The following is a 288358-nucleotide window of genomic DNA, read 5'->3' as shown; positions in this document are numbered from 1 at the left end:
AAGCAAGGAACCAAGAATGACACCAAGATTTTTGATAGATGACATGATAGGAATTCGAAATTACTTTTACTGTTCAGGAAAATAAAATGTAATAAGGATATGTAAATTCAGCTCTTGGGTCTAGAATTCCAACTGCAAAAATGCAAGAGAAGGGAAACTGGCCTAACGACAGTCTATGAGAAAACGAGCTCAGGGTCTTGCTGGACCTCAAGTTCAGTGTGATTCACGCGACAATCAGAAGAGCCTACAATTTAAAATATCATAGAATTAGAATGCCCAAGTCGAGGGAGACGACTCTTTAGCATATTTCACACTAAAATCCCTCCCATTGCTAAGATTCATAAATCTTCCAATCCATCACCTAAAATGAGCAACACGTACTTACAGGGGTTTCAGTGTGTGATGTGATGTTGGAAGGAATAACACAGAAATTTCACGTTTAAAAATAGCAAATTACAACGTAGAATACCCTCTACCGTGTGCTAAGTGCCTCACTAGCAAGCTCTGCCTACATGATTACTGGGCTTTCCAGTGACTCCTTCCTAAACAAAGGGAGTCATGCGTCCACACTGAGCATCTGATTTATCTTTGAGATTCTTGTTTTGGATATGCATGGCAGTCAGTGGACGAGTGGCATTATGCAACTGAGAGAGAGAGAGAGAGATAGAGAGTGTGTGTGTGTGTGTGTGTGTGTGTGTGTGTGTGTGTGTGTGTATTCACTGAGAAGCAATATAAGCATGAGAGCAGTCAACCAAGTCACAGACCTGAGTTCTGGTCTGGGTGGGTCTCGGGCTTCAACTCTCCACATGACTTCCGGCTAGCATCCTTTCCCTGTATTTCTGTGTCCTAAGCTATAATGAAGCAACTACTGGCGGTCTCCAGGCCTACCCAAAAGAGAAGCTCTCAAGATAAATGGGGTGTCCTAAATTCAACAGCCACCTATGGAACAGTTGTGGAGGACAGAACAGTACAATTAAGCCCTTAGGAGAAAACTGTGCTCTGAGCTCTCCAGAGAGAAAAAGGAAATGAGAAAGTGAAAAAGGACACAGGGTAGAAACAAAAGTTCCTCCCTGGGAGCTATTAATAGTTTAAGAAGTGTATCTCTCTGGAAGCATCCGTCTAAGGTACCAGAGCTTTTAAACACATCAGCCACTAATGGAGTGCAAAAGAGGTCACTGCCAAAGATGAATGCAGTATTCGTCAAAGAGCAGAAATGGATGGTTAGCGTAACAAGAACAGATAGTTCTGCCAGGTCAGTCTCTCCCCTGTCCTTCCTGCCCAGGTTTATAATGCTGTGTGTAACATCATGGGACAAAGATCCAAAAAGGAAATGCCAACCACCTGGTTAGCTCATAAAACCGATTAGTAAAAAAGTCCTGTGGGCAGCTTCAGTTAAATTAGTGTTAATTCTGACACCTATTCCAGACAACATCTCACCACATAAAAAGCACTTTATTTTGTCTCTTTTCTCTCCAGTCTGTGGGCATGTAATTCCCACATAAGAAGAAAAGAGCTTTAAAACATAAGAACCCAGAAAATCAAAACCACTATTCCTTTTAAGCAATTCCAAGCTACATCTACTAAAAACTATTTGGTCCACTGGTTTTATACGGAAAAGTTTAGCGGACTGAAAACTGTACTATTTTACAACTAAAAGGAACACAAGAATTCAGAAATCTGGCAGCACATAATGTCCCTGCATTTCCATTTTAAAGCAATATTACTTTTCTTTAAGATGGGTATTTTATTTCTAAATGGCTGGACATGACCTTTACAAGTGTGTGGTTTCTGTCTGCAGCTGAGGAAAAAAATATGTCATTCCTGCTTCTCATTTTTTAATTTCTATTAATCACTTTCTCCTTACATACTACATCATCAAAAGGGACATGTCCCTTGCCCTTCTTACTGATTTCTCTTATTCCTCATTACAGCCTCTGTTCCATTTCCCTGCTTCCCACCAGGCATTAAATATTTAGACATTGAGTCTAAACTTTTCTATCCCTGCCTCTTTCCGGGTGACTATCATATAGTTGTGTAATCAATTAGCCTGGCATCTGATCTCTGTTTCCAATGTCTTCTAAGAGGAAATTTAATTATGATTAATATCTTTTTATAACTTTGAAATTATAGAGGCAGGATTCCTTACTCAGTCATGCTTGTTAAAAATCATAAATCAATTTATTTTATTCCCTCTAGACGTAAAGAGACCTTTCCAATTCTGACTGAATCCTAACAACATAAAAAGTCCAGCAGACATTAGAAGAATAGTTTTTCCTTTCAATGGGAAACCCTTTCCATAATATCTTTGTGGTTGGGAGACCTGCAGATCTTCCAAAGCAAACCTTACAAATACGATTTAAGGAAAGCATTCTACAGTTATGACAGGAAGAAAGATGTCTTCAGACAGTAACAAAATTCAGATTCAAGCATGCTGTACTCCAGGCAAGAGATGTATTCTTGGAAAACTGAAGAAAATCAACATTTTTTATAAATCAAACATTTCCAATTCAGAGTAGTTATTAATAGATATCATCCTGGTGGCAAATCCTTCTGTGAGGTGCAGGATCCATGTCTAATGAAAAGATATACCTCTCGAGGTAATGGCTTTAAGTTTGTCTTGGTGCTCAACTTTCTAAAAGTAGAACACTAGTATGAATTTTGAAAGTATTTGGAGTAGCTGTCCCATCTTTTCAAAAACTTCATGACCTAAATGACTCAGAAAATCTAGTAGCCAGTGTTGATTCTTACCATGTTACTCGCACAAGTGTCCCTGCAGCAGACACCAGCTGATGACCCCAACAGTGAGTCCCTACCTGACTTAAAACTTCAAAACTTAGAAATAAAGCAAATAGATGACTCATGTCCTTGTAATGACATACCGCAGCACCGTCTAATGGGCCCACCCATGGATTATTTGATTCTCTAAGAGAATATATCTTGTTTAATTAAGGCCCATATTCTATGATGTTAGATGTTTTGTTGTTGTTTTTGTTTTTGTTTTCTTGAGACGGAGTTTCGCTCTTGTTACCCAGGCTGGAGTGCAATGGCGCGATCTCGGCTCACCACAACCTCCGCCTCCTGGGTTCAGGCGATTCTCCTGCCTCAGCCTCCTGACTAGCTGGGATTACAGGCATGCACCACCATGCCCAGCTGATTTTTTGTATTTTTAGTAGAGACGGGGTTTCACCGTGTTGACCAGGATGGTCTCGATCTCTTGACCTTGTGATCCACCCGCCTCAGCCTCCCAAAGTGCTGGGATTACAGGCTTGAGCCACCGCGCCCGGCCGATGTTAGATGTTCATATAGTTTTGTGTGGTAGACATGCTAATGTTTTGTCCACTGGAGAAGATAACATCAAAGATTATGGTTTTATTGTCCTATTGGACATTAACCAGTTTCATCTCTAACCTCGCAAACTTGTTTCTGCAAGTTATTCCTCCAATTTTCTTTCTTTCTAACTACCCTTGCCTATCCTGTTGTTTGCCTCATTAAATATTGACATTCAATCTTTGAGAGTCACGTGTTAATTTCTTTGAAAATTATGCTTGACACCGGCCCCTACTTTCCTTCCTAGCCTCTGCTGTAGTTAGAGATAATCATGTAACATCGTTCCAGGCAATCAGATACAAGTAGAACTGTGACTGAAGTTTCTAGAAAAGTGTTTGCTCCTCTGATAAAGAAGACAGTTCTATCTGGCACTGTCCCCTTTTCCCTCCTTTCTGCTTAATTGCTGGCAAGATTTCTAGAGTTGGAGCAGCCAGTCTTGCTCCTAAGAGAAAATAAGAACAAAGAAAAGGCTAAAACACCCTCAGAGATGTCAACCCTTATATCACTGAGCCCATGCGACAAGTGCAACAGCCATCGGCCTCTGAAAAATAAACTCCCATTTGTTTCAAGCCACTGCAAACCAGGGTTTCTTCCTTGACTTCAACCAGACACATTTTCGGCTGATAATTTAAAAAATAAAAAATAAAAAATAAAAACTTTTATTTTAGGTTCAGGGGTACATGTGCAGGTTTGTTACCTAGGTAAACTTATGTCACACGCATTTGTTACACAGATCATTTTGTCACCAGCTACTAAGCCTAGTATCCAATAGTTATTTCTGATCCTCTCCCTCCTTCCACTCTCAACCCTAAAGTAGGCCCCAGTGTCTGTTCCCCTCTCTGTGCTCATGTGCTCTCATTACTTAGCTCCCACTTGCAAGGGAGAACATGTGATATTTGGTTTTCTGTCCCTAACATTAATTTACTAAGCATGATGGTCTCCAGCTCCATCCATGTTACCCCAAAAGCATGATATCATTCTGGTTTTTTTTGTTTGTTTGTTTGTTTTGAGACGGAGTTTCGCTCTTGTTACCCAGGCTGGAGTGCAATGGCGCGATCTCGGCTCACCGCAACCTCCGCCTCCTGGGTTCAGGCAGTTCTCCTGCCTCAGCCTCCTGAGTAGCTGGGATTACAGGCACGCACCACCATGCCCAGCTACTTTTTTGTGTTTTTACTAGAGACGGGGTTTCACCATGTTGACCAGGATGGTCTCGATCTCTCGACCTCGTGATCCACCCGCCTCGGCCTCCCAAAGTGCTGGGATTACAGGCTTGAGCCACCGCGCCCGGCCCGATATCATTCTGTTTTATGGCTGCATAGTATTCCGTGGTGCATATGTATTACATTTTTTTTATCCAATCTGCCGCTTATGGACATTTAGGTTGATTCCACGTCTTCGCTATTATGAATAGTGCTGCTATAAATATACTCATTCATGTGTCTTTATGGTAGAATGACTTAAATTTGTTTGGATAAACAGCTAAAAATGGGATTTCTAGGTCTAATTGTAGTTCTGTTTTTAGCTCTTTGAGGACTCACCATACTGCTTTCCACAACAATGGAACCAATTTACACTCTGACCAATAGTCTACAAGTGTTCCCTTTACTCCACAACCTCAACAGTATGTTATTCAGCAGATAATAATTCTTTAGACTCCTCTATGTTCCCCATTTTTTAATTTTCCCAATTTTCAACTGGAAAGCCAAGTTCTGCTCAGCCTAAAGCCTATACTGCAAAAAAGTACACTTTTTTTTTTTTTTTTGAGATGGAGTTTCGCTCTTGTTACCCAGGCTGGAGTGCAATGGCGTCATCTCGGCTCACCGCAACCTCCGCCTCCTGGGTTCAGGCAATTCTCCTGCCTCAGCCTCCTGAGTAGCTGTAATTACAGGCAGGTGCCACCATGCCCAGCTAATTTTTTGCATTTTTAGTAGAGACGGGGTTTCACCATGTTGACCAGGATGGTCTCGATCTCTTGACCTCGTGATCCGCCCGCCTCGGCCTCCCAAAGTGCTGGGATTACAGACTTGAGCCACCGCGCCCGGCCAAGAGTACACTTTTTTAAGAGATTGTGGAGGAGACTTACTAATGCTTTACAACAGTTTCCAAAAGTCAAGTTGATACTGTCTTCGCATGTAATGAAAATAAGTGATGAGCTCTCCCAAGCATTCGCTTTTCCCTCTAAACACCAAATTTGGTGAATTATTAACTAAGGAGACCACCTCCTTCTAAGGATGTTCCTTCCTAAAGGCGTAAAGATCAGAGGAATTCCCTGGTACAAGGATGGCAAATGGGAGTGCTTCACAGTAGCCCTGCAGTGCCTGGGGCTCAACCCTATTGCTGCTCCCACTCTCTGGGACTGACACCCAGAGCATGAGAAGACACCTGGACTGACACCTGGAGAGTGGGAGGACACCTGGACTGACACCTGGAGAGTGGGAGGACACCTGAACTGACACCTGGAAAGTGGGAGGACACCTGAACTGATACATGGAGAGTGGGAGGACACCTGGACTGATACCTGGAAAGTGGGAGGACACCTGGACTGACACCTGGAGAGTGGGAGGACACCTGGACTGACACATGGAGAGTGGGAAGACACCTGGACTGACACCTGGAAAGTGGGAGGACACCTGGACTGACACCTGGAGAGTGGGAGGACACCTGGAGAGTAGGAGGACACCTGGACTGACACTTGGAGAGTGGGAGGACACCTGGACTGACACCTGGAGAGTGGGGGGACACCTGGACTGACACCTGGAAAGTGGGAGGACACCTGGAGAGTGGGAGGACACCTGGACTGACACCTGGAAAGTGGGAGGACACCTGGACTGACACTTGGAGAGTGGGAGGACACCTGGACTGACACCTGGAGAGTGGGAGGACACCTGGAGAGTGGGAGAACACCTGGACTGACACCTGGAAAGTGGGAGGACACCTGGACTGACCCCTGGAAAGTGGGAGGACACCTGGACTGACACCTGGAGAGTGGGAGGACACCTGGACTGACACCTGGCCTTGCTTTTTCCCTAGTTCACATTACCAGAGAGTGGAGCTCCAGGGGACCATGAGTTGTCAAGCAAAAATAACTAGAGGCTGGAGAGTACTAAACACGTAACTAGATGCAACTCAAACCTGTTGGCCTCTGCTTGCTTTTTGCTGACACTCACATAATCAAGACTTTCTTTCCCACTGAACTGCTAGTTGTGTGCTCAAGACTTATTCCTGGCTTCTCACCAAAAAGGGAGTGGCAATTTCCTTTTGTGTCTACCTTCCAGGTAAGAAACATTGGCTTTATGTATTTCCGACAAAAAAGTTTGGCCTACCAAATGAGATCTGAGCTGGTCTGCTCTCTGCCAGGTACCATAAGAGAGAAAATGGGAGGAGGAAAAAAGGAGAGAAGGAGGGAAGGAAGGACAGAGTGGAGGAGGAAGAAGGGAAGGAAGGAAGGAGGAAGGAGGGGGAGGAAGAAAGGAGAGCAGGAGGGAAGAAAGAGAAAGGAAGGAAAAAGTCAGGGGAGGAAAGAAGGAAGGAAGGAGAAAGGAAGGAAGGAAGGAAAGAGAAAGGTTGGAAGGAGAGAGGAAGGGGAAATGGGAAGAAAGGAAGAAGACAAGCAGGCTGGATTCCTAGGTAGACACAAGGAAGGAAGGGAACACACACACACACAGACACACACAGACACACACAGACACACAGACACACACACAGACACACACAGACACACAGACACACACACACACACACACAGACACACAGACACACAGACACACAGACACACACAGACACACACACACAGACACACAGACACACACACAGACACACACACACACACAGACACACACACACAGACACACACAGACACACACACACAGACACACAGACACACACACACACACGCACACACACAGACACACACACAGAAACACACACACACACAGACACACACACACACAGACACACACACACACAGACACACACACAGAAACACACACACACACAGACACACACAGACACACACACACAGACACACACACACACACACAGACACACACAGACACACACACACACACATGCACCTGTTTCCTTATTCCCTTTTAGTACTGTCACTCTCACTCTACTTTTTTTAAAAGCCAAGTCTTATCCATGTAAAAGCCCATTATTCAGAGGAACAAAATCACCTATAAAAATTGCCTGTTTCCAAAGTTCTCCCTGAAGACTCTGCAGGCCCTGAGTAACCTCCTCTGAGATCACTTTATTTGGGATAAAGTGGCCCGGTTTTCTGCTCCTCCTAGCATGGTTCTTCAAAAGGGCTTCCATTTAAGGGAGCACAAAAATATCAGACACAGCCAGCACGGCGGCTCACGCCTGTAATTGCAACACTTTGGGAGGCCGAGGCAGGTGGATCACAAGGTCAAGAGTTCGAGACCAGCCTGGCCAACATGGTGAAACCCCAGCTCTACGAAAAATACAAAAGTTAACTGGCATGGTAGCACGTACCTGTAGTCCCAGCTACTCAGGAGGCTGAGGCAGGAGAATCACTTGAACCCAGGAGGCAGAGGTTGCAGTGAACTGAGATCGCGCCACTGCACTCCAGCCTGAACAACAGAGCAAGGCTCTGTCTCAAAAAAAAAAAAAAAAAATCATACGCAATTTCTCAAAAATGAAATCAGGGTTTTAAAATGTTCTTTAAGTTTCCTCATTGTACTTTTCTATGTTGATGTGTTTGTTTAATAGAGAACACTTACCATTTTTACCTAAATCAATGAACTTTTTTTTTTTGAGATGGAGGTTTGTTCTCGTCTCCCAGGGTAGGGTGCAATGGCATGATCTCGGCTCACTGCAACCTCCACCTACTGGGTTCAAGTGATTCTCCTGCCTCAGCCTCACTAGTAGCTAGGATTACAGGCACACGTCACCACGCTCGGCTAATTTTCGTATTTTTAATAGAGATGCGGTTTCACTTGGGCAGGCTGGTCTCAAACTCCTGACTTCAGGTGATACGCCCACCTTGGCCTCCCACAGTGCTGGGATTACAGGCATGAGCCGCCACGCCCAGCCCCAAATTTTTATTCTCAAAGTGGCTACAAAACACACTCAATGCTAAATGGAAGCGCTGTGTGGATTCTCTGCCATTTTGCAGTGTGGATTCTGCTGATCCCTCCGAGTGGATAGGTGAAGTCAAGGCTGCTTGTGATGGCAACCTCAACCCGAAACCTCTCATGACTTCTTGTTGTTTTAAGAACCTGTGAACTTTGCGGGAAATGGAACATGTTTAAGCAAAATGGAAAACCCTTTTTCAAAAATAATTATTTTGTCCACCTCTCATTTTGCACAGTGTTTCTCAGAACTGACATTTCCCTGAGAGTGGCAAAGTCTTCAGCTCAGTGTTAAGTGCAGCAAAGCCTTCTATTTTCTTTAAAGTAAAAAGATTTCAAGTGTGTTTTACCATCCTGACAGCAGTGACAAACGGGACTTTCACTCTAACTGATTACAGATGGGCTTTCTGAACCACATACAGCTCCATGCAAATAAGGAAACACCACCACCATTTTTTTTTTTTTTGAAATGTCAGACATACTCAGAGGGCTTTTTTGACATTTGTTTAAAAAAAATCTCCCCCTTTTTCATTACCTTCTTCATTTATTATCAGCAGTAGATTGACACAGGGTGAATGGTTAGGAAGGGCCAAGAAAACAAGAGACTCTGGCCAGGTCACGGGCATCATGTTTACAGGTCAGCGAGCAAATGACTCAGACCTGCTGATGGTCTGAGGCATGGATAAACAGAGGTTGGCCAACTTGTTCTGCAAAAGGCCAGGTAAATAACTATTTGGGGCTTTTGGGGCAAAGAGGTCTCTGTTCCAACTACTCAATTCTGCTTTTGTAACATAACACTATTATAAATGAGTGGGTGTGGCTGTGCTCACATACAATTGTTTTCTAAAATAGGAAGGGGGCTGATGTGTGCCATAGGCCAGATTTGCAGACCCTTGGAAAATGATGTGAATGGCACTGAAATCATAGTGCTTAGCAAGGAAAGGGAGAGTCACAAAATATTCCCCAGAAGCTTTCAACTGGCTAAGGAGGTAGAGTGGGTCGGAGGGCCTCTGTGATGCCAGGCAGTAACGCTTTGAATACTGAATTGTGGGGAGGAGGCGTCCAGGGAAGAGGCTGGTGGGGCTTTCAGAAGCTTCAGGGCAGCAGCTAACTCCAACCGGGAGAAAAAGTTCGCCAGTATTTTAACAGCTGATCAAGCCATGCTGGTGGGTGCTAGCTAATAACAGCTGTCTACAGCCTAGATTCCTGAATGAATGTACCATCCCAAGGAAGAGATTAAGACAAAAAATTAAAGTCTTTTATAGATGGGAGATTTCTTTAACTCTCCTCCCAAAAACAAAAAATGACTAATTCATTTACGAGCAAAAAAGATTAAAAAGCCATGAGAAGACAACACAATTACTCAGCTCAACGGTCATTTTAAAGAAGGAAGAGAGAGCAGGCACAGTGAAATGCTTTTAATTGGTCTCTCTCGCCAGGCGCGGTGGCTCACACCTGTAATCCCAGCACTTTGGGAGGTGGGTGGATCACAAGGTCAAGAGATCGAGACCATCCTGTACAATGTGGTGAAACTCGTCTCTACTAAAAATTCAAAAAATAGCTAGGCGTGGTGGCAGGCACCTGTAGTCCCAGCTACTTGGGAGGCTGAGGCAAGAGAATCGTTTGAATCCAGAAAGTGGAGGTTGCAGTGAGCCAAGATTACGCCACTGCACTGCAGCCTTGTGACAGAGTAAGACTCTGTCTCAAAAAAAGAAAAAAAGAAAAAAATAGTTCTGACTACTGGGTTATATTGCTCAATAACTGGGTTGGCATTCAGGGCAGGGAGAAAACAACGGCTTGTGACCCTCTGGAGGGTGTTGATGTCACAGAAATAGTGTTCCGAGGGTAACTGCAACAGAGCAATAAATTGTCACTGCAGTATACCACACCCAACCCAGGTGTTCAAGACTCTCCCCACCTACTAGCAATCCCCCAACACACAGACACAAGCACACGCACGCAAACCACTAACCTGCAACTTTCTCTCTCCCTTAAGCCCTCAGCTAGCTACCATTAGAAAGTTATTAGCCAAACTAATTCAAGCTAAAGTGTCCATGAGTAACAAGAGCTGCACGTGTTTTACCTGTCTGAGATTTAAGAGTTTTTAGAAGGGGGCCCTGGAGTAAACAATTCCTTTACCCAAATAAAAGACTCCATTACGGGGAAGAGGATAAACAAATGCTTTTAGATATTCGGTCGGGGAGCCCTCCTCTTCTGAAAACAGGCTGTATGGATGGCTACCAATTCTTTCCTTGAACAAAAACAGACCCTCACTACAGCATATGATGACAGAAAGTTTGACTGTTTTAATTGAAGGTCTTGTTCCGACGCCCAGATATTCAGATCATCAGGAGCTTTAGTTCACACTGCACTCTGCATGCACTTCCCCATTCACATCTTGCTTTTTTAAAGGGACAATATGTTCAGGGAACACAGGCCTTGCCATGTGATTACTCTATGAACACAAAGACTGGCTAAGAACTGCATCAAGCAGTTTGTAGGGAACACAAAGGGAAAGTGGCCTCTGTCCTATGGGGGCTGCCCCCAGGGAGCTTTGGCCCTCTCAGTCCCTCTCCTGCCTCCGGTACATGGAGAATCCATCTCTGGAAGTTAAGCTGCCCTTTGAGACATTCAGGGCCAGAGCACATGACTCTAAGTCACAAAAGCAAGACTAAGGTAGGATCTGTGATGTACAGTTCCCAGATCCGCACACCCGAAGCTCTATCCTGTGCAACCCAACCTTACTCTTTAAACACACAAGCTGCAACTCTTACAAATGTTTGGCCTGCATCTAACTACATTTAACCAGAAGAAGGCGTTCTGAGCCCCTGGCTCTATGCACTTCGACAGCTGTGACCTTAGAGGCACCCAGAGAAGATGCGCTATTTCCCAGTAAAGGCAATGAAAGCCTCATCTTACCTGAAGCGCTGTGGAGTGGTTTTAAAGCCTCGTGCAAAGCCTTTTCACAGAACCATTTCATTTAGCTAAAGGGACAGAGGTGGGGAGAAAGGTGCTTTTCCATTTTCAACCATGGATCCACAGTAAGGAAGCTTCTATCAGCAACAGCAATTTGATGACTGGCTTTTCCAGCAAAACACTAAAAAAGGGGTCAAGTCTGAGCCTCTTGATTAAGTATGGTTAATCACCACCATAAGCACGAGATCTTTTTCTAATTAAACTCTCCCTTCCCTCTCAGGAGAAGTCTTGCCCAGCCAAGAGCCCCAAGACCAAATGAGTCTCAGAGCTGCAAGAGGTAGAATCACCAAAGAAAAAAAAAAAAAAAACTGGTGAATGGGAGTTTGGGCTCATTGGAAGAAATCGAGTGTGAAATGACCCAAGCCGGAAGGCCTGAGATGAGGCTGCAGAGTCTGATGTGCACCAGGCCCTTACACTCAAAGGCATCTCTGGAGAATCCATGGCTGCAGTGCACAGCTGGGGCATCCCCTGCCTTAGCTCTGTCGCAGCATCTACATTGTGAGGCGGTGTATAAAAAAGCATTCAAAAGCGCGAATGAACCATTATTGCTGGAATTCAAGGCAGGGACCGAAACAGATACGAGGCGAACATGACAGAGGAAGGCAGTCCAAAGTCCCGTGCTGCAGGGCATTTGCCCAGCCAGACCCTGGCTGAGCATCCCTGGGGCAGAGCCAAGGGGACCTGGGGGCAGCTGTGATTTGTCTTTGCTGCCCATCTCTCTCTCTGTCAGCATTTACAGCACTTTCCTTTATACAGTTGTTGTATAAAGTACACTGAGGCATGTTTGCCAGCTAAGAGAAAGAAACCAGAGGGAGGTGGACAGACAGATGGATGGATGGTGAAATAACAATGATGGTAAAAATAGACTCCACATCCTCAGAGGACTATGTAAGATATGAAGGGAGGGTGAGGAGACAAGACAGAATATGTCCTCCTGCCATTGAGGACATGTACTAGGCCCTCAGCGTCCTTAGGAGCCTGCCTTCTTCCTAAGCAAGACGCAAAGCCCAGAAGATTCTCTCCTTCTGTGACAAAACTTACCCTCCTGAGTTGTGTTTCTCCCAGGACCTTGTTCTCCATTGGTAAGTTTTTCTCATCAACTAACTTCTCTGAACAGGTGATAATAAAGATAACTTTCCCAACTTAGAGATTTGCCTATAAACAAAATGAATGCCTTGACCAAAACCTGTGGCTGGGCTGGGGCTGGTAGCTCACACCAATAATTCCAACACTTTGGGAGACTGAGGCAGGCAGGTCTCTTGAGGACAGGAGATTGAGACCAGCCTCACCAACTCGGTGAGACCTCCGTCACTATCAAAATACAAAAATGAGCCATGTGTTGGTGGTACCCACCTGTAATCCCAGCTACTCAGGAGGCTGAGGCATGAGAATCACTGGAGCCCGGGAGGTGGAGGTGGCAGGGAGCCGAGATCACACTCCAGCTTGGGGGACAGAGCAAGACTCCATTTCAAAAACAACAACAACAAAGAAACTGACTCACATGCTCAAAAAATTGCAAGGACCAACTTTAAGAGGAGAGAAAATTGGTACCGTTGCCTACTGTGACCAAAACCCATGGGTTAGGTACGAAGCTGAGTCACACTTTTGTCACCTGAGTGTGAGTCCCATCTCCTCTTGAAAACTGACACAAGAGCAGAAAATCAGACACCGCATGTTCTCACTCATAGGCGGGTGTTGAACAATGAGAACACATGGACACAGGGAGGGGAGCATCACACACTGGGGTCTGTCAGGGAGAAATAGGGGAGGGACAGTGGGGAGTGGGGAGTCGGGGAGGGATAGCATATCGGGAGAAATGCCAGATATAGGTGAAGGGGAGGAAGGCAGCAAATAACGCTGCCACGTGTGTACCTATGCAACAATCTTGCATGTTCTTCACATGTACCCCAAAACCTAAAATGCAATTAAAAATAAAACTAAAGAACAGCAAAACTTCGGGAAATCTTGAAATTAAAGCTTCATAAGCTAGGTGGGGATGGGAAGTTAGTTAGATGTGGGAAGTAGTTAGACTCCACATCCTAGGCAGTTCAGAAGTGATGATCAGGAAAGCTATGAAGCTGTCTTATTCAATCTAATCCAACTCTCGTCTTCCAAGTCACGTTTCTACCAGGAGAGCATGGCAACTCCCCAGACTCCAATCTAGCTCAGGACTGGGGGAGAAGGCAGGCGGGGCAAGGTACACAGAGCCACTTCCACCCTCCCAAGCCGGAAAAGACTGGGAATTTGGCCAGTGGGCTTCAGTGTTGTTTACATAATCTGAAATTCTTCTTTACAATATATACACATCTATACAGTTCTGTTTTTTCTTTTGGTTCTGGAAAAATGAGTGTCCTTTTTTTTTGGTGGTTAAATTGGTGAGGAAATGAAATTTCTTTGTACAGTAATACTTAAGAGTATAAAGTTAAAAAGAAAAATCCGAAGACTCATCTTTGATTCAATAAGATCTCTCTTGGAACAGCAGTTGTATAAAGTACAGAGGTGTGTTTTCCAGCAAAGAGAAAGACACCAGAGTGTGTGTGTGTGTGAGTGTGTGTGTGTGTGAGAGAGAGAGAGAGAGAGAGAGAGAGAGAGAAAGGGGGGGGGACGGATAGATGGATAAATAACAATGAAGGTAAAACTAGACTCCACATCCTCAGCAGACTGCATAAGACGTGAAGAGAGGGTGAGGAGACAGTTTAGAATACGTCCTTCTGCCATCGAGGCAAATTTTGTTTTGTTTTTTGTTTTGTTTTGAGACAGTCTCACTCTGTTGCCCAGGCTGCAGTGCAGTGGCACCATGACAGGTCACTGCTGCCTCAACCTCCTAGACTCAAGCGATCCTCCCGCCTCAGCCTTCTGAGTAGCTAGGACTTCAGGCATGCACCGCTGTACCCAGCTTAATTTTTTTGAATTTTCTATCAAGATGAAGTTCAGGTTTCCCAGACTGGTCTCAAATTCCTGAGCTCAAGTGACCCACCTACCACAGCCTTCCAAAGTGCTGGCAATACAGGCATGAGCTACCTATCATGCCGGGCCTGTAAATTTCTGAGTATCAAAATTCAAGGATCCCCCCGCAAGTCTTTCTCACATTAAATGAAATCCTCCCGTAGCAACCTTGCTTAAAAACTGAGAACTAGTTTGATCACCTGAGTATGGTTTCCTTGTACTCCTTTCATATCTTTAGACAATTTTTCTACGGTCATTAATAAAAATCAAGCAGTCTATTCCTTTTGACAGCAGAAGACAAACCCTGAGGCACATGTAAGAAGCAGCAGAGAATGAGAGGGAAGAGTAGCCGTGGGCAATGGATCAGTGGGAAAGAGGGAAAATAGAAATGAACATCTCTCTCATCTATCTGCCTAAAGACTTGATGTCTCTAAGACACACCACAACTCGGTAGGAGAGCTGGTCAACACCCAAGTCTCCTGAACCTGTGCGGCATTTTGCAATACACAACATTAAATTACGCTGAATTGTGTGGAGGTGAAAATGAAGTTTCCCAAACTGCATTCCTATGTGTTCTCTCTCCCACTGTTTCTACATCCACTCTATCCAAAACGTAGATTTGTAGAATAGTAGATCAGTAGAATGTGGAAGCACAAAGCAGAAATGAGAAAAAGTAAAGACATATCTATAACTACTGAGCTTAAAACATTCAAAACAGAATTGCATACTACCCACTTCCATCAAAGTGCTTGATAATTTCTTATGTTCCGGGTCCAGTCTACAAAATATGGTGCCCCATTAAGTACCATATTCATAGGGGTTTTGAGATTGCTCCTTGTAATGTCTGTTTTAGAGTATCTGAATAAATCATTTCTTCTCCATGTCTCATGCTTCACGGGTTGAACATCTTACTACTAAATGAGAGTCAGCTCAGTGTCTGTGCCAGTGAAACCCAGACTTACTTTTAGTAGGGAAGCCTGAGTTTGCCTTACAAGAGTGCCGCCTCGTGTCTACATGTGGAACTGCACACCATTTTTTGCACGTTAAGAACGTGTGTCTTTGCGTCCCACAGAAGAGCCTTGCTTTATGAAACGCTCAAGTACATCAGTAGACATTTTTCCGAGTCCATTTATATTTCCATTGATTTATATTAGCATTTTAAATATGCAGTCACATTGAAATGATCTTAGACGTTATACATTCAGCAAACCTTTTTAAATTACACATTTAATAGAGAAATTATTTCTGGCAAAGTACTGACAGAATTACCCATTGTTAACACACTGTGCTTTAACTGTTAGAGGCCGTGGTAGTTGCTAAACAAGTCTAAATTTTCTAGAGAAATATTTGTGAATTTTTCCCCAAAGTATTTCCTATAGAGCTCATATGAATGACAGATGCTTGTTGTACAGTTACTATGTCCTAGACACTGTTAAACACATTATGTACATTATTCCTGTTTAATCCTCAATATTTGTAAAATACTTACAGAAGAGCATGGCATGTAGTAGGTGGCATTAAATAAAATAGCCTAGCATCTGAAGATGTTATTATCCTTGTTTTACACATAATAACCTGAGTTTAGAGAATTTAAGTATGCTTACCAGGGTTATACACTTCTAAGTGGCGTATCTAGGCTTTGCTCAAGGTTTACCAGACTTAACAGGCTGCTCACCATGCCCTAGTGCCACTCTCGTACCCTTCTGCTCTACATAAGGTCTCCGTATTCCTTTGCTAGGGCTGCCATCATGAAGTACCAGAGACCAGATAGCTTAACCAAGAGAATTACTTTTTTGAGAAGAAATTTGGCTCTGTGACCCAGGCCAGAGAACAATGGTGCAACCTCGGCTCCCGGGTTGCAAACTCTGCCTCCCAGGTTCAAGTGATTCTCCTGCCTCAGCCTCCCAAGTAGCTGGGACTACAGGTGCGTGCGACCAAGTCCAGCTAATTTTTTATTTTTAGTAGAGACTGGGTTTCAGCACATTGGCCATGCTGGTCTCGAACTCCTGACCTCAGGTGATCCACCTGCCTCGAACTTCTAAGGTACCAGGACTACAGGTGTGACCCACCACGCCCAGCCTAAACCAACAGAAATTTATTTCCCATGATTTTGGAGGCTAGCAGTCTTAGATCAAGGTGTCTGCAGAACTGATTGGCCATATTCTTTTCTTTGCACGATCTTCCCTTTGTGTTTGTGTCTCAATCCCGTCTAAGGATACCAGTTGTATCTGATTAGGGCCCAGGCATATGACGTCCTATCTTTACTACCGCTTTAAATGCCTTATCTCCAAATGCAGTCACATTCTGAGGTATGGAAGGTTATGACTTCAACCTATGAATTTGAGGAGAGCACAGTTTAGCCTGTAACAGTCCCTATCTTTATGGCCAGGCATGGTGGCTCACATCTGTAATCCCAGTACTTTAGGAGGCCAAAGTAGAAGGATGACTTCAGTCCAGGAGTTAGAGACCAGCCTGGCCAGTATGAAACACCATGTCTACTAAAAATAAAAATAAAAATAAAATAAAAAAATAAAAATTAGCTGGGTGTGGTGGCATGTGCCTGTAGCCCCAGCTACTCCAGAGGCTGAGGCAGGAGAATCTCTGGAACCCAGGAGGTGAAGGTTGCAGTGAGCTGAGATCACACCACTGCACTCCAGCCTGGGTGACACAGCAAGACTCCATCTCAAAAAAAAAAAAAAAAAAAAAGTCTCTACCTTTGCTTCTTTACTTATAGACTCTTTCCAGACATTTCTAAGAAGGTCTGCCTGCTGCATACACCCAGCACTGATTCAGACACTGAAAACAAAGACGCATCTTCATAGACAGCAGCCATATGTAGCAGGAAAAAGTTTGCAAACACGGTTATCACAGCTCAATGTGGGGAAAGTACAATAATAAAAGTAAACACACAATTCAGAGCTGGTTGAGAAGAGAGATTAATTCTGGAAAGAGGAGCTAAGACTTCAGCAGTGATAGCCTCTAAGGTAGATTTTGACAATAAATCTCTTAAGCAGACAAGAAAAAGAAGGACCTTCGAAATGAAGACAGGGGCATAAAACAATACCCACACCGAGGATATGCCAAGTCATTCATCCAGTCCACAAGAATATACTTTTCAGTGCAGAAGAGACTAGAAGGAAATGACCCCATTGGAGAGATACCGAGGGACCCTACTGTGAGGCGGAACTATTGAAGAATGGTAAATGTATCTGGCTCAGTGAGCCGACTGTTGAGGGGGGAGGTTCGATTTGTAACATTTGCCAATTTCTGTAATGTAAGCCCTCCTACCATGGCTGATTTTCAGCTGTCCATGTGAAGTCACTGACTTCTGGAGTTCATAAGAGATAAATACTAGCACACCATTATATACTAATTCCATCAGAGTCCAAAATACAGTAAACAACCTTGGGCAGTTCAGGCTAGTACAACAAAGTATCATCAACTGGGAGGCTTATAAAGAGCAGAAACTTATTTTTTACAGTTCCAGAGGCTGACAGGGTGACAGACAGCAGGGTCAGGTTCTAGTGAAGGCTTATTTCAGGTTGCAGACTGCCAGATTCTCCTTGTATACTTATGTGCTGGAAAGAGAGCCAGCTAGCACTCCAGCTGCTTCCTATAAAATCACTAATGTCATTCAAAAGGTCTCCATCCTCATGACCTAATGAGTTCTCAAAGGCCCGTTGTCACATGGGGGATTCAATTTCAACATGAATTTTGGTTATTATAAACCTTATAAGTGCGAGGCCCAGTGGCTCACACCTGTAATCCTAGCACTTGAGAGGACCAGGCGGGTGGATCATGAGGTCAGGAGTTCAAGACCAGCCTGGCCAACATAGTAAAACCCTCTCTCTACTGAAAATACAAAAAAATTAGCCAGGCGTGGTGGCAGGCACTAGTAATCCTAGCTACTCGAGAGGCTGAGGCAGGAGAATCGCTTGAAACTGGGAGGCTGAGGCTGCAGTGAGCTGAAATCAAGCCACTGCTCTCCAGCATGGCTACAGAGCAAGACTCCGCCAAAAAAAAAAAAAAAAAAAAAAAAAGAACAAAATAATTAGAAAGTGATGAGTTTTAAGTATTTATTGCCTTTTGTTCTCAATGTAATTTATTTGACTAGCAGTTCATGTAATTTACTTTTTAATGAAGGCTCCGGGTTCTGGGAATCTCCTGGCAGACGAGAGGCAAGACGCAGCTCCAACTCAAACGGACAGAGCAGCATGCAGAGGCTTGCACTGCCAATTTTAGCTCCAGAATCACCCCGAGAACAAACCAGGAATCCCAAGAAGACCCAGAGACCCTCTGAAAGAAGCAGACTGCTCCTGCAGGATCCGGGAGACACCCCAAATACTGAACGCCCAAAGTGAGAAAAGGAGACCCTCCGTTGCAGAACACACACCTCCACTGGGGAAAATGAAGATCGAGTTGGCGAGAGAAGTTTCCGACCTTACCTGGGGCTGAGTGAATTTTGAGAGTGGAGACAAATACAGGGGTAGAGGAATCAACGGGAAAAGCCCAGGGAGCTCGCTGGGTCACCAAGCAGGCCACTCCTGCCTGGCACCACAGGGATCCTTCGGGAGGGCGGCCAGAGGAGTGTGGGGAGAATGCCACGGGGAGGAGGAAGTCTCGGGCTGAACTTTGTAACAATTTGAACCTGGCATATGCAACCACCTGCAAACAGTATGCAGTTTCTTTAGCATTTGCTCTTAACACCCTGCCCCTAACAACCTCCACCTGGCAGCAACCTTCATTTAACACAGACCCCAGGACCTCAATCCCCTGTATGGCCCAGAGGTGAGGGTACTCAGATGTTAATCAAAGAAAAGGAAAGCATCTCCGAGTTGGCCACTCCCAGATTCGCTAGCTCGGGAGCACACAGTCAGGTCCATCTGCCATGCAGCGTCATTCTAAGGGTTTGATTACATTATTGCTATCAGGTGCATTTACCCTACATCATTTCATACAGCCTAGAAGGGTGATTTTCAGCCTCTGTGGTACTTAGCAGCAGACAGAAAACAATGAAAGCAAAGACTTCAGAACAACTAGAACCAATGAAAATTAAATGCTCCAATTAAAAGGCCATCCCCAGACCTAGTGCTTAGCGTTCTCAGGTCAGTATGTGGCTAAGAATCACAAAGCCAGAGCTTACATGATTGTTCTTGATAGATTAGTCATTCAGATTTCACATCCTAAGAATTAAAAAACAACAACAACAATACTGTAATGATCAACAGTGGCCTGGAGTTAGGAATAAAAAGGGAAGGAAGACGGTAAGTGTATAAAGGGCAACACCACGAGGAACCCCTGCAATGACGGCCATGTTCAGCATCTTGACCTCAGTGGTGGATACACAAACCTACACGCCTGTGAAAATTGTACGGGACCAGAATTAGATAGTAGTGATCCTTGCACAACATTGTGAATATACTGAAACCACAAAAATCACACACTTGAAAATGGTTAAAATAGTGAAAGAATGCTTAGAACTAAATAGGCGTATAGACAGAAACAAGTAAAACCAAAGATGGGGAAATCTGAATGAAACCAGTTAGACTGTATCAATGTCAATATCCTAGTTGTAATATTGTTTTGCAAAATGTTACCTCTGAGAGAAAGCAGACAAAGTCCACACTGAGGTCTGTTGTTTCATGCATGTGAATCTACAATTATTTTAATACGAATTTCCTTTTTTTTTTTTTTTAATTGAGATAGAGTCTCACTCTGTCACCCAGGCTGGAGCGCAATGGCACCGTCTCGGCTCACTGTAACCTCCGCCTCCCAGGTTCAAACGATTCTCCTGCCTCAGCCTCCTGAGCAGATGGTATTACAGGCATCCACCACCACATCCAGCTAATTTTTGTATTTTTAGTAGAGATGTTTCACCATGTTGGCCAGTTTGGACAAAGGTCAAATTTTTAAAATCTAGTTTTTTAACAAAATCAAGGTTTTTTTAATTATACAACAATTGCTGTATAATTTTCTAGTAGTACCTGAAGATACAGAGAAAATAGGTGTTTTTGTCTTATTTATGAGAAATGCTTCCTAAATGTGAAGTTTTTCTTCTGAAAGACTTCTTGCTATCCCAAGTAGTCAGTATTCTTTGATAACTATATATCTATATAGCCAAGAGGTTTCTGAGGAACCTTCCTGAGAAGGTTGAAATTACATTTATTTCTTTTCAATCCACATTTCATGCCTGAGATTCATTTATTTTAGAGATCAAGAAATAAAAACCAGGCATGGTGGCTCAGACCTGTAATCCCAGCACTTTGGGCGGCCAAGGCGGGTGGATCAAGTGAGGTCAGGAGTTCGACACAAGCCTGGTCAACATGGTGAAACCCATCTCTACTAAAAAACACAAAAAATTAGCCAGGCCTGATGGCATGCGCCTGGAATCCCAGCTATACAGGAAGCTGAGGCAGGGAAATCACTTAACCTGGGAGGTGGAGGTTGCAGTCAGCCTAGATAACAACACTGCACGCCAGCCAGGGTGACAGAGCAAGACTCTGTCTCAAAATACGTAAAAGAATGTTTAAAAATAAAAACAAATAGCATTTATAAAAGTAGTTCTTTCAATCAGTTTTGCTATGCGGCAAATAGTTCCTCTCATTCAAGTTCTTCAATCAATTTTACTAAATTCAGATAGAAACACTATGTCGGGTGTGGTAGCTCGAACCTGTAATCCCAGCACTCTGAGAGGCAGAGATGGGCAGATAGCTTTACGCCAGGAGTTCAAGGCCAAACTGGCCAACATGGCCAAACACCGACTCTACTACAAATACAAAAATTGACCATACAGGTGGCACGTGCCTGTATTCCCAGCTACTCAAGAGGCTGAGGCAGGAGAACCACTTGAACCCGAGAGGCAGAGGTTGCAGTGAGCCAAGATCACACCACTGTACTGCACTCCAGCCTGGGTGACACAGCGAGACTCTGTCTCAAAAGAAAACACTACAAATAGGAACGCTGCTCATATGTGCAAATTTGCAGATATGGTGGTAAGCCGGCATAGCTATACCTGGATAGTGTCAGTCCTAAGAGATAATTGTTTATTTTCTGCTCTATCATCTCCCTCCACGTCTCCCTCTCCCAAAGCCAAAGTTTACTAAAACCAAAGACAGTAATTCCACTCATGGTACTTGCTTCCTGGCCTTGACACTTCGCGCTAAGACACAACACCTCTGATTTATGTGATGCACGCACACCTCCTCATTCACGGCAGATTTGTGCTGTTTTAACAAACCCATGATCTTCAAAGTGGCTCCTTTATGTGCTTATCTTCTTATTCCAACAATGGTACATGCTGATACGCAAAACATTGTGGACATTCTTTCTTACGATTACCTTCAAGGTTTCTGCTATATCCTTTCGTCTGTCCTAAGTAATGGGAAATTCTTTTCCTTTAAAGAAAGAAGTTGATGATTGAGAACAGCTAAATAGAATTCGCAGTTAAAGCCAATAAATAATGTGGACAATGAAGCTTGTTAAAACTACTTTTTCTTAAGTTTTTCTTCCTTTCTATAAGCAAACTTCCGAGTCCTTCCCCCTCCAAGTGTATCCTGCTTTGCAAGTTTTATAAATTTCTAAATTCTTGCATTCTTGCTCTCTATAGCTGATAACCGTAAGTTTCTGTAACACGGTGAAGGTCATGAGAAAGGCCTAAGCAGGCTGGACTCTGGCCATCAAGGCGCTGTAGTAAAAAGCAGCAGATAAGGCCCATGCTAGAATCCCTGAGCTGTGCAGATAGCATCTGTGCTGCGTAACAAAATCATACGTAAGCCTGAGTTGTGTGCCTGTCATTGCTTAACGAATTTTCTTTGTTCTACACCTGCAAACTTGTTTTTGCACCACTGTGTACTTCATGTATAAAAAGTCAAGCCCTGTCTTTGTTAGGCGCTCAGGCATTTTGATTCCATGTAGTGCTGGGCCAGTGTACACCTAAAATAAACTCCCTCTGCAACCGCAAAAAAAAAAAAAAAAAAAAAAAAAAAAAAAAAAAAAAAACTTTTTCAGGCAAAATGACCATAAAGCAATGAGACTAAATTTTTAAATGTTTTTAGTTCATAATACTAGTTCTGGAGGCAGACTAAGAAGAATTTTCTCTTTGTTTTAGGCAATGACAGCAGTAGAATAAATGTATGTCATTGATATTATGATCTCTTTAGAAGACATCAATTGCTTGGACAGAGAATCTCTAGTAAATGCATATCATCAGGGATACAGGTTACTTAAAGAGGGAAGGAACCAGAGCCCCCAACTTGCACTGCCAGCCCACTGATAAAGTAATATCCTCCCAAGCCCAGAAGGGGACATAACTCTTGGAACTGAAAGACATGCAATAGGATTGTCAGAACTACATGAAAATAAGTCCATAAATTGTGAAATAACTTAGAGAGTACTATAAATTTTATTCAACACAGAGAATTGAAACAAGGGCCATGAGCGACGTGAGTGCCTTCTTGAGGCAAAAACTACCATTCACAATAACTCCAAAATCATTTGTTCCATCTACACCTGAGTAGAATATTTTTTTTAATGTAAACCTCAGACTTTTTACTTTGTAGCTATATCATCTTTTTTGTTTGTTTTGAGATAGGGTCTCACTTTCTCACCCAGGCTTGAGTGCAGTGGTAGAAACACAGCTCACTACAGCCTCAAGTGATCCTCCCACCTCAGCCCCCCAAATAGCAGGGACTACAGGCATGCGCCACCACATTGGGCTAATTTTTGTATTTTTTGTAAAGACAGGGTTTTGCCATGTTGTCCAGGGTGGTCTTGAACTCCTGAGCTCAAGTGATCCAACTTGGCCTTCCAAAGTGCTGGGATGACAGGCACGAGCCACGATGCCCAGCCTAAGTCATCTTTCAGACATACGTAAAGTGCCTGGCACAAAGAAGGTTTTCAATAAATGTTACTGAACACCTTCAGCCACACTAGGCTGGGCTGAATTACTATCTCTGTTCTTAGTAAAGAGAAACCAGTTAGACTGTAACAATGTCAATATCCTAGTTGTAATATATTTTGCAAAATGTTACCTCTGAGAGAAAGCAGACAAAGTTCACACTGAGGTCTCTCTATTGTTTCATGCATGTGAATCTACAATTATTTTAATACAAATTTCCTTTTTTTTTTTTTTTAATTGAGATGGAGTTTCACTCTGTCACCCAGGCTGGAGTGCAATGGCACAGTCTCAGCTCACTGTAACCTCCGCCTCCCAGGTTCAAATGATTCTCCTGCCTCAGCCTCCTGAGCAAACGGTATTACAGGCACCCACCACCACATCCAGCTAATTTTTGTATTTTTAGTAGAGATGTTTCACCATGTTGGCCAGGTTGGACAAAGGTCAAATTTTAAAAATCTAGTTTTTTAACAAAATCAAGCCCCAAACTGCAAGTATCTGTTGCCTGTTAAAATTGCAAGTTCCCATTCCAACAGGGGTAGCTTAAAAAATAAATAAATAAATAACAATAACTTTCAAAAAGGTAAGTTGTTTTAATGGCTGAACTTTCAATTCAACTCTTCCCTACCCAATCAAAACCCTGACTCTGGGGAGTGACCTGGTCTTCAGTCTTCACGTGCCCCCTAACACACCACCTCTAGTCCCTAACACACCGCCTCTAGTTCAGTCACTTCGATTCTTTTCTTTCGACGCCATTGTGTGGCAGATGCACCTGAAAGCAATAACTCAAGCATACCCTGAAAATGACGCTATGGTCTAAGAAGAATGTGTGTTTGGAATTCCTACCTAAGGAGTTCGGGTGTGGCCAACCCTAAGTTTCATTCCTTATCTATGAGGAACATCTGAACCCCAGCCCCTCCCGTGAAACACAGGCTGTGCAGGGGATCAAGTCCCTTTGTTTTGGATTAAATGAAGGTTGCCAGTGGAGGCTGCTCAGGGGAGGATGCTAATTGAAAATGCCATATAAACTGCATGCTTTTTACAAACGATAGCAGTTCTCCTGTCCAGCCTGCTGCCACCACGTAGGATAGCCACTACTGTTTGTAAAAAAAAGTAATGTGGGCCAGGTGCAGTGGCTCACGCCTGTAATCCCAGCACTTTGGGAGGTCGAGGTGGATGGATCAAGAGGTCAGAAGTTCAAGACCAGCCTGGCCAACATGGTGAAACCCCATCTCTACTAAAATCACAAAAATTAGCCAGGTGTGGTGGTGGACACCTGTAATCCCAGCTACTTAAGAGGCTGAGGCAGGAGAATTGCTTGAACGCAGAAGGCGGAGGTTGCAGTGAGCCCAGATTGCACCACGGTACTCCAGCCTGGGCAACAGAGCAAAGACAATCTCAAAAATAAAAAGCAATGTGTAAGTCCCCTCAATAAACCTCATGTTTTGTTCACTGTCTCTGGGTCTCCTCTTTGGCCTCCCAAACATCCCTATAGAAGTCAATAGGGGTCTGGCATGGCGAACATGAAATGTATTTATTCCATCACAAAAATTTAGAAACACTTATCAACAACAACAACAACAAAAGATTATTATCTTATATATAGCGAGGGACTGTGATTCAGCAGCATTACAACTATGAGCACCTGGGTCCACAGAAAAACCATCTCTCAACTTAGAGCCAATTGACAGTCTCAGAGTTGTCCATTAACGTTCACCTGCACCTTAGTCAATGATTTGCTGGGTGCTGGAGTTTGCTTGCAATAGTAGATGCCGGTGATTTAAAAACTATTAGGAGGAGAGTTTAAAACCGAGATAATTCTATCTGTTCACTTATTTATTGTGGTCATTGCCTTTTGTCAGAGGTAAAGCACCAGTGTCACAGGATCATAGCCTGAGAGCAGCTGATGTTCATATACCATTCTCAGTGTCTTCACTGGTTACAATTCCCAAATGGAAATCAGTGTTCAGAATGCAGTAAAGCAACAACCAGCCACAATTAGCTCAAAAGGATGTGCCTGGGGAGATGCAGCCACCCTCCAAAGACAATACATCTGCCCTTAACCTAATGAATCAAGGGGTATTAACTACAAAGTATACGTAGCCCAGGGCAAGGGGATTAAGTGACTTTCTGGGGACTGAGGAGAGATGGAGAATGAAGACAGGTTAAGAATAATGTATATGAGAATTAAATACTATTAATAACACTAGACAAGAAGTAGGATGTATTTTATTACTAACTACATTTTTGTTAATATATTGATAACTCTTTGTGCCACTGTAGCACCTGTTTGGAAAAGGTAAATGAAGGTAAAATTCTGCATACTAAGAGCCATGTGGACAAATTCAAATTTAAATGCTAATTGAGGACAGGAAAGTTACAGCCTAGATCCTTAGTGACTCAAAGTTTGGATCTAACTACAGCTCTAACCCTTGTTCTGAATGTCAAAATCCTGCCTTGCCTGGTGTCAGTAGCCTAATTAAAGAAGCACCAGGAGACTAAAACCAATAACCTTTGTTAAATTACACTATTTTCCCAAAACCTTATCAATAGCAAACAGCATAGCCAAATCCCAGGGATCAAGATACAATGTTCCCTGAGGCTTTCAGCAAGATATAATAGGCCTCAAAGAAGACTTCAAAGCCAAGCAAAACCTTGCTCAGTGCCCTTCATAGAATAGCACTGAACTAACAATTTACCCTACTGAGCTAGAGCAAGAAATCCTGAGCCCTGTCTGTGGCTTCCTTCTCCCTCCTATGGCCTTCAGGCAGTGGAACTCCAGGGGTACCAGAACCTTGAAGAAAGGATGCTAGACGCTATTGTTGAGAGCTGAGAGGGACCTCACAGTTAGAATGAGGTTTTTGTGAGCCTCTACCCATAGTCAGTCCTCTGCTATGCCTGAGTCCACAGCAAAAGCAAGTTCTAAAGTTGGTGGGAGCAAATGTTGCTCTTTAACAGGGATGCAGTGATGCCACCACGTTCATATACACACCCCTCAGTGCGCCTCGGGGCAATTAGCCAAGATTCTCTGGTCTGCCATTTATTGCTAACTGTGGCTTTGCTAAGATCAGAGATCTCTGACAGCATGGAGACCAGTCTCCATAGTTCTTCCTGCTGTCATGCCACTGGCCATGGACGATGCTAAGGGCCTTGGTATTCACAAGGAGAGTGTTCACCCACTGGGACAAAGCCCTCTCTAAAAGAGAGCAGCCCAGGGTGGAGAGGATCCCTGATGCCTGGATGTAGCTGCACGTCTGTCAATGCATTAGGACTTATAATCGGCTACATGATGACACCCAACAATATCAGATCCTAATTCTTGGAATCTGTAAATGTCACCTTATATGACAAAGACTTTGCAGGTGAGATTAAATTAAGACTCTTGAGATAAGGAGATTATCTTATCCTGTATTATCTCTGCGGGCCCTAAATATAATCACAAGTACCCTTTTAGGAGACGCAGAGGAAGACTGGACACACCCAGAAGAGTTGACACAACATGACCATGGAGACAGAGATTGAAGTTATATGGCCACAAGCCTAGGAATGCTGGCAGCCACAGCGTCTGGAAGAAAATGCCTGCATACAGCCCTGCCAGCACCTTGATCTGCATCCAGTGATGCTAGTTTTGGACTTCCAGACTCCAGAAGTCAGAGGGAACAGATTCCTATTGTGTTAAACCACCAAGTTTGCACTAACTAGTTACAGGGCCAGTGTGTAATAGATTCAAATTATGTAACCGGAGTTTTCTTATGCAAAACTTATCTAAGTTTACTGTAGGCTTAAAGAGTACAATTCTTAATGAGAAAAATTACTAGTATGTCCACAAAGTAGAAACTACTGAAACTACATCTGTGTTATCCGAATTGTGTCCTCCTAAAATTCAGGTGTTAGGCGAGGTGCAGTGGCTCATGCCTGTAATGCCAGCACTTTGGGAGGCCAAGGTGGGTGGATTATATTTGAGGTCAGCAGTTCAAGACCAGCCTGGCCAACAGGGTGAAACCCCATCTCTACTAAAAATACAAAAATAAACCAGGCATGGTGGTGCATGCCTGTAATCCCAGCTACTTGGAAGGTTGAGGCAGGAGAATCCCTTGAACTCAGGAGGCAGAGGTTGCAGTGAGCTGAGATCATGCTATTGTACTCCACCATGGGCAACAGAGCAAGACTAAGTCTCAAAAGCATGAGGAAATTTGAGCACAGAGACAGACAGACACTGGAAAGATGATGTGAAAACACACAGGAAGAATGCTATGTGAAGACAGACGATTAGAGTAATATATCCACCTGCCAAGAAATGCCGAAGAATGTTGGCAAACCACGGGAGGCTAGGAAGAGGCAAAGAAGGAAGCCCTGCAGGTTTCGGGGGGAGCAGGGCCCTGCTGGCAGCCCACTTGGGACTTCTGGCCTGCAGAACTGTGAGACAGCAAATGCTTGTCGTTTTAAGCCACCCAGTCTGTTGTTATGGCAGCCCCAGGAAATTCCCACATCCTTCTTTTCCAAATGTATAATATATGCCACACTCTCATTTTAATTCGCATGCCACTCTCCATCAATTCCCACCCATACACACTCATTCCTCTCTCAGTGACTCAGAAAGGTAATGACTCCAGTGGATTAATCACTTCAAAGTATGTAGTATCAAGGAGTTTCAAACTTTTTTTTGTAATGAAAGCAAATTCAACCTGTCAACAAAGTGAAAGAGTTGTTTCTCCCACATGCTTTTACTTTGATGAAATATTTATTTTAAACAATATTACGTTATTGTCATTTGACAGCCCCCCTACGCCCCCACTTCAAAGCTGATACCCGGAGGAAATAATCCACTTTATATGCTCGAAAGGTAACAACCTAACAACAAGGCTTGTGACACCACCTTCCTCCTGGGTTCCTGAGAAAAAGGGGCCTCCCACGTTAGAAGTTTTATTTGCAGTTTCTCGTAGAACAGAAGGCCCGATGCCAAAGACAAAGAAACAAACAAACAATCCAAAACCCACTAAGCAGGCACAAATGATTGTTATGATCCTCAGAATATTTTTAATTTTTTGTGTGCTGGTTCAAAAAATAATTACATTAAAGACTAAAAAGTAAAATAAGCAATACATAAGAATATTTTTTTAAAACTGAGTCTTTGACATGGAACACACAATTCTGAGGGTCAGAGATCTCGCTCGGTCACCAGGCTGGAGTGCAGTGGCGTGATCTCAGCTCACTGCAACCTCCGCCTCCCAGGTTCAAGACATTCTCCTGCCTCACCCTTCCCCCAGGTAGCTGGGACTATAGGCGTGCACCACCACACCCAGCTAATTTTTGTATTTTTAGTAGAGATGGGGTTTCACCATGTTGGCCAGGATGGTCTAGAGCTCTTGACCTCATGATCCACCTGCCTCATCCCCCAAAAGTGCTGGGATTACAGTTATGAGCCACTGTATGAGCCACAGCTGAGATAAGAATTTTTCTTTTTTATTCTTTTTTTTTTTTTTTTTTTTTTTTTTTTGAGATGGAGTCTTACTCTGCCCCCCAGGCTGGAGTGCAGTGAAGCCATCTTGGCTCATTGCAACCTCTGCCTCCTGGGTTCAAGCTATTCTCCTGCCTCAGCCTCCTGAGTAGCTGGGATTACAGGCACACACCACAACGCCTCACCAATTTTTGTATTTTTAGTAGAGATGGAGTTTCACCATGTTGGTCAGGTTGGTCTCGAACTCCTGGTCTCGTGATCCACCTGCCTCAGCCTCCAAAAGTGCTAGGATTACAGGCGTGAGCCACTGCACCTGGCTAAGAATCTTTTAGATAACTCACTCACTTGGGCAGAGTCATATTTGCTCAACACTAAGGTATGACTGTTAGGACTGAGTTTTGTTGCATGCAATAGAAATTTGACTACACTGTCTTCACAAATTATGGCTTATTTTTCTTGCAGAACCAGAAATTCAGAGGCAAGCCCACCAACATGGGAGCAGCTGCCCAAGGAAATCACAAAGGATCCAGGCTTCTTCTAACTTCTGGCCCTTCCACCTTTAGCATGTGGCTTTGGCCCTGATTGGCACAAGATGACGGCTTAATCCCCGGTCACTGAATCTTTCTTCCAAGGAAAGGGAAAGGCAAAAGACCAAAGGTAAAGACATGTGCCTACTGAACTTTCCCCTTTTTACAGGAAAAGAACAGCATTCCTGGACTTATATCTCACTGGCAAGAGAATTGTTACTCTTTAAGAGAGCCTTTAAAATCCAGTTTTACTTTTTTTTTTCCTTTGAGACAGGGTCTCATTCTGTTGCCCAGGCTGGAATGCAGTGGTGCGATCCCAACTCACTGCAACTACCCCCCAGGCTCAAGCGATCCTCCCACCTCAGCCTCCTGAGTAGCTGCGACTACAGGCACCCACGACTATGCTGGACTAATCTTTGTATTTTCAGTAGAAACAGGGTTTCAACATGTTGCCCAGGCTGTTCTCGAACTCCTGAGCTCAAATGATCCACCTGCCTAGGCCTCTCAAAGTGCAGGAATTACTGGCATGAACCACTGCACCAACCTACACGGTTCCAGGATTACCCCAAACAGAATCTGAGTTTCTAGTAAGGAACATGGAGGAGAACGGCAGTGTGCTAACGGAACATTTAACAGTCTCTTCCATGAGGTACAGAGAAGAAAAACCAAAAATCCTCTTTCTCTCTTAAACTGTAATATCTCTCCTACTCTTAGGACACAATTAAAGCAGTATGCACCATCACTGAATCCTTTGAAGAGAGGTAAAACCACCTATGAGATAAACGAGCTTAAATTACTGAAAAGGATTTCCAGAATGAAAATAAGTGAGAACTTCTTAACAAGGAAAACCAGCAAACACAAACTCAACCAGCAATTAGCAATTGAATTCCTCCTTAGATGAAGTAAGAATCATTTCTGACAGAAATTGTTGTACGGGTATGTGAAATTTATGTACAAGGATGCAGAATGTCACACTGTTCATAAAATTTGAAAGTTGGAAACACCTTGAATATAATCAACAGAGAATATACATAGATATGATATGCCATATGCTGGGAAGTCTAAGCAGCTGTTGGAAAATTAGGTGGACTTGACTGTCTAACAATGAAGAAATTTCAAAAGGTATTGTTAAGTGATTAATCAGATCCTATATACGTGTATACATACCACACTGCAGAGACTGGGTGAGGAGAACAGTGTGGAGTACGGAGAATTGTGTCAGTAGGACAAGGGAAATTACATTTTGCTCTTTATACTTCTATATTACTTGAAGTTTTACAACAAAAATACATTTATCTATTACTTTTGAAACTCTTTTAAATAATAAAAACAAAAAGAACTAAAATTGTATGTTTTGTACAACATGAAACTTAAATATTAGGAGACCTAGACACTTCTATCACAAATTTTGAACATCAATTTCTTCATCTGTAAAAATAGGAGAGGCCGGACGCAGGGGCTCACTTTGGGAGGCCAAGGTGGGTGGATCACCTGAGGTTGGGAGTTCAAGACCAGCTGACCAACATGGAGAAACCCCATCTCTACTAAAATATGAAATTAGCCAGACATGGTGGTGCGCGCCTGTAATCCCAGCTCCTCAGGAGGCTGAGACAGGAGAATGGCTTGAACCTGGGAGGGAGAGGTTGTGGTGAGCTGAGATCATGCCACTGCACTCCAGCCTGGGCAACAAGGGTGAGACTCGGTCTCAAAAAAAAAAAAAAAAAAAATAGGAGAGAATGGGTAACCCAAATATATGACACTTCTGAGAAACAAATGAGATTATCGAAGTTCTTTGGTAAACTGGAAATGCACTATGCAGTAGTCCCTCCTTATTCAAGGTTTTGCTTTCCGGGATTTGTTATCCACAGTTAACCATATGGCCCAAAAATGTTAAATGGAAATTTCAAGAAATAAACAATTCATAAGTTTTAAATTGCATGTCGTTCTAAGCAGCATGTTGAAATTTCTCACCATGCCACTCCATCCCAACAGGGACAAGAACCAACCCTTGAACCAGCATATTCACACTGTCTACACTACGTACTAGTCACTTAGTAGACTTCCGGGTTACCAGATCGAAAAAAACATAATATATATAGGGTACTATCCTCAGTTTCAGCTATCCAGTGGGGATTCTCAAAATGTATCCCCTGAAAATAAGGGGGAGCTACTGTATAGGTAGATGTAAGATATTATTATCACTCCCTAAAAACCTTCCAGAACTCATTCATTCATTCAACAAACCTTTTCTTTTTTAGGGAGGGGGCCACTGTTCTACACACTAGGGTTCCAAAGGTGAGTAATATATTATCGCCACTCTCAAGGAGTAACTGAGAGTCAATAATCACAGCCATTATAATGGAAAAATAATTAAGAGACCTATGCTCCTCCATGAAAATTCTGTGATAGAAACTATAGATAGATAGGAAGAATGTGAGGCTCGTAGGATGGAGTGGGAGGGAGAGGAGAGCTAGTGAAGACATCTAGAGTCAGGCTTTCAAGCCACCTTCCTGGCAGGTATGTTTCTTTTTGCTCCAAGGTGGCTTATTCTCAGTCTGCCCAACATGTTCACTACTTCTATAGCAGCAACCAAGACAGGGCACTTTTAAGGCTGACACCAAAAGGTGCACATGTTGGGGGAGCAAAGATGTTCCGTGTAATCCTGGAAAACAGGGCCCCCATCTGATTCAAGAGCAATAAAATCAGGATAGTTGAAAGAGCAACAACGTAGTTGACACATGTACAGAGACCGGAGGCACCAAAGTCCCTCGCAGGCTTGGGACTCAATGATTAGAGAGTCATAGATGAGCGAGCAAAAGAGGTCACCAAGGGTCCATCCAGAGGACCATCATCAGTTTGTCATCCTCCCCTGAAGCCCCATTTTACAGACAAGAACATCAAGTCCTAGGCCTCTGGACTTCCAGATTGCTCATCTTCCCCTAAGCAAGATGAGTGCATGGTTGTCCACCAATCAGAGGGTCAATGATCCTTTATAGATAATAGCAAGGTTTCCAAATCTGGTTTCTTGGAACCATCGGTACAGTGAATAAAACTGTGAGACACTACATCATGTTGTTTATTGCTTTTTTCACAGTTCAAACTGGCATCTGTTCAGCCCATGGTTATTTAAGGCCTAATGCTCATGGTGCTGGAGTGTACAGTGAGATAAATGGGGTTTCAGCTAATTAAATGCTGGCACAAAGCTGAGGTGTTTGAAAAATCTCTAAATCCATCTATTGCATGTCCCTGAGCCAAGAGCTGCTGCTGTTATATGACACAATAAAAGAGATGCTGTGTAAATTTCAAATATTTTATTGAACATAAACAATTAGAATATCTAACCATTTGCTAAGGCAGAAATATCTAGCAGCTAATGTGCAGAACGCATTGCAGATGTTCACAAACTACAGAAATGTCAATTTGCTTTTAAGTTGCTTTTAAGCAATTTTTTACTCTAAAGAAGTAAACATTTATAACTGTGAATAAATCGTTTGTGGTTTGGGCAAAATGTTTGGGAATATTCAATAAAGCATCCATATAAATATTCAGTTATGGAGATAATTTGATTTAAATAGATGGTACTTTCAATAAATAAACAATGTTCAACATGAATAAATATTTTAAACAACCAGCAAGCATCAAAACCCAGCTGATGTTTCAGGCAAATCTTTGGAAAAAATTTTATTTAGCAGTTCTTCTTATATACGCCACACAGTGTCAATGATTCCTTCATAGTCTTTATTATCAGGAATATTTGCATAAAAGCAGTACCTTTTCTTAAAAGAATCCATCTTCTTTCAGCACCACATTTTATCACAATCTTTTCTTCTTTGCAGAGTTACCATGGAGTGTTGTGGAGTACAAGGTTGAGAACAACAGCAGGAACCAGCCTGGGTTTAAACTGTCACTGCCATTTAAAACGGTGTGATCTTGGGCCAGGCACGGTGGCTCATTCCTGTAATCTCAGCACTTTGGGAGGCTAAGGTTGGCGAATCACCTGAGCTCAGGAGTTCAAGACCAGCCTGGCTAATGTAGTTAAACCCCATCCCTACCAAAAATACAAAAATTAAGGCCAGGCATGGTCGCTCACACCTGTAATCCTAGCACTTTGGGAGGTGGAGGCAGGTGGATCAGGAAGTAAGGAGTTCAAGACCAACCTGACCAACGTAGTGAAACCCCACCTCTACTAAAAATACAGAAATTAGCCAAGTGTGGTGTCACGTGCCTGTAGCCCCAACTACTTGGGAGACTGAGGCTGGAGAATCACTTGAACCCAGGAGGCGAAGGTTGCAGTGAGCCGAGACTACACCATTGCACTCTGGCCTGGGTGATAAAGTGAGACTCCATCTCAAAAAAAACAAAAACAAAAATTAGCCAGGCATGGTGGTGTACCCATGTGGTCCCAGCTACTCAGGAGGCTGAGCCACAAGAATCACTTGAACCTGGGAGGCAGAGGTTGCAGTGAGCAGAGATCTGGCCACTGCACTCCAGCCTGATGACAGAGTGAGACTCCGTCTCAAAAAAAAAAAACAAAAACCTCTGCAACTTTGGGTACTTCAACCTTGTTTAGTTTCAATATCATCATTTGTGAAATGGAAACCATAATACTTACACCTCACAGGAATAAGTATTAGATAAGATCATGTGAGTCAAGTGCCCAGAAAACACTCTACAAACTTACCTGTTACCACTTTATATGACTTGATATAAATTGAACTTTCCATCTGAATCATTTAAAACAGACTTTGGGATGAATCAAAGGCATTCACAGCAACCTGGATGAGATTGGAGACTATAATTCTGAGTGAAGTAACTCAGGAATGGAAAACTAAACATGGTATGTTCTCACTGATATGTGCGAGGTAAGCTATGAGGATACAAAGGCATAAGAATGATACAATGGAATTTAGGGACTTGGGGGAAGGGTTGAAGGGGACGAGGGATAAAAGACAACAAATAGGGTGCAGTGTGTACTATTCGGTGATGGAGGCACCAAAATCTCACGAATCACCGCTAAAGAACTTACTCATGTAACCAAACACCATCGGTATCCCAATAACATATGGAAAAATAAAAAATAGATAATTGGCCAGGCGCGGTGGCTCACGCCTGTAATCCTAGCACTTTGGGAAGCCAAGGTGGGTGGATCACCTGAGGTCAGGAGTTCAAGACCAGCCTGGCCATCATGGTGAAACCTCATCTTTAAAAATGAATAAATAAATAATAAAAACAGTATATCTTTTTTTTTTTTAATGACAGGGCAAGAGGCAAGGGGCAAACTGCTCCCCTGCCAGGCTGCTTGATAGAAAAAGGAATGGTGATCTTGGTTCTAAAGCTTCAACCACACTGGGTCCTTGTGTCTCACATCCCTTAAGGTTAGCACCAACTTTCCAAAAGAATGATTACATGGGGAAAGAAATGGGGTCAGCAGGTCTCACAGTGCTTTTAAACAGGAAGCCTCAGAGCCCGTGGAGGGAAGCAGCCCACAGCTTTCCTCACAGCTGCTTTCCTACTCATCAACCCAAAGGTCTGCTTGATCCCAGGAAGCAGATGAAGGAACACGTCTCACCAAACACAAGTTGACCCCAAATCTAAATCATCTACAGTCAAAACATTGATTATGTACCTGGTTGACACTGCCTGTAAAAAAACTGAAAAATGATTCTGCCTATAAAATGAAATAATAATAATAATAATAATAATAATAATAAAACAGACTTTGGATATCCACCGTTTTAGCCTATAAGCACTTCTTTTTTTTTTTTTTTTTTTTTTTTTTTTTTTTTTTTTTTTTTTTTGAGACAGAGTCTCACTCTCAAGCACAGGCTGGTGTCCAGTGATGCAATCTCAGCTCACTGCAACCTCCATCTCCTGGTTTCAAGCTATTCTCCTGTCTCAGCCTCCCGAGCAGCTTGGATTAGAGGAGCATGCCACCATGCCCAGCTAATTTTTGGTATCGTTAGTAGAGATGGGGTTTCACTGTATTAGCCAGAATGGTCTTGATCTCCTGACCTCGTGATCCACCCACCTCAGCCTCCCAAAGTGCTGGGATCACAGGCGTAAGCCACTGTGGCCCGCCCTGTAACTACTTTTTTAATACTATTAATGACAATAGAGATTGGTGCAACATTCTTAGAGAGCTTTGGTAATAGCTATCAAAATCTGAAATGCACATTTTCTTTGATCCAGCAACTATGCTCCTGGGAATTCACCGATCACTAGCTAAGTGACCATGTGTTATTAGATCAATGTCCCAAGATGTTCACTGCCACATTTGTGTAATAGTAAAATAAGGTGACAAATGTCCATCATTAAATGATTAGGTAATTACCATGAACCCCCACTTATGGGACTTGTCACAGTGGTATTTTGCCCTTGTATGTTTGGTTATGAGATGATGACTCTTTATTCCCTGTGCAAAGAGAACACTTGTTCCCTCTTCTGAACTTCCCTTGTTTATGGAGAGAGCCTTGGTAGTGATACACAGCTGATCTCTCTCTGCCCCTTGAGGCACTCAACCCAGGGGAGGTGGAGGGACTTGTGTAATTGGTGAATTTCAGAATAACTGGACATGCTCTGCTCAACAATTCCTTTTTACTTCTTTAGAGAAAGAAGTACACAGGGAACAGGAGCTCTCTTCTCTCCAGGATATTCACCAGGCAGTCCTTCCAGTGGCGAAGTCTGCTATGGTCAGCCCTGCTGGTGACTGGGTGGGTATAGCTGCCCAACTCCAAACATCAGAGTTAGGAAGTCCATGTGGCTTGCTCACTATTCTATATATTCCAAAATAGCCTTTAGCAGTAATAGAGGTAAATGATGTAATCTGTCAATCTTTTCTTTTATATTTCAATTGGATCAGAACTTGGGCAAGGAAAAGGGATGCTTTTGAAGGTCCTCATGAAGGCTACTGCATGCCCCACAAATGTAAACTCTTTGGAGACGGGAATTATATCTGTCTTGCTCATCAGTATATCCCTAGAACAGAACCTAGACCCGTTGGCAGAGCCGTATGTTTTTATCAATTGACTTTTGGCTGCTTGGGTACTGATCCAGGAAGGAGGATGGTTGGGTGTGACATGAACTTTGCCAACAACTCTTATCAACTCTATGAAGACAAAAGCATAGGAGAGCAGGGACCTTATCTGTCACACTCATGGCAGGACCTCAGAGATTAGAGTTGGGCTTCATACAAAGGGGTCCCTCAGTATATCTGTGTTATAGTTGAACCTGGCCCTTCTTGTGCAGCTTTGGTTCAAGCTGTTCTTTCCCATCAGGATGCCTCCCCATCTCCCCCAGCACCAACTTCACGGTATGACTTTGCACAGATCACTTAACTGCTTGAGGCTTCTTTTTCACACCTATAAAATGAAGATTATATGATCTTTAAGGTCCCTTTCAAGTATAAAAATCATATCTTGCTATCTTATCCCATTCATCTGATGACTTCCAACAACGATGCCAAAATACATCAGCTCAGATGAAGGCACTAACTCAGGTGCCCTCAGGTTTTTGCCTTACAACTGATCCACTTAAGACACAGCCCCTGGAAACACATCGAATCTAAAAGCAAAGCCTCCTTCACTCAATAAATCCTTGTTGGATTTCAGCAAGAGACTGCAGAGAGAGAAGTATTGATGCCGGCGCTGTAAATTGCCTTAGAAAAAAAGACAGATCCGGCCCATTTTTGCCCTCTTGGGTGTTCGTATCCTTTCTTACCTATCACCCAACCCAGTCAGATAAATATATCTCTTTTTATCTTTCCGCATATGTCAATCCCTTTCTTTCCTGAATCATTTTAGTTGCTTTACTCTGTGCTTTCGTCATTCTGTCTCTGCCTTTTCAGTGCTTAATATCAGGACCATTCACAAGACAGAAGGTAGAGGGTATACGGAGGCAATAGAGGGGTGGGGGCAACAGACAGATAACACCTAGCAAGACAGCAGTATTCGCTGAGCATGGCCCGTGCCCTGAAGGCTGCAGTCCACCTGGGGTCAGATTTGCAGAGCTGTCAACTACCTATGTGGTGACTTTGAGGGCCTGAAGTAGGGTTTCCTGCAAAAAAAAAAGGCTAGCCTAGATTCAAACGCCACCTTCATCACTAACTAAATGTGTACGTGACCTTGAATAAGTTAATCCTTAAGCATTCCATTCCTCAGTTTCCTCTAAAAAACTAAGACAATAGTATATCTGACTTCACAGAGTTGTGAAGACTGAATAAAACAACGCACATCAAGTGCTTAGAACGGTACCTAGCACATAAAAAATGCTCAATAAATGTGAGATATTATCTGTTACCTTTCATGGTGTCTCAAATTCTACCTATTAAAGACTTAATCCTTGTGATTGAGGCAGAGAATCTATCCTTGATGCTAGTCAGGGATATTCTATTAAATATATTCTATAATATTCCATTCATATTCTCAGGTTAAGACATGCAGTTGCTCTCCTGCCTTATTCTGTGATAAATGAGATTCCTACCTTGGGCCCACGTAACTGTCCCTGCTTCTATAATCTGCCCAGTGTCCAATTCTTCTACCACAGGTTCCATGCCTTTAGTCTCCATCTAGTTACTAAAATCCAGCTTCGGAAATTCAGGCCCATGGATGGAGTTCTGCCAGGTATTCAGTAGCTATATAATAGATACTCATTGACTGACTAGCCAGCTACCTTCTACTGGTCTCCTTGATGCCGACCTAGAATGGTGCCCCATGTACACCCTCTTCTGTGCTCTCTCACCTGCACTCAGCAGCTGCTTCCTTACTGCCCGCATCTGAGCCCCACTCCACCCTTCATGAGCAGACAGGTCCAAAACATCAGTCAAACCACCACCCTGTTTCCGTCTTCTTCCCCGGTTAAACTAGATCATTAAATCTTGGTGTGGGGGATGGGTTCTCTTGAACACATATTCCATGAATCTCCTGCTCTAAAACTCAGTTTTTCCAGGGTCAGACAAGGATCCACTGGGCACCCTTAGCAACAAGTACCAGCTTCCTCCCTCTTCGGCATTGCCCTCAGCAGCTTTCCATGGGTGTTCCAGTAAGAGCTCCCCACTCCTCCCCAGTGCCCAGGATCACTGCCAACTGCAGGAAAGGAGTCAAAACCATGACAGGAGATTAGGCTACCAGATCAAAGGGTTCAGGACAAGAGAAGAGCGTATCTTAAGGTTGGAAAAGTAGGGTGGAACAGGTAGGAAGCAGGCGAATCTGAATGGGAGATTGGCATGATAAGAGTGGTGTTTGGGGCCGAGCACAGTGGCTCATGCCTTTAATCCCAGCACTTTGGGAGGATGAGGTGAGAAGATTGCCTGAAGTTGGGAGTTTGAGACCAGCTGGGCCAGCAAAGTGAAACCCCATCTCTACTAAAAAAATCACAAAAATTAGCTAGGCATGGTAGCAGGCACTTGTAATCCCAGCTACTCAGGAAGCTGAGGCAGGATGCTTGAGGCAGGGAGGTGGAGGTTGCAGTGAGCCAAGATCGTGCCATTGCACTCCAGCCTGGGCAACAGAGCAAGACTCTGTCTCAAAAAAAAAACAAAAACAAAAACAAAAAAAACAAAAAGGAGTGATGTATCAGGAGGGGTTCTGGCCCAGGTACATCATGCTGGGATAAGAAGAGTTTGGAGATGAGAAGACCAGTGAGGGGAGCACAGCAGAAGGGTAGAAACTCAGCAGAAAGGTAGAAACTCAGCAGAAAGGTAGAAACTTGGTCCAGGGGGGAAAAAATACTGAAATTTTTGCATAATATTTCAGGGAGTTGTCAGATCTTAAAGCCCATTCATAGGACTCTCTGGGGCATCCCTGAACTTTAGGTTAAAAATCCCTAGAGCAGAATCTTACAACCAATCAGACCTGGCATAGGGTGATCACTCAAATAGTAGTTGTTATGAACTGAATGTTTGTGCCGTTCCAAAATTCTTATGTTGAAGCCTACTATGGTTTGAATGTGTCCTTTCAAAATTTAAGTTGAAACTTAATCCCCCGTGAGATAACATTAAGAGCTAAGATCTTTAAGAAATGATTTGATCATGAGGGTTCCACCCTCATTAATGAGATTAGTGTCCCTATAAAAGGGCTCAAGAGAACTAGCTAGCCCCTTCTGTCTTTCTGCCATGTGAGGACCCAGTGGGGATGCAGCGCTTCTCTTGGAAGCAGAGAGCAAGCTCTCATCAGAAACTGAATCTCCTGGCACCATGATCTTGGACTTCCCAGTCTCCAGAACTAAGAGAAATAAATTTCTCTAAAAAGAAAAAAAGAGAGAGACAAGGTCTCACTATGTGGCCCAGGCTGGTCTTGAACTCCTGGGCTCAAGCGATCCTCGCACAACAGCTTCCCAAACTGTGGAATTATAGGCATGAGCCACCATTCCCAGCCACAAGAAATAAATACCTAGGTTTTGTTTGTTTGTTTGTTTGTTTTGAGACAGAGTTTCACACTGTCACCCAGGCTGAGTGCAGTGACATGATCTCAGCGCACTGCAACCTCCGCCTCCCAGGTTCAAGTGATTCTCCTGCTTCAGCCTCCTGAGTAGCCATGATTACAGGTGCCTCCCACCACAGCCAGCTAATTTTTTGGTATTTTTGTAGACACAGGGTTTCACCATGTTGGCCAGGCTAGTCTCGAACTCCTGACCTTGTGATCCACCTGCCTTGGCATCCCAAAGTGCTGTGATTACAGGCGTGAGCCATCAAGACCAACAAGTACCTATTATTTATAAATTACCCAGTCGAAGGTATTTTTTTTAAAACAGACTGAACTGACTGAGACAAAGCCCTAACCCACAATGTGATGGTACTAGGATGTAAGGCCCTTGGGAGGTAATCAGTTTTAAATGAGGTCATGAGGGTGGACCCCCATTATGGGATTAGTGCCCTTGCAATAAGAGGAAGAGATGCCAGAGCTCTTCCTGCTCTCCACCATGTGAGGTTACAGCAAGAACATAGCCTTACAAGCCGGGAACAGGACCTTCACCAAAATGTGAATATGTTGGCACATTGATCTGAAACTGCTGTGCCTCTGGAAATGTGTGAAATAAATGTCTATTGTTTAAACCAACCCATCTATGGTTATTTATTACAGCACTCCGAGCTAAAGCAGTAGAGTTTAATCAAAAAAAAAAAAAAATCTACTTTATCCCTGGTGAGACAAAACAGAACTGATAAGCATGGTAATAAATGGTACCAGTGGAATGGATAATAGAAATTAAAATTCTAGATCATTTAAGAAGGGGAAACACCAAGACTTTGAATTTGGGGATTTGGAAAATGAAAAAAAATGGAAGTTTGAATATTTTTAAATAACCACATTGATGGTGATGCATCCAAATGAGAGAACGTGCCTGTGTTTTGTTGATTTGGGTTTTTGTGCATTGCATATGAGGAGGGATGTAAAGTTTGACTCATTCATCCAACAAGCTTGAATAAAGTGCACAGAATGTGCTCGGCCCTGGAAACATCAAGAAGAAAAAGCAGGCAAATCCTTGCCCTCATAGAGCTTACACTGCTGTGGGAAAACACACAAAGAGCAGTGACAATTGAGGGGCTGCTGAAGGGCAGCGGAGCTTTGTACAAACTGTGAGGAGCAGGCTGGAAGGCACGATCTGCCTGGGAAAACCATGGAGGAATTTGAACTTGAGATGAAACTGAAAATAAGCTTAGCGCTTTGCCTAATGGAATGAAGAAGGTTGGTATTACAGAGCCCTAAACTTTGAGCAGGAGGAACTACATGTTACACTACAAAGTCTGAAGTCCCCCATGCCCAGTAGCCCACATCGCCCCTTTATGTTCTTGGCCAAGTGCTGCCTATGGGAGATGGGAGATGGGAGGAAAGGATCCAACCAAATGTAGGAAAATCACACTGACAACTGAGGGGAGGATGAGAAGCAGGAAAAGATTTGAGACACTAGGAAAAAAAAAAAAAAACAGAACAGTAAGGAGGTTGGATTCATGGACCTAAATTCCATGGTATTTTCCCCAGGGATAAGATAGAGGAAAAAAATAAAATGTGAAAATCTGGACTGGCACAATCAGATAGACTCCAGTTGGGTTACCTCTAGGGAAACAGTAAAATCACCCTGCAGGGAGCTCAAGGAGCCTGAGGTTTTTGAATTGAATTTTAACAGCAATAGAGCCAGAATTTTTTTTCTCAGGCCTACAGTTCTATTGGTCTCTGCGATCTCTGAAAAAGTCAAGCAAGGGATTTTTCCTCAAGTGGGAGGCTTTCCATGGCTGGTTTCTTGAGAGCCTTGAACACGATGGTTTGGCAGGTATGTGGCTGCCCAGCAGGGAATCTTGGAGCTTTGAGCAGCTCTGCCAGTTGCAAGGAGGCAGGTCACACAGCTTTAGAAATCTTCTAAAAGAAAAAGTTGGAGAGTCTAAATTTAAAGAGGAGAAGCAACAGCTATGGGAAAAGAGAAGAAAAGTAAAAAAGAACTTTAGAAAATATAATAGAAAAGATTAATTAAGTCCAAGCTCAGATCGGGCATGGTGGTGTGCGCCTATAGTCCCAGACACTCAGGAGACTGAGGCAAGAGGATGGCTTGAGCCCAGGAATTCAAGGCGGCCGTGGGCTATGATCACACCACTGCACTCCAGCCTGGGCAACAGAACAAGATCAACACCATCCTGGTCAACAAGGTGAAACCCCATCTCTACTAAAAATACAAAAATTAGCTGAGCATGGTGGCGCACACCTGTAGTCCCAGCTACTTGGGAGGCTGAGGCAGGAGAATTGCTTGAACCCAGGAGGCAGAGGTTGCGGTGAGCCGAGATCACGCCATTGCACTCCATCCAGCCTGGTTAACAAGACCGAAACTCTGTCTCAAAAAAAAAAAGAAAGAAAAGAAAAAGGAGTAATTTAGAATGATGCCCAAATTTCCTATTCAGGGAACTTGGGCTTTGATAGTGTACTTCACTGAAATAAGGATTGGTGGGAATTCCTGGAAGGTTGGGTGGGGATGGAGATCACTAGAAGGAGAGATAATTAGCTCCGTTAAATTGTAAAAGTGTTGTTTTCATGTACCTTTGGAATATACCACCAAAAATACATTAAATAGGCCAGCCATGGTGGCTCTTGCCTGTAATCCCAGCACTTTGGGACGCCAAAGCAGCCAAAACACTTGAAGTCAGAGTTCAAGACCAGCCTGGCCAACATAGTGAAACCTTGTCTCCACTAAAAGTACAAAAATTAGCTAGGTAGGGTGGTGTGTGCCTATAATCCCAGCTACTTGGGAGGCTGAGGCAGGAGAATCGCTTGAACCCAGGAAGTGGTGGCTGCAGTGAGCTGAGATTGCACCACTGCACTCCAGCCTGGGCAATAGAGCTAGACTCCACCTCAAAAATTATAATGATAATATGTTAAATACACAAGATTAGAGTTCCAGAGAGAGTAGACTAAACACAGCGACCTGGGAAGTAACTCACGTAAGTGAGTGAAGTCATGAGCAGAGATGAGACTACCCAAGAAGAAGGTAGAAAATAAAAATACAAGGAGGTTGAGAAGAAAGAGGTTGAGGAGGATTTCCCTAGGGGAAACTAATATTTAAAGACTAAACAAAAAAGATTTAGAAGGAACGAGACAGCTCAATTAACCAGGAGAATAGTGCCAAGAAAATATAGAGAAGAATTTCAAGAATGGAGTGGTCAAAAAGGTAAAATGATCCATAAGGTTTAAATAAAAGGTCAACCGAAACATGTCTATTGAATTTCACAACTGGGAAGTCATTGGTAACCTTTTCAAGATGGAGAAGAAAATACATTACTGAGGACTGAAGAGTAAACAAAGGTGAGGCAGTGTAGAGAGCCTTGTGATGAGACTTGACTTTGAAGGGAAGAAGCGAGCTGGAGGTGAGCAGGGGAACATCTACGAGAGGCACCGGGCCACCAGTAGATGTGTTTTTGTTGCCATGGTTTTCTGTGGGGAAGATTTTAAAGTGTTTATATTTGGTAAGGAAGAAGCCATTGGAGAGGAAGAGGATAAAAATACAGAAAATAGAAGGGAAATTTGATACAGTGGGGTCATGGAGAAGACTAGAGAGGTAGCACTTCAGCTCACAGATGAGCCACGGAAAGGAGACACTCATCCTGAAAGCATGACAGCAGGAGGAGAAGGCTGATGCTGATGAGACAAATGTAGACATGGAGCAATTACCGTCTGTCTTTTCCCTGGAAAATGGTAGATAAGATTGTCCATAGAAAGTGAGGTAGCTGGAGGGGAGCTGGGAGCGTGGGAAGAGTTGGAGAGGTTGAAGAAAATGTTAAAGCGTTGCCAGAGTTGTACGTTGCCTTAACGTTGAATGCTATAAACCTTCATCTACACCAGTATATGTGTACGTTGTGTGTGACTGCCTCCAGCATTTCTTAGACTCTCAGGTTTTGGAGATAGAGCTCCCTAGATGTTAAGAAGATATGAATTGGAAGTTGCAGGACAGGTATAACAGACAGACAAGGAAATAAAGGAATTAAGGATGCCAGCAAGAGAGACTGAAGGATTGATGTGCCATGAAATTTCATCTGAAATGATAAAGAAATGAAACCAGGAAAGGACTGACAGAATTGAAAGACAAATAAGGGATCAGGAAACGGCAGAGTACAAAGAACAAAAGCAAGCAGATCTTGAAAACCACCTTAAAGGACGTGTGAACAGGTAGATCTTATGTTTTCTTATCTGGGGTACTACCAAAATGTTTTTATTGTGATTGTTCTACCTTGGGAAGTGCGGGAATGAGAGCAAAGCCCTAGTATGTTTATGAATTGCAAATATTATTTTTAAAAAGTAAAAATCAAAACGAACTTCAAAAAAATAACCTAACAATGCATCTTAAGGAACTAGAAAAACAAAAGTAAACTGAACCCAAAATTAGAAGAAAAGAAATAATAAAGATTAGTAGAAATAAATGAATTTGAAATGAAGAAAACAATACTAAAAATCAATGAAACAAAAAGTTGGTTTTTTGAAAGATAAAGTTGACAAACCTTTACCAGACTAATAAAGAAAACAAGAAAGAAAAATAAATAAAATCAGAGATGAAAAAGGAGACATTATAACCGATACGGCAGAAATTCAAAAGATTATTAGTGGCTACTATGAGCAACTATATGGCAATAAATTGGAAAATCTAGAGGCAATGGTTAAATTCCTATACACATACAATATTCCAAGATTGAACCCTGAAGAAATCCAAAACCTGAATAGACCAATAACAAATAAGAAGATCGAAGCCGTGATAAAAAGTCTCCCAGTAAACTAAAGCCTGGGACCTGATAGCTTCACTGCTGAATTCTACCAAACATTTAAATAAAAACTGATACCAATCCTACTCAAACTGTTCTAAAAAATCGAGGAGGAGGGAATACTTCCAAACTCCTTCTATGAGGCCAATATTACCCTGATCCCAAAACAAGACAAAGACACATCAAAGAAAGAAAACTGCAGGTCATTATCAATAACGAATATTAATGCAAAAATCCTCAACAAAATACTTGCAAACTGAATTTAACAATACATTTAAAAAAATCACTCATCTCATGTCCGCTGTAGGGACACGGATGGAATTGGAGGCCATTATCCTTAGCAAGCTAACACAGGAACAAAAAAGTAAATACCTTATGTTCTCACTTATAAGTGGGAGCTAAATGATGAGAACATATGAACACATAGAAAGGAACAACACATACTAGGACCTACTGTAGGGTGGAGGGTAGGAGAAGGTAGAGGATCAGGAAAAATAACTAATGGGTACTAGACTTAATACCTGGGTGATGAAATAATCTGTACAACAAACCCCTATGCCACAAGTTTAACTATGTTATAAACCTGTACATGCACCCCTAAACTTAAAAAAAAAAAAAAGTTAAAAAAAGGATCCCTCCTCACGGCCAAGTGGGACTTATTGCAGGAATGCAAGATGGTTCAACATATGCAAGTCAATCAATATCATATATCACATCAACAGAATGAAGGATAAAAACCATATGATCATTTTAATTGATGCTAAAAAGAAAAGCATTTGATAAAATTCAACATCCCTTCATGATTTAAAAAAAAAAAAAACAAAAAAAAAAACCTTCCCAAAACTGGGTATAGAAGGAACATACCTCAACTAATAAAAGCCATATATGACAGACCCAGAGCTAGTATTATATTGAATGGAGAAAAACTGAAAGCCTTTCCTATAAGATCTGAAACATAACAAGGGTGTCCACTTTCACCCAGTATTCAACATAGTACTGGAACTCATAGCTACAGCAATCAGACAAGAGAATAAATAAAGGGTATCTAAATTGGAAAAGAAGAAATCAAATTACCCTTGTTTCCAGATTATAATCTTTTTTTTTTTTTTTTTTTTGAAACAAAGTTTCACTCTTGTTGCCCAGGCTGGAGTGTAATGGTAGGATCTCAGCCCACTGCAACCTCCACCTCCCTGGTTCAAGCAATTCTCCTGCCTCAGCCTGCCAGCTAGCTGGGATTACAGGCATGCCCCACCACGCCTGGCTAATGTTGTATTTTTACTAGAGACAGGGTTTCTCCTTGTTGGTCAGACTGGTCTCAAACTCCTGAACTCGTGATTGTCCACCTTGGCCTGGGATTACAGGCATGAGCCACCATGGCTGGCCTATATAATCTTACATTTGGAAAACCTAAAAATTTCACCAAAAACTACTAGAACATATAAACAAATTCAGTAGAGTTGCATGATACAAGATTAGCATACAAAACAGTAGCATTTCTATATGCCAACAGTCAAAAAACTGAAAAATCAATCAAAAAAGAATCTCATTTATGATAGCCCTAAATAAAATTAAATACCTAGGAATTAACCAAAGACATGAAAGATCTATACAGTGAAAACTGTCAAATACTGATGCAAGAAACTAAAGAAAACACATACACACAAAGATATTTAGATATTGTTAAAATGTCCATACTACGCAAAGCAATCTACAGATTCAATGCAACTCCTATCAAAGAACCAATGACATTCTTCACATAAGTAAAAAAAGAATTCTAAAATTTATGTAGAACCACTAAAGACCCAGAATAGCCAAAGCTATCCTGAGCAAAAAGAAAAAAACTAGAGGAACCACATTACCTGACTTCAAATTATACTACAGAGCTATAGTAACCAACATAGCATAGTACTGGCATAAAAACAGACATATAAACCATGGAACAGAAGATGGCCAAATAGGAAAAGCTCTGGAGTGCAGTTCCCAGCAAGAATGCAGAGAGTGAGTGCTCCTCACATTTCCAAACAAGTTTTTACTGCCCACAGACCAGGAGATTCCCGGGCAGAAAAGTGCCGCGAGTCTCCAGTATGGCTGTTTCAGCCGGCGCAACAGGTCTCCACACAAAAACTCACACAAATCTGGGTGGCTATTTCAACTGGTGCCTGGAATGCCTGGGAAACAGAGTCACCCATTCAACTGAAAAAAAAGGGAGCCAGGTGATTTGGCTTGGCGCGTCCCACGCCCACAAAGATCAGCAATCTAAAATGATCTGGATTGAGAGTTTCACAGTAAGCACAGCTGGACCTGGGATGGTCCAGTTCTGTTGGGGGAAGGGTGTCAGCCATTACAGAGGCAGTCCACCAGTACCGAAGCAGTCTGCCATTACTGAAGCAGTCCACCATTACCAAGGCAGTCCACCATTACTGAAGCAATCTGCCATTACCGAGGCAGTCCGCCATTACTGAGGCAATCCACCATTACCAAGGCAGACTGCCATTACAGAGACAGTCCACCATTACTGAGGCAGACCATCATTACTGAGGCAGTTCTAACTATACCTCTATAAACAAAACCATAAGGAAGTTAACACAGCAGCTGGGCAGAGCCCACAGCAGCTCAGCAACACCTCTGCTGGCAGACTGTGACTAGACTACCTCCTCACTGGGCAGGGTACCTCTGAAAAAAGGCAGCAGCACATCAGGAACTTATAAATAAAGCCCCACCTTTCCAGGACAAAGCACCTGGGGAAAAAAGGTGGTGGTTATGAGTTCCACTGCATAGACTTAAAGGTACCTGCCCAGCAGCTCTGAACAGAACAATGGAGCTCACACATTCGCACTTGAGCTCCTATAAGGGACAGACTGTATCCTCAAGCAGCTCCCTGATCCCCATATATCCAAAGAGACACGTCATAAAGGAGAGCTCAGGCTGACATCTGGTGGGTATTCTTCTGGGACAAGTTGAATCTAATTAAACTCCAGAGCTTCTGTACAGCAAAAGAAACAATCTTTAGAGTAAACCCACAACCAACAGAATGGGAAAAAATTTTTGCAATCTACCCATCTAACAAAGGGCTAATACCCAGAATCTACGAAGAACTAAAACAGACTTGCAAGAATAAAACAAAACCATTCAAAAGTGGGTGAAGGATATGAACAGACACTTTTCAAAAGGAGACATATATGAGGCCAAAAAACATATGAAAAAATGCTCATCATCACTGATTATTAGAGAAATGAAAATCAAAACTACATTGAGATACCACCTCATGCCAGTTAGAATAGCAATCATTAAAAAATCTGGAGACAACAGATGCTGGAAAGGATGTGGAGAAACAGGAACACTTTTACAGTTTTGGTGGGAGTGTAAATTAGTTCAACCATTGTGGAAGATAGTGTGGCAATTCCTCAAGGAACTAGAAATAGAAATTCCATTTGACCCAGCAATCCCATTACTGGGTATATATCCAAAGGATTATAAATCAGTTATAAATGCACATGCATATGTATGTTCATTGTGGTACTGTTTACAATAGCAAAGACCTGGAACCAACCCAAATGCCCATCGATGATAGACTGGACAAGGAAAACGTGGCACATATACACCATGGAATACTATGCAGTCATTAAAAATGATGAGTTTGTGTCCTTTGTAGGGACACGGATGAACCTAGAAACCATCATTCTCAGCAGACTGACACAAGAACAGAAAAACAAACACCGCATGTTATCACTCATAGGTGGGTGTTAAACAATGAGAACACAGGGACACAGGGAGGGAAGCATCACACACTAGGGTCTATTGGAGGCGACTAGGGGAGGGACAGTGGGGGTAGGGAGTTGGGGAGGGATAACATAGGGAGAAATGCCAGATATAGGTGACAGGGATGGAGGCAGCAAACCACATTGCTATATATGTACCTATGCAACAATGCTGCATGTTCTGCACATGTACCCCAGAACGTAAAATACAATTAAAAAAATATATATATATACATACATATATATATATATATATATACACACACACACACACACACACACACACACACACACACACACCATGGAACAGAATAGACAACCCAGAAACAAACCTACACACTTACAGTGAATTCATTTTTTACAAAGGTGCCAAGAACATACATTGGAGAAGAGTCTCTTCAATAAATAGTGCCTGGGAAAACTGGATATCCACATGCAGAAGAATGAAACTTGATCCCTATCAAATCAAAATGGATTAAAGGCTTAAATCTAAGACTTCAAACTATGAAATTACTACAAGAAAACATTGGGGTGAATCTCCAGGACATTAGTCTGGGCAAAAATCTCTTGAGTAATAACCCACAAGCACAGGCAACCAAAGCAAAAATGGACAAATGGGATCACATCAAGTTTAAATGCTTCTGCACAGCGAAGGGAAAAATCAACAAAATGAAGAGACAACCCACAGAATGAAAGAAAATATTTGCAAACTACCCATCTGACAAGGGATTAATATCCAGAATATATAAAAGTTCAAATATCTCAATAGTGAAAAAAACTAATAATTTTATTTTTTTAGTAGACAAAAGATGTGAATAGACAGTTCTCAAAAGAAGATACACAAATGGCAGGCAAGCATATGGAAAGGTGCTCAACATCACGAATCATCAGACAAATGTCAGTCAAAACTACAATGAGGTATCATCTCACTCCAGTTAAAATGGCTTATATCCACAAGACAAGCAATAACAAATGCTGGAGAGGATGAGAAAAAAGGGAACCCTCATAAGCTCTTGGTGGGAATGTAAGTTAGCACACCATTGCAGAGAACAGTACGGGGGTTTCTTGAAAAACCACAAATAGAGCTACCAAATGATCCAGCAATCTCATTGCTGGATATATACCCAAAAGAAGAGAAATCGTAGGCTGGGTGCCATAGCTCACGCCTGTAATCCCAGCACTTTGGAAGACTGAGGCAGGTGAATCACAAGGTCAAGAGATCAAGACCATCCTGGCTAATATGGTGAAACCCTGTCTCTACTAAAAATACAAAAAATTAGCTGGGCATAGTGGCATGTGCGTGTAATCCCAGCAACTCAGGAGGCTGAGGCAGGAGACTCACTTGAACCTGGGAGGTGGAGGTTGCAGTGAACCAAATTGTGCCACTGCACTCCAGCCTGGGCAACAGAGTGAGATTAGGTCTCAAAAAACAAACAACAAAAAAAAGGAACATTGTATATCAAAGAGACAGCTGCACTCCCCTGTTTGTTGCACCGCTGTCCACAGCAGCCAAGATTTGGAAGCAACCTATGTGTCCATCGGTAGAAAACTGGATACAGAAATGTGATACTTACACACAATGGAGTGCTATTCAGCCATAAAAAAAAAGAATGAGATCTTGTTATCTGCAACAACATGGATGAAAGTGGAGGTCATTATATTAAGTGAAATAAGCCAGACACAGAAAGACAAACATCCCATGTTGTCTCTTATTTGTGGGATGTAAAAATGAGAACAATTGAACACATGGAGATGGAGAGTAGAAGGATGATTATCAGAGGCTGGAAGGGCAGTGAAGGGGGCAGAGGGGAGGTGGAGATGCTTAATGGGTACAAAAAAATAGAGTAAATAATACCTAGTATTTGATAACACAACAGGATGAATATAGTCAAAATAATTTTTAACTCAACAGGGTGACTATAGTCAAAATAGTTTAATTGCTCATTTAAAAATAACCAAAAGAGTATAACTGGATTTTTTGTAACACAAAGGATATATGCTTGAGGGAATGAATACCCTATCTTCCATGATGTGATTATTATACATTGCATGCCCATATCAAAACATCTCATGTATCCCATAAATATATATACCTACTGTATACCCATAAAAATTTTTAAAAAAAAAGAAAATTAAAATTAAAAATTTTAAGAAACAAAAACAAAAGTAACTTTCTATTCATCTAAAACTGCTAATTGCAAAAGACATGCCAGTTACTGGCATTGTTATATAAAAACGCTAGGAGTAGTGAAGCCAATGAGAAATATGGTCCCACTGCTGATGTGACACATCTTGGGGAAGATGGATCAATGAGCAGTTAACTCCTACTTCTAAGAATAATTGAAAGCAAAACTCTGTACCGACTGGTGAAGGACATCCCTGTGAGTTGTAGATCTTTTTTAGGCATCATGTTGAAATGTTACTCAATTAATAATTTCCTCTGTGATAGCCAAAGCCATGGTCCAAAAGGAGTGACCTTAACTGCCCAGCCATGAAAGCAATCTACTTGGAGATGCCATTCTCCTCCCTCCCTCCCCTACCTGTTTCTCTCATTGGCTCAATCCAATAGGATGCCAGAAAATGGCTATGAATACAGTACATTCCATGGAATATCAGTGTAAATATGTTTTCAAATTGAAGGTTTGCTAACATAACTGGAAAATCCAAGAAAAAATCAGATATAGTACACATTTCCAGTGTTTTCAAATAGGGAAATAATCACATAAAAATGGAGATTCCTGGCTTCTCTTAAAAGTTGAAAGATCCCTGGGCTCGGTGGCTCACACCTGTAATCCTAGCACTTTGGGAGGCTGAGGTGGGCAGATTACTTGAGGTCAGGAGTTTGAGACAAGCCTGTCCAACATGGTGAAACCCCATCTCTACTAAAAATACAAAAATTAGCCTAGCGTGATGTTCCCCAAAACCTAAAACACAATAAAATATATATTTTTTTAAAAAGAAAGATGGTCAACATGGTGAAACCCCGTCTCTACTAAAAATACAAAAAATTAGCTGGGCATGGTGACGCGTGCCTGTAATCCCAGCTACTCAGGAGGCTGAGGCAGGAGAATTGCCTGAACCCAGGAGGCGGAGGTTGCGGTGAGCCGAGATCGCGCCATTGCACTCCAGCCTGGGTAACGAGAGCGAAACTCCGTCTCAAAAAAAAAGAAAGAAAGAAAGAAATATGGAGAGTAAAAAAGAAGAGTACAAGAACAAAACTGTAACAAGCACAAATAATTAAAAATCAAAATCAGTCATTGTGCTCACACCTCTAATACCAGCACTTTGAGAGGCCAAGGCAAAAGGATTATTTGAGGCCAAGAGTTCAAGACCAGCCTAGGCAACATAGCGAGACCTGATCTCTACTAAAATTTTTTTTTTAATTAGCCAGACATGGTGGCTCACATCTGTAGTCCCAGCTACTCAGAAGGCTGAGACAGGAGGATCGGTTGAGCCCAGGAATTCAAGGTTACAGTCAGCTATGATCACACCACTGCATTCTAGCCTGGGTGACAAGAATGAGACCTTATCTCTATAAAAATAATTGTAACAACAAGTAAAGTTGAGGAGAGCCAACTCAAGCAAGAGGAATTTAATACTGGGAATTCATTACCTGAATGATAGAAGAACTGAGAAGCTAAATGAACAAGTTAATGCAAAGATTAGCGATACCTGGAAGTTTTGTCACTGCTAGGGCTGATAGGCTACAAGATAGAAGTGTGACATCAAAGCCAGGAGCCAGGTCTGCCAGTGGAAATCAGAAAGTCAGAGGCTGCCTACCATGAGCCTGGACTACAGAAAAAGGGCTGTAGAACCTGGAATCATGGAGGAGACTGAGCCACTGCCAAAGAAACCACCTGACATCTTCTGCCAGCGCCTCTCAACATCCACAGTTCCTCAGATATGTAGGTTTGATACAGCAAAAGGGGAAAAAAGTAGAGAACAAGTCTAGGAGCAATTGACAAATGACTGGAAATCAGGTTTTCAAGTATTTAAAAGGAATTGGGGAATAAGAAACAGAAGCAGCAAATGTAGACCACACATTTCAGCAGTTTATGCTGTTTCCATGTTTCAGCGCAAACTTCGATTGTTTGCATTCTTCCTGTGTTCTTAAGATTTTCAATAAACGAATTTCAAAAAGCCTACCATTAAAAATCTGTTTCAAATTACACTGCCCAGATGGAATAGCTTTTTCCCAAGTTTCTCATTCCTCTTTTCTACTGAAATTTATAACCTCTTCATTAACTTACAATCCCTTTTTCCCAGAATATTAATGAAGATAATAAATAATTGTATGATTCTCCCCAATAACATCCTGAATTCCCTCCTGGTATAAACTCTTCTTATAAAATTTTAAACTATTCTGCAATCAGGAATTACATGGCAGAATGCTGAGCTGGGTGTGGTGGCTCACACCTGTAATCCCAGCACTTCAGGAGGCCAAGGAAAGATGATCACTTGAGCCCAGGAGTTTGAGACCAGTCTGGGCAACATAGTGAGACCCCATCTCTAGAAAAAATAAAAAATTAGCAAAGCTTGATGGCACATGCCTATAGTCCTAGCTACAGGAAGTTGAGGTAGGGGGATCGCTTGAGCCCAGGAGGTTGAGGCTGCAGTGAGCTGCTATTGCACCACTACATTCCAGCCTGGGCAACAGAGTGAAACCCTGTCTCCAAAAAATAAAATAAACAAACATTTTTTTTAGTACCAGAATGTTGTTCTTGTTACTACTTTGTAATTACAAAACATTAAATTTACTCACTTGAGAAAACCAGCCAGTGATTAAAAATGACATCTGAGTAAGAGCTAGGGGCACTCCCTACAGATCAGATAAGGTTTTCCATTAAATCCTGTGAATCACCTAGAGTACAGAAACTCTACAGTTTTCAAGTTCTATGTGCCTAAATCAGGTGATTATTTTAACATATGTCATTTAGTCAGTGAAGCAATCTCTAATTGATTTATGACAGAATGACATTACAGGGAGACAGAAGACCAGGACCTGGATGTAAAAAAAAAAAAAAGAAAAACTTAGATTTGATCTTCAGTTTCCTCATCTGAAAAATAAGAACAATCATTGGTGCCCAACTACCTCATAGCATTTTGGATAAATAGTTGGTTGTTCCTTATAAAATGCAATATAAAAATGTAACTTGAGGCCAGGCATAGTGGCTCACGCCTGTCATCTCAGCAATTTAAGAGGTTGAGGCAGGCAGGTCACCTGAGGTCAGGAGTTTAAGACAAGCCTAGCCAACATGGAGAAACCCCATCTCTACTAAAAAATACAAAAATTAGCTGGGCGCGGTGGCCCATGCCTGTAATCTCAGCTACTTAGGAGGCTGAGGCAGGAGAATCGCTTGAACCTAGCGGGCAAAAGTTGCAGTGAGCCGAGATTGCACCACTGCACTCCAGCCTGGCGACAGAGCTAAACTCCATCTAAAAAAAAAAAAAAAGTAATTTGAGAGCCAGAATGTCTGGGATCCAAACTCAATTCTACCACTAACTTGCCGTGTGGCCTCAAGCAAATTGTTTAATTTCTCTGTGCCTCAATTTCCTCATTTGTAAAATGGAAAGGGCAGGAAGGCCCTCACCATGATTCATTATTAATACGGCAAGGGTACAATAGCGCCCCCCCTTCCTCAACAATGGTACATGGTGTAATTTACACTCAAAAGCTCCCAGTGGATCAAGCTGAGACCACACCTGAAATCCTACCCCTATGTAGCACCCTCTTTCCTTACTCTGTTTCCCCTTCTCCCTTACCAGTTTTCCCTAAAAGCATTCTCTTAATAAATCTCATGTACACAAAATGCTATTGCAGGCTCAGTTTCTAAGCAACTCAAACTAAATCAGTACATGCAACCCTCATAGGGTTGTTGACAATACAAGTAGAACACTTAGAATACCATCTGAAACATAGTAATTGCTCAATAAGTCTGAGCAGAAAATGATCCCAAAAGAATGTGATATGATGATTAGTCCAAAAAGAATGTGATATGATGATTGTGGTGATGATGTTACAGAAACCCTATCTATGGTAGAGCATGGAAGGTGTTTGGAAGTCACCACTCTATTCTAACAAGTAAAAACTAGTTTTCGAAAAACCGAAAACTCTTCCTTGATCTGTCAGAGAAGTGAGGTCATGAGGCAAACTTTTGCCCACAAAATTGGAGAGATAGACAGACAGATAGACAGATAGATGATAGATAGATAGATAGATAGATAGACAGATAGATAGATGCAGAGAATCACAACATATCAGAGCATAAACTTCCACAGGAACCAGTTCTAGGGCAGGAAAACTCATGAATTGCTGGAGGCTCAGTGTGGACAAACTCCTGTCATCGGGGCGGGGAGGTCCCCACGTTTCTGTGAGTTATACCTCCAGAGCGTCTACCAAATTCTCAAAGAGAAGCCTGGAGAAAAATCCCTTCTGACTTTCAGTCAGAAAAGGGGGAAAAGAATCATTTTGAAATGCACCAGAGCATTTTGTTTTTCTTATCAAGGCCTGCCCTCAAGAGAAACTGCGGTTACTAGAGCCTAACCTATTGGATTTATTACAGCTGAAACAACCCAAAGGAAGGGAAATACCCAACTGCAGCACTCCCTAGCCATTCTGTCCAATCTCAGAAGGGAAAAAACTGAGAAGCACTTGTGAAGTTCACAGCCCAAGGGCACAGGCTCACTAAAAGCCCCAATCATAAGATTACAAATTGCTTCCCCTCCTCCCACACCTTAGCACCACATCACATAAGGTCTATTTACAAGAGTCCCCACTGGGGCACTGTCTAGTGGAGCTGTGAGAAGAGGGCCACCATCCTCCAAACGCCAGAACAGTAGATCCATTGGAAGCTTGCACTGTGCACCTGCAAAGCCACAGAAGTGCAGCTGCCAACAGCCTTGGGAGCCCACCGGCCACACCAGTGTGTCATGGATGTGGAACATGGAATCAAATGAGATTATTTTGAAGCTTTATGGCTTAATAACAGCTCTGCTGGGTTTCAGACTCACATGAGACCTGTAGCCCCTTTCTTTTGGCTAATTTTTCCCTTCTGTGATATGGTTTGGGTTTGTGACACCGCCCAAATCTCATGTCAAATTGTAATCCTCAATGTTGGATGTAGGGCATGGTGGGAGGTGCTTGGCTCATAGGGGTGGATATCCCCCCTTGGTGCTGTTCTTGTGATAGTGAGTAGGTTCTCATGAAATCTAGTCATTTAAAAGCATGTGGCACGTCCCTCCCAACTCTCTCAAAGGCTACAGAAATTTGCATAAGTAAAAAGGAGTCAACTACTAATATCCAAGACAATGGGGGAAAGTTCTTGAAAGCATTTCAGAGACCTTATTGGCAGCCCCTCCTGGAGGCCTAAGAAGGAAAGATGGTTTCATGGTCTAAGCCCAAGGCCCTGCTGCCCTGCACAGCCTCAAGATACTGCTCCCTGCCTCCCGGCTGCTCCAGCCCCAGCCATGGCTCAAAGGATCTCAGGTACAACTCAGGCTGCTGCAGGCTCTTTAGAGGGTGCAAGCCATAAACCTTGGCAGTTTTGACGTAGTGTTAAGCCTGTGGGTGTGTAAAGTACACGAGTTGAGGCTTGGGAGCCTCCACCTAGATATTAGAGGTTGTATGGAAAAGCCTGGATGTCCAGACAGAATCCTGCTGCAAGGATGGAGCCCTCATGGAGAACCTTTTCTAGGGCAGTCCAGAGGTGAAACGTGGGGTTGGAGCCCCCGAACAGACTTGCATGAAACCTGTATTCCTTTGTTTTGGCTAATATCTCTCTTTTGGAACAGGATTTTTCATTCAACGCCTATACCTCCACTGTATATTGAAAGTAGCTTTTTTTTTTTTACAGGCTCATAGGCAGAAGTGATGAGCCTTGTCTCAGATGATACTTTGGACCTTGGACTTTCAAGTTAATGTTGGAATAAATTAAGACTTTGGGGGACTGTTGGGAAGTCATGATAGCATTTTCCAATGTGAGAAGGACACAAGATTTGGGAGGGGCCGGGATGGAATAATATGGTTTGTATCTGTGTTCCTGTCCAAATCTCATATCAAATTGTAGTTCCCAGAGTTGGAGGTGGGGCCCGGTGGGAGGCAATTGGTTTATGGGGGTGAGTTTCTCCCTTGGTGCTGTTCTTATGATAGTGAGTGAGTTATTGTGAAATCTGGTCATTTAAAAGTGGGTAGCACCTTCTTCCCCTCTCTCTTGCTCCTGCTCTGGCCATGTGAGATGCTTAACTCCCCTTTTGCCTTCCATCAAAACTGAAAGTTTCCTGAGGCCTCCCTCTAGAAGCTGATGCCACCATGCTTCCTGTACAGCCTGAAGAACTGTAAGCCAATTAATCCTCTTTTCTTTCTAAATTACCCAGTTTCAGGTATTTATTTATAGGAATAGGAGAACAAACTAATACATTCAGTATATCATGTCAGCTTTCAACAACAACCACAATAACAAAAGTGAGAAGGCAAACTAAAAAACAAAAGCCAAGTTTGAAGAGATCAGAGCAAACATCAGAACCAGACTCAGATATGGCAGAGATGTTGGAATCATCAGAGTGGGAATTTAAAACTACTATGATTAATATGTTAAAGGCTGTAATGAGAAAATTAGATAGCATGCAAGAACAAATGGACAATGTAAACAGAGAGGAAATTCTGGGAAAGAACCAAAAATAAATGCTTAAGATCAAAAACACTTTACAAAAATTAAGAATCCCTTAGAAAAGCCTACTCAACAGACTGGATACAGATGAGGAAAAAATTTCTGAGCTAGAATGTATGTCAATAGAAACTTCCAAAACTAAAGAACAAGGAGAAAAAAGATTTAAAAAAAAAAAAACAGAATATCCAAAGAACAGTGGGATAACCACAAAACTCTTGGCTTTCCAAGAATCTCAGATAGATTTATCATATTTAAAAAGGACTTAAGTTTTCCTCCAGCTCAGACTCCAGATAAATGAAAATTTTCAGACACTGAGTTAGGCCACCAGCTGCCAATAGTATGGTATTAAAGGAGAAGTGAGTTCCCAGATTGGACCTCAGTGGTCTATCCTTGGAAAAAAGAAAGTAGAAAGGAAATAGAAGAAAATAGCATGGCCTCTAGACTTAAATTTTTGTGGGGTCAAGAACCTTGTTAAATCCCTAAAGTCTAGCAAGTGTATAATACAGAGCTATAAAACTAAAAAATTGTTGGGCAAAGCGCTCACATCTGTAATCCCAGCACTTTGGGAGGCTGAAGTGGGAGGATCACTTGGGCCCAGAAGTTTGAGACTAGCTTGAGCAACATGGTGAGATCCTATTTCTACAAAAGAGAAAAAAAATTTAATTAGCGGGGCACCACAGTGTATGCCTATGCTCCTAGCTATTAGGGAGGCCGAGGTGGGAGACTCACTTGAGTCAAGGAGTTGAGAGTGCAGTGAGCCATAATCATGCCACTTCACTCTAGCCAGGTGACAGAGCAAGACCCTGTCTCAAAAAAAAAAAAAAAAAAAAAAAACTATAAATAATTTTTTAATGTGATTGTTGTAAACATATGTCCATAAATTCTTTGATAATCCTCTCCTTAAGAGGTAGAGTTTAATTTCCCTCTGATTGAGTGTGGACTGAACTTACTGGGTCACATGTGTTAATTAGAATATGGAAGAAGTAATAGAATGTCACTTCCAAGATTAGGTTATTCAAAGACTGGGATTTCCACCTGCTGTTCTCATTCACTCCTTCTTTCTCCTGGATCCCTCACTATGAGAGAAGCCAGGTCATAAGCATTCCTATGAAAAGGGCCACAAAGCAAAGAGCTAAAGCCTCCTGCCAACAGCCATGAGAGGGCTGGGGGTGGATCCTGGAGCCCTTAAGACGATAACAGCCCAATAGCATAACTGCCAACTCATGAGAGACACCAACCCAGTGTCTTGGTTCCCAACCTACAAAAACTATGAGATAATGTTAATTTGTTATAAAATTTGGGGTAATCTGTTACAGAGCAATAAATAACTAATAATGTGGAAAGACAATAAAACTCCAGCTATTGGCTCGGCGTGGTGGCTCACGCCTGTAATCTCAGCACTTTGGGAGGCTGAAGCAGGCAGATCACAAGGTCAGGAGTTCGAGACCAGCCTGGACAATATGGTAAAACCCCATCTCTACTAAAAATATAGAAATTAGCCAGGCATGGTGGTGAGCACTTGTGGTCCCAGATACTCAAGAGACTGAGAGGCAGGAGAATCCCTTGAACCTGGGAGACGAGGTTGCAGTGAGCCAAGATCTTGCCACTCCACTGCAGCATTAGCAATAGAATGAGACTCCCTTCCAAAAAAAAAAAAAAGAAAGAAAATCCAGCTATCAGTGGTTTGATTGAAGAATAAGGGCAAAAATGCCAAGACTAGGAATAAGAGGGGTTACACTGAAAATGGAGTTATCTGTGAGAATAAAGGGCATTGGGAGAAGCCAACTGATGCTTCTCCAAAAGCCAACTGATGCTTCTCCAAATGTCAGCATGCCAATGTGGAAAAAGCAGAAAGAAATATGAACTACGGTAACTGGGGATGGGAGCAGGGCTGCGGGGGTCCCAAAGATGCTCACTGTTCCCCGATCGGATGTGTTTTCCCAGGTCCTTGGGCCTCACTCACCCAAGAATGGGAGAGGGCCATGGTGGCTGGTGAGCTCGTTCAAGTAAATACTGGACCCAAGGAGCTTTGCAGAAAAGTGATCCAGAGATGGAGTCCACAGAGGTAAAAAGAGAGAGAGAGAAGGCTCCCACGCTTTTGTGGGAAGGGATCCTAGAGAGGGAAATTCTTATAGGTAAGGGAGTAGGGGGAATTTAACCCCCGAAGTTACTCCCACCCCATTCAAGTTCTCATCCAGTGAGAGGAGCTTTACCAAACTTCTTCTGGAGTGATTGATCTTGGACTCCGATGCTGGATTGGCTGCCTGGCTCGCAATAGAGCCCCTCCTTTCAAAGCTTTTGGAAATCTTTTTAAACAAAGGAAGCTCACCTGAGCTGTCTACCTTCCCACGCTCGCTGGAGAAAGTTAGACAAAGAACTCTAGGCTCCCGGATGGGGAGAGATTAGAGCTATGGTGCTGGCAAGTTCTTGCCTTTGAAACCATGCCCCTTGTGGACCTGGGAAGAGAAGTTAAGATACTCCCTCACTATGACTAGCTCAGTGGAAACTGGATTCCTGAATTCATTGAGGCCTCTGGTACTGTAGGGTGCACTACCAGTAGAAACTCAGTAACATTAAACAAATGCAAAGTACTGTCATTAAGGAGAATGTGAACCTTGTGAACACTAATGATCACTGATTAGTTAACATTTATGTTAACTAATCTGTGCCCTTCTCTGTGCCTGGCACATTTTTTGGCACTGTATGTACGTGGTCCTATCTGATACATTCCTGTGACCTTGGGAGGCAGATGTTATTTTTTTTCCCTTAGGAAAAGAGAGCAAAGGCAAATAATCAGACCATTAAAAAAGATCAAAAATTAATCTTTACTCTTCTGCAGCTAAAACAAGGAATACCAGATAATACAAACTCTTTGTATTCAGAGTCACTTTCTCTGGTCACCTGAATATAAATAAATAAGGTGTTTGTATAAATTCAATCTTAACTGGATGAATTTCAAAAAACTTTCCATTATTATACCTTAGTAGATTCCCAAAAAATCTTCCACCACATTCAACTTTTCCCAGGCAGTTCTTGCAGCTTCTTCCCCAAAGTTTTAATCACTGTGTGATGACCCTGTTTGTCCTCCTGGCATTAAGAGGGGGGCAAAGTCTAGCAGGGCTAAGACTTGAGGGCTAGTCCCAGGTCTATCTAACCAGTCATGGGACCTCAAATAGGACCTTTCCCTTCTGAAACCTACTTCCTTATTTGTCAAACAGAGTTGATAATGCCATACATCAGAGCACTGATGTCAGAATAAATAATAGATGAAAAAGCGCTTGGGAAACTGGAAAGTGCAGTGCAAATTGGAAAGGTGAATTCCTTTTAGTGGCCATATTTTTCAAAGAAGGCCGCCTCTCAGCTGCTGTCATTTCCTCCGTCATTTTAGATCTTTTATTAATAGGACATGTTCTCTCCAGTAACTGCTCTCCCTTTCATTATAACAATAACGATATATCTGCTTTCACCTACCCGCCCACCTCCTTTCCTCTCCTGTTGTTCACATTATTATTTCTGCCTTCTAGGAGCCGGCTCTCCATTTCCTTTGACTCTCTCTCTGCCTTCCTCCATATGGGAGACATTTCTCCCCAGTAAATGCTTCAGGCCTGCCCTTGAAAAAATCACGGTGGAGTCGTTCTATTATGTCTTTTCAGAAAAAGAGCTACCTGCCTGGTGAGGGCTTGTGCCACATCTCTAAATGTCAGCTCTGAATTACCCGAGCCAGGGCAGTCCAGGACCCCCTGCAGACCGGGGATATTTACAATCTGACCAACACCTTCTCGCTCTCCTAAGGCATCAAATTCTCCAGTGTTTTAAATTCCAGGAGATCTTATCTCCTACCAGCTTAGCCTACATCCCTTTCCCACAGGGAGATGGTTGGTGACTAAGAACATGGGCTTCAGAATAGAATGGGCATCCCAAGCAAGTGACCTAAACTTTCTGGGCTCCAGTTGTCTCATGAGGATAATGTCTGCCTCCCAAGGTCACAGGAATGTGTCAGATAGGACCCCGTACATAGAGTGCCAAAAAATGTGCCAGGCACAGAGAAGGGCTCCGTAAATGTTAACTAATCACCGATCATTACTGTTCACAAGGTTTTAGTTCTTCTCTTACGCTATCCTGGCCTCCTACTGACACATTCCCTTCCTCTCTTTCAAAGTTCTCATTCCTTTTCTTCCTGCTGATCCTAAGAGGCCCATCAGGGCCCACCCCTCTGCAAAGCTATTCTTGCACACCAACCTACAATGAAGTCTTCCTCATTAGAACTCTCATAGGCCTTCTCTCAACCACTCATTTCGTTGTCATGTTCTTCCTAGTGCTGTTCATTATCTTTCTGCAAGTGATGCCATTTAGCCTGAGCAGGCTTTATTTGCCGATTTTGTGATTTGCTGTAAGTACTTTACCAAAAAGTACTTTACCTTTATCTAGGCCCAGTCATGTGGATGCTGAATTTTAAAACAATTTAAGGATAAACCAGTGAATAAAACTGAACAGATCAGTGTCGGCCATTTTTAGGGTCCAGCAGTGGGGCCAGGCTTTCCTTGCAGTTCCCTTTGCATTTTCTAGAGGTGGTCCAGCTAATAAGAGGATACAGTTCCAACACTGCTTTGTCAGTAAAATTCTCGGAAATAACAGAAGCGATACAGACTTGTGTTCTGGAATGGTAGTGAAAAGATTCTACAGTAATCAGATAAAAGTCATTAGATTCTAATTAAGGTCATCTGGCTAGAAATTGCAAAATGTACACCTGGACCTCTTGATCTTTAAAACAGATAAAACTTAGGCAAGCTTAGTAAAGTTGAAAAGGAGGGCCAGCAATAGACAGCAAGGAGGGGCAGTCAGGAGAGAGAGACCCACCACACCACGGGTGCCAGGGCCCGGCTTCCCAGGACACAGGAATGGATTCCAGCAGCCCCTCCAAACTGAGGATGCCCTCTGGAAGGAACATATTCATTTGCCTTTCTTCCCGATCCTATCCAAAGAGACTAAATCAGGGCTATTCTCAAGCCCAATATTAAAGGGGGCCTAGGATGATTTCAAGGCTCCCTACCCAAAGAAATCTCTCTCCACCAACTTGCTGATGCTTAAAAAAGCCTTTTCTTCTGCAAGTAGAGACAGATGTTTAAAAGGTAAATGCAGTTTACACATTGACTGAACAATCAACAAATGCAAACAGTGCTAAGCCATCGTTTCTGGGTTTTATCTGGGTAGGAGGGAATCAAAAAGCCCAGTGAAGGATGAGACTCCAAAGTGAGTCAACCAGCTGTGAACTTCAAAGCCAAAGAGAATTTGTGTTCCAGGATAGCTTTCTCCAGCTGTGCTGGTATGCTAAAAGGCAGCTCTGCTACTTAGGACACTTTGTGACTGTAGGAAGGTGTAGACCTGAAATGCAAGCAATTCTAAACCCTCCAAGAAGTAAAACATCTTAAGGATCAACAAGGTAGAAAAAGGTGACCACTAGCAAACCACGTGGGATTGCCCTGGAACTGTGCCACAGTGAAACTACAGTGGTTAGTAGTCAGAATAATTTATATGTATTTTTTAATTGCATTTTAGGTTCTGGGGTACACGTGCAGAACATCCAGGATTGTTGCATAGGTACATACATGGCAATGCGGTTTGCTGCCTTCCTCCCCATCACCTGTATCTGGCATTTCTCCTCATGTTATCCCTCCCCAACTCCCTACCCCCCACTGTCCCTCCTCTAGTCCCCTCCGACAGACCTCAGTGTGTGATGCTCCCCTCCCTGTGTCCATGTGTTCTCATTCAACACCAGCCTATGAGTAAGAACATGCAGTGTTTGATTTTCTGTTCCTGTGTCAGTTTGCTGAGAATGATGGTTTCCAGGTTCATCCATGTCCCTACAAAGGACAGGAACTCATCATTTAATTGTTAAAGTGATTTCCTCCACACATCTCAATTAGCATTGCAGGGAGTTGTTATGGACTGAACTGTGATCCCCATCCACCATCCATATGTTAAAGCCCTAACCCCCAGTGTGACTGTATTTGGAGATAAGGCTTTTAAGGAGGTAATTCAGATTAAATAAGGTCATAAGGTCTAAATCAACAGAACTTGTGTCCTTATTTAAAAAAAAAAAAAAGGACAGTCAGGCATGGTGGCTCATACCTGTAATCCCAACACTTTGAGAGGCCAAGGCAGGCAGATCACCTAAGAAAAGGAGTTCAAGACCAGCCTGGTCAACATGGTGAAACACCATCATTACTAAAAATACAAAAATTAGTCAGGCGTGGTGGCACATGCCTGTAGCCTCAGCTACTCAGGAGGCTGAGGCATGAGAATAGCTTTAGCCCAGGAGGCAGAGGTTGCAGTGAACCAAGATTGTACCACTGCACTCCAGCCTGGGTGACAGAGCTGGAGTCTCAGATAAACAGAGCTCTGTCTCAAAAAAAAAAAAAAAGAAAAAGAAAAAGAAAAAAAACGGAAGAGACACCATAACTACATGTACACAAAGGCAATGCGAGAACACAACGAGAAGGCAGCCATCTGCAAGCCAAGAAGAAAAACCTCACCAGAAACCAACTCATCTAGCACATTTATATTGAACTTTTAGCCTCTAGAACTATGAGAAAATAAATGTATATTGTTTAAGCTCCTTTGTCTGTGGTACTCTGTTATGGCAGCCTGGGCAGAAAAATACAGAGGTCTAATTTATAACTATACAATACACACACACACACACACACATGCACACACACACACACACACACACACACACACACACACAAACACACACAGAGGAATACTTACCAGTGGAGAAGGCAATAGAGAACTTGGGCTGGCCCCTGCAGAATTCTTTCAATGGACTCTAGGATAGGGGATGCAATGTCCGGGAATACTCTCTGATAAGGTTTGGCTGTGTCCCCACCCAAATCTCATCTTGAATTCCCACGTGTTGTGGGAGGGACCCAGTGAAAGGTAATTGAATCATGGGGACAGGTCTTTCCCAAGCTATTCTTGTGAGAGTAAGTCTCACAAGATCTGATGGTTATTATAAAGGGGCGTTTTCCTGCACAAGCTCTCTTTTTGCCTACCGCCATCCATGTAAGACATAACTTGCTGCTCCTTGACTTCCGCCATGATTATGAAGTCTCCCCAGCCATGTGGAACTGTAAGTCCAATAAACCTCTTTTTTTTTGTAAATCACCCACTCTCAGGTATGTCTTTATCAGCAGTGTAAAAATGGACTAATACGCTCTCACATTAGCAATTTTTATCCCATCCCAACATTATTGTAATAGAAAGAAGTTTTTTTCATAGGGTATTAGTACATACAACAAACGCTTATAAGGCATCTACTGTTGCAAACAGCAAGACAGGGAATACAAAGAAGACGGTATCTGCCTTCAAGGACCTCACAACAGACTCACCAAGATCCTGCACGGAGTCGCGCTCTGCCTACTCCTCCAGGCACTGCGTACTGTGCACCTGAACCATAAGTATTCCCTAATCCTACAGACCCCTAGCTCTCTGGATGGTTTGCTAGTCGACACCTTTTTCTACCTTGTCTAGCCTTAAGATGCTTTACTTCTTGGAGGGTTTAGAATTGTTTGCATTTCAAAAAGAACCCAAGGCTTTTCATGTGCAGTTTTTCTTGTTTTTGGAAAGCAGAGTGGTGACTGGGAAGAGCTCTGAACATGGAGTTAGGTCTGGATGAGTTCCAGGCTCCCACTTCAAGTTGATGACCTGTCTCACCTAAGTCTCCACCATAGGTAAATGAAGACAATAATATTTACCTGATAAAACGTTATGAAGATTTAAAGAAATGTGTATACTTAAGTGCAAAGCTATATAAAGAAAAGGCAGTAGTAATAATAACTAACACGTACAGACTGCTCTCTACATATCAGGAACTGTGGTTCTTAGAGATAGAGAAAAAAAGAAGCGTTTTTCCTTCTCTCACGGACTCAACAAAACACTCTGACACCGGGTGTGCAGGGATTTCTTCCCACACATCCAGCAATCAGTGTTCCAGCAGACACCAAATAGATGCCCTCTAATTCAATTCAACTCTGATGATCTCAACCTGGAGATAGCATCAGGCCCCACAGGTTAGGGCTCATCCCACAAGACTACCTCCCACTTCAGATGCCAATTGCAGGTCCCAGGTTGTGACCTGTGCTTCTGCCCAAAAGGCTGTAAATCAAGGTTCCCATGACTCCCTCCCAGGGTTTGATTAATTTGCTAGAGCAGCTCACAGAACTCAAAGAAACACCTTACTTACATTTACTTACTTATTATAAAGGATATTCAAAAGATACAGTGGACAGCTGGATGAAAGAGATTAATGGGGCAAGGTATTGAGGAGGGACGTAGAGCTTTCATGCCCTCTTAGGTGAGCCAGGCTTCAGGTATCTGCACATGTTCAGCTATCCAGAAGCTCCCCAAGCTCAGTCATTCTGAGTTTTAATGAAGGCTTCATTACATAGCATGATTGATTGAACCATTGACCAGTGAAGATCAGTCTAACCTTCAGCTTCTTTCCCCTATCCAAAGGTTGAGGGGTGGGGCTGAAAGTCCCAGTGCTCTAATTCCATGGTTGGTATCCCTAGCAACTAGCAACCCCACTCCTGAAGCTATCTAAGAGCCCCAGCAGCCAGTCATCTCATTAGCATACAAAAAGACACTTACCGCTTAAGGGATTTTAAGGGGTTTAGGAGCTGTGTGCCGAGAACAAGTGGCAGAGACTGAAAATATATTTCTTATTATATTGCAACATAATGGTGGTCAAGCTTCACAATAACCATGACAACTCTATGACATGGTACTATTATAATCCTCATTCTTACTAACAAAAAAGCAATGCTTTCAGAAGTTACACAACCTGGCCAAGGTCACAAGACTGAGAATTTGAAGCTTGGTAGTCTAACTCCTGATCTCCAGGCACCTATTAACTTATTATATTTCCCCCCTGGTTGCACAACCTTTTCATCAATTATCTTAGGTACTTTCAAGTACTTTGGATTTATTCCTGATCATCATAATGTAAAAAGTTGATACATACTTTACAGACGAGAGCCACGAAGACAAGAAAGAAATAAAATGGGTAGAAGCTTAAGTAACAGGCTAATCATCAGAAAGGCTTAAGAGAGACTACGCATTCGGGCTGTTGCCAAGTCCACACCTCTAAATGCACTCCACTACTCGTAAAGAACCCTAATGCATGAAGTTGGTTATTATTATCAAGTCTCTGGCATAAAGGAAATCTTTCTGATTTTTTGAACCTTAAAAATTATTCCTTGTATACCATCATACTAGACTACTTTTTTTTTTTTTTTTTTTTTTATCATTCAGACAGGTAAGCAGGAATGTCTTTTTTTTAATTGAAGAAAAACTTAGCTTTTCCCTGCAACTACATACAAAGCCTTTTAACTGTGTGATTACTCTGCCATCTAGCTTCCTAAGCCTATATAGCTAGCTGTTCATGAGACACTCCTGGGGCGTATTAGGGATAAGCACTGCTTTGGTTGAAAATGCCTTGGTTTAGATTACTTAAATGTTCAGTGATCACACACACACACGACAACAACACTAATCATCATGTCTCCTCCTGAACAGGAAACAGTCCTTGTTTGAAATGTCAGTCTACATACAATGTTGTAAGGAACCCCTGAGCCCGCTGAAACTTCTTGTTAAATAAAGGTCAACTGAACAGTGTCCTTTCTTTTCAAGTACCTGGAATGCAGATTTTGGACTTAAACTGTGTAAGGTTAACGTGAAAGGCCAAAAGATAAATCACTGAGAATTCATCCATATGTTGTTTGACTAAATCTTATCAATTTAGATGAAAAGAGAAAGCTTTTTCTAGTTGTCTGTGTATATCCCATGACAGCAGTTTCTTTAACCTTGCTACTTACCCTTAAGTTACTAAGAAGAGTGTTTATTATAGAAATATTGTTGGCTGGCTGCGGTGGCTCACGCCTGTATTCTCAGCACTTTGGTAGGCTGAGGCAGCCTGATCACGAGGTCAGGAGTTCGAGACCAGCCTGACCATCATGGTGAAACCCCATCTCTACTGAACATACAAAAAATATCCTGGTGTGGTGGCACAGGCCTGTAATCCCAGCCTACTCAGGAAGCTAAGGCAGGAGAATCGCTTGAACCTGGGAGGCAGAGATTGCAGTGAGCCGAGATTGTACCACTGCACTCCAGCATGGGCAACAAGACTCCATCTCAAAAAAAGAAAAAAAAAGAAAAGAAATATTATTGTTCCAGGGTTGAGTGCATGGCCCATGCCCATAATCCCAGCACTTTGGGAGGCTGAGGTGGGCAGATCACCTGAAAAGTTCAACACCAGCCTGGCTAACATGGTAAAACCCCGTCTCTACTAAAAATTATTATTATTGTTCCTAGGCAATGGTAACATATCCCTTAGGAAATGAAGATAAATCTCTTTTTTTGGTCTGGACCTGAGTTTGAGACCATATGAAATCACAGTCCTTAGAACTGGACATGGTGGCAGACACCTGTAGTCCAAGATACTCAGAAGGCTAAGATGGGAGGAACGTTTCAGCCCAGGAGTTTGAGACCAGCCTGGGCAACATAGTGAGAACCCTCCAGCTCAATTTTTTAAAAAACAAACACTGTCCTTGAGTGGAGTCATCAATATCAGGAAATAAATGTCCTCTCCCTCAGGGTAGAGGACCCTGTTGCCAGCAGAGTGTGAACCCATGGGTGGCAAAAAGAGACAAGGCTATTCTCATACCACATGGGACCTGAATCTTTTCCTATAAAATTGCTCCTTTGTTATTAAAGGATTTGTACTCACTTGCCGTGGAAGTCTGGTGTTCTACTGTGTTTTTCCAGACTGTCCCCACTACACAACTCACACACGTACACACACATATTTCTTTCTTTCTGTTAAGACACCTAATTTTAAGATGTTTTGAGTTTAAAACGAATAGGAAAAAAGTATGCTTCCTATTCCATCAGCAGTTTTCAATGAGCAATTATAATGCAAGAAACAATTACAAAGTGATCAGATATACAATGTGATTTGTCATAAAAAATTATAAAAGACTTAGAAATTACAGCCATACCACTCTAAACATGTCAATCTCATCTGATCTCAGAAGATAAGCAGGGTCAGTCCTGGTTAATCCTCAGATGGGAAGAATGAACCAAAAAGGTAGCTATGTGGTTTCTGTAAACAAAAAATAATATCCTAAGCCCCTCCACTGACTGACTGAACAGACCCCCTCTGAGCCAAGGGAGTCACAAAGAAACCTGAAAACCTGACTTCCCAGCCATGACCAGAAGGGAGGTTAGATATGCCTCTTTACACCCTCCTCCCTTTTAGAGTTTAGGCACAAGTGGCCAGCATTAACGTTAAAACTGATTAAAACACTGACAAAACAGACTATTTGTGGCAATAAGATACCAAATTCCAGACTGACTCTGGTATAGCATCACAGGACAGATAGCAGAGACTGAAGGAAATGAAAATATTTTACCCCCAAATACATTTATTTGACATATTTTGAAATGGCCCCGAAGAGCTGTCATTCACAGGGGAAATTTGCATCTTAGAGAATCTCCATGGTCAGGACTTTCCTGGATATGGGAGAGATGAAAGGGCTGACACCTTTTAAGATTCAAAAGAAGACATTGACTCTCTATTCTTTCTGAAGGTTGTTACCTGGAGGCTTCGTCTACACAGCAAGAACCTTGGTGTCTTCTGCTGAGTCATGGAAAGAAAAAAAACAACCTAGTCTCCTAAACCCCCTATATCTTAACTCAGGTATTTATTTCTATAGTCTTTAGACAAAGCTTAACTCTTCAACCAGTTGCCAATTAGAAAATCTTTGAATCCAACTACAGTATGACCTATAAATTCCCCCCTCTTCAAGATATCCCACCTCTGTATCCTGAACCAATATACACATTGCATGTGTTGATTTATAATTTCAGCTACAATTCTTTTCTCCCTCAAATATACAAAACCAACCTGTAACCCAACCATTCTGGGCATACTTTCTCAGAACCTCTTAAGACTGTTCCCTGGGCCATGGTCACTCAAAACTGAGCTCACAATAAACCTCTTTAAATATTTTCCAGAGCTTTGTGGGGTTTTTTTTGTTTGTTTGTTTTTAAATCAACATTTCAATGGGAAAAAAATGTATTGTTTTTAGCACTCTTTCCTGGCTTATCTGATTATATTGATACAGGAGCTAGAAAGAAATTACTTAGGCAGATAGTGAGGGTAAGACAGTCCTCAGCAAGACTTCTCTTTTAGTAAAAAGCAGCCCCAAAATCATTTCTTTTCAGACAAAGAGCAGCCTGAAAATCAAGCTGCAGACATAGATAAGCAAGCTGGAAGATTGCATAGGTAAGTGCTGGCAGCTGTACCAACAGAAAAGGGATACGTGGAACTCAGGTATGTTCAACATGGACGCTCCATCTTCCCCTTTCTTTATCACCATGTAGGCAGGCAGTAAAGAAGCAGGCAACATGGTGCTGGCCAGGTAGAGAACCTATCTGCATAATAAAAGATTAGGGTAGTAAAAGATTAGGGTGCCATGTAAATAGCACACCGGTCCAGCCAATCCTTTGCGCCCTATGTAAATTAGACACCAATTCCTCAAACTCATCTATAAAACCAACCACCTCTTGCTGTGAACTAGGAGATCTGCTCAGAACTGCCTCCCACTGCATGAGAGAGATTTTCTCTTTTGCCCATTAAATTTCCACTCTTAAACTCACTCCTTGTGTGTCTGCATCCTTGATATCCTTGGTGTGAGATAATGAACCTCAGGTATTACCCCAGATGAATGATGCCACTTCACTACTAGGTTTTATTATCTTTGGGCTACTCATAACTCTGTAAATAACTGATAGCAAAGCAAAAATTACTGTCTACAGACACACAAGTAGATTCTGACTGCTTGGAGGAAACACTGATTTCCCTCCACCCATAGTGTTAAAGAAAAAATTATGGCCAGCACAGTGGCTCACACCTGTAATCCCAGCACTTTGGGAGGCTGAGGTGGGCAGATCACCTGAGGTCAGGTGTTCAAGACCAACCTGGTCAACATGGCAGACCCCATGTCTACTAAAAATACAAAAATTAGCTGGGCATGGTGGTGGGCTGCTGCTTGAGAGGCTGAGGTAGGAGAATTGCTTGAACCCGGGAGGCAAAGGTTGCAGTGAGTCAAGATCACACCACTGCACTCCAGCCTGGGAGACAGAGCAAGACTCCATCTCAAAAAAAGAAAAAAGTATTCAATGATACTTGTTAAAGCATGGTAAGCCACAGTTTATTCAAAACCACTGAGGTAAGTATAGGGACCACTACAACAGAATTTTGTAATGAGGAAGAGAGATTATGCTCAACTCCAAATACAGCATGGGCAAGTGAAAATTTACAGCCAAGAATCAGGTGGAGGTCAGTGGATGAAAAATTACTAAGAGGTAACATCAAGGGTAAAGGAGATTCTGCATCAACCCACCTAACAGGAGTCTTGCTGAAGACAGGCCAGGGTGATCAGACATCACCTGGGGGTTGATGGAGGATCAAACGTCAAAGAGGATCGAACACTGAGAGTAGGGGGTTTTTGTTAAAATGTCTTACCAGATTCCTTGCTAAAATCGGATTTTACAAGTGTGCAGACAGACCTACGAGAAGTTTCAAGAGCCTGACTAAAGTTTGGTGAAGCAAAGAATTTTTGTCAGTAGAAAAAGCCAGTTTTACATTCATTCATACATTTATTTCATGGCCTTTTTTTGTTTTTGCTCTTTGAAGTCCCTCTTTGAAATAATTGTAACACCTTTCTGGTTCCCTCATTAAATAATGAGTTATATCTGCAGGAAATTCACAAATTTACCATTTTTAGAAATTATCCTCTAAGAGACCTTATTTTCTTACCAGCCAGTTTAAGAGAGGAGTGGAAATCAGGTAGCAAAAGAATAAAAGTCTATATATTCCACTGGGTTTCTCTAAAGTCTCCAGACTCAGTTTAAAAGATAAGGGGCAGCCAGCCGCAGTAGCTCATACCTATAATTTCAACATGTTGGGAGGCCAAGGAAGAAGGATCTCTTGGCCCAGGAGTTTGAGACCAGCCCTGGCAACATCCCTACAAAACACCGTCTTTACAAAAAATAAAAAAATTAGTCAGGTGTAGTGATGCACACCTGTAGTCCCAACTACTTGAGTGGCTGAGGTAGGAGGATCACATGAGTCTGGAAGGCTGAGGTTGCAGTGAGCCATGATCTTGCCACCGCACTCCACCCTAGACAACGGAGTAAGACCTTGTCTCAATAAACAAACAGGCCAGGCACGGTGGTTAACGCCTATAATCCCAGCACTTTGGGACGCTGAGGCAGGTGGATCACCTGAGGTCAGGAGTTCAAGACCAGCCTAGCCAACATGGAAAAACCCCATCTCCACTAAAAAGTACAAAAGCTAGCTGGGTGTGGTGGTGCATGCCTATAATCCCAGATACAGGGGCTGAGGCAGGAGAATCCCTTGAACCCAGGAAGCAGAGGCTGCGGTGAGCAGAGATCACGCCATGGCACTCCGGCCTGGGAGACAGAGCAAGACTCCATCTCAAGGTAAAATTAAATAAATAAATAAATAAGCACACAGACAAACAAACAAATAAATAAAAGAAGAGGCAACACAGCAATCCAGCCAAGCTTTCAGCCTCAGGTCTGAGCCTCATAGCCTGAGTGTCATTGAAGTGTCACATGTAGGCTCAAGGATCCCTTTGATCTCCCAGTTCCCTAATTAAACCAGCTTGGCTGAATCGTGGCTTTTCCCAGAAGAGTCAGGAACCTCAGATATCATACTATAGACAACGTGCTAAGCACAATGATTATTTCCCTTTACCGTAAATAAGAATATTCCAAAAGCATACTCCATATTTAACAAAGATATGGCCATGACCATTCTTACAACAATACAGTAACCAGTTTCTCAAAAACTAAAACGAAATTGAAGAAAAAAAATACTCAATTTATACAACATCCCTTTGTGCTTTGTTCCAGTGTAATTAAGACCTTGAACTTTGAAGTCAGACAGCCTGAATTCAAATCCCAATTCTACCTTTCTCTGTAGCATTGTAGAAGTAATTGACCTAACTTCCCTGGATCCCAAATTTCCTTACGTGTAAAATGAAACTAATGATAATTCCTTTGCAGAGCTTTTGTGAAAATTTTAAAGTATTTGGCAGGAACAGATGCATAGTAAACCCTCAACAAATGGTAGTTATTACTGTTATTATATTCTACACTTCTTTTATATAAAACATATAAATATACTGTCTTACAATAGGATAGGAATTGAGGCTGAAGGCTTTGTGATCAGAGACCTTTAATTACATTTTGAGGCCCACCCCTCCCCTGCCCCATTCCTAAGGTCTAGCCTCTAGCGCCACTTTTATAAGGGCACTGCAATAATTTGAATGTATTCCCTAATTTTAAGGGTTGGAAAGTTAATCCCCAATGTAACAAGTATTGGGAGGTGGGGCCCAATAAGAGGTGGTTAGGTCATGAGGGCTCTGTACTCGGAAATGGATTAATGTCATTATCCAGGGAGTGGGTTTGTTACAAAAGCAAGTTTAGCTCTCTCTTGCATTCTTGCTCACATCCTCTCTTGTCCTTCCTCCATGGGTGATGCAGTGCAAAGGCCTATGCTATATATTGGTGCCATGGTCTTGGACTTCCCAGCCTCGAGGACTGTGAGCCCAGTAAACTTGTATTTATCATAAATTACCCAGTCTGTGGCATTCTGTTATAGCAACACAAAACAGACTATCATAGGCGCTAATCCTGTGGCCTCATCACCTCTCAAATGCCCCACATCTTAACACTGTGTCACAGTATATCACACTGTATCATACTAGGGATTAGGTTTCAACATCTGAAAGGGGGAGGGAGGGGCCAGGAACAAATATTCAGACCATAGCAACAATAAAACTTCCAGAAGAAGCCAGGCGCGGTGGCTCAAGCCTGTAATCCCAGCACTTTGGGAGGCCGAGGCGGGTGGATCACGAGGTCAAGAAATCGAGATCATCCTGGTCAACATAGTGAAACCCCATCTCTACTAAAAATACAAAAAATTAGCTGGGCATGGTGGTGTGTGCCTGTAATCCCAGCTACTCAGGAGGCTGAGGCGGGAGAATTGCCTGAACCCAGGAGGCAGAGGTTGCAGTGAGCCGAGATCGCGCCATTGCACTCCAGCCTGGGTAACAAGAGCGAAACTCAGTCTCAAAAAAAAAAAAAAAAAACTTCCAGAAGATAATACAGAAAACCATTATTCTCATGATCTTCAATTAGGGACATATTTTTGAAATAAGTTTTTATTAAAAATACCATAAATATTAGGCCGGGCGCGGTGGCTCAAGCCTGTAATCCCAGCACTTTGGGAGGCCGAGGCGGGTGGATCACGAGGTCAAGAGATCGAGACCATCCTGGTCAACATGGTGAAACCCCATCTCTACTAAAAATACAAAACATTAGCTGGGCATGGTGGCACGTGCCTGTGATCCCAGCTACTCAGGAGGCTGAGGCAGGAGAATTGCCTGAACCCAGGAGGCGGAGGTTGCGGTGAGCCGAGATCGTGCCATTGCACTCCAGCCTGGGTAACAAGAGCGAAACTCGGTCTCAAAGAAAAAAAAAAAAAAATACCATAAATATTGATAAATCATACTACATTAAAATAAGCAGTAACAGGAGGGCTTAGCAGGTGATTACATATAAGCTTATTATGCAAAAATTTTATTTCTTTTCTATATCCAGCAACAAACAACTGGGAAATGTAATTTGAAGAAATACACCAATTAAAATAGAATTAGAAAAAAAATCAAGTACTTAAGATTCATTCTAATGAAAGATGTACAAGAACACTACAGGGAAAAATTAAACCTTATTAAGAGACATGAAAAAAGATCCAAATTGGATGTATACTATATTTGCTGATAAGAAGACTATCATAAAAATATTAATTTTCCCAAAACTGATCCACAGATTCAATGAAATTCTCAACAAAATCCCAATAGGATTTTTTGTTGAATTTAACTACTTGATTTTTAAACGTATATGGAAAAGTAAAGATTTTAGAATAGCCAGAATATTTCTGAATAAGAAAAGGCAAGGGGAGACTTGCCCTACCAAATGTGAGGACTTATTATGAAACTATAGCAATTATAACAGTATGATCAAAAATAGGCCAATTGACTGCTGAAATAGAAAACAGAGCTCAGAAACAGACCCAAACATGTTTGAAACTTTGGTACACGAGGGGAGAGGTTTCGTATCAGATTTCTTAAAGTCTAATTTTCTAAAGGATTAAAAGCATTTCTTTTTTTCTTTTCCTTTTTTTTACATCAAATGACCTCTGAACTTTTTACTGGCCTCCTGCTCCCCAAAGAGTCCCCGCTTCTGCTGGCTTAATGTCTCAGAACTTTGGTGTCATTGGTCTCAGACACCACTTTGCCATCCCCTGTCCAGCGAGTGGTGGTCTTTGGATGGTTTGCATGGAGTTGCTGCTGTCCAGGGCATCACCAAGATTGAAGTCCTCGCTATCGTCCAGCAGGCGACGATAGGTGGCCATCTCAGCCTCCAGTTTGACCTTGATGTTCAGCAGGGCCTGGTACTCCTGGGCCTGGCACTGTACCTTTGCCTGGGTCTGTGCCAGCTCTGACTCCAGGTGTAGCAGGATCCCATTGAGCTGCTCCATCTGCAGGGCGTAGCGGGCCTACACCTCCCTCAGGCTGTTCCCCAAGCTGGTCTTCGGATTTCTCGTCGAGTCCAGGTCAGTCTCTGAGGACTGGACTGTACCTCTCAGCTCTGTGAGCCTCATCTCAGAAACTCCAACCTCAGCGGGCTACGAGGTGACCACCGCAGTGCGCTCCTCAGTCTGCTGAGACTTGTACTTGCCCAGCTCCTCTTGGTTCTTCCAAGCCAGGTCGTCATACTGGACCCAGATGTCTGCCATGATCTTGGCAAGGCCCTGAGATTTGGGGGCATCTACCTCCATGGTCAACCCAGAGCTGGCAATCTAGGCTTGCAGGCATTTTAATTCCTCTTCATGGTTCTTCTTCATGAAGAGCAGCTCTTCCTTGAGAGCCTCGATCTCTGTCTCCAGCTGCAGCCAAGTGACATTAGTATCATCAACGACCTTGCAGAGCCCATGGATGTCGCTCTTCACAGACTGCAGCATGGCCAGTTCTGTCTCATACTTGACACTAAGGTCATCAGCAGCAAGACGGGCATTGGCATTGTCCATCTGCAGGACGATGAGGGCATTGGGTCCACAGCATTTGCGAAGATCTGAGCCCTCAAGTCCTCAATGGTCTTGAAGTAATGGCTCCCATGTCTTACCTGGGGTCCCTTCTTCTCCAGGTGCTCCCGGCTTTTGCTCTCCAGCTTCCAGCTCTCGGTCTACAGGCTCCTCACTCTGTCCAGGTAAGAGGCCAGAGGGTCCTTCAGGCTTTGCACGGTCTCCTTCTCATTCTGGATGCCTCCCATTCCTGCCAGACCTCCGGCCACCCCAGCAGCCAGGCCCCCGGACCTCATGCCACCTGGGAAGCTGGTGGAGCAGGACACGGATATGCAGGAACCAGAGCCCCCGGCGCCTGCACAGACTCTGGCCGCACTGCTAGCAGGCCAGACACCGTAGCTGGGCGCCTGGAGGCAGCCCAGGGATTGGTAGTTTGTGGAGAAGGCAAACCGAGTGTAGAAGCTCATGCTGCCCAGGAAGGAGAGTGAGAGGACAGGACTCAGGCTTTGCCGATCAAAAACATTTCTTTTATGTAAAAGATTTCACTCAAGTCATTGATTAATGAGGAAATCAATCAGATGCTCAAATTAGGCCAAAGAACATTTAATGAATTAGATGTGTATATAGGCAATGAAAAAAAAAAGAAACTTTAGCTAGTTTTGGGTTTATGGAAACCTAGTTCCTATTTCTCTAAGATTATTTGTTCTATTGGATAGAAATTATTTACATGTCTAGTAGAAAAAATCATCTTTAACTTAATCTCTGCTCCTGCAGAGTTGTAAATTGCTCACCCATTACAGAGTCAAGCCCAGAACCTCACTGGAAGGATAACCAATATTCCCTTTCTGCGATTTCCACATATCAATAATTATTTTGACACATTAATGGGAAGAAAAGAGTCTTTAATAAAATAAAAAGAACCTGAGGGTGGGCACGGTGGCTCACACCTGTAATCTCAGCACTTTGGGAGGCCCAGGCAGGCAGATCACGAGGTCAGGAGACCAAGACCTTCCTGGCTAACGTGGTAAAACCCCATCTCTACTAAAAATACAAAAAATTAGCCAGGAGTGGTGGGACGCGCCTGTAGTCCCAGCTACTTGGGAGGCTGAGGCAGGAGAATCACTTGAATCTGAGAGGCAGAGATTGCAGTGATCATGCCACTGCTCTCCAGCCTGGCAACAGAGCAATATCTCAAAAAAAAATTTGAAAAAACTAGTTATTTATATGAAAAGAGATGAAATATCATATATGAATATATGGCATATATTACCATATACCATTCACATAGGTATATATGGTAACTCATATATACCATATATTAATAGGTATATATGGTAATGCATATATACCACATATGAATGGTATATGGTATTATATGCAATATATTCATATATGGTATTTCATCTCTTTTCATACGAATAACTACTTTTATATGAATAACTACATCATATATAAAAATAAACTCCAGATGAAGTAAAAATGTCAGTATCAAAAACAAACCTGAACACTCTAAGTATTAAATATAGGTGAATTTCTTTTAGACTACGGGAAATTGAAGAATATCTTTTCTGTTTTTTTAAACTTTTAGATTCAAAAAGTACATGTACAGGTTTGTTACCTGTGTATATTGGGTAATGCTGAGGTTTGGGTTATGAATGATCCCATCACCCAGGTACTAAGCATAGTACCCAATAGTCAGTTCTTCAACCCTTGCCCTGTTCCTTTCCTTCCGTCTCTAGTAGTTCCTAGATTCTATTGTTGACATCTTTATGTCCATGAGTACCCAATGTTTAGTTCCCACTTGTAAGTGAGAACATGTAGTATCTAGCTTTCTCTTTCTTAGGATAATGGCCTCCAGCTGCAACCACAATGCTGCACAAAGGACATAATTTCATTCTTTTTTACGGCTGCATAGTATTCCATGGTATATAAGCATCACATTTTTTTTTTTTTTACCCAATTCACTGTTGATGAACACCTAGGTTGATTCCTTGTCTTTGCTATTATTCTGAATAGTGCTGTGACAAACATGTGAGTGCATGTGTCTTTTTAGTAGAAATATTTGTTTTCTTTTGGATACATATCTGGTAATGGAATTGCTGGGTTGAATTGTAGTTATGTCTTAAGTTCTTTGACAAATCTCCAAACTGCTTTCCACAGTGGCTGAACTAATTTACATTCCCATCAACAGTACATAACCATTCTCTTCTCTGAGCCTCACCAGCATCTGCTGGTTTTTTCACTTTTTAAAAATAGTCATTCTAACTGGTGTGAGATGGTGTCTCTTTGGTTTTAATTTACATTTCACTGATGGATAGTGATGTGGAGCATTTCCTTACATATTTGTTGGCTACTTGTACGTCTTCCTTTGAGAAGTGTCTGTTCTTGTCTTTGCCCACTTTTTAATGGGGTTCTTTGGTTTTTCCTTATTTAATTGTTTAGGTTTCTTATGGATTCTGGATATTAGGCTTTTTTTTTTTTTTTTTTTTGAGACATAGTTTCACTCTTGTTGCCCAGCCTGGAGTGCAATGGCGTGATCTCCCCTCACTGCAACCTCCACCTCCTAGGTTCAAGCTATTCTCCTGCCTCAGCCTCCCTAGTAGCTGGAATTACAGGTGCCTGCCACCACACCCAGCTGATTTTTTGTATTTTTAGTAGAGACGGTGTTTCACTATGTTGGCCAAGCTGGTCTCGAACTCCTGACCTCAGGTGATCCACCCACCTCAGCCTCCCAAAGTGCTGGGATTACAGGCTTCAGCCACCTCACCCAGCTAGATATTAGAAATTTGTCAGATGCATACTTGGTAATATTTTCTCCCAATCTGTAGGTGGTCTGTTTACTTTCTTGATAATTTATTTTGCTGGGCAGAAACTCTTTAATTTGGTCCCACTTGTCTATTTTTGGTTTTCTTGCAACTGCTTTTGAGCACTTAGTCATAAATGATTTCCTAAGGCTGATGTCCAGAACAGTGTTTCCAAGGTTTTCTTCTATGATTCCTTTTTTTTTTTTTTTTTTTTTAAGTCTTGGGTTTAAGTCTCCTTTTTTAAGTCAAGTAAGTGGTTGATTTTTAAGTCAAACTACAATGAAACTTTTAACCTTTTCTTAGATTAATCTTTTTAAATGTACTTAAAATATATAGCAAGGTGATTATTTCAAGAGAATCCCCAAGTACTTGAATAAGGGCTATTGTAAAACTTAAAAGAAATATTTATATATGCACATATATACACATACACACATGTATATTCTTCATAATGGAGGGCAATGTTTTGCAAAATATTTGTCATTCTATTTTTGTAAATTGTGTATCACTTTAGTTGAAAATGTTCTCTACTAATTAATACTGTGAAACAAAATTGATATTGTTTAACTAGAAGTTACCGGTGTCTTAACTGCCTTTATTCCTTTTCAAAAAGAAAAAAGCTATAGAACATTTTGTAGATGAAACTACTGTTTAAGATTAATAATTAATATTGTGAATGAAAATCAAAATCTATACTTTAATCATGTTACTAACAACCTATTTTTTGAATTCATAAAAATTTCTTTATAAATGATGCTTTGTGAGCATACTAAAGAAGACCATTATACTATGTGTATGTTTGATACAGCGTTGCCAAAACTACTGTTTTTGTAAGTGCCTCTTACAAAAGATCCTGGATGGAGGAGTAAGACAAAATATGATGCTATTGTGTGATGCTGTTTGTAAAGATGTCAATGTTCTAGTAAGATATTAATGACAAGGAATTGGTACTATTCTTTTCGTAAAGTTAGATTTTGCATATTGTACCTATCAAAATATGTTTGGGTTTAAATTTTAAGTTGTCTACTGAGCAGAATTCTGCATTGGTTTTTCCAATCCTGTTAAAAGTTTAGAAACTTCATATATGTTATCACAGCTTTTGTAAAGTATCCTTAATATTTTATGTTATTCTAAAAAAAAAAAAAAAAAAGACATGTTGATATGGCAGTTTGGCTATGTCCCCACCCAAATCTCATCTTGAGTTCTCATATGTTATGGGAGGGACCTGGTGGGAAGTAATTGAATTATGGGGGCAGGTCTTTCTCATGCTGTTCTCATGATAGTGAATAAGTCTCCTAAGAAATGATGGTTTTAGGGCCGGGCGTGGTGGCTCAAGCCTGTAATCCCCACACTTTGGGAGGCCGAGGCGGGTGGATCACAAGGTCAAGAGATCGAGACCATCCTGGTCAACATGGTGAAACCCCGTCTCTACTAAAAATACAAAAAATTAGCTGGGCATGGTGGCGCGTGCCTGTAATCACAGCTACTCAGGAGGCTGAGGCAGGAGAATTGCCTGAGCCCAGGAGGCGGAGGTTGCGGTGAGCCGAGATCGTGCCATTGCACTCCAGCCTGGGTAACAAGAGCGAAACTCTGTCTCAAAAAAGAAAAAAAAAGAAAGAAATGATGGTTTTAAAAATGAGAGTCTCCCTGCACATGCTCTCTCTTTGCCTGCTGCCATCCATGTAAGATGTGACTTGCTCCTCCTTGCCTTCTGCCATTATACTGAGGCTTCCGCAGTCACATGAAACTGTAAGTCCATTATAAACCTCTTTTGTAAACTGCCCAGTCTCAGGTATGTTTTTATCAGCAGCGTGAAAACGGACTAATACATGTGTGCAGAATGCACAGATTTCTTACATAGGTCAATATGTGCCATGGTTGTTTGCTGCACCTATCAACCTATCACCTAGGTATTAAGCCCTGCATATAGTAGCTATTTAACTTATAGAATTTTTTTTTTTTTTTTGCAATACAGGTAGGGGCTCACAGCTACAGATAACTTCCAGAATTCTTATGGTTTGGAGTCCTACATTTTCATCTTAATCCATCTTGTGTAAATTTTTGTATATAGTAATAGATAGGGGTCCAGTCTTATTCTTCAGCATATGGCTAGCAAGCTATCCCAGCACCATTTATGAATATGGAGTTCTTTCCCTATTTTGTGTGTGTGTGTGTGTGTGTGTGTGTGTGTGCGTGTGTGTGTGTGTGTTTTGGTTGTTTTTTTGTTTTTTGTTTTTTTGGTTTTTTGGGTTTTTTTGAAATAGAGTTTCGCTCTTGTTACCCAGGCTGGAGTGTTGTTACCCAAGCAATTCTCCTGCCTCAGCCCCCCGAGTAGCTGGGATTGCAGGCACGCGTCATCATGCCCAGCTAATTTTTTTTGTATTTTTAGTAGAGACGGGGTTTCACCATGTTGACCAGAATGGTCTTGATCTCTTGACCTCATGATCCACCCGCCTCCCAAAGTGCTGGGATTACAGGCGTGAGCCACCGCGCCCGGCTTTTTTTGGTTTTTTTTTTTTGAGATGGAGTTTCACTCTTGTTGTCCAGGCTGGAGTGCAACGGCATGATCTCTGCTCACTGCAACCTCCACCTCCCGGGGTCAAGCAAATCTCCTGCCTCAGCCTCGTGAGTAGCTGGGATTACAGGCATGCACCACCACGCCTGGCTAATTTTGTATTTTTAGGAAAGATGGGGTTTCTCCATGTTGGTCAGACAGGTCTTGAACCCTCAACCTCAGGTGATTCACCCACCTTGGCCTCCCAAAGTGCTGGGATTACAGGCATGAGCCACCACATCCAGTCTCCTATTGCTTGTTTTGGTCTACTTTGTTAAAGATCAGATGGCTGTAAGTGTGCAACTATATATCTGGGCTCTCTATTCTGTTCCATTTGTCGATGTGTCTGTTTTTGTACCAGTACCATGTGGTTTTGGTTACTGTTGCCTTGTAGTATAGTTTGAACTTGGGTAATGTGATGCCTCCAGCTTTGTTCTTTTTGTTTAGGATTGCTTTGGCTATTCAGACTCTTTTTTTGTTTCACATAAATAGTTTTCTCTAATTCCGTGAAAAATGTTAATAGTAGTTTGATAGGAATCGAATCTACACATTGCTTTTGGCAGTATAGCCATTTTAATGACATTGATTCTTCTAATCCATGAGCATAGAATGTTTTTTCATTTGTTTGTGTTATCTATTATTTCTTTTAGCAGCGTTTTGTAGTTCTCCTTGAAAAGATCTTTCACCTCCTTGGTTAAATATATTTCTATTCTTGATTTGGCTCTCAGCTTAAATATTGTTGGTATATAAAATTGCTACTGATTTTTGTACATTGATTTGGTATCCTGATACTTTACTGAAGTCAAGGATTTCTTAAAGAAGACACAAAAGTACAAATTATAGAAGACTGACAAATTTAGCATATTAAAACCATCTCTTTCATTCATTGAAATACATCTTTTAAAAAGTGTGACATTACAAACTTGTAGAACTACTTTTTTTTTTTTTTTGAGACAGAGTGTCACTCTGTTGCCCAGGCTGGAGTGCAGTCGTGCTATCTTGGCTTACTGCAACCTTCGCCTCCCCGGTTCAAGAAATTCTCCTGCCTCAGTCTCCCTAGTAGCTGGAACTATAGGCACATGCCACCACACCAAGCTAATTTTTGTATTTTTAGTAGAGATGGGATTTTATCATATTGGTCAGGCTGGTCTCAAACTCCTGACCTCAGGCCATCCATCCACCTCCACGTCCCAAATTGCTGGGATTACAAGCATGAGCCACTTCGCCTGCACAAGAATTACCTTCAATAGACATAACTGAAAAAGGATTAGTATAAATAGTATATACGAGGCTGGGTGCAGTGGCTTGTGCCTGTAATCCCAGCACTTTGGATGGCCCATTCAGGCAGGTCACACGTAATCAGGAGTTTGAGACTAGCCTGGTCAACCTGGTGAAATCCGGTCTCTACTAAAAATACAAAAATTAGCTGAGCATGGTGACACACCTGTAATCCCAGCTACTCTGGAGGCTGAGGCAGAAGAATCGCCTCAACCCAAAAGGCAGAGGTTGCAGTGAGCTGAGATCGCACCATTGTACTCCAGCATGGGCATTCTGTCTCAAAAAATAATAATAATATATAAGGAACTCCAACAATTAATAAGAAAAAGACAGCCCAACTGAAAACTGAGTTAACAACATGAATAGGCATTTCATAGAATAGGAAACACATATAGCCAGTAAAAATATGAAGAGATATTCAATTTTAATGGTAATCAGGAAAATAACAATCAAGACTCTAATGTGATATCACTTTATGCCCCTTTTACTGGCAAAATTAAAACAATACACTGACAATTGCAAGTGTTGATGAAGAGGTAGATCCATGGAATATCCTTAAGCTTAACAGTGGGTATGTAAATTAATACAACCACTTTGGAAAACCATTTGACAATATCGACTCAAGCTAAATATATACTCTAAAGTACATTTCATCCACTATTGGGAATAGACCCAAAAGAATGTACACCCAAAAAAAAAAAAAACCACATATGATAATATGCATAGCGGTACTGTCCACAATGGCAAAAACATGCTAAAGAAGCAAATGCCTTTCAAGAAATACTAGATGGGCCGGCTTGGTGGCTCATGCCTGTAATCCCAGCACTTTGGGAGACCAAAACGGGTAGATCACTTGAGGTTAGGAATTCAGCCTGGCCAAAATGGTGAAATCTCGAAACCTCGTCTCCAATAAAAATACAAAAATTAGCTGGGCATGGTGGCACAGGCCTGTAATCACAGCTACTTGGGAGGCTGAGGCAAAGAATTGCTTAAACCCAGGAGGCAGAGGTTGCAGTGAGCCAAGATTGCGCCACTGCACCACAGCATGGGTGACAGAAGGAGACTCTGTCCCTTATTTATTTATTTATTTAAATTTGGCATCAGCTGGACCTAGAGAGACTCCATCTCAAATAATAATAATAATAATAATAATAACATATAGCAATACCCAATAATATAAATAAATCATAGCAATATAAAAAAATAAAATAGTTGTCAAAATTGTTTAAGATAAAGACACATCACATGTTTCTAATTCCAAATGCCTTAAATTGCAATATAAGCAAAACTGGCCATTTAAGCTAAGATATAGCTGAAGAGTTGTTATGCCAGGTCACAATCTTTAGATACACAAAAATCACCTATTGTTTGAAGTATTGGAGTAGGTGGGGTACAGTGACTCACACCTGTAATCCCAGCATTTTGGGAGGCCAAGGTGGGAGGATCACTTAAGGCCAGGAGTTCAAGACCAGTCTGGCCAAAAAAGTGAGACACTGTCTCTACTTAAAATTAAAATTAAAATAATTAGCCAGATGTGGTGATTCATGCCTGTAGTCTCAGCTACTTGAGGGACTGAGATGGGAAATTGCTTGAGCTCATGAGTTTGAGGCTGCAGTGAGCCATCCTGAGTGCAGAATGCCACTAAACTCCAGCCTGGGCAACAGAGCAAAACCTCACCTCTTGAAAAAAAAACTTAAATGTATATTAATCATATGATCCAGTGATTCTACTCCTGGAAATTTATCCAAGATAAATAAAGACATGTGTCCACAAAAAGACTTGGAAAAAAATCATGCTAACCTCCTACCTCAGCCTCCCAAGTAGCTGTGACTACAAGCATACGGCACCATGCTGAGCTAATTTTTGTATTTTCAAGTGTTGCTTAGGCTGGTCTCGAACTTCTGAGATCAAGCGATCGGCCTGCTTTGGCCTGATTCGAATGTTTATCCATAGAAGGCCCGGCACGGTGGCTCATGCCTGTAATCCCAACAATTTGGGAGGCCAAGGCAGGTGGATCACAGGAGGCCAGGAGTTCTAGAGCAGCCTGACCAATATGGTGAAACCCCGTATCTACTAAAAATACTAAAAGAGCCGGGTGTGGTGGCATGTGCCAGTAGTCCCAGCTTTTCAGGAGGCTGAGATAAGATAATTGCTTGAACCTGAGAGGCAGAGGTTGCAGTGAGCCAAGATCATGCCACTGCACTCCAGCCTGGGCAACAGAGCAAGAGTCTGTCTCAAAAAATAAGTAAATAAATAAATTATACATAGCCACACGTTACTTCAGATCATATTTTTATACAAAGTGAGTTTGGGCACCAAACTTAAAATACTTTTGTTTGTTTGCTTTAATTTGGTTTTGAGCCAAAGCCTCACTATGCTGCCCCGAGGCAGTCCTGAACTCCTGGGTGCAAGCCATTCTCCCACCTTAGATTCCCAAGTAGCTGGAATTACAAGGGCACACCACAAAACCAAACAAAAATAAAAACAATTTTTGTTTTTAATTCAGTTTTCAAAACTTTGGAGATTTCAGCATTGAAGACAAGGGATTGTAGACTATAAACCACTTCATAGAGCTATAAAAGTAAAAGAAGATGATACATGGAAAGTTCCTGGTCCAGGATTTTCATCTAATGGGTAATCAAAAATGTTGGCTCTTTAAAACAAAGCAAAAAAAAAAAAAAAAATATATATATATATATATATATATATATATATATATATATATATATTTTAGATGGAGTTTCGCTCTTGTTACCCAGGCTGGAGTGCAATGGCGCGATCTCGGCTCACCACAACCTCCGCCTCCTGGGTTCAGGCAATTCTCCTGCCTCAGCCTCCTGAGTAGCTGGGATTACAGGCACGCGCCACCACGCCCAGCTAATTTTTTGTATTTTTTAGTAGAGACGGGGTTTCACCATGTTGACCAGGATGGTCTCGATCTCTTGACCTCATGATCCACCCACCTCGGCCTCCCAAAGTGCTGGGATTACAGGCTTGAGCCACCGCGCCCGGCCAAAAAAATATTTTTTTAATGTTGCTTCCTTCTCTTTCTCTCTCTCGTTCATTCTCTCTCATCCTAAGTATAGAAACGTTTATCCTCAGAGGAATATTTACTGTTAAGCACCTTGCTGGAATCTTTTTTCTTTTTTCTTTTTCTTTTTTTTTTCTTTTTTTTTTTTTTTTTTGAGATGGAGTTTCACTCTTGTTGCCCAGGTTTTAGTGCAATGGCATGATCTCAGCTCACTGCAATCTCTCCCTCCTAGGTTCAAGAGATTCTCCTGCCTCAGCCCAAATATCTGGTATTACAGATGCCTGCCACCATACTGGCTAGTGTTTTGTATTTAGTAGAGACAGGGTTTCACTATGTTAGTAAGGCTGGTCTCGAACTCCTGACCTCAAGTGAAATACCTGTCTCGGCCTTCCAAAGTGCTGGGATCAGAGGCATAAGCCACCATGTTCTGCCTCTTGCTGGCATCTTTGTAGAAGATTTTAAAGAATATGTACACTGGAGAAAACAATAGTTTCTGGATTCTAATTAATTTTGCTTTAGAGAAATGTGTTGTGCCTTACTGCTGTAAGGAATGGTGGTCTATTCCAGTCAGCTATGGCGAAAAACAAAATTCAGCTTACAGAACAAGCTGATGAAATTCACGGTTTAGGCAATGGCAGTCTATAGTATGCCAAACAATACCTCCCTGATGTGAAAGCAATGTGGTCCTATGCAGCCCTTCCAGATTTAAAGAATCAAACAAAAGATCAACAGACATTTACAAATTCTAAAATGATACTACCCAAGAAGGCTGAAGAGAGAGGGTCACTTGAGATCAGAAATTTAAGACCAACCTGGGCAACATAGTAAGATCTCATCTTTAGGCCGGGCGCGGTGGCTCAAGCCTGTAATCCCAGCACTTTGGGAGGCCAAGGCGGGTGGATCACAAGGTCGAGAGATCGAGACCATCCTGGTCAAAAAGGTGAAACCCCGTCTCTACTAAAAATACAAAAAATTAGCTGGGCATGGTGGCGCGTGCCTGTAATCCCAGCTACTCAGGAGGCTGAGGCAGAAGAATTGCTTGAATCCAGGAGGCGGAGGTTGTGGTGAGCCGAGATCGCGCCATTGCACTCCAGCCTGGGTAACAAGAGCGAAACTCCGTCTCCAAAAAAAAAAAAAGATCTCATCTTTAAAAAAAAAAAAGAAGAAGAAGAAGGCTGGGCAAAGAGGTGGCTCAGGCCTATAATCCCAGCCCTTTGGGAGGCCGAGGCAGGTGGATCACCAGCCTGCCCAACATGGTGAAACCCTGTCTCTACTAAAAATACAAAATTGATACTGTGTTTCAGTACCAACTTTTTTTTTTCTTTATTTTCTTTTTGTTTTCATCTGCATAAGCTTTCACAGCATCAACTTTTAAAGTTAAAAAAAAAAAAATGGCCAGATGCAGTGGTTCATACCTGTAATCTTAGCACTCTGGGATTACAGAAATACAGAAAGTAGCCAGGTGTGGTGGTGGGCACCTGTAAGCCCAGCTACTCAGAAGGCTGAGGCAGGAGAATCGCTTGAACCCAGGAGGTGGACGTTGTAGTGAAGCAAGATCATGCAACTACACAGCAGCCTGGGTGACAGACCGAGACTCCATCTAAAAAAAAAAATAGTCTGGTGTGGTACATGCCTGTAGTCCCAGCTACTGGGGAGGCTGGGCAGGAGGATCCCTTGAGCCCAGGAGTCCAGTACACTGAGCTGTGACTGAACAACAGCACTCCAGCCTGGATGACAGAGCAAGACTCCATCTCTAAAATAAAAATAACAAATTCAACCCCCTACTTTCCTGTGTTCAGATGCTTTGAAAATGTTCTTATCAACAGCTTTCTCAATAAACAATGTTTTCAATTGCAAGCTCTTGACAGTTTGGTTTCATTCACTTTTGATTTTTCCCCCATGTGCTGCCTTGAGATTGAGAAGTCCATCATCTCAGTGTTTTAATCTCGTAAATGCTAAGTCCCTTTATTTGCAGGCCTAACACTCCGGATCAGAAACCTGGATGTTGCAAGGACCACTGGAATGAGAACAGCGGCAATGAAAATAGGAAGCCATCTGTGGAAAAAGCGTGACCCCTTGGGGTAACCGAGGCACTCATTCCATAGTAAGTTGAGATTGTGCTTCCTGAAAATGTGCCTGGAGGACCAACATACTCCTCAGACCCCCAGAATCGTGGTAATTCCCATTCTAGGTGATTTTTTGGCAAAACCACAAGGGTGAGATGTTTGCTCCTAGTGTGTATGGCCTCCCATTGAGTCCTCAGATGCCTGGAGATGATTTATGCCTCGGGGCACCAACCTTCAAGGTCCTGCACCATCCAAAACCGTCCACAATCAGCTTTCTGTGCACTTTTTACAAATTAACCCATTTGGTACTTGCAACACTTCAGTGCTTATTTTATAGATGAGGAAATTATCTTCTAGAATGACTCACATTCCATTGATACTGTATTATGAAAACAGCTATCCAATTGGGAATTTTTCACTAGAACAGGAAGGATTATTTTAGTGATTAGATAACTGTAAACCAGCTAGTCTTTGTGTAACTATACATCAAAAAGAGAAAAAAGAAGCTAAGCCTTCAATACCAGCCGGAAGAAGGTTTTGTTTGTCTGTTGCCCAGGCTAGAGTGCAGTGGTGCAATCTTGGCTCATGCAACCTCCGCCTTCCAGGTTCAAGCAATTCTCCTGCCTCAGTCTCCTGAGTAGCAGAGATTAGTCACCCACCACCACACCTGATTAATTTTTGAATTTTTAGTAGGGATGGGGTTTCGCCATGTTGACCTGGCTGGTCTCAAACTAACCAGGAGAGAGTTTAATGAATGTTCTTGCCTGGAGGTTTCCTCCACTGAATCAAATGCTGATCTATCCTGCCTTACAGGAATTCAGGAAATCAGCGTCACTTATTGCATCTCCCAACTCCTCTATCTTCACCTCTCCCTATCTCTACCCTTCTCTCCCTCATCTAGGAAGATCTGCCTTGAGTCTTGCCCAAAAGCAGACCTTCTAATTCCAGGCAGGCCTGATGATTCTTCTCCTTGGCTCAGACATCCGCATAATGCAATTAGGTTTAGGTAAGGCCTCAAAACCTAGCATCCCCTGCAATTATAATAAGGCAGACCATGTGCACTTAAGGGCCAATTTCTCTCAAAAAACTTTACAGGGCTGGGTGCGGTGGCTCACGCCTATAATCCCAGCACTTTGGGAGGCCAAGGCAAATGGATCACCTGAGGTCGGGAGTTCAGGACCAGCCTGGCCAACATGGCGAAACCCAGTCTCTACTAAAAATACAAAAATTAGCCAGGCGTGGTCACGCATGCCTGTAATCCCAGCTGCTCAGGAAGTTGAGACAGGAGAATTGTTTGAACCCGGGAGGCAGAGGTTGCAGTGAGCCGAGATCACGCCATTGCACTCCAGCCTAGGCAACAAGAGTGAAACTCTGTCTCAAAAAAAAAAAAAAAAAAAAAAAAGGAAGAAAGAAAGAAAAAGAAACTTTACAGATATTGCCTCATTTTTCCACATTGTATTGCATTGAAAGAGGTAGGGTCTGGGTATCGTGGCTCACACCTGTAATCACAGCACTTTGGGAGGCCAAGGGTGGTGAATCACTTGAAGCTGGAGTTCAAAACCAGCCTGACCAACATGCCAAAACCCATCACTGCTAAAAAGAAAATAAAAAATTAGCCAGTTGTGGTGGCACATGCCTGTAGCTGCAGCTACTCAGGAGGCTGAGGAATGAGAATTGCGTGAGTCTGGGAGGTGGAGGTTGCAGTGAGCTGAGATCCCGCTACTGCACTCCAGTCTGTGTGACAAAATAAGACTCTGTCTTTAAAAAAAAAAAAAAAAAAGCCAGGCGCGGTGGCTCAAGCCTGTAATCCCAGCACTTTGGGAGGAGGCCGAGGCAGATGGATCACGAGGTCAAGAGATCGAGACCATCCTGGTCAACATGGTGAAACCCCGTCTCTACTAAAAATACAAAAAATTAGCTGGGCATGGTGGCACGTGCCTGTAATCCCAGCTACTCTGGAGACTGAGGCAGGAGAATTGCCTGAACCCAGGAGGCGGAGGTTGCGGTGAGCCGAGATCGCGCCATTGCACTCCAGCCTGGGCAACAAGAGCGAAACTCCGTCTCAAAAAAAAAAAAAAAAAGAAGGAAGTCAACATTAACCTGATGTTTTTCACACAGAGATTAAGAAATTGATCATACAAAGAGTGAATGACAGAGTCAGGAAATAGTGAGACCCTCAGAGTCATTCTGTTCGTTTCCTCTTTGAGTAGAGAGAACAGAAAGGAGCAACATGATATAAACCAGCACAGAGTCCCAACTTCCTTACCTCAGAAAAGCCTAAGTTTAACAACTGCCTATTATAGAAATCCTGATCGGTCACCTGGTTCTAGTCTAAATTTCAAAAAAGAGGTAAGAAATCTGATATAGAGGAAGGAGGTATTATTTCATATAGCAAGTTAGCAAGGTGGCTTAGTCTGTTTTTGTGCTGTGTAACAGAAGATCATAGACTGGGCAATCTATGAAGAAGAGAAATTTATTTTCTTACAGCTCTGGAGTCTGGGAAGTCCAAGATCTGGGTGCCAGTATCTGGTGACGGCCTTCATGCCATGTCGTCCCATAGCAGAAGGGTAAAGAGAGAGTGCAAAAGGGGGCCAAACTCAGCCTTTTGTAAGGAGCCCAGCCCCAAGATAACAAACCTAGTCCCAAAATAATGGCATTAATCCATCCTTGAGGATGGAGCCCTTGTGATGTAAACACTTCTTAAAAATCCCAATATTGCTGCAGTGGGGATCATCATATAAACTTTGGGGATACATTCAAATAGTAACACAAGGCTTCGTAGAAAAAGACTTTTATAGCCAGAAAGAACCTTAGATATTAAAGAGTCTAATAACCCTTTCATTTCACAGAAGATACAAATGAAGCTTGATCAAGGTCACATACCATGGTTATGACAGGAGTCTTGGGTATCCTGACTCCCAAGCCAGTGTTCTTCTTTCTACACAGCACAAATGGTCCAATGACTCTAGCTTCTAGACAAAGTACAGATGTATCCTGCCCATCAACTATTCATAAATGACTTTCCACCATAATAGCTCTTGAAAATACCTTCTTTCTCAGTTATGCAGTAAAGTGGTAGTCGGCAGGCCCAGGTTGCTCAGGAAATACACATTCCAAAGAAAGGCCCGTCTTCAGGAGGACTGGCCCTTGAGCCATTCCAGGAAGGTAACCTCTGAGCCCTTGGAGTATCAAACAAGAATGTGTTTCTATTGCTGAAGCCTTGGGTCATGCTGTATTAGTTCGACCTCTGAGAAGCTGAGTCAGCAGGTGCTGCATGCCTACGTGATTGACTCCAGTAAAAACCTTAATCATCAAAGCTTGGGTTAGCTTCCCTGATTGACAACACTTTTCACCTGCTGTCACACATCCTTGCCAGATAAGTAGGCAGTGTCTGTGTGAGTCGATTGGAGAAGACAACTGGAAGTTTCTACACAATTTTTCCGGGATTCCGCCCTATGTGCCTTTTCCGTTTGCTGATTTTAACTTGTAACCTTTCACTGTAATAAACCATAACGGTGAGTATAATAGCTTTTCTGAGTCCTTTGAGACCTTCTAGTGAATCATTGAGTCTGAGAGTAGTCTTAGGAACCCCCAGGATACCAATATACCTTTTTTTGTTCTAAAACACTCAATAAAAACACTAAGAGAACTGATCTTTCAACTCTGCAACTTCAGAAAAAGAGACACTTACCAATTTACACACAAAACAGAGAAGAAACGTGAATTGTGTTTGGATGAACTCAAAATGTTTGTTTTGGGTACATGCACCAACTGAGTAGGAATAAAAGGAAACATCTTCAGAGACTTCATTCTGTGTGTATGAATGAATACCATCTCCATGGATTTAGCTTTTATTGTGCCCTGAAGTTTTCCTGCACTGTAACTTTATTTTTAAGAGTACTTTGAGTGCAAAACAGTAATAATCCCTAGAAAAGTTGAAAAATGGGTCAAGAAAATGGTGCAGAAAGACTATACTTTCCAAAGAATGATGCCCTTAGAACTCTTCTACCAGCCATCACTCCACCACTGGCAAGTTCAACAAACTTGTGCTTGTGGTGTGACATAGCATGCAAAATATGTTTTCATATGCTTTCTGTTTCATAGTAAAGAATTTGACTGGCTTTTGTCTCTGGTTCCTGGGAGGCAGACTGAAAATAACTGGAATTCTCTAAGTAACAGGAATATCTTTGTTATTCATGAGCCTCTTGGGTCACACCTGAATTTATGCTGGAAGATGAGATGACTCAAGATGGAGGCCAGTTACCAGAGAGACCAACCATGTGATTAGATAGTTGGTGCTTTGAGTCAGCCTGACCTCCGGAGTGGGGAGAAGGGGTGGAGATTCATTTCAATCACTTGGCCAGTCATTCAACCAATTATACATACATAATGAAACCCCAATAAAAACTTTAGACACTGAAGCGTGGCAAAGCATCCTGGTTGACGGACACATCAATGTGCTGAGAGGGTGACACACCACAATTCCACAATGCAGGACATAAAAGCTTTGCATCCAGGGCCTTCCTAGTCCTTAATTATGTGTCTCTCCATTAGCTGGTCCTAACTTGTATCCTTCATAATAAAACACAATTGTAAATACAGCATTTTCCTGAGTTATGTGAATCATTCCAGCAAATTGGCAAACCTGAAGGAAGTCTTGGGAAACCCCTGTTTTTTTATTTGGGGGAGGGGGTTGTTTGTTTGTTTGTTTTTGAGACCGAGTCTCACTCTGTCTCCCAGGCTGGAGTGTAGTGGCGCCATCTCAGCTCACTGCAACTTCTGCCTCCAGGTTCAAGTGATTAGCGTCCCTCAACCTCTCAAGTAGCTCAGATTACAGGCACCTGCCACCACACCCGGCTAATTTTTGTATTTTTAGTAGAGACAGGATTTTGTTGGCAAGGCTGCTCTCAAACTACTGATTTCAAGTATCCACCCACCTCAGCCTCCCAAAGTGCTGGGATTACAGGAGTGAGCCACCATACCCAGCCAAACCCCTGGATTTGTAGCCAATTAACTAGGGACTGCCAAAGGGTGACTGGCATCAAAAGTGAGGACAACCTCACTTGGGATCATGCTCTTTAACTTATGGGGTCTTCTCTAACACTAGTTAGTGCAAGAACTGAGTTTCAATATACCAGTTGGGGTCAGAATACTTTCAAATTATTGTACATTACTTTTTTTTTTTTTTTTCAGACGGAGTTTCGCTCTTGTTACCCAGGCTGGTGTGCAATGGCGCAATCTTGGCTCACCGCAACCTCTGCCTCCTGGGTTCAGGCAATTCTCCTGCCTCAGCCTCCTGAGTAGCTGAGATTACAGGCACACACCACCATGCCCAGCTAATTTTTTGTATTTTTAGTAGAGACGGGGTTTCACCATGTTGACCAGGATGGTCTCGATCTCTTGACCTCATGATCCATCTGCCTCAGCCTCCCAAAGTGCTGGGATTACAGGCATGAGCCACTGTGCCTGGCCTTGTACATTACTTTTATGAGCTTTTTTTCAAAGCTTAACTAGTAACTAGTAACTTCTTTTTGTGAAAATTACTCGAGTACCTTGTAGTGCCATAGCACAAATATTTTCCAATAAAATTAACGGAATTTTTTTCATTTAATAGCTTTTAACTTAATGGTGTTTTCAGGAACAAATTAAAGTCATTAACAAGGAGTAAGCGTATTTAGAAAATCTATAATGAAGGACACAAATGAGAAGTGGTCATTGTCATCATGCTTTGCCACCTTGGCAATAAAGAAGTTATAGTACTCAAAAATTAGATAATGAAGTCTCCTGACCATCTAGAAAACTTTTTTTTTTTTTTTTTTTTTTTTTGAGACGGAGTTTCGCTCTTGTTGCCCAGGCTGGAGTGCAATGGCGCGATCTCGGCTCACCGCAACCTCCGCCTCCTGGGTTCAGGCAATTCTCCTGCCTCAGCCTCCTGAGTAGCTGGGATTACAGGCACGCGCCACCATGACCAGCTAGTTTTTCGTATTTTTGGTAGAGACGGGGTTTCATCATGTTGACCAGGATGGTCTACTATCTCTTGACCTCGTGATCCACCCGCCTCGGCCTCCCAAAGTGCTGGGATTACAGGCTTGAGCCACCGCGCCCGGCGAAAACTTTTTTAAAAATTGCGTTAAAAGAGATTATCCTGGCCTGGTGTGGTGGCTCACACCTGTAGTCCTAGCACTTTGGGAGGCCAAGGCAAGCGGATCTCTTGAGCCCAGGAATTCAAGACCAGCCTGGCTAACATGGCAAAACTTTATCTCACCAAAAAATACAAAAATTAGCCAGGACTGGTGATGTCTGCCTGTGGTCCAAGCTACTTGGGAGGCTGAGGTGAGAGGATTGCATTGAGCCTGGGAGGCTGAGGCTGCAGTGAGCCAAGATCACATGACTCCACTCCAGCCTGGATGACACAGTGAGACCCTGTCAAAAAAAAAAAAAAAGCGAGAGAGAGAAATTACCAAAAGAAAATACGAAAAAAATTTTAAAGGGCCAGGTGCGGTGGCTGACGTCTGTAATCCCAACACCTTGGGAGTCCAAGGTGGGTAGATCACTTGAGGTCAGGAGTTTGAGACCAGCCTGGCCAACATGGCAAAACCCTGTCTCTACTAAAAATACAAAAATTAGCTGGGTGTGGTGGTGTGCATCTGTAATCTCAGCTACTTCAGAGGCTGAGGCAAGAGAATCTCTTGAACCCAGAAGGCTTAGGCTGCAGTGACTCAAGATCACACCACTGCACTCCAGCCTGAATGACAGAGCAAGACTCCAAAAAACAAAAAAAAAAAAGAGAGAAAGGTGACTTCTCCCCAAGGGACCCGACAACACCAACAATTAAACCACACTGGGCAGAGGACTATCAGAATTTCAGAAGCTATAATATTTGACAGAACTGGCATAAGACAAAATTATACAATTGTAAAGTTTAGCTCCTATATCCTTTTTACATTAGGTCAACACCCCTTGGATTTCTCAAGCATGTCAGCACCATTGGAGTGGACCATCTTTATCTTTTGGCCTCAGTTCCAAATATCCATTAGTTTTGTTTTGTTTTGTTTTGTTTTGTTTTGTTTTGAGACGGAGTTTCACTTTTGTTACCCAGGCTAGAGTGCAATGGCACGATCTCGGCTCACCGCAACCTCCGCCTCCTGGGTTCAGGCAATTCTCCTGCCTCAGCCACCTGAGTAGCTGGGATTACAGGCACGCGCCACCATGCCCAGCTAATTTTTTGTATTTTTAGTAGAGACGGGGTTTCACCATGTTGACCAGGATGGTCTCAATCTCTTGACCTGGTGATCCACCCGCCTTGGCCTCCCATAGTGCTGGGATTACAGGCTTGAGCCACCGCGCCCAGCATATCCATTAGTTTTTATAAACTCTTTCTTTTTGTGGTTGACTGAATATGTCACCTGTGCTAGAGGCCCACACTTAGTCTTCATGAATAAGAGTTTATTACCATTACAGGAAGAACAGGTGCACAAGGGTCATCCTGAAATGCGATGTGTGGGTATATGAAAAGAAAATGCAGGGTAGGGCCGGGCGCGGTGGCTCAAGCCTGTAATCCCAGCACTTTGGGAGGCCGAGGCAGGTGGATCACGAAGTCGAGAGATCGAGACCATCCTGGTCAACATGGTGAAACCCCGTCTCTACTAAAAATACAAAAAATTAGCTGGGCACGGTGGCGTGTGCCTGTAATCCTAGCTACTCAAGAGGCTGAGGCAGGAGAATTGCCTGAGCCCAGGAGGCGGAGGTTGCGGTAAGCCGAGATCGCACCATTGCACTCCAGCCTGGGTAACAAGAGCGAAACTCCGTCTCAAAAAAAAAAAAAAAAAGAAGAAAGAAAAAAAAAGAAAATGCAGGGTAAACCATACTCAGTCTACGAAATTCAACTAGATTGCCAAGAGACAAGTTTCACTTTATTTTATTTTAGCCTCTTATTGATTTGTCTGTGCTGCCAGGAATGTTTATCACTTTGTCAACTAGTCCTTTAATATGCGATCTTGTTATTATTTAGGAAATGAAATGAAAACTTCCTTTGGCATTACAATAATGAGATATTACTCTTCATGGGCAACCGTTAGGGATTTTAGTAGCCCACATATCTTTGGTTCCCTAGGTAAAGGCTTATTGATTTTTCCAGCACTTGCTGTTAATGCTTGATGTTTGGCAATGGAGTCTCAGTCTATACGGGGGACCTGTTTACACAGTCAGCATAATTATTAATGGGTTGTACAATGTACTTGAAGCTACTGGTACTTACGCTCTTACAGTGTTACTAAAATAAACGTTTTTTTTTAAATTTTATTACTGTTACAGTTAACGTCATAAACACATGGTGATCCCATTCGAACCTAGATTATATACAGTAAGAAGTTAAAAAGTCAGCTCTTGAATATGGGCCTGTCCTAAAATGTGTTCAGAGAAATCAGTGGGATCCTGCATTACTGATGGCAGAACCATTGTAAGATACAAGCAGGAAAAAGGCATGATTTTTCTCTTAACACCAGTCTCTCTCTCTCCCCATGTCTCCAGATCCTTCATTGTCCTGCCTTTTTTCCAGACCATAGTAACTCTACCCATAGTCTCTATCAATGGAAATGCACTCCCTTTCCTATTTGTCAGTGATGTAATGTAAGTATTTCAAGGTTATCTGAATTAATCAAGGTTTTACAATAAACCTTTAGTGGTAGCTTACTGGGTCTCATGAGCTGATTCAAAACAAAGCACTGGTAAGGAGGGGTCACCCACGAAGAAATTGGAGGGCCTGAGGAAAGAACAGAAATAGAGGAAGATGACCAGATGGTATATGTCCAAAGCGAAGGCAAGGTTGGTCATTTGGGCTAGAGCACAGCTTCCTGAAATGTGTCCTTTGGATTCTTGGAACAGGATTCCACACCAGCCATTTCTAGAGCCACAGACTTTGAGTCCTTGCCCCAGGATCAGTGGTTCTCAAACTATACAGGCAGCCAGGGATCTCTTTTACTCTTATTTTATTTTTTGAGACAGGGTTTCACTCTTGTTGCCCAGGCTGGAGTGCAATGACATGATCTTGGCTCACTGCAACCTCTGCCTCCCAGGTTCAAGTCATTCTCCTGCCTCAGCCTCCCGAGTAGCTGGGATTACAGGCACCCACCACCACACCCCGCTAATTTGTTTGTATTTTTAGTAGAGACGGGGTTTCACCATATTGGCCAGGCTGGTCTCAACTCCTGATCTCAAGGGATCTACCCACCTCAGCCTCCCAAAGTGCTGAGATTACAGGCATGAGCCACTGTGCCTGGCTTCAGGAATCTCTTTCTAAGGGGCCTAATAGGAGAAATGAAGTGGATGAGTGACAGAAGGAAAGGGAGGGCATTGTGATTCCACAGAACCTCAATACTTCTGTCCCATAAACAAATAATGGGAATCCAGCATTTGTTTAGAGCAGTCAGAAGGTCCAGTCTGGAATCTCCTCAAAGTGTGGTCACCATCAACATACATAATAGGCTGAATTTAACAAAAGGATGTTCACCAAAGGAAGCTAGTTCCGGCTTCTTTAAATTATCTTCTGGCTGAGCACAGTGGCTCACCCCTGTAATCCCAACACTTTGGGAAGACAGGGAGGGAGGATTGCATGAGCCCAGGAGTTCCAGACCAGACTGGGCAACATGGTGAGACTTCCATCTTTATGAAAAATTTTATAAAAATTAGGTAAGCATGATGGTGCACGCCTATAGTCCTAGCTGCCTGGGGTCTGAGGTAGAAGGATCACTTGAGCCCAGGAGTTCGAGGTTACAACAAGCCATGTTTGTGCCACTGAACTCCAGCCTGGGTGACAGAGCAAGTATGCCTCAAAAAACAAAAACAAACTCTAATTTAGCAAATGACTTTATGTTAAAGACTTTAAATGATAATTAGCTCATCTAGATTAGCTTGTTGCTTTCTACCTCAATTCTTTTTAAATTTTTTTTTTTTTTTTTTTTCCCCCAGAGGGAAAACAGCGAGGGGTGTTTAATCTTAAAACTTAAGAGGTCTCGGGCCGGGCACGGTGGCTCAAGCCTGTAATCCCAGCACTTTGGGAGGCCGAGGCGGGTGGATCACAAGGTCAAGAGATCGAGACCATCCTGGTCAACATGGTGAAACCCCGTCTCTACTAAAGGTGCAAAAAAGTTAGATGGGCATGGTGGCACGTGCCTGTGGTCCCAGCTACTCAGGAGGCTGAGGCAGGAGAATTGCCTGAACCCAGGAGGCGGAGGTTGCAGTGAGCTGAGATCGCACCATTGCACTCCAACCTGGGTAACAAGAGCAAAACTCTGTCTCAACAACAACAACAACAAAAAAAAAAAAAAAAAAAAAAAAAAACTTAAGAGGTCTCAGAGACAAAGGCTTTGGAAGAAAGGCGTGGACATTTCTTATGCTTTACTTTCCATGGAAAATTACTGCACCATAATTTGTGAGTTTATTTCTTCCAACTAAGAAACAGAGGCAAGAAAGAGGGAGTATCCCCAAGTGAAGGACTCTAAGATTCAGGGACCACCAGCCAGCTCAAGTTGGATTTCAGCAGCTGGGGCTGCCTGGGGCGTGCAAAGCTGCTGTGTGAGCAAAACGCTGCCGTGAAGACATTCCAGGGGGCTTCCAGGGGGCTTCCAGGAAGCGGCTGTATGCGCTGACATGCATGTGGACAGGCAGTCTGGCTGGCCACCTCTCAAGACTGGTGTTTCCTAGAGCTTTCCATTGGCAAACGCTGCCTCCTGGAACTGAGGGGCAAAGGTTTTGAAATAAGCCTTTTTGCTCTTTTGGCCATTTCATTTCCATCCCATCTGGGGCTGTACAGATAACTTTTTGGGGCCTGGGAGTAAAGCTGTCCACTGTTCGTAAAGTGATAGACGGACTGAAATGTGAGTGTTGGCTGGTCTCAAGGAAAAAACAGAGGCAAGTCAATGTGTACAAGAAAACAAAAATCTTTCCACATCAGCAGCAGAGTGAGTTTTGTAAAGTCTTCTGCATCATATTCCACGACACCTGTGCCATTTGCGATACCCTTGAATCAAGTACTGCACCTTGTTGGTGAGCAGGTGGCATACTTGAGGAATGTAATCAATGAGACATCCTCCTCCTGGAAAGGCTGGGATATGAAGAGCTGAGAGCCTCCAAGTGCATGCCCAATTCGCGGTGACAAGTACAGCTTGGAGTACACCTGGGTGGCTTTGGTGTCCTCAAAACTAACAGAGAAGAGGGCCACATCTTCTCCAGGGTCTTCATTTACATCCTTGAGGAGATATGTGGGGATAGTGCTGAAATCCACTGGCAACTTCAAAAGAAAACAAGCTGAAAATTCACCAGTCCAGTTGTTTTTTTTCCCCCCAGCATAAATTTCCATGTTCTCTCCATATTGTGGCTCTTCCAGTAATGTCTGGTATTCAAACATGAGGCGGGAGCTCTCTCGGAGGCAGCTACATTGGAACTGGTGATACTGTTGCACAAGTTCCTTCACCACAAGTGAGAGACATTCAGGATTTGAAGGATACCAGGAGGCAAGATTCTGCAAAGCTGAGGGGTCTGGCAGGAATTCAGCATCCTCTCCAAAGATAAAATCAGGAGGCAGCTCTGGGTATTGGGCATTGAAAATGATATCCCATTTTAATGTCTCTCCAGCATATGGTATGTGCAATTTAAATCGGTCACAGTTGGGCCCAGGAGTCAATGATGTGCAGCCAGATTTCAAGTCAGTTATCCTCAAACAGTTTGTAGCATCCAGTCCCACTTTTCCATTCCGGACCACGCTAGATATGAAAGGGGAGAGCATTGGAGAAATTCGGGTCAAAGCCACTTCTGGGAACATTTTAACTTGACTTGTAAATCATCACTGGAACTTAATCCGATTGGTAACCGGCGACTACATGGGGTACAGGTACCCGAGTGCGCCCAATTCTTTTTATATTCTTAAAGATAGAAGACACCTGGAACAAGCACACATAATCTAGGCTAATTTTTGGATCCTGTATAGCTTTGATTCCTACACACACATATCCTCAGTCTATCTACAAACTGAGCCTTTTATGTTCCAGATTAACCTTCCTAAGATACAGCTAATAGTGGAGCCTTTTTTTTTTTCCTATTAAGTGGTACAAACGTGACTCACTGAAACCCTGACCTGTTGGGCTCAAGTGATCCTCTTACTTTAGCCTCCTGAGTACCTCGGACTACAGACATGTACCACCATGCCTGGCTAATTCTTTTTGCGGGTTTTTTTTTGGTTTTGGTAGATATGGGGTCTCCTGATGTTGCCCAGGGTGGTCTGGAATTCCTGGCATCAATCGATCTTCCTGCCTCAGCCTCCCAAAAGGCTAGGATTACAGGCGTGAGCCACTGTGCCCAGCCTCTTTTACCAATTTTTGAGGATATTGAGGAAATTAAAACACTTTGTTATACCCTTTTTTTTTTTTTTTTTTTTTTTTTTTTTTTTTTTTTGAGACAGAGTCTCACTCTGTAGCCCAGGCTGGAGTGCAGTGGCACAATTTCGGCTCACTGCAACCTCCACCTTCTGGGCCCTGGGTTCAAGCAATTCTCCTGCCTCAGCCTCCCGAGTAGCTGGGATTACAGGAATATGCCACCATACTCAGCTAATTTTTGTATTTTTAGTAGAGACGGGGTTTCACCATCTTGGCCAGGAGGCTGGTCTTGAACTCCTGACTTCATGATCCTCCCACCTTGGCCTCCCAAAGTGCTGGGATTACAGGCACGAGCCACCGTGTCCGGCCTGTGTTATACTCTTCTTAATCATACCACTAGAAGTGCTTTTGCTCTGCCTACCTAAAAACCCAAATCCCTAACACAGTAATTACCATTAAAGATAGTTGGTTTTTGTTTGTTTGTTTTTCAAACAGAGTTTCACTCACTCTATCGCTGGGCTGGAGTGCAGTGGCACGATCTCAGCTGACTGCAACCTTCACCTTCCAGGTTCAGGCAATTCTCCTGCCCCAGCCTCCAAAGTAGCTGAGAGCACAGGGACCACAGGTATGCGCCACTATGCCCAGCTAATTTTTGTATTCTTAGTAGAGACGGGGTTTTACCATGTTGGCTAGGATGGTATCAACCTTTTGACCTTGTGATCTGCCTGCTTTGGCCTCCCAAAGTGCTGGGATTACAGCCATGAGCCACCGAGCCTGGCCTGTTTTGTTTTTTTGTTTGTTTTTGTTTGTTCGATACAGAGTTTTGCTCTTGTTACCCAGGCTGAAGTGCAATGGCGTGATCTTGGTTCACTGCAGTTCTCCTGCCTCAGACTCCCAAGTAGCTGGGATTACAGTCATGTGCCACCATTCCCGGCTAATTTTATATTTTTAGTAGAGACAGGGTTTCTCCAAATTGGTCAGCAGGTCTTGAACTTCTGACCTCAGGTGATCCACCCACCTCAGACTCCCAAAGTGCTGGGATTACAGGCGTGAGCCGCAGGGACCACAGCTGACTCATTTCTCTCTTGTCACTGCCCAGCCCATAGATACTTTTTAAGAATGATGTCCTAGCAGAGGTTATGCAAGCAAGCAGGCTGCCTTAAAACTGTCAGAGGCCGGGCACGGTGGCTCATGCCTTGATATAATTTGGCTGTGTCCTCACCCAAATCTCATCTTGAATTGTACTCCCATAATCCCCACATGTTGTGAGAGGGACCCAGTGGGAGATAATTGAATCATGGGGGCAGTTTCCCCCATACTTTCTCGTGGTAGTGAATACGTATCATGAGAACTGATGGTTTTATAAGGGATTTAGGCTTTTATGTCCTCCTTATTTCTCTCTTGCCATTGCCATGTAAGAAGTGCCTTTCGGCCGGGCGCGGTGGCTCAAGCCTGTAATCCCAGCACTTTGGGAGGCCGAGGCGGGTGGATCACGAGGTTAAGAGATCAAGGCCATCCTGGTCAGCATAGTGAAACCCCGTCTCTACTAAAAATACAAAAAATTAGCTGGGCATGGTGGCACGTGCCTGTAATCCCAGCTACTCAGGAGGCTGAGGCAGGAGAATTGTCTGAGCCCAGGAGGCGGAGGTTGTGGTGAGCCGAGATCGCGCCATTGCACTCCAGCCTGGGTAACAAGAGCGAAACTCTGTCTCAAAAAAAAAAAAAAGAAGTGCCTTTCACCTTACACCATGATTGTGAGCCATCCCCAGCAACATGGAACTGTGAGTCCAATAAACCTATTTTTTTTCCCAGTCTTGGGTATGTCTTTATCAGCAGTGTGAAAACAAACTAATATATGCCTATGATCCCAGCATTTTGGGAGGCTGAGGTAGGAGGATCCCTTGAGGTCAGGAGTTTGAGACCAGCCTGGCCAACATGATGAAACCCCATTTCTACAAAAATACAAAAATTAGCTGGGTGTGTTAGCAGGCACCTGTAATCCCAGCCACTCCAGAGGCTGAAGCAAGAGAATTGCTTGAACCTGGGAGGTGGAGTTTGCAGTGAGCTGAGATTGCACCACTGCACTCCAACCTCAGCAACAAAACAAGACTTCATCTCTAAAACAATAAATAAATAAAATTAAAAAAAAAAAAAACTGTTGGGGCATTAGCCACAGAAGCAGCTGCCCAAAGACCAGGATCTCTGTTTTTTGTTGTTTTTGTTTTTCCAGTTTCATTGGTTTTTATTTAAACCCCAATAAAACAAGAACATTCAGTGTCTATTTACTTTCTGCACTATGCAGGCTGACACTGCCATTGGTGCCTCTGATGACCACCTGGGCTGCTCTTTCCAAGACGGTTTTGCAGGTGACATCATGAGTGATCTCAGCACAGTTAAGATTTGTTGCACAGCAGCAGTACTTCCAGCTCCTTAATGTTGTGGACCAGGAACTTCCGGAAGCCACTGGGCAATATGTGCGTTGTCTTTTTGTTGCTCCCACAATCAATGCTGGGCATTGATCGGGCCCTTCAACCTTCTACGAACCCTGCTGTCAACGCCTCTGAGTTTCCACCAGTTACACTTTATGTTGACATGTCAGTCTGACTGGTGCCCAGTGAACTTTTTGGGCCTCTTTTTGATGACCTTGGGTTTCAGGAGGGGTCTGAGGGTGGCCATGATGGAGGAGATGGCTGCCACCTCCATAGGCAGCACGAAGGAAGAGAGCTCAGGTCTTTCGGGAATGGTAAAAGAGGTCCCATAAAAAGTGAAGAAGCAATGATGCCCAACCAAATTCAATAAATTTTTACTACATGGCTGCCCTGTGAAACATGGTGTATCACTGTCAGGATCTATAATTAGTGGAATTAATTTGGAGAACAAAGATCACTCTAAATCATGTCTTAGAGAAACAGTTGAAATAATCAGAGATGGTTATACTGGAAATAAGAAGATTCTAGGAAAACATGAGAGCCTTCATGCCTAAATATTTAGCCCCCACAACCTTTTTTTTTTTTTTTTTTTTTTGGCAGAGATTAGACTTATTTTGTACAGGACAACACAGAATTAGTATCAATGAGTATCAGTCAAAATCAGAAATCAAAGCAACCTAAGAAAAAACTTAGGGAATGGTAAGTCTAAAAATAGACTAAAAGCAGTCTAAAAATAGAATGAGCTGTTTTAGGAGGAGCAGAAGCCTCACTAGCAATATTGGTACCAGCGACATTATATACTGCAGTCTCTGGATACTCAATCTCTAATGAGTCTTAATCAGACACTGCTACAAATCAAATCACAAATCACATCACCCAAAGTCAAACAGTGCTAATATAATGATGTTTCTTTCTTTTCTCTGTGCACTTGTTTTTTAACATAGTAAAATTGTAGCACATATTACAATTTTTAACTTTTTATTAAAAATTATTTCTTTCGGCAATTTTGTTGATTATCAATATTTACCAAAGCTTTCACTTTTGTTTTGTTTTTTGCGTTTTGGGGAGTTTTTTTGAGACAGGGTCTCACTTTGTCTCCCAGGCTGGAGTGTAGTGGCATGATCTCAATTCACTGCAACCTCCGCTTCCCAGGTTCAAGTGATTCTCATGCCTCAGCCTCCCAAGTAGCTGGATTACAGGCACATGCCACCACACTCAATTTTTGTATTTTTAACAGAAACAGGGTTTTACCATGTTGACCAGGCTGGTCTCGAACTCCTGGTCTCGTGATCTACCCACCTTGGCCTTCTGAAATGCTGGGATTACAGGCGTGAGCCACCACACCCAGCCAGCTTTCACTTTTTGTTTAACATTTACAGTTTAGTGGCAAGAGCAGTTTTCAAGACATACTACCTGGTTGAATCTCACTTACTAGCTATTCAGTCTTGGGAAAGTTCCTCATTCTCTGTGCCTCAGTCACCTCATTTGTAAAGTGGGGACTGTACCTCAGGGAGTTGTTGTATTAAAGGAGATTCTATAGCGAAAAAGTTTGTGTCCCCCATAAAATCCACATGTTGAAACCCTAGCTTGTGGGTTCTAGGAGGTGTGGCATTTTGGAGAGATTACGTCATGAGAGGTCAACCCTCATGGGATTAGTGCTCTTAATAAAAATAAGGCCAAGAAAGCTCATTTGCCCCAACCACCACATCAGAACACAATGAGAAGGCACCTACCAGCACCTTGATCTTGGACTTTCCAGCCTCCAAAACTGTGAGAAATAAATGTGTTATTTAAGCCACTCAGACTACTGGATTTTGTTACAGTGGCCCAAAAACACTAAGACAGAAGCTAAACCTAAGAATATGTCTTCTGCCAGAGTGGTGGCTCACATGTGTAGACCCAGCACTCTGGGAGGCCAGGACAGGAGGATCAGTAGAGGCCAGCAGTTTAAGACCAACCTGGGCAACACTGCAAGACCCTGTCCCTACAATAAATTTTTTAAAAAGAAAGAATACATCCTCTAACGTACCAATGGTTGTTTGGGCCTCTCCTATAGCCTCTATCATCTTTTGCCGACAATACTTATTGAACTTTTACTAGGTAATTTAAATTCCCCAACAAATGAGGGCCTATTAATCTACAAGGCATCTTGATATGTGCTTGCTGTTCATTCAAATACGAAAGGAAACATTTACTCCTGCCCTCAAGCAACTAAGTGATCTTTGGGGATAAGGGATGCACAGTCCTAGGCCGGGCGTGGTGGCTCACGCCTGTAATCTCAGCACTTTGGGAGGCGGAGGCAGGCAGATCACCTGAGGTCAGGAGTTCAAGACCAGCCTGGCCAACATGGTGAAACCCTTTTAAAAAAAAAAAAAAAAAAAAAAGATATGTACAGTCCTTTAACCTTACAGTAAGTGTGTTGTGGATATTAAGAGCATAAGCACTGATGTCAGACAGACCCAGTTCCACTCGTTTTGTCTTTTTTTGGGAGACCTTGGGGATTAATCTCTAGGCCTCAGTTTCCTCAGCTATGTAATCATAGCATCTATTAAAAAGTACTCTAAGACTTGAAAAAGGTAATGTACATAAAGCACTTAGCATGTCTGGCACATAACAAATTTTAAAACAAAATATCAAGTAAGCATTATTCAACCCCTAATAGAGAAGCCAGACCACTTAGCCACAGCAGCCTTCCCACTCACTACCACCATGTACACACAGGGATAGGACTGGCTAGGGAGTGTTTCCCTTCCATTGCCTAAGACACTGCACATCTCTTACAGAATTTACACCAGGCCATCACAGACCAGAGCCCAGTGCATTCAAGAGACTCTTACAACCAAATCAAACACATCTCACACCCTTATTGAACTAACTCACCACTGTATATGTAAGCTTCTCTCATCGTCTCCCCCCAATTTTTTTTTTTTTTTGAGACATAGTTTCGCTCTCGTTGCCCAGGCTGGAGTGCGATGGTGCGATCTCGGCTCACCACCACCTCTGCCTCCCAGGTTCAAGCAATTTTCCTGCTTCAGCCTCCTTAGTTGCTGGGATTACAGACATGAGCCACCATGCCTGGCCTTCCCAAACTTTTAGTTGCTTAGCTGACACAGCATCTCAACCATCCTATCTGCAATACCAGCTCATCCCATCACCAATAAATCTTTTCTACACCTTCAACCTCATCTCTCAGTACTCTTCTCACCTCCTTACCCATACTGAAACCTGGCTCTTTCCTAGACACTTCCCCAACACCAACTATAATTTATCATCACATGCTCCTGGGGTTCAGGGTTAGGAGCACATATTATGAAGCTTATGAAACTTAAGCTCCAGAATCCCTAACTTCTGCAAGCTTCTTCTAAGGGAATTATATAAGGAATGTGTTCAATCTTTTATTTTCAAAAAGTTGGCAGCCAGGTGCAGTGGCTCATGCCTGTAATCTTAGCACTTTGGGAGGCTGAGGCAGGTGGATCACCTGAGGTCAGGAGTTCCAAGAGCAGCATGGCCAACATGGTAAAACCCCACCACTACTAAAAATACAAAAACTTAGCCAGGGATGGTGGCAGACGTCTGTAATCCCAGCTACGTGGCAGGCTGACGCAGGAGAATCACTTGTACCAGGGAGGCAGAGGTTGCAGTGAGCCAAGATTGTGGCACTGAACTCCAGCCTGGGCACCAGAGCAAGACTCAGTCTCAAAAAAAAAAAAAAAAAAATTAAATTTAGACCAAGCCGGACAGCACAGTAATACCCCACCTCCGCAGAAGTTTCCAAATGGATGCTCATCTCACAATATCTAACTATAACCTACAAGGGTAATACGGACCCTGGCCAACTTTCTTACTCTTCAGCCACAACTTTGCTATTTCTCTAATTCCATCCAGGAATTCTCTTCCCCCACAGAAACTATACTGTAACCTCTGCCTATTAAGTTCATAACCCAAATGTAAGCATGGCTTTCTTCTCTGACCTCAGCATCTAGCACACATTATCTCTTTTACCCTGCTTTTCTTCAAATAATGCACATTATCACATATTGCTGCGCTACCAGCATATACATTCAATTGAGAACTTTTCATTCACTACAAAATTCAGTGTCTGGCATACAGGAACTCAAGCATTTATACAACTGTTGTCCACAAATGGTAGAACAGTACTTCTCAAACTTGGGTCACATAGGGGCTCTTGCTCATAGACCAATTCAGGAGGCACAGGGTATACTCCAACAGGGCATTTTTAATAGGCTTCCAGATGGTAAGTCCCAAGAACTTTCACCTTTCATTTATTCCATCTCATGTTAAGTCACCTGCACTACCAAGGTTAAAGCAACCACGTTACACCTAGACTTCACCTTTTACTGGGTCCCTCAGTAAATTGTCTTTCAGTACCATCATTTCTTTTACAACCTGCACAACCCCTCCAAATGCTCCAAACTGACTGCTTTTCCCTACAAATATGCACATGCACAACACTGGCAGACTTGAGACCCTTAAGTGTGTGCATAGACACATATACAAAGTTCTTTAAAATTTTCTTTATTCTATAGAGACAAGGTCTCATTATGTTGCCCAAGTTGGTCTGGGCTCAAGCAATCCTCCCACTCTATGCTCTGAAGTGCTGGGATTACAGGCATGAAACCGTCATGTTTTGCAAAGTATAAAAATAAAAGTGGCCATTTACCGGTGTACTGGCACGAATAGTTTTATGTAACTCAGGGAAAATAAGCCATTGAGACGAGTCTATTGAGAAGGTAATAAAATATTAATTTTTAAAATATTTCTATAACCAATTAACTCTTCCAGTCACATTAAAACACTCATAAACCAAAGGGTTTTTTTAAATGTTTACTTTATGTACAAAGAACTATCATGGTTTTTCATGTCTTTTTCGTGTCTTGGATAATCCTTTGAAGATCATTTAGTCCAACTGAAAAAAAAAAGCAGTAAGAAATTATTTCAAAATGCTTTAAATCTCTACTTGATTTTTACAAAAACTGGCTCATCATACAATGTTTAAATGGACATTTGACCCACCCAAACTAACTACACCAGGATCTACATAGTATAAATATTTACTGAATGCATACTCCACAAACATCAACTATGTTTTAGAATGATTTTTAGTAATGCTATTCCCACTTCTTCCCTCAAAATGTTTCCCAAAACAAAACACTACTAAATAAATCTTTATGGCTGTTCAGCAGGCAACTGTAATTACACAGTTCATTTTTGTTTTTTAAGACAGTCTTGCTGTCTCCCAGACTGGAGTGCAGTAGAGCCACCTACACTCACTGCAGCCTCGGCCTCCTGGGTTCAACTGATTCTCCCACTTCAGCCTCCTGAGTAGCTGGGACCAGAGGCCCAGGCAATCAAACAAAGGTAATTTTTGTAGACACAGGTTTTCACCATGTTGGCCAGGCTTGTGGCTTAAATCCTGGACTCAAGTGATCCACCCACCTCATCGGCCTCCCAAAGTGCTGGGATTTCATATATAAGGCACTGCGCCTGGCCTAGAGTTTATCTAGGACACAGAGCTAGGGCGTGGGTGTGATATACTGCCTCCCAAATGAATAATGTGGTGTGATATACTGCCTCCCAAATGAATAATGTGAACCTCCTCATTTTAACAGGAAACATACACTGAGAAAGTATTTGCTCAAGGCTACCAAGTCTGAATTTACAGGTACTTTCTGTCTCTGTTGCATTGCAGAATTCATATTAACAATTTGCAACAGACAGGGCGTGGTGGCTCATGTCTGTAATCCCAGCACTTTGAGAGGCCAAGGCAGGCGGATCACCTGAGGTCAGGAGTACAAGACCAGCCTGGCCGAAATGGTGAAACCCATCTCCACAAAAAATAAAAGGTCGCGTGTGGTGGCAGATGCCTGTAATCCCAGCTATTCGGGAGGCTGAGGCAGGAGAATTGCTTGAATTGGGGACGGGGAGATTGTAGGGAGCTGAGACCACACCACTGCACTCCAGCCTGGGCAACACAGTGAGATCCCGTTTCAAAAAAAAATTACATCATTACAGAACACCACCACACCAAGTACCTGCTTGTTAAAAATATCTATTTTTAACAAGCAGGTACTATTCAATACAAAATAATTAAGAATTAGAAAGCTGGTGAGTTTATCTCAAGAGCCAATTATAAATTCGTTTTTCACCTAAAAAAAAAACAAAAAAAAAAAACTACTATTTACATGATTTTTAGAACCTAAAAGTCTCATACAAACATTCACATGATCAAGTGATAGAACCACTAAATGGCAGATCCTCGTTTGCTGAATCCTAACAATGTCTTTCTGGATCCAAACCTCAAGTTCATTCCAATATATAACGTTATCAAACATTTTTCAGTCAGTGGTTAATACATACATTTGGTTAGAAAATATCTAGGTATTGCTGCGCGTGGTGGCTCGCGCCTATAATCCCAGCTACTCCAGACGCTGTGGCAGAATTGCTTGAACCCACTGTGGGTTCAAGGGGTTGCAGCGAGCCATAACTTGAACACCACTGCACTCCAGCCTGGGTCTCACTCTGTTTTACAGCTACTTTTAAGACCGGTAAGTAAAACAATTTTAATGGCTTCTATAAAGTGAGTAATTTCACCCAACACAATACATGGCACCTAAAACCAGCTAAGCTATCTAAGTAAAAAGGGGGTAGGAAAGACTAAGTCCTTCACCTTCCCATTCTATTAATGTGACTGCCCAAACCGTCAACACTGTCACCAGTTACCAACTATAAAAGAGGAAAAGCTCTGGGTCGAATGCTCAGAATTACCACCGGGGGGAATATCTGTCGGTTGTCTTCCGCAGAAAAAATAAAGAACAACCACGACCTTCTCCCTCAACGGAAACAACATGCAATACGCTCGCGGACGCCTACCTTAATGAAACCTATATCCTTCGCGTACTGACGGAAACACTGGCGGCACATATTGAGACCATATTTCCGGATCAAACCATGCCGGTTTGAACATACTCGACTGTAAAAAAAAAAAAAAGAGAGAGACAGTAGTTTTGGAGGTCACAGAAATTACAAGACTCTGCACTCAGACGGCCACTAGCCGCCTCCCGAGACTTCCCGGCCCCAGCACAGGCCTGTAATGGCGGCACCAGCCGCTCCCAGTCGGCCTGCTCCCTAGTGCCGCCCGTGGCCTCCTCCACGTGAGATTTTAAGCAGCTCAGCGATCTAGGGCAACGTTTCCCTAAAATCACAGACTATTTCTCACCAAGAGCGAGAGCCCTGGCCGAATTTTCGCGGGTGGCTCCAGTACAGCTGCTGGTGACCCATCTTGCTCTCAGAAAGGCAACGAGGTAAAAGGAAGGAGCTACTCTACGCATGCGCCCTTCAATTTTTTTGAGACAGTTTACCCAGAATGCAGCGCTCAAAGGAAACGCGTGCGCAGTGTGGTCAGGTTGTTTCGTGAGGTGAAATGAAATCTTGGAGGCGTTGTGGGCCCGCCCAGTTGATGACGTCACTACAACACAGCTTCTAGAGCTGTTTTGCGCCGCTGCTAAACCGCCGGGCGCGGTGGCGCGTGTCTGTAGTCCCAGCTATTCGGGAGGCTGAGGCTGGAGGATCTCTTGAGTCCAGGAGTTCTGGGCTGCAGTGCGCTATGCCGATCGGGTGTCCGCACTAAGTTCGGCATCAATATGGTGACCTCCCGGGAGCGGGGGACCACCAGGTTGCCTAAGGAGGGGTGAACCGGCCCAGGTCGGAAACGGAGCAGGTCAAAACTCCCGTGCTGATCAGTAGTGGGATCGCGCCTGTGAATAGCCACTGCACTCCAGCCTGGGCAACATAGCGAGACCCTGTCTCTTTTGAATAAATACGTTAATTTTGAATGTTCCCAGTCTCTTTTATTGATTAACTGTTTTACTTTCTTTTAATTAAAACGTTACACTTGGGAAAATATTTTTTTCATCGACTCACCAGTGACACCTACTGGAATAAATGTACAAAACAACTTAAAATCAGTTGTAATAATCACGAGTCAACGGTAGGGTTTGCATTTATTTTGTTAAATAGAGTACGTTTTCAATTTTTTTTTTTTTTTGACACCCTCTTCCAAGAAATAACCTACACCATTCCAGAAAAAAAAAAAAAAAGATATTCTTTGGCATTTAGTGTATTTAATTCTTAAATGTAATTGGCTGAATTTAAACTAATAAACAAGTAATGTGCAGTGTGTGTTGCTTTGACCAGATAATTTAGTGACAACTAATGAAAAGCAAATGCAAAAAAAAAAGTCAATAAACGAATTTCTGCTGAAAGATGCCTAAATTCATCTTTTGTAATGCCTCCAGATATAACTGCTCTGAAAACAAAGCTTTAACTAGATTTATAAAATGTAGCACATGGTGCAAAAATTCAAGAAAACTTTACCTATAAACTCTTAATTGAAATACAACACTTCTTTAAAGTATATTATGTCAGGGTTCCCCTGGGGTCCCCCAACCCAATCATTAAGTTAGGCATTGCATTATATAATTAAGGAAGGAGGGGAGTCAGAGATTTATAAACTAGATACAGGGTTTCTGTGTCTCAGCTTTGGTGCACCCCTCTCTCTGTCTCTGTACAGGGGAGCTGCTTCTTTCTTTCTTCCCCCTTCTTTCTTGCCTATTAAACTCCTTGCTCCTTAAAACTAAAAAATAAATACAAATAATAAATAAATAAACTGGATGTAACTTGTTTCTTGCCCTCAAAATTTTCTAATCTAACTACTGTGAAAAGCAGGATTATCTCCAAGACCTCTTCCTTCAACGTTTGTACACCAACGTGTATACAATTAAGGAAAATATTCTGTGTTCAATGATGGGTGTGCTCATGAAGTATGAGAGGATCAAAGAAGAGGAGAAATTAATTCCCACTTGAGGTACATATGAGAGACCTTTGAGGCAGCACTTGATAGAGCAGAATGCCTGGTGAAAGGAAGAGCTTGAGCCAAGAGTTTGGGTAAGGTGAACAACTTTGTGTAACTAGAGTAGAAGATGCACAAAAGGCCTAGTGATAGGAATGAAAAGGTATTTTATTTTAAAGCCTCGTTGGGCAAGACCCAATGTCAAGCTTCTACAACTTTCCTATAATTTATATCAGTCACTAATGTGTGGTTTACAAAAGCCATCTGCCTCTCAAAAGCTAATCTAACATTTGTCCACAATTTCTCAGGCCTCTCCTGGTGGGTCTCCGTAATATTTAAAAGATTACAGTGGTTCTGAGATCAATTACATAAATATTTTTAGTACCCTGATATATAATCCTTTGGGCCTAAAAAGTGTATTCATTTAGGAGAGAGGAAAAAAAAAGACAAATGAGAAGCAATTAGTTGCACTTTGTTCAATCTTTTTCTCGGCTCACTGCAAACTCCATCTCCCGGGTTCAAGTAATTCTCCTGCCTCAGCCTTCCAAGCAGCTGGGATTACAGAGATGCGCCACCACGCCAGGCTAATTTTGTATTTTTAGTAGACACACGGTTTCTCCCTGTTGGTCAGGCTGGTCTCCATCTCCTGACATCAGGTGATCCCCCTACCTGGGCCTCCCAAAGTACGGAGATTACAGGTGTGAGCCACAGCACCTGGCCCAACAATCTTAAACTATCTGAATACTTAAGTAATGCTTAATGTCTATTCTAGTCTATAGATTATTCTTCTTGATAGAGATATCACAAAAGTACATACTTCTTTCAGTTTTAAGATAATGTGACACCATCTATCCCAAACAATGGAATTATCCATTTCTTTTTCAATAAACTGAGAACACGGCTTTAAAAGTTCATTTTAACTCACTGTTTATCAAGAGATTTTATGGGTTTCTTTTTTTTTTTTTTTTTTTTTTTTTTTTTTGTTTGAGACAGAGTTTTGCTCTTGTTACCCAGGTTGGAGTGCAATGGTGCGATCTCGGCTCACCGCAACCTCCGCCTCCTGGGTTCAGGCAATTCTCCTGCCTCAGCCTCCTGAGTAGCTGGGATTACAGGCACGCACCACCATGCCCAGCTAATTTTTTGTATTTTTAGTAGAGACCTGGTCACCATGTTGACCAGGATGGTCTCGATCTCTTGACCTTGTGATCCACCCGCCTTGGCCTCCCAAAGTGCTGGGATTACAGGATTACAGGCTTGAGCCACCGCGCCCGGCCCTTTTTTTTTTTTTTTTTTTTTTTTTTCTGAGATGGAGTCTTGCTCTGTTGCTCAGGCTGGAGTGCAGTGGCACCATGTTGACTCACTGTGACCTCCACCTCCTGAGTTCGAAGGATTCTCCTGCCTCAGCCTCCCAAATTGCTGAGATTGCAGGCACATGCCACCATACCTGGAAAACTTTTTATATATTTGGTAGAGATGGGGTTTCACCATGTTGGCTAGGCTGGTCTCAAACTCCTGACCCCAAGTGATCTGCCCACATCAGCCTCCCGAACTGCTGGGATTACAGCCATAAGCCACCACACCTGGCCTAAGAGATTTTATCTTAATCCTGTAGTCTTCTTACAGTTTCTTAATTCTCTTTTGTATGTGGTTTTGAAATTTTCCTTCTTTTGGAACACATTTTCCCCTAATAGGATATTTCTTGGGTTTAGATTCTTTCTTTTTTAAAAAATGTACAATGAAGTACAAAGAAAAAGAAAAAAAAACTGCCATATTTCCTTGCCCAGATAACACTACTAATATTTTCCTTTTGAAAAAATAAAAGTAATTTACATATAAGATTGAAGCATTCCAATACTAAAGAGTATAGATCTTATTTTTTAAGTACATTGGAATAATATGCATGTTAAACCACTATTATTGAAGATGTCTCCAATTTTCTTTCTCAGATTATTCTTACAATCATCCGTGATCGTCCATGCAGAATTTAATCATTTTAAAACCTGCATCTGCTGGGTGCAGTGGCTCACTCCTGTAATCCCAGCACTTTGGGAGGCCGAGGCAGGTGGATCACAAGGTCAGGAGATTGAGACCATCCTGGCTAACACCATGAAACTCCGTCTCTACCAAAAATACAAAAAATTAGTCAGGCATGGTGGCACTTGCCTGTAGTCCCAGCTACTCGGGAGGCTGAGGCAAGAGGATCACTTGAACCCAGGAGGTCGAGGTTGCAGTTGCACCACTGCACTCCAGCCTGGGCGACAGAGCAACACTCTGTCTCAAAAAAAAAAAAAATAAAAGAAAAAAAACCTGCATCTTACATGTATACACTGCTGATGGGAATGTAAATTAGTTCAGCACTGTGGAAAGCAGTTTGGGGATTTCTTACATAACTTAAAACAGATTGCCACTTGACCTAGCAATCCCATTAGTGGATATATACCCAAAAGAATATAAATCATTCTACATTAAAGATACACGAATGTGTATGTTCACAGCAGCACTTCACAGTAGCAAAGACATTGAATCAACCTAAATAGCAATTTTTTAGGCAACAGTAAACTAGATAAAGAAAATGTGGCACATATACACTACGGAATGCTACACAGCCATAGAAAAGAACAAGATCATGTCCTGTGCAACAACATGGATGGAGCTGGAGGCTATTATCCTAAGCAAACTAACATGAGAACAGAAAATCAAACACCATGTTCTCACTTATAAGTGAGAGCTAGACACTGAATACACATGGACACAAAGAAAGTAACAGACAGCAGGGTCCACTTGAACATAGAAGGTAGGAGGAGTTAAAGTACCTATTGGGTACTTAAGCTTATTACCTGGGTGATGAAATAATACACGTAACAAACCCCTGTGACACGCAATTTATCTGTAGAACCAACCTGTACATATACCCTTGAAACTAAAAGTTAAAAAAACAAAAACAAAAAACTTTTATCTCTCTTGAGTTACCTTCAATTTCAGAACCTTTAGAAATAGAATTATACTTTTCCTCTAAACTTTACAAAATCTATTTCACCATAGTCAGAGTCTAAGATACATGTTTTACATGTTTGGTTATTACAATATGCACACTTCAGTACAGTTGGCTCGAATTAGGTTTTTTGTTTGTTTGTTTGTTTTGAGACACAGTCTCACTCTGTAACCCAGGCTGGAGTGCAGTGGCGCCATCTTGGCTCACTGCAACCCCCACCTCCAGGGCTTAAGCGATTCTCCTGCCTCAGTCTCCCGGGTAGCTGTGATTACAGGCATGAGCCACCACTCCCAGCTAATTTTTATATTTTTAGTAGAGATGGGGTTTTGCCATGTTGGCCAGGCTGGTCTCAAACTCCTGGCCTCAAGTAATCTTCCTGCCTCGGCCTTCCAAAGTGCTGGTGGCGTCATCCGCCCCACTCAACCAGAATTAGACCTTTATTGATAATTATTAACCCTTCAAAAAAGCCCAATTGTTTAATAGTGAGTATGTGTTTGTCCATATCTATTTTAGCAAATATTAATTTTTAATTAACTGTACATAATATGTTTTTTTTTTTTTTTTTTGAGACGGAGTTTCGCTCTTGTTACCCAGGCTGGAGTGCAATGGCGCGATCTCGGCTCACCGCAACCTCCGCCTCCTGGGTTCAGGCAATTCTCCTGCCTCAGCCTCCTGAGTAGCTGAGATTACAGGCACGCACCACCATGCCCAGCTAATTTTTTGTATTTTTAGTAGAGACGGGGTTTCACCATGTTGACCAGGATGGTCTCGATCTCTTGACCTCGTGATCCACCCGCCTCGGCCTCCCAAAGTGCTGGGATTACAGGCTTGAGCCACCGCGCCCGGCCCATAATATGTTTTAAATAAAACATACTTTGGAAAAGGAGACTCAGAAAAAGAAAAATACATATATACATGCATACATGCATATATTAAATATATTGTTAAAAGTAAGTCTTTCTCCAACCCTAGACCCCTATTTTCCCAGTCTCCCTGTCCAAACCAACAAGTTAGCAGTTTTTAGGGATTTGGTTTTGCTTTTTTTTTTTTTTTTTCTGTGACAGAGTCTCACTCTGTTGCTCAGGCTGGAGTGCAGTGGTGCGATCTGGGCTCACTGCAACCTCCACCTCCCAGATACAAGTGATTCTCCTGCCTCAGCCTCCCAAGCAGCTAGGATTACAGGAGCATATCACCACACCTGGCTAATTTTTGTAATTTTAGTTGAGGCTGGTCTCAAACTCCTGACCTCAGGTGATTCACCCACCTCAGCCTCCAAAGTGCTGGTATTACAGGTGTGAGCTACTGCACCCAGCTGAGGGATGTTTAAGAAAAATTCTGAAGAACTATACAGACACACACACACAGGTATACATATAGATATATATGTGCATATATACATATTGGTATTTATATTTTTATATATTTATCTCTTTTCATTTACACAACAAAATCATACCATACTCAATGTTTCTCACAAATAGATCATAAAGAATCTTAAAAGGGTATAAAAATTACAGAGGAATACACAGCACAACAGGGAATTAAGGTGAACTGAAACATTCTTGGATGATCTTTTTTTGCATATTTATATCTATCTATAGGTATATAGATAATAAAGTATGTTTATAAAGTAGGATTTTATAAAGTATGTCTATATATAAGATATAAGTAAAGTTAGGCTATGAAATTCTGGAAATACAGCTGCTAGGCCAAAGAATATGAGCTTTTATAGATATTAACAATGTTCCCAGCTGGTATGGTGGCTCATGCCTGTAATCCCAAGACTTTGGGAGGCCAAGGCAGGCGGACCACTTTAGGTTAGAGCTTCGAGACCAGACTGATCAACATGGAGAAACGCTGTTCCTACCAGAAATACAAAAATTAGCCAGGTGTGCTGGCACATGCCTGTAATCCCAGCTACTCGGGAGGCTGAGGCAGGAGAACCGCTTGAACCTGGGAGGTGGAGGTTGTGGTGAGCCAAGATTGTGCCATTGCACTCCAGCCTGGGCAACAAGAGTGAAACTCCATCTCAAAAAAAAAAAAAAAAAAGTGTTCCCAGTAGAAACTGAACAATTCAGACTTAGACTCACACCCATGGAGTATACCTGTTTTCCCACAATCTCCCAACAGTATGAACCAATTATTTTTTTTCTATCTGTCCTTTTGCTAGCCTAAAAATAATGTCTTATTTCAATTTTATTTTTATTTTTATATTTTTTGAGACAGAGTTTTGCCCTTGTTGCCCAGGCTGGAGCACAATGGTGCGATCTTGGCTCTCTACAACATCCGCCTCCTGGACTCAAGCAATTCTTCTGCCTCAGCCTCCTGAGTAGCTGGGATTACAGGTGTCAGCCACCATGCCCAGCTAATTTTTGTATTTTTAGTAGAAATGGGGTTTCGCCATGTTGGCCAGGCTGGTTTTGAACTCCTGATCTCAAGTAATCCACCTATGTCAGCCTCCCAAAGTGCTGGGATTACAGGCATGAGCCACCGCACCTGGCCCAATCTGATTTTTTAAAGTAGCAAGATTCAATTTGATTTTCTGATGAGGCAGACCATGATTTCCTACGTCTATAAGCCAGACACATATCTTTATCTGGGAACTTTTTTGAGTCCACAGCCCAATTTCTTTAATGCATTGCTAATCTAGAGTTTATACATTTATAAATACTTATGTATAAAGACTACATCTTTGATCCTCATGTTAGAGGCAAAGCTCTTTTCTTTGTCACCATCCCAGATTCTTATTTTAAAAATGTTTATAGTATATTTTTCCATGCAAACAGGTTTTTAAATTTTTTTAGACTAGTCAGCGAAGCAGTGGGAGTGGAGAAGGAACAAATAAATCTGTAACTGGTTGTAATCAATCCACTGAACTCAGACCAGCACCATGCAAAAAGTTTTAGAGTCTATGTATTAAACGTATTGACTTGTTGCACTACTGCCTTTAGGCTTTGCATCAAAATTCTTCAAAGCTTACATGTGTTTTTCCTGTGATATTTTTAAAGTTTTTATTTCAAATCTTGAAATCACCTAAAATTTATGTCACTGTTCTCCAGGAATGAGGGAGAAATTCAGCTTTTTTTCCCTCCCAAAAGGCTACTCATCTCAACACAAGCAATATTAATTGCATGCAAGGCTGCTCTATTCTAGCACAATGCATGCTTTCACAAATATTTGCTAAATGAATAAATGGAAAGCAATACTTGTTTACTCTTTCTACAAATATTTATTGAGTACCTACTGCATATAAACGCTATGCTCTGCTTTTCATATAACAGTAGTAACTCAGAAACCAGGAAGCATATCATCTAGAGGTGAAGATAGGCATTAAATAGTAAACATACATCAATATTTTGAATAGGATAAAATTCCTCTTGTGTTGAACACCCAAATGTGCTGGATAAAATATGACATTTTGGCCAGGCATGGTGGCTCATGCCTGTTCCCAGTACTTTGGGAGGCCAAGGAGAGTGGATCACCTGAGGTCAGGAGTCCAAGACCAGCCTAACATGGTGAAACCCTGTCTCTACTAAAAATACAAAAATTAGCTGGGCATAATGGCAGATGCCAGTAATCCCAGCTACTCAGGAGGCTGAGGCAGGAGAATCGCTTGAACTGGGGAGGTGGAGGTTGCAGTGAGCCAAGATCGCACCATTGCACTCCAGCCTGGGTGACAGAGCAAAATTCCATCTCCAAAAAAAAAAAAGACATTTTAAAACGCAGAGGTGAGCACAAAAGAAAGAGATATACTGCAGGCAGGTGCTAAGTAGGAACTGAAACACTAGAAGCTGTCCTGGGGTGAGTTGTCCTGCTAGGTAATATTAAATATAACATGGATTCCCAAGGGAGCAAAGACAAGCCTTTGGCCAAATGTATTTAATTAAATTGTGAAAAAGTGGAAATCCATAAACAATTCTGGGAGAAATTAAATACAGCATCTGAGACTTGAGTTCTAGTCCTGTTTATTCTAACATTGACTATCTATGAAGTCATGGTCAAATAGGGTACTTTTACTCTTTTTTTTTTTTTTTTTTTTTTTGTCTTAAAACATGTTATTCTGTAAGTTTACATCCATGCCTTAAAAATTCAAGGCAGAAAGTAAAATCATTTAGAAAGTCAGAAATTCCATCAATACATCTAGACAGATGTTTGCTTGTAGTTTTTGGTATCCAAAACCTTTTTTCCACACATCGCACAGATGCCTTTTTTGTAGGCACAACCCTGGCAGTAATGAGAACCTGGTTGGTGCACAGAACTTTTACAAATTCTACAAGTGGAGAACTTATTCTTTCCATATGGATCAAATCTTGCTTTTTTTGAACTCAAAGCTTTATTTTCATTCAGCTTTCTTCCACCACTTTCTGTGGTATTCCTAGCACCATCTTTCCACGTGTCTGGAGTGATAACAGTACCAAGTTTCTTTTCACATTTTTCGCAGACCATCCTCCCCCACGATGGTTCCCCTAGCCACAACTGCAGCAGCAGCAGCGACAGCGGCCTGAAAACATCAAAACTAAAAAGGTACTTTTACTCTTAATTCCATTTCCTTTTGTGTAAAATGTGAGAATTGAAGTAAAATATCTATAAACGACATTTCAGCTTTAAAACTTGAAGATTCTATGACAGGATATCCCTCTACAAATTTAATTCGACTGCAGTGCCGATGGTGGATTATTACAACAGCCTCCTAACTGATATACCTGCTTTCAGGCTTGCTCTACCTCCAAAGTCATCTTTTTACTGACCACAAGAACCTTTCCTGATCAGATCTGAATTTTATCTTGATTAAAATTTTGCAGAGGTTTCCCAGAACTTTCAGAGCCTGAGGGACAGAGTGTAAACCTGTCTCAAAAAAAAAAAAAAAAAAAGACCTGTTAAATAAATGAATAAATGTATTGAAGCAAGAAGACCTAGTAAATTTAGCAATCCTTCAGGAGCAAAGTAATGCAGGTCTCAATTGATACGGCAGTACTAAGAATGGAAAGGTGGTTGTTCATCAGTAAATAATCCCAGAAACACAATCTATAAGATAAAATCAAAGAGTGTCAGTGAAGCAAGGCAGCACTTAGAGGACTGCAAGTTGCAGATACCAGGATGAAATCGCTTTTGTCAGACCCAAACAAAACAGGGCCAGAAAGGCATGAAGGAAGGGGCTCACATTTGTATGTCTGAGATAAAACTGTTTCTGAAGACTTTCTTAAAACATAAGAAATCCCTTCACATCCTTCATACATCGCTTCCTTTGCACAGCTGCAAGTTTCAGACATATACATCTATTTCTATGACAAGGCTTATCATTCTTTAGGACTACAGTAATTCAGTTAAGATGCTCTTAAAAGAACACTTGCCCAGTAACAGCATCTCCACCCACATACTGATGACAACTCTGACTCTGAGGCTCTGGAACCAATGAACTTAGTTTATTGAAGAGAACTCTTGCTTCTGTTTCCAAGCAGCTTTATGCGAACTTGCCCTTTTTGCCAATAAAAGCTTCCTTTACCCTTCCCTCACTGGATGTACTTGTGACTTGCCATTTCACGCATCCTGAATTCTAATATTCTCTTCCCATTTCTGAATAAATGAAACGTGTTTGGAGATATTTTTTCTGCACTTTTTTTTCCTGAGATTGAAAGAAGTCTGATGCATTGGTGCATATTTGTTAACTATTTAGCTTTAGTGAGTCTTCGATGATGTTTACCATTTAAAAAAACTAAATCCAACATCTGGATCCAATGTGTTCATGGAGAATTTTGGGAGACTGAGGCAGGAGGACAGCTTGAGGTCAGGAGCCACCATGTCCCACCCACATGAGATTCTTAAAGAAGGAAGTCACATTCTATGGACAATGTGTATTTGCTTGTGCTAGCCTATTGGATCCAGACTAGGCAACACAGCAAGACATCCCATCTCTAGCAAAAAGCAAAAAACAAAATAACACAACAAAACACATCTGGCCATGGTGGCATGCACCTGTAGTTCCAGCTACTCAGGAGACTGGGGCAGGAGGCTGGGGCAGGAGGCTGGCTTGAGCCCAGGAGTTCGAGGTTGCAGTGAGCTATGAATGTTGCCACTGCACTCCAGCCTGGGTGAAACCCTGTCTCCAAAGCTAAATTTTTTAAAAAATCTGATGTGACTGTGAATTTACGAGCTCAAATCTAGGGAGCTACAAAGTGAGCAAAGTTCACTTTGAGTACAAATGAAGGGAAAAGTTAAAGAAATCCATTATCTGTTGAATGCCTAATATGTGCTAGAAAGCCAGGGAAATAAATGAAAAGTGCAATTGGAGCTTGCAAAAAGGGTCAAGATGCTAAAGAAGGTTTAGTGAAAACTGAACTGGGATTTGATAAGATTAATTAATATAAACAAAACAGAGAGAAAGAAAAGAATGTAGTTTGTAGGCCAGGTAGAAGAGGAACTAATTTTACAGAAGAAAAACAAATCTAGATGTCATTTATTTTATTTCTCACGTCAAAAACCTGTAGCCCAATTATTTTAAACTTGTTATTTCCATTTTCAGTCTGTCTACAGGAAAAACTAACTCGATGTAATTAAGGGTAGAGATCAAAGGGCAGATTTTATTTGTATGGTGGTAAAGTTCAAAGTGCTGTTAGCTTCACAAACAATCCGCAAGACCAAAAACTTTGGGTGTACTCTAGAGTGTGAGATCCAAGTATTTAAACCATTAAAACTGAGTAGACAAAGGGGAGGATCTGGAAAGGGAAATGAGATATCAAAAACTGATATACGTTTAAAAATACTTTGGGAAAATAATAATTAAAAAAAGAACAAAATGAAAAAAAAAAATACTTTGGAAACTATCTTTTTTGAGACTGACCATTAGGAAGATATGTTTTTGGCAGTATATACCACTGTTTCACTCTAAAATCACCATTGAACTGTCATGTAACTTTCATCTATTTATTTGATTAGTGTATCCAAGCTTCAACAACCCAAGCCTAAGTAACACCAAATAAAGGAATAAATGAGGCTTTTTTTTTCCCCCCCTTTTTTGAGACTAGGTCTCGCTGTCAGCCGGGCTGGAGGGACAGTGGCCCAATACCCACTCACTGCAATCTCTGCCTCCCAGGCTCAAGCTATCCACCGTCAGCCTACAGGCGGGACCCCACCCCCACTCCCACACGCCCGCCCAGCTAATTTTTGTGGAGACGAGGTCTCACTATATTGCCCAGGCTAATCTCGAATTCCTGGGCTAAGGGATCCTCCTGCCTCGGGCCTACCCAGTTGTTGGGCTTACAGGCATGAGCCACCACACGGGGCGGAACATTTGTACTCTAATGAAAATTTTAACAGTTTTTACAGGATTTTAACATTTTCCTAGCTCCCAACTGTACCTAGCAGTTAAGAGTCCATTTAATGTACTTGTAATAATTTAGGCTAGTGTTTTATTTTTTCTACACTATTACCCACTCAAAGAACAAAAGTAGGTAACTCCTATAAAGTCTAATAGTCTGAAAATTGTAATGTCCGTTTTCTCTTTTGCCATAAGGTTAAGTCTTGCTAAATGCTGAATGGCTTTTTAACGCTCTACTAGATGTACATGCAGGAATACTAAGTGGAGGGGAAGTGATTTTATCTTTTATTTTATTTTTTTCCAGTTGAGATGGGGGTCTCACTGTGTCACTCAAGCTGGAGTGCCAGTGTGCAATTACTGCTTACCGCAATCTCTTGACCTCCCCTGGCTCAAGTGATCCTCCCACCTCAGCCTCCCGAGTAGCTGGGACTTCAGACACGCGCCACCACGCCCGACTAATTTTTTGTATTTTTAGTAGAGACGGGATTTCACCATGTTGACCAGGATGGTCTCGATCTCTCAACCTCGTGATCCACCAGCCTCGACCTCGCAAAGTGCTGGGATTACAGGCTTGAGCCACCGTGCCCGGCCTAACTTTTTTGTATGTTTCATAGAGACGGGGTTTTGCCACGTTGCGGAGGCTAGTCTTGAACTGCTGGGCTCAAGCGATCTGCCTGCCTCAGTCTCCCAAAGCGCTGGGATTACAGGCATGAGCCACAGCGCCCGGCCGTAATTCTATCTTAACCACTGTTTTTCAGGAACTATTACGTTTTAAAGAATGAGGAATTAACCGCCAACACTTCAGGTTCAACATGTAAACAAGGCCGCTCATTTGAGAATAAATCACAGTTTGTCACAGTTGTATTGAAAAATCCGCATTTCTGAACGTCATTTCACCATTACGGAAGTATAACTCAGACAAAATAAAATGTTTAACACACGGCTAGGACCAGAGCACAGATTTTAAAGAGGGAAGACTACGACCCCGACAGTGAACTGTCCCTTAACTTGGGCTTCCCAGGCGCGGCCCACCCCTCAGCCGGGCCCCGCCTCGGTTCAATCAAGACAAACAAGAGGACGGAAGCCTCGTGCCGTCGCGACGGTCTTTCCACGCCTCAGGTGCACTTAACTCAGTCAGTCCATCCACCCTATCCGCCATGAAAAATTATTTGGTTAGCAGGAATTGCCAAGTCAAATACAGCCATATAAAGCCCCCCTCTGACGTGCCAGGTGTGCATCGGAAGAGCGGCCACCCAAACCACCAGCAACCCGTCCGCGCCGGAAAATGCGCCCTCACTGGTTTCTGGGACCACTCAGAAAGTTCTAAGCGCCTTTCCCCGTAACGCAGAGGCACACCGGCCTTCCCTTGGGAAACTCAGCGGACCGACGTGCGCCGGTAACCGGTCAACTGTCAACCGCTGAAACCCTCAGAACCGCCTGAACAGTAAGAACCACCGCCGCCAGCGGCGCGAACTGGGGAAAAGACGTTGCGTCCTCGCCGATTGCCGGTTTCCGGAGGCGCGAGCCCGGCTCTCACATGGTCCATCCGGTTACGCAGCCACGGCGAGAACCCCGCCCTGCTAAGGAAAACGGGATGCCGTCTTAGCACCGGGGCTCCTACAGCCCGGGTACTAAGACAGCCCGAGTCGCGGACAAGTCCCGCAGACAGGCGGATCCGCGGGCAGCCCGCGTGCTGGAGGACCCCGGCGGCGGCTCCGGGTGGCGGGAAGGAGGAAGTTTCAAAGCCAGGTGGCCGCTGGGCGAGATGAAGCTACACTGTGAGGTGGAGGTGATCAGCCGGCACTTGCCGGCCTTGGGGCTGAGGAACCGGGGAAAGGGCGTCCGAGCAGTGCTGAGCCTCTGTCAGCAGACTTCCAGGAGTCAGCCGCGGGCCCCAGCCTTCCTGCTCATCTCTACCCTTAAGGACAAGCGGGGGACCCGCTATGAGGTGCGTAAAGTGGGCAGGGCTTGCTGGGCAGTCAGCCTCGCGTTCTTCTCTGGAGCCGAGACGCGGGCCCCCCTCGGGCCTCGCGCGCCGGGCTGCTCCCTGGGCGAGGGCCCGCCTTGGGGATCCTGAACTCCTGGCCCTGAGTCCTACCACGGTCCCGACGCCAGGGTCCCGTGCGCCTTCCTACGGACCCGAAAGAAGAAAGCTTTTGAGAGTGCACCTTTTCTCTGTTTTATTCTCCCCACTTTTACAACGTGAATTTACAGTGTTGCTATTTAGTAGTGGATGGCAATCCCGCCCGTTTAAAGCTTCTGAAACTTTGGTCAGCGGAGTGAAACTGCAAATGAAGCAGCTGTCCGATTGGTGGGAACAATAAAATAACTGCACTTCTGATCAGTAAATTTTTCTCCCACAGTATTTTCTCTAGCTTAAAAAAAAAAAAAGGCAGTCATAGCATCCTGCACTTGCCTTGTCTTAATATTTGTTATGCTTATAAGTACTTGTTTAATAACTGTCTCTCATCTGATTGTCAACTCTTTAAGTATAGTTACCTTGTCAGTCTTATTCATTGCTATCTCCTAAGTCCCTAGTAGAATACCTGGCTTCCGAGTCGATAGTTGATGAAATCTAAATCAGATGCAACAGCAATCATTAATTTTTTTTTCTTTTTAAAAAATTTAAATATGCCGTTTATGTAGATGATAGTCATTAAACATTTTTTGAGCACCCATTATGTGTCAATCACCGTTCTGGCACTGGGGATAGAATAGCAAAGGAGAGAAGATTCCTGCTCTCATGGAGTCTGTATATATATATCTACTGGGAGGTGTGACCACCCCAGGCTCTTGGACTGAAGTTATGAAGGCAAGTAACTGCTATTGGCAACTCTTCGTACAGTTACATAGTTAGAATGGGAGAAGAGGAGCATTCTCCCAAAACACGGTGATCATCTTCTTGAAGGAGAGTTGCTGGACAGATAGAGCAGTAACATCCACCACCAGCTAGATGAGGGGTATAGCTTCCCAACTGCTTTTTTTAAAAAAAAAAGCAAAAAAAGTTAAAACTTGGCTGGGGGCTGTGGCTCATGCCTGTAATCCTAACACTTTGGGAGGCCCAGGTGGGAGTTGTAGACCAACCTGGCCAACGTGATGAAACCCTGTTTCTATGAAAAATGCAAAAATTAGCCGGGCATGGTGGCATGCACCTATAATCCCAGCTACTCAGGAGGCTGAGGCAGGAGAATTGCTTGAACCTGGGAAGCGGAGGTTGCAGTGAGCTGAGATGGCACCACTGCACTCCAGCCTAGGCGACAGAGTGAGTGAGATTCTGTCTCAAAAAAAAAAAAAAAAAAAAAAATTTTTTTTTAACTTTAAACTGTGAAAACACCCAGACTTAAGTAAGGAGTGAAAGCCAAACCAAAGCTTGGCAAAATGACTGGCACATTCCAGTTGTAATAAATGTTACTGAGTAACCATAACTAGTTTTCTTTTTTTCCCCACTGGTTTTATGCAGCTAAGAGAGAACATTGAGCAATTCTTCACCAAATTTGTAGATGAGGGGAAAGCCACTGTTCGGTTAAAGGAGCCTCCTTTGGATATCTGTCTAAGTAAGGTATGGTATTAAAAACATGAATGGTTAATGTTTGGCTGTATTTTCTTTATTTTTTAGAAACAGAGTCTTGTTCTGTCACACAAGCTGAAGTACAGTGACACAATCATAGCTCATTGTGGCCTCGACCTCCTAGGCTCAAGTAAGATTCCTGAGTATGTGCGACTACAGGTGTACCTCACCACTTCTGGCTGATTTTTTAAAATAACTTTTTGTAGAGACGGAGCCTTGATATGATGTTGCCCAGGCTGGCCTCGGACTCTTGGCCTCAGGTGATCCTCCTGCCCCAGTCTCCCAAAGTGTTGGGATTACAGGCATGAGCCATCATGTTTGGCCTGTATTTTATTTTATTTTTTTGCTCTTGTTGCCCAGGCTGTCGTGCAGGGGTGCCATCTCAGCTCACTGCAACCTCCACTTCCTGGGTAGCTGGGATTATAGGTGCCTGCTGCCATGCCTGGCTAATTTTTTTCTTTTTTTTCGTGTGTGTCTTTAGTAGAGACAGGGTTTCACCATGTGGACCAGGCTGGTTTTGAACTTCTGACCTCAGGTGATCCACCCACTTTGGCCTTCCAAAGTGCTGGGATGACAGGTGTGAGCCACTGCTCCTGGCCTGGCCTGTATTTTCTTTAAAGAAGGCTTTTTGCACATTCTGATATCCCATATAGCTGAAAAGGGACAGACTCTTGCAGGTTTGTGTGAAGAGGCAATGGCACAAGAGGCAGCTTCCCAAATATGTTTGTGTGACTTCTAAAAGGGCAAAGTCTGCCTTAGTAAGATTCCCAAGATGGGCAAGAAAACTGGGTTTGCTTCCATGCGGAAAATGGAGCCCTTGGATATTCTTAGACTGGAACTCTGTAAGGCAGCTGGCACAGGTCTATATTTTGCCAGCTAAAGCGCAGGTTGCAAATCTAAGTTTGGTGTAATAAAAGAGGAAAAAATTAGAACCATTTGTATTTTATTTACTATAACCAATTTTTATTTTTTGAGATGGGATCTCACTCTGTTACCCAGGTTGGAGTGCAGTGGAAAGAGCTTGGCTCACTGCAACCCACAGGCGGGTGCCACCACTCCGGGGAGGCAGAGGTTGCAGTGAGCTGAGATCACACGACTACACTCCAGCCTGGGAAATAAGAGCGAAACTCTGTCTCAAAAAAAAAAAAAAAGTGTAATAACTAAGGAGTTTGGATTGAATGAAATCATTTCATTCCTTCTCCTCCTTGTGATTTTTTTCTTGATCTGTAGCCTGTTCTTTCACTAATTCCTCCTTTCTATCTAAAAACAAACGGAGGTCACACTGATTTAAAAAAAGAAAACAAATTTCTAGAAAGACAAGGCTGAATCCATTGCCTTCACTTTTTATCTTTTTTGGCCTTAACTTTTACTGGTTTATTGAAAACACTGCCTCACATTATCATTATTTCTCATTCTTTATGAACTCTGGAGAATTTGACAATGATAATTATCCTTAATAAAACTCTTTTCTTGGTATCTATGAGAGGGCGTTATGGTTTACCTTCAGTTTTCTTAGTCACTTCTTTGTCTCCTGCCTCCAGCAATATTTTTTTCTATCCTTAAAATGAAGGCTTTATTTCAGTCCTCTGCTGTTTTCTGTCATACCTGCCTTCCATTTGATAGCTCAGCTGTTACATGGTTTATTCCCAAGTCTGTGAGCCAGTATGCTTTATGGTACGTAGTTGACCCAGGTCTTCTCAAGACTTTTTCTTACTCCTGTTCATTGTGTATAGTGCTGCCAAAATACTATTTAATCCTTGTCATATAACTTTTTTTTTAAGCCAGTCAAATGTAGCAGTGGGGGGTTATATACCAACTTTAGTAACACTAATAATGTTAATGAGTTTTGGTAACCCACTATTGTCAGACCAGCCTGTCATGTAACTTTCATACTTAAAATTCTTCAGTGACTTCCCACAGCCTGAATACTTTCTCCACTTTACCTTGGGATCTGAGCTCATTTACAGTCTATCCTCATACTACATTTCCAATCTTTTACTCTACAGAATTTCCACATTCCAACAAAATACCATCATGTACTTGATTTCTCAAACTTGCTCAAAGTTTACTTATACTTCACCTGTAAACTTTAGGAAAATTGTAAAGTATCCTATTAGTGTTAGCTTTTTTTTTTTTTTTTTTTTTGATGTAGACTCACTCTGTCACCCAGGCTGCAGTACAGCGATACAATCTCAGCTCACTGCAACCTCTGCCTCCTGATTTCAAGCAATTCTCCTGCCTTAGCCTGCCAAGCAGCTGGGATTACAGGCGCCCGTTACTATGTCCAGCTAATTTGTATATTTTTAGTAGTGGCGGACTTTCACCACGTTGGCCAAGCTAGCCTCTAACTCTAAACCTCAAGTGATCTGCCTGCCTCAGTGTTGGGATTACAGGCGTGAGCCACCATGCGCAGCCTTTTCTTTCCTTTTTGAGATGGAATTTCACCCTTGTTGCCCAGGCTGGAGTGCAGTGGCACAATCTTGACTCACTGCAACCTTTGCCTCCCAGGTTCAAGCAGGTCTCCTGCCTCAGCCTCCTCCACCTCCCGAGTAGCTGGGATTATAGGCATGTGCCACCACCCCCAGCTAATTTTTGTATTATTAGTAGAGAAGGGGTGTCACCATGTTGACCAGGCTGGTCTCAAACTCCTGACCTCAAGTAACCTGCCCACCTCGGCCTCCCAACATACTGGGATCACAGGCGTGAGTCATTATGCCTGGCCTTAAACTAAAATCTTTTTTTTTTCCTCAGACAAAGAGTCTCACTCTGTTGCCCAGCCTGGAGTACAGTGATGTGATCTCGGCTCACTGCAACCTCTGCCTCCAAGGTTCAAGTAATTCTCCTACTTAAGCCCCAGAGAAGCTGGGATTTACAGGCGTGTGCCACCACACCCAGCTAACTTTTGTATTCTTAGCAGAAATGGGGCTTCATCATGTTGTCCGGGCCGATCTCAAACTTCTGACCTCAAATGATCACCTGTCTTGGGCTCCCAAAGTCCTGGGATTACAAGCATGAGCCACTGCACCCTGCCTAAACTCAAATCTTAAGTGGAATATTCAGTCCTTTCCTGTCTTATTTTATGATTTCCTTTATTTTTACTCTTTGCTGTTTTTTGTTTTTTTGAGACAGTCTCACTCTGTTGCCCAGGCTGGAGGGCAGAGGTATGATCCTGGCTTACTGCAGCCTCTACCTTCTGGGCTCAGGTGATCCTTCCACCTCAGCCTCCCAAAGTATAAGTATGATTTCCCTTTGAACAGTTTTATCTAGAATGCGTTCCTCCACATAATTTTTCTTCAAAAACTTTTAAACTTTAGGCCGGGCGCGGTGGCTCAAGCCTGTAATCCCAGCACTTTGGGAAGCTGAGGCGGGTGGATCACAAGGTTAAGAGATCGAGACCATCCTGGTCAACATGGTGAAACCCCGTCTCTACTAAAAATACAAAAAATTAGCTGGGCATGGTGGTGTGTGCCTGTAATCCCAGCTATTCAGGAGGCTGAGGCAGGAGAATTGCCTGAACCCAGGAGACGGAGGTTGCGGTGAGCTAAGATCACGCCATTGCACTCCAGCCTGGGTAAGAAGAGCAAAACTCCATCTCAAAAAAAAAAAAAAAAAAAAAACAGCCGGGCGCGGTGGCTCAAGCCTGTAATCCCAGCACTTTGGGAGGCCGAGGCGGGTGGATCACAAGGTCGAGAGATCGAGACCATCCTGGTCAACATGGTGAAACCCCGTCTCTACTAAAAATACAAAAAACTAGCTGGGCGTGGTGGCGCGTGCCTGTAATCCCAGCTACTCAGGAGGCTGAGGCAGGAGAATTGCCTGAACCCAGGAGGCGGAGGTTGCGGTGAGCCGAGACCGCGCCATTGCACTCCAGCCTGGAAAGAGCGAAACTCCATCTCAAAAAAAAAAAAAAAAAAAAAAAAAACAAGGCCAGGCTCGGTGGCTCAAGCCTGTAATCCCAGCACTTTGGGAGGCCGAGGCGGGTGGATCACGAGGTTGAGAGATCGAGACCCTCCTGGTCAACATGGTGAAACCCCGTCTCTACTAAAAATACAAAAAAATTAGCTGGGCATGGTGGCACATGCCTGTAATCCCAGCTACTCAGGAGGCTGAGGCAGGAGAATTGGCTGAACCCAGGAGGCGGAGGTTGCAGTGAGCCAAGATCGCGCCATTGCACTCCAGCCTGGGTAACAAGAGCAAAATTCCATCTCAAAAAAAAAAAAAAAAACTTTTTTTTTTAAATAAAACTTTAAATAAACTTTAAATTTAGTCAAAATACTAAAAAAAAAATGTTTTACAGCTAATTTCAATAAATCATTGTATCACATTCATAAATAATACTGTAGAATTTGTTGTGGGAAGAACTAGCATGTATGCATTTTCTACAATGGAATTTATAATTCTACAACTTTTTTTTGATTCAGGCCAATTCCAGCAATTTAAAAGGTTTCCTTTCCGCTGTGAGATTGGCTCATAGAGGCTGCAATGTTGATACATCAGTTTCAACGCTCACAGCAGTGAAGACTTCAGAATTCGAAAACTTTAAAACTAAAATGGTTATCACATCCAAAAAAGACTATCCTCTAAGCAAGAACTTTCCATATTCCCTGGAACATCTTCAGACTTCTTACTGTGGGCTTGTCCGAGTTGATATGCGCATGCTTTGCTTAAAAAACCTTAGGAAATTAGACTTGAGTCACAACCATATCAAAAAGCTTCCAGCTACAATTGGAGACCTCGTACACCTTCAAGAACTTAACCTGAATGACAATCACTTGGAGTCATTTAGTGTAGCCTTGTGTCAGTCTACACTCCAGAAGTCACTTCGGAGTTTGGACCTCAGCAAGAACAAAATCAAGGCACTCCCTGTGCAGTTTTGCCAGCTCCAGGAACTTACGAATTTAAAACTTGACGATAATGAATTGATTCGATTTCCTTGCAAGATAGGACAACTGATAAACCTTCGCTTTTTGTCAGCAGCTCGAAATAAGCTTCCATTTTTGCCTAGTGAATTTAGAAATTTATCCCTTGAATACTTGGATCTTTTTGGAAATACTTTTGAACAACTTGAAGTCCTTCCAGTAATAAAGCTGCAAGTCCCTTTAACTTTATTGGAATCTTCTGCACGTAACATTTTATATAATAGGTAAGATTTTAATAGTCATGTAATGTATTTTTGATAGCATTCTAATATTCTCATCAAACTCAGAGTAATAAAGTGTAACACTGCTTACAATACTATGCATAGTCTGACCCTTTGCTATAATGGCCTTCTTGCTATTCCTTACCTCTGCTTAGAATGATTTTTCTCCAGGAAGTCTCATGGCTCACTCCCTCACCTCATTCAGTTCTCTGCCCAAGTGTCATCCCAGAAAGGTCTTACCTGTCCATTCTATCTAAATTTTATTTCTTACCTCCTTACATGCTTGATTTTTAAATTTTGTTTATTTGGTCATAGGACTCATTGCCTTTATATATATATATATATATATATATATATATTTACATATGGTTTTTTTTTTTTTTTAAACCTGAGATGGAGTCTCACCCCATCACCCAGGCTGGAGTGCGATGGTGTGATCTTGGCTCACTGTAACCTCCGCTTCGTGGGTTCAAGCAGTTCTCCTGCCTCAGCCTCCAGAGCAGGTGAGATTACAGGTGACTGCCACCATGCCCAGCTAATTTTTTGTACCTTTTGTAGAGATGGGATTTCATCATATTGGCCAGGCTGGTGTCAAACTCCTGACCTCATGATATGCCCGCCTCAGCCTCCCAAAGTGTTGGGATTACAGGCGTGAGCCACTGTGCCTGGCCTGTTACATATTTTTAAACCTTTTTTGTTTGTTCGTTTGCTGCCAGTTTTTCTTCACTAGAATGTAAGATCCATGAGCATATGTATGTTGTTTTATTCTCCACTATTTCCCTAGTATCTAAACCATGTATCTCCTGCTCCTAGCATACATTAAGCACTCAATAAGTAATTAAATGGGCTGGGTGAGGTGTTCACGCCTTTAATCCCAGCACTTTAGGATGCCAAGGGGGGAAGATCATGAAGTCAGGAGTTCGATACTAGCTTGGTGGCATGCTCCTGTAGTCCCAGCTACTCGGTAGACTGAGGCAGGAGAATCGCTTGAACTCAGGAGGAGGATGTTGCAGTGAGCTGAGATCGTGCCACTGCACGCCAGCCTGGTGACAGATCAAGACTCCATCTCAAAAAAATAAAACTAAGTAGTTAAATGAATGAATGGTGTTTTTTCTCAAAGTGGTGCTCCCCTGACCAGCAGGCTCTGCATCACCTAGGAACTTGTTAGAGATGTAAGTTCTAACATTCCAGACCTACCGAATTAGAAACTGAGAGTGGAATCCAGCTATCTATGTTTAGTGAGTCCTCCAGGTGATTCTGATGTACCGTAAAATTAGAGAATTGGCATAGTGATGAAGTGTGGTCTTTGGAGTAAGACTTGGGTTTGATTCCTGGCTTCACCTCTTTGTATGACTTTTAACCTCTTTTTTTTTTGAGACAGGATCTCGCTCTGTTGTCCAGGCTGGAGTGCAGTAGTCCAGTCTCAGCTCACTGTAACTTCTGCCTCCTGGCTTCAAGCGATACTTCTACCTCAGCCTCCTAAGTACCTGGGATTACTGGTGCTTACTACCATGCCTGACTCATTTTTGTATTTTTATTTTATTTTATTTATTTGTTTTTTTGTTTTTTTGAGACAGAGTCTCACTGTGTCATCCAGGCTGGAGTGCAGTGGTATGACCTCACCTCACTGCAGCCTCTACCTCCTGGGTTCAAGCAATTCTTCTGCCTCAGTCTCCCAAGAAGCTAGGACTACAGGCGCCTACCACCATGTCCTGCTAATTTATTTTGTATTTTTAATAGAGATAGAGTTTAACTGTGTTGGCCAAGCTGGTCTTGAACTCCTGATCTTGTGATCCGCCTGCCTCAGCTTCCCAAAGTGCTGGGATTACAGGTGTAAGTCACTGCACCTGGCCTTGTGTTTTAATTTTTTCAGATGGAGTTCTTGCTCTGTCACCGAGGTTGGAGTGCAGTGGCACGATCTCGGCTCCCTGTGACCTCTGTTGACCGAGTTCCAGCAGTCCAGCCTAGGCAACAGAGCAACACCCTATCTCTAAAGATTTCTTTTACTTAAAAGAAAACCTGGCCGGGCGCGGTGGCTCAAGCCTGTAATCCCAGCACTTTAGGAGGCCGAGGCGGGTGGATCACGAGGTCAAGAGATCGAGACCATCCTGGTCAACATGGTGAAACCCCATCTCTACTAAAAATACAAAAAATTAGCTGGGCATGGTGATGCGTGCCTGTAATCCCAGCTACTCAGGAGGCTGAGGTAAGAGAATTGCCCGAACCCAGGAGGCGGAGGTTGCGGTGAGCCGAGATCGCGCCATTGCACTCCAGCCTGGGCAACAAGAGCGAAACTCCGTCTCAAAAAAAAAAAAAAAAGAAAACCCACTGATAACTGGGCGTGGTGGCACACATCTGTAGTCTCAGCTTCTTGGGAGGCTGAGGTGGGAGGATAATCTGAGCCTAAAAGTTTGAGACCAGCCTGGCCAACATGGCAAAACCCTATCTATAAAAAATAAACCAGGCCGGTCACAGTGGCTCATGCTTATAATCCCAGCACTTTGGGAGGTCCAGGCAGGAGGATTATGTGAGGTCAGAAGTTCGAGACCAGCCTGGTAGACATAGTGAAACCCTGTCTATACGAAAAATACAAAATTAGCCAGGTGTAGTGGCACATGCCTGTAATCCCAGCTACAAAATAAATCACTGCTTTACGTTGTGCTTCTCAAACTTTAATTTGCATTCAAATCTGCTGGGAGTCTTGTTAGCAGATTCTGTTTCAGACGTCTGGGGTGAAAATCCTGCATTTCTTTTTTTTTTTTTTTTTGAGACGGAGTTTCGCTCTTGTTACCCAGGCTGGAGTGCAGTGGCGCGATCTCGGCTCACCTCAACCTCCGCCTCCTGGGTTCAGGCAATTCTCCTGCCTCAGCCTCCTGAGTAGCTGGGATTACAGGCACGCGCAACCATGCCCAGCTAATTTTTTTGTATTTTTAGTAGAGACGGGGTTTCACCTTGTTGACCAAGATGGTCTCGATCTCTTGACCTCGTGATCCACCCGCCTCGGCCTCCCAAAGTGCTGGGATTACAGGCTTGAGCCACCACGCCGGGCGAAAATCCTGCATTTCTAACAAGCTTCCAGCTGTGGTTGCTAGTCCATGGACCATACATTGGTGCCTCCTAAAAGTGCTGTTAATTACTAAGGCTCTAAATGTAATTTAAGTCCTCACTGTTTCAAGGCAGTTATTCTCAAAATTTTAAGAGTGTATCAGAACCATGGTTGTTGAAATAGTGCTAGTTTAAAAAGATTATTGGACCCTAACCCTCAGTGATTCAGATTCCATAAGTTTAGGGTAGAGCTAAAGAAATCGCATCTCTGGTTGTTGTTGGGTTTTCGTTTTTCGGATTTTTTTTTTTTTTTTTTTTTTAGGTCGTGTTGTTTTGTTTTGTTTTTGAGACAGGGGCTCACTCTGTCACTCAGACCGGAGTTCAGTGGCACATACATAGCTCACTGAAACCTCAGACTCCTGGGTTCAAGCCATCCTCCCACCACAGCCTCCTGAGTAGCAAGGACTACACATGCCACTAAGTTCTGGCTTATTTTTTGGTAGAGATGGGGGTTTTGTTATGTTGTCCAGGCTTGGTCTTGAAACTCCTGGCCTCAAGCAATCCTCCTGCCTCAGCCCCTCAAAGTTCTGGTCTTACAGGCATGAGCCACTGTGGCTAACAAAAAAACTGCATCTCTGACAAGTTCCCAGATGATGCTGATGTTGCTGGTCAGGGAACTACATTTTAGAATGACTGGTTTAAAGCATTTACCCCTAACTAGCAGTTAAGAATGGTATTAAATGATAATACTTATAATTGCCTATGACTGTACCTGGCTATAAAAGGCCTTAATGTTTTTTTCTGAGGTAGGAGAATCACTCGAACCTGGGAAGCAGAGATTGCAGTGAGCTGAGATTGCGCCACTGACTCCAGCCTGTGCAACAGAGCGAGACTCCATCTCAAAAGAAAGAAAAAGAGAAAGAGAGGGAAGGCAGAAGGGAAGGAAGGGAAGAAAGGAAAGAAGGGAAGGAAGGGGAAGAAAGGAAAAAAGAAAGATCACCAGAGGTGATACTGATGATTCAGGTTAAAACTGCTGATTTGAGGAAATTCCAAATGGTATCTTTTGGCATTGAGGTGCACCTGAGGCTATTGTTTCTCTAAGACATCCGTAAAAGAAATTGTATATTGTATTTATTCACATTTGGAAAGTATATCCAAATGAGAAATGTTATAAATAGTTTTGATTTGAAAAGACTATAACAAGTTGGCTAAATGTTCAGGGAAAAACATGCTGAATTTCCATATGAAAAAGTACAAAGTTGGAAGGAAAAGAATAGATGATCAGAATATGATATAATTGGCAAGGCATAATTAGAAAATTGACCCTATGAATATAGCTTTCTTGTAAAGTGACCAAACCTTTACTGAAGTATAATTTTGCATGTTTTAAACTCCCTTGTTTTAAAAAGTGTATAGATTCAAAGCCGTGACAGCAATACTTATTGTCTAGCTGTTGATACATGGCCTTAACTACTGGTTACAAGCATATGGTTATGATCTATTAGGAAACTGTGGGGATTTAAGTTATGTCAGATAGAAAATAGTTTTTAACTATTATCTGTTTCCTCAGACTACAACCATCTATCCTGAAAGAGATAAATGTAAACATGTGGAAGACACTTCCTGGCAGAGTTTTTTAAAATGGTTATACAAGCAACAGATTAATAAAGTCTTTTTATGAAAATTTTTAAAATTGCAAATAGGGCCATCCTAGATCCCCTTCCAAAGGTAACCACTGCTTTTTAATTTGAAATGTGTATCTTCTCAGACTTTTCTGATAGGGTTTTCAACTTTAAGTTATAAGACTAGGCTTATTTGTTGAAAAATATCTGAGCACCTACTATGTGCCAGCCTAGGCTAGAGATGAGAAACAACAAAGAACAAGACACTGTGTGGGAGGCAAAGTGAGTGGGGACGTTTAGGGGGGACGTTTGGGCAGTGGTCCACACTGTCTTTTAGTATCTTGTAGATGATTTAAAAATTTGACTTGGAAGCTTACCGCAGTAGCTCATGCCTATAATCTCAGCACTTTGGGAGTTAGAGGTGGGTGGATCACTTGAGGTCAGGAGTTCAAGACCAGCCTGGCCAACATGGTTAACCCTGTCTCTACTAAAAATGCAAACATTAGCCAGGCATGATGGTGTGTGCCTATAGTCCCAGCTGCTCAGGAGGCTGAAGCAGGAGAATTGCTTGAACCCTGGAGGTGGAGGTTACAGTGAGCTGAGATTGCACCATGTACTCCAGCCTGGGCAACAGAGTGAGACTCTGTCTCAAAAAAAAAAAAAAAAAAAAGTTTAGGCTAGGCACAGTGGCTCACACCTGTAATCCTAGCACTTCTGGAGGCTGAGGTGGGTGGGTCACCTTAGGGTCAGGAGTTTGAGACCAGCCTGGCCAACATAGTGAAACCCCATCTCTACTAACTACAATACAAACAAAAATTAGCCAGGCGTGGTGGTGGGCACCTGTAATCCCAGCTACTAGGAAGGCTGAGGCAGAAGAATTGCTTGAACCCAGGAGGCAGAGGTTGCAGTAAGTTTGTGCCTCTGCACTCCAGCCTGGGCATCAGAGAAAGATTCTGTCTCAAAAAATAAAAAGTTTGACTTGGGCACCATTAAAAGGATTTTAAGTGTGAGAGTGAAATGCCTTAAGCGAGGTAAGGTTAGCCTACTTGCCCAGCCACTAACGTAAAACTCATGACCCAAGTTACATGTATTTTAAATTTGTCTTAGAGAATTGAAATTTCCCTTTTGAACAATTGATCCCTAGGAGAGCCTGTTTAAGGAATGGTGACTTTTTCATTCTACTCGGGGGTTATGCTGTTAAGTGGTCATGCTGCAAGATATTTTATGGTGTGGTATCTGAAGTTTACAATATGTCATATATTTTAAATATACTAGTCACTTAATAATTTTATTTTTCATTTACAATTTCATGTCCTAATAATTCATGTCCTGAATCTAGTAACATGTTATATTTTTATCATTCTTTCCAATAGGATTCCCTATGGTTCTCATATCATTCCATTCCATCTCTGCCAAGATTTGGACACTGCAAAAACGTGTGTTTGTGGAAGATTCTGTCTGAACTCTTTTATTCAAGGAACTACTACCATGAATCTGCACTCTGTTGCCCACACTGTGGTCTTAGTAGACAATATGGGTGGTACTGAAGCACCTATTATGTCTTATTTCTGTTCTCTAGGCTGTTATGTAAATTCCTCTGATATGTTAAAGTAATGAATGATACTACCAAAAGAAATTTCAATTACAGATGAGTTTGGGATGCACGTATGATTTTACAGCATCAAATTGGAGTAAAGGAAGCTTTCTGTATACATGCTGGGGAGGAGGAATGTGTATAGTTTATAATCGTTTGACTCCAAAACTTTTATTAAAACCAATTTTAATTTTATTGTAGGGTTAACTTTTTTTTTTAGTTTATTACACTTATGTTTATTTCAGAAGTTTCCAAGATGTACTGTAGAGTTATCTTTTAATGTTAAATAGATATTGATCCCAATTACTCTGTTCGTAAGAATTTTATCAACTTTCTTCTTACATTTCAGTTAAACACATCTGAGTTTCTGTATTCATAAAATATAGTGAAAACTTTATTATGAAATTATATATGTTTTTAAGCATACCACTTGTTTTTCAGGCACATTGTTCTACATGTGGAATTTACCTTTGCCAAGCAAAAAGTAGGAATTGTTTAGGAAAAGACTTAAGCTTTTATAATTTTAAAAAATGTTCCTGTAATCTTTGTTGTGATTTCTGTTTTTGTTTTTTATTTTCTGAGACTCGGAGTCTTGCCCTGTCACCCAGGCTGGAGTGCGTGGTGCGATCTGGGCTTACTGCAACCTTCTCCTCAGCCTCCTGAGTAGCTGTGATTGCAGGCACACACCACCATGCCCAGCTAATTTTTTGTATTTTTCAGTAGAGACAGTGTTTCACCATGTTGGCCAGGCGGGTCTCCAGTTCCTGACCTCAAGTGATGCGCCTGTCTCACCCTCCCAGAGTACTGGGATTACAGGCACAAGCCACCGTGCCTGGGGATTGGGTGGAGAGGGAACAGAAAGTTGCTGCTTTTTTGCTAATTACATTTTGTATTAGGGTGGTTTTTAAAAATTATTTTTGTCACTAATATGACAAAAATGTCATTAATTACAAAATGTTTAATATGACATTTTTGTCATATTAAATAATAGAATGTTTAATGTGTTTAATTTTAAAAGTAGTGGTAACACACCAGCTAAATGGTGATTTGGGCCCATTACAGTGACTCATACGTGTAATTCCAACACTTGGGGAGGTCAGGATGGGCAGATTGCTTGAGCCGAGAATTCAAAACCAGCTTGGGCACCAAGACAAAAACTGGTATCTGCGAAAAATGCAAAATTTAACAGAGCTTTGTGACGCACACCTGTAGTCTGTTACTCAGGAGGCTGAAATGGGAGGATCACTTGAGCCTAGGAGACAGAGATGGCAGTTAGCCAAGATCCTGCCATTGCACTCCAGCCTGGGTGACAGATGGAGACCCTGTCTCAAAAAAAGATGACATGAACTAGGACATAAGAAATGGGAAAAAAAACAACTTGAAAGAATCATGGAAAATAGACCACTATGAACTTTTACATGCTATTCATTCCCACTGCCCTACCTCAAGTCAGCCTCTCCAACAGAACATTGCAGTAACCTCAGACTGGTTTTTGTGAACAGAGGAGAGAATTAGTTACCAGAGAAAAACCATTCTCCAGTGTTACATAATGTAATTGCTGTTTTGACGTTGTTAGCAGAGTCTCCATAAGACTATTTCTTACAAAATAACTACCCCCGTTGTCTTCCTGAAATGTTTGGGGCATTCTTTTTTCAAAATTCAGATGCTCCTGAGTAGATGGATCTTATGTATTTATTTATTTGAGACAGAGTCTCACTGTTGCCCAGACTGGAGTGCAGTGGCGTGATTTCAACTCACTGCAACCTCCACCACCTGGGTTCAAGCAAATCTCCTGCCTCAGCCTCCTGAGTAGCTACGATTACAGGCGCGCACCACCACACCTGGCTAATTTTTGTATTTTTAGTAGAGATGGGTTTTCACCATATTGGTAAGGCTGGTCTCGAACTCCTGACCTCGTGGTCTGCCCAGCTCTGCCTCCCGAAGTGTTGGGATTCCAGGCATGAGCCACTGCACCTGGCATAGATGAAATTTGAAATGTTAGAACATTTTTATTGAAACTGCACATATGATCTTCAAAACAGTTTCTACTCTGCTGATTCTGAGATACTAGAATTGGCCCAGAGTCAGTTTAGTTCTTCCAAAACACTATGCAATGCAAACGTGCTTTTAATAGAACTGCTGTTCATTTTCGTTCCAGGTGTTTTATTTGAACTATTCCTTTATATTCAAGGCCAGTCTACAGTGCTGTACAAAGTAACTTTCTGTGGTAGAAATGTATTACATTTCTGTGTTGTCCCATCAACCAGGAACATGTGGCTGCTGAGTACTAAATGTGACTAGTCTAACAGGAAGCAAATTACCTGGCTAGTGGCCACTACTAGACAGAACATTTGCAGTCAGCTCTTATCCCCCAACTTCAATCCTTTGTCCCACCCAGCCTGCTAAACACAAGCCTAGCATATCTTGTTTCTTCTCTTGCAAAATCTGATTCAAAGACCCTTCTCAACTGCTTCATGATTATGAATTCACTCAACATTTGAAATTGACCAGAAAACAAAATATCATTTTTCCTTCCATTTTGTATGTAGATAAACTTGGTTGTAAAGTTTTGAGGTGAGACTTTATATGTAAATACAAAATTCTAATTCTTGGGAACTGAATTTAAATAGAATTTGTCAAGAGGATAAACCTCATTCGATTCCAAAAAATTCACTGTTATTTCCTTAATCTAGAACTACATTAAACATGGAATTCTATTTGTAAGTAAAAACCACAAAAGGTTTGCTTCTTGTAAGAATACCACTGTATTTATTTTCTAACAGGTAATTTTTCTACGGCTTCAACATTTTCTTTACAATATTAAAAGAAAAAATCCCAAAGTTTAGAACTGGATCACTTGGCCCTTTCTCTTCTTATCTCCTCCCAGTTCAAAATGCTTGCATCTCTTAATGGCCAGCATCCTCTTGGATCTGCAGTTAGGCTCAACACATTCCAGGCGGAGCACAATCTTCTTTGTGGTCTTAGCCTTCTTCCGGAAAATTGGCTTTGTCTGCCCACCATAGCCACTCTGCTTCCGATCATAGCGCCTCTTTCCCTGGGCATACAAGGAATCCTTGCCCTTCTTATACTGTGTCACTTTGTGAGGCTGATGCTTGCCACACTTCTTACAGAAGGTTCTTCGGGTTTTAGGTACGTTGACCATCTTTGCAGAAGGGCTGGTCTGTCTATATGATGAAAACTGAAACAAAATATTTAAAATAAGATAGACATTAAACATTCCGAAAAGTGAAAGTGCTATACAAGCAGACATAGGAAAACCATATGCACAGATCAGCAATATATAAATCCACATACTCATTTCCCATATGAATAAATGCACATACAAGTGCATACCTTTTTGAAACACTTTGTTTAAATTACTGGAGGACTAATTTGTCGACCTAAAGGAAAAATCTGAGGCAAAATTCATTTAAGTAGAGTATTTGGGCCAAGTTTGAGGATTGCAACCGAGCACAGATTCAGACTGCCCTGAATAGCAGCAGATGCAAGTGGATTTTCAGAGGAAAAAAATGGCAGTTCCTAAGTTGTTTACCAAAACGTTACATTAAAATAATACAAGCGATTGATTGGCTATGCATCGTTCTTTTTATGACAAATTCCAGGCACATGGACATAATGGGTGAGACAGCTAGTCAGGGATAAAATGCAGACATGAAGTGGGGAGGTGTTTGAACTTCCATACTCCTGTCTCTCCGGGTCAGCAAATTTTGCACACCTCAAATAACTCACAATGCTCCGGGCCATTTTTCTTTTCTCCGAACACGACTCACGAAAACCAAGAGCAGCAGCTTTCGGAGGCCCAATACAGTCAGCTTTCTGTAGGAAATGAGTTTAATTCTGCCCCCAAAGAAAGGCACAGTTCAATTTATTTTCTTCCGCAGAAAAGAGCCTGTTAAGGGCAAGAGTTTGACTCCCCCGCAACCCCCACCTCCTCCATTTTCCAGCTCTAGAGAATGGCTGGGGCCGAGCGCGACGTTGTAGCTACGGTTACCACCCGCCCCGTTCTTTGTCCGAGAACCAAATCAGCGCGGATTCACTTTTCCCGTGCGGTCACCCGTCAGCAGCCACGAAGGCTGACGTGTCCTCATCAAACCCGCGCGCCTCGCGATCCTGCAGCCGCCATGCCTGAGTCCCTTTCCTGAAGGAAGAAGCCAGCTCTCCAACTAAGAAGCGAGGGCCGTGGGTCTCGCCTTCTCTTTCCTACGAAGGCTTGGTCCTACCCCGAATTCTGAGCAACGGAGGCTACTAATGGAACCGCTACAGTCCCGTTCTTAACTTACCCAGAAACGGCGTCCGAGACACTCGCCTCGCGCAGCTCTCGCCTCGCAACAGGAAAGGGAAGAAAGGACCGGAAGTAGGAACTGCACCTGAGCGACAGTACTGTCAACCAATAGGCAGCCGGCCACCGCGGCCAGGCGTCTTCGGACGTGTCTGGAAAGCACCAACCAACGATCTAAGGGGTGGGCCGGAGGGCTGTGGGCCCGAGGGCAGCGGTGTTCCGCGAGCCAGTTGCGGGTTGTCAGAACGGTCGCCGCCCGAGTGAGTCGAGGCTGCATCGCTCAGTCCTGGCCGTCTACGGCCCGCCTAAGGATGAGAGCGCAGAGGACGCAGGGCCCCTGGAGGTGCAGGTAACGAAGCTAGGGTGCGGTGGGGCCACAGCTGGGCTTCTTCCGGACCCGTGGTGCTGAATGGAGAGTACCGAGACGAAGCCGAGCCGCGGCTCCTAGCGGCGCCGATGCCCGAGCTGTAGCTGCCAGGCGAGGATGTGTGGAGCGCAGGCGGCGCGGGGTAGCTGAGCGCCCTAGGGCCCCAGGACTCTCGGGGCCCGGGATGAGTTAGCGAGGGCAGCCGCGGGGGCCAGTTCCGACAGTGACAGGCCAAGGCGACGGCCGCCGCCCGCCCGCCCCTTCCGTGCAGAAGCCGCTACTCCTTTCCGCGCCCGCCCGCCCGCGCTCCCGGCCCTGGAGACCATGAGGTTCCGCATCTACAAACGGAAGGTGCTAATCCTGACGCTCGTGGTGGCTGCCTGCGGCTTCGTCCTCTGGAGCAGCAATGGGCGACAAAGGAAGAACGAGGCCCTCGCCCCGCCGTTGCTGGACGCCGAACCCCCGCGGGGTGCAGGCAGCCGGGGCGGGGACCACCCATCTGTGGCTGTGGGCATCCGCAAGGTCTCCAACGAGTCGGCGGCTCCCCTGGTCCCCGCGGCCCCACAGCCCGAGGCGGACAACCTGACGCTGCGGTACCGGTCCCTGGTGTACCAGCTTAACTTTGATCAGACACTGAGGAATGTAGATAAGGCTGGCACCTGGTCCGCCCGGGAGCTGGTGCTGGTAGTCCAGGTGCATAACCGGCCCGAATACCTCAGACTGCTGCTGGACTCACTTCGAAAAGCCCAGGGAATTGACAACGTCCTCGTCATCTTTAGCCACGACTTCTGGTCGACTGAAATCAATCAGCTGATCGCTGGGGTGGATTTCTGTCCGGTTCTGCAAGTGTTCTTTCCTTTCAGCATTCAGTTGTACCCTAACGAGTTTCCAGGCAGTGACCCTAGAGATTGTCCCAGAGACCTGCCGAAGAATGCAGCTTTGAAATTGGGGTGCATTAATGCTGAGTATCCCGACTCCTTCGGCCATTATAGAGAGGCCAAATTCTCTCAGACCAAACATCATTGGTGGTGGAAGCTTCATTTTGTATGGGAAAGAGTCAAAATTCTTCAAGATTATGCTGGCCTTATACTTTTCCTAGAAGAGGATCACTACTTAGCCCCAGACTTTTACCATGTCTTCAAAAAGATGTGGAAACTGAAGCAGCAAGAGTGCCCTGAATGTGATGTTCTCTCCCTGGGGACCTATACTGCCAGTCGCAGTTTCTATGGCATGGCTGACAAGGTAGATGTAAAAACTTGGAAATCCACAGAGCACAATATGGGTCTAGCCTTGACCCGAAATGCCTATCAGAAGCTGATCGAGTGCACAGACACTTTCTGTACTTATGATGATTATAACTGGGACTGGACTCTTCAATACTTGACTGTATCTTGTCTTCCAAAATTCTGGAAAGTGCTGGTTCCTCAAGTTCCTAGGATTTTTCATGCTGGAGACTGTGGTATGCATCACAAGAAAACGTGTAGACCATCCACTCAGAGTGCCCAAATTGAGTCACTCTTAAATAATAACAAACAATACATGTTTCCAGAAACTCTAACTATCAGTGAGAAGTTTACTACGGTAGCCATTTCGCCACCTAGAAAAAATGGAGGGTGGGGAGATATTAGGGACCATGAACTCTGTAAAAGTTATAGAAGACTGCAGTGAAAAAAATCTCAATTACAAAAACAAAAGTGACAGTCTTCTATTTTTGATATTTGTCCAAACAAGATATACAATTGAACAAAAGTTTAGGAACTGGTTTCTGCTTTAATAAACAAAATCTTGTAAAAGGTGTCCAAATACATAATAATCTTTTCCAGTTATGGCTGATTAAGATTTAAAACTGAAGGTTTCATTTTGGAAGTAGGGTTTTAAAGCTCAATCTGTATCTGCTAAAAATGATTATTGTTGATAGAAGAGGGGAAATTTATTTAAATTGCATCTATTAATCTTTTTATCTGAAACTTTGTACACTTTTCCACTTTCAAAACCTATTTTAAGTACAGCAAATTAAAACTGTCATAGTAAAAAGTATTACAGTGAAATTGTTAGAGTATTAATGGAAGAAACCCAGTTTCCCTCTTGACACAGTTATTAGGAAGGATTGCTTCAGTGGTTTAAGAATGAAAAAGTTATGTTTGTTTGAACACCCTGTCAGAACCGTCATTTTCAGTATGATAAATTCCTGTACTGTTGTGTTTTGCGTGTGCTTTGGAACCTTCATAGAACACACTTTTTTTGGAATGTATTTGATAAGAAAGTTTAAACATTGTTTTCACCTCAATGTAGAAATACAGTGGTTTTGTTTTTTTTCTTTTAGTGCTGACAAAATAAAATACTCATTTTTGCATAAAAAGGTTCCTTATCCTTTTGCAGAATACATTTTGTTTTACTCTTTATACCAAAATTCAGTGAAGGCATTCTACAAGTTTTGACTTAGCATTAAATTTTAATATTTACTATTGCTACATTGCATAATTGAGTTTGAAATAATACCCAGCTCATGACAATGCATTCCGTTTGCAAGAAACTGTTTGGCTTTCAAATTACCAGGCATAGATAATGGACAATAAAAAGTTGCTGTCTAAGGGAAATACAGCCTAAATTGTTTTTGAAAGCCAGAAATGATAACAAAGTTCCGTCATGCCAAAGTGAAATACTTTCTAGTGCCAGCTTTAACTTAAAATCATACTTTTTAAAGGGACACATACAGAAAATTATAGGAAACAGGTATAAACTTTGCTCCATTATTTAATGTAGAAGGTTATAGAATTTTCTCTTTTCATTTGCATTCAACCAAAAATTTCTCATGAAAGACTAATTTCTGTGTAAAGATTAGGGGCCAGGTGTGGTGACTCATGCTGTGGTAATCCCAGCACTCTAGGAGACTGAGGCGGGCAGATCACTTGAACTCAGGAGTTTGAGAACAGCCTGGGCAACATGGCAAAAACCCATCTCTACCAAAAATGCAAAAAATTAGACGGGCATAGTTGTGCATCTGTAATCCCAGCTACTGGAGAGGCTGGGGTGGAAGGATCCTTTGAGCCTGGGAGGCAGAGGTTGCAATGAGCCTAGATCAGCCCACTGCACTTCAGCCTGGGCAATTCCATCTCAAAAAAAAAGTTACTTAAACCTAAGAAAACTATTAAATGGCTCTCAAAATTATTGTATCAATTGAAGATTCATAGTGGTTGAAGAGCACATATGCTCATTTAAGGTGAGGCAACCTTTAGACTTACCCTCACAGCCCAATCTGGTGCTGGATTTTGTCTGGGGGTTATAAATAAGGGTGAATCAGAAGACTTTGTACCTATTTCTGGCACTCCGACCTGATATCATTAGTTCAAATAACTAAAGAAATTAGGTTATTTGGCTGGGTGCCGTGGCTCAGGCCCGTAATCCCAGCACTATGGGATGCCAAGGTGAGAGGATCACGAGGTCAAGAGATCAAGACCATCATGGTCAACATGGTAAAACCCCATTTCTACTAAAAATACAAAAATTAGCACACTTGTAGTCCCAGTTACTTGGGACGCTGAGGTAGTTCAATTGCTTAAACCTGGGAGGCAGAGGCTGCAGTGAACCGAGATTGCACCACTGCACTCCAGCTTGGCGACAGAGTGGGACTCTGTCTCAAATAAAAAAAAGATAAGAAAGAAATTAGGTGGTTTCCAGAACTGAGCTAAGAAGGCCAGAATAAAGTAGTAGCTGTTTTTGAAACAGAAACAGATCAGCTCCTGACTCTGGGGTTAGTGATTAGATCAACAAATATTTTCCTTTCTGCATTTCCTTCCTTTCATTTTCTTGGGCTGTCCTAAAAATTTTTGTGAGGAAAAAAAAACCTGTTAGGATCTTCTTTTTGCCTCACATTTTAGGTCTTATGAAAGACACTGATTATGTAGGAAGCCGAGATGAAAGGGTAATTTGAGCCTAGGAGTTTGAATCCAGCCTGGACAACATAGCAAGACCCTGTATCTTAAAAAAAAAAAAGAAGAAAGTGATTAGGAAACACTAGCTTTTTGTTTTGGTTTTTGTGTAGTAATATAATGAAAGCAATTTTCCTATCAGAGCAAATTACCAGATTTTTTAAATTCCAGTTTTATTCTTCACTTTCTGTAAAACTGAAAGATGTTTTAGTATTTCAGTAACTTCCAAGAAATACTTCAAAACTGAATTTTCAAAATCATTATTAGATAACTAAATCTATTATATATATAGTTTGTGTGACAAAAAAGTATAGAGTTGATGAAAAATACTACATTTTTTCTGGCATATTTGTATCATAATGGTCGAGATTAATAAAGTTCTTTCCCCTCTAAGCTCTATTTCAAGCTTAAATATGTCCTATTTAGTGAGGCTTAGAAAGTTTTGAAATTCTGCCCCCTACACATGTACTCATAATTCCAGTTAATTGCATTCTTGAGAATTACTTTGTATGGCAAACACAACTTAGTGACTATTTTGAAATTTTATTAATGATGAAAGCAAAATTTAATACAGAAGTATATATATATATATATATATATATATATATATATAGTCTACATATACACACACACACACACACACACACATATAGGTTGTATTAAAACTAAATGTTTAACTCTCCAATACAAAATATATACATCCATTACAAGAATCACAAAACTTTTATCTATAAGGAAACTTTAAACCCCAGAAGCAAAAAAAAAAAAAAAAAAAAAAATCGCCAATTTACCCCATGAGAATCAAAATTGCAATTAAAGAAAAAACTTTTTTAAAATCAATTTTAGATACAGGCATTCTTTAACCTTAATATTTAAATTTCAAAATTATATAGAATTAATCCAAATCATATAGCAAAGAATTCTGAAAACTGAATGCACAATTGGTCACATGATCTTTAATGACCTGTACACTACCATCCTGCATATTGGTTTCTTTTATGCTGTCAAATCCAGGTATATTGTGAGCTACAGTTTTGTTCAGTAATGAAGATAGGTGATTTCCATCTATTACTTTGTCTTCAGTTATTACTAGCTCGTTTAAGTTATCTTTTTCCTCATGTGAGCAAGTAGCACTTTTTTCTTTTATAAATTCAGATTGCATTTTTGACTCAGGTTGCGGAGCTTTTCCAAGTATCATTTGAGAAACATCAAGAGACTCTTGTTGAAAGCATGTAACTGAACCAAAGCTATCTATTTGTAGTGCTTTAACTGCTACAGATGAATCAGAATCAGTTGTAGAGGTTTTACAGTGTTCTATAGATTCCTTTTCAGTTAGATGACTTTCTTCATTTACTCTTTCTTCCTTTGCTTGTAGCTGATCAGAGTTACTACATTCTTGCAACTGTGTCAAGAGAAACAACAAATTAATAATTCTTTGAAATAATACAAAATTGTAGTAACCGCTGGAAATAAAAATTTTAACAGTTGTGAAGTAATAGCCCTCACAGACCTGCAGGCATACCTCCAGGCCTCTCTGTCAAAGTCATCCTCCGGTGTGGGCATGGTGGCTCACGCCTGTAATCCCAGCACTTTGGGAGGCCACGGTGGGTAGATCACTTGAGGTCAAGAGTTCAAGACCAGCCTGGCCAACATGCTGAAATCCCATCTCTACTAAAAACACAAAAATTAGCCAGGTGTGGTGGTGCACACCTGTAATCCCCTTTACTTGGGAGGCTGAGGCAGGAGAACCACTTGAACCCGAAAGGCAGAGGTTGCACTGGGCCAGTTCTGTGCCACTGCATTCCAGACTGGGTGACAGAGTGAGACCCTGTCAAAAAAAGAAGGAAAGAAAGAAAGAAAAAAAAAAAAGACAAGCAGCATTTGAAGGAATGACTTTTCTTTTTGAGACAGTCTCACTCTGTTGCCCAGGCTAGCACAATCTCTGCTCACTGTAACCTCTGCCTCTGAGTTCAAATGATTCTGCCTCTGCCTTCCAAATAGAGAGGATTACAGGAATGTACCACCATGCCCAGCTAATTTTTGTATTTTTAGTAAGAGACAGGGTTTCACCATGTTGCCAAGGCGGGTCTTGAACTCCTGACCTCAGGTGATCCGCCTGCCTCGGCCTCCCAAAGTGCTGGGATTACAGGCGTGAGCTGCCACGCCCAGCCTACCAGCAGTCATATTTTAACATTGTAAGCCTGGCATTAATATCCTGATTATATTCTTTCACAACAGTAATCCACACTTTTCAGCATGGTCTACAAAACTCTTTAACAGTTATTCTTTATTTTCTTTTTTTGAGACAGAGTCTCACTCTGTTGCTCAGGCTGGAGTACAGTGGCGCGATCTCTGCTCACTGCAACCTCCGCCTCCTGGATTCAAGCGATTCTCCTGCCTCAGCCTCCCGAGTAACTGGGACTACAGGTACCCACGACCACACCAGGCTAATTCAATTATTCTTATAAGCACATTGTTGAATTTCTTGAATTTTCTTAAATTCCTCTAATTTTTCAGAGCCGCCCTTCTAATAACATGTCTGTCCATTGTGGTAGTTACTAAATTATTTGCATCTTCAATACTGAAGACTATAAAAATGACCAAAATTAAGGATGAATTAGAAATAATGTACAAATTGTATAACAGTTTCCATGGCTTGAGAGTCAAAAAAGGTTGTGTATGTCCCTGAAGTAGTACTCAAACTTCATAAATGTTAGTTTCTCTTTCTTCCTCATTGTAGGATTATTTTGGGATTAAATGAGATAATGTGAAAATAAATAGCAAAGTGTTCAGCACATTGTAAATACACAGACAAAAGGCTTTGCTTGGCCAGGCGAGGTGGCTCACTTCTGTACTCCTAGCACTTCAGGAGGCCAAAGCAGGTGGATCACGAGGTCAGGAGATCGAGACCATTCTGGCTAACACGGTGAAACCCTATCTCTACTAAAAATACAAAAAATTAGCCAGGCGTGGTGGCACACGCCTGTAGTCGCAGCTATTTGGGTGGCTGAGGCAGGAGAATCCCATGAACCCGGGAGGCAGAAGTTGCAGTTTGCCGAGATCATGCCACTGCACTCCAGCCTGGGCTACAGAGGGAGACTCCCGTTTCAAAAAAAAAGAAAAATAAAAAAATCTTTTGTGGCCATCACTGAAGCAAGAGTGGCCAAAATGAAGATCAATCACTTTTTGACTTCTGACCAAAGCAAGAATCACAAAAGGCATTTCAATGCACCTTCCCACATTCGCAAGTATTATGTCTTCCCCTCTTTCCAAAGAGCTGAGACAGAAGTACACCATGCAATCCATGCCCATCTGAAAGGATGACGAAGTTGTACAAAGACACTATAAAGGTCAGCAAATTGGCAAAGTAGTCCAGGTTTACAGGAAGAAATATGTCATCTACATTGAACAGGTGCAGCAGGAAAAGGCTAATGGCACAACTGTCCACGTAGGCAACCCCAGCAAGCTGGTTACCACCAGGTAACACTGGACAAAGACGGAAAAAAGATCCTTGAACGGTAAGCCAAATCTCACCAATCAGAAAAGGAAAAGGGCAACTACAAGGAAGAAACAATTGAGAAGATGCAGGAATAAAGTAATCTTATATACAAGCTTTGATTAAGACTTGAAACTAAGAGAAAAAAAAAGATTAACATCACTATGCTCAGCCATTACGTACATTTTGTTTAAAGTTATGATACTAAGAAATCAATAATTTGTTAGGCTTTAACTCTATAACTCTGTGCTTAGTTACTCTGCTATAGAGCCCACCAAATTTCTTACCTTTGCATTAATTTGAATCTTCTTATCTGTAACCTGAAGAACTTCAATTAATGGTGGGGTTGAGGACATAGACTGTTTGAATGGAGAGCTCAGGACTTCTTCAAGAAACTCATTAACGTTTTCTTCATTGACAAATAACCTTTCCTAAAATATAAAGGGGAAAAAATATTCTGCCTTATAAGTCATACCTGACACAGTTGTATCTCAAAGCAGCTCAGAAAAATTCTCAACATTGTTCAGACTTACACTTTTTTAAATGTTTATTTTAGTGTTATTCCTGTGAGCTGTCTTGGAAAAATTTAAGTTTGGTATTATACAGAGCAGTAAGAGTTGAACAAACATAAACATATAGGAAAAGAACCTAAAAGAAAGAGGTCTTGGTACTTTTTCTATTAAATCTGACCTTTTAGTATTTCTTTTCTTCTTTTTATTCTTTTTTTTTTTTTTTTTTTTTGAGACATAGTCTCACTCTGTCGCACAAGCTGGAGTGTAGGGCGCAATCTCGGCTTACTGCAACCTCCGCCTCCCAGGTTCAAGCAATTCTCCTGCCTCGGCCTCCTGAGTACCTGGGATTACAGGTGACCGCCACCATATCTGGCTAATTTTTGTATTTTTTGTAGAAGCAGAGTTTTACCATGTTGGCCAGGCTGGTCTTGAACTCCTGACCTCAAGCTATCCACCTGCCTCAGCCTCCCAAAGTGCTGGGATAACAGGCATGAGCTACCGCGTTTGGCCCCTTTTAGTATTCTGTAAGAATAACATTGTCTCAGCTGGGTGCAGTGTCTCATGCCTGTAATCCCAGCACATTGGGAGGCTGAGGCAGGCAGATCACCTGAGGCCAGAAGTTCAAGACTAGCCTGGCCAACATGGTGAAATCCTATCTCTACTAAAAATACAAAAATTAGCTGGGCATGTTAAAAGCCACCTGTTATCCCAGCTAATCAGGAGGCTGAGGCAGGAGAATTGCTTGAACCCAGGAGGCAGAGTTTGCAGTGAGCCTAGATCATGCCATTGCACTCCAGCCTGGGGAATAAGAGCAAGACTTCACCTCCAAAAAGAAAAAAATAAGAAAATAACATCGTCTCTAGGGCTGTAAATGGGATACCAGATACAAAATTTAATTCAGCTTTAGAACATTTTCTAATGAGATGGCTAAGAAATATACATAAAAGGATCTATTCAAATTATGTGTGACCAGTTAGAATTTTAGTTTGTGGCCAGGTAAGAGCCAATTACAGTGTTTTATTTTTAAAAAATGGTGTTTTATTTGTTTCCTTGTTTTGTTTCTGAGACAGAGTCTTGCTGTGTCACCCAGGCTGGAGTGCAGTGACATAATCACGGCTCACTGTAGCCTGGACCTCCCAGGTTCAAGTGATCCTCCCGCCTCAGCCTCCAGAGTGGCTGGGACCACGGGGCCATGCCGCCACTCTTGGCTAATTTTTGTATTTTTTGTAGAGACAGAGTTTTGCCATGTAGCCCAGGCTGGCCTCAAACTTCTGGACTCAAGTGATCCACCTGCCTTGGCCTCCTAAAGTGCTAGGATTGCAGGTGTGAGCCACCACCACACTCAACCCTTTTGCTGTTTGTTTCTGAGACAGGGTCTCACTTTGTTGCCCAGGCTGGAATGCAGTGACACAATCACAGCTCACTGCAGCCTTGACCTCCCTGGCTCAAGCAATCTTCCCACTTGTGCCCCCAAATACTGGGTACCTGGGACTACAGGCACATGCCACAATGCCCAGCTAATTTTTACATTTTTTGGGCCAGGTGTGGTGGCTCATGCCTGTTAAGTCCAGCACTTTGGGAGGCCGAGGCAGGTGGATTGCCTGAGGTCAGGAATTCGAGACTAGCCTGGCCGACATAGTGAAACCGTCTCTACTAAAAATGCAAAAATTAGCTGGGCATGGTAGTGTGTGCTTGTAATTCCAACTACTCGGGAGGCTGAGACAGGAAAATTGCTTGAACCCATGAAGCAGAGGTTGCAGTGGGCCGATACTACACCACTGCACTCCAACCTGGGTGACAGTGAGATTCTGTCTCAAAAATAATAATTTTTTTTTTTTTTTACATTTTTTGTAGAGACAGGTCTCATTTGGTTGCCCAGGCTGGTCTCCAACTCCTGGATTCAAGCTGTCCTCCCACCTTGGCCTCCCAAAGTGCTGGGATTATAGGCATAAGCCAAGATTATAGGTACCCAGCCAAGAAGTGTATTATATTTTTAAGCACTGGGAAACTCTAGTGTGACATTAGCAAACTGTATAATTATTAATAAGAATGAAGTAAAGAGCATATATTCAGGGCAACTTGAATCTGTGCTCCAGGGAAAAGGTAAATTATAAAAAACATTAGGCTGGGCACAGTGGCTCATGCCTGTAATTCCAGCACTTTAGGAGGCTAAGGCAGGCAGATTGTTTGAGCCCAGAAGTTCGAGACCAGCCTGGCCAACATGGCAAAACCCCCTACAAAAAATACAAAATTTAGCTGGGAGTGGTGGCATGCACCTATGGTCCTAGCTACTCCAGAAGCTGAGGTGGGAGGATCACTTGAGCCTGAAAGGCTAAGGCTGCAGCGAACATTGATCGCACCACTGCACTCCAGCCTGGGTGAGACAGAGCAAGACCCTGTCTCCAGAAAAAAAAATTTAAAAAGGATGCAGATTTCAAGATGCTGACATGAAAAGATTTCCAAACTATTACTAGGAAATGCAAAAATCACTGTTTTACCTGAATCCCAAACACAAAGCAATTTGTTCATGTCAAGTGAATATAGGTATATAGTTAGGGTGTGGGGGAATAACCATATTAACCATATTTAAAATTAATTTATAAAAGCAGTTCATTTTTGCCCCAAATAAACTATTTTCCTTGGTTCTTTTATTTCAGCAATTTTTTTCTTCTTTTTTTTTTTTTTTTTTTTTTTTTGAGACGGAGTCTTGCTCTTTTTTTTTTTCTTCCCCCTGGCTTTTTTCCTTCATAGTGGCATGATCTCTACTCACTGCAGCCTCTGCCTCCCGGGTTCAAGCTATTCTCCTGCCTTAGCTTACCAAGTAGCTGGAATTACAGGTGCCCACCACCATGCCCATCTAATTTTTGTATTTTTAGTAGAGACAGGATTTTACCATGTTGGCCAGGCTGGTCTTGAACTCCTGACCTTGTGATCTACCCACCTCGGCCTCCCAAAGTGCTGGGATTACGCCTGGCCCAATGTCAGCAAATTTTATAATTACAAAATAAATGCAGCTCATTATTTGGTCTAAATAGGTGGAAAATATCAGAAAGAAACAAGTTTCAAGTTCTCTTTTATTGAGAACATATATTCAGGGCAACTTGAATATGTGTCTCCCGGGTTGCAGTCCTCTGTTTTGGCCCAAATAAATTCTCTACATATATATTTATATCTCTTCCATTAAATAGTATTAAAATTGTGAACACCTACCAAACAAAAGTCAACCTTGGGAATAGCAAAATATTACATTTAGAGTAATTGGCCTTGATATTATTTGAAGATCCAGAATAACACTCTGTTACAGAAGCATCCCCATCAAAAGCATTTCTAACATGCATGCCTCTGGAAAAAGACATCATCTTTGAATCATTACAAATAATATACCAAATATTTTTTAGTTAATTCAAGGAAGATATAATGGAAATGGTTGATTAAAATACAGAAGATTTGCATAAACTTGCCTTCTCATTCTAGTGACTGATGAAATGACTAATGAACTAGAAAAGTTACTGATCTCAGAGGCCTGAAGCTCTAGGAAAATTGTCAGTGAACACTGAAAACTTCAATACATATATTTAGTATTTATTTGTTAAGTACCTTGAAAGCCACAAAATGCACAATGCATATAATATTATTACATTTGTTCCACTCCTCATGATTTTTTTCAAAAATTTAACACTTAGAGCCTGGTCCAGTACAAAGTAAAGCAAAAGAGTTAGATGCTGGCCAAATGCAGTGGCTCACACCTGTAATCCCAACACTTTGGGAGGCCAGGGTTGGCTGATCATGAGGTCAGGAGTTTGAGACCAGCCTGACGAAACATGGTGAAACCCCGTCTCTACTAAAAATACAGAAATTAGCTGGTGTACTGGCATGTGCCTGTAATCCCAGCTATTCAGGAGGCTGCCTCTTGAACCCAGAAGGCGGGGGTTGAGTTGAGATCCCACGACTGCACTCCAGCCTGGGCAACAGAGCAAGACTCCATCTCCAGAAAAAAAAAAGTTAGATGCTATTGTTCCATCAGCCTTAGCAAATGTGATAATTAGTGAAGTAATTAAAAATCTGTTTTGGGCTTCAAAGATATAAAATACAGTTGCCCTAATCCCATTTTCATCGAGTTTATTTACTAAAATGTTAGCATACTTGAAAATCAGATTAAAATGTATTATTGAATATTCTTTTAATTGCTTGTCTACAAAGTTTTCTTCCCACACTGTAGGTTATTTTCATAATTACTAAAACAATTACAGGAAAACAACTCCCTTTCCTAAATTTCCCACTTCTGATGACATAAACAGATAGTTTCATATTTTATATTCTAACAAACTACCTTAGCCAGTCCAGCTATTTATTTTACCACTTTTGGAGGGTTTTCAATTAACCACTTCTCATATAGATACCTAACTCATAAATTACACATGTAACTTCTTAGCAAATTTTTAGAAAAACAACAGGAAAAAGTAAAATTTTCTAGTTTTGCTCATTACCCAAGCTGCAGTGCGGTGGGAGGATTTCCGCTTACTGCACCCTCCACCTCCTGGGTTCAAGTGATTTTCCTACCTTAGCCTCCCAACTCGCTGGGATTACAGGCAAGGGCAACCCTGCCTGGCTAATTTTTGTATTTTTAATAGTGACTTTCCCCATGTTTGTCAGGCTGGTCTTGAAGTCCTGACCTCAGGTGATCTACCTGCCTTGGCCTCCCAAGGTGGCTCAGGCTTGTAATCCCAGGACTTTGGGAAGCCGAGGCGGGTGGATCACCTAAGGTCAGGAGTTCAACTCCGGCCTAGCCTAGCCAACATGGCGAAACCCCATCTCTACTAATAGAAAAAGTAGCCAGGCATGTTGGCACGCGCTTGTAATCCCAGCTACTCAGGAGGCCGAGGCAGGAGAATCCTTTGAACCCATGAAGCAGAGGCTGCAGTGAGCCAAGACAGCACCGTGGCACTCCAGCCTGGGTGACAAGAGCAAAACTCCATCTAAAAAAAATAAAATTTAAAAAAATCTTCCCAGAAGAGGTGCAGCTAACATAGGTACTATTAGGTTCAACAAATATTTATCACAACTGTTAAATGCTAGTCATTGTGCTAAATACCAGTAGGGACCTTAACATGATTAAAACAGATGCAAAGTGACATACTCTCAATTTAGAATAGCGCCAACGGGAGGACAATCCTGCCAGAATCTTAGACTAAAATTAAGCAGCACCATATGGCCCAAAAGGCATTTGGACATAACTGTGTAACTGGAAAAGTAACGCTGAGTTACTTTTCCTCTTTGGAAGTAAATTATTATTATTCTCTGTTTTCTAAGCTCGGAAAAAATGGTTTACCAACTTCAAAGTTGCCCATTATAGAGTGCTTTTTAAACTTACTTGTGTTACAAACCCCTTTTGAGACTATAACTAAAATTATAGCCCTTCTCCCTGGAAGTGATCACTCTCTACTTTTTGCATACAATTCCAGAGATCTACCGCTCCCTAAAAATTCATTCATGGGCTCCTTCATATTCAATGCATCTCAGAAAAACAACTGCATTCGGGGTAACTTTGAAGATTTGAAACTCATCTACCAGACACGATGCCTGTTTCTTTTTTTTTTTTCCTTCAAAATACGTCCAACATGCACTGACATCTTTCATCATGTGCATCAATATCAAGTCATTACAAGAAAAGTTATAATGGAAAATGCTTTGTTAACTGAAAGGGTGCCTGTAATAGCATTTTTTTTTTTTTTTTTTTTTTTTTTTTTTACTACAACCTCTGCCTTCTGGGGTCAAGCGGTTCTTCTGCCTCAGCCTCCCGAGTAGCTGCGACTACAGGCGCGCGCACCACGCCCGGTTAATTTTTGTATTTTTAGTAGAGACGGGATTTCATCATATTGGCCAGCCTGGTCTAGAACTCCTGACCTCATGATCCACCCGCCTCAGCCTCCCAAAGTGTTAGGATTACAGGCGTAAGCCATCGCGTCTGGTCAGTAACAGAAAATTTTTAAAGTAAGATGGGATACTTCAAATATTAGGACTCTGGAAAGAACTGTTACCTCCAAAGAATCGTTGTTTACACCATAATACCACTCTCTCCAATGTCCACGGCTCTCTGGAGATTTTGCCAGTTCTATCACCGCATTGTTTGAAGAAACGCTAATCACAGGTTCTATGGTACTCAATTTATTCTCTGGAGCAAATTGCAGAAAGAAGGAATAAACTAAATCTTGTGTGGAGAAGCGTAATTTGTACCAGAGGGGACTCAGATCTCCTTGAAGACTTTGCGGCTGGATCCGAGGCACTTGAATGACCAGAGTCAGGGTTTCTTCGTCCTGATTACACAGTAACGGAGGACACAAAGGTTCCCGGCCCTCGGTTCCAGGACCACCCATGGCGCGGGCGGAGCTCTCACCTCCCGTTCCCTCCGACTCCACGCGCGTCTCCACACTGCAATCTCCGCGCGCGCTCTCTCTTGCCGCAGAAGACTCCCAGGCTTGGCCCGGAAAGGACAGACAAGGGGAGCCGCCACCACCAGGTGAGCTCTCTCCTCCGGGAGATGGCTTCTCTCCGCTGCCCGGCGGCGACCCCGCGTGCCAGCTCAAGTCCTGCTCCCCCAGCTCGGGGACATGCTCTTCTCCAGCGCGGGCCAGCTGGGGCGCCACCTCGGGGTCTCCCGGGGTGGTGACCCCAGAGCCCGCAGTCACAGCCACGCAGGTATTGCGGCCTCGGTCCTCGGCGCGACCTCTCGCGGGTCCCGCCTCTCCCTCGCGAGCGGAAGCGCAGGCCTGGCCGTCAGTTCCGGACAGACCCGCGGACTCTTCCGGCGCGGCTGCGGCGGTGACTGTGGGCTCCCGGCGCGCGGCCGGTAGCACCACTGGCAGCGTCACCACCAGCTGCCGCCGGGCCCTGTTAAACTGTGCCTTGCCGCGACCGTCGTCCACTGGGTACGGGAGCGAGAGCCGCAGCCGGTAGTCGGGTTTCCTCGAGTCGAGGCACAGCAGCTTTCCCGTCACCTCCAGCGCCGCCTGCTCGGCTGAGCGCAACAACGGCAGTTCGATCGTGACCACCAGCTCGTGAGGCACTGGGCTCGGGACTGAGTCCCGGGAGCAGCGGTAATCCTGGAGGTCCACGTGGTGGCGCTGCACCACGCTGTAGCGAGGCTCGGTGGGCGCGGGCTGCAAGGTCGCTTCCGGAGGGGAGGGCGCCCGGGGCCCGGGGGCTGCAGAGTTTACGGCGGCTGCCGGGTACGGGTAGGGGTAGGGGAAGTCCGGGAGAGGACCCTTCGGCTCCCCTTCGGGCCTGGCCGGGATGCCCCCGGGCAGGGGCGTGCGCAACACCGCAGCCTCCCGGGTCCCCTTATATTTGGCCTTCAGGGTCTTGGCATTCCTGCGGTCTAGCTTCACGCCGAACTGCTTCTCGACTGCCTCCAGGGCCGTGGTATCCAGCATCTGACGGAAGCCCTCGTGTCGACGGGCCAGTGCGAGCGCATCCGGATGGAAGACCACGTCGTAGACCATGTAGCGGGTTCTGTTGCGCCCCGCGTACTCGCGGCCGGGCGCCAGGCTGTAGGGCAGGGACCAGTGGCTGCCAGGCGCTGCGCCCTGGTCGCCCATGGTGCCGGGCCGGCTACTGGGTGCGCCCACCAGCGCGTTGCTGCAGACGTTCACGAAGCAGCGCCGCGCTCCGTCCAGGCTGGTGCGCAGCACATAGCCCGGCTCTGGGTGCACGAACCGCACCTCCACCCCTCGCTCACGCTCCAGCATGGTGATCTCCGCCTCGTAACGTCGCCGGTTCTCGGGGTCGGTGAGTTCCTCGGCGTACTGGGAGAACATTCGCCGGAACTCCGGGTCCTGGAAGGCGGAGGTGAGCCGCTGGACCTCCTCTCCGCTCAGGTCCAAGTCCTCCAGTGAGGAGGAGGCTGCCGCTTTGGCCATACTGCCCTGTGGCTCCTAGTCCTTGGGCCAAGGGGGATCAGTCTGAAACTGGGTTGGGGGATGCACCTCACAATCTCTGGGCAGCGGAGAGTGTCGGTAACGGCTGGAAAATTGAGCCTTGATCAGCGCGTGCTTGTTGCCATAGTGACACCACTAACATTCGGGAGGAGGGGTAGAAATCATAGTGGAAATGCCAGAAATAGCCTCTTAGTTTCTTCAAACCAACCCACCACCGTGCTTTCTCTGTTTTATATTCCTGTGCCATGGTACAGTTACTTCTGCAGAATAACTATTGTAGTAACTGTCATAATTTCCAGCAGTATGTACGTTATCCCATTCATTTGTTCACACCACTTGAAGATAAACCTCATCCCCATTTCACAAACAAAAAGATGGGATCTGAGAAGCTGGACGAAGGTCACATAGCCAGTGTATCAACAGTCTAATTCAAACCTGTTTGGCTGCTTTTCTTCACTTTGCTAAACTAACATTTCAATCTTTTTCTTTCTTTTTTTTTTGTCTGAGATGGGGGTCTTGCTCTGTCTCCCAGGCTAGAGTGCAATGGCGTTATCTCGGCTCACTGCAACCTCCGCCTCCCAGGTTCAGGTGATTGTCCTGCCTCAGCCTGCCGAGTAGCTGGGATTACAGGCGCCCACCACCACACTCGGCTAATTTTTGTATTTTTAGTAAAAGCAGGGTTCCACCATGTTGGCCAGGCTGGTCTTGAACCCCTGACCTCAAGTGATCCGCCCACCTCGGCCTCCCAAAACGCTGGGATTACAGGTGTGAGCTATGGCGCCTGGCCGACATTTCAGTCCTAGTGTTCCTCCTTTGCATTTTCTGGCGATTGTATTATAATATTTACCCAGTAAAAACTCATTTGGGGCAAGACATATGGGCAGGCTATTCATAAATAATTACCAGTGGCTCATGGACTTATAAAACTTTAACTTCATTAATAATAAAATGCAAATATACCACATGTAAACTACCAAAATAGTGAAGATTCTTACAACTACTGTATTTCCTTAGGGTGGGAACAGACTTTAGTAAGATCATTCTAGAGAGCAGTTTTGCAATTGTATCAATACCATTTAATTATTTACATATGTATGTATGTATTTTTGAAACAGGTTCTCACTCTTGCCCACGCTGGAGTGCAGCTTCAACCTCCTGGGCTCAAGCAGTCCTCCTGCCTCAGCCTCCCAAGTAACTGGGACTACAGGTATGTGCCACCATGCCTGGCTAATTTTTTTAAGTTTTTGTAGAGATGGGGGTTTTATTATGTTACCTATGCTGGTCTCCAACTGCTGGACTCATGTGATCATCCCGCCTCGGCCTCCCAGAGTGGTGAGATTACAGGATTACAGGCTTGAGCCTCCACACCAGTTCCAAAGCATTTTTTTTTTCCTTGAGGCCGAGTCTCGCTCTATTGCCCAGGCTGGAGTGCAGTGGTGCAATCTCAGCTCACTGCCAACCTCTGCCTCCTGGGTTCAAGCATTTCTCCCTGCCTGATCCTCCCAACTGGCTGGTATTATAGTCACCTGCCACCATGTCCGGCTAATTTTTGTATTTTCAGGAGAGATGGGGTTTCACCACGTTGGCCAGGCTGGTCTACTGCTCCTGACCTCAGGTGATCCGCCCACCTCAGTCTCCCAAAGTTCTATAATTACAGGCAAGAGCCACTGTGCCCGGCCTTGGTTACAACTATTTTCTCATTTGCCATATGCTTTCTCATTTTCTGGTGTTTAAAAATCACCGGGACCGAGGTAGGGGGATCACGAAGTCAAGAGATCAAGACCATCCTGGCTAACACAATACTCTTAGAACATTCTTAAGGTAACATCATTTATGATTCTAAAGAATTGAGAACAATCTACAAATTCAACAATGGAACTGATTGAGCAGGTTTTGGTAGAGGCACACCACAGCATTTTGTGCAACCATTCAAAATGATCTTAGGGAATTATATTCATTTACTGGAATCGTTATTTATTAATCGGTAATTGGTCAATTCAGTGATCATTTTTCTGTTCTCAACAACATTTAACACAGTTGATGTTGGCATTACCTCAGTGACAAGACACTTTCCAGATTTTTTTTTTTTTTTTTTTGAGACGGAGTTTCGCTCTTGTTACCCAGGCTGGAGTGCAAATGGCGTGATCTCGGCTCAATGCAACCTCCGCCTCCTGGGTTCAGGCAATTCTCCTGCCTCAGCCTCCTGAGTAGCTCGGATTACAGGCACGAGCCACCATGCCGAGCTAATTTTTTGTATTTTTAGTAGAGACGGGGTTTCACCATGTTGACCAGGATGGTCTCGATCTCTCAACCTCGTGATCCACCCGCCTCGGCCTCCCAAAGTGCTGGGATTACAGGCTTGAGCCACCGCGCCCGGCCACTTTCCAGATTTCTATATCATCAGTCACTCTCATAGGTTTGCTCTGCAGTTTACTTCTTTTCAGCTTCAACGTGGAAATGCCCCAAAACTGGGACCTAATCTCTTCACATCTATACTCTCTTTCAGAAATATGTTTACAGTCACATTCAGGTTTTAAACTACTATATCTTGGAATGGAGCAGTTCCCACAAAAAATAAAAAACTCCTATATCCAGCTGTACATTTGAGGTGCGCATTTGAATCATTAATGCATAAGCCACTCAAGCTTGAAATGACCAAGATCAGAATTCCTGACTCTTCTTTTCCCAAACCACTGCCTCATCTTACAGTCTCTTGGAAGCATTCAAAGCAGTTGACTGCCCCCTCGAAACACATTTTTCTCATATTTTGCAGAACTCCAAGCTCTCCCATTTTCCTCCTCCTTTATGCTCCTGCCAGTTCTGCAAATGTGGGAGTCACCCAAGGCTTTGTTCATCAGCCCTCTTACCTAATCACATTTCTTCCAAGATGTCTATCCAAGCCCATCATTTTAAATGCCATCTGTGTTCAAATTAGTCCTTTCAACAGATGTTTATTGTGTGTATTGCACTTATATGAGTAATTAACAAGGATGTCAGCAGTTGGCATTTTTCTTTTTTTTTTTTTTTTTTGAGACAGAGTCTTTGTTGCCCAGGCTGGACTGCAGTGGCACGATCTCGACTCACTGCAACCTCCATCTCCTGGGTTCAAGCTTTTCTCCTGCTTCAGCCTCCCGAGTAACTGGGATTATAGGTGCCCACCACCATGCTCAGCTCATTTTTGTATTTTTTAGTAGAGACAGGGTTTCACCATGTTGGTCAGGCTGGTCTCAAACTCCTGACCTCAGGTGATCCACCTACCTCAGCCTCCGCACAGTGCTGGTATTATAGGCATGAGCCACCACTCCTGGCTGGGTTTTTTTTTTTAAAACCATGGTTTATATTGGGTATTTTCTTGTTTTAGGGTATGGCTCTCCCATTTGAAAAGGTAAATAAACATCATGAAATCTAGGACCTTGCCTTTCTGGTTTACCACTGGATACTCTGATGCCTAGAACATTATTGAGCAGGCAGATGAATTAACATAGTAAAGAAAAAAGCAAGTTTAGTATGTATAGTATGATCCCAAAATATTTCTATAGGGAAAAGTTTATGCATAGGGAAAAATCTGGAAGCATATTTACCAAAATATTAACAATATTTCTGATAGTAGAATTGCACATCATTAAAACTTTTTTTTGTGTTTGCTTATATTTTACAATTTTTTTTTTTTTTTTTTTTAAGAGACAGGGTTTCACCATATTGGTCAGGCTGGTCTCCAACTCCAAACCTCAGGTGATCCACCTGCCTCAGCCTCCCAAAGTGCTGGGATTACAGGCGTGAGCTGCTGCGCCCAGCCATATTTTATGATTTTCTATGAACTTGTTTAGTAAAAAGGTTAGAACACCCTACACTTAAGTTTTAAAGCTTTGCATCTAAAATAACTTTGAGACATAAAGATGAGTTCCAGAAGGTTTAAAGCACCTGAGGGATATGTAAACTTGCACTTTTTCTATTATAACCCTGAAGTCAATGAGCATAACCAAGGATTAGTTGTCAACTTATTTTCATTCACCTTTGTAACGCCAAAATTCTGGACGTTTGACCTTAAAAAAGGCATTTCCAACATGAACACACCATACTTCTCAAAAGAAAACAAACTACAACTGGTTGTTTAGAAGTGCTAATGGCCTTTAAAGTTACTGAACCCTCTGAAATTATGTGTAGGGGCAGACTCGTGGGGTTGGGGGACGTGGTTCTCAGTAGAGGCCCATAGGGCCCGTAGCTTTCATTAGATTCTCTGAGGGTTCCTGCCCTCTGTTTTGCCAAATTTCTTACTATGTGATGTTCTCTTTCCCAGAAGAATCTCTATGGGAAAAGACAGTGTGGAGTTGTGGAAGAGCCCACTTGCCCAAAACAAATGTTCTCTTACCTAAAATTCATCCACTGAGGAAACCTATCCTTAAAAAAAATTAATGGGCCAGGTACAGTGGCTCACGCCTGTAATCCCAGCACTTTGGGAGGCCGAGGCGGGTGGATCACCTGAGGTCAGGAGTTTGAGACCAGCCTGGCCAACGTGGTGAAAACCTGTCTCTACTAAAAATATAAAAATCAGCCGGGCATGGCAGCTGGGCACCTGTAATCCCCGCTACTCAGGAGACTGAGGCAGGAGAATTGCTGGAACCCAGGAGGTGGAGGTTGCAGTGAGCCTAGATTGTGCCATTGCACTCCAGCCTGGTCAGCAAGAGCAAAACTCCGTCTTAAAAAAAAAACATGACTTTTGGAGGGAGAAGGTCCTAAGTATTAGATCCATTCTCAGTTATTAACCCCTCTGTGCAAACAGTCTTATCCAATCCTTCCACAAATCCTGCATTTGCTCTCTTTAGATACCATTTGCTCTCTTTATTGGGAAGTGGAGGTCCAGAGATGGCTGAGACCTACTGACTTAAGTGAAACATTGTGATAGTACATGCCGTATCCTAATACGTAACAGCTTCATGAAACAAAACTTAATGCACTGGAATTTTCTGTTCTGCTGAGACTCATTAATATTTCAACTCACTGATCAGTTTGACCTTCAGTTTGAAACACTGCTGTAGATAAATGATCTTATATAGCTCCAGTAGCATGTTCAGTAAGGAAATAGAGGAAGGTAAGACAATACCATGCTGGTGAGGTGCCCCTGGGCTCCAGTGAGATAACCCAACGTCAACTCTGCTGCGACCGTTACCAGCTGTGCAACTTTGGGCACCTTATTTAACCTCCCTATGCCTGTTTTCTTCATGTATAACTAAAGGTAATAGTGAACCTAATGAGGAATAAATTGCACAGTGAATAAATAAGCACTTAGCACAGTGCTTAGCATAGCAAACGTTTAATACATGTTTGGAGCAATGGTCCTGTAAACCTTTCCACAACCCCCCAACCTTTCTTTAATTCAGAAAACCTATCTAAAAATGAAGCCCAAAGCGTAAGCACAAGAAAAACAATAAAAGTGGAGCTTCAGTGGTTGACTAGAGTGGGTAGAGGCCTTGGCTCCAGAGAAAACGCATGTTATGTGCACAGGATCAGAATGAAATACCCCATTTTAATTTCACCTTTCCTGCTCTGAGCTACCCATTACAGGAGGTTATTCACAGATGGTGGTAAATGATTGCGGCTCACCTGATTTTGCTTAATTGGGGTATTTTATGGACCACGAAATTAAATTCCTGTGCCTATAAGGCAGAGAAAACAGTTAATGAGCACAATCCAGTCTGTAAGCATGTCTTCTTGGATTGCAACTTTTTTGGGTTGCAAACTGCAGTTTAAGTTAGTGCTTGCGAAGTCGGGGTATTGCCCCGAAAAATCCAGAGTTCTCTAAAATGGCCCCATAGGCCTGGTTTCCTGCATGGCTACAGCTGGCTAAAAAAATGCTTCATTTGGTCTCTGCAGTCTCTGGCATTTTATGGGTTCCCTACAAAGACCACGTTTGCTTTTCTTGTAGAGAAATCTTACCACTGTCCTTGCGTGTTAACAATCTGGCTCCTGCTCTGAGGTGCATCTTCACTTGATGGGGGTGCCTCATAAACATTGCTGCAGTGAGATCAGCCGCGCTTCAGCTGATTCAACACCCAGGTGAGAACACGCTGTCTCTATTCCTTACCAAAGCGAAGTTCAGACACTCTTTCACACTGGCTCCTCTGCTTTCCCTTCTTACAGACCTTGGCTTTCTTTTCTGTCTCTGGATGATGTTAATCCTCACCTGGTTCTAGTTCCTGACTTAACTTATTCTGATTGCCTGCTTCTGGCGACTTACTTCTCTGAGTTAACTGCCTTGCTCCACTTCACTTCATCTCGTTTAACCCCTGAATGCACCCTATTTTCACTATGTTCTTGAAAAGATCTCAGAATACCTCTGCTTTAATTATAAAAGCAATTATATATCCAGTGAGTGAGAGGACACCGTGATTTCCATTTCCATTTATAAACTGCATCATCACTCATATTTAGCTCTGAGTCTTATAACTGGACCAGCAGCCTTGCTTGTCTATTTTACTTCCACTTTGTAGGCTCAAACTGTTTAAATTTATGCCTTAATTTCATCTGTAAACTTGAATTTTACCAGGTTATTTTTGAAATTAAAACTAAACCTCTTCTAATATTAGGTTCCTTCTAACATTCTCCCAGTTTTCCATCCCCAAACCACATATCAGATCATCATGTCCTCCTTGCTGGTAAATTCACTTATCACTGCATTCATAATTTCCTTGACATATGTCTCCTTCACAGTGTCATTTTTATATTTTTTTATTAGTACCTTTTTTTTTTTTTTTTTTTTTTTTTTGAGACAGAGTGTCGCTCTTGTTACCCAGGCTGGAGTGCAATGGCGCGATCTCGGCTCACCGCAACCTCCGCCTCCGGGGTTCAAGCAATTCTCCTGCCTCAGCCTCCTGAGTAGCTGGGACTACAGGCACGCGCCACCATGCCCAGCTAATTTTTTGTATTTTTAGTAGAGACGGGGTTTCACCATGTTGACCAGGATGGTCTCGATCTCTCGACCTCATGATCCACCCGCCTCGGCCTCCCAAAGTGCTGGGATTACAGGCTTGAGCCACCGCGCCCGGCCCTATTAGTACCTTTTCTCTCAAAAGCTAATTCCCTTTGAAAGCAATGTGTTCCAGTCTAAGCTCTTTGTCTTTTTTTTTTTTTTTTTTTTTTTTTTGGAGACAGAGTGAGACAGTCACCCAGGCCTGGAATACAGTGGCCTGATCTTGGCTTACTGCAACCTCTGCCTCCTGGGCTCAAGCAGTTCTCTAATCTCAGCTTCCCAAGTAGCTGGGACTACAGGCATGCGCCATCACGCCCGGCTAATTATTGTATTTTTAGTAGAGACAGGGTTTCATCATGTTGGCCAGGCTGGTTCCGAACTCTGCCTGCCTTAGCTTCCCAAAGTGTTGTGATTACAGGTGTGAACCACTGAACCCAGCCTATAATTTTTAATTACTTATGTTTGAAACATTCTTTGTACCTCTATCTAACAACTTCCTATCATGCAAATTCATTTCTGGGCTGCTGTTTCATCAATTCCATAAACTACACGTTAAGTAAAGGGGTAATGTTGAGTGATTATGTACAAAATAACATACTGCTATGGTTTGAATGTGTCTCTTAAAAAGCATGTAATCAAAACTTAATCCCCAGTGCAACAACAGTGTTGGGAGGTAGGGCACAAGAAGAGGTGCTTAGTCTGTGAGGATGGCGTGAGGGATTCAGGCCTTTATCCTAGGAGTGGGTTCATTATCTTGGAAGTAGTTTCCTTATAAAAGGATGAGTTTGGTTCACTTTTCTCTCTCTCTCACTCTTTGCCCTTCTGCTATGGAATGTCTAGTAAAAAGGCCCTGGCTAGATGCTGTCCCCTCAAACCTGGACTGACCAACCTCTACAACAATGAGGCAGTAAATTTCTGTTCACTGGATATTACGCAGTCTGTGTGGTGATTCTGTTATAGCATCATAAAATAGACTAAGACACACACTGATTAAAAATAAACATTGTTATCTAAATGTAAAAACAATGGGAACTATGTTTTTAAATGTCCAGTGCCAAAAGATAATCATGTAATGATTATCATTCTGATACCATGAAGCAAAGGTTTTCACTATCATTAGAATGAATTCTGTGACCTGAATGGGAAAAAATTTTTGCAATCTACTCATCTGACAAAGGGCTAATATCCAGAATCTACAAAGAACTACAACAGATTTACAAGAAAAAAACCCATTCAAAAGTGGGCAAAGGATATGAACACTTCAAAAGAAGGCATTTATGAGGCTTATGAACATGAAAAATGCTCATCATCACTGGTCATTAGAGAAATGCAAATCAAAACTACACTGAGATACCATCTCATGCCAGTTAGAATGGTGATCATTAAAAAATCTGAAGACAGCCGGGCAGGGTGGCTCACGCCTGTAATCCCAGCACTTTGGGAGGCCGAGGCGGGTGGATCACAAGGTCAAGAGATCGAGACCATCCTGGTCCACATGGTGAAACCCCATCTCTACTAAAAATACAAAAACTAGCTGGGCATGGTGGCACGTGCCTGTAATCCCAGCTACTCGGGAGGTTGAGGCAGGAGAATTGCTTGAACCCAGGAGGCGGAGGTTGCAGTGAGCCGAGATCGTGCCATTGCACTCCAGTCTGAGTAACGAGCAAAATTCCGTCTAAAAAAAAAAAAAAAAATCTGGAGACAACAGATGCTGCAGAGGATGTGGAGAAATAGGAACACTTTTACACTGTTGGGGCGGGAGTGTAAATTAGTTCAACCATTATGGAAGACAGTGTAGCAATTCGTCAAGGACCTAGAAATTCCTCAAGGACCCAAATGCCCATCGATGACAGACTGGACAAGGAAAATATGATGGCACATACACACCATGGAATACTATGCAGCCATAAAAAACGATGAGTTCATGTCCTTTGTAGGGACATGGATGAATCTGGAAACCATCATTCTCAGCAAACTGACACAAGAACAGAAAATCAAACACCACATGTTCTCACTCATAGGTGTGTGTTGAACAATGAGAACACACAGACACAGAGAGGGGAGCATCAAACACTGGGGTCTGTTGGTGGGAATAGGGGAGGGACAGTGGGCAGCAGGGAGGTTGGGGAGGAATAACATGGGGAGAAATGCCAGATATTGGTGACGGGGGGATGGAGGCAGCAAACCATATTGACATGTATGTACCTGTGCAACAATCCTGCATGTTCTGCACATGTACCCCAGAACCTAACGTGCAATAAAATACATATATATATTTTAAAAAGAATAAATTTTGTGACTTAAAAAGCAATTTGAAAATTGCAGAACATACTATTAGGGCCCTTATGGTGATTAAATAAAAAAAAACCTAAGTTAACCTAAAACAATGATTAAGAAATTTTCATATATTTGTGGTTTTTCTTACAATGAACACAGGGTATGATTAGTATAGAAGTAAACTTTTGATTTTTTTTTTTTTTTGAGATGGAGTTTCGCTCTTAATACCCAGGCTGGAGTGCAGTGGCACGATCTCGGCTCACCGCAACCTCCACCTCCTAGGTTCAGGCAATTCTCCTGCCTCAGCCTCCTGAGTAGCTGGGATTACAGGCACGTGCCACCATGCCCAGCTAATTTTTTGTATTTTTTTAGGAGAGACGGGGTTTCACCGTCTGTAAACGCCCAGCTGTAAACTTTTGATTTTAAGTGCAAATGTACAGAGCATATCTTCGGGCCAGGCACGGTGGCTTACACCTGTAATCCCAGCACTTCAGGAGGCCAAGGCGGGTGGATCACGAAGTCAGGAGTTGGAGACCAGCCAGCCTGGCCAACACGGTAAAACCCTGTCTTTCCTACAAATACAAAAATTAGCTGGGTGTAGTGGCATATGCCTGTAATCTTAGCTACTGGGGAGGCTGAGGCAGGAAAATCACTTGAACCCAGAAGGTGGAAGTTGCATTGAGCCGAGATCTCACAACTGCACTCCAGCTTAGGCAACAGAGCAAGACTCCATCTCAAAAAAAGGAAAAGAGGGCCAGGCACGGTGGCTCAAGCCTGTAATCCCAGCACTTTGGGAGGCCGAGGCAGGTGGATCACGAGGTTGAGAGATCAAGACCATCCTGGTCAACATAGTGAAACCCCATCTCTACTAAAAATACAAAAAATTAGCTGGGCATGGTGGCACGTGCCTGTAATCCCAGCTACTCAGGAGGCTGAGGCAGGAGAATTGCTTGAACTCAGGAGGTGGAGGTTGCGGTGAGCTGAGATTGCACCATTGCACTCCAGTCTGGGTAACAAGAGCGAAACTCCGTCTCAAAAAAAAAAAAAAGAAAAAAGAAAAAAGAGCTTATCTTTACATATATCCACATATTTTTCCTCCTCCTCTTTTTTTTTTTCTGTGCCCACCTGCAACTGCCTTGATTGAGTTAAATTCTTTTTTTTTTTTTTTGATGGAGTCTTACTCTGTCCCCCAGGCTGGAGTGCAATGGCGCAATCTTGGGTTACTGCAATCTCCGGCTCCCAGGTTTAAGTGATTCTCCCTGCCTCTGCTTCCCAAGTAGCTGGGATTACAGGTGCCTGCCATCACACCCAGCTAATTTTTGTATTTTGTTTTTAGTAGAGATGGGGTTTCGCCATGTTGGCCAGGCTGGTCTTGAACTCCTGACCTCAGGTGATCCACCCACCTCAGCCTCCCAAAAGTGCTCAGATTACAGGCATGAGCCACCACACCCAGCCCATATCCACATATTTTTCTTGAGACTATGCAGAAAATATTTTTCCTGGAAAACTTTCTAAAGTATACCATCATATTTGTCACTTAGTATCAAAATTTCACAAAATAAAAATGTAAGCAGAACATCCTAAAGTTTCCCATAATTTTATTGTAATATCAGAATCACAAAAGATACAGAATTAAACAGAAAACTGATGAATTTTCTTTCTTCAGATGGTCTTTAAGAATCTCAGAAGCCTTGAAGTTTGCTGAAAGTACAAAAAAAAAAAAATTGGAAACCTAAGTTGTACACTTACTACTATTTAGTTGTAGTTAATTTTTAAAAATAGATGTAGTTAACTGGTTTTAAAAAATAGGTCAATATATACACAATGTTTCAAATTCAAAAGGAGACTCTATAAAATAAGTCATCTTCATACCTCCTTTTTGCTCCCCAAAAAACAAGTAGACTTTTTTTTTTTTTTTTTTTTTTTTTTTTCCCCGAGACAGAGTTTCACTCTTGTTACCCAGGCTGGAGTGCAATGGCACGATCTCGGCTCAATGCAACCTCCGCCTCCTGGGTTCAGGCAATTCTCCTGCCTCAGCCTCCTGAGTAGCTCGGATTACAGGCACGCACCACCATGCCGAGCTAATTTTTTGTATTTTTAGTAGAGACGGGGTTTCACTCTGTTGACCAGGATGGTCCCGATCTCTCGACCTCGTGATCCACCTGCTTCGGCCTCCCAAAGTGCTGGGATTACAGGCTTGAGCCACTGTGCCCAGCTTTTTTTTTTTTTTTTTTTTTTTTGAGATAGAATCTTACTCTGTCACTCAGGCTGGAGTACAATGGCACAGTCTCGGCTCACTGCAACCTCTGCCTCCTGGATTCAGGCAATTCTCCTGCCTCAGCCTCATAAATAGCTGGGATTATAGGCACCTACCTCCATGCCCAGCTGACTTTTGTATTTTTAGGAGAGATGAGGTTTCCCCATGTTGGAGAGGCTGGTCTGGAACTCCTGACCTCAGGTAATCCACCTGCCTCAGCCTCCCAAAAAGTGCTAGGATTACAGGCATGAGCCACCACACTGGCCGACAATTTCTGTCCTTATAAAGGTAGTCTAATTAAATAAAAGATAGTCTAATCATATATAAGCACATGTATATGTGGACTTAAACTTTAAAAACACATACAGAAGTGATAGGATATTATGCATACTTTTTATACCTTTTTTCCATTAGTAGTAAATACATTTATCCATATTTAATTCTTTAAGGCTTTGAAATTTAAGTAAATCAGAAAGTTCTGAATAAGTACAAACATTTTGATATATAAATTTTTTTTAATTTCTTGATATGAAAACTGCAATAAAAAGGCTGGGCACAGTGGCTCACATCTGTAATCCCAGCATTTTGGGAGGCTAAGGCCAGTGAATCACCTGAGGTCAGGAGTTCGAGACCAGCCTGGCCAACATGATAAAACCCTGACTCTACTAAAAATACAAAAATTAGCCAGGTGTGGTGGAGTGTGCCTGTGATCACAGCTACTTGGGATGCTGAGGCAGGAGAATCGCTTGAACCCGGGAGATGGAGGCTGTAATGAGCCAAGATTGTGGCACTGCACTCCAGCCTGGGCAAAAGAGCAAGACTGTGTCTCAAAAAAAGAAACAAAAAACTGTAGTCAAAAGCCAGTTGTGCCTACTTCTACATGATGTACCGACATGTATGCATAAGCTTAAGTATACCTGTAGGATAAATTCATAAAATGGAATTGCTGGTGTAGGCATTAATAAATCTTGTCAAATTGCCCTCCATAAAGGTTTTTGCCATTTTTCATTGTGACCAACTACATGTGAGAATGTGTATTTCCTTCACTACATCACTAATCATTGTGTTTTTAAATAAAACTATTTAAAGTCATGTTAAAATAGGATTAATTTCATCTACTTTGACTACATTTCTGTGATTAATTCCATAATATAATTTCACAAATCTTCTAACAGAAGGCTTCTTAGGACAAACTAAGTGGCAAGAACACCAGATTATTTCAACTTATCTTGAAACTTTTGTTTTCCCAAAGCATAAACATCAATTTGTTTGATCTAGCATTGAAAAGATTCCCCAGTTATCAATATAAAATCATAGTTTGGAAATTATGTCAATGCTTTCAGCATCTGAGACCACAGCAGATAAAGGAACCAACTATTTCAGTTTGACAGGGAGCATTAACTACAAGCACCATGAGACGGGGTCTTGCTGTCACCCAGGCTAGAGTGCAATGTGGACCAGTCACAGCTTACTGCAACCTTGGACTCTGAAGTTCAAGCAATCTTCCCACCTCAGTCTCCCCAATAACTGTGACTACAGGCGTGGGCCACCATGCCCAGCTAAGTTTTTGTATTTTTTTGTAGAGAGAGGGCCTTGCCATGTAGGCCAAGGCTGGTCTTAAACTCCTGACTTAAGCCATCTGCCCACCTTAGCCTCCCAAAGTGCTGGATTACAGGTGTGAGCCACCGCGAATGGCTGCAGACTATTTTATGTCTGCAAGTTTTATGCCAATCTTATTTTGGTAAACGTCATTCTAACAGTGGATAAGACATATGCTCCAGGCCGACAACTCTCAGAGTTGACTTAATCTTGGAGTCAAAATCAAGTGCCCTCAGGATATCGAGCATAGACGAAAAGTGTGGCTGGAGAAGAGCGTGTGTCCCTTACCTAAAGGCATTCCAAATCAGTTTCTTTATAATTTAGTCTGGGTTAGGTAAAATCAAACACACATTATGAAGTTTTAGCTTTCATAAAACTAGGGGCTAGAATATCTATGACCTTTATGAGAGTATCTGCCTATATTCCAAGAACTAAGCTGTGCGTGGAATACAGCAAGAATCAACTGTATGTAAAATAAGCAAATCCAAGAATAAAATTTAGAATATAGCACAGAATAAATGGACTTAAATCTTCCATGAGTATTGAGCAGCAAGAATATATGCATAAAAATTTTCTGAAAGAAATATATCTAAGAAACTTAATCATGGTTTCAGGATTTAGGAAGCAGAAGTATTTTTCCTTTTTTTTTTGAGATGGAGTCTTGCTGGCACCTGGGCTGGAATGCAGTGACCTGATCTCGGCTCACTGCAACCTCTACCTCCCGGGTTCAAGCGATTCTCCTGCCTCAGTCTCCCAAGTAGCTGGGACTACAGGCACCTGTCACCATGCCTAGCTAATTTTTTGTATTTTTAGTAGAGATGGGTTTTACTGTGTTGGCCAGGCTGGTCTCGAACTCCTGACCTCAGGTGATCTGCCTGCCTTGGCCTCCCAAAGTGCTAGGATTATAGGAGTGAGCCACCACGCCCAGCCTCCTTTTCAATTTTATATTTTTAAGTATTGTTTTGAAATTTTTATTTTTATTTAAATAAATACGTTTATTACCAAAAAGAAAAAGACAGTTGGGCTGTGTGTTCAAGATTATATTGTCTGATGAGAACCTCAAAGTTACTTGATTTGGTCACTTGTTCTTAACCAGAAGTAGGAGCTTTTTCAAAATATAGTTATCTGAGAAATTACATGTTAGGATGCCTGAATTCAAGGGAAATAATATTTGAAATGCCTGTTCTTTACAACTAGAAAATCATTTGCTGAGTCTGGTGTAAAATCCTGAAACTTAACATTTTTAACAGGGACCCTAGAGGATTCTGATTTGGGGGTCTATGTAGATCACCCTGTGAAAACCACTACCCACCAGGTGATGACTTTCTTTTTTCCCACGACCTCTCTGTAACTCCAACCCTATACCATCACCAGACTCACATACAGCTCCCTCACTGTCAATTTAAGGGAAATTACCTAAGAAGCAACCATATGGAGGGCAGGGCTGATCTCTCAGAAGAATGAGACCATCATCAGGAGTCAGCCTGTGAGAGAACTGGCCCACCTCCACAGCTGGCCTGAGATTTCCCCCAGAAAACAGTTCTTGATCTATTTCAACACAAATGTATCATCATGTATGCACAATTCTATGTCACACAGCATAACCACATTAAGCTCAGCCAAGAACATTTCTTATGGGCCACTGTAGACATTTTCAAAAACCTCAACACACTGATAGAACATTCCCATTTTCAGTAATTTAACACCTAGAGAAAGATCTTTCTTGCTATGTCTGTGCACACACTTACCTGTCTTCTATGGTCTTGTTGGAAGGATAAAAAACTTTGAATGAAAATCCACTTCTTGGAAAAGAGCCCTTTGGGGGAGAAAAATGCCTGTAAGTGAATGCTTGAACTTTTTTTAAAAAATAATTTTTTAAACACTATATATATATATATATATATATATATATAGAGAGAGAGAGAGAGAGAGAGAGAGAGAGAGAGAGAGAGAGACAGACAGAGACAGGGTCTCAGTCTCATTGCCCAGGCTGGAGTGCAGTGGGGCAATCTCATTGCAACCTCCATTTCCTGAATTCAAGTGATCTTCCCACCTCAACTTCCCAAATAGCTGGGACCATAGGCACGGGCCACCATACCCAGCTAATTTTTGCATTTTTTGTGAAGACGGAGTTTCACTGTGTTGCCCAGGCTGGTACTGAACTCCAGGGCACAGGTGATCCGCCCACCTTGGCGTCTCAGACTGCTGGGATTACAGGCATGAGCCACGGTGCCCAGCCGAATACTCATGTTTTATAAAATAATCACTGTTTTTAAAATTAAACTCCTTGGTCATGACTTAAAATGACAAGATGTGACTATAAAGTAACAAAACAGATTTTTACATGATCTTTGTACAGAGCTGTTACTATAAAATATCCCCACTTGAAGCAAGAAGGTTTTGAGTTGGCTCGACAGTCTTATGCTAACAGATGAGGTTGGAAATGCTTAGGAGGAGTTCTACTTTTAGTATAAGAAATAAACAGACTGTGTAATGCTATATGCATGTGAGATAATCAGCAAGTTCAAGAAGTCTTTCCTGTCCCTCCCTCCAATGCAAATCTGGGTTTGATTCCCTTCCTATGTGCCTATAAAGCGACTGAGCAATAATCACACATACAATTGTTTGTCTGTTATGAAATTCTCAAGTTGCTGAGCAACTGTCTTTTCAGTCTTTGTGCCCCCAAGCGCCGAAGCAAATGCCTAACCTATAGCAGGCATTCGTTAATATAAATAAGTATCAAGAAAGGATGAGGTAATGTCAAAAGCTAGTTTTGAGCTTGCCCAAAAGGTATAAATAAGGTAAAAAGGACATAATGATGGTGTAGGAGGTGGCGGTTTACTCACAGGAATGAAAAGGTAAAAAATTCAGAAATAAGGTGTATTCAAATAGAGCGTTAACTATGAGAATGCCCAAAGTTAGGCCAGGCGCAGTGGCTCACATCTGCAATCTCAGCACTGGCAGGCTGAGGCGGGTGGATCACAAGGTCGGAAGTTCGAGATCAGCCTGGCCGATATGGTGACACCCCGTCTCTACTAAAAATACAAAAATTAGCTGGGTGTGGTGGCACACACCTGTAGTCCCAGCTACTCAGGAGGCTGAGGCAGAAGAATCGCTTGAACCCAGGAGGTGGAGGTTGCAGTGAGCCGAGTTCACACCACTGCACTCCAGCCTGGGCAACAGAGCAAGACTCCATCTCAAAAAAAAAAAAAAAAAAGGAAAAAAAAGAAAAAAAAAACCAGTAGAGAATGCCCCAAGTTTAAGGAAATATCATCACCATGAAAGACTATTTCCATGTGAATAGAAATCAGGTCATAAATTTCTAAGCAATAAAACCAAATCAGTTAACTGTGCTCATCCTTAAAGCAGAGGTTCTTAACCAGGGCTACTTTGTCCCTCAGGGGACATTTGGCCAATGTCCGGAGACACTTCTGATTGCTACATCTGGGGGATACTACTGGCATTTAGTGGGTAGAGGAGAGGGATACTGCTAAAATAGCTTACAATACGCAAGACCCCACAACCAAAAATTACTTGGTCTAAAATGTCGAAAGTGCCAAGGTTGATAAGCCCTGTAGTAGAGGAAGCTGGACAAACTGTATTTGAGGAAAGCAAAATAAGTAGAGACAGGGCCTTCTCATGTTGACCAGGCTGGTCTTGAACTCCTGGACTCAAGCCATCTGCCTGCCTTAGCCTCCCAAAGTGCTGGGATTACAGGCCCAGCAACATTCCAAAAGTAAGGCATGATGTTTCTAGAAATGACTCAGATGAAAACAAAATATTAAGTCTAAAATTCACGAGAATCAAGGAAGCATGCATATTAGAAATCGCTAGTGGAGATAATATTTTGTTTGACATAACGGTGTTTATATCCTTTTTTGTGCAGTATTCTCCAAGTTCAAAAAATCAATCATATTTCTGTAGAAATTCTGAAGCAACCTCAAGATTCTGAAGCAATTTCAAGGTTCTACATAAAAATTAAGTAATAAAATGTGTACCAATGAGGTTTCTTCATTAATCAGGCTGAGATTTTTGGAACCTGTACAGTTTCCCAAAATCAAAATCATTCTCCAAGGACAAGTACCAAAAATATGCAGGCTCTGAAGCAGTTCCAAGAAAGGAGCCCCAAGATGAGTTAGTTTGAAGAGGAGAAAATACTCTTTTGGATTTATGTTTTGGTATGCTTGTTGATAAGCTTTTTTTTTCTTTTTTAAGTCACAGTACTTTATAGTCACATACTATACTGAAAGTTTAAAAACTTTCTGTGTGTACCAAATTAATTCAGTGTGTTTCATTAATAGTATATTTTTACTTCAACAATTTTATTAAATATATATTTTAAATTAAAAATGCACTTTAATCTTGACAATGAGTATATAAGATTAACTACATTCTTACAGGGTTTATGCAGAGGCATTCAGTATTGGTCATAGTGAAAGGATCGTATTTGTCTGCAATGACAAGTAGATCAGGCAGAGGATACACTCTCAAAGCATAGTCATATGCCCAATACACTGGGCAGACATAAAGAGGTAGGGGAGTCAGGTGTCCTTGGGATAAGATAGTCTTTACAAACTACAAAAGAACACAAAACAAAGCAAACTTCAGTTCATTTGCAAAAGTGAAAATAGCTAAACAAATAATTTCAAATCAAATATTAATTACCAAAAAGAACCAGAAAATTTGAGAAACAAGAAAACTTTGTCCCACAGAGCTTTGGGAAACACTACTTTAAAAAATGAAATGAACTGTTCTGTATTTTAGGAAAAAAAAATTACGAGTTTTCATTTAATAGCATATATATCATTATGCTGCCCAGGCTGGTCTTGAACTCCTCGCCACAGGCAAGCCTCCTCAAGTTCTGGGATTACAGGCATAAGCCACTGCTCCTGGTCCAAAAACTTTAAATATTACAAAATGAGTAATAAAAATGCTCTGTAAGATCTATTTCCATACTTTTTAAATGGGAGTATATGTAACCTGGTATTAACAACTGTATGTCAGGGAACCTCGAAGCTGCAAGATAAACACTGCATATTCTTCTGATACGGACATACTGTATAAAATAATCCCATACTATAACCAGTGGGATAAATAAGAACAGTTTATTCAAGCTATGTATATTAAATATACATATATTTTAAAGTATAATTTAAGAGTTTAAAAGGCAGAGCTTTTAATGCAAAGCTTGAAAGAAAATTCCTTGCTTATTCTCGGCTTTTCTCTGTCCTTTAGGGTATACACTTCAGTAGAAAGCTGAGAAACACTGACTTCGCTAACAAAAATTACGGACAAAAGTATGTTCAAACTATTTTGAACCATAAATAAATGTCCTAACCCAAGGGCAAATTATTAAGTGGTTTAACAAAATTTTATATAATGCAACGTGTAAGACAGTTTAATAAAAAAGATGTTTCACTTACATGATTAGGAATAGCCAAATTGCTACTAGGAAAACGGACACAGTTTCTGCACATTTTATTTACTAAGTCTTCACGGAAGACAATAATTTCCTGTGTACAATACTGAATTCTGAAATGAAAACAGCAGTTGAAATTTGACTTCTCCGAAAACAATGAGATAATTTTAAAGGTATACTCTCGGCCGGGCGTGGTGGCTCAAGCCTCTAATCCCAGCACTTTGGGAGGCCGAGGCGGGTGGATCACAAGGTCAAGAGATCGAGACCATCCTGGTCAACATGGTGAAACCCCGTCTCTACTAAAAATACAAAAAATCAGCTGGGCATGGTGGTGCGTGCCTGTAATCCCAGCTACTTAGGAGGCTGAGGCAGGAGAATGGCCTGAACCCAGGAGGCGGAGGTTGCGGTGAGCCGAGATCGCGCCATTGCACTCCAGCCTGGGTAACAAAAGTGAAACTCCGCCTCAAAAAAAAAAAAAGGTATACTCTCTTAGAATACAACACCATTCCCACTTCCACTGTTCACCACACAAAACTTCAACCAGGGTCTGTCCATTCAGTTAACAGCTATGTACTGAGCTCTTAATACATGCCTACACCGTTCTAGGGATTAGCAAACCAAACCAAAAGATCCCAGCCCTCAAACAGCTTACATTCTAGCAGCGAGTGGGGCTGAGAAAATAAAAAACAAACATAATTATAAAGTATGTTTCAAGATAAGTAAGCACATGAGAAAAAGAAAAAGGCTAAAAAGGATAGCATATGTAGGAAGAGAGAGTAGAGGACTGGCATATTAGTCAGATGATCACAACAGGCAGGGCTCGTAATTTAGTGTGACTTGAGCAGAGGCTTAAAGCGGAAGAGGGACTTAGTCAAGCGGATATCCAGAGGAAGCACACTGTAGGCAAAGGGAACGGATTTAGCACAGGCCCTCAGACTGGAGCTCGCCTGGCATCCTTGAGGAACAGAAGGGAGGCTAGTGTGGCTGGAGTAAATGGGGAGGAGAAGGAATCAGAGAGGTAATGAGGCCAGATCATACAGGGCCTTGATTACCACTGCAAGGATATGGCTGTCACTAAATCACACGAGGGGTCCTTTTTTCTAGGATCATGAAGGTGGACAGGATATGCCTTATGCTTTACAGGATCACTTTAACAATACGTTAAGAGTAGACTATGGAGGGGAAGGGGTAGAAGCTGGAGACCAATTAGGAGAAGATGGGGAGCAGGGCTCCTCAACCCCCAGGCCATGGACTGGTATCAGTCCATAGTCTGTTAGGAACTGGACCACACAGCAAGAGATCAATGGCAGGCTGCAAGCAAGCAAAGCTTCATCTGTATTTACAGCTGCTCCCCATCAGCTGCATTACCGTCTGAGCTCTGCCTCCTGTCAGATCAGTGAAGGCATTAGATTCTCATGGGAGTACGAACCCTATTGTGAACTGCACTTGTGAGTGATCTAAGATGCCCACTCCTTATAAGAATCTAATGCCCGATGATCTGTCACTGTCACTGTCTCCCATCACCCCCAGATGGGACCATCTAGTTGCAGGAAAACAAACTCAGGGCTCCAACTGATTCTGTATTATGGTAAGTTGTATAATTATTGTAATAATAGAAATAAAGTGTACAATAAGTGTAATATGCTTGAATCATCCCCAAATCACCCCCACCCCCTTGGGGTCTGTGGGAAAACTGTCTCCCATAAAACCAGTCCTTGGTACCAAAAAGGTTGAGGACCACTGGGGTAGAAGGTCGTGGAGGTGGAGGTGTAGAGAGGTAGCAGATTCTGGATGTAATCTGAAGTTAATAGGACTTCCTGAAAAACTTTATGTGAGAAGAACCCCAAAGTTTTTGGCCTGAACAACTGGAATAATTATTGTTCAGGCCATGAAGGTGCCATGAACTAAGATGGGGAAGTCTACAGAAGAGGTTAGAGGCATTGGTGGGAAGGAAGATCAGAAGTTCACTTAAGTTAGGGTGGTGATAAGTAGGCAAGTGGATACCTGAGTCTGGAGTTTGGAATGAAGGTTGAGGTGGAAATATAAATGTGAGAGGTGTTAATACACAGATGATACTTAAAGCCATATGACACTAGAGAAGTCCAGTAAAGGAGTGAATGTAGTCAGAAAAGAGAGGCGAACCAAGGCTGACTCTTCCAGTATTCCCACAGTAAGAATTTAGGATTATAATGAGCAACACCAACAGTAAATAAGTAATCTTTGTATTCTTCCTTTGTAACTTTTTTTTTTTTTTTTTGAGACGGAGTTTCGCTCTTGTTACCCAGGCTGGAGTGCAACGGCGCGATCTCGGCTCACCGCAACCTCCGCCTCCTGGGTTCAGGCAATTCTCCTGCCTCAGCCTCCTGAGTAGCTGGGATTACAGGCATGCGCCACCATGCCCAGCTAATTTTTTGTATTTTTAGTAGAGACGGGGTTTCACCATGTTGACCAGGATGCTCTCGATCTCTTGACCTCGTGATCCACCTGCCTCGGCCTCCCAAAGTGCTGGGATTACAGGCTTGAGCCACTGCGCCCGACACTGTAACTTGTCTTAAAGGATGTCTAATAATATTTTTAAATCTCTTTCCATTATTCAAGCTTATGAATTCATTACCAATAAATTAAATATAGTTTAAATATTTTCAAAGTTTTGAAAAACCTACAGCAAAATAAATTTTTTTGTATTAACAGTCAAAATTCAGAGACAGATTTTAGGAATCAAGTTAGTTTTTGTTTGTTTGTTTTGGTTTTTTGAGACAGGGTCTCACTCTGTCACCCAGGCTGGAATGAAGTAGTGCATTCTCAGCTCACTGCAGCCTCTCCACCTACCAGGATCAAGCAATCCTCTCACCTCAACCTCTTGAATCGCTGGGACCACAGGTGTGTGCCACCATGCTCAGCTAATTTTTGTATTTTTTGTAGAGATGGGGTTTCACTATGTTGCCCAGGCTGGTCTCAGAACTCCTGAGCTCAAGCGATCTGCCTGCCTCAGCCTCCCAAAATGCTGGGATTATAGGCATGAGGCATCACACCTGGCTGAGTTAATTTTTAAATGAAAGGAAAAATGTGTAACACAAAATACTAATTCTTACCTGCAAGGATTAGTAGTAAAAACTGAAAATGGTACCCTTTGTCTGAATTCATTAGTGATGCTTTCAGCAAGTGGTGGCCTAAAAAACCAATTTATGTGATATGGTTTATCTCTTTAAATTTTACATATTTTTCTATACTGTTACAAAAATTTGAACAAAACTTACCTTGGTAAGATGGAACCAAATCCAGGATCCTCTGGACCAGGTACAAACACAAAACGACTACTGTAGCAAAATTCAACACAATTCATTTAAAATATTTACAATATTTTTACAATATTATTGTAACACTATCCAAGGGCTTAAAAACAAGTTATTCCCTTTGTTTTCACTTTAAAATTTAAAAAGTTAAAATTTCATGCATTATAATAAATGAACTATTAAATCTCCAGACCAACACTGTTAAGTAACATGATTTCAGAAAAGTTCTGTATCTGCACTGCCCAACTGAACACTTGAATTGTGGCTAGATAGCTGATGGACTGAATTTTATATTTTATTTAACTTTAATTAAACTTTAAAGAGACATGTGGCCAGTGACTATCATATTGGAGAGTGAAGCTCTAGACCCTTGGAGTAATGTCACAAAGAAATTCCAAATTATGGCTGAAATTATCTCTATCTCTTTCAGTACTTTTCATTATAAATCTCTAGTACCATATACAATGTGTGAGGATAACTTTATGTCTTAGCTCTTTTAATTTTCTCAACTTTATCTTTCTTAGTTTAATTGCTGATAAAACAAAATTCATTTTTTAAAAGCAAAACTGTGAAAAAAAAATATAGTGGTAGAGATCATTACCTTTGGTGAATATCTGGGTATTCACATATTATATCTGCCAAAGTTTTTAGGGAATCTAGAATTTTAAAAGGACATTGAATTAAATTTGCATAGAATGCCATAAAAATTATATTTGATTAGATATAACTCTGTATATGCTGAATGAAATTAAAATATTATGGATAATTTATCACTTTAGTTTATATGACTATAGAAACACTTCTTATTAAATTAGACCCTTAATACCTTTCAAAGCTTGAACTTGATTTTTTCCATATGGTGCAGATGAAAAATTACCACACAGAATAAAACAGGTTGGAGGTGCTGGTGAATAACCTAAAGAATAAAAGAGTAAATGAACAATACTTTTCTAATCTACAAATCAAGTTAAAAACCCCTTAACCATGAATTTTTTTTTTTTTTTTTTTGAGACGGAGTTTTGCTCTTGTTACCCAGGCTGGAGTGCAATGGCGCAATCTCGGCTCACCGCAACCTCCGCCTCCTGGGTTCAGGCGATTCTCCTGCCTCAGCCTCCCGAGTAGCTGGGACTACAGGCACGCACCACCATGCCCAGCTAATTTTTGTATTTTTAGTAGAGATGGGGTTTCACCATGTTGACCAGGATAGTCTCGATCTCTTGACCTCGTGATCCACCCGCCTCGGCCTCCCAAAGTGCTGGGATTACAGGCTTGAGCCACCGCGCCCAGCCAACCATGAATTTTTAATAAAAATTTATTATTTTAATTACATTAAAATAATACTAATAATAGTACCTATTTACTGAGCACTTACTATACACCAGGCCCTGCACTGGCTTAATTAATCCTCAGAACATCCATATAATCTGAGACTTGGGTTAAGTAACCTGCCCAAGGTAACAGGCTCAAACTTAAACCCAGGTTTGTTTTTGCTTTTGTTTAAAGATGGGGTCTCACTATGTTGGCCCACTGGTCTTGAACTTCAGGATTAATTCTTATTTGTCATGACTATAAACACACACACACACACACACACACACACACAGGTTTTTTTCTTAAGTAAAAATATAAGTCTTTAAAATGAAATCCAATTTAAATTATATCATTGCTAACCCAGTGTAGTTTTTTTTTAATAGAATACTCAAAAAGATACATGTAAAAAAGAACTTAGTTTTAAGACATGAACCCTCATAAGAGTTCAAGAAAGAATTTTAAAAAATAAGACCTACCAGAAAACATTATGCGAAGTTTTTCCAGTACTTCCACCTGGTCCAACCAAACATCAGATAAAAACACAAACATAGCATCTTTATTCTCCTCTTCTAGTTGTTTTAGTTTTGCAGAAGTCTTCACAGATGTATTAGAAGGCCCTCCAAAAAAATTAATACTTCCATAGTATGCCCTAGGTAATTATAACATAATTAGCTTCTGTATACAACTAGAGATATTTTTCTAATAATTTTATAAATTTAGCTTCTTTTATCTAATAAAGTTATTTTCCAGTGTAAATAGGTGAAAATGTACTCTTTGTAACACTTTAAAAGTACAAAGGTTATCTAAATATTCTAAAATAAGCAATACAGAAGCAGTAAATAAAATATTTAATAGGCTATATCTCGTTCTTAAAACTAAAGCAAACATTAAAATAATAATTTCCTATGTTGTTCAAAGTAGGAGAAATGAGTACACCATTTGAACAATATCTAATAGAAACCTCAAAATATGTGTTAACCATCTGCCCAAGCAATTCCACTTCTGGAATGATTAATCCTAAGAAATTAAGGATATACACAGAGACTAACCTATATCCCAGAACTGTGAAAAAAATTATTCAACAGTTCCTTCAAAGCTTGGTTTTACTCAAAGCTCACCCAGCAAGGGTCAGTAGGAAAGTGGGTAATACACACACTCCCAGCCTCCACCACTTCTGCCCACTCTACACTGACATCTTGCAGTTCCCAGCTTAAATGCAAATACTCCAGAGGCCTCCTCTGAGGATCCCAAAAGAGATTAGATTTCCCCATTATATACTCTTGTAGGAACCTGCACTTCTCCTTTGCAGATCTTATCAAATTTGTAATCAGGCCAGGCGGGTGGCTCACACCTCTAATCCCAGCACTTCGGGAAAAGCTAAAAAGCTCTTATTTCCTGGTGACATCTTAGCTGTCAAAATGTCCTAGTACCACACATTACTGTGTTTGTAAAGACACTGGTGTATACAGCCTACTCAGGCGGCGGAACAGCTTGAGGTCAGGAGTTTGAAACCAGCCTCACCAACATGGTAAAATCCACCCCCTCTCTATTAACAACATGAAACTTAGCCAGGCATTGTTATGGGCACCTATAATCCCAGCTACTTGGGAGGCTGAGGCAGAAGAATCGCTTGAACCTAGGAGACAGAGATTGTAGTGAGCTGAGATTGCACCACTGCACTCCAGCTTGGGTGACAAAGCAAGATTTAAAAAAAAAAAAAAAAATTTGTAATCGGTCAATTGTAATTGGGCGATTGTTTCATGTCTATCTCCCTCACCTAGTGGCAATACAGTATGTGCTCAAAACCTATTTCCTGAATGTCACAAATCATGCTATAAAACACAAATCATGCTATAAAACTATTTTACAGTAACAGCAAAAAAATGATGGCATATTAGATAAAAAACAGATTACAAAGCAAGGTACAGTATGTATCCATTTACAGTGCCAAAGAAGGGACCTGTGCATTCATGCATAAAAAGAAACTCTCCAGATATACATACATATGTTGTTATAGTTGATTTTTTTTTTTTTTTTTGAGATGGAGTCTTGCTCTGTCATCCAGGCTGGAGTACAGTGGTGCACTGGCACAGTATCAGCTTACTGCAACCTCTATCTCCCAGGTTCAAGCAATTTTCCTGCCTCAGCCTCCCAAGTAGGTGGGATTATAGGCACATGCTACCACGTCCAGCTAATTTTTGTATTTTTAGTAGAGATGAGGTTTCACCATGTTGGCCAGGCTGGTTTTGAACTCCTGACCTCCATGATACACCTACCTCAACCTCCCAAGGTGCTGGGATTACAGACATGAGCCACTGTGCCTGGCCAGTTGATTCTTATTATTAGTAATAGTTATGTTCCATAAAGTCTCCACGAACAATGAATTGGCAAATACTGAACCACTACTCCTTGGAAAAATCTGTACATATATATAAATATATATGGATTGATTATAGTCTTAAGTCCTAAAACCAATTCATCCTGGTAGATTCTGTTTTAACAAATGAGAGAAGTTGGTTCAGAAATAGTAAGTGACTTGTCTGAGGCTGCTCCAAAAACAGGTGCCAGAGCTGAGATTCAAATGCCCCTCCCCGCCTCACAACTTCCCCCAGGGCCAGAGATGCTTGCATTACCCTGCACTGCTCCCTGTAGTCTCTGTCCTCTGGTCATCTCTTAATGAGGCTGAAACAAGAGGGTAGTGCAGCCTTGTTCACCCTCAGCTGGGAATATGCATGCCAGGCGACTCAAAATTTTTTGCTGTTCTGCTGCCCATAAATGACCACTAAAGCATGACTTTGGGAGGTACAAGAAAATTTTAGCACAAATCTGTAAACAACGAGGATCTACTGTATATAGACAGTCATGCACAGCATAGCAACACTGCATCAATGATGGACTGCATATATGACAGTGGTTTCATAGAATGATAATGGAACTGAAATGCTCTTATTGCCTGGTGACGTGTTAGCTGTCAAAATGTCCTAGTGTCACACATTACTGTGTTTGTAGAGACACTGGTGCATACAACCTACTGAGCTGCCAGTTGTGGGAAAGTATAGCACATACAATAATGTATAATATGTAACACTTGATAACAATAAATGACTGTTACTAATGTATTTACTGTACTTTTTTTTTTTTTTTTTTTTGAGACGGAGTTTTGCTCGTTACCCAGGCTGGAGTGCAATGGCAAGATCTTGGCTCACCGCAACCTCCACCTCCTGGGCTCAGGCAATTCTCCTGCCTCAGCCTCCTGAGTAGCTGGGATTACAGGCAGGCGCCACCACGCCCAGCTAGTTTTTTGCACTTTTAGTAGAGACGGGGTTTCACCATGTTGACCAGGATGGTCTCGATCTCTCGACCTCGTGATCCACCCGCCTCGGCCTCCCAAAGTGCTGGGATTACAGGCTTGAGCCACCACGCCCGGCCTATTTACTGTACTTTTAATCATTATTTTAGATCGTACTCTTTTTACTTTTTTAAGTTAACTGTAAGACAGCCTCAGACAGGTCCCTCAGGAGGTCCTTCAAGAAGGCATTGTTGCTACAGATGGCAACTGGATGAATTATTGCTCCTGAAGACCTTCCAGTGGATAAGATGTGGAGGTGAAAGACGGATACAGATGACTCTTAACTGTACATAGGCCTAGGTTAATACTTTGTGTTAGTTTTTATTTATTTATTTATTTTTATTTTTCGTTTGCCATCCAGTAACAACTTTGTCTTAGTTTTTAACAAAAAACATTTTTAAAAAATAATAATGATGGAAAAAAGTGGCTGGGCACAGTGGCTCATACCTGTAATTACAGCATTTTGGGAGGCCAAGGCAGGAGGATTGCTTGAGGCCAGGAGTTCAAGACAAGCCTAAGCAACATAGCGAGACCCACCCCCTATCCCTACACAAAACATTTTTTAAATTATCAGTCCTAGCTACTTGGGAAGCTGAGGCAGGAGGAACACTGATGCTCAGGAATTTGATGCTGCAGTGAGCATAACTGCATCCCTGCACTCCAGCTCTTTCCACTTTGACACAAAGACTGATACCTTGTAGTAACTGAGATATGATGTACTGTCTTACATTCAGTCCTGCCAGTATTACCAAATTCTCATAGGGTATAAACCAAACCTTTTAATACCTAGTAGTACTAGAGGGCTCAGTGGGTGGAAATCCAAAGGCATTGACATGAAACACTTGATCTTCAAACCAACCTGAAAAAAAGTAACATCACTTTCATTTTTCCAATCCTCTGTTTGAAAGGACGAAATTATGTTACACAAAACAACAGTGCCAGGCTAGTCTCATGCCCTGTGAACTAAACAGAGGTTGCCAACCTCAACGAACCACACAACAACTTTAGATCCAAAGAGAGTCTCAACTTACAAAGTTCATTTGATAGAAACAGATTTCAGAACTTTTAACTTTTCAGTTTTGCAGTACGTATTGAAATACAGATTAGGAAATGTTTTATTTTATGGCCCTAGATAAATTTTTTTTTCAACTTTATTGAGATACCGTTCACATACTATACAATTCACCCTTTAAAAGTATATAATTCAGGCTGGGCATGGCGGCTCATGCCTGTAATCCTAGCACTTTGGGAGGCCAAGGCAGGTGGATTGCCTGAGCTCAGGAGTTTAAAACCAGCCTGGGCAACATGGTAAAATCCCGTCTCTACTAAAATACAAAAAATTAGCCAGGCATAGTGTCACGCACCTGTAATCCCAGCTACTTACAAGGCTGAGACACGACAGTCACTTGAACTCGGGAGGCAGAAGTTATAGTGGGCCGTGATTGCACCACTGCACTCCAGCCTAGGTGACAGAACAAGACTGTCTCCAAAAAACAACAAAAAAAAAAGTGTATAATTTGGTGGTTTTTAGTATATTTACAAGTTGTGTAGCCATTACTACTAATTTTAGAACATTGTCATCACCCCAAAAAGATTTCTATTAGCCTATTAACAGTCTAAGAGTTATTTTATCAAAAATATGCTCTCCTTCCTATCGGGGTCCTGACTGATATATATATTTATATATGTATATAAATAATATTCTTTATTATATTATTTATTTTATATATATATATATAAAATAAGCTCTTCTAATTAATGGTATCCCAAATTATATCATGTTAACACATTTTACCTAGTGCAGACATAGTTTTACTGTAGAATGAGAAGGAGGACAGTAACAAAGTATACTGACTTACCTTCTGCTAAGACAAAGCATGCCTCTGTGTATAAACCACTATGGAACTGGTGCACAACAGTTAATGAAAATGATCCTATGCTTGAGGCAGTAATAAAGCCAACATAAATTTTGAATTCAACAAAACTTCTAAATAATTCAAAGACTTCCCATTTGAAACTGTGACTAGACCACAGCTTAGATAAGAGCTTAAAAAAATTTAGGTTTAAATGTCCCCATGTTTAATTCTTGGTAATAGTGGCAGTGTGGATCATTCTTACCATGATATAAACTTTGTCAGTGATTTGTCTAGATTCTCCAAATAAGAGGAAATTAAAGTTGTTCTGCCTCTGTTTAGGATTATCTCTCTACATTGCTACACCACCAACATAGAGGAGTTACATTGAGAACCCAAATAGGCTGGGGCACGGTGGCTCATGCCTGTAATCCCAGCACTTTGGGAGACCTAGATGGGTGAATCACCTGAGGTCGGAAGTTCAAGACCAGCCTGACCAACACTGAGAAACCCCATCTCTACTAAAAATACAAAATTAGCTGGGCGTGGTGGCACATGCCTATAATCCCAGCTACTTGGGAGGCTGAGGCTGGAGGATCGCTTGAACCCGGGAGGGAGAGGTTGCAGTGAGCTGATCACACCATTGCACTCCAGCCTGGGCAACAAGAGCAAAACGCTGTCTCAAAGAGAAAAAACAGAGAACCCAATTAGGTAAATTTTAGAAGGATATATCATCAATTTCCCCAATTCATGTAAGGCAGATTCTAAAAATACAGACAAGTGAAGGATATAGCTTTACTAAGGTCTAGTTGTACTGTTCCAGTAGGATCTTCCAGAAAAAATTTTCCCTAAAAAAAAAAGATATCCACATTTATGTAACAAAACTGTGACAAAAAAAACTAAGCTACTGACAAGTTTGACAACGGAATACAGAAGGGAGAAAAGTGGATTTTAAAAATCAGCTATTATTTCTAGTCCAGGCTCTTCAATTTACAAGTCTGGTAACTCCAGACTAATCACTTAACTGAGACTCCTCACAGGTACAATGGAGAATGACTGTATACATCAAAAAATGGCAAGAGGGACACTTGCTGTCTGCCATAAGGAGGGTCTCCCCAGGTACCTTCTAATATAGCCAACAGCATCTCCAAGTGACCAGGCCATAGTCTGCAGCTTGCTTGTTCAGAAACGCTGTACTCTCTGTTTTTTGGTGTTTTTTTTCTAAGGTTCAATTCAGGTAGTACTCTCAGTTTATCCAAAGGTCACTGGAGGCCTAATTTCAGGCTATGGAAACTGGGCTCCTGGACAAGACACTCTGTCCTGTTGTCTACTCAGGAAACCAAACACAGACAAAAAATATACTTGGTAACTAAGGCAAGTTTTTTTTTTTTTTTTTTTTTTACTATTACGAAAAAAGTTTATTTAACAAAAAAAATCTAATATGAAAACCTAGGGCTAGGCATGGTGGCTCACGCCTATAACCTGAACACTTTGGGAGGCTGAGGTGGGCGGATCACAAGGTCAGGAGATTGAGACCATCCTGGCCAACATGGTGGAATCCTGTGTCTACTAAAAATACAAAAATTAGCTGGGCATGGTGGCACTTGCCTGTAATCCCAACTACTCAGGAGGCTGAGGCAGGAGAACTACTTGAACCCGGGAGGCGAAGGTTGCAGTGAGCTGAGACTGCACCACTGCACTCCAGCCTGGTTATAGTAAAACAGGCCTTATGGAGAGAGGACATGGTTTCTCTGCTGAACAGCCATCATTTATACTCATTCCAAGGCTTCTTTTTTTTTTAGTTTTATTTATTTATTTTTTTTAAAGACAGGGTTTCTCCATGTTGGTCAGGTTAGTCTCGAACTCCCGACCTCAGGTGATCCGCCTGCCTTGGCCTCCCAAAGTGCTGGGATTACAGGCCTGAGCCACAATGCCCAGCCTCATTCCAAGGCTTCTAACATAAAGATACTATTTCCTCGTATTACCACCATTCCAATATTGTTCTACTGGTGAGGCAAGTTTTCAATAAAGAATACATTCCTTTACCCGCTACAAAAATGTTCTATGTAACCAACATTTAATCAGTTCAAGGCCAAAAATAAAAGTTTGATGCTTATTAAGTTACCTCTTTTAACTGGGTTATCATTCCAAGAATAATCACATCTCCGATTTTGGTTGTACTACCCAATAAGGTTTCTATTGTTTTAAGCTAAAATAAAACAAAATAAATTTAAAGATTGTAAATATATTCTTTCAAGAAACTAAACTTTTAATGAGTAAGTAAATTTGGGGTACACATTTTAGCATTTATACCTACTTTACAGTAGAAAATCAAATAAAATGAAAATGAAGTTGTAAAATTAAACTTAGGATGTTTGATTTTGTCCTACAAAAAAGCTGTAAGATCATGTGTATGATGGCCTCGAAGAATCATGCCTAAAGAAGCACTACATCAACTCAGACTGTTACCAGTAACTGAGTCCACACCATGTCATTATGAATAATGATAAGTACATTTATTTTTAAACATAAAAAAAATCAATTTTATTTTATAAGTACCTCTTGAAAATTAGCAACCTATTTAAAAACATATATTCTAATTTTACTTAAGGCTCTCATTATTATTTCCATTCTCAATCTGATCATTATATTTTTTTTATCAGAAAGTTAAAGGTAGTAAAAATTGGGACATCATTTAAAAAAATCCTTTCCATCAGGCTGGGTGCAAGGGATCATGCCTATAATCCCAGCACTTTGGGAGGCTGAGGCAGGTGAATCATGAGGTCAGGAGTTCGAGACCAGCCTGGTCAACATGGTCAAACCCCGTCTCTACTAAAAATACAAAAAATTAGCCAGGAGTGGTGGTGCGTGCCTGTAATACCAGCTACTCGAGAGGCTGAGGCAGGAGAATTGCTTGAACCCAGGAGGCAGATGTTGCAGTGAGTGGAGATCATGCCATTACACTCCATCCTGGACGAAAGAGCAAGCCTTGTCTCAAAAAAAAAAATCCTTTCCATCTTTTTCTATATGTAATCCTAATATATGTAAATACATACATATATAATTTGTAATACACACCTATACAGTTTATTTAAAAAGATGAAATCATAGTATATGTACTATTCTGCAACTTAACTTTTTGAAGTTAATATTATCTTAGACATTTTCCCATTTTTCTACATATAATTATATTTCCTTCTGTTTAAAGAATAGCAATATCTATATTATATATATGACCATTACAGGACATTTAAGTTGTTCCCAGTTTTCTACTAATAAAAACAATGTTTAATATTTCTTGCACCTTTCTTGGCCCACTACACAGAAACTTTTTTTTTTTGAGATGGGGTTTCACATTGCCCAGGCTGGAGTGCAGTGGCAGTATCATAGCTCACTGCAGGCTTAAACTAGGCTCAAGTAATCTTTCCACCTCAGCCCAAGTCACTAGGATTACAGGCACTAGCCACTGCATCCAGCTACAGATGTAACTGTTGAATAAAGTTCTACACATTCTAGAAACATGATTGCTAGATAAAAGGATAATTTTTCATTTTTATAGAAATTACCAAGTAGAGCTTCTTTTATCTTTGTTTTATTTTTATGTTTTCTTATTAATAATTAATATTTACAATAGAAAAAAATTTTAAATATGGACAAGGAAGAAATAAAAATGTATACAATACCACCATTCTGTAATAATCACATTAATATTTAGTAATTGAGTTACTCTTTAAAAATATGAACCTAGGGCTGGGCGCGGTGGCTCACACCTGTAACCCCAGCACTTTGGGAGGCCGAGGTGGGTGGATCACTTGAGGTCAGGAGTTTGAGACCCACCTGGCCAACATGGCTAAACCCCATCTCTACTAAAAATACAAAAAATTAGCCAGGCGTGGGCATCTGTAATCCCACTACTTGGGAAGGTGAGGCAGGAGAATCACTTGAACCCAGGAGGTAGAGGTTGCAGTGAGCCAAGATAGTACCACTGCACTCTAGCCTGGGCGACAAGAGCGAAACTCCATCTTAAAAATTTAAAAAAAAAAAAAAAAGTTATCAGAAAGCCAGTGTAGTATCCAAATGGACTAGGAAGACTAGGAATCTGTTTTGGAGGCCAGAGAGTATCTGGGCCCACCATCGTATCAGTCTTCTCAAAGGAAGCAGTAGCTTCTATTAGAGATTTGAGGGACACAGAACTCTAGGAATGGACTGTATCAATAGTGGGCATGCAGCCAGTCCAGTTAGCTAAAACTAATAATTTATTTTCATTTAAAATTCAATGAATTAGAATTAAGCAACAAATATTAAACTTACACACATACACCCCCTACATAACTAGGATAATGTTCTAACCTGGAATTTGCTTCCACTTTCATCAGTGTTAGAACCTATCACCGGAGGAGTAAATAATTCATGCCTGTGGGTCCTCTATAAAAAAGAAAGATTCATATGAATTCCTTAAACAGACTAATTTAAAACTAAGATTCACTAAAATTGTACCCTGATGAAAAATTGTCCTTAAACTAATGTCACTATTACCTAGTCTCAACAAATCTGAAAACCCATATAATCTAATATACAAATATCTAGTAATATAATTTCTAAAATTTGAAAAAAAAGTAAAAAATTTGAAGGTCTACTGAGTTCATGGCTGCAGCACACTGTGGGCTGAGGATATGAAGACCAACCAGGTGTCACCCTCCGAGCACTGGGGCTAGTGAAAGAGAAGTGCCACCACACAACAAACTACGTGAGGGCTTACCGTACCCCAGGCCAAAGGGGCCACTGAACAACAGCCCAAATGACAAATAAGGTTTGGGTAGTAAGAAACAAAAGGAAGCTGAGAAGACATTTCAAGCAGAGAAATTATAAGAGTTAAAGAGAACTTAGGAAGCTATGCAAAGTTGAGTACAGTTGAATCAGGTGCACAAGGCCAGAGATTAGTAAGAACATGAGACAAGGCCAGAGATTATTAAGATCCATGTGGGGAAACTTCCCTCCCTGACTCTCAGTCCATATAGTTTAGGTAGGATTGATGCCCCTTCTCCCTTCCATTGATAGGAATTCAAGGTCTAAAAAATCAAAGTACTCCATCCTTTCGGCCAGTGACTGGCTCAAGGATGAGCAGGTGCTTCAAGCTAGGCTCAAAGAGATAGATTGAAGACTTTTGCTAGAAATATTAGAAAAAGAACTCTTTTTTTTTTTTTTTTTTTTTTTTTGAGACAGAGTTTCGCTCTTGTTACCCAGGCTGGAGTGCAATGGCGCGATCTCGGCTCACCGCAACCTCCGCCTCCTGGGCTCAGGCAATTCTCCCGCCTCAGCCTCCTGAGTAGCTGGGATTACAGGCGTGCGCCACCATGCCCAGCTAATTTTTTGTATTTTTAGTAGAGACGGGGTTTCACCATGTTGACCAGGATGGTCTCGATCTCTTGACCTCGTGATCCACCCACCTCGGCCTCCCAAAGTGCTGGGATTACAGGCTTGAGCCACCGCGCCCGGCCCCCTAGAAAAAGAACTCTTTCCAAGAATTGCTAAGGCTACTAGTGGAGACCTTTGTCACTTTACAGGGAGAACCTATTTGAAAGTAAAATCAGTTTTTAAAAAGAACTGGGACATGTAAAGAGGCAAATGACTCCTGACATTGTGTGAGCACCTGGATCCAGCCAGGCTTGAAACTGATGGACTTTTAGACTTCATAATACAAGCTAAGCCAATATATTCCTTTTTCAGTTTTAGTCAATTTGAGTTTCTGTAACCTCTAACTCAAAAAACCCTGACAATATAAACTTTGTATGCCCAGACAAGAAGTTTATCTTATAGACAATGAGAAACAAAGATTTTGAAGTAGGATAATGATAAAAATCAGATTTGTTTTCAAAATAATTGCAATGAAAATATGAATGGACTGAACTTCAACATGTTTATTTCACAGATGAATAAATAAGGCTCAGAAGGGATAAGTGGCACACCCATAATAAAAGACTTAAAAACATATTTAAGAAAAAAGAAATGTGGTGTTTACTGAGCACCATCTCTGTATAAAGGATAGTGCCAAATGTGGCAGAGGAGATAAACAAGGAATCCGCACTTTGATCACAAAGATAAGCACCTCAAATACAAGGCAGGGCCAAGTCTAGTCGGTAACAGAAAACTATTCAGTTCAAGCAGAAGGAGACTGCATCCCGCCGGGCATGGTGGCACAAGCCTGCAATCCTAGCACTTTGGGAGGCTGAGGCAGGTAGATCACTTGAGGTCACTTGAGGTCAGGAGTTCGCGACCAGCCTGGCCAAAACATGGTGAAAACCCGTCTCTACTAAAATGAAAAAACTAGCTGGGTGTAGTGGTACACGCCTATAATCCCCGGAGATCGCATCCAACTGGAGATCAAGAAGGGCTCCAGAAAGGAGGAATCTGAGAAGGAAAGTCCAAAATTAGGAAGGTTTCAACAGTGGAGATAAGAGGGAAGAGCAGTCAAAAGGATAAACAAAGTCCCAGAAGAAGTGGAAGAAACAATAATTCCACACTTCAGTTTTGGCTCCAGTACAGAGTATGACTAGAGGAAAAGTAGACATTAGGCCAATTATGTGTGAGAGAAGATCCTAAATATTAAGGAATCTGCATTTAATTCACTAGGCAGTGAGTTTCCTTGAAAGCAAAACCCATGAAGTGGTCAGAGCTACACTTCGGGCAGATTAACCTGACAACACTATGTCAGCAATGGAAGCAGCAGAGGATGCTGCTTCCTCAAGGATCATTCTCTTCAACCTTTATTTAACCTACTGCTGACCATCTGCTTCTCCCTGAAGCGTGCTTGTGCTTCTGCCATATAACACCATCCTCGCCTGGCCCCCAAGTTCTGTCCTTTCCCCTTCTTCTTTCTCTTTTTTTTTTTTTTTTAGATACAGTTTTGCTTATGTTGCCCAGGCTGGAGTACAATGGCACGATCAACCTCCGCCTCCCAGATAGAAGCGATTCTCCCGTCTCAGCCTCCCAAGTAGCTCGGATTATAGGCATACGCCATCACGCCTGGCTAATTTGTTTGTATTTAGTAGAGACAGGGTTTCACCATGTTAGTCAGGCTGGTCACAAACTCCTGACCTCAGGTGATCCACCCGTCTCGGCCTACCAAAGTGCTGGGATTACAGGCATGAACCACCACACCCGGCCTTCTTCTCTTTCTGTCCCTTCTCTTTCTCCCAGGGTCTCATCCTTGCAGTTCCATTTTTCACTCTATGCAGATGCTCCCAAATCTCTCTCTTGCTTAGCTCCAGATGTACACTTCACTTGATACTTTCCTGGCAATCTTAACTCACATGCTTAAAACAGAACCTGCCATCACCTTCTACAAACATCCTCTTTTTCCCGTGTAATGAATTAATCTATATTCTACTCTCTGACTCCAGGTCTTACTCATCTCTGATTCTCTACCCGGTCCCTTCTCCTTCACATCCAGTCATCATGTTCTTACAGTTTCTGCTGCTTCAGTGGGATGCCCTCATTCTACGTCACTTGCCACTTCCTTCACCCAGGCTACCATTTATGTCAAGACTAATACCACAGATTCCTAGAAGGCTTCTTTCACACTCTAAGTCATCCCCATATCTGCTGGTGGAGGAAGCACTCAAAAAACCTGGCTCTAGGCCGGGCGCGGTGGCTCAAGCCTGTAATCCCAGCACTTTGGGAGGCCGAGGCGGGTGGATCACGAGGTCGAGAGATCGAGACCATCCTGGTCAACATGGTGAAACCCCGTCTCTACTAAAAATACAAAAAAATTAGCTGGGCATGGTGGCGCGTGCCTGTAATCCCAGCTACTCGGGAGGCAGGAGAATTGCCTGAACCCAGGAGGCGGAGGTTGCGGTGAGCCGAGATCGTGCCATTGCACTCCAGCCTGGGTAACAAGAGCCAAACTCCGTCTCAAAAAAAAAAAAAAAAAAAAAACCTGGCTGTGACTGAGTTTCTCTAGTATTCCAAAGCACCTCACACAAAGAGAACAGTCACAGCTCCCAAATGTGGCATCCAAAATACTCCTACAATTTGGCTCTGACTTGCCTTTCCAAATGCTACAACTGACTTTTTCATCATGTCCTGCACAGAGTCCATTTTTCCCTTTTGCTGTGCCTTTGTTCACAGTTACCACCACTTTTCTCCCATTTCTACATGATTAAGGCAATCTAGATCCATGCCAAATGCCATCATTTCCTTGAAGCTTTCTCTGATTTTTCTATTGAAAACATTGTATCTTTTTTACATCACATATAAAATTCTACTTTATAAATTTATACAAATGTCTATAACTTCATAGACATAAGCTACTTGAAGGCAGTAAAGTATAGTAGGCAATGGTTGAACTTTAGAGTCAGGCTGTATTGAAATCCTATCTTTACTTACTACATGTGATCTTTGGGCAAGTTACTAAACTTCTTTAAGCGTCAGTTTCCTCATCTGTAAAATGGGGATAGTAATAGCATTTACACATATATTAGTATTATGATGATTAAATGAGGTAAATAATGTTTGTAAAGTGCTAAACACAGTGTCTGGCATATCATGTATTAAGTGGTAACTACTCTTTTTACTATCATTGTTTTAAGGGGAAAATAGCTTTTTCATCTCTGTGTCTTCTACATGGTCTCAGTCACAGAAATCTCCTTAACAGTCTATTGAATGACCAACTTTGGACCACAAAATTCCGTTCTTTAAATATCCCGGAGATTTCCCTAAACTGAAACAGTCTCTTTTTCTCTCAATTTACCTAGTATCCTCCCCTCTGCCCACTACCAAACTTACCTGGTGTAAAATAGTATATCGCTCACGAAACAGCTCTGCTTTATCTCTTGCTGTTCCAAATAAATTTGGTGCAGGGTGGTTGGTCATTAACAGACTAGAAAAAAAGAATGCCTATTTTTGACTATCATAATTCACAAAAGTGAGCCAAAAGTATAACAAGACTATACCTTCTGAAAAAAAGTACATTTGAAATTAATTTAAAATCAGCAGATGATATACTTACGGAAGAAATTTTTTTCTTTCTGAATTGTACACAAAGTGTGGAATATCAAATGCTCCTATGATATTGAAAACGTGTTCTCTGAAAAACATCCCACAAAACACAGACCTTAAGTACTCTAGGTGAACATAATAACTTGCATTATATAATTCTTTGTAATAACACACTTTTCACATTTTCTCAGGCCAGGCACACAATTTCTTATAGTATCAAAGACACTATGGAAGTAAAATGTTTTGCTTGTGCATTTTCATTTCAAGGGACAAGAAAACACTGCCAACACTCACAAGAAAAAAAAATTGGCCGGGCACAGTGGCTCACACCTGTAATACCAGCACTTTGGGAGGCTGAGGTGGGTGGATCACTTGATATCAGGAGTTCAAGAACAGCCTGGCCAACACTGTGAAACCCTGTCTCTACTAAAAATACAAAAAATTAGCCAAGCATTGTGGCAGGTGCCTGTAATTCCAGCTACTTGGGAGATTGAGGCAGGAGAATCAGTTGAATACAGGAGGTGGAGGTTGCAGTAAGCTGAGATCGTGCCATTGCCCTCCAGCCTGGGCAACAAGAGTGAAACTCTGTCACATACATACATACATACATACATACATATATACATACATAATCAAGTTAACTTCCAGTAATCTGTTGAAAAAAAAAAATTATATACACAACCGTCACATCTTAAAGAAATCTCTCCCTATATGTACTACTCTTATGAGCTACAGTATTAAAGGATATGATTAACTTCTAACAATTCTTATTTTTTTGTTATTGTTTTTGTTTTTTTTGCATGCATCTGTTTTTTGAGACAGAGTCTTGCTCTGTCGCCCAGGCTGAGGTGCAGTGGAGTGATCTGAGCTCCCTGCAACCTCTGCCACCCAGGCTCAAGCGATTCTCCCGCCTCTTGCCACCCACCTCAGCCTCTCCAGTAGCTGGGATTACAGACCTGTGCCACCACACCCAGCTAATTTTTGTATTTTTACTAGAAACAAGGTTTCGCCTTATTGGCCAGGCTGGTCTCAAACTCCTGACCTCAAGTAATCTGCCTGCCTCAGCCTCCCAAAGTGCTGGGATTACAGGCATGAGGCACCATGCCTAGCCCCAGTAATTTTTAACATCTAAAATGTTATGCAAAAGTATCCCAGGAAAAGTTATACAATGGAAAAAGAACTCCCCCGATTCTGGCCATATCTTTCAGACTTATATAGTATATAATGTTAGAGATGGAAAACTAACAAAAGTTTTTAATTTCATACACATTTAATAACATAACAATGTTTAAAAGAAGTTAAAAATTTCCACAGTACTATTGTATAAATTCCCAACCTAAAAAGATCTTTCCTAAAGTTATATGTTTATCTCCCAAACTGATAATGATCAAAAAAGATTCATGTTACCCTGGAGGTAACAAGTATACAGTAGCTGAGAATCAGTGAACTTGAGGAAAACCTAGACTCCAGACAGAGCTCCACTATTTTCTGGTGGATCAGTCTAAGTTATTGACCTTATCATGCCATCTCTTCATCTTTGAGAACAAAAGCCTCTCTTGTGGTATGATATAATGACTCTCTGACAATTGAAGGTGCAAAAATCCTTTCCTGTTCAGTCCCCAGTGGAACTCCGTGTAGGCTGGCTGTAACATATAAACAGCCTGACAGAAATAGCCGAGCCAGGTCAGTGAGGAGTGCAGGATGGCCGACCCCAGGCACTGCGTGCCAAGGCCAGGGATGAGCCTAAGCCTCACACCTCCTCTGAAACAACCCTGTGCCCTGCTTTTGTGATGGGTGTGGGAGCAGGGGCTGCTCAAAGGTGGGCTGGGGTTGGAGGAAGCAGTCTGGTAGCTGCTGTGTGTCCTAAGGCTTTAAGGCACCTGACCCCACCCTTGTTGAAACTGGTGTCACCAGGACCTGTTTAGGTGAGAATCATGATCCTCGGGTGCTCAGTGCATTGCCTGGAATAGCCCACTCACCCTGGACAAGCCCTTTGGCAGCCTCAAACAGTCCTTGAAGAGAATGACTGAGACATCATGGGTCACGCACTGTGTGCCTGCTCTTAGGGAACTATGATCATTGACAATAGCTATATCTTCATCTAGAAACTGGGGGAGGGTGGCTTCAGCTATGTGGACCTAGCGGAGGGGTCACAGGATGGACACTTCTATGCCCTGAAGTGAATCCTGTGTCATGAGCTGCAGGACCAGAGGAGGCCCAGTCAAGAAGCAAACATGCATCACCTCTTCAATCACCCCAACCTCCTTTACCTCATGGCTTACTGTCTCAGGGGGCAGGGTGCTAGGAATAAGTCCTGGCTGCTGCTTCTGTTCTGTAAGAGAGGTATACTGTGGAATGGATAGAAAGGCCAAAGGACGATGGCAACTTACTGACTTAGGATCAAATCCTTCAACTGCTGCTGGGTAGCTACAGAGGCCTTGAGGCCATTCATGCCAAGGGTTAGGCCCACGGGAACCTGAAGCCCACCATTACCTTGTTTGGAGATGAGGGTCAGCCATTTTTAATAGACTTGGATGCCATGAATCAAGCATGCATCATGTGAAGGGTTCCCATGAGGCCCTGACCCTGCAGGACTAAGTGACCCAGCAGTGCACCATCTCCTATTGAGCCCTAGAGCTCTTCCCTGTGCAGTCACTGTGTCACTGATGAACAGACTGATGTCTGGTCCCTGGGCTGTATAATATATGCCATGATGTTTGGGGAAGACCCTTATAAAATAGTGTTCAGGAAACGTGACAGTGTGGCCCTTACGGTGCCAAACCAACTCAGCTTCCCACAAAGCCCCATGCATTCTTCAGGAACATGGCAGCTCCTGGCCTCAATGATGACTGTGGACCTGCAGCAGCACCCTCACAATACTTGCATCCTCCGTCAGCTGGAAGTACAGCAGCCTGCAGCTTCTGGCCAGCACACTACCCAAATCCGAACAAAGCAGTGGCCATGTTGAGACGGTATCCCCTTGTGTCTTGGAAAGAGGCTCCTATCCCTCACTGGAATCTCTATCCTCCCTCCCTCTTTCCTTCTTTCCTTTCCTTCCTTCCCTCTCTTCCTTCCTTCCTTCCTTTCTTTCATTTCCTTCCTTTTCTTTCCTTCTTTCTTTTTTGAAAAACAAGTCTCACTCTGTCATCCAGGCAGGAGTAGAGTGGTATATTCTTGGCTCACTGCAACCTCCACCTCCCAGGTTCAAATGATTCTTCTGCCTCAGCATCCCAAATAGCTGGGATGACAAGCATGCACCACCATACCCAGCTAATTTTTGTAATTTTTAGTAGAGACAGGGTTTCACTATACGTTGGCCAGGCTGGTCTCAAACTCCTAACCTCAGGTGATCTGACCACCTCAGCCTCCCAAAGTGCTGGGATTACAGGCATGAACCACTGCACCCAGCCTGCCCTTCTGCTTTCTTACCCTCAAGAGCAACACCTGGGCAAGGGGCTTTACTGAGTGGGGTTGGGGGAAGGGGTGGGAAAAGGAAAACTGATGGGCTACGGTACATGGCTCTGTGCAGGATTGTTGAGCTCATATTACGTTCTGCCTCCAAATCTGGGAGGAAGAGAATGTATAAACAGAAGAATAAAATGAATACAGATTGGTGGGGGGGGGGTAAGTAAATAAATAACAGGTAAACAACAAGTAATGTCTATTTTAGCATAACAATCCTTAAACTTTAGTACAATCATTTTGAATTTCTACTGATGGCTTTAGGAACATTCATTACCTCTAGTATTTTATTTTATTTTATTTTATTTTATTTTGAGACAGGGTCTCACTCTGTTGCCCAGACTAGAGTGCAGTGGTGTGATCTCAGTTCACTCCAACATCTGCCTCCCAGGCTCAAGTGATTCTCCTGTCAGCCTCTTGAGTAGCTGGGATTACGGGTGTGCACCACTGTCGCCTGGCTAATTTTTTTATTTTTAGTAGAGACAGGGTTTCACCATGTTGACCAGGCTGGTCTTCAACTCCTGACCTCAAATGATCCACCCACCTTGGCCACCCAAAGTGCTGGGATTACAGGTGTGAGCCACCGTGCCTGGTCACACTAGAGTATTTTAAATGAGTCTGCAAGGATAAAATTAAAAATCCTCAATTTCTCTATTTTTTTTAGCAGTTATCTTGAACTCCCAACCTCAGGTGATCCGCCCGACTTGGCCTCCAAAATGCTTAGATTACAGGCGTGAGCCACCACGCCTTGCCCTTTTTTAGCAGTTATAAGTCCTGACAGGGAGAAGATTACAACTTCTGACTAAAATAAAGGTAATGACTCCTTGCAATCATCTCTGTTGCCCCAAATAGGAAAGAAGTAGCAATGATAAAACTGTCTCTCCACCCATTTTCCCCAGTGTTTTCCTTCCAGTTAAATGCCATGGGGCCGGGCGTGGTGGCTCACATATGTAATCTCAGCACTTTGGGAGGCTGAGGCGGGTGGATCACAAGGTCAAGAGATCGAGACCATCCTGGTCAACATAGTGAAACCCTGTCTCTACTAAAAATATAAAAAATTAGCTGGGCATGGTGGTGTGTGCTTGTAACCCCAGCTACTCAGGAGGCTGAAGCAGGAGAATTGCCTGAACCCAGAAGGCGGAGGTTGCGGTGAGCCAAGATCACGCCATTGCACTCCAGCCTGGGTGACAAGAGTGAAATTCTGTCTCAAAAAAAAAAAAAAAAAAAAAGGCATGAATTTGAATGGAAGTATCACATCAAGAAGAAAGAGGGATATTCAGAGAAATAAAACCCAGAAGAATTACTGCCATATAAATTCTTAAGCCTAAAAACATGAGAGTGGAGTCATAAAACTGAAGTCCTACCCTCATTTGCTATTCACCATGTGATCAGGTAAAGTTGCTGAACTTCTCTGGGTGTGGTACTTTCCTAAGAGCAAAGTAAATTATACTTCTAAATATTCATTTCAGTTCAACTCATTTGTAGCACACATCTGAAAAGTCAGATGGATCTGGGTAAGCAGCAAAAGTTAGTAATAAATGGTACAAGCAACACTGTATCTTCAAATCCTAGGAAAAACCAGTAAAGATGAGTCATTTAATAATAAGGTTTGCAAAGAAAGCTATTGTTTAAAAAGAAACACAGAAATAACAACAGTAACCACTGTGGAAATGTGGATCACTAATAATTTTCCAAGAAAATAATGAAAAATAAGTGCTCCATAATTAAAATAACACCTCCAACAAGGAAAAAAGTTAAGTGTACCCACATACATAGTTTCATCAACAGATTGACTGCATTCCTGGACTGCTGCTTCCACCACAGATCTTTCAATCATGTTTGATGACACTGAAAAGATAATTAATTTCAAAGTCAAAATTTAAAAACAAAAAAATTAGTTCTTTCCACAGACAGCTCTTTCCCCAAAAATAATTTGCAAATATTAACACTGGGATTCTCATAACACAGTTTTTAGAGAAAAATAGTGTTAGGTGAGAACAATAACAAAAGCCTTATCTCAAATACCTCAATCTACCACACTCAAAGTTACAATACCTTAATATACAGTCAAATGCCTTAATTTTCTTTTTTTTTCTTTGAGACGAAGTTTCACTTTTGTTACCCAGGCTGGAGTGCAATGGTGCGATCTCGGCTCACCGCAACCTCCGCCTCTTGGGTTCAGGCAATTCTCCTGCCTCAGCCTCCTGAGTAGCTGGGATTATAGGCACGCGCCACCATGCCCAGCTAATTTTCCCGATTTTTTTTTTTTTTTTTTTTTTTTTTGAGACGGAGTTTTGCTCTTGTTACCCAGGCTGGAGTGCAATGGCGCGATCTCAGCTCACCGCAACCTCCGCCTCCTGGGTTCAGGCAATTCTCCTGCCTCAGCCTCCTGAGTAGCTGGGATTACAGGCACGTGCCACCACGCCCAGCTACTTTTTTGTATTTTTAGTAGAGACGGGGTTTCACCATGTTGACCAGGATGGTCTCGATCTCTCGACCTCGTGATCCACCCGCCTCGGCCTCCCAAAGTGCTGGGATTACAGGCTTGAGCCACCGCGCCCGGCCATGCCTTAATTTGCTAAACACCATTTAGTTATAAGAACATTTCTGAGCCAGTCTTGGTGGCTCACATCTATAATCCTAATACTTTGGGAGGCTGAGGCAGGAGGATGGCTTAAGCCAGGAGTTTGAGACCAGCCCAGGCAACATGGTGAAACACCATCTCTACAAAAAATACAAAACTTAGCTGAGTGTGGTAGCACATGCCTGTAATCCCAGATACTCAGAAGGCCAAGGTGGGAGGATCACCTGAGCCCAGGGAGGTGGAGGCTGCCATGAGCTGTGATCACACCACTGGCACTCTAGCCTGGGCCATACAGTGAGATACTGTCTCAAAAAAAAAAAAAAGAAAACATTCCTAAACTCCCAGTTTTAATAAGGTTACATTAGTGTAACTTTATCATAACTGCTCTGTTTCAATGAGCATCATAGTAACAATAGTAACAATAGCAGCTACCACTTACTAAGCATTGAGTAAATGTGTGGCACCATGCTCAGTACTTGATTTACAAGGATTATTCCATTAGGTAGATGTCCTATAAGACTGATGTTAATATGCCCATATCTTATAGATAGGAAAAATACAACTTTGAGAAGTTGAAAAATTTTCCCAAAAACTAGAAGAGATCGAGAGCAACACAAACCCAGGCCTGATTCCAGAATGGACTCTTTTTTTTTTTTGAGATGGAGTCTTACTCTGTTGCCCAGGCTGTAGTGCAGTGGCACAATCCTGGCTCACTGCAACCTCTACCTCCCAGGTTCAAGCAGTTCTGCCTCAGCCTCCCAAGTAGCTGGGACTACAGGCCCGTGCCACCACGCCTGGCTAATTTTTTGTATTTTTAGTAGAGACAGGGTTTCACCGCGTTAGCCAGGATGGTATGGATCTCCTAACCTCGTGATTCACCCACCTCGGCCTCCCAAAGTGCTGGGATTACAGGCATGAGCCACCGTGCCTGGCCCAGAGTGGGCTCTTTTAACCACTTTGATAAGTTGTCAGGCAAAATACCATGTGCCGTGTTAAATCAATGTATAACAGGGACAAGTATCATTTTCTAAATTTTCAACTGTAAAGGAATTTTTTAAGCAAAGGTGTATGTAAAATTCTGCCTTTAGGAATGAAAATGAGATATAATAACAATTTATCCTATATCATGGAATATGTTTCTTCCTATATAATTGAAGAGACTAGCATCTATGTAACATTAAGAGTGAACTCAGTACTTTTCAGCCTTTTGACTAAGATCAGATGGAGAGTGAGCCATACCCACTTCTATCCTCAGGGTGCTAGAAATATCAAGACTCTTCTTTGCAGGCCCATGCTTGTGGTATGAAGTTAAGTATTTAACACAAAGGTCCCTGAATCCCTGTGGCATTGTGACAGTGGCAGGAGGAAATATGGTGACACAGTTTTACTGACTGGCTGAATAGAGACATCTCTCAGAAAACTCCCCCAAGTATCCAGCTGAAATGGACTGCCAATCATAAAACAGTGGAGCAAAGGTTTAGTTCATGGATTGGTGGCCCCATTCTAGCTTCTTTGGGCATGTTTCAACAGAGGTGAATTCCCAAAAAAGAACATGAAGGAGGAGAGGAGGGGCCGGGCCCAGTGGCCCATTCCTGTAATCACAGCACTATGGGAGGCCGAGGTGGGCAGATCAGATGAAGTCAGGACTTCAAGACCAGCCTGGCCAATATGGTGAAACCCTGTCTCTACTAAAAATACAAAAAGTAGCGTGGTGTGGTGGCATGTGCCTGTAATCCCAGCTACCTGCTGAGGTAAGAGATTCACTTGAACCCAGAAGGCAGAGGTGGCAGTGAACTGAGCTTGTACCACTGCACTCCAGCCTAGACGACAGAGTGAGACTCTATCCCCTCCTCAAAAAAAGAGGGAGGAGGGAAGTAATGTGTAGAAAGGAAATACCCTGATGGAGTTGCCAAACCTCTACCTTCCTGGGTCACTTTATGTTTTATAACTTTGGTGTACTCAGGAAAGAACGACCATCTTTTATAGAATGGGCTTTTCTTGAAATCCACTTACTATTATTATTATTATTATTATTTTTTTTTTTTTTTTTTTTTTTGAGACGGAGTTCACTCTTGTTACCCAGGCTGGAGTGCAGTAGCACGATCTCGGCTCACCGCAACCTCTGCCTCCTGGGTTCAGGCAGTTCTCCTGCCTCAGCCTCCTGAGTAGCTGGGATTACAGGCACGTGCCACCATACCCAGCTAATGTTTTGTATTTTTAGTAGGGACGGGGTTTCACCATGTTGACCAGGATGGTCTTGATCTCTCGACCTTGTGATCCACCCATCTCGGCCTCCCAAAGTGCTGGGATTACAGGCTTGAGCCACTGCGCCCGGCCATTATTGTTATTTTTTTTTGAACTGGAATCTCACTCTGTCATCCAGGCTGGAGTGCAGTGGCATGATCTTGGCTCACTGCAACCCCCTCCTCCCAGGTTCAAGCAATTATCCTGCCTCAGCCTCCCAAGGAGCTGTGATTACAGGCACCCACCACTACGCCTGTCTAATTTTTGTATTTTTAGTAGAGACAGGGTTCGCCATGTTGACCAGGCTGGTCTTGAACTCCTGACCTCAGGTGATCCACCTGCCTTGGCCTCTCAAAGTGTTGGGAATACAAGCATGAGCCACTGTGCCTTGCCCGTTACTCTTTATCACGAGCAGTATATAATTTTGAATAAATGTCTATTTTCTATAGTTTGATTTCAGTAAAATGCTTTCCAACTCTGTTTAGTGTATTTATTATCAGTGCATTAGTAGAATTGCTTTTTATTGAAGTTACTGCCTCTGCCCTTTAACTTAGACTTAAAAAATTAAGTTAAAATGACTAGCCATTCCAGAAAAATTTTTAAAAAACAAAAATCTCTGAAGAAATCAAGAAGGGATGGCAGCTTTGCTTATTTTAGTCTTGTTTTTTCCTCCCAAACATTTAGAAGTATCTCACTTCAATAAGATGGGGTAATAGGCACTAGGAGAGACAAAGTGACCATAAAGAACCAGATCAAAATCAGAAGCCAAGTGCAGAAAAGACAGTGATGACACCTCCAACAGGGGAGAGGAACTATAAAAGGGCCCTTAGGCTAGGCATGGTAGCTCACGCCTGTAATCCCAGCACTTTGGGAGGCCAAGGCGGGTAGATCACCTGAGGTCAGGAATTTTAGATCAGCCGGGCCAACATGGTGAAACCCTGTCTCTACTAAAAATACAAAAAGAAAAATTAGCCGGGCATGGTGGTGCAAGCCTGTAATCTCAGCTACTCGGGAGGCTGACACAGGAGCATCAGTAGAACTCAGGAGGCAGAGGTTGCAGTGAGCCAAAACGACACCAGTGCACTCCAGCCTGGGAAACAAGAGCAAAACTCTGTCTCACTCACACACACACACACACACACACACACAGCCCGTAGGAGTCATCCTAAGGTTCCAACTAAATCAAAGTTTGAATATCTTCATCAGTTAAAAGAAAAAAAAAAAGTAAAATAAACTGAAGGTATTGCCCCTTGGGAAGAAATGCTACCATGCATACATCTTATATCACTGGGACATCTTAATACTGAAACCTCCACTTCGATGTAAATCTATACATCTAACTGAAGATACAGAACTATATTAACAATTTTAGGAGTTACCAGAAAATATTACTTACAGGGTTGTTTTTCGACTGCATCAATTATCTTTTCCAGTTTATCTTCAAGCTCTAATTCACTGATAGACCGAAGAGCTTCTGTGAGGTACTTAATAGCTTCACTAGGAAAAGGAAAGAAAAAATGAGGCAGGTCATTAGTAATTAAAGGCTAAAAGTTTTCTGCCAAAAAGCAGCAAACACTCATCAATCTGACATTTAAAGAAAGAACCACTACCTTCTCTCTTCAGGTAGTACTCACATTTCCTGTGCTTTCCGAACAAAACCATCCTGCTATGCCATGCTAACATAAAGCCCCAAAACACATCCTTCCTCTAAGAAGCCTTCCTAGACCAGCTGTACCTGCTGCAATCTCCCCTTTCTTCTGAAACTGTTAAAAATTACATTTACATATACCTTAGATCTGATCTGTCATATTAGCCTTGTATTACTTATTACCCTACATTTAAGGCAAGTGTCCATATGCCTCAATGTCAAGCGCCATATCCTGACGCTCAAATATTTATAACAGACACTCATATATTTCATTTGATAATGCATTTGTTCAAAGTAAATTCCAGTAATTTAATAACTGTTTTCAACTGTAAAATAAGAAAAACAAAGGCTTTAAAAAACTATGATATTAAAAGTGGGAAATGTCAACAATAACATTTTTAAAAACAAAAAAGTTATTTTAAAAAACTGATATTTGAATATAATCATAGAAGCAACACTCATATTAAAATCACATGAATTTTTGTTTTATGAAAGGAGAGGTTGGCACTCCCCTTGACAAAGATGGAGGAGGTTCTCGGGTCTGAAAATATGCATATGGTTAAGGCACTGCCACCTGCTTCATGAAGTCTGACCATCATTAAAAAAAAAAATCAGCCGGGCGCAGTGGCTCAAGCCTGTAATCCCAGCACTTTGGGAGGCCGAGGCGGGTGGATCACGAGGTCAAGAGATCCAGACCATCCTGGTCAACATGGTGAAACCCCGTCTCTACTAAAAATACAAAAAACTAGCTGGGCATGGTGGCGCGTGCCTGTAATCCCAGCTACTTAGGAGGCTTAGGCAGGAGAATTGCCTGAGCCCAGGAGGCGGAGGTTGCGGTGAGCCGAGATCGCGCCATTGCACTCCAGCCTGGGTAACAAGAGCGAAACTCCATCTCAAAAAAAAAAAAAAAAAAAAAATCACATTAATTCTTGACTTAAATGCTAATAATGCTCAGAAGGAACCTGTCTATTAGCTAGTTACATGCCATTATGTATTTGTAGCACACAACTTTAAACCTTACATCAATATAATTGCTGATTACAATATTAATTAGCTAATTACATGCCATTCTGTATTTGTAGCATACAACTTTACACTTCATATCAATATTATTGTTGCCGGGCGCGGTGGCTCAAGCCTGTAATTCCAGCACTTTGGGAGGCCGAGGCAGGTGGATCACGAGGTCAAGAGATCGAGACCATCCTGGTCAACATGGTGAAACCCCCCTCTCTACTAAAAATACAAAAAATTAGCTGGGCATGGTGGCACATGCCTGTAATCCCAGCTACTCAGGAGGCTGAGGCAGGAGAATTGCCTGAACCCAGGAGGCGGAGGTTGCGGTGAGCCGAGATCGCGCCATTGCACTCCAGCCTGGGTAACAAGAGCGAAACTCCGTCTCAAAAAAAAAAAAATATTGTTATACTTATCACACTAATTGTTCTATATTTATTTATTTTATTTTTATTTTATTTTTTTGAGACAGAGTTTCGCTCTGTCACCCAGGCTGAAATGCAGTGGCACAATCTCAGCTCACTGCAACCTCCGCCTCCCGGGTTCAAGCATTCTCTGCCTCAGCCTCCCGAGAAGCTGGGATTACAGGCACCCACCACCACACCCAGCTAGTTTTTGTATTTTTAGTAGAGATGGGGTTTTACCATCTTGGCGAAGCTATTCTGGAACTCCTGACCTCGAGATCCACCCACCTCAGCCTCCCAAAGTGTTGGGATTACAGGCGTGAGCCACTGTGCCAGGTCTAATTGTTCTATATGGTAAATTGCTTAATAGTTGTTTTGTGTATAGGTGTTGGATCTCTCCAATTTATTATAGATAACTGAGAACTAAGTTCTTATCGATAACTTTAAAACTAAAAGCTTAGAACTCTGTGCCATCCTTCTGCGAGTCTAAATACACTTGAAGGTGGTCCATAAATATCTGACCACTGAGTCCCTAAAATCACATACATTTTGGGTGCATCTTGGGACAGTTCTTAGCATACACCAAAGCCTATAAAGCCATACAGGGTCTTGCCCCTGCCAAATCCCATTAAGCTCATACCATGTCCCTGGCCTTCCTGGTGCTCTCCTCCTTCAGGGTCTTTATATGGCCATTTTCTCCCACTCTTCTCTCCACCTAGTCAGGTCCTGCTCATTCCTTTTTTGGGGGAAGTTGGGGGCAGCAGGGAGAACAAAGTCTGGCTCTGTCACCCAGGCTGGCATGCAGTGGCGAGATCTCAGCTCACTGCAAGCTCCGCCTCCCAGTTTCAAGTGATTCTCCTGCCTCAGCCTCCTGAGTAGCAGGGATTACAGGCATGCACCACCAAGCCCAGCTAATTTATTTTGTGGGGGCGGGGGGGGGGGTGTTCACCATGCTGGTCAGGCTGGTCTTGAATTCCTGACCTCATGATCTGCCCGCCTCAGCCTCCCAAAGTGCTGGGATTGCAGGTGTGAGCCACTGTGCCTGGCCAAGTCCTGCTTATTCTTTAAGAGCCCAAACCATTTCTGCAGTGAAGCTTCTCCTTTACTCTAGAGCAGTTTATACACCTTATTATACACTCTCATAGCACTTCTTTCCTGGAATCCCTTTCACAATTGAGATTAAATAGCTGTGAAATAGTCATTTAATACACATGTTAGACAGAATTCTAAGATGGCCCCTAATAATCCCTGAGTCCTAGCAATCACACCTATGTAATCCCCTGCCTTTAATTGTGGGCTGGACCTAGTGACTTACTTCTAAAAATAGAATAAAGAAAAAAGGATAGAATCACTTACTGTATTGTAATTTTGAAAGTAAAATTTTAAAGTAAAAAAAAAAAATTACAAGTAACAAGATGTCATTTCCTTGATTAGGTACAAAAGATGGTTAACTTCATAGTTGCTGGCGGACTCTCTTGATGAAGCCATGTTGGGAGTCCACATGGCAAGGGACTGAGGTAGCCTCCAGCCAACAGGCTGCAAGGCAACCAGGAACTGAATTCTGCCAGCAACTGAATGAGCCTGAAGCAAATGCTGCAGGATCAACAGTTGAGATGACCCATCTTGACTCTAACCTTGTGAAAAGACCTTGAAGTTGAGAACCCAACTAAGCCACACCTGAATTCCTAACCCTAAGAAAATGTGAGATAATAAATGTGTACTGTTTTAGCCTCTAAGTTGTGGGGTAATTTGTTACACAGCAATAGAATACACTATCTGCCCCCTACAAAGCTCCAGTGTCTTGCTCTCTCTTGCACCCACTTGCCCCAGCAGTGTTTTGCAGCTAACAGACTTAAGTACACTTATGACTGAAATAATTAATGAACAAAAGCTTAATCTTAGATCAAATTCTAAGTGAAAAGACAGTTAATTCATCAGCTGCTCGTAGTTGCAAATGTCAAGAACCAAGTGAACAAAAGTCATTATTTTCCCCCGAGGCATATCCACTACTAACCCAAAATCAGTTAAAAGTCCCATAAAATTCATACTTACAAAAATCAATCAAAAATCTACACATACAAGAGCAATCAAAACTGATACAGAGAGGTATATCCAGTCCAGCAGGTATTTAAATATGTACAAAATATTGTATTCTAGGCCAGGGGCGGTGGTTCACGCCTGTAATCCCAGCATTCTTGGAGGCCATGGAGGGAGCATTACTTGAGCCCAGGAGTTCAAGATCAGGCTGGGCAACATAGCCAGACCCCCGTCTCTACAAAAAAATACAACAACAAAAAGTCTGCCAGGTATGGTGGCGCACGCCTGTAGTCCCAGCAGATTGAGCCCAGGAGGTTGAGCCTGCAGGAAGTTGAGGCTGCACTAAGTCAGGTCTGCACCACTGCCCTCCAGCTTGGACGACAGCGAGACCGTGTCTCAAAAAAAAAAAAAAAGGCCGGGCGCGGTGGCTCAAGCTTGTAATCCCAGCACTTTGGGAGGCCGAGGTGGGTGGATCACGAGGTCGAGAGATCGAGACCATCCTGGTCAACATGGTGAAACCCCGTCTCTACTAAAAATACAAAACATTAGCTGGGCATGGTGGCACGTGCCTGTAATCCCAGCTACTCAGGAGGCTGAGGCAGGAGAATTGCCTGAACCCAGGAGGCGGAGGTTGCGGTGAGCCGAGATCGCGCCATTGCACTCCAGCCTGGGTAACAAGAGTGAAACTCCGTCTCAAAAAAAACAAAAAGTATATACATACACACACACAAAACTAAAAAAACGGAGATTTATTGAGAGAAATCTTGGAAACGTTCATATGTTCTATTAGGTCCTCAAAAACACGGATATGCCCAGGAAACCTGACTTTCATATAAACTGGCAACTGCAGACATGCAAGTGGGCTTTCTCGGGTCTCTCATCTGATGTCTCAGCAACCTCCTCGGGAGCCTGAGAGCTGCCCAGGTCACAATGCTGATAACTGGCGGCCATAGACAGGCTGCGGCTTCTCCAGGTCAGCTTGGCATGTGCAGAAGAGCCTCGGTCTGCCTAGAAGAAACATTTAAACTCCTCGCGTGCGTCGGGGAAACCAAAGAAGGCATGGCAGCCTCAAGATCCACCTCCCTTCTTAGAACATTTGAAGGGTCTCTGTCATTTAAGGTCAAGCCCTCTCTCCGCGCGCGGGGAGCCGCCGCGGTACGTCCCGCTGCCCCACGCGGCGGTCGGGTCCCGGCTCTTCCCTCTCGCCCCTCAAGCTGCACAAGCACACTCACCCCCGGAGCAGCAAGCCCCGCAACTTGAAGGCGGAGAGCGCCCGACTCCGCAACCTGTCCGGCGCCATGTTCGCCATTTGGCGCCACCACCTCAGCTCCGCCCCTTCCCGGGCGCGCCCCGCCCCCGGCTCCGCCTCTTCCCGGGCGTGCCCCGGCCTCGGCTCGGGGCGCGCTGGACCCTGTTAGACCGCTGATTGGTCCCCGCTGCCTGCGCCCCAACAACGCGGACCTGGCAGTTCGCAACCCCGGACCGGGTAGGCTGGAAGTGGTGACCGCCTCGCGCTCCTTTGCTGCCGGGAAACTGAGGGCTAGAGCGTTTTCTCTGGTGTCGAGTTGGGAATGTGCTTCCCTTACCCCAAGTGCATCGTTGAGCTGCAGCGTTCTCTCCGCTGCCCTAGACATTCCCTCACCGCGGCCGGGCTTCCCTGACCCAGGATCCCTCTTCTTTAGAGCTGTGAGAGCTGTTGGGTTCCCTACTTCGCGCAATCTTTGGAAATACTGTGCCTCGACATTTACTGGAAGCTGTTATAAATCTCCATCGCTCTCACTACACCGATTTTTATTTAGCTTGAGGGCTTTGTATGCCCCATACACTGTCATAAGTGCTTTTTTTTTTGAGACGAAGTGTCTTGTCGCCCAGGCTGGAGTGCAGTGGCGCAATCTTGGCTCACTGCAGCCTCCGCTTCCCGGGTTCAAGTCATTCTACTGCCTCAGCCTCCCAAGTAGCTGAGACTACAGGCGCCAGCCACCACGCCCAACTAAGTGTTTGTATTTTTTCTTTTCTTTTTTCTTTTTTCTTTTTTTTTTTTTAGTAGAAATGGGGTTTCACTACGTTGGTCAGGCTGGTCTCAAGCTCCTGACCTCGTGTCCTCCAGCCTCGGAGTCCCAAAGTGCTGGGATTACAGGCATGAGCCACTGCTCCTGGCTCATAAGCACTTTAAATGTGTGAACTGATGTGTTGTCCATGATAGCCGCAAGAGCTGTGTGCTGTCTTTTCCACAACAGTCTCATTTTACAGATGAGAAAACTGAGACACAAAAATGGTAAAGGGCTCGCTCAAGATGAAACGAAGAGTTAAGTGGTGGAGTCACGATTTGAACCCAGTTATTCTGATTCCAAGTGGACTGTCGATCTGCCACACTTGAAAACGCTTGCTCCAATGAGTTGACTAAACCACGGAGTGCTTATAAGTAAACTTATAAGTAAATGCAGCTTATAAAGCATAAGGATGATTTCACAGGACCAATATACAGTGACCTCCAAGGTATACAGTGTTTTTCTTTTTTTCAAAAGAGCAAAATCTAATAAAGGAAGGGAAACAAGAATATGTGTATTTGGTTTTGCATTTTAAAAAACCTCTGAGGGTCCGGGCACAGTGGCTCACGCGTGTAATCCAAGCACTTCGGAGGCCAAGATGGCCGGATCACCTGAGGTCGGGAGTTCAAGACCAGCCTGACCAACATGGTGAAATCCCGTCTTTATTAAAAAAAAAAAAAAAGTCTATGCTAAAATCCTGGAGAGAGAAAGTACCTCACTTGAGCTCTGTGTCCATGCCTGTCCTCAAACGCAAAGCAAACTCCTCAAGAAACCTCCATCAGAGAGAAAGCCCAGTTCATCTCTCAGACTCAGGAAGGCCCAGCACACTCAGGAGAGTTAGGGAGCCCCGGTCCGAAGCAGGGGACACAGTCCTGTCCCGGGATCCCAAGACTGAGCAGGTCCTGACCTGCCCTGGACATCACATATTGAGAGAGAAGACAGAGCCCTGCCTGAGGGCTGCAGTCTGAGGAGAAAATTCCCTGCTCTGAGAGTCGCGTCTGAGCAGGGAGATATGGCCCAGCCCTCGGAGTCTCAGCAGAACTCATCTGTTCTGAGATCCCTTGTCTGAGGGCAGAAACACAGCCTTGTCCTGGGAGGGACCACAGACATGGCCCTGCCCTGAAGGGCCATCTGCACAGGGAGGCAGAGTCCTTCTCTGAGCTCCCTCAACTGAAAGGAACATGGCTCCATCATGGGCAGCCCAGACTTGAGAATCTCAGGAAAGGAAAAGTTGGCCCTGTCTGAGAGAGAAACATGGCAGGCCCTGGGAGCTCCAGAGCCCCTAGACTGCTGGCAAGCTCGCTGATGCACCCTGGTGTCACCTACAAAGGCTCCCAGCAGGCCAGGCTCAAAGGCTCACACCTGTAATCTCAGCACTTTGGGAGGCCAAGGCAGGCTGATCACCTGAGATCAGGAGTTCAAGACCAGGCTGGCCAACATCGTGAAACCCTGTCTCTAGTAAAAACCAAAAATTAGCCAGGCATGGTGGTGGGTGCCTGTAATCCCAGCTATTCAGGAGGCTGAAGCAGGAGATTTGCTTGAAACTGGGAGACAGAGTTTGCAGTGAGCCAACATCACACCATTGCTCTCCAGCCTGGGTGACGAGAGTGAAACTTGGTCTCAAAAAAAAAAAGAAAGAAGACTCCCAGCAAGCCACAAATAGGCATTGCCATACTCTGCCCATCTAAGCTGCAGCAAGGCCCAGTTCCCTGAGGAAATTTCAGGATAGATCTGAGGTGGCTCCGTGGTCACCAGACGGTCACTGCCCCATCTGGCTTACCGTGGTCTGGAGATAGCCTGATCTTCTCACGCACACCTGGCCAATCTTTAACTGATTGGCCTAGAGCTCCTCCTCTCCAGAGCCAAGGTAGAAGGAATTGAAGACTTTGCCCCACTGCTTGCCATTCCTGCTTCCTACAGCAGGCAGGAGGCACGTGGGGTCAGCCTGTTCAGTCCCTTCCCGGGAGGCCATGGACACACATCATCTGAGGCTGTTCTCCTAACAACCACAGGAGATGGGTACTGATATACCCTGTTTAGAGATGAGAAGCCTGAGGCTCAGGAAGCACAAGGAGGGCCTGGGTGGTGGCGGGACTCAGGACTGCGCCACTTGCCCTATGCCACCTCCAGGGTCTTTTCCCTGCCTGTGTCTCTCCCTGAGTCAGGACTGTCAGGCTGGGACAAGGCAGCTTGGAAATACAACATGATCAAGGAACGGCATGGAGAGTTGGAAAGAGCTCTTGGCCAGAGGGCTAGGAGACCTGCACCCAGGTTCCAAGTGTGGGTGACCTTGGGCCAGCCCCACCCCATCTTCAGCCTCCTCTGAGGTCTTCTCCAGCACCATTCACCTGACGCTCTGGCCGCTAACAATGACCCCTGCTCTGCCAGCCTTGCTTAATAAGGCTGTGGGCAAATCCAGTGATGCGCTGGCAAATTGTGAAGTGCAGTGCACCCAGGAAGGATGATTTTTGGCAAAGATGATGGAATGGAAGATGGTGGAACGGTGGGAAACACCTTGAGCTGGGAATCCCACCTCCGCCTCACAGGGAAAATCAAGAGACCTCTCTAGCCTCCCCACCTGTCCCAGTTCAGAGCCTTAGCTCCCTTGATCTCAAGCATCTGTCACCAACCAGATACCGGATCTTTCCTTTATACCTTAGCACAGGTTTGTTTTTTGTTTGTTTGTTTTTTGTTTTTTGTTTTAAGACATGGGGATCTCCCTCTGTCACTCAGGCTGGAGTACAGTGGTGAATCTATCTCACTGCAGCCTCGGACTCCTGGACTCAAGCAATATCCTCCTGCCTCAGTCTCCTGCCACTGTGCTGAGCTAGTTCAGCTCCTTGAGAGAGGAGTTTGATTAGCTCAGCTCATCTTTTTCAGCCAGTCCATACAGGTCAGAGGTCACAGTCAGGGTCCCCTTGGAGAAGTGTTTACTGCCACAGCCAACAGGGTCAGGGTCACAGCGTCCTGGCTACCGCGGCCCAGGGCCCCTGCACAACCCTCCTTACACCCCCACTGCAAAGAAAATCACCCTTGGGCTCGGCACACCTCTAATCTCAGCACTTTGGGAGGCTGAGGCGGGCAGATCACCTGAGGTTGGGAGTTTGTGACCAGTGAGACCAACATGGAGAAACCTCTTCTCTACTAAAAACACAAAATTAGCCAGCGTGGTGGCACATGCCTGTAATCCCAGCTACTGGGGAGGCTGAGGCAGGAGAATTGCTTGAACCCACGAGGCAGAGGTTGCAGTGAGCCGAGATTGTACCGTTACACTTCAGCCTGGGCAACAAGAGTAAAACTCCAACTCAAAAAAGGAAAGAAAGAAAGAAAATCACCCTTGCTCTCAGCCTTCTCTGGGACTCCAAGGCTGGGCCTCCCAACAATTAGAGAAAGATCTATCACCACTCCTATTGCAAACCAGCTCACCCCTGCTCTGAAGGAGTCTGGAACACTGGGTCAGGTGGTCCTAGCTGGCTCTTTTTTCCCTCAGGGTGACCTCCCTCCCAGGATCCCCTCAGTCCCTATGCAAATGAACTCAGCCACTGGGATCCCCCTCACACAGTCTGCCTACATAGATCTGAGTCTCTTTTTTTTGAGATGGAGTTTCACTCTTGTTGCCCAGGCTGGCGTGCAATGGTGTGATCTCAGCTCACCGCAACCTCCACCTCCTGGGTTCAAGCAATTTTCCTGCCTCGGCCTCCCGAGTAGCTGGGACTACAGGCATGTGCCACCACACCCAGCTAATTTTTGTATTTTTAGTACAGAATGGGGTTTCTCCATGTTAGCCAGGCTGGTCTTGAACTCCTGACCTCAAGTGTTCCGCCCACCTCAGCCTCCCAAAGCTGGAATTACAGGCGTGAGCCACTGCGCCCAGGGCAAAATTCCTATTGAGGGAAATCCAGTTATATCCAGTAAAGTTATATATGTATTTATCCTCTGACCCAGCAATTACACATCTAGAACTTTATCCCAAAGATAGACTTGTAAAAATACAAAATAACATGCAAAACGTTTTTCATCACAGCATTATTTATGACGGCCAGAAAAACTGGAAATAACCGATATATCCATCAATAAGAACCTGTTTTAATAAGCTATGACATATCCAATCAGTGGAGTGCTATGAAGCTATAAAAAGGACACAGGAGATTGCTGTACCTTGATATGGATCGTCAAGTGAAAAAAGTAAGTTAAGGAACACTATATATACTTCCTTTTGTGTAAGAAAAGGACAAGTATACTTTGTTTACTTGTATCGTTAAAAAGAAACAATAGAAAGTATCATTAAAGTGCACCAAACTTAAGTGCCTTCTAATGTGATGCAATATGATGTATTTTTGGAAAAAAATTGAACTAGAATTTAAGAAAGCTTGTAGATACAGTTTCCAGCCTAAAATAAATATGGGAGAAGGATGCACAAGTTCATGAGAAAGCAAACCCAGAAGGTGGGACAGCAGCAGGAAAATAAAAAAACTAATCCACATAACAAACCAATGGCACAAAAGAGAAGGGAGAGAGTCTATTCTAGAGTAACAAAGACATGAAGTCTTTTTTTTTTTTTTTTTTTTTTTTGAGACAGAGTCACCCAGGCTGGAGTGCAGTGGTGCGATCTCGCCTCACTGCAACCTCCGCCTCCCCGGTTCAAGCAATTCTCTATCTCAGCTTCCCGAGTAGCCGGGATTATAGACGTGTGCCACCATGCCTGGTTAATTTTTTAGTAGAAACGGGGTTTCACCATCTTGGCCAGGCGGGTCTTGCACTCCTGACCTCGTGATCCATCCACCTTGGCCCCCAAAGTGCTGGGATTACAGGCGTCGTGAGCCACCACACCCAGCCTAGATTTAAAGTCTTAAGAGGCGTTAACAACCAAATACAATGCTGGACAACCCAACTGTAGAAAATACATTTTGAGAGAATCGAGAAATCTGACTACAGACTTGACTACTGAATGAGGCTGTTCTGCCAAAACACAATTACAAGGGAGAAGGATTCTGCGCGTGGGAAGCCCAGGCCCCTTCCCCACTGTGAGGAGCCAGAACGTCCCTCGGCTGCCGCTCAGCCCCTTGGCTTGGCTTCCCGAGCAAGCGCCGCGGGACGGCGCAGACGCACTGGCTCCGCCTTCCCACCAATCTCGACCCTCGCCGCGTTCCGTTCGTGCGTGGAGCAGTCGGGACGGGAGGCGAGGCTGCCGGTGCGGCAGGGGCTGCGGCGCTGCAAGCTGCGGGCCAGCGACGGCGTGAATGGCGGATTCGCAGCTGTTCTGCGTGGCGGAGGAGCGCAGCGGTCACTGCGCCGTGGTGGACGGAAACTTCCTCTACGTGTGGGGGGGCTACGTGGTAAGGGGAAGAGGCGGGACGGGAAGAACGCGCGCCGGGAGCCACTCGGCCCGAGCGGACGCACCGCCCGCCCACACGCACTCCCGAGGCCGCGGCTCGGGCCTGGCGCGCCCGGCGCCTGCAGTCCCTCCGCCCCTCCGCCGGCCGCCGCCCCCACAGCCGCGTCTGGGCTTGCCGCTGTCCTGCCGCTGCTTCCACCTTGAAAGCCTCAGACCGGGCTCTGGGCTTCTTTCCACTCTCCGCTCCCCTCCCCCAGCAGTCCAGTAACCCCCGGTTTGCCCAATGCAAAGGCAGTTACACCGCGATTAATTATCGTCCTTAAATCCTGACGCAGGTTTAGAAGGACCCGAGGACGCTGTGCCGTATCGTATCATTTGTATGTATTTCCTTATTCCCACGGCGCGATTCGAAATAAAATACCGAAATCACTGAAGCATTTAAATATTTTTAAGCTATTTTAATGGCTTTTTTTTTTTTTTTAAATAATGACTAGTTACGAATTTTTTCTAGTCTCAGACCCGTATTAGCAATAATGTGCTAAGGAATATCATGCTTTAAAATTATTCCAGTGGAGGTTTGAACGTGTGTGTGTTGTGTTTCCATAATCACAGGATTGTAGAAGCAAGAATTGTAAAGCTAGAAAACAGGAATACTATATGCCAATCCTCTTAGTTTACAGGGTTTTTTTTTGAGACGGAGACTACCTCTGTCGCCCAGGCTGGAGTACAGTGTAGAGATCTCTGCTCACTACAACCTCCACCTCCCAGGTTCAAGTAATTCTCCTGCTTCAGCCTCCCGAGTAGCTGGGATTACAGGCGCGCACCACCATGCCCAATTAATTTTTTGCTTTTAGTAGAGATGGATTTTTGCCATGTTGGCTAGGCTGGTCTCGAACTCCTGACCTCGTGATCCGCCATCCTCGGCCTCCCAAAGTGCTGGGATTACAGACGTGAGCCATCACGCCCGGCCTCGGATTTTATGTTTTTTAAAGCCATCTGGAAGTTCTGATAATAGAACCTGTCTGTCTCCCTACCATTATGTGACAGACCTGTGATGTGGCTGCATCACACTGAAAAGACCAATACACAGACATACCTTGAAGGTATTGCGGGTTCTGGGTTCTGTTCTAGACCACTCCGGTAAAGTGAGGTCATACGACTATTTTGGTACCTCAGTGTATTTGAAAAGTCATGTTTACACCGTAGTGTGTTAAGTGTGCAATAGTATGTGTAAAGAAAGTACATACCTGGCTGGGCGCCGTGACTCAAACCTGTAATCCCAACGCTTTGGGAGGCTGAGGCGGGTAGATTACCTAAGGTCAGGAATTCGAGGCCAACCTGGCCAACATAGTGAAACCCTGTCTCTACTAAAAATACAAAAATTAGCCGGGCATGGTGGCAGACGCCTGTAATCCCAGCTACTCGGGAGGCTGAGGCAGGAGAATCGCTAGGACCTGGAAGGCCGAGGTTGCAGTGAGCCAATATCCTGCCGTTGCACTCCAGACTGGGCGACAGAGCAAGACTCTGTCTCAAAAAAAAAAAAAAAAGAAAAAGAAAAAGGAAAAAGTACATAACGTGATTTCAGAATTATTGCTAAAAAATGCTAAGGATCATAGCCTTGAGTGAGTTGTATTCTTTTTGCTCGTGGAGGATGTTCCTCCATGTAGATGGCTACTGACTGGTTAGAGTGGTTGTTGCTGAAGGTTGGAGTGGCTGTGGCAATTTTCTAAAATAAGACGAAGTTTCCCACATTGATTGAGCCTTCGTTTCACAAAATATTTCTCTGTAGTATGCAGTGCAGTTTGATAGCCTTTTTTTTTTTGGAGACGGTGTTTTGCTTGTTTCCCAGGCTGGAGTGCAGTGGCACAGTCTCGGCTCACTGCAACTTCCACCTCCCGGGTTCAAACGATTCTCCTGCCTCACCCTCTCCAGAAGCTGGGATTACAGGCGTGTGCCACCATGCCCAGCTAATTTTTGTATTTTTGGTAGAGATGGGGTTTGACCATGTTGGCCAGGATGGTCGTGATCCCATGACTTCGTGATCCGCCCACCTTAGCCTCCCAAAGTGCTGGGATTACTCGCATGAGGCACCGTACCTGGCCTTTTTTTTTTTTTTTTTTTTTTTTTTTTTTTTTTTTTTTTGAGACAGAGTCTCTAAATCACCTGGGCTGGAGTGGAACCATCTCGGCTCATTGCAACCTCCACCTCCTGGGCTCAAGCCATTCTCCTGTGTCAGCCTCCCAAGAAGCTGGGATTACAGGCGTGCACCACCACACCTGGCTAATTTTTGTATGTTTAGTAGAGACAAGGTTTCACCATGTCCACCAGGCTGGTCAAAATCCTAACCTTGGGTGATCTGCCCGCCTGGGTCTCCCAAATTGCTGGGATTACAGGAGTGAGCCACCACCCACGGCCTATGTGTCAATTTTTTACATCTCATTTTAATCTTGAAAATTGTGTAATTGTTGGCTGACGCCCTTTTCGGCCTCAGCCCACCTGCACCCAGATGTGGGGGAGGGAAGAAAATTGTGTAATTGTCAATATTGAAGAATTTGGAAAAAAAAATTGTGTAACTAATAAGATCCCAGTTCTTCAGGTGGCAGTCAGTGGATTGAAATACTTCTTTTCCTATTGTTTATTAATCCAGTCAGTAGAGGTGCTGTAAGAACCACTCTGGAAAATACAACACAGATTTAGATCCTGAGTCTACTGCTTTTTTAAATTCTAGGGATTATCAGCAGTCAAGAAGTGTCTAAGGCGTAAGTGGAAGGAAAGGGAGAGTAGGAGCCAAAAAAGAAGTCTTATGGGTAGTATAGGCTTTAAGAAGAAAAAAAGGAAGACATGGCATATCATGAGAAAAAGTAGAATCCTTCTAACAATTACCTTATTCCAATCCTTCTAAGCAGAAGATAGTTAAAAGGCTCTGGAATCTGGTGTAATACTCAGTAGTTAAGTATAATGATTGTATGATTCCACATTATATATTCCAGTCACTATTTTCCACCTCGTTGGAACAAATAGTGTATTAAAATGGACAAACATGTCCTGAAGCTCACTGATACCTGTCTAAATTACCAGTTGTTCTATTGTCAAACATATTCTAAAGGCCATTATATTAATACCTGAAAATAGCTCCCCCCTGCAGAGGTAAAAGTGGTAACACCAAAAAAGTGGTCGATTCTAATTGGCGTCAGAATATTATTTTGCTCTTCGTTCTGTATCCTTTCCACATTACAGAAATTCACACAGAGTTTGGTGCTGCTGCAAGGAACGTTAAAATTTGGGAATAGCTTTTCCAAATTTGGCAGGGAAGAACTCAGTGTCTTGGCATGTTAGCAGATAGTATGGTTTTCCTCTTATGGCCTTAATCAATTGAACAGTTTTATTTCTGTAATACAATTGATATTAATACATTTTACTCTGAACCTTTTCTTTCTTTTTTTGTTTAATATTTTTTGTTTGAGATGGAGTCTTGCTCTGTCACCCAAGCTGGAGTGCAGTGGTGCAGTCTTGGCTCACTGCAACCTCTACCTCCCAGATTCAAGTGATTTTTCTGCCTCAGCCTCCTGAATAGCTGGGACTACAGGTGCACGCCACCATACTCAGCTAAATTTTTGGTGTTTTTAGTAGAGACTGGGTTTCACATGTTAGCCAGGATGGTCTCAATTTCCTGACTTCGTGATCTGCCCACCTCAACCTTGGTGATTTCTAAACACCGGAAAATGAGAAGGCATATGGCAAATGAGAAAATATTTGTAACCAAGGCTGGGCGTAGTGGCTCTCGCCTGTAATCCCAGCACTTTGGGAGGCTGAGGCGGGCGGATCATCTGAAGTCAGGAGTTCAAGATCAGCCTGACCAATATGATGAAACCCTGTCTCTACTAAAAATACAAAAATTAGCCAGGCATGATGGCATGTGCCTGCATTCCCAGCTACTCAGGAGGCTGAGGCATGAGAATTGCTTGAGCCCAGGGGCAGAGGTTGCAGTAAGCGGAGATCGTGCTGTTGCATTCCAGCCTGGGCAACAAGAGTGAAACTCCATCTCAAAAAAATAAATAAATAACATATATATATATATATATATATATATATATATATATATGTGTGTGTATGTATTTGTAGCCCTGCAATAAAGACAAAAGTCCTATAAAAGATAAAGATAATATCCCCATTGAAAAATGAGCAATGGATAAGTACAATTTACAAAATAAATACAAATAACATACAAATCAAAGAAACCCAGGTAAAAATTACAATGAAGTTTTTCTTCTCCAGTTTGCAAAGATTAAAAAGAATTTTGGGGAAGACTGTGGAGAAATGAATTACTAGTACACTGGTAATAAGAGTACAAGTGGCCGGGCGCGATGGCTCAAGCCTGTAATCCCAGCACTTTGGGAGGCTGAGGCGGGTGGATCACGAGGTTGAGAGATCGAGACCATCCTGGTCAATGTGGTGAAACCCCGTCTCTACTAAAAAAAAATGCAAAAAATTAGCTGGGCATGGTGGCGCGTGCCTGTAGTCCCAGCTACTCAGGAGGCTGAGGCGGGAGAATTGCTTGAACCCAGGAGGCGGAGGTTGTGGTGAGCCGAGATCGTGCCATTGCACTCCAGCCTGGGTAACAAGAGCGAAACTCTGTCTCAAAAAAAAAAAAAAAAAAAAGAGTACAAGTGTATGTAACCTTTTTGAGGAGAAATTTAGCAATGTTTATCAAAAGTGTAAGATGTATTTTCTCTTTAACCTAATAGTTCCACTTTGTATATTCATAAGTGATCACATTGGTCATCTGTGTCATGTTGAGGGCAATTGTCATTCTTTTTTTTTTTTTTTTTTTTTTTTTGAGACAGAGTCTCTCTCTGTCACCAGGTGCAGTGGTGTGATCTCTGCTCACTTCAACCTCTGCCTCCCGGGTTAAAGCAATTCTCCTGCCTCAGCCTCCTTAGTAGCTGGAACTACAGGCACGTGCCACCATGCCCAGCTGATTTTTGTATTTTAGTAGAGGCAGGGTTTCATCATGTTGGCCAGGATGGTCTCGGTCTCTTGACCTTGTGATCCACCCACCTCAGCCTCCCAAAGTGCTGGGATTACTGGCATGAGCCACTGTGCCATCATTCTTTTTAAATGACCAGAATGTAAACCTCCTTTCTCTATTTGTGGTATTCCTCTAATGAGTGAATATTGTCAAGGTATTTATTCTAGTTGTCTCCTACTTATTGTCATAAAATTTATGATATATAACTGTTCTTTATTTTACCCTAAATGTCATAATTGGTTATAGCTCATAGTAGGTACCCAATAAAAAGACTTGAAAGTCAGGTACTAACTTTTCCTGCCTCACTTGCAGCTAGGTTGTGGGCAAGTGGCTAGGACTCTTGTTAGTTAGATGAATCTGTGCTAGATTTGGACATGGGAATAAAGACATAAAAACAACAGGACCTGTAGAAGATTCTTAGCCTGCAATATAGTTTAGGAATATGTGGTCTTCGCCAGTGATCACAGACCTGTTCTCTTGGCATGGTTTCAGATCTGGATCTTTCTTACATAGATCAGAGGCTGGTTCTTCAGCCTCCCTGATGATTCTGTGAGCTACTTATTAGTCATTTCTTAAAATTTTATTTACTTAATTTTTGAATTTGAAATATATATACAAAAGAATGTATAAAATAAGAATTATTTAAATGTAAACATCTGTTTACTTTCCAGATCAAGAAATAAACAATACCTTAGAAACTTACTGTTTATCTTGCATTGATTGCCTTGCTCCCACCACCCCCACTTCCACAGGTTACCATTATTGTGAATTTCTTTTCTTTTCTTTTCTTTTCTTTTTTTCTTTTTTGACACGGAGTCTCGCCCTGTTGCCCAGACTGTAGTGCAGTGGCATGGTCTCGGCTCACTGCAGCCTCTGATTCAAGTGGCTGGGACTACAGGCGCATCCCATGACACCCAGCTAATTTTTTGTGCTTTTAGTAAAGGCAGAGTTTCTCCATGTTAATCAGGCTGGTCTGGAACTCCCCACCTCAGGTGATCTGCCCACCTCAGTCTCCCAAAGTGCTGGGATTACAGGCATGAGCCACCATACTCAGCCTATTATAAGTATTCTTATAGCATTTTTCCTATTGTATAATCAGAAGGACATGTATATTCCCTAGGGTATCTACCAAGGAATGAAATGTTGGGTCATTTAATATGCCCATCTTCAAAATTACTTGGAAATATCAGACTGTTACCAAAATATTTATATCAGTTTACACTCCCACCAGCCGTTTCCTTGCTGCATATCCTTGACAACACATTTGGTACCATCTGGCCTTACTTTTTTGCCATTCCAGTGAGTATGACATGATAGTTCATTGTGGTTTTTGTTTTTGTTTCCCTTGTTTACTGATAAAATTGAGTGTCTTTTTGTAACTTTATGGACTATTTGTGTTTTTTCTTCTGTAAAAATGCTAGCTCATATCTTCTCATTTTTCTATTGGGTATCTGTTTTTTGTTTTTTGATTTTTTTTTTTTACTAATTTATACGAGTATTTAAAATATATAATGGTATGAGTTAAATCTATTTTCAATTTATAGCTTGTCTTTTGATTTCTTTCTGTTTGTTTGTTTGTTTTTGAGACAGAATCTCACTTTGTCGCCCAGGCTGCAGTGCAGTGGTGTGATCTGAGCTCACTGCAACCTCTGCATCCCAGGGTCAAACATTTCTCCTGCCTCAGCCTCCTGAGTAGCTGGGATTATAGGTGCCCTCTACTACACCCAGCTGATTTTTTATATTTTAAGTAGAGACCGGAGTTTCACCATGTTGTCCAGGCTGGTCTTGAATCCATCTGACCTCAGGTGGTCCACCTATCTCAGCCTCCCAAAGTGCTGGGATTATGGGTATGAACCAACTTGCCTGGACTTGTCAAACATATTCTAATCATTCCTAGAAATAGGAAGAGAAGGGGTCAAGGGATATTTTTTTTGAAAGATGAGATGAGGCATTGATAGAAATCATCCAGTAGAGAAAGAAAACTTGTAGAAAGGAAGTGATAATGTAGGAGGGAAGTCTCTGAGAAAGTGAAAAGGAACTAGGTCCTAACTTATCGATTCTGTGCTTTATCTGTGTTGAGACATTTGTGGAACTGTTTTTGTTGTTGTTGTTGTTGTTGTTGTTGTTTTTGAGTTGGAGTTTCGTGCTTTTTGCCTAGGCTCAATGGCACGATCTCAGCTCACCACAACCTCCACCACCCGAGTTCAGGCAGTTCTCTTGCCTTAGCCTCCCATGTAGCTGGGATTACAGGCACTTGCCACCAGACATAGCTAATTTTCTATTTTTAGTAGAGATGGGATTTCACCATGTTGGTCAGATGGGTCTCCAACTCCTGACCTCAAGTGATCCCCCTGCCTCAGCCTCCCAAAGTGCTGGAATTACAAGTGTGAGCCACTGTATCTGGCCAAAACTGACTTTTAAAAAATGTTATCAGGTTGAAGTGAGTGTACAGTCAGTTTAACAGGTGTTATTCACTTACCCGTTAACTCAATCAGTCAATATTTCATTTGTCTTTTATGGGCGAGCCACTGTAGCCAGATGTGGGAGCGTAACAGGATAGACCTGATCCCTGTACTCATTAAGCTTACAGTTTAACGGTATTGGTGGTGGGAAGGGTGTATGTGATACAAAGAAATTGAAGGGAAAGTATAGGACTATGAGAGCATTAAAATTTTATTATTATTATTTTTTTATTTTTTTGAGATAGGGACTCTTTCTGTCACCCAGGCTGGAGGGGAGTATGCTATCTTGGCTCACTGCAACCTCTGCCTCCCTGGTTCAAGCAATTCTCCTGCTTCTGTCTCCCAAGTAGCTGGGATTACAGGCATGCACCACCACGCTTGGCTAAGTTTTAAAATTTTAGTGGAGACAGGGTTTCACCATATTGGCCAGGCTGGTCTCGAACTCCTGACCTCATGATCTGCCCGCCTCGGCCTTCCAAAGTGCTGGAATTAACAGGCATCAGCCACCGCACCCAGCCAAGAGCCTTTAATAGGGGACCTATTCTTGGAGAATAGGTTAGAGAAGTACATTTAAGCTGATTCCCAAAGAAGGAGGAGTTAGGCAGACTCTGAAAGAGAACTACAAGGGGAGAAAAGAGAATAGATGAATAGTCCTATCGTGGCAAGGAACTAGGAGATGTGTAAGTACTGGAAGAGTACTGTGTATGAAAGGCAACTTGAAGTGTTTTTTTTTTGTTTGTTTGTTTGTTTTTTTGAGACATAGTTTTGCTTTGTCGCCAGGCGCCAGGCTGGAGTGCAGGAGCGCAATCTCGGCTCACTGCAGTCTCCGGCTCCTGGGTTCAAGCAATTCTCCTGTCTCAGCCTCCTGAGTAGCTGGGACTACAGGCACACACCACCACACCCAGCTAGGTTTTGTATTTTTTAGTACAGATGGGGTTTCACCATGTTGGCCAGGATGGTCTCAAACCCTTGACGTTGTAATCTGCCTGCCTCGGCCTCCCAAAGTGCTGGGATTACAGGCATGAGCCACCACGCCTGGCCTGAAGTTTTAAGGGATAGCCGTACCATATAGTATAGAATATAAACATTTTAGACTGTGCTAAAAGCAGTAGGGAGCCGTTGATGGGATTTAAACAGAATAATGACAACTCATTTTCATAATATTTCTTTTGTAAAGGAGGACACAGGGCCGGGCACGGTGGCTCACACCTGTAATCCCAGCACTTTGGGAGGCCGGGGCGGGTGGATCACAAGGTCAAGAGATCGAGACCATCCTGGCCAACATGGTGAAACCCCGTCTCTACTAAAAATACAAAAATTAGCTGGGCGTGCTGGCACACACGTGTAGTCCTAGCTACTCAGGAGGCTAGGGCAAGAGAATTGCTTGTACCCGTGAGGCGGAGGTTACAGTGAGCTAAGATTGCACCACTGCACTCCAGCCTGTTGGCAGAGTGAGACTCTGTCTCAAAAAAAAAGAGTACACATGAGGCTACTGCAACCTAATGCCATTAAACCTTAGACTCATACAGTAACTCTCCTTATAATTATTGTTTACTTAGCCATTCAATATAGATTCCTCAGTTAGACATGAGTATAAGTTTATGTTTTTTCATTGTTTGGAAAAAAATTTAATTTTTGTGGGTGCATAGTAGGTACATATATTTATGGGATGCATGAGATATTTTGATACAGGTATGCAATGCATAATAGACACATCATATAAAATGGAATATCCCCTGAAATATTAGGAGGGAATATATTTATAGATAATCCAATTATACTCTTTTAGTTATTTTTGCAATGTACAAATATTATTAACTATAGTCACCCTGTTGTACTATCAAATACTAGGTCTTATTATTTCTGTTTTTTATGGTCCATTAGCCATCTCTATCCATCCACTTCTACTCTCCCACTACCCTTCCCAGCCTCTGGTAATCATCCTTCTCCTCTCTTACCTCCATGAGACCAGTTGTTTTTTGTTTTTTGTTTTTGAGTCAGAGTCTCACTGTCACCTAGGCTGGAGTGCAATGGCACAATCTTGGCTCAATACAACCTCTACCTCCCAGGTTCACACGATTCTGCTGCCTTAGCCTCCCAGGTAGCCGGGGTTACAGGCACACACCACCACACCAGCCTGGTCTCGAACTCCTGGCCTTGTAATATGCTCTCCTCGGCCTCCCAAAGTGCTGGAATTATAGGCGCAAGCCACTGCACCCGGCCAAGGGCAATTGTTTTGATTTTTAGATCTCACAGATAAGTAAGAACATGTGATGTTTGTCTTTCAGTGCCTGGCTTATTTCACTTAGCTAATGACCTCCAGTTCAATCCATGTTGTTGCAAATAACAGGATCTCAATCTTTTTTTGTGGCTGAATAGTACTCCATTATGTATGAGCACCACATTTTATTTATCCGTTCATGTGTTGATGGACACAAGTTGGTTCCAAATTTTGGGTATTGTGAACAGTGCTGCCACAAACATGAGAGTGCAGACATCTCTGCAATACACTGATTTACTTTCTTTTGAATATATATGTCGCAGTGGGTGTGCTGGATCATATGGTAGCTCTATTGTTAGTTTTTTAAGGAACCTCCAAACTATTCTTCATAGTAGTTGTACTAATTTACATGCTCACCACCAAAGTATATGAGGGTTCCCTTTTCTTCACTTCCTTGACAGCATTTCTTCCTGTCTTTCTTTTGGATAAAAACCATTTTAGCCAGGCGCAGTGGCTCACGCCTGTAATCTCAACACTTTACAGGTGCTGGGAGGCCAAGGCAGGCAGATCACGAGGTCAAGCAATGGAGATCATCCTGACCATCATGGTGAAACCTCATCTCTACTAAAAAATAAAAAAATTAGCTGGTCATGGTAGTGCACACTGGTAGTCCCAGCTATTTGGGAGGCTGAGGCAGAAGAATCACTTGAACCAGAAGGCGGAGATTGCAGTGTGAGTCAAGATTGCACCAATGCACTCCAGCCTGGTGTCAGAGTAAGACTCTGTCTCCAAAAAAAAAAAACTATTTTAAGTGAAGTGAGATGATATCTCACTGTAGTTTTGATTTGATTTTTTTGATGATCCATGATGTTGGGCATCTTTTTATATGGCATTCATATGTCTTCTTTTGAGAAATATGTATACAAGGCTTTTGCCCATTTTTTTCTTTTTTTTTAATCCACTTGACATCCGATTTTGGGAGATTTTGCCCTTTTTTTTTTTTTTTTTTTTGAGACGGAGTTTCGCTCTTGTTACCCAGGCTGGAGTGCAATGGCGCGATCTCGGCTCACCGCAACCTCCGCCTCCTAGGTTCAGGCAATTCTCCTGCCTCAGCCTCCTAAGTAGCTGGGATTACATACAGGCACGCACCACCATGCCCAGCTATTTTTTTTGTATTTTTAGTAGAGACGGGGTTTCACCATGTTGACCAAGATGGTCTCGATCTCTTGACCTTGTGATCCACCCGCCTCGGCCTCCCAAAGTGCTGGGATTACAGGCTTGAGCCACCGCGCCCGGCCCTTGTTTTGCCCATTTTTTAATCAGATTGTTAGTTTTTTTTTCCTGTAGAGTTGTTTGAGCTCCTTGTATATACTAGTTATTAATCCTTTGTCAGATGGGTAGTTTGCAAATATTTTTTCCCATTCTGTGTGTTGTCACTTCATTTTGTTGACTGTTCCCTTCACTGTGCAGAAGTATTTAAACTTGATGTGGGCCGGGCGCGGTGGCTCAAGCCTGTAATCCCAGCACTTTGGGAGGCCGAGGCGGGTGGATCACGAGGTCGAGAGATCGAGACCATCCTGGTCAACATGGTGAAACCCCGTCTCTACTAAAGATACAAAAAATTAGCTGGGCATGGTGGCGTGTGCCTGTAATCCCAGCTACTCAGGAGGCTGAGGCAGGAGAATTGCCTGAGCCCAGGAGGCGGAGGTTGCGGTGAGCCGAGATCGCGCCATTGCACTCCAGCCTGGGTAACAAGAGCGAAACTCCGTCTCAAAAAAAAAAAAAAAAAAAACTTGATGTGATCCCATTTATCTATTTTTACTTTGATGGCCTGTGCCTATGCCTATGGGGTATTATTCAACAAATTTTTGCTCAGACCAATATCCTGGAGAGTTTCCCCAATATTTTCTTGTAGTCGTTTCATGGTTTGAAGTCTTAGATTTAAGTCTTTGATCCATTTTTATTTGATTTTTGTGTATGGTGAAAGGACCCTAGTTTCATTCTTTTGCATTTGAATATCCAGTTTTCCCAGCACCCTCTATTGAAAAGACTTAGACATAGTGTAAGTTTAATTTCCTTGGAATTAATACAGTGGTTTTCTATTTTTACCTGAGAGAGAGAGAGAGAAAGACAGATAAAGACGTGGTCAATATACTATTTTTTTTTTTTTTTTTTTTTTTTAGAAACAGGGTCTGGCTCTGTCGCCCAGGCTGGAGTGCAGTGGCACTATCGTAGCTCACTGCAACCTCAAACTCCTGAGCTCAAGTGATCCTCCCACCTGAGCCTCCTGAGTAGCTAGGACTACAGACATGTGCCACCAGGCCTAGCAAAGTTTTTGGGGTTGTTTTTTTAGAGATAGGGCCTGGCTATGTTGCCTAGGCTGGTCTTGAACTCCTGGATTCAAGAGATCCTCCTGCCTCGGCCTCCCAAAGTGCTGGGATTACAGGAATGAGCCACTACACCCATCCTATTTTTAAATTTAAATAACATACAATGAGAAACAGCTAAATCTATTTAGTATGTTAATAACTTACGTATTATATAGTTTTACAATTTTTTGTTTGAGATAGAGTCTCCTCTGTTGCCAGTCTAAAGTGCAGTAGCACGATCTTGGCTCCCTGCAACCTCTGCCTCCCGGGTTCAAGCAATTCTCCTGCCTCAGCCTCCCAAGCAGCTGTAGTTACACATACCACCATGCCTAGCTAATTTTTGTATTTTTAGTAGGGATGGGGTTTCACCACTTTGGTCAGGCTGGTCTTGAACTCCTGACCTTGTGATTCACCTGCCTCAGCCTCCCAAAGTGCTGGGATTACAGGCATGAGCCACCATGCCCAACCAGTTTTAGAAATTCTTAAAGTGCTATTTTAAAACTCTAGCTCTTTTTTTTTTTTTTTTTTTTGAGACAGAGTCTCAATCTGTCACCTAGGCTGGAGTGCAGGGGCACAATCTCGGCTTACCGCAACCTCTGCCTCCTGGGTTCAATTGATTCTCCTGCCTCAGCCTCCTGAGTAGCTGGGACTACGGGCACCCTCCACCATGCCTGGCTCATTTTTGTATTTTTAGTAGAGACGAGCTTTCGCTATGTTGACCAGACTGGTCTTGAACTCCTGACCTCGTGATCTGCCCTCCTCGGCTTCCTAAAGTACTGGGATTATAGGCATGAGTCACCGCGCTAGGCCAAAACCCTAGGTTTTTTATTTGTTGTTGTTTTTTGTTTTTTTAAGATCCATTCTTGCTCTTTTGCCCAGGCTGGAGTGCCATGGCACAATCTCAGCTCACTGTAACCTCTGCCTCCCAGGTTCAAGCGATTTTCCTGCCTCAGCCTTCCAAGTAGCTGGGCTTATAGGCGTGTGCCACCGTGCTTGGCTAGTTTTTTTGTATTTTTAGTAGAGGTGGAGTTTTACCATGTTAATCTCAAACTCCTAACCTCAGGTGAGCCACCTGCCTCAACTTCCCAAAGTGCTGGGATTACAGGGGTGAGCCACGGTGCCTGGCTGGTATTATCGAATTGTTATATATATTCTGAGAAATGTCACAGATTTGTGTAAAGATTTGTTCTACCCCTAAGTTTTTTAAGCTCAAAAGTCTTATTTCTCTTTTCATCATGAATGTCAGAATGTGCTATTCTATTTATGATCAGCTTCTTTAGAGATTATTCAAGTTCAGAGTTAATCATTTTGACTAAATGTATTATGATCATTATATTCTAGATTTAATGAACACCTAACATTATGCTTTGCATGTAGTAGGCACTGCAAAAATATGTTCAGTGAATTAAAGTATCTGAGATAATAAGGTATTTAATTATATCTTTGAAAAAAATTCTTCCATTAATACTTTGTGTCACTCAAAACATATTGCCCTTTTTTGGATGATTCTTTTATTCCTGGCTTTATAGTCTTTAATATTCTGCTCTAAATCTTATTGTTTTGCTATTTTCTCTTACATAAAGCCCCTTTTAAAGGTTTAATTGCCGTAAGTATTTTCTTGAAACTCATATACTTCCTAGGTTTTATTTTGATCATTTATTGTTTTCCCACTTTCTCTTAGAAAATCTTTCTTTCATTTTCTTTTGATATATTCTATTTTATATTAAAAAAATCTTTGAGCCCTTGTGTTTTACAGTATTTTAATAACTATTTTTCTCATCCTGAGAAGCTATGTAACTGTTTGCTATGTAATTGATAAACATAATTTTATGTATTCTATATTTTTAGTCTATTGAAGACAATGAAGTATATTTGCCTAATGATGAAATTTGGACCTATGATATTGATAGTGGGTTGTGGTAAGTAATTTTAAATTGCAGACTGTCTGGTCTTAGTGTCTATTATAAATGTTTCTGTAGACTATAAGGAATTTGAGACCATACTTCCAACATACTGCAGCATTTTCAAAGTCTCCCTTTTCTTTTCTTTTAATGATTTTATTCTCTGGCTCGTTCATTCCCCTGTTGTCTTTCCCACTCTATTTTTTGTCTTTTCTCTCAAGACCAGTGCTGTCTCTGAAGATTTTGTTTTATTCTGCAAATTCCCAGTTCTAGTGATGTGAAATTTTTGTGATTTTGTTTTCCTAGCAGGTTGAGACGTTTTTGCCTTGGATCTTCTTAGAGTTTTTATATTATTGGCCACTATTACATTGTAATTGTAATTGACAGTGACAGTTTTCACTGACAAAAGTACTCATGGAGTTTAAAGAGAATTTTAATTTGCCTTTCTGGAAAGTTATGGGATTCCATGTTATTTTTGCTGCAGGAGAATGCACCTCATGGAAGGAGAACTCCCAGCCTCCATGTCAGGAAGCTGTGGTGCTTGCATTAATGGAAAGCTGTACATTTTTGGAGGATATGATGACAAAGGATACAGCAATCGAGTAATAATTTCTTTAATTCAAGAGTGCAGCAAAATGTAATATTTAATGTATCATTTATTTTCACAAGTTACAAATATTTTAAAAAGAAGTTACATAGAAAACCTTAAACTTGTAATTAAAGGTTTTAAAGCTAGATTGAAAATGTAGCAGTCCTGTTCTTCTCTTCTGTGTCTTTCTGCTTCAGAATTATCTGCATGTTTAATTGATATTCATAGGACAAGAGCAGGATGGGAAAAACTCATTTCAATGTATTTTATATATCATTTTTACTCCTAAAACAGTCTCATTTTTATTCTACAATTTTTAATTTTTAATAAGTAACAAGCTTACCTATTAAAAAGAAAAAAAGTAATCTTGGATCACATTTCCTCTGGTACAGATTTAATTTTTAAATGCCCTGTCTGCTAATAGCGTTCTCATCTTTTAAAGCTTTATTTTGTTAATTTACGAACAAGAGATGGAACCTACATTTGGGAAAAAATCACCAACTTTGAAGGACAACCACCTACACCACGTGATAAGCTTTCCTGCTGGGTATATAAAGACAGGTAATGCAGCAGTTGCACTTAATGCATTATGTCTGCCTAAGCAAAGATAATAGCTTTTGACTAAAATACATAAAACTTAAAGGTTTGAGTTTTTTCAAGATAGCAATTGATTTTCTAAATAATCAGTATATCTGTGGAGAATGCCTGTTTTATTTCTTCCTTTCTAATCTTTAAACTTTTTGCTGCCTTATTGCACTGGGTAAGGCCCTGAGTAAATCCAGTGCTTATATTTATACTTTCATGTATGTTACTCTTTCTTTTTCTCTGAACAGTATTTATTGTTTCCCTATTTTCTGAGCATCAATAAAACTAGATGGTAACTTCTTTATCCCTCTCTCCCTCCCATTCCTTCAACGCTAGTTTTTGCAAGTCACGTTTTTAATCCTTCTGTTTCATTTTTGGGAAGAAGGGGAATTTCAGTTATGAATATTTTAGCACTCCTCTCCCTGTTTATCATTTCTTGCTAAGTCTTTTAAACTATTTTTTGTGGTTTTTCATATTTTTATTCTTTATGTCCTTTACTGTATTTTCTGTGATAACTGTCTCTCTTTGCTCTTTGTAACATTGTCTTTATTTTTGAAATGAGTTTTTCTCCCCTTTTATTTTTTTCCTAATTTTTTTTTTTAAAGATGGAATCTCGCTCTCACTCAGGCTGGAGTGCAATGGCACCATCTCGGCTCAGTGCAACCTCTACCTCCCTGGTTAAAGTGATTCTCCTGCCTCAGCCTCTCAAGTAGCTGGGATTGCAGGCACCTGTCACCATGCCTGGCTAGTTTTTGTGGGACTCTGCCATGTTGGCTAGGTTGGTCTCGAACTTCTGACTTCATGATCTGCCTGCCTCAGCCTCCCAAAGTGCTGGGATTACAGGCATGAGCCACCATGCCCAGCCTTCTTTTCTAATTTCTAACAATTTTGTTTCAGCTCTTCATATTTTCTGGCCATTAGCTCTGTTACTTGTTTTATTTTTCTTTTAAGGGTTTTGCTAATTACTTTGTTAAATTTTATTTGTTTTTTAAAATATTCAATATTCACTTTCCAGTTTTCAGATTTGCTTGTCTTTTAAATGTTTTTAAACAATTTGTTCAGTAGCGGACTAAGTAAGGTCTATACATTGTAATTGATTGATAGGTCTTTTTTTTTTTTTTTTTTCTGAGATGAGTCTGGCTCTGTTGCTCAGGCTGGAGTGCCGTGGCGTGATGTCAGCTCACTCCAACCTGCGCCTCCCAGGCTCAAGTGATTCTTCTGCCTCGGCCTCCCTAGTAGCTGGGACTATAGGGGTGTACCACAACACCCGGCTCATTTTTTGTATTTTTAGTGGAGAAGGGTTTCACTGTGTTAGCCAGGATAATCTCCATCTCCTGACCTGACCTCATGATCCACCCACCTTTGGCCTCTCAAAGTGCTGGGATTACAGGTGTGAGGCACCACACCTGACTGATAAGTCTTTTAAGTTGCTTTTATTCTAAAGATTTCCCTTTGGTCTTTTTTGTTTTGTTTTTGAAATTTATTTGATAAAGAAACGATGTCATTTGGCTATAGAATCCCAGTAGTCTGCACTGTGTTGATTATATCTCTGTGATATTTAGCATATTAATCTGCACCTTCTATTTTCTGTAAACTGGTACTTAGATCTAGAAAATCAAATTCATGTTCTTTTGTTGGTTGTTGGTTTGGGAGCGAATAAAAGTACTTTGCAGTTAACTATTTTTAGGCATTAGTAGGCACATAATGTTTGGTTGTCTCTGTATGTTGGCAAGCACTGATGATTGTTGCCTAGATCCATTTTCATACAAGCAGATGCAAAGTGATGATATTCTAATTCTATTATTTGTTCTATTATTATTAATTTGTTAGTGGAATACTTCTATAAAAATTAACTTTCCTTAACTGTTTGTTAATCCTAAAACACTTTATAGGAAAATCAGGAAAAATGCTTGATTCTTTCCCCATTTGGATTAGTGTTCAACAGCTGAGTCATTTCTCTAGCATCCATGAAGGTGGTCAGTAAGGTTTTAAATTATCATTTTAGAATCATGGATGTGAAATATTTGATGTCAGCCTGGCATAGTGGCTCTTGCCTGTAATCCCAGCATTTTGGGAGGTCAGGAATTCAAGACCAGCCTGGCCAACATGGCAAAACCCCGTCTTTACTAAAAATAAACAGCCAGATGTGGTGGTGTGCCAGTTCCGATTGACAGACCCTGACCCAGCAACAGATGAGTAAATGCATTCAGACACAGATATCCAGTGAAAGAACAGGCTAGGAGTCTGGGCAGCTTACAAACCTCATGGAGGGTGTTGTAAAGAGTTACCCTGTGTCCCTCACTAGCTGGCACTGCAGGCATTTATTCAGTATAGATTTAATGGCAAAGGCTTTAAGTCAGCTCACTTGTGGGTAATTAACATGGTTGCCTTCCCAGGAGAGAGCAGTCCTACTAATGATTAAAGGGCAGGTTCAGAGTCCTGAAGCAAACACCATTTGCAGGTAGTAGCATTGTTGACTCCCCAAGTAGAAAGTAGTAATGCATCCATGGATGTTCAAGGGTAAGTCTCAGGACTACATGAGTAAACCAGCTCTTTAGATAAACTACCTTACATTCCTTTGTATCTACTCCTGCCTAATTGCCTCTGGGTAAAAACCACTGCCTTCAGCTCGTTCCTTCCTGAGGCTTTTGCAAAAACCTCCCAGTGTTCCAAGAAGATTTATGTCTATTTTACAATTTTTCAATTTTTCCCACCACCCTAACTGAACCCTTACAGTAGTATATGCCTGTAGTCACAGCTACTGAGGTGACCGAGGCAGGACAATCACTTCAACCCGAGAGATGGAGGTTGCAATGAGCTGAGATCTTGCTTCACTCCAGCCTGGGCAACAGAGTGAGACTGTCTCAAAAGAAAATATTTAGGCCCAGGTGCCTGTAATCTCAGCACTTTGGGAGGCCAAGGCAGGTGGATCACAAGGGCAGAAGTTCAAGACCAACCTGGCCAATATAGTGAAACCCTTTCTCTACTAAAAATACAAAACTTAGGTGGAGGTGGGGGGGCAGGGGCATGGTGGCAAGTGCCTGTAATCTCAGCTATTCAGGAGCCTGAGGCAGAGAATTGCTTGAACCTGGGAGGCAGAGGTTGCAGTAGGCTGAGATCATGCCACTGCACTCCAGCCTAGGGGACAGAGCAAGACTCTGTCTCAAAAAAAAAAAAAAAAATTAAACTTAGCTGGGTGTGGTGGCACACAACTGTAGTCCTAGCCCTTCAGGAGGCTGAGATGGGAGGATTTATTATTGAACCCAGGAGTTCAAAGCTGCAGTGAGCCATGATCACAGTACTGCACTCCAGCTTGGGTGACAGAGGGAGGCTTCATCTCCTAAAAAAAAATAAAAATTTTGATGTGTTTTAATTCATGAGTTATCTCTTTTATTAAGCCCAAATTATCTCATCTTTGTCGGGTGAGGCCCCCTTCAAGTTAACTCCTAAGTCTTTTTGACAGGACCTGTAGCAGTCTCATCATTTATATGCTTTTTAATATGACAAGACATTCCAGATTCATCTTGGATATTTCCTTTCCTAGACCATTATCTGCCACTTTGCTAAGGAATTCTGATTCTATTTGGTGACAGAGTGTATTTACAGACTTCAGTCCTAGCGCTAGGAATGTCATTGCTGTTGGGTAGGTTATTATTTTTACACTTTCTGAGAAGTCAGAGAAAGGAAATAAAAATTATTTAAGATGAAACACAACCTTCATTCATACAGATCTTTTCATTTCATATTCAAAACCATTCAGTTTGTAACCAAACTCACTGATCTACATTGGCTTACATTCATATGTGCCTGTCTGTCTGTCTGTCTGTCTGTCTGTCTGTCTGTCTTTTTTTTTTTTTGGAGACAAAGTCTCATTCTGTTGCCCAGGCTGGAGTGCAGTGACGCGATCTCAGCTCATCACAACCTCTGCCTCCCGGGTTCAAGTGATTCTCCTGCCTCAGCCTCCAGAGTAGCTGGGACTACAGGCACACATCATCATGCCTGGCTAATTTTTGTATTTTCAGTAGAGACAAGGTTTCACTATGTTGGCCAGGCTGGTCTCAAACTCCTGACCTTGTGATCCGCCCACCTCAGCCTCACAAAGTCCCAAAGTGCTGGGATTACAGTCATGAGCCACTGTGCCTGGCCTTCAAAGTCACCAACATGATTACTGCCTTTTTTTTTTTTTAATAGATTACCACTTTATCCCTTAATTCACACTATAATACCGGTAATACTACCAAAGTATGATTTCCAAAAAGAGTTTTAATATTATTTTACAGTTCTTTTATTTTTAGCGTTTATACCACTAGAGATGTACAGTCAAATCTTACACGTTTTAGTTACTTGAAAAAGTTCTCTGTGTGATTTTGCTGCCTTCTTAAAACATAGATTCATTTCTGTATTTTGCTTTTTACTTTTAGGGGTGTTTTGAAAAAATTCAATTTTGTTTTTATAATCATAGTTTACATTGTTTTCAAATAATCCAAATGTTTTGATTTTTAAGATTAGGTTTGTTTTTCTTTGAGTCAGGGTCTCACTCTGTCACCCAGGCAGTAGTACAGTGGTATGACCACAGCTCACCACAGCCTCAACCTCGAGGCCTCAGGTGATCCTCCTGCCTCAGCCTCCCTAATAGCTGGGACCACAGGTGCATGCCACCACACCTAGCTTTTTTTTTTTTTTGTAGAGATGAGGTCTCACTCTGTTATCCTGGGTGATCTCCACCTCCAACTCCTGTCCTCAAGGGATCATCCTGCCTTGATCTCCCAAAATACTGGGATTACAGGCATGAACCACCAAACTCAGCCTATTTTTAAAAACTTTATTTAAAGTATATTTGTATATTCTGGCCGAAAACAATGTCTCACATTTATAATCCCAGCACTTTGGGAGGCCAAGGTGGGTAGATCACTTAAAGCCAGGAGTTTGAGACCAGCCTGGCCAACATGGCAAGACCCCATGTCTACTAAAAATACAAAAATTAGCTGGGCATGGTGGCACGCACCTGTAATCCCAGCTACTTGGGAAGCTGAGGCGTGAGAATTGCTTGAACCCAGGAAGTGATGTTACAGTGAGCTGAAATCGTGCCACTGCACTCCAGACTGGGTGACATAGTAAGACTTTGTCTCAGAAAGAAAAAAATACATACATACATATGTATATATATATTCATTCTACGAGATAGGCTTACCTGTGTATTTCCTTCAGCTCGATTATTGATGGTTCTATCATAATATGTTAAACAGTTCAGTTTTTTTCTGACTGATTTGCAATACTACTTTAACATCTTAATTTCCATATGTATTTTCATATATTTATGAAAATTAAGTAGATGTTAAAGTACATGTTATGTTACATATATATTATATGCTATATGTATATATACATATGTATACTTAGTATACACTATATATACTTAGTATATACTGTATGTACATATGTATATGTGTATAGTGTATATGTTATATAACATATACTTTAACATATACTTAACATATGTAGTATATATAATATAAAATATTTATTTTTTACAAACCATAGTGCTTCCATTATTCATGTTAAAAAGAAAAAAATGTTTATTTTTATATACACTTTTACATATATACTTAATATATATTTATACACTTAATTTTCATATATATGATTTATTTTTATATTTTTATATTTTTATATATTTTATATATACATACATATATGCTTAATATATTATATCTTATAAATTATATATATTTGCTATATTAAGTGTATATATACTTTATTATAATTAAGTATATGTAAAAGTACATGTAAAAGATATAAAATATAAAAGGTAAAGCATAACCTTACCTTTTAAACCTAGATGTTATGAGCAGTGAATATTGATTTTTATTAAATACTTTTTCTTTTGAAGTTGTTTGAGGTTTTTTCTCATTTTAAGTACTGATGTCATATATTAAATATTTTCTAATATAGTATACTTGTGTTTCTGATATAAATCTTGGTTGTAACAAGTATTTCAGCATATTGTTGAATTTTATTCACAGATATATACAGAATTTTTTAGGAGGAGTAATTGATAGTTTTGTCAGTTTGCCTCCTGGTTAGGCCTAACTTTTTGTCATTTTGGTTTGGAAAAAGCATTTTAAGGGCTGGAGGCCAACATAGGACTGAACTGTTATCTCTGAACCTTGCATAGGCTTGTCTAAAGGGAATATCTCTGAATGCTTATGGCAATCACATGTGTTTCTGTAAGCCACTATGGTTTTCTGCTTTTTTTTTTTTTTTTTTTCAGACGGAGTTTTGCTCTTGTTGCCCAGGCTGGAGTGCAATGGCGCGATCTCGGCTCACCGCAACCTCCGCCTCCTGGGTTCAGGCAATTCTCCTGCCTCAGGCACCTGAGTAGCTGGGATTACAGGCACACGCCACCATGCCCAGCTAATTTTTAGTATTTTTAGTAGAGACGGGGTTTCACCATGTTGACCAGGATGGTCTCGATCTCTTGACCTCGTGATCCACCTGTCTCGGCCTCCCAGAGTGCTGGGATTACAGGCTTGAGCCACCGCGCCCGGCCTTTCTGCTTTTGTTTTTTTGGGTTAATCTACCCTATGAAGTATTTTTGGACCTTTAAAGGTTCTTTTTTTGTTGTTGTTAGTGTGTAAAAGAAACCAGTAACAGTGATTGGCCTAGGCAGGGGAATTAGTGACTGAGAGTAGGAGGGAGACTTACTTTTTGCTGTGCTTTTTTTTTCTTGAGATGGAGTCTTGTTCATATTGCCCAGTCTAGAGTACGATGGCATTATCTCTGCTCACTTCAACCTCCACCTCCCAGGTTCAAGCAATTCTCCTGCCTCAGCTTCCCAGGTAGCTGGGGTTATTGGTGCCTGCCACCATGCCCTGCTAATTTTTATATTTTTAGTAGAGATAGGGTTTCACCATGTTGGCCAGGCCAGTCTTGTACTCCTGACCTCAGGTGACCCGCCCATCTCAGCCTCCCAAGTGCTGGGATTGCAGGCATGAGCCACTGCACCCAGCTTGCTAAACCTTTTCTTAAAGGTTGTGGTAAATACATAAAATAGAAAATGTTTTGTCCAGGCATGATGGCTCGTGCCTGTAATCCTACCACTTTGGGAGGCCAAGGTGGGCAGATCACGTGAGGTCGGAATTTCGAGACCAGCCTGACCAACATGAAGGAAACCCCATCTCTACTAAAAATACAAAAAATTAGCTGAGCATGGTGGTACATGCCTGTAATCCCAGCTACTTGGGAGGCTGAAGCAGGAGAATCGCTTGGCCCTGGGAGGAGAAGATTGTGGTGAGCTGAGATTGTGCCATTGTACTCCAGCCTGGACAACAAGAGTGAAATTCCAACTCAAAAAAAGTAAATAAAAATAAAAGTTTTCATTTTAACTATATTAAGTATACAATTCAATGGCACTAATTACTTTCATAATATTGTGCAACCATCACCAGTACCTACTTCCAAACTTTTAAATTACTCCAAACAGAAATTCTGTACCCATTAAGCAATATCTCCCCATTCTCCCTTCTTTCCAACCCCTGCTGACCTCTAATCTTCTTTCTGTCTATAATAATTTGTTAATAGTCAAATAATAGGTATTTAATAAAAGTTGAATCATAAAATATTTGGGTTTTTTTGTCTGGCTTATTTCACTTAACATAATGTTTTCAAGGTGCGTTATGTTGTAGCATATATTATTCCTTTTTATGGCTGAGTAATATTCCACTGTATGTATATACCACATGTTGTTTAGCTGTTTATATGTAGCAAGATACTTGTGTTGTTTCCACTTTTTGGCTATTGTGAATAATGCTGCTATGAACATTGGCATATAACTTTGATCAATTTTCCATTCTTTTGAGTATATATGTAAGAGTAGAACTGCTGGGTCATTTAGTGAGTCTATGTCTAAGTTTTTGAGGAACCACCAACTATTTTCTGTAGTGACTATACTATTTTACTTTCCCAGCAGCAAGGTACAAGGGTTCCAGTTTCCCCACATCCTCATCTATGCTTACTTGGGGTGTGTGTGTGTGTTTAATAATAGCTATACTAGTAGATGTGAAATTGTATTTTACTGTGGTTTTGATTTGTATTTTCCTAATGGCTAATGACGTTGGTTGTCTTTTTATATGCTTATCAAACATTTGCATATCTTCTTCGGAGAAATGTCTATTCAAATCCTTTACCCATTTAAAGAAAGTGAGTTGTCTGCCTTTTTGATACTAAGTTGCAGTAGTACTTTATGTGTTCTGGGTATTGATCCCTTATCAGATATATTTAGTTTTATTTTATTTTTCTTGCTTTGGTATCAGGGTAATGCTAGCCTCAAACTAAATTATGAGGTATTCCCTCCTCATCTTTTTTTTTTTTTTTGGGAAGAACTGGAGTGGGATTCGTGTTAATTCTTTTTTAAATATTTCGTATTTGAAGCCATTTGATCTTGGACTTTTCTTTCTTGGGTGGGTTTATTTAGATTACTGATTCAGTTGTCTTACTTGTTACAGGTTTATTCAGATTTTCTGTATCTTCTTGAGATATATTTTTTGTTTTTGTTTTTATAAGAGTCAGGGTCTTTCTCTATTGCTCAGGCTGGAGTGCAGTGCTGCTGTCATGACTCACTGTAGCTTTGAACCCCTTGAACCCTCAAGCAGTCTTCCTACCTCATCCTTCTGAGTAGCTGGGACTACAGGCACATTCCACAATACCGGACTAAGATTTTTATTGGGCCGGGCGCGGTGGCTCAAGCCTGTAATTCCAGCACTTTGGGAGGCCGAGATGGGTGGATCACGAGGTCAAGAGATCGAGACCATCCTGGTCAACATGGTGAAACCCCGTCTCTACTAAAAATACAAGAAATTAGCTGGGCATGGTGGCACGTGCCTGTAATCCCAGCTACTCAGGAGGCTGAGGCAGGAGAACTGCCTGAACCCAGGAGGCGGAGGTTGCGGTGAGCCAAGATTGCGCCATTGCACTCCAGCCTGGGTAACAAGAGTGAAACTCCGTCTCAAAAAAAAAAAAAAAAAAAAGATTTTTATTATTTGTAGGGATGGGGTCTCGTTATGTTGCCAGGTTGGTCTCAGACTCTTTGCTTCAAATGATCCTTCCACCACAGCCTCCCAAATTGCTAGTTATTACAGGCATGAACCACCATGCTTAGCATTGAGGTATATTTTGTGGTGTGGGTCTTTCCAGGAAGTTTACTGTTTCATCTAGGTTATCCAATTTGTTGACATACCCTTCTTCTTGGTATTCTGTTTGTTTGTTTGTTTTTGAGACAGGGTCTCACTCTGGTTGCTCGGGCATATTTGTAGTGGTGCTCTCTTGGTTCACTGCAGTCTCAACCTCTTAAGCTCAGATTATTCTCCACCTTAGCCTCCCAAGCAGCTGGGACTACAGGTGCACACCATGCTCAGCTAATTTTTTTGTGTTTTTAGAGACAAGGTTTCACCATGTTGGCCAGGCTGGTCTTGAACTCCTGACTCAGGCAATCTGCCTACCTTAGCCTCCCAAAGTACTGGGATTACAGGTGTGAGCCACCATGCTCAGCATAGTATTCTTTTGTCATCCTTTTTATTCTGTAGTATTAGTAGTAATATTTCTTCTTCACTTCTGATTTTAGTAATTTGAATTTTCTCTCTTTTTTTCTTAGTTCAGCTGTCTAAGCATTTGCCAATTTTGTTGATCTTTTAAAAGTATCAACTTTCGGGGGTTTTTTTGTTGTTTTTTTTTGTTTTTGTTTTTGTTTTTTTTGAGGCGTAGTCTTACTCTGTTGCCCAGGTTAGAGTACAGTGACACAATTGCGGCTCTCCGCAACCTCTGCCTCCCGGGTTCAAGCGATTCTACTGCCTCAGCCTCCCAAGTAGCTGGGGTTACAGGCACCCACCACCACACCCACCTAATATTTTTGTATTTTTAGTAGGAACAGGGTTTCACCGTGTTGGCCACGCTGGTCTTGAACTCCTCAGCTCAAGTGATCCTCCCGCCTTGGCCTCTCAAAGTGCTGAGATTACAGATCTGAGCCACCCCACCTGGCCTGTTGTTTTTCTTGATTGTTTTTCTATTCACTATTTTATCTCCCCTCTAACCTTTATCAGTTCCTTCCTTCTACTTTCTCTAAGTTAGCTTAGAGGATTTGAGGTTTTTTGTTTTTAATATAGACATTTACAGCTGTAAATTTTCCTCTGAGCCCTGCCTTTGCTGCATCTCCTAAGTTTTGTTATGTTTATATATTCATTTATCACAGGGTAATTTCTCATTTCTCTTATGATTTCTTCTTTGACCGTTTTGGTTGACAGGATTTTTTTTTTCAGCACTTTACAGATTTTATTACATAGCTTTTGGGGCTCCATTTTTCCTTTTCTTTTTTCTTTTTCTTTTTATTGAGTTGGAGTTTTGCGCTTATTGCCTAGGCTGGAGTGCAATGGCACCATCTTGGCTCACTGCAACCTCTGCCTCCCAGGTTCAAGTGATTCTTCTGTCTCAGCCTCCTGAGTAGCTGGGATTATAGGCATACACCACCACATCCAGCTACTTTTGTATTTTTAGTAGAGGTGGGGTTTAACCATCTTAGTCAGGCTGTTCTCAAACTCCTGATTTCAGGTGATCCACCCATCTTGGCCTCCCAAAGTGCTGAGATTACAGGTGTGTGCCCAGCCAGTTTTCTTTTTCTTTCCTTCCTTCCTTCCTTTTTCTTTCCTTACCTTTTTTTTTTTTTTTAAGTAGAGATGGTCTTATTCCATCATCCACACAGACTGAAATGAAGTGATGCAGTCATGGCTCACTGTAGCCTCAAACTTGTGGGCTCAGGCATTCCTCCTTCTTGCTCTCAAGTAGCTGAGACTACAAGTGCCTGCCACCACAGCCAGCTAATTTTTTCTTTTTTTTGAGATGAAGGTTCACTCTTGTTGCTAGGCTGGAGTGCAGTGGCATTATCTCAGTTCACCACAACCTCTGCATCCTGGATTCAGGTGATTCTTCTGCCTCAGCCTGCCTAGTAGCTGGGATTACAGACAGGCTTGTACCACTAGGCCTGACTAATTTTGTATTTTTAGTAGAGACAGGGTTTCTCCATGTTGGTCAGGCTGGTCTCAAACTCCCCACCTCAGGTGATCCGCCTGCCTCGGCTTCCCAAAGTGCTGGGATTACAGGCATGAGCCACCATGCCTGGCCTTTTTGTAATTTTTTGTAGAGTTAGGGGTCTTACTCTAATGTTGCCCAGGCTGACCTGAAACTCTGGGGTTGAAGCAGTCCTCCTGCCTCAGCCTTCCACACTGCTGGCATTTCATAGTTGACCTACTCTGCCCAGCCTGGCTTCCATATTTTTTTGTGACAAATTTACTCTCATTTGTGTTTTTGTTTCTCTGTATATGTCTTTTTTTTTTCTTTACCTGTTCTATATTTTTGCCCTTAAATAACTTGATTAAATATGCCTTGATGTAGTTCCCTTCTTTGTATTTATCTTACCTGGAGTATGCTTAGCTTCTTGGGTTTGTAAGTTGATATCTTCCATCAGTTTCTTACTAATTACGTTGTCAAATATTTCTTCTCCACATTTCTTTGTCTACCTTTCTGGGTCTCCCATTACATGTATGTTAGACCATTTTGATATTGTTCCACAAAGCTTTGGCTGCCTGTATCTTTTCTTCCCGTTCTTGGCTTTTGTGTTTTAATTTGGATATTTTTTATTGATGTATTGACTTGTCTTCAAGTTTGCTGATCTTTCCCATTGCTGTGTCAAGTTTGCTGTTAATTATCAAATTCCAGGAAGGAAATTATTTTAAAAAGTTTGATGTTCAATCTATTTATTGAATTTTTTAGTTCTGACATCTTATTTTCCATTTTTAGCATTTCCATTTAGTTCTTTTCTATGGTTCTATGTCTTTGCCGAAATTACCATTCCTTCCTGCTTTTTCTCCACGTTTTTCCACTACTAGTATCCTCATCAGAGCCTTGTTTTTAATGCCAGGCACAGTGGCTCATGCCTGTAATCCCAGTACTTTGGGAGACCAAGGTGAGTGGATCATGAGGTCAGGAGTTCGAGATGAGCCTGGCCAGGATGGTGGAACCCCATCTCTATTAAAAATACCAAAATTAGCTGGTCTTGGTGGCAGACACTTGTAATCCCAGCTACTCAGGAGGCTGAGGGAGGAGAATTGCTTGAACCCAGAAGGCAGAGGTTGCAGTGAGCCAAGATCACACCATTGCACTCCAGCTTGGGTGACAGAGCAAGACTCCATCTCAAAAAAAAAAAAAAAAGCTTTTTTAAAGGCCCTTTCTGATAATTTCACTATCTAGACCACCTCTGAGTCTGTTTATATTGAGTCTTTTCTCTCATGATCATTGGCCACTTTTTTGTGCCTTTTTGTGTATTTTATAATTTTTATTTTTTGAGACAAGGTCTCTCTCAGGCTTAGGCTGGAGTGCAGTGGTGTGATCATAACTCAGTGCAACCCTGAACTCTGAGTTCAAGCAGTCTTCCCACCTCAGCCACCTGAGTAGCTAAGACTACAGGTATGCACCTCTCTCCCTCCCTCCCTCTCCCCCTCCTCCTTCCCTTTTCCTTCCTTCCTTTCTTCCCTTCCTTTCTCCCTCCCTCCCTCCCTCCCTTCCTTCCTTCTTTCCTTCCTTCCTTCCGTCCATCCATCCGTCTTCTTAAGTTGCCCTGGCTAATCTCAAACTCTTAACTTCAAGCAATTTGCCTGCCTCAGCCTCCCTGTAGTTTTTTTTTATTATTATTATATACAAGATCTTCTATATGAAGGAACAGTAAAGATTGGAATAAATTATATTTATCTTCAGAAAGGGACATGTCCTTTCTTCTTTTCAAGTTGCTAAAGTAAGAGTTAAGTCCATCTAATCTGTAGGTGATTTGTGTTTGGGCCTTGTTGTAGTTTTAGTTTGGTGGAGTTTTACCACTGGCTTCAAATGTTTTGGGACAGTACTTTCCTTTATGAGGGCCCCGTATTTGAGCACTGAGATTTTCTAGAGATTTTCAACTGTGGAGGTGGAGTTTGCAATGAGTTGAGATCACGTTCATGTCACTGTACTCCAACCTAAGTGACAGAGGGAAACCGTGTCTCAAAAAAATTTTTTTTTAAATCTTTATTTGCTATGGCAGTATATATATGTAGCTGTTAAAAATTTGAGTAGTTTCTTCTTACAAACCCTGTATGTGCTGGATTCTTCCTCTTGCTGTTACACCAGGAATAAAAGCAGCTATGGGTCTCTTCTGTCCCATTGAAAGCTCATCACTTTGTGGAATTGGTTTATTTAGGTCTCTCTGTTTCCTCTGCTCTTTGTTTTCTTTAAACTGTGATTTTGTGTTTGGGTTGTTAAGGTGAGAGGATCTTTTTCAGTTTTCTATGAACAAACTGGAAACAGAATTTCTCAAGTGTGTCCTTTTGTATTTGTTTTTCAGACTAATATATTTTGGTGGTTATGGGTGTAGGAGACACAGTGAACTCCAAGACTGTTTTGATGTTCATGATGCATCTTGGGTAAGAGAGTAATCACTGTTTACATTTTCCTCCAGTTCAATATAGCCTTAACATCTTAGAAATAATAAGCCAGGCTTTCTCATTTTTGGAGCTACCAATTTGTCATAATTGACACGATGGAAAAAATGTGTTTTCTCTCTTTAACATTCAGATCCATTTGGCAAAAGGTATCTCATCTAGTGATATTAACCTTCATGGCTATTGGCAGAGTGATTTCTTATTAATCACCCATACCTGCTTCTGTTAGACAAGTAGAGGCTCTAGTGGAACTTGGAAAAATTCTGTTCGTATTTAACCACAATAGGTATGGTTGACATACACCTCTTTTTAGATATGTCCATTAGAATTATTCATTCATCAGACTGGCCTCTAGATAAGAGTGAGTGAGTTGGTAGTGATATTAATTTTTCTACTTATTCTTACTGATTAGACAATAAATCATTATTAATCATTGTTAAAGAAGTTATGAATTACAAAAATAAAATTTTTAAACAGATAATTTAAAAAACCATCAATCCCACCACCAACATGCAGCCTTTCTAGCTTTACCTTCTACCAGCATATATTCTACATTATTAATATAAATAAATATATCTGTATGTATAAATATATATGTGTGTGTATGTATTTCTGTGTGGTTTTAGAGTTTTAAAAATGACATATCATTAAATCTTTGCTACTTAAAGTATTGCTGATAATTTTCAAGATTATAACTTCTGTTTATATCTAGTTATTTTTACCCATCAGTGAAATAACTCAAATTTTTTCTCCTATAATACAGTTACTAAGCTAATTATCATGTCTTGAAGTTTCTAGAACACACATGGGTTTTTTTTTTTTTTTTTCTCATTTAGAGTCTAAATGAGCTGGGTGTGGTGGCACATTCCTATTATCCCAGCTACTGGGGAGGCTGAGGCAGAAGGATCACTTGTACCAAGGAGTTTGAGACCAGCCTGGGCAACATGGCAAGACCCTGTTTCAATAAAAATAAATTTAAAAATGGATTCTAAACTAAGTAAATGGTTTAGCTAATTTGACTTGCTTGACAAGACCTGACAAAAATAAATTATGTGTTTCTGACGCCTGGGTAATTTTTGTATTTTTAGTCGAGACGGAGTTTCGCCATGTTGGCCATGCTGGTCTCGAACACCTGACTTCTAGTGATCTGACATAGAGTACAAAACTGGCACAGAGATCATCTGGAGTAGTGGTAGAGGATTTCAGCACCCTGGGAGATGCTAAACACAGTATACCTGCTAAGTCTTTGCCTTGCTGACAAACGATTTTATATCTTAGGAGATAAAGAAGAGAGTGGTCCTAAGTTTAATCTATAAGAACAAATTGTTTGGTGAACTAGAAGTGATTAAGAAGTTTTAGAAAAAGAAATCATGACCCTCTAAAGTTTATTAAGCAAAAATGAAAAGTTCTGAGCATGTGCTTTAGGAAAACATATTTAAAAATGTAAATATCATTCTGCCCTCTGCAATTTTAAAAAAGATAATGATTTGAGAATATTGAAAGATTGTCAGCAAGTAAAATTATGATTCACTGCAAACAATACTGTGAGAAGGAAAGTTGCCAAACAGTACTGTGAGAAGGAAAGAAAGTGCTATTGGTCTGGGACCATGCTTTGGGAGGCATCCATATATGCATTAGCTTTATGACAATGGTAACACTTAATTCTATTTTTGTAAGGTATCTATTATTTTACCAGTAAATATGTGAGAAAACTGTAATAATAATGTAAACATTATTAAAGCTTTTAGATATTTAAAAAATTTATCTTTTAGGAAGAGCAGATATTCTGGGGATGGCATAATGATGTCCATGTATTTGACACAAAGACACAGACTTGGTTTCAACCAGAAATTAAAGTAAGTGTTATAAAAAGTTATCTTTGTATTTATATACTTATATTTAAAAATTGATTTTTTACTGTGCTACTTGGCTTTTGGAGTGGTGGTTGTTTTTTTTAATTTTTGTTTTTTTTAAGATGGGATTTCACCATATTGGTCAGGCGGGTCTCGAACTCCTAACCTTAGGTGATCCGCCTGCCTCAGCCTTCCAGAGTGCTGAGATTACAGGCGTAAGCCACCACGCCCAGCTTGTTTTGTTTTGAGACGGAGTGTTGCTCTGTCGTCCAGGCTGGAGTGTGGTGGCACAATCTCAACTCACTGCAACCTCTGCCTCCTGGGTTCGGGTGGTTCTCCTGCCTTAGCCTCCTGAGTAGCTAAGGACTGCAGATGTGGGACACCATGCCTGGCTAATTTTTTTTTTTTTTGGGGACAGAATCTTCCTCTTTTTGCCAGGCTGGAGTGCAGTGGCACAGTCTTGGCTCACTGCAACCTCTGTCTCCCGGATTCAAGCAATTCCTCTGCCTCAGCCTCCTGAGTAGCTGGGACTACAGGCACGTGCCACTGCACCCAGCTAATTTTTTAAAAAATATATTTTAGTAGAGACGGGGTTTCACCATGGCCAAGATGATCTCCATCTCCTGACCTCATGATCTGCCCGCCTCGGCTTCCCAGAGTGCTGGGATTACAGGCGTGAGCCACCACGCCTGGCTCATTTTTGTATTTTTAGTAGAGGTAGAGTTTTACCACGTTGGCCACGCTGGTCTTGATCTCCTGACCTCAAGTAATCTACCCACCTCAGCCTCCCAAAGTGTGGAGATTACAGGCATTACAGGCCACCACACCCGGCCTGTTATTTGGATTTTTGTAATTTGGTGTGTAATCACATACTAAGTAGTTCTCTTGAGTACTTTAATAGCTTTAAGAAAAACATCAATTAGCTGGGCATGGTGGCGCATGCTTGTAATCCCAGCTGCCTGGGAGGCTGAGGCAGGGAAATTGCTTGAACCCAGGAGGCAAAGGTTGCGGTGAGCCGAGATCGTGCCATTGCACTCCAGCCTGGGTAACAAGAGGGAAACTCCATCTCAAAAAAAGAAAAGAAAAACATCAGAGCCATAGATGGCACCTTCAGTCCTAACTTCTCAGAAGGCTGAGGCAGGAGTTTCACTTGGGTCCAGGAGTTTGAGGCTGTAGTGTGCTGCAGTCGCACCTGTGAATAGCCACTGCACTCCACTGCATTCTAGCCTGGGCAACATAGTGAAACCCCATCTCTCAAAACAAACAAACAGACAAACAAACAAATTGCATATTCTTCTTCATGTCAGCTGAGGTTTTCTAGAAAAAGAAATATTTTAATGAGGTGCCATCATCATTCTTCCTTTTAAAGATCTTTATTAAAAAGGCTTATTTTAAAAAATCCTTTTATAACAAAGCACATGTTTTATATGCCCTTGAATTCAGAGGTACATGCAATTATGGCATGACAAAAATACATTATCAGTATTCTTTCATTTGTTAGTGACCAAACACAAATTCAAATTAATTTGAGCAATAATGAATTCTCACACAGCTGGAAAACATATTGGAATGGCTCACAAAGTACAAGGAAGAGCCGCAGGGGCCAGGGCCTCAGGAACCGGAGCAGATTACTCAGCATCCTTGCAATACTTTCTGTCTGCTTTTCTCTGTTTCTCTTTGCGTGCTTGTTTCATTCTGTCTATGGCAGACACACTGGCTCATTTTGGAGGGAATATGGTCCTGGCTACACAAGCAGTTATTTGTATTGTACTCTCTTAGCGTTTTATATTAGTCTTAGAAAAGGACTCTCCCTCTGCTTGGGCATGTTTCCACTGTTTACAGCAATCCCTGATGCCAAAGGGATGATTGGCTAGTCTTGAGTCACATGTTCATTGCTACGGAGAGCAGGGTATTGTGACTGATACGCTTACCAGATTTGAACAGAGTGGAATGCTAAGCAGGTCATATATGTGCAGTTACATATGTGTCTACTAATACAAATATATGACCAGAATTCCTTTTTTTTCCCTCTAACATGGATCATAGGAAACAATGACCAGAATTCCTTACAGTCCAACTTCTGTTCATGGAAATGATGGGAAATTCTATGCAAATTAATGTTACAGTTTGGCTATTCTCTGCATCCTCTTTTTCCAGGCAATAAATTTCAGATTTCCGCTGTTCAGGTATTCTCATCTATATAGTAGAATTCTTCCAGAGTTTCAGATCAAGCCTGGAATAATAATAAAAATTTTATTTTGTTGGAAAAGCTGGGAACCAAAATTCTTTTTTTTTGGAGACAGAGTCTCGCTCTGTCGCCACACTGGAGTGCAGTGGTGCAATCTCAGCACACTGCAACCTCTGCCTCCCGGTTTTAAGCGATTCTCCTGCCTCAGCCTCTCAAGTAGCTGGGATTACAGGCACACACCACCAGACCCAGCTAATTTTAGTAGAGACGGGGTTTCACCATGTTGGCCAGAATGGTCTTGTTCTCTTGACCTCGTGATCGGCCTATCTGGGCCTACCTCAGCCTACGTTGGCTTACTTTGGCCTCCCAAAGTGCTGAGATTACAAGTGTGAGTCACTGTACCCAGCCAGAAACCAAAATTCTTAAATGGTTTTCCTTTAAGTGTTATATAGATAATATCTGAATTATTTCTTACCAGTTGACCACAGCACAGTTATTCAATAAGCTTGAAAAGTTTAGGAAGTTATAGTGGATGCAGAGTACGCGCGCGCGCATGTGTGTGTGTGTGTGTGTGTGTGTGTGTGTGTGATAGAATTTCACTCTTGTCACCCAGGCTGTAGTGCAGTGGCAGAGTCTCAGCTCACCACAGCCTCCACCTTCCAGGTTGAAGTGATTCTCCTTGATGCAGAGCTTTGATATCCGATACCCACTTTGAGTATCCATTGAGCTGAAAATGTCAGGTCTTTCAGCACTTGGAATTAAAATACATACATAAAGGCACCCACCATGAAAGCACAGAAATTATGCAGAAGATTCTTCCCTCAAATTTTATTCATTCATCTACCTATGATACTTGCTTTTTCCACCAATTAAAAACCTCTCTAGGCTGGTGTGGTTGCTCACAGCTGTAATCCAAGCACTTTGGGAGGTTGACACAGGCAGATTGCTTGAGGCCAGGAGTTTGAGACCAGCCTGGGCAAACCAAACAAAGCGAAACCCCATCTCTACTAAAAATACAAAAATTAGCCGGACCTGGTGTTGCATGCCTGTAATCCCAGCTACTCAGGAGGCTGAGGCAGGAGAATCACATAAACCCAGGAGATGGAGGTGGCAGTGAGCCAAGATCACATCACTGCAGTCCAGCCTTGGCGACAGAGCAAGACTCTGTCTCAAAAACAAAACAAAACTTCTCTGAAGAAAAGATCTGCTGTATTTATTCAAAATAAAGTGTAGAGAAGTGTTATCAATTAATATTAAGAATTTTAGTAAAAGAGCACTGTCTGGATTAAGCCAAGAGTGAAGTTCTTATTGTAAATTTGAGGCACGAAGAATTTTGGGACCATTTTTAATTTTGTAGAGTTCTGAGATAATCGCATTGTGCACTGCTCACTTCTAATAGTAACTCTGTGTGTGTGAGAGAGAAACAGAGAGGGAGACAAAAAATTTTTAAATTTGATTTTAAAATCTTTATACAGTATTTCAAGCAAAAATTTACATGAAACCTTATTTTGCTAAATAGTGTCAGAAATATAAGAAAAATATTTTCAAAAGTAAAAATCAGGGAGAATAAAATTATTCTGAAGAATAGTATTTGTCGATAATTATTACTATTTAGAATAAACTTTTGCATTAGCGTTTTTAATGGAATTACATAGATAATGATAACTTAGTGGTTAAGAATTTCTCATACTGAACATCAGAATGTAACTTTATTATATATATTTCAAGTCTTTGCAATTTGTTCTGATTTCTACTTGCAGGGTGGAGTTCCACCACAGCCACGAGCCGCGCATACGTGTGCAGTTCTTGGAAATAAGGGTTATGTATTTGGCGGACGTGTTTTGGTTAGTGTTTTTAATGGAAATGGTATTTTTATGTACAGTTCTCCTTATAAAAATTTATCCTCTGATTTGGGGAATAATAAAATGTTAATATTATCTAGGGATTAAAATGGCATTCAGTACTAACATTTATCTTCTATTTCCTAAACAGACCATACATGAACAATCATAGATAATTATAAATCATATTTTAATGAAGAGAATCCTTCACTTCAGTGCAGTATAAGAAAAAATCAATTTCTTGTAATCTAAAATGTGTGAATTTAAACCAATTTCTTCCTTTCCACTTTGATACATTGATTTGGGAGCTTTGTGTCAGTCGTATTAATGCTTAGCATTGTTTTCCAATGTTTAAACGTCTCATGTTAAGTAAAATAGAGATAGTCTATTTTTAATCTGAACTTATTTTAAAAGAAAAATTTTAGCTGTTTAAAAGATGTGAAACACTGACCAATGTAATACACTTTTATTTTAGCAAACTAGGATGAATGATTTGCACTATCTAAACCTAGACACCTGGACTTGGTCTGGAAGGTAAGTTTGAAGTCTAAGTATGTTTTAATCTATAGGCATGTGTGTGTGTCTGTATGTGTCCATAATGTCTAAGCAAGGACTATATAGATTTAAATAGAATTTGTTCCTTAACCAAACAAGGTAAAACATGAACATACTAACAGTTGAAATTAAAGTACTGGTTTTATACTAAGTATTCTTTGAGGGCTGATCAGTAGAAGAAATGAAGAAGTGATTGAATCGGATCATCTCAGGTGAACAGATAATGGAGTAGAGAAAAGTCAGATTTTATTTGTAGCTCATAATATGTATTTAACAATAGCAAAAACATTTAGCTATCCACTTGGCATTTCATGTAATGAGATGGAATCAGAGCTATGTAATGTTCCCAAGTATAAATACCATTAAAAATAAAACCATGAAAGTCTCAGAAGAAAATGTAGCAGATTATCTTTAAAATCTTGGCCTGGAGACAGCTTTGTAAAGATGATATGAACTCAAAATTCATAAACGAAAAGACTGATAAGACCACTTAAAGATTAAATATTTCTCTGTAGAAAAATGTACCACAAAAAATTAAAAAACAAAGTGTAAAATGCAAACAAAAAAATATTTGCAATATTTTTAACAGAGAGAGACCAGGGCAAAGATCCACAAGAACTCAGTAAATCAGTAAAAACAAAAAAGACAAATAATCCAATAGAAAAGTGGACAAAGAACATGCATAAACAACTCACAAAAGAAATAATAGGTAAAAATTATTTTTAAAAGATATTCAACTTCATAGATTATGGAAGAAATATAAACAAAGGTAATTTTTCAGTTGTCGGATATAAATAATTGTAATGACCAGTAAGTGCTAGATGTAACAAAATTCTTGGGAGTACAAATTGGTACAGGTTTTCTAGAAGACAGTCTGACAATATGTGCATAGCTGAATTTCTCTGAAGGCAATAATTAGACAAGTGTATGTTCATTGTAACATTATTTATAAAAGCCAAAACTTGAGGTTAATCCCCATATCCACCAGTGGGGATTGTTTACATCATGGTACCTTTGCCCAACCATGCTTCTATTACCGCAGGAAACCGTATTTCTTGGGAATAATCTATAACATATTAGTTACATAAAAAAAATTACAGGGTATATGATCTGATGTATTTATTTTTAAGAAATATGTTTATGCATTAAAATCGGAAAAGATACATAGGAATTTATTTCTTATTGCTGGGGTACAAAATTATAGAAGAGCTCTCCTTTTTAAAGAACTATTTTTATTATTGTTGAATGTTTTAAAACCAACATGTTGGCCAGGTATCATGGCTCACGCCTGTGACCCCAGCACTTTGGGAGGCTGAGTCGGGTGGATCACCTGAGGTCAGGAGTTCTTGACCAGCCTGGCCAACATGGTGAAATCCCATCTCTACTGAAAACATGAAAACAGCCAGGCATGGTGGCGGATGTCTATAATCCCAGCTACTCGGAGGTGGAGGCAAGAGAATCACTTGAACTCTGGAAGGCGGAGGTTGCAGTAAGCTGAGAATGCACCATTGCACTCCAACCTGGGCAACAAGAGCAAAACTCCATCTCAAAAAAAAAAAAAAGTACATCTTCCAAAAATGGCCTGTGTTATTCTAGAACATTCCAGACTGTGGAAGAATGGTGTTTTCTCACCTCCTGAATTAAATTCTTTTGGTTCTAATTTATACTTATGTTTTTATTTTTCATACCCCATCTCTTTTAAATGTCCCTTTTATGATTATAATTATTCTTGCGTTTTGTTTTGTTTTAAGAAACTGTGTCCATTTTGCCCAGGATGGTCTATTCAACTCCTAGGTTCAAGTAATCCTCTTGCCTTGGCCTCCTAAAGTGTTGGAATTACAGAAGTGAGCCACTGTGCCTGGCCTTGTTTTTATGTATTTTATTTTTTAAGAAATCCTTAGAAGTTTACCCTAGATCTGGAATGGCTTGCATGCTTTTATTTTGAAGTTAGAATAGCTAGCATTTTCAGAAGAAGATAATGCGTTGGGATATTCTAGAAGTAGATCAAAGTAAAAACAACAATATAAAAACCTATAATATCCTTGGGGAAATCAGCTAAAAACACAAAGTTAACCTTGAAACAACAGTAAAAAGTTATAGACGTGAAAAAAAATGTATTGAAAAACTGAGGAAGCAGCTGATTCGCCAATAAAAATGATGCTGATTGTGCATTGTGAATTAACAGAGAATTGGCTTTTATTTTCACTCTGTAACCAGATGGAATGGACATTAAATGGAGAGATGTGTTTAAATTCATCTAAAAATTTAATAATGTTTTAAAAATATTCATGTAGGTGGGACTAGTAAAATCAACTCTTTTTTGGGGGACAGTGAGGGCAATTTTTTTTTTAAGATTTAAGATTAAAACCTTTTCTTTTGATTAACATAGTACCTAGACTTCTTTTTCCCCTTGCCACAGGATTACTATTAACGGAGAAAGCCCAAAACATCGGTCATGGCATACTTTAACACCAATAGCTGATGATAAACTTTTCCTGTGTGGTGGACTAAGTGCAGATAATATCCCATTAAGTAAGTTGATTAAAATTTAGCCTGTAATTATTATCTCATTCTTTTTTATTCATTGTATTCCGTACTTAAAGTACATCTTCCTTTTTTCCTGTTGTTCTCGTTTGTCTTTATCCTCAACTATTTTCTTGCATGAATTGCGACCTTTTTGCTTTTGTACCCTTGACTCTCCACGTTCCCATGTTTTCTAGGGAAAGAGAAGAGGAAGGGTGATTGAGGCTCGATGTAATAGAGCCCCTTTCCACTACTATAGTCTGTGATTCCATGTTTGCTGTTTTTGACCCAGATGCTTGTACTGTTTGCTTGTGCTATACTCCAGGCTAGGAGGTTAGAAGAGCAGCCTTTCTTAGAAGGCCCTGAAAATATAAAGTAGGATACCCAGTTCCTTCTCTTTTTGTTCCAGAACTATGGGGGAGTGTTTAGTTAGGTTTTTTAAGCTCCTGTCACTGCTGGTCCCAGTGGCTATTTGTTTTGGAATGCAGTTTTTTTTTTTAGCAGTAAAATTGTGGCATCAGTATAGACACCTGACCAGGAATGTTGACTTCTTAATTTGGCATGTTAGATGTTTTGTGTTTTCTGTTTTCTTTCTTTCTTTCTTTCTTTTGAGATGGAGTTTCACTCTTGTTACCCAGGCTGGAGTGCAATGGCGCAATCTCGGCTCACCACAGCCTCCGCCTCCTGGGTTCAGGCAATTCTCCTGCCTCAGCCTCCTGAGTAGCTGGGATTACAGGCACGCGCCACCATGCCCAGCTAATTTTTTGTATTTTGAGTAGAGACAGGGTTTCACCATGTTGATCAGAATGGTCTCGATCTTTTGACCTCATGATCCACCCGCCTCGGCCTCCCAAAGTGCTGGGATTACAGGCGTGAGCCACTGCGTCCGGCTTTTCTTTTTTTCTTGAGGCAGTCTTCTGTCACCCAGGCTGGAGTGCAGTGGCACAATCTTGGCTCACTACAACCTCTGCCTCCCAGATTCAAGCAATTCTTCTGCCTCAGCCTCCCAAGTACCTGGGATTACAGGCACCCACCACCATGCCCAGCTGAATTTTGTATTTTTAGTAGAGATGGGATTTCACCCTGTTGGCCAGGCTGGTCTCGAACTCCTGACCTCATGATCCGCCTGCCTCAGCATCCCAAAGTGCTAGGATTACAGTCGTGAGCCACCGTGCCTGGCTGTTGTTTATTTTTTCAACCCAGAAGTTTTCTATGGCTAGAGATGTTTTCATTAAGAAACATTATATACTATTAAAACATTTCTGTAATTATATATTAGGGTCTGGAAACAACTATTTTTTAACAAAAGTTTATTGAGCATCAGCTGTGTGTGTGGCAGACAGAGCTGGCCACCAAACAAATTCCAGAGGTTAGTTGGAGAAACAACAGTTCCTAGTAGGAGATGTTAGTTTTTCTTGCATATTATTATACTTCTTCAATTTGTTAGATTTTTAATTAAAAGAGATTTGAAATCTAACAAAAAAACTAACATCTGTACAGTTCAGTATGGGTTGTTTAACATCAAATCTTCATGATCTCTAGTGTTTTTAGTTTCTATTTTCATTTTTGGTCATTGATCTATGGGAAATTAAATGTACTGACTCATAATCTAGTCAATTTTCTCCCTTAAAGATTCTGTTTCAGTTTAAGATTTGGTTATACAGATATTAGATGATCCCAATAAATTTTTTTTTTTTAGCTTGGTTGACTGTGATAATGGCATTGTGGTTATGTAAAAAATGTCCTTTTTTTCAGTAATGCGTACTGAAGTATGTATGGGGAAAATGATAGGAGATCTAGGATTTCATTTAGAAAAATAAAGCAATAAGAATAACAAAAAGATAAGTGGAGCAAGGGGAGTACATGTAGCAAAGTCTTGATAGCTGTTGAATCTGTGATATGTGGAATTCATTGCTATGGTAACTCTACTTTTGTAAATGTTTGAAAATTTTTATGATAAAATAGGCGCACTCAGAAAAAAGAGTCATTTAAATGTAGCATAATAAATTTGGGGGAAAATTAAAATTGTATCCCAAAGACCTCATCTTAATTTCTTAACTGCCATAATATTGCAGGTGATGGTTGGATTCATAATGTCACAACAAATTGTTGGAAACAACTTACACACTTACCTAAAACAAGACCGAGGTAAGTCAAAACATTGACAAATAGTAACATAGTTAAGATTTGTTAAAGTGTTAAAACATAGTACTGAATTTATAGTGTTTGCCACTGAGACGATAAGTCATTAAGGATATCTTTCACATGAGGTTAATGTTACCTAAATAATTTAATTATTATTTTAGTTATATCTCATTGTTAGAAATGATCTATCCAGTTTTCACCCATAGTTGCATATTTGAAAATGTTTTTCTTTTAGGTAAATGTATAATCTTGCCTGATAACTGTGAAGATTAAGATAATTAAAAGCATCATATGAGATTAATGTTTTTAATGTTAATATTTTTCATAAGTAGACAAGCATGAGGTTGGCTTTAGTAGTAGTTGTTTTTGGAAGAGGTTTAAAGCAAGTTAATCAGGAAATTTGCTTCCATGTTGATCCAGTGGGTGGCAGATTATTTTTTTTCTTTATTAGCTGCATGCTGTATTCATTGATATGAATTTTTTGAAAAAGAAAATGTTATTTATGACATTTAATAGGATTAAAAATTGTAGAAATTATATACTATTATTAGACTACAAAGAAAACCACATTTATACTATAATTCTTATTTTTTTCTAATTTGATTGAGTAGTATAATGATATCTTCATAGGAAATTCAGATTCAGCACATTATAATCAAAATTGGTAATAGATTTTAATCTTTTTCATGCTATGTATTTTAAAATTTTAAAAATACATTCTAGAATTTATGCTAGTGTGAATTCAATTTAATGATATGTATTTTTGTTATTTAATAAATGACAACATACTTGAGAAAAAGGCCTGAAAGTATTTATGTGTATTTTGGTATATGTATCTATATTAATATTTGCAGTACATTTCGAATTTATCATAATTGTATTTATGATTCTTATATTTTCTTCTATAAAAATTCATTGGAATGTCTTATTTTAACAGTTCTGGCTCTTTTGAAAAAATTTTTTTTTAAGTTAAAGAGTTTTGTGCTAAGATATGGGAGCCCAGAGTCCTAGTCCTTGCTCAGCCACCACCTAGTTTTTTGGCTTTGAAAAGTCACTTAAAGAAACTGAGCATTGGCTGGGCATGATGGCTCTTGCCTATTAATCCCAGCACTTTGGGAGGCCAAGGCAGGAGGAACACTTGAGTCCAGGAGTTTGAGGCCAGCCTGGGCAACATAGTGAGACCCATCTCTACAATTTTTTTTTTTTTTAGTGGCCGGGTGTGGTAGTACACACCTCATAGTCCCAGCTACTTGGGAGGCTGAGGTGGGAGGATCACTTGATCCCAGGAGGCTGAGGCTTCAGTGAGCCAAGATTGCACCACTGCACTCCCACCTGGGCAGCAGAGCCAGATTCTGTCTCAGAAACAGAAAGAAAGAAACTACGCATCAATTTCTTTATCTGTGAAATGAGGGAGTTGGACTAGATAATCTCTTAGTTTATTACAGTTGTTTGATTGTATGAATGCATTAATTATAGACCAAAGTAGTAGTAAAAATGTTTAGTTTTAAAATTACTCCTATTTTATATTTGAACCCTTAATGAGTAATTAGAGCAACAACTGTTATCAATAATATAATACTAGTTAGAACTAGAGCTATGTAAAGAGATTTATTTTAATTCAGCTGATGTGTCATGTAAATAATATGCTTTATTAGAATGTTTAGGTGATAAGTTTAGAGCAGCTGTGAAAGGACATAAACTATCAGTCTGTAGAAAAAACATCAGGTTGCAAGCTAGATGTCATCAAAATCAAGTCAGGAAAGGCTTTCCAGTGTTCTGCGATGATGAAATCCAGGCCAGAGTTTCTCTAAGGCAGATAAGACAGAGGCAGATCTATCTTCAGGTATGAGGTGAGGAGGAGAACAGGTGGGATACAGTTGAGTGTAAGGAGAACATATATGTGTGTGTATATGTTTACTAATTTTTATAAAAGTGACAATTTAGCTAAGCGCTATAGCATTTTGTGCTAACTTTCCAAGTTGTAATTTGAAACATAAGCTGCCCAATTCTCCTCTTAGAACTCTATAGCAAGTTTCTCAACTTTGGCATTACTGACGTTTTGGACCACATAATTCTTTGTCATGAGGGTGTCCTGTGTATTGTAGTATGTTTAGCAGCATCTCTGTCCTTTATACAGTAGATGCCAGTTGTACTACCTTTCTCTCCTCAAGTTGTGGCAAATAAAAATATCTCCATATATTGTGAAATGCCTCTTTGGGGGACAAATTGCCCCTGGTTGAGAATGACTGTTCTACAGTATAGCACTATTCTCTGGGTCTCACCCAGATAAAACTATGGCTGAAAAGCCATACATGTAGCCATATCTGATAGCCTATATAGGTGGCTGTCAACAAGGACCCTATTTTAATGTGTCTGAAAAAGCTGTTGGAGACTATAGAGCCCGAGTCCTGTTGGATCTCATGAGTATTGCCAAGGTTACAAATAACCTTCCTTCCAGGAAATTAATCTGTTCCTTCCCATGTATGAAGACATTTCTTGTGCTCTCTCTCCTTTGCCTAAACCTCTTCCAGTCCCTATCTTCAACCCACCACATAATCTGGGTTCTTGCTGAAGATTTATATCAATGTATCTTCTAACATGAGAGTTGGAGAATTGGGCAGAGTATTTCCCAAACATCTCTAATGACTTGGTTCCTTTCTGGGCCACAAGTACATTTGTCATTGAATGTACATGAGTGTTTGAGGAAAGTATCTGTTTTAATAAATTGTGCATAATCCCACTGTTTGCACTTGTGAAAGCTAAGTAAAAGGGGTTAATGCACTAAAAATTAGTTATGTTTCCCAATTTCTGGGAAGTAGAAAAAATAAGTTGTATGGTAATAAGTTAAGATTTATAATTGTTTTATGCACCTGTTGCTTCAAAATTGGTATATTAAGAAAAGTAAGGCCAGGTGTGGTGGCTCACGCCTGTAATCCCAGCACTTTGGGAGGCCAAGGCAGGAGGATTACTTGAGCCCAGGAGTTCAACACCAGCCTGGATAATATAGTGAAACCCCATCTCTCCAAAAAAATAAAAATAAAAAAATTTAACTGGGTGTGGTGGCATGTGCCTGTAGTCCCAGCTACCCGGGAGGCTGAGGTGGGAGGATTGCTTGAGCCCAGGAGGCAGAGGTTGGAAGAAGCAGAGATTGTGGCACTGCACTGCAGCCTGGGTAAGAGAGCCAGACCCTGTCTCAAAAAAAAAAAAAAAAAAAAAGTAATCAACGTACTCTCAAAGTAAAAGCAATGACTATGTATAATCCCTAATTTTGATTTAAATTTAAATGTGAATTTCCCAATTTTAGATTGGGAAATCTAAATCTAAATCTAAAATTGGGAAATTTACATGAACTTTTTTTGAGAGTTCTCTCACTCTGGAAATATTCAACTTCGTAAAACTATTATTTGTTAATAATGTGATATATTGGAAGTAGACGTGAGCTATCAGACCACTTCCAAAACAATATTAGATGCTCTACTCCTTTATGAAATAATGTGTATGTCTAATGACTGAATGTTGGTTTTTTCATGTTTGCTTTTGGGTTTTTAGCTGTTGTTTTGGTTTTGGTTTTTTGAGTTAGAGTCTTGCTCTGTCACCTGGGCGGAGTGCAGTGATGTGATCTCAGCTCACTGCAACCTCCACCTCCCAGGTTCAAGTGATTCTCCTTCCTCAGCCTCCTAAGTAGCTGGGTTTACAGGTGCGCACCAACAAACCCAGCTAATTCTGTTGGTATTTTTATTAGAGATGGGTTTTCACTATGTTGGCCAGGGGTCTTGAACTCCTGATCTTGTCATCCCCCAACCTTGGCCTCCCAAAGTACTGGGATTACAGGCTTGAACCGTCACGCCCAGCCTCATGTTTGCTTTTGTTACTCATAAGTTTTAGAGCAGGTACTGGGTGCAGAACACCACATGAGACATTTTTAAGAAGCCATAAAATGAGATTCCCCAGCCAGGTGTGGTGGCTCACACCTGTTATCCCAGCACTTTGGGAGGCCGAGGCAGTAGGTCACAAGGTCGGGAGTTTGAGACCAGCCAGGCCAACATGGTAGAAACCCCGTTTCTACTAAAAATACAAAAATTAGCTGGGCGTGGTTACGGGCGCCTGTAATCGCAGCTACTCGGGAGGCTGAGGCAGGGGAATCACTCAAAAGGCAGAATTGCAGAATCACAGAAGGTGGAGGTTGCAGTGAGCCGAGAAGGCATCACTGCACTCCAGCCTGGGCAGCGTGAGAGTGAAACGCTGTCTCAAAAAAAAAAAAAAAACTAAACTGGATTCCTCAAGTTGCCGTGCTGTGCTGGTAACAGGTAACAACCACTCTCCAGAGTGGGAGGATGCCCTAATTTGCAGTATTTGCTGATTTCCAAGGTGTAAATACTCCTACCATGGCTGATTTCAAGCTTCCAATGTGATGTCTCGGTATGTGGAGTTGGCTGGAGATATGCACAATCAGCTTCTGCTAGCCAGTAAGCTGTTTCCAGCACACCACTGACAATTTCTTACCTCAAGGACCTCATAATCTTAGGTAGTCAAACAGCTAAAGTAGCATGCAGAGCAGTTCATCTTCAGATATAAGTGAGGCAAGTACAAAATGAGCACATCAGCATTCAAGGGTGCTGAATAGAGATGGCAACAGAACCAGTTTGGGGTGGGTATTTGGAATACTTCCTGGGTGTCTGGAGCCTATTTTTCAGCCTCAGTGAGAATGACTTATTATTCTAAACATAAGAAACAGAATGAACAAAAACCTAGAGGTAAATAATAAGCTTTTCTCACAGGGGAAGCAAGGAAATGAATTTAGCTAAATAGAGGGCTCATTTGGGAAGAAGCTAAGAATTAAGATTTGTGGGGGAAAAAAAAAACAGTGGTTGATCACAAATACTAGGCTAGGAAAATCAGCCATTGGTAGTACAGATGCTTCCTCATCAGGAAATTTTTATGGTCAGAAACAATATTTGAAAATATTTATTAGCCATATGTATCTGGGGGAGGAGAGAGACTAAAAAACTACGAACAGGCCGGGCGCGGTGGCTCACGCCTGTAATCCCAGCACTTTGGGAGGCCGAGGCGGGTGGATCACGAGGTCAAGAGATCGAGACCATCCTGGTCAACATGGTGAAACCCCGTCTCTATTAAAAATACAAAAAAGTAGCTGGGCATGGTGGCACGTGCCTGTAATCCGAGCTACTCAGGAGGCTGAGGCAGGAGAATTGCCTGAACCCAGGAGGCGGAGGTTGCGGTGAGCCAAGATCGTGCCATTGCACTCCAGCCTGGGTAACAAGAGTGAAACTCCGTCTCAAAAAAAAAAAAAAAAAAAAAAAAAACTACGAACATACTCTGGTGTTCTGTACTCAGAATGATGACGAGTATGACAATGTAAATGTGGAGGAGTGCCAAATTGTATTTGTTGGGTGATGGGGAACATAGAGCAGGAAAAAAAGGCAGGAATTAAAAGAATAGTAATGTGGCAGATAGTAGTAAGAAAACTGGGCAAAGTGTCTATTTCAGCAATGACGTGATCAGTTCCTTTTTATTTTACTTCAGGGATAATATGTATGAGAGAAAAAGGTTATAAAAATGTTGAGGGATATAATAGAAACTGTTATTAAGAGTCATCTCTGGCTGGGTGGCTCAAGCCTATAATCTCAGCACTTAGGGAGGCTGAGGCAGGAGGATTACCCAGGCCTAGGAGTTCAAATCTAGCCTGGGAAACATGAAGAGACCTCATCTCCTAAAACAAACAAACAAACAAACAAACCAGAAAGAGAGAGAGAATCATCTCCTTAATGGTGTGATTTAATGAGCTCTAGAGGAATCGTTATAACCCCTTTTAGGATATCCCAAAGGTTCAAGTTTCAATCATGTCTCTTTTAGATTATATTTTACAGTATGAAATTTAGAATTGATTTATATGTAATGTATAATTTCTTCCATGACAGTGTTTCACTCTGTTTATAATTTTCAAACATAGGTTATGGCACACAGCCTGTTTGGGAAAAGAAAATGAAATAATGGTATTTGGTGGGAGCAAAGATGACTTGCTTGCCTTGGATACAGTAAGAAAATCTTATATCTAAATATTTCCTCTTGAGTAGTTGTGCTATTCACAGTAAATGGCTATTCAGCAAGAATGTTGATATTCTAACATTGCAAAATGTGGAAGGGCATGAAATGTAACTCTGGTTTAATTAATCTTCAGGATGAGTGGCTTTTATAAAGCCTTTCTGGATATTTTGTATTTACATATCAAAATAGGTCTATTAGTTTCATTAGCCAAATTATTAAGAAGACTTTTTAAAGGATGATTCCTCTTTCTCTTACATTATTGAATAAAATATTTTTATTTTATGAATTAAAATATTTTTATGTAGGCCAGATGCAGTGGCCCAGGCCTCTAATCGCAGCACTTTGGGAGGCTGAGGCAGGCAAATATCTTGAGGCCAGGAGTTCAAGACCAGCCTGGCCAACATAGCAAAACCTCATCTCTACTAAAAATACAAAAATGACTCAGGAGAATCGCTTAAACCAGGGAGACAGAGGTTGCAGTGAACCAAGATCATGCCATTGCACTCCAGTCTGGGTGACAGAGTGAAACCCTGTCTCAAAAATATATATATTTGTATGTAATATGTGATACATAAAAAGAATGTTTATAATGTAGATCCTAAGCATAATAAATAACCATACATTCTGTTAGCTAATTTTAGAATTAGAACATCGTCAGTACTGTTGAAGCTACCTGATTATTCCTTCTGAATCTTTCCCACTACCTTCTCCCCTCAAGAGGAAACTACTTTGTTGAAATATTTATATTCCCTTTCTTTTTTGAGACGGGTTTGCTGTCACCCAGGCTGGAGTGCACTGGTGCAATCTTGGTTCACTGCAGCCTCCACCTCCCAGGTTCAAGTGATTCTCCTGCCTCAGCCTCTCAAGTAGCTGGGATTACAGGTGTGTGCCACCATGCCCGGCTAATTTTTTGTATTTTTAGTAGAGATGAAGTTTCACCATGTTGGCCAGGCTGGTCTTGAACTCCTGACCTCAAGTGATCGACCCACCTCAGGCCCTCAAAGTGCTGGGATTACAGCACCATGCCTGGCCTGTTGTCTTTTTAAATACATATCTTTTACTACTGCTTTACTCAGCTGTTTTACATTTCAGTTTAAAGAATTTCTTTTTTTCCTTTCTTTCTTTTTTTTTTTTTTTTAGCGAATTCCTAAGTCTCATGTTTAAAGAATTTCCATTTTAAAATGTGATAAAACTAAGGTCAAAGGTATAAATGAGTAGCATTTGGAGAGTATGGTTTTTTCCCTCCCAGCACCCTGGGAAATTCAGAGCAGGGTGGCCATATTTATACACCATACGCAACGGGACAGGAGTTCAGGAACGATTGCTCTGGTTTTGTGTAGGACACTCAAAAACAGAGGATTCTGAGCCATCGGGGTGGGGTACAGCGAGCCAGAGTGTAACCAAGAGAGCACTAGCTCCCTTTCATCTCTTGAGGTGTAGTTATCTCCAGAGCTGCTCCTATGGAGTGGCAAACTCCAAAATAGGATGACGTCTCTCCAGGGAATTTGCTTTATTCTGTAGTTTTGAAGCCTGTAACTTAAATGCTTTGTATATCAAAAGTTTTAGAGCTTTCTTTGGCTGAGAATTCAGTGCTTCCCTAAAAGATTAAAACTACAACTTTGCATTTATTAAAAAAGCAAATACTGTGGTTTGTCTTCTCTTTGTTGGCACTAGAAATCTTCATTTAGGATACAAAGTTTATCATGAAAATAGGAATTTATGAGCTCCTGATCATAAATTATGAAATTCTAAAGACCTATTTGCAAAAATTAGAGAAATTGTCTATGACTTTTCTACCACATTAACTTTTAGATGAGAGACTCATTATTCAAATAATCTTCCAGATCTTGACTTTCAAATCAAGACTGCCCTGAGACTGCCTGGAAAAGGAGAGGAGGATAAAGAGGAAATTTTAACATAAGAGTTATTTGAAAGAAAAGTTAAGCTTAAAAACAAAAAAGTGCCAGGCTTGGTGGCTCTCACCTAAAATCCCAGCACTTTGGGAGGCTGAGTCAGGCAGACTGCTTGAGCTCAGGAGTTTGAGACCAGCCAGGGCAACGTGGCAAAACCCTGTCTTTACCACACAGCTGGGCATGGTGGCCTGTTCCTGTGGTCCCAGCTACTTTGGAGGTAGAGATGGGAGGATGGCTTGAACCACGAAGGCAGGGGTTACAGTGAGCTTTGATTGCCCCATTGTACTCCAGCCTGGAGCCAGCCCTGTCTAAAAAAAATAAGAAAAGAAAAGTTTGAAAACCACGACTGGGCCAGGTTCTGTGGCTCATTATTATAATCCCAGCACTTTGGGAAACTGAGGAGGGCAGATCACCTGAGGTCATGAGTTTGAGACCAGCCTGGCCAACGTGGTGAAACCGCATCTCTACTAAAAAAAAAAAAAAAGCTGGATGTGGTGGTGGGCACCTGTAATCCCAGCTACTCAGGAGGCTCAGGCAAGAGAATCACTTAAACCCAGGAGTTGGAGTTGCAGTGAGTGGAGATCACGTCACTGCACTCCAGTCTGGGTGACAGAGTGGACTCTATCTCAAAAAAAAGAAAAAAAGAAAACCACTACTGTTATTTTTTAAGTCACTTCTTAAATCAGAATGTATTTCCGATTTTCAGATTTGCAGTTACATAGGCTATGGGTGAGGTAAAAATTTGGTCACTGAAAATTGAAAACCATAAACTCAAAAGTTTGTGGGTAGCAGGTATACGTATGTATGTGTATGTTTATACGTGTGCATGCATTTATGTGTATATGTCAACAGCTAGGTTTATTTGCTGCTTTATGTATTACCTTTTACATTTATAAAATTTAAAAACATTCAATTATTAACTCGTTATTTTTATCAAAAACCCAATAATGCCTTTTTTATGTTGATTAGGGTCACTGTAATGATTTATTGATCTTTCAAACACAGCCTTATTCACTACTCAGGTAAGCAAATTTATTATTTTCTCTCTATATGCTATGAATATATAATAATTTCTCTTTTTTGGGAATAGTTGTAATATTTTTCAGGTCATTTATGACATGAATTCAAGAATATTTTCACATCTTCCTAAGAATGTAATCAAATTTATAATGGTGAGTTTTAAAAATTAAAATATACAAGCTTGGCATGATGGCTCACACCTGTAATCCCATTGCTCTGACAGGCCAGAGCAGGAGGATCACTTGAGGTCAGGTGTTCAGGACCAGCCTAGGTAACATCGTGAGACCCAGGTCTCCACAAAAATAAAAATGCAAAAATTAGTAGCTGGCATGGTAACTTATGCATGTAGTCCTAGCTACTAGGGAGGCTGAGGTGGGAGGATCACTTGAACCCAGGAGTTTGAGGCTGCAGTGAGCTATGATCATGTTCCTGCACTCCAGCCTGGCAACAAACTGAAAGCCTATCTCAAAAAAAATATATATATATATCAAATACATATATATACGTATATACGTATATATACATATATATATACGTATACACGTATATACATATATATGTGTATATATATCAAAATATGTGTATGTACACATACAATACAGTCACATTTTTGTTTTGTTTGTAAAATTGCGTTTAATGTATATGGTAATATTAAACATAGTGTATTTCATTAATTCTAAGCCTGACATTTTTCACATTTTAACTTTTTAGAAATCAGAATGTGTCTAATATTTCTAATATATATGTTTTATACAGTCATTCCTTGGTATTTGTGCAGATCGGTTCCAGAAAACCCCTACTTGGATACAAAAATTCATGGATGTTCTAATCTCTTATATAGAGTGATGTAGCATTTGCATATAAACCTATGCACATCCTGCCATATATTTTAAATAATCTCTATATTACTCATAATTCCTAATACAGTTTAAGTGCTATGAAAATAATTGTTACACTGTATTGTTTATGGAATAATTACAAGAAAATAATGTCTGTACATTTGCAGTACAGATGCAACCATCATAAACCAACTACATTTTCAGTCTGCAGTTGGTTGAATCCACAGAGGAGGAACTTATAGATACAGGGGGCTGAGTGTATATACACACATAAAAAGACGTTTAATATAGAAGAATTTCTTTTTTAACCCCAAAGCTTGTATTACCTTGATGATATGACTTAAGAGTGTCTTAGCTCATACATTCTTGCTCTAAAAGGAGTCTATAAAAGTTTAGTGGGAGGGAAGATGTAGAAGTTGCCCAGTGAGCAAGTGTGGGAATTTTATGCAGAGGGAATAACATAAGCGAAGACATATGAGAAAGAGAAAGGAAGAGAGGGGACATGTTATATTTCAGGGAGCATATGGTAATCTTTAGATGTTCTATGACATGAACCACTTGAAAACCATTAGACTAGCTCAAACTGGACCTTTCTGACATTTTTCTTAACTACCCTTTCTCTTAGCACAGTAGTTCTCAGACTAAACTCTCATGAGGAGCTTCAAAAGAATTAATGCCTATGTTTTGCCCCCACAGATTGTGATTTAATTAGTCCAGGGTGTGGCCTGCACTTTGGGTTGCCAAGTTCCTCATATGCAGGGATCAAGAAATAGTTGAGTGCCTACTTGGGAAGGCACTGTGCCGTGAAATAAAAAGACATGGCTTTTCCCTAGAATTGCTACTATTATAGAGGGTAGACTTTCAAGCTTTTAGATTTTTTCTACAATAGGAAAAGGAAATTGCTTTAAAAGAAACATATAAAGTTTATGAGAATACTGGAGAGGAAGGCCCTTTGTCTATATGATTAAAATGGAAAAGGTTAGGGAAGTCTTTGCAGAAGAAGGGTTTGAGCTAAGAATTTGCCATGGACAAACAGTACAGGGTGTTAGTGTAAAGATGTATATAAAATCCTGGTGTGTTCTGGAAACGGAATACTTTAGTATTCCTGGAATGTGGTATGAGGCAGAGAGTTGCAAGAAATGATTTTGGACAAAAAATCAGAAATCGTGTATCATCTAGGACTTTTATCTCTCTTTTACAGTATCTGGTGTAAAAGAGATCAAGAGCCATTGAAAAATTTGTAGCAAGAAAATAAGATGATCATATTACAGTTAATTCCTCTGCAACAGAGTGGATGAAAAATTAAAGGGATATATGACTGGGTAAATAAAATTGGTAAAGAGACTATTACTGTGGTTAGGTACAGAGTGAGCATCTGATCTGGAAAGTATCAATGGGGCTGGAGAAGAAAGGGAGATTGAGATATTTAGGCGGTAGAATGGACTTGGTAGTTAAATAGATGCCAAGGAAAAGGAGTGGGAAGAATTGGTGATAGGATAGGAGGAATGTGGAGGAAGGCAGCAGTCTGAAGACGGGATAAGGGTAGAAATTATGAGTTTGGTTTTTGATGTGCTAAGTGTTTATGGGACCTCTAGTGGAGCTCTCCATTAAATGCTTAAATATATGGAAGGAAGTCTGGGCCAGACATAAAATTTCACAATTTTTGGAGAATTATTAAGTGTGGATTAACTCTGGCCAGGAAGAGTTTTAGGAGTAAGGAGGAAGCCAACAACTGAACATTAGGAACTTACTATCTTTGAGAGGTAGGGAGAAGAAAAGGAGGCAGCAAGAGAGTGACCAGAGAAGTTCAAGGCTAGCTAGGAGATCATGGTAGCACAAAAACCAAGAGAAGGGAGATCTGAACAAGAAAAGGCCACTGTAAAGAGATATCAGAAAGTTTGGACTGAAAAATCACTGAGGAGTTGTTGGTAAGGTGAAGGTGGAAGCCTGGATGGCTTCTGGGGAGGAGCACCAAGACCAAGGGAGGATGAATGTATTTGTTTATATGCTGGTTGGGTGGGAGAAGTCAATGGGTTGTTAGAAACACACGAAAATGGCTGGGCGCAGTGGCTCAAGCCTGTAATCCCAGCACTTTGGGAGGCTGAGGCGGGTGGATCACGAGGTCAAGAGATCGAGACCATCCTGGTCAACGTGGTGAAACCCCGTCTCTACTAAAAATACAAAAAATTAGCTGGGCATGGTGGCGCGTGCCTGTAATCCCAGCTACTCAGGACGCTGAGGCAGGAGAATTGCCTGAACCCAGGAGGCGGAGGCTGCGGTAAGCCGAGATCGCGCCATTGCACTCCAGTCTGGGTAACAAGAACAAAACTCCGTCTCAAAAAGAAAAGAAAGAAACACACGAAAATGTTGGAAAAGCAGGTAGAGCAGTGTCTTGAGGAGGTGGATTTTAGCAAACAGATTTTTGAATTAGTCCTTGACTACAGAAAAGATTCTTTTCTTTAAAATAGTGGAGAAAGAAGGAAGTATGGATATATAGATAGAAAACTTGGTTGGTTGGTTCAGGACATTGAGAAAGTTTATATCCTCACCTCTGAGTAACAGAGAAGCAGTGGAGAAGGGGATTAAAATTCCTGGCAAGAGAATGAAGTGCAGGTGAACTAGACTGGATACAAAAGAAAGTTAAAACTGGAAGAGTCTTATTATTTGTAGAAACAAGAAGAGTCCAAGGAGTAATGGAGTGTAAGAATTAAAAGGATAAGAGGTTTCTGTTCCAAGAGGAGGATGTGAGTTCAAGATTTCAGAGGTGGAAGTGTCCTGAGTGAGGTCATAAAGCATGAAAAGGGTTTTCTACACAGGTGCTAAAATCAGTCAAGAAAAGGTACTGTGGTGAGTCAGGGCCAAAGTCCTGAGTGACTAGGGGAAAATGAGCTGGAGGTTAGTAGATGGCAATACCTGCAAGTGAAATAATAGAAGTGGTGGTGAGGAGTGAGACTACTGACACTGGGTCCTTGACTGTGAAAATGGAGATGAGGGAAAATGTGTACTATTTTTTCAAGAAAGCTGCACACACAACCATTTTCTTAGATTTCAGAAACTCAGAGGAAGCAGTGGTGTTTATAGACCATAAAACTGGTCTTCCAAAAAGCACAAAACACAGGTTTGGCGGGGAATATAAGCGATGATTCAGAAGATGAAGAAGTGTAGAAATAATAGAAAGTGGTTTATACGGTCTAGTAAATTTGTGAGATCATGTTCATCATACCTTTTTATATCCTTTGGATATAAAAGAATATTATAAGAAATAAAAGAAGTAGCTTATTATTTGTTCTGATTGTAAAAAGATGTGTTTACCTAGAATGTTCATACAATATGAAAAGTGTATAGTAAAATAAAATCACCTATGAACCATCATAGGGAATATATATATAGATATAGATATATAGAGAGAGATTTTAGATATAAATCATATATAATGATCAAAATATAATTATATATACATGATTTTAATGATTTTATTAAATGATTAGAGTGGACTTAATCCTGCTAAGAGGTCATTGGAAACCTCAGTGAGAGCAGTACACATATATGTATATGTGAGTGTGTATAAAGGATCAAATTATGCAGGCTGTTTTGTAATCTTTCATGTAAACATACAATCATTCAGTGTAATAGATCTATACTTATGTTAGTAATGGCTATATAGGTTCTATCTTGTGGAAATACAGTTTACTGGCTAGGTGCAGTGGCTCAAGCCTGTATTCCCAGCACTTTGGTAGGCTGAGATGGGTGGATCACCCAAAGGCAGGAGTTTGGAGTTTGAGACCAGCCTGGCCAACATGGTGAAACCTCATCTCTAATAAAAATAAAAAAAAAATTATCTGGGCATGGTGGTGTGCACCTGTAGTCACAGCTACTCAGGAGGCTGAGGTGGGAAAATGGCTTGAACTTGTGAGGCAGAGGCTACAGTGAGCCAAGATCACACTACTAAACTCCAGCCTGGTCAATAGAGTAAGACTCCGTCTCAAAAAGAAAAAGAAAAAGAAATATAACTTATTAGCTAGCCTATTAATAGATATTTAGGATATCTGCAATTTGGGGCTATTATTAAAATTAGGCATGAGACTGGGCACAGTGACTCATGCCTGTAATCTCAGCACTTTGGGAGACTGAGGCGGGCAGATCACCTGAAGTATTGTTCAAGACCAGCCTGGCCAACATGGGGAAACCCCATCTCTACTAAAAATACAAAATATTAGCCGGGTGTGGTGGCATGCACCTGTAATCACAGCTACTCAGGAGGCTGAGGCCGGAGAATCGCTTGAACCTGGGAGTGGGAGGTTGCAGTAAGCCGAGATCGCACCACTGCCCTCCAGCCTGGCAACAGAGCAAGACTCCATCAAAGAAAAAAAGAAAAAATAGGCATGAAATATTTTTACATGTTCCTGTGGAAATCTCACGTATCATATATTGTATTATGATGATTCCTGCTTGGCTCCCATTGCCCAAGACAAACTGCAGATTCCTTCACATGATACTCAGGACCTTCACTTCTGGCCATGCCCCACTCAGCTGTATTTAGTCAATGGAAGTGCAGTTTCTGTAATCTTATTTCTCATCTCTAGGGCTTTGCAAGTGTGGTTCTTCTGTCTGGAATACTTTTGTTTCTTTAATTTGTTGAGGACCTCAAGGTCTCAACTTGGACCTCCCATTTGGAGAGTTTCCCCTGGCTTGCTAAGGTTGTCTTGGTTATTCTTCCTCTCTGACTCCCACAGAACCCTGTACCTGTACTTTGACCTACCAGGACATTTTAACTCACTTCTAATTTAGAGTTGTTCCAAAGTAGAGGAAAAAGACTTCATAAAAGTATGGAAGAACATCTAAATCTCTCGAATATCAATGCTTGTAAAAATGACAACTAAAGTTAACTACAGCGGAATCAAATGAGTCTGTTACAAAAAATTTTTAAGACTTTTAAAAATTATTTTCTCACCCTTCCTCCCTCTCTCCTCCCAACTTACTTTTTTGAATTAAATTTTATTAATTGAAACAGATCCTTTTTTGATAGTTCTCTTAAATTTCTTTCAGTTTTAAAGTACAAAAACCTCTTCAAAATAGCATAAGATTAAAAAGGGCATTGCACTTGGAGGGATACTGCCCTCTAGTCTAATGGAATCAAAGGGAGAAAGAAATGAACACCCAGGCCCCCAGAAGAGTAGAAACCCAAGTGGTTTTCTTGCTGTTTTGCTCCATTTCTATCTTCCAACCTGCTCTCTCTGGGTCAAAGTAGTAAGTGTGTAACCCCCGTGCAGTCGTTTATGGAAGAAACATGGAGCATATATAAAAACAGATGTTAGGGCCGGGCGTGGTGGCTCAAGCCTGTAATCTCAGCACTTTGGGAGGCTGAGGTGGGCAGATCATGAGGTCAAGAGATCAAGACCATTCTGGCTAACATGGTGAAACCTGGTATCTACTAAAAATAGAAAAAATTAGCTGGGCATTGTGGTGCGCACCTGTAGTTCCATCTACTCAGGAGGCTGAGGCAGGAAAATTGCTTGAACCCAGGAGACAGGTTGCAGTGAGCTGAGATTACACCACTGCACTCCAGACTGGCAACAGAGTGAGACTTCGTCTCAAAAAAAAAGAAAAAAGAAGCCGGGCGCGGTGGCTCAAGCCTGTAATCCCAGCACTTTGGGAGGCTGAGGCAGGTGGATCACGAGATCAAGAGATCGAGACCATTCTGGTCAACATGGTGAAACCCCGTCTCTACTAAAAATACAAAAAACTAGCTGGGCGTGGTGGTGCGTGCCTGTAATCCCAGCTGCTCAGGAGGCTGAGGCAGGAGAATTGCCTGAGCCCAGGAGGCGGAGGTTGCGTGAGCCAAGATCGCGCCATTGCACTCCAGCCTGGGTAACAAGAGCGAAAACTCCGTCTCAGAAAAAAAAGGAAAAAAAATGATGTTAGACGTTTCATCTTGAGGTGATGGAAGCAAAAGACAGTTCTGAGAGAAGGGTACATGGTTATTGGGCTGACTGAAAGTATAACATAAACAGGAGCTGCTGTAGACTCATCTGGTTTGAAATGAAGTCCGAATCATTTTTACTTAAAGAACATTATGGATGGTAAGCCCTATATTCTGTTTCCATTAGATTTTGGTCTGATTCAGTCTCTATGCTGTAAAAATATATGATTACTGTGGTGTTCAAGGAAAAAAAAAAACCCTATTATGTTCCAAACAGTACAATGAAATGCATTGCCATGTAAAATTTTTATGATGTTTTTTAAAATTATACTTTAAGTTCTGGGGTACATGTGCAGATCATGCAGGTTTGTTACATAGGTACACACATACCACGTTGGTTTGCTGTATCCATCCCCCTGTCATCTACATTAGGTAGTTCTCCTAATGTTATCCCTCCCCAATCCTGCCATCCCCTGCTATCCTTCACCTAGCCCTCCCACCCCGCCCCCCAGTAGGCTACGGTATGTGAAGTTCCCCTCCCTGTGTCCATGTATTCTCGTTGTTCAACACCCACTTACGAGTGAGAACATGCGGTGTTTGCTTTTCTGTTCTCGTGTCAGGTAGCTGAGAATGATGGTTTCCAGCTTCATCCGTGTCCCTGCAAAGGACATGAATTCATCCTTTTTTATGGGTGTATAGTATTCCATGGTGTTTACGTGCCACATTTTCTTTATCCAGTCTATCACTGATGGGCAGTTGGGTTGGTTCCAAGTCTTTGCTCTTGTGAACAGTGCTGCAATAAACACACGTGTGCATGTGTCTTTATAATACAATGTTTTATAATCCTTTGGGTATATACCCAGTAATGGGATTATTGGGTCAAATCGTATTTCTAGTTCTAGATCCATGAGGAATTGCCACACTGTCTTCCACAATGGTTGAACTAATTTACACTCTCACCAACAGTGTAAAAGCATTCCTATTTCTCCGCATCCTCTCCAGCATCTGTTGTCTCCTGATTTTTTTAATGATTGCCATTCTAACTGGCGTGAGATGGTATCTCAATGTAGTTTTGATTTGCATTTCTCTAATGACCAGTGATGATAAGCTTTTTTCATATGTTTGTTGGCTGCATAAATGTCTTCTTTTAAGAAGTGTCTGTTCATATACTTTGCCCACTTTTTGATGGTTTTTTTTTTTTTTTTTTTTTTTTGTAAATTTGTTTAAGTTATTTGTAGATACTGGTTATTAGCCCTTTCTCAGATGGGTAGATTGCAAAAACGTTTTCCCATTCTTCTGGTTGCCAGTTCACTCTAATGATAGTTTCTTTTGCTGTGCAGATACTCTTAAGTTTAATTATATCCGATTTGTCTATTTTGGCTTTTGTTGCCATTGCTTTTGGTGTTTTCGTCATGAAATCCTTGCCTATGTCTATGTTCTGACTGTTACTGCCTAGGTTTTCTTCTAGTGCTTTTATGGTGTTAGGTCTTATGTTTTCATCTTTAATCCATCTGGAGTTAACTTTCACATAAGGTGTAAGGAAGGGATCCAGTTTCAGCTTTCTGCATATGGCTAGCCAGTTTTCCCAGCACCATTTATTAAATAGGGAATCGTTTCCCCATTGCTTGTTTTTGTCAGGTTTGTCAAAGATCAGATGGTTATAGATGTGTGGTATTACTTCTGAGGCCTCTGTTCTGTTTCATTGGTCTATCTATGTCTCTGTTTTGGTATCAGTACAATGCTGTTTTGATTACTATAACCTTGTAGTATAGTTTGAAGTCAGGTAGCATGATGCCTCCAGCTTTGGTGTTTTTTTTTTTTTTTTTTGGTTGGTTTTGCCTAGGATTGTCCTGGCTATGCAGGCTCTCTTTTGGTTCCATATGAAATTTAAGGTTTTTTTTCCAATTTTGTGAAGAAAGTCATTGGTAGTTTGAAGGGGATAGCATTGAATCTATAAATTACTTTGGGCAACATGGCTATTTTTACAATATTGCTTTTTCCTAACCATGAACATGGAATGTTTTTTCATCTGTTTGTGTGCTCTCTTATTTCCTTGAGCAGTGCTTTGTAGTTCTCCTTGATGAGGTCCTTCACATCCCTTGTTAGTTATATTTCTAGGTATTTTATTCTCTTTGTAGCAATTGTAAATGGGAGTTCACTCATGATTTGGCTCTGTATCTGTTATTGATGTATAAGAATGCTTGTGATTTTTGCACATTGATTTTGTATCCTGAGACTTGGCTGAAGTTGCTTATGAGCTTAAGGAGATTTGGGGCTGAGATGATATGGTCTTCTAAATAAACAATCATGTCGTCTGCCAATAGAGATAGTTTGACTTCCTCTTTTCCTAATGGAATACCCTTTATTTATTTTTCTTGGCTGATTGCCCTGGCCAGAACTTCCAATACTATGTTGAATAGGAGTGGTGAGAGAGGCCATCCTTGTCTCGTGCCCGTTTTCAAGGGAATGTTTCCAGTTTTTGCCCATTCAGTATGACATTGGGTTTGTTGCAAACAGCTTTTATTATTTTGAGATACATTCCATCAATACCTAGTTTATGGAGATTTTTTAGCATAAAGCACTGTTGAATTTTGTCAAAGGCCTTCTCTGCATCTATTTTTTTTTTTTTTTTTTTTTTTTTTGAGACGGAGTTTCGCTCTTGTTACCCAGGCTGGAGTGCAATGGCGCAATCTTGGCTCACCACAACGTCCGCCTCCTGAGTTCAGGCAATTCTCCTGCCTCAGCCTCCTGAGTAGCTGGGATTACAGGCACGCGCCACCATGCCCAGCTAATTTTTTGTATTTTTTTTTAGTAGAGACGGGGTTTCACCATGTTGACCAGGATGGTCTCGATCTCTTGACCTTGTGATCCGCCTGCCTCAGCCTCCCAAAGTGCTGGGATTACAGGCGTGAGTCACCGCGCCCGGCCTCTGCATCTATTGAGATAATCATGTGTCTTGTCTTTGCTTCTGTTTATGTGATGGATTACATTTATAGATTTGCATATGTTGAACCAGCCTTGCGTCCCAGGGATGGAGCAGACTTGATCATGATGGATAAGCTTTTTGATATGCTGTTGCATTTGGTTTGCCAGTATTTTATTGAAGATTTTCACATAAATGTTCATCCTGGATGTTGGCCTGAAGTTTTCTTCTTTAGTTGTGTCTCTGCCAGGTTTTGGTATCAGGATGATGTTGGTCTCATAAAATGAGTTAGGGAGGAGTCCCTCTTTTTTTATTGTTTGGAATTATTTCAGGAGGAATGGTACCAGCTCCTTTTTGTACCTGTGGTAGAATTCAGCTGTGAATCCATCTGGACCTGGACTTTTTTTTGATTGGTAGGCTATCAATTATTGCCTCAACTTCAGACCTTGTTATTGGTCTATTCAGAGATTCAACTTCCTGGTTTAGTCTTGGGAGAATGTAAGCATCCAGGAATTTATCCATTTCTTCTTGATTTACTGGTTTATATGCATAGAGTTGTTTGTAGTAATCTCTGATGGTTGTTTGTATTTCTATGGAACCGATGGCGATATCCCCATTATCATTTTTTATTGCATTTATTCAACTCTTCTCTTTATTAGTCTGGCTAGCTGTCTATTTTGTTGACCTTTTCAAAAAACCAGCTCCTGGATTTACTGAGTTTTTGAAGGGTGTTTGTGTCTCTATCTCCTTCAGTTCTACCTTAGTTATTTCTTGTCTTCTGCTAGCTTTTGAATTTGTTTGATCTTGCTTCTTTAGTTCTTTTAATTGTGACATTAGGGTGTCGATTTTAGATCTTTCCTCGCTTCTCATGTGGGCATTTAGTGCTATAAATTTACCTCTAGACACTCCTTTAAATGTGTCCCAGAGATTCTGGTACGTTGTATCTTCATTCTTACTGGTTTCAAAGAACATCTTTATTTCTGCCTTCATTTCATTATTTATCCAGTAGTCATTCAGGATCTGGTTGTTCAGTTTCCATGTAGTTGTGCAGTTTTGAGTGAGTTTCTTAATTCTGAGTTCTAATTTGATTGCACTGTGGTCTGAGAGACTGTTAAAATTTCTGTTCTTTTGCATTTGCTGAGGAGTGATTCACTTCCAATTATGTGGTCAATTTTAGAGTAAGTGCGATATGGTGCTGAGAAGAATGTATATTCTGTGGATTTGGGCTGGAGAGTTCTGTATATGTCTACTAGGTCTACTTGGTCCACATCTGAGTTAAAGTCTTGAATATCCTTGTTAATTTTCTGTCTCATTGATCTGTCTATATTGTCAGTGGAGTGTTAAAGTATCCCACTGTTATTGTGCAGGAGTATGTCTCTTTGTAGGTCATTAAGAACTTGCTTTATGTATCTGGGTGCTCCTGTATTGGGTGCATATATATTTAGGATAGTTAGCACTTCTTGTTGCATTGATCCTTTATCATTATGTAATGTCCCTCTTTGTCTCTTTTGATCTTTGTTGGTTTAAAGTCTGTTTTATCAGAGACTAGGTTTGCAACCCCTGCTTTTTTGTTGTTGTTGTTCTCCATTTGCTTGATAAATGTTCCTCCATCCCTTTGTTTTAAGTCTGTGTGTGTCTTTGCATGTGAGATGGGTCTCCTGAATACAGCACACCGATGGGTCTTGACTGTTTATCTAACTTGCCAGTCTGTGTCTTTTGATTGGGGCATTTAGCCCATTTACATTTAAGGTTAATATTGTTATGTTTTTTTTTTTGTTTTTGTTTTTGTTTTTTTTTTTTTAGACGGAATTTCACTCTTTTTATCCAGGCTGGAGTGCAATGGCGCGATCTCGGCTCACCGCAACCTCCGCCTCCTGGGTTCAAGCAATTCTCCTGCCTCAGCCTCCTGAGTAGCTGGGATTACAGGCATGCACCACCATGACCAGCTAATTTTTGTATTTTTAGTAGAGACGGGGTTTCACCATGTTGACCAGGATGGTCTCGATCTCTTAACCTCGTGATCCACCCGCCTCGGCCTCCCAAAGTGCTGGGATTACAAGCTTGAGCCACTGCGCACGGCAATATTGTTATGTTTGAATTTGATCCTGCCATTTTGATGCTAGATGGTTGTTTTGCCCATTAGTTGATGCAGTTTCTTTATAGTGCTAATGGTCCTTGCAATTTGGTATTTTTGCAGTGGCTGGTACTGGTTGTTCCTTTACATATTTAGTGCTTCCTTCAGGAGCTTTTGTAAGACAGGCCTGGTGGTAATGAAATCTCTCAGGAGTTGCTTGTCTTAAGAAGCTTAGTTTAGCTGGATGTGAAATTCTGGGTTGAAAATTCTTTTCTTTAAAGATGTTGGAATATTGGTCCCCACTCTCTTCTGGCTTGTAGGGTTTCTGCCAAGAGATGTGCTGTGAGTCTGATGGGCTTCCCTTTGTAGGTAGCCTGACCTTTCTCTCTGGCCGCCCTTAGCATTTTTTTCCTTCATTTCAACCCTGGTGAATCTGACAATTATGTGCCTTGGTGTTGCTTTTCTTGAGGAATATCTTTGTCGTGGTCTCTGTATTTCCTAAATTTGAATGTTGGCCTGCCTTCATAGGTTGGGGAAGCTCTCCTGAAGCGTGTTTTCCAACTTGGTTCCATTCTCCCCATCACTTTCAGGTACACTAATCAAATGCAGATTTGGTCTTTTCACATAGTCCTATATTTCTTGGAGGCTTTCTTTATTTCTTTTCACTCTTTTTTCTCTAATCTTCTCACTTTATTTCATTGAATTGATCTTCAATCTCTGAAATCCTTTGTTCTGCCTGATAGATTCAGCTATTGAAACTTGTGTATGCTTCATGAAGTTCTTGTACTGTGTTTTTCAGCTCCATCAAGTCGTTTATGTTCTCTGCGTTGGTTATTCGTGTTAGCATTCATCTAACTTTTTTTCAGCGTTCTTAGTTTCCTTGCTTTGGTTTAGAACATGCTCGTTTAGCTCAGAGAAGTTTGTTATTACCCACCTCTGAAGCCTGCTTCTGTCAGTTTGTCAAACTCCTTCTCCATCCAGTTTTGTTCCCTTGCTGGTGAGGAATTGTGATCCCTTAGAGGAGAAGAGGTGTTCTGGTTTTTGGCAATTTCAGCCTTTTTGTGCTGGTTTTTCCCCATCTTCATGGATTTATCTACCTTTGGTCTTTGAAGTTGGTGACTTTTGGATGGGGTCTCTGAGTGGATGTTCTTTTCTGTTAATGTTGAAGCTTTTTCTTTCTGCTTTTTCATTTTTCTTCTAACAGTGAGCCCCTCTGCTCCAGGTCTACTAGAGGTCCACTCCAGACCCTACTTTCCTAGGAATCACCTGCAGGGGCTGCAGAATAGCATAGGTTGCTGCCTATTCCTTCTTCTGGTAGCTTCATCCTAGAAGGGTATCCGCCAGGGTACCAGCCAGAGCTGTCCTGTATGAAGTGTCTTTGTCAGGATAAACAGGGGTCAGGGAGCCACCTGAGCAGGCAGTCTGTCCCTTATCAGAGCTCAAGTGCTATGCTGGGAGATCCATTGCTCCCTTTAGAGCTGCTGGGCGGGGATGTTTAAGTTTGCTGAAGTGGAACCCACAGCTGCCCCTTTTCCCAGGAGCTCTGTCCCAGGAAGGTGGGGATTTTATTTATAAGTCCCTGACAGGATGCTGCATTTTTTCAGAGGTGCCCTGCCCAGCAAGAAGGGAGTCTAGTCACAGTCTGCCTGTAGAGGCCTTGTGGAGCTGTCGTGGGCTCCACCCAGTTGCTGTATAAACTTCCCTGTGACTTTGTTTACACAGGCAAGTTTAGAACCGCCTACCCGAGCCTCAGTAATGACTAATGCCCCTCCCCTCACCGAGCTCGAATGTCCCAGGACGAGCTCAGACTGCTGTGCTGACTGCTAGAACTTCAAGCCAGTGGATCTTAGCTTGCTGGTCTTCCTGGGGCTGGGACCCTCCGAGCCAGATCACTTGGCTCCCTGGCTTCAGCCCCCTTTTTTTCAGGGGAATGAGCGGTTCTGTCTCGCTGGTATTCCAGGTGCCACTGCAGTATGAGAAAAAAGACAATTGCTGCAGCCACAACAGCCACCCAGTTTTGTGCTGGAAATCTAGGGTGCTGATAGTGTAGGAACCAGAGGGACTCTCCTGGTCTGTGGGTTGTGAAGACCACGGCAAAAGCACAGTATCAGAGTCACAGTGCTAGAGTATCCAAAAAAGTGCCTAATGGCTTCCCTTGGCTAGGAGAGGGAGTTCTCCAGCCCCTTGCACTTCCCAGGTGAGGTGATGCCCCACCCTGCTTTGGTTTGCTCTCCTTGTGCTACACCCGCTCTGTAACCAGTCCCAGTGAGATGAAACTGGTACCTCGGTTGGAAATGTGGAGATCACTCGCCTTCAGGCTCACTCTGGCTGGGAACTGCGGACCAAAGCTGTTCCTATCTGGCCATCTTGGTAGAAGTCCCATGATGATTTTTAATTTTAAGACTACTAGGCCAGGCACGGTGGCTCACGCCTGTAATCCCAGCACTTTGGAAGGCCGAGGCAGGCAGATCATGAGGTCAGGAGTTCAAGACAAGACTGGCCAGCAAGGTGAAACCCTGTCTCTACTAAAAAATACAAAAATTAGCTGGGCATGGTGGGAGGCTGAGGTAAGAGAATTGCTTGAACCAGCACCCAGGAGACGGAGGTGGCAATGAGCCTAGATCTTACCACTGTACTCCAGCCTGGGCTATAGAGCGAGACTCATCTCAAAAAAAAAAAGAAAAGAAAAAAGAAAATGAATTCTTAGCTATAACAGAGGATAAATGTTTGAGGGATGAGTACCCCATTTTCCATGACATGATTATTATGCATTGCATGTCTGCATCAAAATATCTCATGTACCCCATAAATATATCTACCATGTACTGACAACAATTAGAAATTTTTAAAACAGTGACGATCCAACACCACAGTGTACAAAGAAAGAATTCTTTTTTTTTTTTTTTTGAGACGGAGTTTCGCTCTTGTTACCCAGGCTGGAGTGCAATGGCGCAATCTCGGCTCACCGCAACCTCCGCCTCCTGGGTTCAGGCAATTCTCCTGCCTCAGCCTCCCGAGTAGCTGGGATTGCAGGCGTGCGCCACCATGCCCAGCTAGTTTTTGTGTTTTTAGTAGAGATGGGGTTTCACCTTGTTGACCAGAATGGTCTCGATCTCTTGACCTGGTGATCCACCCGTCTCGGCCTCCCAAAGTGCTGGGATTATAGGCATGAGCCACCGTGCCTGGCCAAGAATTCTTAACTATAAATATTTTATATTATAACTTCAGGTTCAAGACGAATAATTCTGTTATGTTTTATTTACAGGTCATGCCTTGACTGCATTGGTAAAAATTCTGTCATTTTACAAAGTCAGATATCTTTATTACCTCCCAAACTTCTGCAACAAGTACTCAAAAAAATAACATTTTGGACTGCAGCTAATCACCGAGAAGAACAAAGAGTACAAAAAGAGGAAACAGAAAATAAATATCAGTGTATCAGTAGCAATTAAATTGTTATATACTCTATTTATTTAGTATGTTTTAACATTTTAATCATACTATACATTTACACTCCCAAATTGCAGGCTTTATTTAAAGAATAAAATTTGGAACAAAAATACTCTGTTAAGTGACTGTATGCCTGGGATATATGGAAAAAAGATGTTAATGCAGATTAATTTATATTTGTAAACAAATTTCATTACAAGCTGCAGAACAAATATTCTTGCTGAAAGTAAGTACAGTTATAACATTTTAATTTGGTGTGTATTCTTTACTGGAAAGACTATATAAATTTGAGAATAAGAAATTATCAAGAACTTCAGAAATCCCCAACATAATTTTATAAATGTATAAATACATGTATGTATGTGAAAATACTACATATACTTTCAGAAAGAACAAACTTTCTGAAGTCATTTTAAAGTTACCTAAGGTTCTCCTTGAATAACTAATACTGTCGGCCAAATATTATAAAACAGGCAAACACCAGAATGGTGTCATATTGAACTCCTGCCCTTTTCAGTGCTTTTACCTAGTAAAGTATTCTTAGGGCATCATAACTTTTCCTCACTTTTATTCAAATAGAGGAATAAATATCTTCAGTTGTCTCCCCATTGCCCCTAAGTTATTAGTTTGTCTAGTTTCTATATAAAGACCATGTTTTAAAGTACATAAAGTGGAGTTTTATTTATCATACAGGCTTTGAAACATTGAGAAGCAGTGTATTTATTAACTTTTTGAGACATATTAAAATACATTTTGCCTTGGAAGACTGCTTCTAAAGTAATTTTTGTAAGTAATGAGATAGGATGGTAATTAATAATTTGACTTTATAGAAACTCCTCAGTTTGGCCCATACCATTTTGGGCCATCATGCCCAGAATTTGGAGTTGTGTTCAAGACAGATAGTAAAAATCAAATACCTCCCTTTTATTTTCAGCATTACCATCGATACAGAAATGAAACACTGTATCTTTATATTCCTAAAAATGGTACTTTTGCCATAATTAAGAAATTTTTCTTCATGTTATCACGATCATGCCCTTCCTTTGACTAATTACAATTAATTACTAAAAAGCTTGGTATATAAAATTATTCTCCACAATATTACCATGCAAGTTATATCCGAAATTTAAAATGTTAAAGAAAAATATTCTATATTGACATATATATAATTTATAATGAAAATTATAGTAGTTTGTAGTATTTCATGAAATTTTAGAAAGATATTTCATATATGTACTGTATTTTGGATGTGTAAAGCTTCTATTTATGTATTGAAATATTTTTTTACATTTTATTTATTGTACAAAGTGTATATAATTACTGTTTTCATTTTTCTCAGTGTAAACCAGTCATTAAAATTGATTGTATGAAAAATATGTCATTGTAAGTTTTCATTTTTCTTACTATTTTTAGGCTGAATAACGGATTTGGAAAATGAATCTCACAAGTAATTCACATCTTGGAAGAAATCACCTTATTATGCTATGATGCTGATGAACTTCAGCATGAGCCTTTTATATGTAAGGCAAAAATATATCAAAATCTAATTAGATACTGATAGAGATGACATTAAGTGGAAGGAACACCATTTTAAAATGGCTTTGGGATTATGTTAATGTCTTCTCCTGCCTCTTAGAAGAGAATCTCTGTTTTTAAATGATGGTATTTGCAATATTAAAAGTTGGTTTGGCTCCCTCAAAATACACACTCTCATGGGTTTTACAAGAATGAAAATCTGGCTGGGTGCAGTGACCAACACTTGTAATCCCAGCACTTTGGGAGGCTGAGGTAGGAGGCTTGCTTGAGGCCAGGAATTCAAGATGAGCCTGGGCATCATAATGAGACCCTATCTGTTGTTTTTTTTTTTTTTTTTTTTAAAGTCGTGATATTCTTACAGTTGTCAGGATTTTAAGGTTATTATCATTTTTAATGTGCTAACACATCAAAATCAGTGTACATTTTTTCTAAATAGTATCTTTGCAAAACCACCTTTAGAAATATTCTTCAGAGGCCAGCTATGGTGCCTCACACCTGTAATTACAGCACTTTGGGAGGCTGTGGTGGAAGAATCATGAGGCCAGGAGTTTGAGACTAGCCTGGTCAACATGGCAAAACCCTGTTTCTACCAAAAATATAAAAATTAGGCATGGCAGTGTGTACCTATGGTCCCAGCTACTCAGGAGGCTGAGGCAAGAGAATCGCTTGAACCTGGGAGGCAGAGGTTGCAGTGAGCCGAGATGGCACCACTGCACTACAGCCTGGGCAACAGAGCAAGGTTGTCTCAAAAAAAATTAGAACTTTGTACTGTCCGCTAACACACACAGTGATGTTTTCACCGATGTGTTTTTTTTTAATTTTTTAATTTATTTTTTTGAGATAAGTGTCTCACTCTGTTACCCAGGCTGGAGTGCAGTGGCATGATCTCAGCTCACTGAAACCTCTGCCCCCTGGGTTCAGGCAATTCCTACCCACTGTGACATTACTAGTAAGGTCTCTAAAATATTACGAATAACTGAAAGGGTGTACACCACTGCAATATTAGAAGAAATATCTTCCCAGGATATTACAAATAATATCACAGGGTATACACACATGGTGTACACCCATTGTGACACTAGGATATCTCTGTGTCTCCTCAGGATACTATGAATATCAATGTATACTCACTGTAATATTAGGAGTAATATTTCTTTAGAATGTTACAAAGAATATCAGGATGTATACAAACTGTGATATTAAAATTAATATTGTCCTAGGATATTACAAATAATGCACAGGTTGTACAACGTCTGTGATATTTAGAGTAGTAGTCTTTCTAGAATGTTAAAAGGATATTACAGAATATAAACCTACTGCGATATCAGGAGTAATACCTCTGTAGAGTATTACAAAAAATATCACATGGCATACACTACTGTGGTATTCGGAGTAATATAGTACAAGATATTACAAATATTAAGATATTACAAATAGTATCACATAGTGTACACCAACTGTGATACCAGGAATAACATCTGAGATATGAGTAATATCACATGGCGTACACCCGCTGTGACTTTAGAAGCAATATCTTTTTAGTATATTATGAATAATATCACAGAGTGTACACTTGCTTTCACAATGAGAGTAATATCTCCTTTGGATATGGATATCACAAACTGTACACACATGGTGTAACACCCACTTAGATATTAGTAGTATCTATCTAATATACTAAAAATAGTATACCAGAATGTATACCTAATGTGTACATTTACTGAGATATTACAATAAATGTACATAATGTGTACAATATGTACATTTATTGTGATGTAAATATGTGCACAAAATATATAAATATAAATGTACATAATGTGTACAATAGGCACATTTATATGTACATGTGTACAATCTGTACATTTATATGTATATAATGTGTACACAATACATATGTACATGTATACAATATGTACATTTATTGTGCTATGTGATTATACAATAATATATCACAATAAATGTACATATTGTACATATTACATATATTGTATGATCAATATATTAACATCACAATAAATGTACATATTGTAAACATGTACATATGTATTGTGTACACATGTGTACACCTTTATTGTGATATGATATGTACACGTGTACATATATGTGCACATTATGTACATTTATGGTAATATCACAATAAATGTACATAATGTGTATTTATTGTGATACCTTTCTGTGATATTACAAATTATATTACAGAGTGTGCACACATGGCATACATGCATTGTGTGCACTCACTGTGATATTAGGAGAAATATCTTTCTAGGATATTTTGGATAATATTACAGGGTGTAAGCTCAGTTTGATAGGAAGAGTAATATCTCTCTAAGATGTTACAGGTAATATCCATGGATGTACACACATGGTGTACTCCCACTTTGGTATTAGGAGTGTTATCTCTTCCTAGGATATTATCACTAACATCACAGAGTGTACACATATGGTGTACAGCCACTTAGATATTACAAGTAATATCTCTCCCTAGGATATTACAAATATCACAGGGTTTACCCAAATTGTACACATACGTTGATATTACGAGTAATGTCACATGCCAAATATTATGAATAATATCACAAAGTGTTCAAACATACTCTACATCGGCTATGACATTAGGAGTACTATTTCTCTAAAATATACACCCATATCAATCCGACGGTGATATTAGCAGTAACATCTCTTTAAAATGTACACCCATATCAACCACCCGCCATATGGCGAGTAATATCACCCAGGTTCCCCCTGAATATTAGGAACCATATCACAGAAGAGTGGCCATACCTGTGTCTCATAGTATCTCTCCCTAGGTATTACGAATAATATCACGGGGTGTACACAAATACTTTACACATACTTTGATATTACAAGTAATGACATATGATGAATATTACAAGATCAAAAAGTGTTCAAACATTCTACAACAACTAAGATATTAGGAGTAATATCTCTTTAAAATATACACCCCTATCAACCCGACGGTGATATTAGGAAACATATCTCTTTAAAACATACACCCAGATAAAGCCCCCACCGGAGGGCGAATAGCAGCACCCTGGCGCCTTCTGGCTGCTACAAGCCCTCTGGTTAGGGAGCTGCCCACAGCGCCCCCAGGGTTCAAGCAATTATCCTGCCTCAGCCTCTGAAGTAGCTGGGATTACAGGTGCCCACCACCACACCTGGCCAATTTTTATATTTTTAGTAGAGACAGGGTTTCGCCATATTGGCCAGGCTGGTCTCAAACTACTGACCTCTGGTGCTCCACCTGCCTCAGCCTCCCAAACTCCTGGGAATTTAGGCATGAGCCATTGCACCAGCCCAAATTGTATTTTTGATTTTTTTTTTTTTTTTTTGAGATGCAGTCTAGCTCTGTGGCCCAGGCTGGAGTGCAGTAGCGCAATCTCAGCTCACTGCAACTTCTGCCTCCCAGTTCAAGCAATTCTCCTGCCTCAGGATTCTAAGTAGCTGGCATTACAGGCACGTGCCACCATGCCCGGCTAATGCTTTGTATTTTTGGTAGAGATGGGGATTTCACTGTGCTGGCCAGGCAGGTCTCAAACTTCTGACCTTGTGATCCACTCAACTAGGCCTCCGAAAGTGCTGGGATTACAAGCTTGAGACACTGTGCCAAGCCTATTTTTGACTTTTATTACGCCTTGCAATTTTTTTTGTTGAAACTTAGACATGATGAACTGGGTGAAAGAAACTAGTAAACAGGCCTTCTGTGGCGTGGTGGTAAGAAGTATGGGGAAGGAAAGCATTCTGTAGTCCTATAGTCATCTGTCTTTTTAGGAGTCTGTGCCCTGGACTGTGAACTTCACCCCAGTTCTCAGTTTTCCCCCAACTTTGGTGGAACAGAATGGCTAGAGGGTGCTGGAATTAGGTATTTTCCTTTTGCCAGGTAGAGTAGGCTTTGATAAAATAGTTTCTCCTGAGGGCAGCCCTTGTTAAGAAGAACTAGCATATTTCAAAATGGTTCCTTTTTCCTTTCCCTTGCTGGAAGAATGAGATGATTTTTCTCTCATATTTACTGTAAGTACCTAATAGACCTTCTGGAGGTATAACTCAAAAAAGTGTGAGGATTGTCCTATGATGGGTCCCCTGGAGTTGTGGTTATGTTTGTTTGATACAGGGTCTCACTATGTTGCTCAGGCTGGAGTACAGTGGCACAGTCTCAGCTCACCGCAGCCTCCAGGGTTTAAGTAATTCTCGTGCCTGACCTTCCCGAGCAGCTGGGATTACAGGCAAGTGCCACAAAATCCAGTATTTTAAAAATATTTTTAATAGAGATAGGATTTCGCTCTGTTGGCCAGGCTGGTCTCAAACTTCTGACTTCAAGTGATCTGCCTGGCTTGGCCTCCTAAAGTGCTGGGATTACAGGCATGAGCCCCCACATCCAGCCCCTTGGAGTTTTTAACTCTAAAACCTGTCCACACCACACTGAGGCTCCAACAGGTCATCAATTACTGAAAAGCTTTTATTCCCCAAAACTGGTTGCTCAGAAGGTTTTTGCTCATGGGTTTCTGCTTTGGTAAGTTGTGATTCTGTGTATTCAGCCATCTGTTTCTGCAGTTTGACAGGCAGTGGCTTTCTCTGTTGACTTCACTTCTCTGATTGATCTAAGAACAGTTGTTAGCCGGGCGCGGTGGCTCACACCTGTAATCCCAGCACTTTGGGAGGCTGAGGCGGGTGGATCACGAGGTCAAGAGATCGAGACCATCCTGGTCAACAGAGTGAAACTCCGTCTCTACTAAAAATACAAAAAATTAGCTGGGCATGGTGGCGCGTTCCTGTAATCCCAGCTACTCAGGAGGCTGAGGCAGAAGAATTGCCTCAACCCAGGAGGGGGAGGTTTCGGTGAGCTGAGATCGCGCCGTTGCACTCCAGCCTGGGTAAGGAGCAAAACTCCGTCTCAAAAAAAAAAAACCAGTTGTTGATTTTTCAGTTTGTTCAGCATTTTGTTTATTGTTAGGATGGAGTGGCAACTTCTAAGCTCTCTACATGTCAGATTAGAAACTGGATGTCTTGAGCAGGGCACAGTGGTTCATGCCTGTAATTCCAGAACTTTGGGAGGCTGAAGTGGGTGGATCACTTGAATTCCAGAGTTCGAGATCAGCTTGGGCAACATGGTGAATCTCTACCAAAAATATGGAAAAGTTAGCCAGGTGTGATGGCACAAGCCTCCAGCTACTCGGGAGGCTGAGGTGGGAGGATCACTTGAGCTTGGGAGGTGGAGGCTGCAGTGAGCCAAGATCACGCCACTGTACTCCAACCTGGGTAACAGAGTGAGATCCTGTATCAAAAGGAAAAAACACAACAAAAGAAAAGAAAAAGAAAAGAAAAGAAAAAGAAAATGGAAGTCTTACAAGAGCATTTTTTTCAGCAATATATATATTTTTTGAGGCAGAGTCTCACTCTGTCGCCCAGGCTGGAGTGCAGTGGTGCGATCTCAACTCACTGCAACTTCCGCCTCCCGGGTTAAAACAATTCTGCCTCAGCTTCCTGAGTAGCTGGGATTACAGGTGCATGCCACCACACCCAGCTAATTTTTGTATTGTTTTAGTGGAGACGGAGTTTCAGCATGTTTATCAGGCTGGTCTCAAACTCCCCACCTCAAGTGATCTGCCCACCTTGGCCTCCCAAAGTGCTGGGATTGCAGGCATGAGACACCACAATGAGCTCATTTACGTGAAGAAAATCTGGCCTCACACAGATACATAGTACAGAAAGTTCCTTAAGGAGCCCCTGAAAAGGTCTCCAGGTACCTAAAGGGCTTGCGACCATGGTTTTATACACTGAGAAATTCTGTTTGTATTACAACCAATTAATCTGTTTCAGAGACCCGGCCGGGTGCAGTGGCTCACCCCTGTAATTCCATCACTTTGGGATGCCTAGGTGGGTGGATCACCTAAGGTTGGGAGTTCGAGACCAGCCTGACCAACATGGAGAAACCCTATCTCTACTAAAAATTCAAAATTCGCCGGGCGCAGTGGCTCAAGCCTGTAATCCCAGCACTTTGGGAGGCCGAGGCGGGTGGATCATGAGGTCAAGAGATCGAGACCATCCTGGTCAACATGGTGAAACCCCATCTCTACTAAAAATACAAAACATTAGCTGGGCATGGTGGCGTTTGCCTGTAATCCCAGCTACTCAGGAGGCTGAGGCAGGAGAATTGCCTGAACCCAGGAGGCGGAGGTTGCGGTGAGCTGAGATCACGCCATTGCACTCCAGCCTGGGTAACGAGTGAAACTCCGTCTCAAAAAAATAAAAATAAAAATAAAAATTCAACATTTGTCAGGTGTTGTGGCGCACACCTGTAATCCCAGCTACTCAGGAGGCTGAAGCAGGAAAATCACTTGAACGTGGGAGGCAGAGGTTGTGGTGAGCCAAGATTGTGCCATTGCACTCCAGCCTGGGCGACAAGAGCAAAACTCCATCTCAAAAAAAAAAAAAAAAAAACCATCTGTTTCAGAGACGATTTTTGTTGTTACTGTTCTAAGTAGGATAAAATATGGTTTGAAACATAAATAGTAAGTCAAAGTGGCTACTACAGTGTTTTATTAAATGGCACATATATATATGAAATATAGGCCAGGTGAAGTTGCTTACACCTGTAATCCCAGCACTTTGGGAGGCTGAGGTCAAGAGATTGAGACCATTCTGGCCAACATGGCGAAACCCCATCTCTACTAGAAATACAAAAATTAGCTGGGCATGGTGGCACATGCCTGTAGTCCCAGCTACTCAGGAAGCTGAGGCAGAAGAATTGCTTGAACCTGGGAGGCAGAGGCTGCAGTGAGCTGTGTCACTGCTCTCCAGCCTGGCCAACAGAGCAAGACTCCATCTCAAAAGAAAGAAAGAAAGAAAGAAAGATAGATAGATAGATAGATAGATAGATAGATAGATTCAACATATATCTTTGACTCTAGATGAAGATGTATTGATTAATGCATCCAGAAATATTTATGGTACTAGATTTTGTCCCCTAGAAGCCCCTTATTGTCCTAAGGGTAGAATGTAATGGGTAGAAACTTAGATGTTAGTGATTACATTTTAAATGCCACAGGAGTCAAGCAATGATCTGATTCAAAGAGAGACTCTTTTATAAGGATTTTGTAAGTATGATATTAGAATACATTCCTCAGTCTATTCCTGATCCCCTAAGTAAGCTCTTCCATTACCATGGCAACCCACTCATACCTATGACAAATATTTTCTGTGTGACTCTGTTGGGGAAATAGAATTAAAAACAAAATATTTTCCCAACCCAGAAAACATCTCCACGAAGGTAGTAGAGAAAGAGGTTTGATTCGTTGAATAAGCAATAAAGCAGAATGTGATGAGCATCACAGGCGATCTACCAGGAAATTGCAAGGACAAAGAAATCTCCCCTTTTCATATAGCCAAGCAGATACAACACATGATATACATGCTCTCAAGATAAACAATAACTAGTCCTTCAGTAAGAGGACTTGACAACACGATTTGTTACACACAGTTCATCCTAGATTCACCTGATAATTAAGGTGACTGTGTTAGCTGATTAGCTGTATTGAGAGGAAAAGGTAGTTTGACAGAAGGTGGTTTTGCAACTTGCAGCAAGAGGCCACCCAAGTTAAGCTCATACTTCAAGCTTAGAATCTAACAGGGGAAACTAACAATAGACAAGTAATTACTTGATGGTTTTAAGAAGTGGTATGGAGAAGTTCCAAGGATACTAACAGCGTCTAACAGGGAACCTAAAAGTAGCCTTGGAGACCCAGCAAGGTTTCCCCAAGGAAGTTCCAACTAAATTGAGACATGAAGAATAAGTTATGGCCGGGTGCAGTGGCTCACACTTGTAATTCCAGCACTTGGGCAGGTTGAGGCAGGAGGATCACTTGAAGTTAGGAATTTGAGGCCAGCCTGGGCAACATGGTGAAATGCCATCTCTACTAAAAATACAAAAATTAGAAGTGGTGGCGGGCGCCTGTAATCCGCTGAGGCAGGAGAATTGCTTTATATCGGGAGGTGAAGGTCGAAGTAAGTTGAGATCATGCCACTGCCCTCCAGCCTGGGCGACAGAGAGAGACTCCGTCGAGAGAGAGAGAGAGAGAGAGAGAGAGAGAGAGAGAGAGAGAGAGAGAACACTTCCAGGGAGAGGGAGCAGCAAGCGTGAAGGCCTGGGCTAAAAAGAGCTAAGGCGTGAGGTAGCTAGGTGTTGTGGCGGGGCGCGGTGGCTCAGGCCTGTAATCCCAAAAAAATTAGCTGGGCGTGGCGGCGCTCGCCTGTAGTCCCAGCTACTCAGGAGGCTGAGGCAGGAGAATTGCTTGAACCCGGGAGGCGGAGGTTGCAGTGAGCCGAAATCATGCCACTGCACTCCTGCATGGGCGACAGAGTGAGGGGAAAAAAAAAGGAGCTAGGTGTATCTGAAGAACTGATAGAAG

The 288358-nt window shown here is 41.9% G+C and overlaps 7 protein-coding genes, 1 non-coding gene and 4 pseudogenes across 17 annotated transcripts; 5 read left to right on the top strand and 7 right to left on the bottom strand.

The window, feature by feature from the left end:
- Positions 1–74136: 74136 nt before the first annotated feature.
- Positions 74137–75749, bottom strand: LOC101053746 (keratin, type I cytoskeletal 18 pseudogene; annotated as a pseudogene).
- Positions 75750–96760: 21011 nt separating this feature from the next.
- LOC141583626 (BRISC and BRCA1-A complex member 2-like) lies at positions 96761–106288 on the bottom strand (annotated as a pseudogene).
- Positions 106289–106471: 183 nt separating this feature from the next.
- On the bottom strand, positions 106472–109000 carry RPS29 (ribosomal protein S29). The gene is made up of 3 exons (XM_039469487.2): positions 108879–109000; positions 108533–108632; positions 106472–106568 (listed from the first exon to the last, which is right to left on the bottom strand). Exons 1-3 carry the CDS (start codon positions 108938–108940, stop codon positions 106560–106562), a joined length of 171 nt encoding a protein of 56 aa, XP_039325421.1. The 5' UTR covers positions 108941–109000; the 3' UTR covers positions 106472–106559.
- An 8524-nt stretch (positions 109001–117524) lies between these two features.
- LOC101053432 (cysteine-rich PDZ-binding protein pseudogene) lies at positions 117525–118045 on the bottom strand (annotated as a pseudogene).
- Positions 118046–122435: 4390 nt separating this feature from the next.
- LRR1 (leucine rich repeat protein 1) lies at positions 122436–135981 on the top strand. Of its 5 annotated transcripts, none has more exons than XR_012516327.1 (5): positions 122436–122765; positions 124278–124376; positions 128807–129528; positions 129919–134298; positions 135566–135647. XR_012516327.1 is itself a non-coding variant. In XM_003930555.3 (4 exons), the coding sequence occupies exons 1-4, from the start codon at positions 122583–122585 to the stop codon at positions 135804–135806; spliced, it is 1245 nt and encodes a 414-aa protein (XP_003930604.1). In that variant the 5' UTR covers positions 122441–122582; the 3' UTR covers positions 135807–135981. The 5 variants fall into 5 exon arrangements, 2 of the variants coding, with proteins under 2 accessions (XP_003930604.1, XP_010339400.1); XR_012516326.1 differs by having other exon boundaries at positions 122518–122765; positions 134141–134298; XM_003930555.3 differs by lacking the exon at positions 129919–134298 and having other exon boundaries at positions 122441–122765; positions 135566–135981.
- Positions 135982–137932: 1951 nt separating this feature from the next.
- Positions 137933–140363, bottom strand: RPL36AL (ribosomal protein L36a like). 2 transcript variants are annotated; one of them, XM_003930554.4, is made up of 2 exons: positions 140088–140363; positions 137933–138985 (listed from the first exon to the last, which is right to left on the bottom strand). In XM_003930554.4, exons 1-2 carry the CDS (start codon positions 140361–140363, stop codon positions 138629–138631), a joined length of 633 nt encoding a protein of 210 aa, XP_003930603.2. In that variant the 3' UTR covers positions 137933–138628. The 2 variants fall into 2 exon arrangements, with proteins under 2 accessions (XP_003930603.2, XP_074250089.1); XM_074393988.1 differs by lacking the exon at positions 140088–140363 and adding an exon at positions 139523–140022.
- Positions 140364–140448: 85 nt separating this feature from the next.
- On the top strand, positions 140449–142651 carry MGAT2 (alpha-1,6-mannosyl-glycoprotein 2-beta-N-acetylglucosaminyltransferase). Its single transcript, XM_003930553.4, has one exon. The coding sequence runs from the start codon at positions 140778–140780 to the stop codon at positions 142119–142121; it is 1344 nt and encodes a 447-aa protein (XP_003930602.1). The 5' UTR covers positions 140449–140777; the 3' UTR covers positions 142122–142651.
- A 2254-nt stretch (positions 142652–144905) lies between these two features.
- Positions 144906–156688, bottom strand: DNAAF2 (dynein axonemal assembly factor 2). 2 transcript variants are annotated; one of them, XM_003930551.4, is made up of 3 exons: positions 154429–156688; positions 148166–148309; positions 144906–145784 (listed from the first exon to the last, which is right to left on the bottom strand). In XM_003930551.4, the coding sequence occupies exons 1-3, from the start codon at positions 156304–156306 to the stop codon at positions 145278–145280; spliced, it is 2529 nt and encodes an 842-aa protein (XP_003930600.1). In that variant the 5' UTR covers positions 156307–156688; the 3' UTR covers positions 144906–145277. The 2 variants fall into 2 exon arrangements, with proteins under 2 accessions (XP_003930600.1, XP_074250084.1); XM_074393983.1 differs by having other exon boundaries at positions 154785–154866.
- Positions 156689–166639: 9951 nt separating this feature from the next.
- Positions 166640–208381, bottom strand: POLE2 (DNA polymerase epsilon 2, accessory subunit). Of its 2 annotated transcripts, XM_074393984.1 has the most exons (19): positions 208269–208381; positions 203333–203433; positions 198881–198956; positions 193657–193734; positions 193434–193527; positions 189000–189074; positions 186775–186858; positions 185441–185497; positions 184656–184704; positions 183587–183655; positions 179924–180100; positions 178963–179052; positions 178738–178792; positions 178101–178160; positions 177936–178013; positions 174848–174956; positions 173823–173999; positions 171173–171240; positions 166641–167269 (listed from the first exon to the last, which is right to left on the bottom strand). In XM_074393984.1, the coding sequence occupies exons 1-19, from the start codon at positions 208343–208345 to the stop codon at positions 167251–167253; spliced, it is 1593 nt and encodes a 530-aa protein (XP_074250085.1). In that variant the 5' UTR covers positions 208346–208381; the 3' UTR covers positions 166641–167250. The 2 variants fall into 2 exon arrangements, with proteins under 2 accessions (XP_074250086.1, XP_074250085.1); XM_074393985.1 differs by lacking the exon at positions 189000–189074 and having other exon boundaries at positions 166640–167269.
- On the top strand, positions 193728–198886 carry LOC141583627 (serine/threonine-protein kinase 16 pseudogene; annotated as a pseudogene).
- On the top strand, positions 204066–204188 carry LOC120364185 (U6atac minor spliceosomal RNA). Its single transcript, XR_005579527.1, has one exon. It is a non-coding gene; the product is annotated as a U6atac minor spliceosomal RNA (small nuclear RNA).
- A 5848-nt stretch (positions 208382–214229) lies between the features above and the next one.
- On the top strand, positions 214230–279773 carry KLHDC1 (kelch domain containing 1). 3 transcript variants are annotated; one of them, XM_074393986.1, is made up of 13 exons: positions 214230–214420; positions 228349–228419; positions 228886–229003; positions 229433–229551; positions 242993–243071; positions 244862–244945; positions 248891–248974; positions 249447–249505; positions 251946–252058; positions 254125–254197; positions 260166–260250; positions 263143–263195; positions 274679–278302. In XM_074393986.1, the coding sequence occupies exons 1-13, from the start codon at positions 214325–214327 to the stop codon at positions 274815–274817; spliced, it is 1173 nt and encodes a 390-aa protein (XP_074250087.1). In that variant the 5' UTR covers positions 214230–214324; the 3' UTR covers positions 274818–278302. The 3 variants fall into 3 exon arrangements, with proteins under 3 accessions (XP_074250087.1, XP_074250088.1, XP_003930599.1); XM_003930550.4 differs by having other exon boundaries at positions 214232–214420; positions 278215–279773; XM_074393987.1 differs by lacking the exon at positions 244862–244945 and having other exon boundaries at positions 214231–214420; positions 278215–279773.
- The last annotated feature ends 8585 nt before the right edge of the window (positions 279774–288358 follow it).

This window comes from Saimiri boliviensis, chromosome 2, assembly GCF_048565385.1.
Source record: "Saimiri boliviensis isolate mSaiBol1 chromosome 2, mSaiBol1.pri, whole genome shotgun sequence".
NCBI lineage: Eukaryota > Metazoa > Chordata > Mammalia > Primates > Cebidae > Saimiri > Saimiri boliviensis.
This window is presented reverse-complemented; position numbering and strand designations above follow the sequence as displayed.

Coding starts and splice junctions, on each gene's coding strand:
- RPS29 (XM_039469487.2), bottom strand. CDS start 108,940: ATGGGTCACCAGCAGCTGTACTGGAGCCACCCGCGAAAATTCGGCCAG. Junction 108,633..108,878: donor GGCCAGGGCTCTCGCTCTTG/GTGAGAAATAGT, acceptor TTTTTTTTACAG/TCGAGTATGTTCAAACCGGC.
- LRR1 (XM_003930555.3), top strand. CDS start 122,583: ATGAAGCTACACTGTGAGGTGGAGGTGATCAGCCGGCACTTGCCGGCC. Junction 124,377..128,806: donor TGGATATCTGTCTAAGTAAG/GTATGGTATTAA, acceptor TTTTTGATTCAG/GCCAATTCCAGCAATTTAAA. Junction 129,529..135,565: donor CGTAACATTTTATATAATAG/GTAAGATTTTAA, acceptor TCTTTCCAATAG/GATTCCCTATGGTTCTCATA.
- RPL36AL (XM_003930554.4), bottom strand. CDS start 140,363: ATGCAGCCTCGACTCACTCGGGCGGCGACCGTTCTGACAACCCGCAAC. Junction 138,986..140,087: donor GTCTCGGACGCCGTTTCTGG/GTAAGTTAAGAA, acceptor ATTTTGTTTCAG/TTTTCATCATATAGACAGAC.
- MGAT2 (XM_003930553.4), top strand. CDS start 140,778: ATGAGGTTCCGCATCTACAAACGGAAGGTGCTAATCCTGACGCTCGTG.
- DNAAF2 (XM_003930551.4), bottom strand. CDS start 156,306: ATGGCCAAAGCGGCAGCCTCCTCCTCACTGGAGGACTTGGACCTGAGC. Junction 148,310..154,428: donor TAAACAACGATTCTTTGGAG/GTAACAGTTCTT, acceptor TTTATATTTTAG/GAAAGGTTATTTGTCAATGA. Junction 145,785..148,165: donor AGATTCAAATTAATGCAAAG/GTAAGAAATTTG, acceptor CTCTTGACACAG/TTGCAAGAATGTAGTAACTC.
- POLE2 (XM_074393984.1), bottom strand. CDS start 208,345: ATGGCGAACATGGCGCCGGACAGGTTGCGGAGTCGGGCGCTCTCCGCC. Junction 183,656..184,655: donor ATGCTTTGTCTTAGCAGAAG/GTAAGTCAGTAT, acceptor ACTTTTTTTCAG/GTTGGTTTGAAGATCAAGTG. Junction 180,101..183,586: donor CACTGAGCCCTCTAGTACTA/CTAGGTATTAAA, acceptor TGTTATAATTAC/CTAGGGCATACTATGGAAGT.
- KLHDC1 (XM_003930550.4), top strand. CDS start 214,325: ATGGCGGATTCGCAGCTGTTCTGCGTGGCGGAGGAGCGCAGCGGTCAC. Junction 249,506..251,945: donor ACCTGGACTTGGTCTGGAAG/GTAAGTTTGAAG, acceptor CCCTTGCCACAG/GATTACTATTAACGGAGAAA. Junction 254,198..260,165: donor TTACCTAAAACAAGACCGAG/GTAAGTCAAAAC, acceptor TTTCAAACATAG/GTTATGGCACACAGCCTGTT.